This window comes from Lithobates pipiens, unplaced genomic scaffold (assembly GCF_037356315.1).
Source record: "Lithobates pipiens isolate NorthernLeopardFrog02 unplaced genomic scaffold, aLitPip1_a1.2 Scaffold_18, whole genome shotgun sequence".
NCBI lineage: Eukaryota > Metazoa > Chordata > Amphibia > Anura > Ranidae > Lithobates > Lithobates pipiens.
This window is the reverse complement of record NW_027507758.1, coordinates 386225536-386503677: the sequence shown is the minus strand read 5'-3', so window position 1 is coordinate 386503677 and position 278142 is coordinate 386225536. Positions and strand designations below refer to the sequence as shown.

The 278142-nt window shown below is 44.5% G+C and overlaps 4 protein-coding genes and 1 pseudogene across 11 annotated transcripts; all 5 read left to right on the top strand.

Annotated features, from left to right (window-relative positions):
* The first annotated feature begins 7615 nt into the window (after nucleotides 1–7615).
* On the top strand, nucleotides 7616–48758 carry LOC143988323 (glutathione S-transferase 3-like). Of its 2 annotated transcripts, XM_077487794.1 has the most exons (8): nucleotides 7622–7723; nucleotides 10122–10193; nucleotides 23261–23362; nucleotides 23445–23496; nucleotides 26964–27096; nucleotides 36644–36785; nucleotides 45689–45820; nucleotides 47338–48758. In XM_077487794.1, the coding sequence occupies exons 3-8, from the start codon at nucleotides 23276–23278 to the stop codon at nucleotides 47488–47490; spliced, it is 699 nt and encodes a 232-aa protein (XP_077343920.1). In that variant the 5' UTR covers nucleotides 7622–7723; nucleotides 10122–10193; nucleotides 23261–23275; the 3' UTR covers nucleotides 47491–48758. The 2 variants fall into 2 exon arrangements, with proteins under 2 accessions (XP_077343919.1, XP_077343920.1); XM_077487793.1 differs by lacking the exon at nucleotides 10122–10193 and having other exon boundaries at nucleotides 7616–7723.
* A 38859-nt stretch (nucleotides 48759–87617) lies between these two features.
* LOC143988322 (glutathione S-transferase 3-like) lies at nucleotides 87618–118087 on the top strand. Its single transcript, XM_077487792.1, has 7 exons — nucleotides 87618–87738; nucleotides 98516–98612; nucleotides 102843–102894; nucleotides 105106–105238; nucleotides 110929–111070; nucleotides 115990–116115; nucleotides 117823–118087. The coding sequence occupies exons 2-7, from the start codon at nucleotides 98526–98528 to the stop codon at nucleotides 117940–117942; spliced, it is 660 nt and encodes a 219-aa protein (XP_077343918.1). The 5' UTR covers nucleotides 87618–87738; nucleotides 98516–98525; the 3' UTR covers nucleotides 117943–118087.
* Nucleotides 87680–215305, top strand: LOC143988320 (glutathione S-transferase 3-like). Of its 6 annotated transcripts, none has more exons than XM_077487786.1 (7): nucleotides 87680–87738; nucleotides 178650–178746; nucleotides 189490–189541; nucleotides 194495–194627; nucleotides 200443–200584; nucleotides 204512–204637; nucleotides 215058–215305. In XM_077487786.1, the coding sequence occupies exons 2-7, from the start codon at nucleotides 178660–178662 to the stop codon at nucleotides 215178–215180; spliced, it is 663 nt and encodes a 220-aa protein (XP_077343912.1). In that variant the 5' UTR covers nucleotides 87680–87738; nucleotides 178650–178659; the 3' UTR covers nucleotides 215181–215305. The 6 variants fall into 6 exon arrangements, with proteins under 6 accessions (XP_077343912.1, XP_077343915.1, XP_077343913.1 ...); XM_077487789.1 differs by having other exon boundaries at nucleotides 87722–87743; XM_077487787.1 differs by lacking the exon at nucleotides 87680–87738 and adding an exon at nucleotides 145004–145101.
* A 159-nt stretch (nucleotides 215306–215464) lies between these two features.
* Nucleotides 215465–216904, top strand: LOC143988318 (syntaxin-18 pseudogene; annotated as a pseudogene).
* Nucleotides 216905–228076: 11172 nt separating this feature from the next.
* On the top strand, nucleotides 228077–277062 carry LOC143988319 (glutathione S-transferase 3-like). 2 transcript variants are annotated; one of them, XM_077487785.1, is made up of 7 exons: nucleotides 228077–228220; nucleotides 245532–245628; nucleotides 247004–247055; nucleotides 247953–248085; nucleotides 265572–265713; nucleotides 270374–270499; nucleotides 276814–277062. In XM_077487785.1, the coding sequence occupies exons 2-7, from the start codon at nucleotides 245542–245544 to the stop codon at nucleotides 276940–276942; spliced, it is 669 nt and encodes a 222-aa protein (XP_077343911.1). In that variant the 5' UTR covers nucleotides 228077–228220; nucleotides 245532–245541; the 3' UTR covers nucleotides 276943–277062. The 2 variants fall into 2 exon arrangements, with proteins under 2 accessions (XP_077343911.1, XP_077343910.1); XM_077487784.1 differs by lacking the exon at nucleotides 228077–228220 and adding an exon at nucleotides 229726–229747.
* The last annotated feature ends 1080 nt before the right edge of the window (nucleotides 277063–278142 follow it).

Genomic DNA, 278142 nt, shown 5'->3' with positions numbered 1-278142 from the left:
AAGAAATATCTCCCAAACCTATACAGTTTAGGAGATATTTGCCCGAAGACGGGCACCGTTGTTTACGGCGCTTGCGCCATAGACAGCGGCGCGCAGGCGCACTGAGCGTGGAATCGTCGATGACGAAGATGCCGCGCATCTCGGCTCCCGTGCGCATGCGCGGGAGTGACGTCATCGCTGCTCCGGCGAATCACAGCGCCGGAGCAGCGAGACCCACCAAGAAGATGGACGCTCAAAACTACAGGGGACAGCGGTGACTTCGCTGGCTCCTGTCTCAGGTAAGTGACACATAATGGGCTACTATGCGATGCATAGTAGTCCATTATGCTTTGCCTTTGCAGGGAATGAAAGAGGAAGTAAACTCATCAGGGTTTACTTCCTCTTTAACTGAACTTGAGCAGTTCTGAAAAGAAGAGTTGGCAAATATTGCAAAGTCTAGATGTGCAAAGTTAGTAGAGACATATCCCAATAGACTAAAGGCTGTCATTAAAGCAAAAGGTGGTTCAACAAAATACTGACACGAGGGGGTGATCCTTTTTCCAACTCTGTGATATTGTTTTTGTATTTTTTCTGACATATTGGTGTTATATCTTTCACTTGGACATTATAAATTGCACCAGTAAGTACAGCTGGATAAAACAAAAGCTATGCCTGTCTTCATTTCAGGCTGCAAAGTAACAAAATGTGATTTATTTTAAAGGGGGGTGATTTTCTATACCACTGTTGTGTATCTTGTATTCTCCTTTCTCGTAGCCCCCACAGAGGTTATCCTATCTTCCCAGAGTTGCCCTGTGGATGTGACAAAAAAGGCAGTTGAAATAGTATTTTATGTTGCATGATATTTGTGCAAATGTTTAAGCAATATTTTTAGGAAAAAAATGCTCTAAAGTAAATTTTGTGCACGTGAACATAATAGCCAATTTTTTGGTAAAATATAAAACACGAGGTTGCATCAAGGAAATGGATACCAAACATATCAAGCCTTAAGGCTGGGTTCACACTGCTGCGGGGGGAGATCCGGATGTGATTCGCACCGCAAATCACATCCGATCTCCGTAGCGATGCGAGTACAGCCATACAGATAGTATGGCTGAATTCGCATCGCTCCCGCAGCAAACTCGCACAGGACCCTTTTTTTGGTCCGCAACAGAATCGGATCGCATGGGGGTTCACACCATGCGATCCGATTCCTGTGCGAGTCGGCAGATCGCACTGCAATATGCGGACGGATCTGGGGGTGTCATTAACATATCATTGACACTCCCAGCCGTCCGCATAGGGCAGTGTGAACTGCCGGCGGGAGTCATGCGATGCGGGAAAACGCCGCGGATTTGCGGCGTTCCCGCATCGCAGCGGTGTGAACCCGGCCTAAAACTGCATGCACCTGGGAAACATAGAAAAACTCTGGTACACACAAACTTCCATAGGCAACCCATTAAAGCTTTTACAGCAGCTGGAGGAATGACAGCCTGAAACGGAAAGTGAAGCTTCCAGCTTCATCAGAGGGTAGATCAGGTAGAGAATGTTTGCTGATCTCCCTCTGATCTTGCACACCCAACATCCTGGGCCTGTAGGAGGGGTAGTGGAACCCCTGGGATACATGGCGACAGCGGCACCTTTTCAGGTCCGTACAAGTGATTAGGCAGCTCTGCAGGTACCTTAAAGGCTAGATCATGGCTTCTGCTACATACGTGATCTTATTCTAACCATCTGAAGACCAGCATATACCAGAACATCCTATAGTTTTTAATGCAGAATGGAATCCTCACAGTTTTAGTTCCACAAATTCATCACAATAAAATAAACATTCCCCAGTAAACTACTTGTTAACATTCATACCCCAGCACTTTGTTTACAACTTTCAATGTTGCTGCCTCCTGGTCTATTGGTGCTGCTTCCCTGAACTTCTTTTCTTCACAGGTAAGAGTTGGCAGTAGACAGTGAGATCTCTAGTCTGGGGAAGAGGAGGGGAGTGCTTTGCCATCCTAGGTTATGGGGCTAAGTTTTTATTAATGCATACAACCTAAGGAGACACAACTGTAGTCCCTGCATATACGGGTACTATGTAGCATACAGCAAGTGAAAAGACCCACCCTGAAACAGGAAATCTGTTTTAGGCTAGGTTCACACTATAGCGATGCGGGAACGCCGCGAATCCGCTGTGTTTTCCCGCATTGCATGACTCCCGCCGGCAGTTCACACTGCCCTATGCGAACGGCTGGGAGTGTCAATGAAATGTTAATGACACCCCCAGATCCGTCCGCATATCGCAGTGCGATCTGCAGACTCGCACAGGAATCGGATCGCATGGTGTGAACACCCATGCGATCCGATTCTGCTGCCGACCAAAAAAAGGGTCCCCCGCGAGTTTGCTGCGGGAGCGATGCGAATTCAGCCATACTATCTGTATGGCTGAACTCGCATCGCTACGGAGATCGGATGTGATTTGCACTGCAGTGCGGTGCGAATCACATCCGGATCTCCCCCTGCAGCAGTGTGAACCCAGCCTTAAGGAATCGTCACGAGACAGTGGTGTAGTGGATAGCACTCTCGCGAAGCAGTAAAAAGGGTCGCTGGTTCAAATCACCAACCACGACACCACCTGCCTGGAGTTTGCATGTTCTCCCTGTAACTGCGTGGGTTTCCTCCAGGTACTCCGGTTTCCTCCCACACTCCATAGACATGCAGGTAGGTTAATTGGCCCTAGTATATGAATGGGGACCTTAGAATGTGGGCTCCTTGAGGGTGGGACCAACATGTGTGTGCAATGTACAGGGATAGGGACAATTGTAGACACTCACTCAGGTTGAACTGGATGGACTTGTGTCTTTATTCAACCTTACTAAATATGATCAAATGTATTCAACTGTGCTCTCAGCTGCTTGTTTATAATGCTGCTATCTCCTATGATTGCTGAACTGGTTAACAACAACATTATTTAATTCAATTTTCAGCTACAGAGAGGAATGCACCTTATCTCCAGCACTATGGCAAAAGCTGTAGAAGCAGTGCTAATAAAGACAACTTCTACAATCACACATTGTGTTCAGAATGGTCCCAAAATATAAGCATTCAGTCACTTAGAGCCCAACTCCGAGAAACTAAAAAATGAATGTACTTGTACTGAAAAGGGTTAATTGCTTGTTTAGGTCTAGGAAAACAGTAAAAGTGATTTACTTATCCAGTCCTCCCCACTGCTAGACCAGGCACCAGCAGAGTATCTAGGCCTAGGGTCCTGACATCATCAACGTCAATGCAGGGCCCATAGCCCTGCACTGGATGAGAGGAAGGCAAGGGGCAATCCACTGCCAGGTCTTAGGGGAGCACAAGGAAGCAGAGGATCAAGTAAGTACAGCTTTTTATCCTCTCCCCTAGACAAAACAAGCAATTATCCCAAGAGATTTCCCTGAGGTGGGCTGTAAGGGTGCAAAAAAGGGGCAAGACCTGCAAACTTTGCTGCTTAAGTAGTTCACATGTACTATCATGTATGTTTAACAAGGGGAAAAAAAATTTGTATCAGGGTGGGTACTATAAATAGATCAGCAGAGAGCTGGTATATTCACAGCACAGCTCTGCAAGTCTCTGTCTATGTGAAGAGGGCGTGTGTGCCTTTCCTCCTTAGAAAATTCTAACAGAATGTGCACTTTCTAAACAGTATATAAAGCTGAAGACAGCAGATATACATGTAAAACTTATGTAGGGAGATCTGTTTAATCTCTGTATCATCTGAGGCTGTTCACTTCACTGGGTATATGTGAGGGGTTACAATGTGCTAAATCCCTGGATCACCATTTTATTATGTATTCTTATACATATGACAAGTCAGCTAGAACACCATCTCTCTTAACCACTGCACACCGATATACGTCGGCACAATGACAGCGGTGGGCAAATGGGCGTACCTGTACGCCCCCTTTAAGAGGCGGGGAAATCAGGCATACATGCACCTGCCGTGTACAACGTGACCGTGCCTGCGGGACTGGCGCACTCTATGTCCACCAATCTCCCGGCCATCGTGTCACAGAGCCTCAGAATGGGGAAGTAGCTATGTAAACATAAAACGCTACGCAAACTGTTGGCGCTATATAAATCCTGAATAATAATAATAAACAAGGCATTTCCCCGTTCTGCCTTGTGTCATGACAGAGATGACCGCTCCATGTCATCTGTAATAGAGCATATGATAAACTGTCACTCCATTTTTTAATCTACCCTCCATTTCACAAGCTTGTTTCTAAAGAATGTGCTTTATCTTACACTTCTTTCTCGTTAGTGTTTTAGACCTTTTTGTTTGAGCCAAGTTTTAATTAAGGACTTTCACTGTATGACTCATTGTTTTTAGGCTTAGGTAGTTAGTCTATGCAGATAAGCTATCTTTGTAAATTCCTTTCAGCTGCCTAAAATTAATGATGAAAAAAATCTCTCTGTAGAAGCCTGGTTAACCCTTAGAAACTTAGGAGCAAATTTACCCCTCCCCTCTGTGTTGTAACTCGCATATAAAGATGGATTACCAAGGGTGGTCAACTGTCCAGTTATCTATGCTATCATCATCGGGAGCCGTGATCGCTGTTATATGACCCCCCCCCCCCCCCAGTTAGAATCACTCCCTAGGACACACTTAACCCCTTCATCGACCCTTTAGTGGTTAACCCCTTCCCTGCCAGTGTCATTTACACAGTAATCAGTGCATTTTTATAGCACTGATATCTGTATAAATGGTCCCAAAATAGTATCATAAGTGTCCGATCTCTCCGCCATAATGTTGCAGTCCTGATAAAAATCGCAGATCGCTGCCTTTACTAATAAAAAATAATAATAATAAAAATGCCATAAAACTATCCCCTATTTGCAGATGCTATAACTTTTGTGCAAACCAATCAATATATGCTTATTGCGATATTTTTGGTAAAAAAAAAAAATGTAGACTACATATCGGCCTAAAAAGGATATTTATTACAGCAAAAAGTAAAAAATATTGCATTTTTTTTTTCAAAATTGTCGCTCTTTTTTTGTATATAGCGCAAAAAATAAAAACCGCAGAGGTGATCATATGCCACCAAAAGAAAGCTCTATTTGTGGGGAAAAAAGGACGTCAATTTTGTTTGGGTGCAACGTCGCATGACTGCGCAATTTTCAGTTAAAGCAACGCAGTGCCGAATTGCAAAAAGTGCTCTGGTCAGGAAGGGGGTAAAATCTTCCAGGGCTGAAGCAGTTAAAAGCTAACTTTATTTCTAGCAGGCAAACTATTTTTTCAGACAACTCTGTCCTCAGTCTTAGTTTAAATAAATATAACAAGACAAGGTTTAAATAGCATCAAATACTGCCATATTAGGTGTAAGATGCAAAACACCTAGAGAGGTCCTTGGAGCTCATTTACATTTGTGCATTGCGTTAAATTTAATTAATTACATTTTTTTTTTTTTTTAATCCAAGCACACCTCAACGCACAGTAGTGCATTGCAGTGCACTACAATGCAAGGGTGCTATTGTGAATGGGTAGCAGATTCTTAATAGTAACTTCATTGTAATTATGGAGATTTTTGTACTGGATGGTCAAAAATGAAGATACATCTTTCTAATGTGGACATAAAATGAAACAAATATACATCATTTCTTAGCAGAGTGAGGGGAGAGATTAGAATGGCAGGGATTGTATTGCCATCTGTGCCCATTCCTGTCAATGTTTGTCTTGACACCACAGGGACAGCAGTCTGTGCAATATTTCTCTAATCATTAACAGTTTAATCCAAGTGTCCTTTTTATCCACTAATGTGTGAAGTCAGTGCCAAGTTCATACACTATATTACCAAAAGTATTGTGACGCCTGCCTTTACACGCACATGACCTTTAATGGCGCCCCAGTCTTACTCCGTAGGGTTCAATATTGCATTGCCCACCCTTTGCGGTTTTAAGAGCTTTAAAGCTGGGTTCACACCTATGCAAATTGGATGTGGGTTTCCACCGCATCCAATTCGCATGGTAGGAGATTGAGACCAGCTCTCTATGGAGCCGGTTCACACATCTCTGCTGCGGCTCCAGTGCGAATTTGCAACAGGAGCCCTGTGCGTCTTTTGGTCTGTTTCAGGTCCGAAAAATGTGGGCTGAAATGGGATCTGGAACAGTGAATGGGGACACACCAGACTCCTGCTGTGAGCCGCAATAGTGAAAACTCAGCCTTAAGTAAAAGTCCAGTTAAAGCTGAAGTCTGCTCTCTGCTGAAGTCACGGATATCGGTCGATGCACCACGTCATCCCAGCAATGGAAGACTGGATCCGCCAGGTTTCCTGGACTGATATTCATCTCGGCCTCTCAGCTCAGCACTCCAATGAGTGTGGAGGGAGAAGAGCATAGAGCTGCGACTGACAGGCCACAGCTCTCTGCTGACGGAGCTGTGAAAACCGAGTGATCGGCGATGTTCGATCGCTCGGTTTTCAGTGCAGAGGCACAGGGGGAACAGATGCAGCATTGGATCAATGCTGCATCCACCTAGGTAAGTATAAATCTAAAAACAATAATAAAATAAAAATAAAACCCATACTTCTCCTTTAACTCTTCTGGGAAAGCTGTCCACAAGGCTTAGTAGTGTGTATATGGGAATGTTTGACCATTCTTCCAGGAGTGCGTGCGTGAAGTCAGGCACTGATGCGGATGAGAACTCCTGGCTCGCAGTTTCCATTCTAATTCAACCCAAAGGTGTTCTATCGGGTTGAGGTCAGGACTCCGTGCAGGCCAGTCAAGTTCCTCCACCCCAAACTTACTCATGCATGTCTTTTATGGACCTTGTTTTGCACACTGGTCCAAATCATTTGGTGGATTATGGTGTGGGGTTGTTTTACAGGGGTTGGGCTTGGTCCCTTAGTTCCAATGAAGGGAACTCTGAAGGCATCAGCATACCAAGACATTTTGGACAATTTCATGCTCCGGACTTTGTCAGAACAATTTGGGGATGGCCCCTTTCTGTTCCAACATGACTACACACCAGTGCACAAAGCAAGGTCCATAAAGACATGGATGAGCGAGTTTGGGGTGGAGGAACTTGATTGGCCTGCACAGAGTCCTGACCTCAACCCGATAGAACACTTTTGGGAAGAATTAGAGCGGAGACTGCGAGCCAGGCTTTCTCATCCAACATCAGTGCCTGGCCTCACAAATGCGCTTCTGGAAGAATGGTCATTCCCATAGACACACTCCTAAACCTTGTGGACAGCCTTCCCAGAAGAGTGTAAGCTTTTATAGCTGCAAAGGGTGGGCCAACGCAATATTGAACCCTGTGGACTAAAACGCCATTAAAGTTCATGTGCGTGTAAAGACAGGTGTCACAATGCTTGTGACAATATAGTGTATGTACATTTTGCAATCTGTGGTGTGGTCAAAACTGCCGGAAAACCTAATCAGAAAAAAAAAAAATAACATTTTTTTTTTTTGCCTTAGAGACCACCGTCAATCTAACCTTTCACAATGTAAAGCTTGAATGAAAATAATAAGTTTGGGCGTAAATTGCACTTTATCCTGCTTTCCCTGTGTAGCGGATCTGATTGTGGTAATTGTTATGTACTGGTTATGCTGTGCTGCCCAGTATGATTCTATAAAGTGATAGACACTCCCCCTCACCCCTTCTCTTCTTCTCTGCCAGTATAAAGTAACTGATAGGAGCTCAGCTTCAATTCACACTGCAGCTGCTGTTTATCCAAAGGGAAGCCTGGATCTGTCAATCTGCTATTTTGTAAGTGCTTATGATTATTATTTTACTTGCACAGGGTACCACTGTATAATGCATTGATCCAAGAGCAAAGTTGAATGTGAATATGTTCTTTTCTTGGAAACAAGACATACTGGGGGTTATGTACTAAAGGCAACTCCACTTTGCACTGCAAGTGCACTTGGAAGTAAAGTCGCTGTAGATCCGAGGGGGACATGCAAAGAAAATAAAAAACAGCATTTTAGCTTGCACATGATTGGATGATACAATCAGCAGAGCTTCCCCCCATTTCAGATCCCCCCCCTTAGAGTTACAGTGACCGCACTTTCAAGTACACTTGCAGTGCAAAGTGGATTTGCCTTTAATAAATAAACCCTAAAGTGCTCTTGTAGTGTCCCCCTCATTACCAGGGTTATATGCTCATTTAGTCTAGGGGTGCAGGGATGAGGCCTATTACTTATCCTATACCTTGATCCAACAGGCTTTAGAGCTGTTGTCTTCCACCTAAAGCTCCAGGCTTAATTATGAATTTAAGTTTCACCTAAATGAATGGCAATACAAAGTGCCATGCATTACAGTAACACGTGGTAAAATGTGTGTTTTATCGCTACACAAGTCAAAATAGGTCCTTAAAGTGATTGTAAAGTCACGTGTTTTTTTTTTTTTTTTTTAAATAACAAACGTTATACTTCCCTGCTCTGTGCAGTTGGTTTTGCACAGAGTAGCCCCAATCCTCCTCTTCTCGGGTCCCTCTTTGCTGTCCCTGATCCCTTAGTCCTATCGAGTGCCCCCACACTCAACAGCTTCCTATGGGGGCACTGGAGCCGAGTCACAGCTCTGTATGTCCATTCAGACATGGACCCCCGACCCCGCCACCTCTCTTCCCTGATTGGCTGACTGACAGCCACAGGAGCCAATGGCACCACTGCTGTGTCTCGTGAACATCGCTGGAGAGAGATGGGGCTCAGGTAAGTATTAGGGGGGGCTGAGGGGGGCTACTGCATATAGAAGACTTTTTATCGGAATGCATTAAAATAAAAAAACCTTCTACATTTACAACCGCAACTAGTGTTGCATCGATAGCGTTTTTTTATCGGCAAGTACGAGTACCGATACTTTTTGTCAGGTACTCGCCAATACCTTGCGATGCAATTTGTGTCAATCACACTGCAAAGAACCGCATGAGATTTGAACAGGAATGCAGTGTGATTCCTGTACGAATAAAATTTTATTTCCCCCACTGCTTGTGTGTGTATCTATACAAAGAGGATAAAACGCCATCTAGTCAGGGCCACCGGAGGTGCTCACAGGGTTGGAGGAGAAGTTCTAGGACCCCGCGGGTATAGGGCACAAGTGATGTCAGCTTGGGGGCAGACCACTTCTACATCTCCAGCCCTGTGAGCACCTCCAGCACCCTGATTTGCTACCAGATGTGTACTGTGAGTTCTAACGTTGTTTAACCTGACTAGATGACACTTTATTACCTTTGTACACACACATGTAAATCGCATGAGATTCAGACAAGAATCGCATCGGCTTTCTGTTCAAATTGCATTCGATTCTTTGCAGTGCAACTAGCGCCTATTCGTTTTGTATTGATGCAAAGTATCGGTTTCGGTATCGAGAGCATTTGGGCAAGTACCGATACTCGCTTAAATGCTTGGTATCGGCAACAATACCAGTATTGGTGCATCTCTAACAACCGTATCTCACTTTCTATAAACCACTTAGTGTTACTAAACCCATAACATAATCAGTCTGTATATGCAGTAAAGCATGCCTGTTATACTATTATTGCAAAAAGCGGCACTTAGGTCAACAATCTCGGTTGCAGCCTCCCCTAAAAATAAAGGAAAAATAAACTGTGCTTGAGTGAAACAACTAAAGGGTGCAATAATCTATAAAAAAGGCAGCAGCAGTAAGTGAGATACACACACCTAACAACAATAAGGAAATACAAAAAGCTGCGCAGCTTTTTGTATTCCCCTAAAAATAAAACTCCCCTACCAGAGTTTTACATAAAAGGATTATACTAAAAATGGGGTCGGTGGCGCTACCTTTTATATGGGCATATATACTACTATTGTACCCTGAGTATTTTCATTAGAGCTGCATTGAGCTAGTAGCTCTGCAATAGGCATACTAGTTCAATGCAGCTATAATGAAAATACTCAGGGTACAGTAGTAGTATATATGCCCATATAAAAGGTAGTGCCACGACCCCATTTTTAGTATAATGCCTGTTATACTCACTGTGGAACCTAAAGGGATAATCCTCTGTATTGTGTAAAAAGATTGTTTGATTCTCCCCTTCTTCCACAGTCCGCAATCTATCTCCTGATAGAACAGAGCCTTTGGAGGTACTCTGCACATGCTCAAGTTGGTGTGTATTGCTAAAGAGTTTTTTCTTTTTTCTTGGCAGTGTGCTTTAACTAGTGCTCAGCTCAACACTTATAGACGTCACAAGACTGCTATATACTGCTGATGAGAAAAGGTATTTAGCAGTTTATATTTACTAAAATAATTGGATCTCCATGTTCTGTGTACTGCGGGAGACCAGATATAGCTAATGCAGGGTCCTGGGTTTAGTTTAGTTTTTTTTTATTATTAAAAGCACACCCTGTAAGGCAAAGGCATAATGAGCTAGTATGCATAGCATACTAGCTCATTATGAATAACTTACCTGAGAACAAAGCCCCCGAAGCGGTTCTCCGTCTTCCTCTTCGCCGCTGCCATGTTTCCCGGAGAGACTTCTGGGATGACGTCACTCCCACGCATGCGCATGCGCACGGGAGCCGACACTCGCGGCATATCGCCGCGATCTGCGGCCTGCGCGCCATAGACAGCGGTGGCTGTCTTCGGGTAAATATCTCCTAAACCGTATAGGTATAGGAGATATTTCTTGGACCTACAGGTAAGCCTTAATCTAGGCTTACCTGTAGGTCAAAGTTGGTTGTAAGGATTTACAACCACTTTAAGTGCCATCTAAGTGAATGGCTATACAAAGTGCCATTCTTTACAGTAACAAGTGCTAAATTGTGTGTTTTATTGCAACACGTAAGTCTAAATAGGTCCCTAAACTGCAACAGTATCTCACTTTCTATAAACCATTTAAGTAACCGACAACTCCTATACTGTAAGTAGTGCAGCAGCATCTGAGCTGAAATTAACCCCAGTATTTTCTTCATTATTAGATTTTGTCAAACTACAACTGAATGAATCCATCAGATTGTGGTGCGCTGACGTACACGCAATATTTCATGGCTTATTCATTTTGACTGGACTGCTCATGCATCACAACTTGTGTTGACACACCAGCGGCATTTTTTCACTGCATTGCACAAATGGTTCACATCTCTGCCTTGTGGTGTACTTCCATAGATGCAATGATCCATTAAAAATATTCACCTTGCAGGCAATTCCTATATATTGATATGCAAGTCTCATTTTTTCATTGTAATTGTATGCAAGTTCATAAACTTTATATACATTTATTGTGCCGAAATATATTTGTTAAATGCTACCTACATAAACCATGGTGTAGCCAGACCCCGTATCTGTTACAAGTTCTGCTATGGCGATAATCTTTAGCAGAAGATTCTATAAATGCACGTTTGCAATTCAGTTGTGAAAATACAGAAAAGCAAGCCTGAATTAAAACACACTGAAACTGGTTATCGCAATGGGCAAGGATGTGGTATGTAATTAACTAAAATTAAAGGTTTAGTCCACCTTTCACAAAAAAACAAATGCACAAAATTATATTTTTTGTAAATCAGCCTGCAAAGCATTGCAACCATGATCAGTGGATAGCAAGTACAATGCCAGGCTCCAGCATGCTCTTCCTCTGGCTCTCTGTTTGGTCCAAGGTACAAACTTTCAGTTAGAGAGCTGGATGACGTGTCAATGGACTACTAGTGCAGCCGTCTGCCTCAGTGGGTGGTTTATTCGTTCAGAGATCTTCATCCACACAGCTATGCAAAGTTCAGAGGTGAAGAGCCCCTGCAAGCTGTTCGGGAAGGGGGGTGTAACTTGGTGCAAAAGGTGGCATTAGCCTTTAAATATATTGTGTGTGTGCCTGCACATTTTCCTGTAAGTGTTAGTACAATTAGTAATTAAAGTGGTTCTAAAGGCAAATTTTTCCTTAAAAAATATATAATGAACAAGTATTACCTGCTCTGTACAATTGAATTGCACAGAGCAGCCCCGAACCTCCTTCTGGGGTTCCCCACCAGTGATCTTGGTTCCTCCCCTTCTGTGTCTGATACCATAGAGAGCCACTTGATCCTGAGCCAAGCTGTGTGTCTATAGACTCACACAACATGGCTTGGCCCCGCCTACAGCTCCCTCCTCACAGCATTTGATTGACAGCAGCAGGAGCCAATGTCTTCCACTCTGTGGTATATCCAGGGTATGAAAGATATGGCAAGTGCTATGGGCGCCATATTGCTGCACTTCAGAGATCTCTTCTTAAAATGGCCCTGGTATCGCCACTGTTACTCACTGTAAGCCTGGGGTGGGATCCTGCCCGATGGAGACTGCATTAGGTGCTTCACCACTGGCACCTGGCTCATTGCCCAAACTGATTGCTAGCCACGGGCCGCCTGGCATCTAGCAACCAGTGACATTACGAGGAGAAGAGAGGCAGAGACCCAGCATTCAGAGCGGAGGAGGATTCAACTTCCTCCTATTCCATGCCCATGGGTGTCCACAGAACTTTTTTCAGGGGGGGCATTATTTTAGGGTCACCCTTGCACCGCCCTTTTCGAAAATGTCATGATCACATTATCATGGTCAGAGACTGCAGACATAGTACAGTCCCTAGGATAAGTAATAGATAATGGGCAACAGGCCCTCTTACCAGACCCAGTGAAACTACAACGGTGATCCCTCCGGCTGGACGATCGCTCACTTTGGGTTCCCCTAGGGCAGTGATGGCGAACCTTGGCACTCCAGATGTTTTGGAACTACATTTCCCATGATGCTCAACTACACTGCAGAGTGCAAGAGCATCATGGGAAATGTAGTTCAAAAACATCTGGAGTGCCAAGGTTCGCCATCACTGCCCTAGGGTTACTCTGGTCAGTATTGTAGCATGTCTGTACCCTGGTAGTGGCTCGGTTTTTCTCTCTCTGGTGGAACTGGGCAGTGTGGCTCTCTCTGGCGGGACTGGGCAGCGTTTCTCTCTCTCTGGTGTCTCTCGGGCAGGAAGCTTGGCAGGGAACCTGGTGAGAACCGCCATCTTTTGTCCCTGACAGGAGAAAGGGGGGGCAAGTGGGGGAAACATTTGATAGCCCGCAGCTCACCTTTCTCCTGTCACAGTGACGCTGAGTTCTCTGCTGGACTGAACAGGGAAAAGAGTCCGAAGTCATACTACACTAATGGGGAGGGGGGCTTGACAGCACCTTCATGATGTTACCCCACTGGCGGATAGAACCCGGGTGCGGGCTGACCGCACCCCAATAGCGATGCAACTGTACTGAATTTAAGATCTGATTCCGGGGGGGCACTTGACCCCCCTTGCCCCTACCTGCGGACGCCCATGTCTGCGCCCACTGCTTAGCTCCACCCACCTCCTCCTCTGATGTGCACAAGAAGCATGTGAGGCACAGGCACTGACTGCAGTGCACAAAGGGCGAGAGGAGTTTAGGCAGTGGCGTCCCGGTGTCCCCCTAGGGAAAGGAGCCGGGAGATGCGCTGTGCTCTCCCTCCTCTCCAGCTTCACAGTCCTGACACTGCAGCTCTTCTTACCAGATGGCTTTGTGTGTATAGGATCGCCCTGCAGCTTCCCCCCCTCCCCATCATGAAGGCCAAGAAACATACCAGATAGGTCAGGGATAAAGTTGAGAAGAAGTTTAAAGCAGGATTTGGTTATATAAAAATATCCCAAGCTTTGAACATCTCACGGAGCACTGTTAAATCCATAATGCAAAAATGGAAAGAGTATGACACAACTGCAAACCTACCAAGACATGGCTGTCCACCTAAACTGACTGGCTGCGCAAGGAAAGCATTCATCGGAGAAGCAACAAAAAAGCCCATGTTAACTCTGGAGGAGCTGCAGAGTTCCACAGCTCAGGTGGGAGCATCTGTCCACAGGACAACTATTAATCGTGCACTCCACAAATCTGGCCTTTATGGAAGAGTGGCAAGAAGAAAACCATTGTTGAAAGAAAGCCATAAGAAGTCATGTTTGCAGTTTGCGAGAAGTCGTGGGGGAGACAGCAAATATGTGGAAGAAGGTGCTCTGGTCAGGCGAGACCAAAATTTTACTTTTTGGCCTAAAGCAAAATGTTATGTATGGCGGAAAACTAACACTGTACATCACCCTGAACACGCCCCCCCCCCCCCCCACCGTGAAACATGGTGGTTGGAGCATCATGTTGTGGGGAGGCTTTTCTTCAGCAGGGACAGAGAAGCTGGTCAGAGTTGATGGGTAGATGGATGGAGCCAAATGCAGGGCAATCTTATGCCACGTACACACGACCGGACTTTCTGGCAGAAAATGTCTGACAGTCTTCCCGACGGATTTACGTCAGACTTCTGAACGAGCGGACTTTCCCACACGCGAACGGACTAAAGTCCGTCCGAAAGTCCATTAGCCAGTAGCCAATGGCTTCACTTGTGTCGTATTTGGTCCGTCGGACCAGCATACAGACGGTCGGTTTTCCCGATAGGAATTGAGTCTGTCGGACAGATTTTGTTTCTAGGTCTGTCTGATTTTTTTTTTTAAAGAAAAACCATCAGACTATCTCACACACGATCAGACTATCCGACGGAATGATTCCGTCTGACCTAGTCTGCCGGAAAGTCCGGTCGTGTGTATGCGGCATAAGAAGAAAACCTGTCAGAGTCTGCAAAAGACTTGTGACTGGGGCAGAGGCTCACCTTCCAGCTGGACAACAACCCTAAACATACAGCCAGAGCTACAGTGGAATGGTTTAAATCAAAGTATATTCATGTATTGGAATGGCCCAGTCAAAGTCTAGACCTAAATCCAATTGAGAATCTGTGGCAAGACTTGAAAATTGCTGTTCACAGACGCTCTCCATCCAATCTGACAGAGCTTGAGCTGTTTTGCAAAGAATGGACAAAAATGCTAACTCTAGATGTGCATAGCCTCCTAAGTACTCTGCATACAGTAATGCAAGATAGCTGCTCATTTGTTCCTCAACTATTGGAATCGTAAAATGTTGCGCCACTGGAAATATTTTTTTCCCTAAAAGTCCAGAGGCTGCCCACCACTCCAAGCACCAGTCCACACACTTTGGCTCCAGGATTTAGGCAATGTTTTTTTAAAAGAGAAACTTTAAACAGGAGAGGGGTTAAGGCAGTGATGGCGAACCTTGGCACCACACATGTTTTGGAACTACATTTCCCGTGATGCTCAACTACACTGCAGAGTGCATGAGCATCATGGGAAATGTATCAAGGTTCGTGTCACGGTCAGGAGTGAGGCCGAAATGCTGAGAGGGCTCCCCTTGCGGCCGAGCGCAGCACAACCCTGAAGTTGACACAGGGATGCAGTGCCCACAGTAGCACAGGTTGCCAGGTAGCAGCAGCAGAGGCCAGGTACTGGGTAAGCAAGCCTAGATGGGCAACTGTGCTAGGAAATCCGAGAGTAGGCAGCGGAAGTCCAGAGAATGGTCAAAACAGGCCGGGATCAGGTGCAGGAAGCAGATCAGGAACGTCGGGTACAAGCCAGGAGTCAGAGCCAGGAGAACAACAGGAGCAGGTCAAGCAAGCCGGGTCGGTACACTGGAGATCAGATAACAGGAAGCACAGGTACAGGTTCACAGGAGAGCTGACGATAATCCAGCAATGCAGGAGTAACAGGCGATCGTTTAAATGGGTGAGATGACCGGGTCACGTCGCGAGCGCGTCGGAGCGATCGTACGTCTACGTCGAGTACGTTGTGTATTCGTGGCATCACCGCGTATGCCCGCCCGGTTAGACGTCGCGTCGGTCATTCGTCTGGAAACTACTTTGCGCTTACGTAGGCGCCGACGCGCGTTAACACGAACGTACCTCGTGAGATTGCGGCTATTTCCCTGACAGTTCGCCATCACTGGGTTAAGGACATGGGATACTCCAAAATGATCAATAGGAATAATGGGAGGACACACTTCCCACTAATATTCTTACAGCAGCCTTTCCTGGAGGTAACAGGGAATGGCCATTATATCTAGGACTCTATTAGACTATTAGTCTATTAGGACTATATTAGAGCAGCCACAGACCTCTTACACTTAGATCGCTTCTAGCGCAAGTCCACAGCAAGGTCTTTAATCACAATGTTCTTGTAGCTACCAGCCACCCAGCCTCCATAGGTAGATCTCCCCAGTGATGGAGATAAATAGATCCTTCTCCAGATCCAGGACTTTAGAAGATTGCACTCTAGTGTACATTCCTTTAGTAGTCTTTCCTGGGCCCTCAACCCCACTCTTGCTGAGACCAAGACTGCAAACTACTGTTTCAGAACCTCTCCAAGACTAGAACTCTCCCTGAAGAGGAAAGATACCCAGAGCCTCCCAAACATTTATCACCTCCCCAGCCACTTTCTGAATACCTCCTTCCAGGGATTAGCTAGGGCAAGATAAATATCCATACTGATCATCTGCATATTTCTGCCCTATTTTCTGGAAGCTTCTTCCAAAGACAGGCGGGGAAAAATCAAACACCCAGTTTAGGAAAACCTGAACAGACAGAAAATTATCAATCACTGCTCCACTCATTACAGTGAAGCCAAAAACTAAATGTACCCAGCAGCCTAACTAGGAGGGTACTACAAATATATTATGAAACAAGTATTTTTCTTTACCACCATCTCTAAACAAATTGCAGGGTCCAATCTTCCTGACAAAATACGTTTTTGGGTTCTGTTCATTGTCAGTGCTGAATAAGCAGCATTGAACTTGTTTTCCTGCCAGATCTCAACAAAATATTCTTTGTTTTAATTCAGGGAAAAACTCCATGGGAAAGACTCCAGAAACAAGTATCACTGTTACTCTAGCTTGGATTTATGTCAGTATTGAAAAAATAATTGGGTGGGCTGCATATGCCAGTAAACCTCTAATAACAAGCCTTAGCTTGGCAAATAGCAATAATAATAACACTTAATATTTTCTTAAATATTATTTTTCTTCTCAATTAATATAAATGGATTTCTGCAAGCGTGGAGCAATACAGCACTCTTTCTGTTGCAATGGCTGCATACACACAGTTGGGCAAACCCTTTACAAAGTCAATTGGATTAGAGAATATCTATTTTGATTTTCATTGTACCTCAGAGAAAGAAAACAAAATTATTAGTAAAATGTCATTCTACAGCAGTGGCGGTGTGTCTATAAGGGCGTATGGGCGCTGCCCCCTCTCTCCAGCCACCCCTCTATCACCAACAGATAGATTCATGCAATGCATGAATCTATCCATGGCTGGCGCCTGAATTACAGCGGCGGGGTATTTTTTTTTTTAAGGCCTGATTAGAGCCATAGGTATTAGAGCCATAGGTATTTTTTTTTTAAGGCCTGATTAGAGCCATAGGCTCTCATAGGCGTCAAAAAAGGTAAACAGCGAGTGCCATTACAAATAGGAGCCTCATTAGCACGTTATTCTTTGCTCATTTCATCCAGTTAAAAAAAAAGAGGATTTTTGACTTTTAAGAAAGAAGCTACTCTTTCTGCTAAAATACACCTTGCCCCAAATAAATAATCACAAGCTCTCTGGCAATCCACTGACAGCGTCATAAACATACTCATGCTGCGTACACACAATCAAACAATCCGGTGGAAAAGTCCAGCGGACTAAAGTCCGCCGGACAATCCGCCTGTGTGTAGGCTCCGGCGGACTTTTTTTTACCCAAAAGGCCAGCGAACTAAGATTGGAGTTTTGCACATCAATCTGTCCGCCAGACTCGCATTTCGGCGGACAGTAGGGCCGTGTGTGTGCCAGTCCGCTGTACTTTTGAAATGAATGGACTTTTCCCGCCCGGAGAAAAGTCCACTCATTTTGAGCGCGGCTCCAGGTAGCCGGGACCAGCGAAGGAAGTGTTGCTGGCCACGTCACCTGGTATAAACTTAAAGGGGAATCCCTACGCCAAAAAAACGGCGTGGGGGTCCCCCCCAGGTCCATATCAGACCCTTATCCGAGCACACTACCCCGGCCGGCCAAGAAAGGGGGTGGGAAGAACAGAAGGCCAGAAGACAGCGGCGACAGAAGACCGGGCCACCGCTTGTAAAAGAGCTAGAAGAAGGAGCGGTGGCCCGGCAAGAAGAACCGAAGAGGGGGACAAGACCCCCGAAGTCGGAAGAAGAGGGCAGCAGCGAAGAAGAAAGCCGGGCTCCTCCACTAGTAAAAGAGCTAGCAGAAGATAGCAGAAGATAGCGGAGGAGTCCGGCGAGAAGACCCCGAAGACAGAAGAAGACCCCCGGAGCTGTACTATAAACTATTTTAACCCTTGTGTGTTGTGTTTTTTTTTACATTTTTTTCACAGGTGAATGGGTAGGGGTAGAGTTGTCGGGAAGAGGCCCTTGTCCTCATCAACATGGGAACAAGGTGCTTTGGGGTGGGGGGGCTGCGCGACCCCCCCTTCCCCAAGGCACCCCCATGTTGAGGGCACGCGGCCTGGTACGGCTCAGGAGGCACGCTCGCTCGTCCCCACCCCCTTTCCTGGCCGACTGGGTAGCGTGCTCAGATAAGGGTCTTATATGGACCTGGGGGGGACCCCCACACCGTTTTTTCGGCGTAGGGATTCCCCTTTAAGTCCATATTAGGTTACAGGGCCAGCGACGCCTCCTTCGCTGGTCCCGGCTACCTGGAGCCACGTTCAAAATGAGCGGACTTTCCTCTGTGTGTGTGGGCGAGTCCGTTCATTTCAAAAGTATGGCTGATAGTCCGGCGGACTAAGTCCGCCGCAAAAGTGGCGTGTTTGGGCAGGTAGCTCGTTCGGAAAGTCTGGCGGTTTGTCTGTCAGACTAAGTCCGCCGGATAGTCTGATACGTGTGTACGCGGCATAAGAAGAAAAGAAACAACTCTCTATTGTAAAAGCCTTAGAAGAGATTTGATTAATACACTTGGTGAACTGACTTGCACCTGCAGCCTCTAATCCTTTTTTTAAGAAATATATCCAGTATACATATACGATATTAATCTCATGTATATATAACATTTATATAATCAAAGTATTCATAACTTTTCATGCAGATTAGCCTCAGTATAAGCACACATTTGCACCAACACAATTATGATCTCTACCATGACCTTTACAATAGAAAGCGGCTCTTTCTTATCGTACATTACAGGACACAGAGCCATAGTAGTTACTATGTAGGTTAGAGGCCACCTTCAGGTGATGGACACTGGCACGGCTTAAGACAAGAAGTCCACTCCCTATATAACCCCTCCCTCTACTGGGAGTACCTCAGTTTTTTCGCCAGTGTCTAAGGTGTTGGACACGAGTAAAGATGCGCTGTGCTGAGCTCCACTGGAGCAATCCCCGCTGGGGCTAGCTATGCAGCCAGATCCATTCATGGTGTCTTTTAGGCCAACTTGAATGGTGCCTGGGCCTCTTATCTGCTTATTTTCTTGTAAACTTGTCTCTTTTTATAGAGCTGGACTTCCGGGATCCAGTACTTTTGGTATTTAAAGCTATAAAGTTTTACTGGCGGGGTGTTATTACAGGTCCAGGTTTGTGGGTTCCCTGGTTCCTGAAGGTTTGTTAACGGAACCCACTGTGAAGGGTGAAGATTGCGTCTGTTGGTTTTACCACAGAAAGCCCTGCGGCGGGAAAGGTAAGTGGAGTTTTCTAAGAAATTTTTGAATTTTCTTATGAAATGTCTCCTTTAAAAAGTAAATGGTGTCACCACTGGGAGCTGTATGGAGCATGTACCTTCTCATGCTTCCTCAAGAGATCACGCTGTGTCAGGAGCAGCAGGCTTCATTTCTCCAGCTAGAGGGCAGACCTCCGGTAAGTCTGGGGTGGGGGGGTTTCTTCACCAGACACCCCCCACCTGGGCTGTACTTTCCCCCTCTTCACGAGGCTGAGCGTTAGGAGAGAGCTGGAAAAAAAAACGATCAGCAATGCCATTTTAAACTGTACAACAGTAAAGAAAAGCACATGGAGCAGCACTAACGTAGTAATAATAATAATAATAGGAACACACAACAAAATACTCATTTTTTTGCAGCACTCTCTTGATTCTTCTGTACTGATCCTGCTCCCTCAATTTGAGGTCTGACCATCATTTCATCAGTTGATCCTTGGATCGCCGTACCCCAAAATTCTTCGGCAGGCTTTTCACAACTTTAGTCACGATCTTGGCCTTTCTCACATTTGGGTTTGAGTAAGGTCCATGCTTCCCATCATAGTCAGCCCTCTTCAAGATGTCCACCATCTCACCAAAGGACATATGTGAGGCCTTAAGTATCCTCCGAGATCTGGACGTTTGTGGCTCCGGGCTGCTGCTGTCTTTATGCACTTGTTCTTTCTCCGCCATGTGCTCTCCCACTGCACCGAAAGAGAAGGGACGGGAATATACTAGATAGAAGGTCAGGGGCAGGCAGAGTTTCACGCATGCGCAGTGTATATAAAGTGTAACATGCGTGTGTCCTACGTATGATCTGTGAGCGGAGGAAGGAGTAGCGGAAGCGCCGATCATGATAAAGAAGGTACAATTTTAACTTGGGCCTATACTGCTTATAGATTGAGGCCTATATTGGGACAAGATGTTGAGAGTTTAGCCTGACATTAGGGTTTGTCTTGTGTTGTGTCTTGCAGAGAAAATTGATCTATTGAACGATCAGAACTTTATACTCATATTCATTGATATGTACAGGGAGCTGCCCTGTCTGTGGCAGGTAAACCACCCCTTTTATAACAATAAAAGAAAGAGACAGCAGCGCTGGATCAATTGTCAATTCTTCATTAAAAAAATTAAAAAATAAAATAAAAGATCACTATGAAAATTCAAAACATTATTATGGAGATCTGACGAAAAAAATAAAAATTATTATTTTTGAGATCACAAGAAATAATAAAGAAATCAGTTTGTGAGAGCTCTGTGTGAATATCAGCAGCAAAACAACTTCATTATTCTAGCATTCTAAATAAGAAGAGAATGTGCTGCATTGAAAGATTAAAAAATGTGCAGCGTGATGAATGTGCTATCTCCGTTATGAACGCTAGTTTTACCAGACCGAGCGCTTCCGGAATTGTGTACACACCCTCCGAATTTCCAACAACGGATTTTGTTGTCGGAAAATTTGAGAACCAGCTCTCAAATTTTTGTTGCCGGAAATTCCGTCAACAAATGTCCGATGGAGCCTACACGCGCTCCCATCAAAAATTTGTTGTCAGAAAATCCAATCGTGTGTATGCAGCATAAGTCTGGGCAGCTCAGAAATACTAGAATACTAGAGGGTTCTGCAGCACAACCTGTTACAGGCATACCCCACTTTTAAATACACAATGGGGTTTATTTACTAACGCTGGAAAGTAACATCAGGCTCACTTCTGCATAGAAACCAATGAGCTTCCAGGTTTTATTACCAAAGCTTAATTCACCAAGCTTGGGTTAGAAGATCATTGGTTTCTATGCAGAAGTGAGCCTGATTTTGCACTTTCCAGCTTTAGTAAATAAAACCCATTGTGTACTTAAACGTGGGGCATGCCTGTATTCATGCACCTAAGGGCACCCTGAACACAATAGATAGGAAGATTGGAAGGCTGGACAGTAAGTGGCCATGAAGGAAACTATAATAATCAGCAGGTGAGATGTGGCAACACCTACATCTTCCAGTCCTGTGTAGCAAGGAGGTAAGACCAGACCATATTTTTTGTAAAACTACAAGTAACAGATCAGTTTTGAATTTTGGTAAACTACAAATGATTAGCAAAACTGATTTGTGACACACTGTATTCTATCTGTGGAGGAGCAGAGTTGTAACTCTAGGTTAGAAAGTGTGTTAAAACTACAGAACACCTCCCCTTCTCATTTCTGTAATGTGAGGGGGTGCTATGTAGTCCACAGAAGGAATTGCAAAAGACTGTTAACATTGGTAACGGACAACAGTGCAGCACAGGCTAATTGTACTGAAAGTTGTACATTCACTGAATTTTTGGCAGGATCAACAAGTATTTTTTGCATTGAACTGAACAGATATAACAAACTGTGTTAAATGGTATGCAAAAGAGCAAGTATATACCCTACACCCCTTTAGGGGTTCACACTGCAGCATGGAGCGGCTCACAAGAGCCTGGTGCGTCCCCGGTCACCCTTTCAGGTCTGATTTCAGCCTGAAGTTTTGGCTGAATTCGGAACTGAAATGGACCAAAATGCGCACAGGACCCCTGTGCAATTTGCACCGGAGCCACTCCGGAGATGTGTGAACCGGCTCCATAGAGAGCTGGTCGCAATCCCTTGACATGCGAATCGGATGCTGGGAAATTCACATCCCATTCGCAATAGTGTGAACCCAGCCTTAAGGATGCTAAAGTTATTACATAGCTCTCTATGGTCAAAATATTGTATTAGGACCACTGGTAGCCATAAGAAATCTAAAAACGCCAGTATTGTCCTGCAGTGCTATCACTTAGCAGATCATAAGGATGTCAACATAGCAGTTAGAACCCAACAGAGTTTCTGAGTAGGGACTTGTATATGTTTTTTGTTTATTCATTTAGATAGATAGGTAAATGAGATCGGCTTGATGTACTTAATACATATAAAGACTTTACAGGAACATAGGAACAGGATTCCTGCTTCACTGTGCTGTACAATGGTTATGCTTAGGGCTCCATTCACACTTGTACAACTCCAAAGTATTGCTGAGTTTGGTGTGCAACTTTAATGCAACTTTGGACAGGTGCATCATGGATAAGACTTTGGCTTTGACCAGTGATAATGGACAACTGTTGCATACAAGTTGCATTTTAATAACATTCAGGTACGACTTTCATGCAACTTCTGGAGGTTAACATTGAAGTCTTTGGCCCTCAAGTTACATGAAAGTCGGACCAAAGTAGTGCATGAAGTTCTCTGAAGTTGCTGCAACTTTAAGTCATGTATATATGAATGGTTATCATTGGAAAACATGGGGAATGACTTGTCATGCAACTTTGATGTCCAAAGTTACATGACAAGTCGCACAACAAGTGTGAATGGATCCTTACTGACCATTTACACAATGCAAGGCTATGGGTCGGCTGACTCATTTAAAAGGATGTACTCCCTATGTGGCTATCTTGTCTCCCCGACCATTAAGCAAATAGGCAGAACGAGGTTCAGTCAAAGTAGTTAATTTACAACACTCAACAGTTATGACAAAAATATAGAAGGGAATGTATGCAGAAATTTGAGATTCATATAGAAAATGATTGTATACACTGAAAAAGCAACTGAAAATATGTGATTGCTAGAAATAAACTTTCCCTTTAAGGCCACCTGTGCTGCCTGCTTATATTTAAAGATATTTACCTGTTGCAGGTGATCACTGATAGTTTGAATTTTGTACGTTATTATATGAATTTACTATGACTTACCCAGAGATTATACTTATACATAGTGAAAGAACTGAAAGATGTCTGGAAAACCCAAACTTTATTACTTTGATGGCAGAGGTAGAATGGAATCCATCCGTTGGCTGCTTGCTGCAGCTGGAATTGAGGTACTGTATGTGTGCTTTACATTATTTATGACTGATGATTTCATAACTACAAAGTTGTTAACGAACTTGCATTTTTCTGCAGTTTGAAGAAGAAATCTTAGAAACAAGGGAGCAGTATGAAGCCTTACTCAAAGGTATGATTAACTAAAAAAGTTATATACTAAAACAAAACCACATTTACTAACACTGACATACATTACATCAAGATTTCAGGATCATGACCACAATCTCTAGCAAAATTCATATTTTTTTTATACTACTACATTTCTCTCAGTGAGATGATCTTTTGATTTTAAGGCCGGGTTCACACCGCTGCGATGCGGGAACGCCGCGAATCCGCGGCGTTTTCCCGCATCGCATTACTCCCGCCGGCAGTTCACACTGCCCTATGCGGACGGCTGGGAGTGTCAATGATATGTTAATGACACCCCCAGATCCGTCCGCATATCGCAGTGCGATCTGCCGACTCGCACAGGAATCGGATCGCATGGTGTGAACCCCCATGCGATCCGATTCTGTTGCGGACCAAAAAAAGGGTCCCGTGCGAGTTTGCTGCGGGAGCGATGCGAATTCAGCCATACTATCTGTATGGCTGTACTCGCATCGCTACGGAGATCGGATGTGATTTGCGGTGCGAATCACATCCGGATCTCCCCCCGCAGCAGTGTGAACCCAGCCTAAAAGCTAAAATGTTACGACCGTGTTACATGATGCACAGTATGAACCAGAGTCACAGTCTACATCCCCCACCCACTGATCACAGTTGCAATGCTTTGGATGAAAAAAAAAAAGAAAATGACGTGTAGCAAAGTCTTTAGTTTCTTCCAGTCTAATGAGGACCTTGAAGGCCAAAGATAGCTGACTTCTTTCCATATGTAGTGGGTTGTGAGGCATAGTGGGTGCAAAGATGGTAAAAGTCATTGGGTGCAAGACACTTCTTGGATGTAAACAAGGTTTTATTTCTTTTAACAGTCCTTTTTGTATTTTGGGGGGAAACAAAGTTAGGGCCAGGACACCCTTACGTAGTTGTAGATTCAATTGGAATACTCCGAGACCTCAATAGGAAGACAGCCGTGCAAGGAAGAGCCCCAGCAAGGCGCCGCATCTTTACATTCAGGAATACTGACTCCTATGGCAACAGTCTTTAACAGTTCCTAACACAAACGTAACAGTTCCTTCGGCTTCACTACAACTGCTTCTTGTAGTTCTTCAACACTGAGCTCCCGGTCTCACTAGACCCTCTGATTCACTGACTCTGAATCCCTTCAGCTCCTTCAGTCTTTTGCAGTGGTATCTCCCTCAAGCTTCCCTACTGGTTCCCTAGCTTGGCACTCCAGATACCCCTCAAGCTTCACTCATGCTGACCGGCTCAGTCCCTAGCTTGACACACAAGGCTGCTTTGCAAGCGTCACCTCCGCTGGTTGGGTCCCTGACTTGATCACCGCCTGAAGTTTCCCTATTCTACACCATGCCCACTTGGTGAGAATACTCCGGTACTTGCTTCAGTTACTCACTGTGGTCCCTAATAAAGGTGGTTGGTCCCTTAGTGGTGACAGCTCCCCTTCTACCTCCAACCACGACAGGTTCTCTGTCCGGTAGAAACATCACTTTTGGTAGGAGTGCAAGCCGCAATCCCAACCCTGTGCTGCCATATTACTTCTGGATAGGCCCTCACACAGCCTGGCAGCCAGATGCCCCCAGGATAGGCCCAATCTCTGGCCTAGCAGGCTGGAGCATACTTTACATGTCCACCCAGACAGCAGTCCAGGTGGCACAGAACACAGATCACATGACTCCATCCAAATATATAGGTGCTCCCAGCAGGCCAAGGAATTGTCCAAAACCCCTGCCCATTGGCTGAGATACCCCATATACCCATAACCTGACCTTGGGTTGCCCTTCTCTAATCTAGTACCACCAAGTACCCCGCCACCTAGTGCTAGAAGAGAAAAGTGCAACAAGCCCAAACTTAGGGAGAAATCAATAGATCTCTATCAATCAACCAGGATAACTACTCCTGGCTAGGGATGAGCTCAGGCGTGTTCACATGGACCACGTGCAGTGCCCGCCAGGAAGTCGGCGCAGTGCTGCCCTAATCACAGGCAGTGAGACATTGCCCGATCTCTGCAGCCGCACATAGGGGCAATGTCTCACTGCCTGTGATTAGCACAGCGCTGTGCCAACTTCCTGGCGGGCTCTGCACGTGGCCCATGCGAACACACCTGAGCTCACCCCTACTCCTGGCAAGTCAATTTGTGAGGAGCTCCCTGCCTAAGCTACAGGGTGCTACACATGCAATTTTTTTTTTTACAATATGAGTGTATTTATTACTTTTTTTTGAAAAAGGTGGAATCAGCCTTTAGCCCCTTACTGCCCAGTTTCGGCATCCCTTTAACCCCCCTAGCAGTAATCCCGAGTCTGGCTCGGGTTAGGATTTTACTGATAGGAGCGGTAACCCCGAGCCAGACTCAGGATCGCATCGCTGGATGCAGGGCAGGACACAGAGAGAGTTACTTATCTTGTCCCCTGGATCCAGCGATGTCCTCCGCGCTGTGTGAGTGAGCTGTCCTCCGCTCGATTCCCAGTGCCGAATGCCACCGAGCTCCGTTCCCTGCGGTGTTACGGCGCACGGGAGCGAAGAACGGCGGCAAATTAAAAAAAGTAAAAGTACACAAAACACACACAGCACTGTAATCTTACAGATTACAGTACTGTATTACAAAATTACACACACCCTTTGTCCCTAGTGGTCTGTGCAGTGCCCTGCATGTACTTTTATATTATAAATACTGTTTTTTTCTGCCTGGAATTTAGAGATTGTCCATAGCAACCAAAAAGTGTCCCTTTTTCAGTGTTTTAGGATTTGATTACATTACATTAATATTTTTTATTCTTCTTTATTTTTTATTATTCTTTATTATAATATAATATATATAATAATATAAACTTTATCATACCTGGGATGTCTGCTAGACTACAAAATAAAACGCCAGATTTCCATGCAAAATAATTGTACTGCTTTCAGCACCTAAATCCAGACTGAATCATACTGCCAGAAAGGTTAACAGGGTCTTTACACCCAAGGGCAGGAAGGACTGGCTAATCACATGCCCACGGTGATTGGCTGTCACAGCGGTCACATGATCATTAGTACAGACCAGGAGTGGTCTTTGACAGCTCAGTCACTATGCTGGGAGCCTGCAGTAAGTGCACACTCTCAACACAGAAAGCTCTGCCACCCATCGTATTGGCATAAAGCCCCTCCTCTTTGCTGCTAAATATGTGTTACAAGGGTAGCAAGAGGTTAAGATCACTTCTGTTTAGGTCAGTAGGATTAAATAATATGATCCTAAAGGCCAATTGTTAATAAAAGAAAATGTTTCCTAATAACCAAATGATGTTGTCTCCTTTTTGACATGCCAGGAGGTGCCAAGTATCTGTAAACAATCACACTTATGCCCGCTGAGCTGTTTTATTTGTTCATCCTGGCAGACTCGATGTGGCCACAAATAGGTTTTTGACTGATTATTACTCTGACCTTTGTCATTTACCCATTATTGTACTGGTGATGCATATTTTAACCTGTGTTTTATATTTTCAGAAGGAGCATTACTTTTTGAGCAAGTGCCAATGGTGCAAATGGATGGAATGAGGCTTGTACAATCAAGAGCCATAATGCAATATATTGCTGCAAAATATGACCTGTATGGGAAAAACCTGAAGGAAAGATTGCTGTATGACTTTTTTTTTTTTCCTAGGAACGTTTTAAGTTAATGACTAACCATTTATCATTAACGGTGGTAATGTTACAAATCTGTATTTTTTCAATTTTTACATATTGTCTAGCCAGTGTGCTAGTGATTTTACTGTCACTTTTACCAAACCATAAAGAAATTATTATTGGCTATGGGGGTGCAATCTCACCTGGACCTCTAAAACAAAACTAGGTCTGAGCTGAGACCCTTAGGGCTCACATACCCAGGTGCTTTTTGGCATACAGCATATATTATAGGCTTTGTACCTCCCCCGTGAGACGTGGCTACTGTATACAGCTGCCCATACTAATGAATTTGCTGTATACAGCTGTATTAGGGAATATCCTGATACTTGCATAAACCGCGCTCATGTACGTGTATTCAATCCAGCATGTAGACCAGTCTGCATTCAAGGGTGTACCACTTTACACATGCCCAGGTTCATGCTAGTACCGGCCTATTCCCTCATACAGTTGTATACAGCCATTTTTACTATGAGCTGCTACTAAACAATAGCTGTGTCTTCAGGTGGGGAAATATGCCAGCAATTTATGTTGTAGAGCCCCATGCACCCATGTGCATGGGGCCTTACTGTCTCCATTGAGACTGCCCTGTTTTTTGTTTTGTTTTTATGTTTTGTTTTTTGTTTCTGAAAAAATGTGACTGCTGTGATTATCACAACTCTCTCTATGTAAAGGATCAATATATGCATATAATAACCTCATCTGAACTTGATATGATAACATCATTGTTTGGGTATCAGAAAAATATATACAGTATTTGTGATATGACCTACTATAACAACAAATAATAGAATCATAAGAAGACAAACAAAAAGATGTCAAACTGCACTTTCATTTTTTATTATTATTATTATTGTACAGGATTTTTATAGCGACAACAGTTTGTGCAGAGCTTTACAACATGAGGGAAGAAAGTACATTTACAATTCAATTCAATACAGGAACAATCAGACCAGAGGGCTCTGGTCATTAGAGCTTACAATCTAGGAGATAAGGGTAAGGGATCAAAAATGAAAATTTCCAAAATGGTACATGGGTATATGTAAACAAAAATCAAGTCCACTTCTTCCTTAACTGTTTGCAGACCAGCCGCCGTCATTATACATTATGGAGGTCATCACGATCCCATGAGCCATCATAGCTATATGTCGGCTCCTTTAAGCGGGATAGCAGGCACGCGCGCGCGGTGCACATGGGGGGGTGCCAATGCTCATAGCTGATGTTCGCAAAGACTGCTGGCCACGAGCGATCGCGAACACTAGAGGCAGAACAAGGGAGTGTGTGTGTAAACACACAAATCCCTGTTCTGTGAGGAGAGACAGATCATGAGTTCCTAATAGCTAGGAACCATGATCTGTAATTTCCTCTAGGTTAGTCCCCTCCCCCTTTAGTTAGAACACACCTAGGGAACATAGCTAACCCCTTGATCGCCCCTTAGTGTTAACCCCTCCCCTGCCAGTGACATTTACACAGTAATCAGTGCATTTTTATAGCACTGATCGCTGTATAAATGCCAGTGGTCCCAAAAATGTGTCCAATTTGTCCGCCATAATGTCAGAGTCCCGATAAAAATCGCAGATTGCCACCATTACTATTAAAAAAAAATAATAAAAATGCTATAAATCCATCTCCTATCTTGTAGACGCTATAACTTTTGCGCAAACCAATCAATATACGCTTATTGCGATTTTTTTTTTTTTCAAAAAATATGTTGAAGAATACATAAACTGAGAAAAAGAATTGCTTTTTTTAAAAAAAAAAAAAAAGCAAAAATGGGATATTTATTATAGCAAAAAGTACAAAATGCTGTTTTTTTTTTTTCAAAATTGTAGCTTTATGGTTTATAGCGTAAAAAATAAAAACTGCAGCGATGATTAAATACCACCAAAAGAAAGCTCTATTTGTGGGAAAAAAGGAATTCTTGTTTGGGTGCAACGTCGTACGACTGTGCAGTTGTCAGTTAAAGTGACGCAGTGCCGAATCACAAAAAATGGCCTGGTCATTCAGCAGCCAAATCTTCTGGGGCTGAAGTAGTTAATTAGAGGGGAGTATAAAAGACGCTTACCAGAACAAAAAGGAGTTACATTACTCTTGAAGCCCCTTTGTATATGTGCACACTGATTACTGTAATCTAGCAAGGGTAGTGTTTGTACAAGACGTTACATTTTGCAGTAAATTATAATATACATATGTATCATTTTATCTGCATAAAAAAATTTATAATAAAGCTACTTATTGTTTAAACAGTAAATGGATACATTTGTAAATTTGTGGTAGCAGCCTTTCCTGGCCTTATTCCTTTTGGAAGGACTGCCTATTATAACAGAACAAAGAATGCCAGAATGATTTTGGCAGTTGGCACAGTCAATTAAAGTGGCTTTGTTGTGAGGGGAGTACAGTGGCCGATGTTCCTGGCCTACTTTTGAGTCACAGACCCAGATCAAGCATGCTGTAAAGGAGTATCAGAAACGTTTTAGAATTCCTAATGTCTAAAATGGTTCTGGGTCAGTGATTTAAAGCCTTGAAGCCATAGCTGCAGCATGACAGCCAGGGAACTAGCATTCTCAAAAGAAGAGTTTATTTAAGACAGAATCCCCAATTCTCACAAGTAGGGATGAGCTTCGTGTTCGAGTCGAACGCATGTTCGACTCGAACATCGGTCGTTCGTGCGTTCGCCGAATTCCGAACGTTTGGGCCGTTCGCGGCAAAATTCGTGTGGCCCACAATGCACTGCGATGGCGCAATGCATTGCTGTCTCACGATTGGCCAAGCATGCACTGTGACCCCGCATGCTTGGCCAATCGCAGCGCCAGCAGCGAGGAGAGCCATGGTTGGCCACAGGCATCCTGCCTGTGGCCAATCATAGCTCAGGCTGTGTAGTGCACGCCCCACACTATATAAGGCCGCCATTAAGGCGGCCTCGTGTAGTGTGTTGGCGTCTGAAGCAGTGGGTGTTCTGTGTACCTTCAACACAGTTACACACCAATCGTTTTTGGCTGATTTACTATCTTGCTCTTGTGTAGTGGTTACTGTCTGTGCCCTTACCGCAGTATACACCACTATATTCACCTCACCTATATAGCTAGTGATCTAGCTTTAATAATAGAGCTTGCAGTCAGTAGTGTTAGTGCGTGCTGTCTGCATGCTCTGTACCCAGTACATACCACTATATACACCTACATAGCTGTTCTCTATTTGAGCCCGATTGTCATCTGCAGGAGTTATTGGAAGTTGTGTGTGCTTCCAGCACAGCACAGTATACATCTGTATATACCCCTTTAACTCTGCTGTTTTCTGGTTATTGTCTGCGTGCCCTGACCGCAGTATACACCGTGATATTCACCTCACCTATATAGCTAGTGGTCCATCTTTAACAATAGAGCTTGCAGTCAGTAGTGTCACTCAGGAGATAGTGCGTGCTGTGTGCGTGCTCTGTACCCAGTACATACCGCTATAATCCACCTACATAGCTGTTCTCTATTTGGGCCCGATTGTCATCTGCAGGAGTTATTGGAAGTTGTGTGTGCTTCCAGCACAGCACAGTATACATCTGTATATACCCCTTTAACTCTGCTGTTCTATAAAAAAGGCATCTGCAGGAGTTAGTGGGTGTTGTGTGCCTCCAGCACAATATAAACTACCCAACTACTGTTTTACCCAACTCCCTTCAGGCCATTACCATGTCTGGAAGGCCAGCAAGGAGAGGCAGACAGGCGCGAGCCGATAAAAGAGGGCAAGCAGGCTCTGTGTCTAGAGACAACAGTGCTGGTCGTGGACGCGGTGCATTGTCATCAGCACGTGGCCATGGGACATGCTTGTCCTTCTTTTCTGCAGCTGGACATGTTGAACCGCAACATGCCAACGACTTGGTAGAGTGGATGACCAAGCCCTCTTCATCCTCCTCATCCTCTCTCACCCAGTCTCAGGGTAGTAGAAAAGCAGCTGCCAACACATCGTCGTCCCTCCTCTCAATGTCATCATCAGTGACTCCTTCCCTAGACCCACCACGTCCTCCTGAGGAGTCTCCTGAACTCTTTGAGCACAGTGTTGGGTACATGCTCCAGGAGGATGCCCAGTGTTTGGTGGGCTCTGATGATGACACTCAGCTAGAGGAAGGCAGTAGCGTGAGCGCAGAGAGAGAGGATGCTCAAGAAGCACAGCAATCTGGCAGTCATGTTCCACAAGCTGCAGCATACTGCCAGGTTTGCTACAGCGATGAAGAGGGAGGGGATGATGAGGGCACTGACTCCACGTGGGTGCCTGGAAGGAGGGAGGAGGAGGAGGAGGAGGAGGAGGAGGCACATGTCCAACGAGGCAGGATGCCCTCCGGGGGCCAGCTTAGGGGCAGCACACCGACTGAATCACACCGCAGAGCTCCGCCTGCGCAGAGCGCTTCCTCTGCGCGTTATTCTAAAAGTTCTTTGGTGTGGGCTTTTTGAGACGAGTGCATCAGATCGCACCGCTGCTATTTGCAACATATGTCTCAAGCGTATCTCACGTGGCCAAAACATCAGCCGCTTGGGCACCACATGCTTGACCAGACATATGTTGACCTGCCATGCAGCTCGTTGGCAAGCATACCTCAAAGACCCACACCAAAGAACAAAGCGGACCTCTCCTTGCCCCTCATCAGCTGGCATCTCCAACCCCACTAGACCTTCAGTCCTCTCTGAAACCTGCTCTGAGAGGAATGAAGGTGTAGAATTAGGTGTGTTACAGCCAAGTGCTTCCGGGAACTCTGCTAGTGGTACATCCACGTCCGATTATAGCAGGCAAATGTCCCTGCCCCAGCTGCTGGACCGGCGGAAGAAATTTACTCCCAGCCATCCACATGCCCAGCGGTTGAATGCTAGCTTGGCTAAATTGCTAGCACTTCAACTGCTGCCTTTTCAGTTGGTAGACTCGGCCCCCTTCCGTGAGTTTGTACAATGTGCGGTTCCTCAGTGGCAGGTCCCCAAATGCCACTTTTTCTCACGGAAGGCGATTCCGGCTCTCTACCGGCATGTGGAAGGCAATGTCCTTGCCTCGCTGGACAGGGCGGTCAGCGGTAAGGTGCATATTACCGCTGACTCATGGTCCAGCAGGCATGGACAGGGTCGTTACCTGTCTTTCACGGCCCATTGGGTCACTCTTCTGGCTGCTGGGAAGGATGCAGGACAAGGTGCAGTAGTGTTGGAGGTTGTTCCGCCACCACGCCTCCAAAATGCTACTATTGGTTGTGACACACCTCTCTCCTCCACCCCCTCCTCTTCTTCTTCCTCCATGGCCTCTTCCAGTGCTCTGTCCTCAGAACCAGCGGTGCTCCGTAGGCGTTGCAGGGGCTACGCAAGTACGCAGGCAAAACTATGCCATGCCGTGCTTGCGCTGGTTTGTTTGGGGGACAGGAGCCACACTGGGGCGGATGTTTTGTCAGCTCTGCAGGGGCAGGCCGAGAGGTGGTTGACGCCACGCCAGCTTAAGCCAGGAATGGTGGTTTGCGACAATGGCACCAACCTCCTCTCCGCCCTCCGACAGGGACAACTGACCCATGTGCCCTGTGTAGCTCACGTCCTTAACCTGGTGGTGCAGCGGTTCTTGGGCAGGTACCCCGGCTTACAGGATGTCCTGAAACAGGCCAGGAGAGTCTGTGTGCATTTCCGCTGATCATTTAATGCCTGTGCTCGGCTGGCTGAGCTCCAAAAGGAGTTGAACCTGCCCAAGAACCGCCTTATATGTGACATGCCCACCAGATGGAACTCAACATTGGCCATGCTGCAGCGGCTGCACACGCAGCAGAGGGCCATCAATGAGTACCTGTGCGACTACGGCACCAGGACAGGGTCAGGGGAGCTTGGTTTTTTCTCACCACGCCAGTGGGGCATGATCAGGGATGCATGCACTGTCCTGTCACCGTTTGAGGAGGCCACAAGGATGGTGAGCAGTGACAGTGCATGCATCAGTGACACTGTACCTCTTGTCCACCTCTTGGAGCATACGCTGCGTGGAATAATGGACAGGGCACTTGAGGCAGAACAGAGGCAGGAAGAGGAGGACTTCCTTGCCTCTCAAGGCCCCCTTTATCCAGACAGTGTTCCTGCTGTGCCACCCATCACACAGGAAGAGGGTGAGAAGGAGGAAGAGGAGGAGGAGGATGATTGTGTCAGCATGGAGGTGGAGGCTGGCACTCAGCATCAGCAGCAGCAGCAGCAGTCTTATAGGGATGATTTACAGTCCCAAGAAACACGTGGACTTGTACGTGGCTGGGAGGAGGTAGCTGCGAATCATGTTGTCCTTAGTGACCCAGAGGACTCCGGACCGAATGCCTCAGCTAACCTACGCTGCATGGCCTCCCTGATCCTGCAAAGCCTGCGGAAGGATCCTCGTATTCTTCGGATCAAGGAGAGGGACCATTACTGGCTGGCCACTCTCCTTGATCCACGGTACAAGGGTAAGGTTGCCGACCTTATCTTGCCATCGCAGAGGGAGCAGAGGATGAGACATCTCCGGGAGGCCTTGCAGAAAGCTCTGTGCAACGCGTTCCCAGAGACTGGGAGGTCACAAACTCCTGGTCCTGGACAACGTGTTGCTGAGGCATCAGTCAGAAGGAGCGGTGGAGAAGGTGGCCGTCTGACTGATGCTTTCAGACAATTTTTTAGTCCGCAGCCCCAAGGTATGATTGGTTCCAGCACCCATCGCCAGCGTCTAATTTACATGGTGCAGGAATACCTAGGGGCAAGGTCAGACTTGGACACCTTTCCCACTGAAAATCCTCTGGCTTACTGGGTCTTGAGGATGGATCACTGGCCAGAGCTTGCACAGTATGCAATTTAGCTACTGGCCTGTCCTGCATCCAGCGTTCTTTCGGAACGCACCTTCAGTGCTGCTGGTGGCTTCGTTACCGATCACAGGGTGCGCCTGTCCACCGAATCAGTTGATCGACTGACCTTCATCAAGATGAATCAGTCTTGGATCACCCACAGCTACCAAGCACCTGAAGCTGATGTAACCGAATAATTTTTTTTGAAATACCACATCCCTTCAAGACTGCCTATGCTGATGCTGAGTGACTGTCCTGTTATGTTGATTGTCTATCCTCTTCCTCCTCCGCTGATATGTTGGAAGAACATTTTTGGTTCTGGGTGATGCCAGCAGCCCAATTTTTCTGCCCCTGTTTAATAGGGGCGTTTAAGTACAATTTTTGATGCAATGCTTTGCAGCAGGGCTAATTCCTGCAATAAAACTAGAGTATATGGCAGAGGTTGCAGTGTGATGGCACCAGTGCCTAAGGCCCAATTTTTCTGCCCCTGTTTAACAGGGGCGTTTAAGTACAATTTTTGATGCAATGCTTTGCAGCAGGGCTAATTCCTGCAATAAAACTAGAGTATATGGCAGAGGTTGCAGTGTGATGGCACCAGTGCCTAAGGCCCAATTTTTCTGCCCCTGTTTAACAGGGGCGTTTAAGTACAATTTTTGATGCAATGCTTTGCAGCAGGGCTAATTCCTGCAATAAAACTAGAGTATATGGCAGAGGTTGCAGTGTGATGGCACCAGTGCCTAAGGCCCAATTTTTCTGCCCCTGTTTAACAGGGGCGTTTAAGTACAATTTTTGATGCAATGATTTGCAGCAGGGCTAATTCCTGCAATAAAACTAGAGTATATGGCAGAGGTTGCAGTGTGATGGCACCAGTGCCTAAGGCCCAATTTTTCTGCCCCTGTTTAACAGGGGCGTTTAAGTACAATTTTTGATGCAATGCTTTGCAGCAGGGCTAATTCCTGCAATAAAACTACAGTATATGGCAGTGGTTGCAGTGTGATGGCACCAGTGCCTAAGGCCCAATTTTTCTGCCCCTGTTTAACAGGGGCGTTTAAGTACAATTTTTGATGCAATGCTTTGCAGCAGGGCTAATTCCTGCAATAAAACTACAGTATATGGCAGAGGTTGCAGTGTGATGGCACCAGTGCCTAAGACCCAATTTTTCTGCCCCTGTTTAACAGGGGCGTTTAAGTACAATTTTTGATGCAATGCTTTGCAGCAGGGCTAATTCCTGCAATAAAACTACAGTATATGGCAGAGGTTGCAGTGTGATGGCACCAGTGCCTAAGGCCCAATTTTTCTGCCCCTGTTTAACAGGGGCGTTTAAGTACAATTTTTGATGCAATGCTTTGCAGCAGGGCTAATTCCTGCAATAAAACTACAGTATATGGCAGAGGTTGCAGTGTGATGGCACCAGTGCCTAAGGCCCAATTTTTCTGCCCCTGTTTAACAGGGACATGTAATTACAATTCTTGATATAATATTTCACAGGAGGGCCCCTTCCTGTGCCCACCCAGAGTAACGATGAGGACTTATAGTGTTGTGGCACCAGCACCACAACCACCAAAGGTCAATTTTTCTACCACTGTTCAACAATGGCATGTAATTACAATTCTTGATATAATCGTTCACAGCAGGGCGCTCCAGCGCCGACCAAGAGTCACTTTGAGGGCTTACAATGTTGTGGCAACACCAACACCTTGTTCCGCCATTTCTGCAGAGCATATAGGGCAGGCCCCTACTTTCAAACATCCAATTTACAAACATCTCCTACTTGCAAACGGAAGGAGACAACAGCAAGTGAGATGAAAAAAGATGGACGACAAAACAAATTATACAGGGGTGATAACCCTTCCCTATGTTTTCCAAAAAGCTTAAAAATAGTTTTTTTGACTGGAGCTACACTTTAAAAATGTACCAGTTGAAAATTACAAACAGATTCAACTTAACACAACAAACCTACACAGTCCCTGTCTTGTTTGCACCGCCTGTATACTGCTGTTCTGAGTATATAGGGCCTGGGGGCCACACACATTTCCTTTTTTTAATATGGGTACGGGGTTCCCCTTAATATGCGTACAAGACCCAAATAGGCTGGTAATGGGCAGGGAGGGCTACCCATGCCATTTTTCTGAATGATTTTCAACCATATTGCAGGAACCAGATATAACATTAAAACCGCAAGCAGTTTTAAATGGTGTTATTTCCGTTTAATGTCATTTTGTGCAGGGACTGTTCTAAACACGGGAAACACGTGGCACTTCACAGGCATACTAAAGACACCCCCCAGGCACCATATTTAAAGGAATATTTCATTTTTTTTTTTCACTTTAATCGTCATTAAAATCAGTGTTCCCGCCAAAACGGCCGCTTTTAAAACTTTTTATTGCATTGACCCATGTCCCCTGAGGCAGGAGTCAGGTCCCCAAACCCTTTTTAGGACAGTATCTTGCATATCAGCCGTTAAAATTAGCACTTTCCATTTCGAACGTTCGAGTCCCATAGACTTCAATGGGGTTCTAACGTTCGTTACGAACGCGGGGTCCGTTCGAAAGTTCTGGTGCGAACCGAACCGGGGGGTGTTCGGCTCATTCCTACTCACAAGATAGAAAGACTTTAAAAGTTGTTTTGTTTGTGTAGTTATTTTTGTCAGGTATATACTTATTATCTACTGTATAGCGTGCATGTCAGTGTTTCTTTATGCTTTCAGGATCGATATGTATGTTGGAGGCACTACTGATCTTATAGAGATCATCATCCCACATCAATTTTTATCACCTGAAGACAAACAGAAGCACATTAAGTTTATTGTGCAAAAGGCTAAAGAAAGATACTTTCCTGTTTATGAAAAGGTAATTTATTTTATCATGAGTTTCTTCTGCCAGCATTTATTGGGGCACTTCTGCAATAATATTGATTTATTTTATTTTTTTAATCCTGCAATGCAATGCCATAATATGCATTGCATACTAGCACATTATGTGAAACTTACCTTACATAAATGCAGAGCGGCCCATAGCCAAAAGATGGCTGCAGTGCGGTTGGCTTATTCTGGAAGGGCGTCCATGGATGTCCTCCCAGAATATTGCTCCTGTGCGCCCCCTGGGGCACGCACCCCAGAATATCTGTGACGACCTGACGCACCATGGATCACAGTAAATGGCCGCTGACATCAGCCGTTTACCAGATGATCGCTCCGTCAAATGACGGATCGATCACTTGTAAACAAACTGGTGTCATGTCCGGTTGCTCTCTCCCCTCTCTGTACCGATCCGTACAAAGAGGGGAGAGGGGAGAGATCAGGTGCAGCAGCGTGGTGGGCTGGATGTGTACTGCCCATAGCGCTGATCTATGCCCATTCCAGCACTCATCCATCCCAGCAATACTCATCCATCCATCCTAGCAATACTCATCCATCCCAACAATACTCATCTATCCATCCCAGCAATACTCATCCATCCATCCCAGCAATAATCATCCATCCATCCTAGCAATACTCATCCATCCCAACAATACTCATCTATCCATCCCAGCAATACTCATCCATCCATCTCAGCAATACTCATCCTTCCATCTCAGCAATACTCATCCATCTGTCCCAGCAATACTCATCCATCCATCCCAGCAATACTCATCCATCCCAACAATACTCATCCATCCATCCCAGCAATACTCATCCATCCCAACAATACTCATCCATCCATCCCATCAATACTCATCCATCCATCCCATCAATACTATTCCATCCATCCTAGCAATACTCATCCATCCCAACAATACTCATCTATCCATCCCAGCAACACTCATCCATTTATCCCAGCAAAACTCATCCATCCATCCCAGCAATACTCATCCATCCCAGCAATACTCATCCATCCATCCCATCAATACTCATCCATCCATCCCATCAATACTATTCCATCCATCCTAGCAATACTCATCCATCCCAACAATACTCATCTATCCATCCCAGCAATACTCATCCATTTATCCCAGCAAAACTCATCCATCCATCCCAGCAATACTCATCCATCCATCTCAGCAATACTCATCCTTCCATCTCAGCAATACTCATCCATCCGTCCCAGCAATACTCATCCATCCATCCCAGCAATACTCATCAATCCATCCTAGCAATACTCATCCATCCCAACAATACTCATCTATCCATCCCAGCAATACTCATCCATTTATCCCAGCAAAACTCATCCATCCATCCCAGCATTACTCATCCATCCATCTCAGCAATACTCATCCTTCTATCTCAGCAATACTCATCCATCTGTCCCAGCAATACTCATCCATCCATCCCAGCAATACTCATCCATCCATCCTAGCAATACTCATCCATCCCAACAATACTCATCTATCCATCCCAGCAATACTCATCTATCCATCTCAGCAATACTCATCCATCCATCCCAGCAATACTCATCCATCCATCCCAGCAATACTCATCCATCCATCCCATCAATACTCATCCATCCATCCCATCAGTACTAATCCATCCATCCTAGCAATACTCATCCATCCCAACAATACTCATCTATCCATCCCAGCAATACTCATCCATTTATCCCAGCAAAACTCATCCATCCATCCCATCAATACTAATCCATCCATCCTAGCAATACTCATCTATCCATCCCAGCAATACTCATCCATCTGTCCCAGCAATACTCATCCATCCGTCCCAGCAATACTCATCTATCCATCCCAGCAATACTCATCCATCCATCTCAGCAATACTCATCCTTCCATCTCAGCAATACTCATCCATCCATCCCAGCAATACTCATCCATCCATCCCAGCAATACTCATCCATCCATCCTAGCAATACTCATCCATCCCAACAATACTCATCTATCCATCCCAGCAATATTCATCCATCCATCTCAGCAATACTCATCCTTCCATCTCAGCAATACTCATCCATCCGTCCCAGCACTACTCATCCATCCATCCCAGCAATACTCATCCATCCCAACAATACTCATCCATCCATCCCATCAATACTCATCCATCCATCCCATCAATACTATTCCATCCATCCTAGCAATACTCATCCATCCCAACAATACTCATCTATCCATCCCAGCAATACTCATCCATTTATCCCAGCAAAACTCATCCATCCATCCCAGCAATACTCATCCATCCATCTCAGCAATACTCATCCATCCATCCCAGCAATATTCATCCATCCCAACAATACTCATCTATCCATCCCAGCAATACTCATCCATCCATCCCAGCAATACTCATCCTTCCATCTCAGCAATACTCATCCATCCATCCCAGCAATACTCATCCATCCCAACAATACTCATCTATCCATCACAGCAATACTCATCCATTTATCCCAGCAAAACTCATCCATCCATCCCAGCAATACTCATCCATCTATCTCAGCAATACTCATACATCCGTCCCAGCAATACTCATCCATCCATCCATCTCAGCAATACTCACCCATCCATCCTAGCAATACTCATCCATCCCAACAATACTCATCTATCCATCCCAGCAATATTCATCCATCCATCTCAGCAATACTCATCCTTCCATCTCAGCAATACTCATCTATCCGTCCCAGCAATACTCATCCATCCATCCCAGCAATACTCATCCATCCCAACAATACTCATCCATCCATCCCATCAATACTCATCCATCCATCCCATCAATACTATTCCATCCATCCTAGCAATACTCATCCATCCCAACAATACTCATCTATCCATCCCAGCAATACTCATCCATTTATCCCAGCAAAACTCATCCATCCATCCCAGCAATACTCATCCATCCATCTCAGCAATACTCATCCATCCATCCCAGCAATACTCATCCATCCCAACAATACTCATCTATCCATCCCAGCAATACTCATCCATCCATCCCAGCAATACTCATCCTTCCATCTCAGCAATACTCATCCATCCATCCCAGCAATACTCATCCATCCCAACAATACTCATCTATCCATCCCAGCAATACTCATCCATCCATCCCAGCAATACTCATCCTTCCATCTCAGAAATACTCATCCATCCATCCCAGCAATACTCATACATCCGTCCCAGCAATACTCATCCATCCATCCATCTCAGCAATACTCACCCATCCATCCTAGCAATACTCATCCATCCCAACAATACTCATCTATCCATCCCAGCAATACTCATCCATCCATCTCAGCAATACTCATCCTTCCATCTCAGCAATACTCATCCATCCGTCCCGGCAATACTCATCCATCTGTAACGGCAATACTCATCCATCCATCCCAGCAATACTCATCCATCCATCCCATCAATACTCAGCCATCCATCCCATCAATACTAATCCATCCATCCTAGCAATACTCATCCATCCCAACAATACTCATCTATCCATCCCAGCAATACTCATCCATCCCAACAATACTCATCTATCCATCCCATCAATACTAATCCATCCATCCTAGCAATACTCATCCATCCATCCATCCCAGCAATACTCATCTATCCATCCCAGCAATACTCATCCATCTGTCCAGGGCTGGACTGGGACAAAAATTTGGCCCTGAACTTCATCCAGACCAGTCCACTTTTTTGCAAACAAGCACAAAAACAGTATATACAACTATACGCAATTGTGAAAAAAAACATAAGTAACATAACATAAGGAGTTCTCACTAACCTCTTTTATTATTTCACTTATTCTCTGTATTTTTCTCATCTTTCTCACATCACTGCGTGAAGTTGTGGGCAAGCCGCGCAGCCATTACTTTGTCACTGAAATCGTCCCACTGAGCCATCGGCCCACCGGTAAACTCCCTGTAGTCCTGATGGCCAGTACATGCCTGTATCTGTCCCAGCAATACTCATCCATCCGTCCCAGCAACACTCATCTATCCATCCCAGCAATACTCATCCATCCATCCCAGCAATACTCATCCATCCATCCCAGCAATACTCATCCAGCCATCCCAGCAATACTCATCCAGCCATCCCAGCAATACTCATCTATCCATCCCAGCAATACTCATCCATCCGTCCCAGCAATACTCATCCATCCGTCCCAGCAATACTCATCTATCCATCCCAGCAATACTCATCCAGCCACTCCAGCAATACTCATCCATCCATACTCAGCAATACGCATCCATCCATACTCAGCAATACTCATCCATTATTCCTCAGTGATACTCATCCATTTATCCATAATCAGCAATACTCATCCATGCTCAGCAATATTCATCCATCCATCCATGCTCAGCAATATTCATCCATCCATCCATGCTCAGCAAGACTCATCCATCCATCCATGCGCAGCAAGACTCATCCATCCATCCATGCTCAGTCATCCATGCTCAGCAAGACTACTCCATCCATCCATACTCAGCAATACTCATCCATCCATACTCAGCAATACTCATCCATCCATCCATACTCAGCAATACTCATCCATCCACACTCAGCCATACCCAGCCTCAGCCATAACACCCAGCCCCAACCCAGCCATTCCATCCACACTCAGCCATATCCACCCAGCCATGCTCAGCCATACCCAGCCATCCCATCCATACCCACTCAGCTATACTCAGCCATCTCATCCATACTCAGCCATGCCCAGCTATCCACATTCATGGCTCAACTATGCTTAGCCATCCCCATCCACGGCCCATCCATGCCACTACAGTGCCTAAAAGTGTAATAGGTAGTCAAATTAGATTTGAAATTTATGCCCCTAGAAGGCCTGATGGTGCTCCCTGCATGTTGTGCCTCTGTATGTGGCCAGGCTGTGTAAAAGTCTCACACATGTGGTAACATCATACTCCGAGTCAGGAGGAGTAGGAGAATCTATTTTGTAATTTTGTGTAATTTTTTTGTATTTGTGTAATTTTTGGTATGTACATGCTACGTGTTAGAAATATTGTATAAATGGACCACTTTGTGTAAAATAAAATGTGTTTTCATTTTCCTTCCACAATTTCCAAATTTGTAGAAAAAAATGATATGTTCCAAAGACTTGATATGCCTCATAGATTATACGTTGGGATGTTTCCTGGTCATTTTTTTGGGTGTTTTTATTGTCCTGGTGCTCCAGAGCCTTCAAAAGTGCAAGAGGTAGTCAAGAAATTAGATGTGTAATTTATGCTCCTAGAACACCTGAAGGTGCTCCCTGCATGTTGGGCCTCTGTATGTGGCCACGGTGTGTAAAAGTCTCACACATGTGTTATCACCATACTCAGGAGAAGTAGAACGTTTTTTGGGGTGTAATTTGTGGTGTACATATGTTGTGTGTGAGAAATAACCTGATAATATGACACTTTTCTAAAAAAAGAAAGAAAATCTTGATTTTTGCAAAGAATTGTGGGAAAAAAATTACAACTTTATAAAACTCTCCATGCCTCTTTCTAAATAACTTTCAATGTCTACTTTCCAGAAAGGGGTAATTTGGGGGGCATTTGTACTGTCCTGGCTTATTAGGGTCTCAAGAAATGAGATAGGCCATCAGTACTTCAGATGTGATACATTTTTAGTGATTGGCATCATAGCTTATAGCGCAAAAAAAAAAAAAAAACTGTGGTGATTAAATACCACCAAAAGAAAGCTCTATTTGTGTGAAAAAAAGCACAACAATTTAATATGGGTACATTGTTGCATGACCAAAAAGCTGAAAATTGGTCTGGTTAGGAAGGGGGTTTAAGTGCCCAGTGGTCAAGTGGTTAAAATTAAGCCCTCCAGTGATTCGCTGTTACCTCTGAAGGCACTTCCATCTTTACCTAGTCTTCCTTTTGGGTTCGCGGACTCCGGCTGTGTAAGTGGCCAGAGCCGCAATGACACTGAAGTTCACTGCGCAGGACTCTGAAGGAATGGCACGGTATTCCATTCCTTCAGAGTGCATGCATCAGTGACATCACCGGCTGCATCAAAAGTAAATATATCCTAAACGATGCAGATTTAGGAGATATTTACTGTACCTATAGGTAAGCCTTATTATAGGCTTATCTATAGGTGAAAGTCAGTGGTGGAAGTTTACTTCCACTTTAACATGTATTAAAGTGTAAGTCATGCATAGGAGTTTACTCCCACTTTAAAGTAGAACTATAGGCAAAACTTTTTTTTTTTTCATTTTGGATAGAGTAATTGAGGGATATACCCCCGTCAGATTTTTTTTTCCATCTGTGTCCCAATGCAGAGATTTCCCTTTACTTCCTGTCCCATACCCAAACAGAAAGTGAAAGGAAATCACTGCAAATAAAGGGAATTTCTTGGAAACCCTCAGATCACCAGAACCAGTGTCCTCATTGCAAGATTTTCCCTCTATTACATTTCTGGGGACAACCCAAAATTTGGGATTTTCTTTTACTTTCACTTTCAATGATAATGGTAAACAGGACAAATAGAGAGGGTGCATCTTCCCAACGGGGGTACCGACAGCAATACAAATTCACAGGCGTTCCAATCCATCTCCACTCTATCCAAAACAAAAAAAAAAAAAAGGTTTAACTTGTTTAGTTATAGGTTAAAGGGCTTGTAAACCCTGATGCTTTTTCACCTGAATGCATCCTGACACTGACCGGCCCCCTATCCCCGGGTTTACTCCCCTGAGGCCCATTCGTTCCCACAGCGGAGACACGCTCTACCTCTCTACCCATTGTCTTTTGATTAGATAGATTGATAGCAGCGCAGCCATTGGCTCCCGCTGCTGTCAATCAAATCCAATGATCCGGGTGATGGGGGGCAGGGCTGAGTCCTGCATTCTGTGTCTATGGACGCAAAAGCCGAACTCTGGAACGTGCCTGCACGGTGACCCCCAGGGAGAGCGTTTGTCCTAGGGGGTTTACCGATGCGGGGAGAAGCTGATAGCGCCCCTGGGGACCCCAGAAGAGGATGAGTGGGGCCACTCTGTGCAAAACAAACTGCACAGTGGAGGTAAGTATGACATGTTTGTTATTTAAAAAAATTAAAATAAAATAGGGTTTACAACCCCTTTTAAGTTCTAAGCAATCGTTAGGCCATTTACATTCATTGTATATTACTGTGAAATCAATCTTAAATAAACATATTTCTAAGAGTGTATACAGTACACGTTATGTTTGGGAAATTACATTCATTCCAAAAATCGAATGGTAAAAACAAACTCGATTTTGAAGTACTTTTGAACATTCATCAAAGTAGCAAATGTACTGAGAATTTTTGTATATAGTGACTTGAAAAAATATTCATGTCCCTTTCATTTGCCACATGTTGTCATGTTACAACCAAAAACGTCAATGTATTTTATTGGTATTTTATGTGATAGCCCAACACAAAGTGGCACATAATTGTGAAGTGGAGGAAAAATGATAAATGGTTTTCAAATTTTTTTACAAATAAATATCTGAAAAATGTGAAGTGCATTTGTATTCAGCCCCCCCGAGTCAATACTTTGTAGAACCATCTTTCACTGCAATTGCAGCTGCAAGTCTTTGTGGGGATGTCTCTACCAGCTTTGTGCATAGAGAGAGTGACTTTTTTGTCCATTCTTCTTTGCAAAATAGCTCAAGCGCTGTCAGATTGGACAGAGAACATCTGGGAACAGCAATTTTCAAGTCTTGCCACAGATTCTCAATTGGATTGAAGTCTGGACTTTGACTGGGCCATTCTAACACATGAATATGCTTTGATTTAAACCATTCCATTGTAACTCTGTTGTTCTGCTGGGAGGTGAACATCCATTCCAATCTCAAGTCTTTTGCAGACTCTAACAGGTTTTCTTCTAAGATTTCCCTGTATTTGGCTCCATCCATCTTCTGACCAGCTTCCCTGTCCCTGCTGAAAAAAAGCATCCGCACATGATACTGCCACCACCATGTTTCACGGTGGGGATGCCGTGTTCAGGGTGATGTGCAGTGTTAGTTTTCCACCACACATAGCATTTTGCTTTTAGGCCAAAAAGTTAATTTCTTGTGTCCCCCACATTGCTTCTCGCAAACTGCGAACAGGACTTCTTATGGCTTTCTTTTAACAATGGCTTTCATCTTGAAACTCTTCCATAAAGGCCAGATTTGGAGTGCATGACTAATAGTTGTCCTGTGGACAGATTCTCCCACCTGAGCTGTGGATCTCTGCAGCTCCTCCAGAGTTATCATGGGCCTCTTGGCTGCTTCTCCGATTAATGCTCTCCTTGCCCGGGTGATGGATTGAACAGTGCTCTGTGAGATGTTCAAAGCTTGGGATATTTTTTTAATCTAATCGTGCTTTAAATTTCTCCACAACTTTATCCTTGACCTGTCTGGTGTGTCCCTTAGCCTTCATGATGCTGTTTGTTCACTAAGGTTCTCTAACAAACCTCTGAGGGCTTCACAGAACAGCCATATTTATACTGAAATTAAATTACACACAGGTGGACTCTATTTACTAATTAGGTGACTTCTGAATGCAATTGGTTCTACTAGATGTTAGTTAATGGTATCAGAATAAAGGGGGCTGAATATAAATGCACGCCACACTTTTCAGATATTTATTTGTAAAAAAAAATTGAAGACCATTTATAATTTTCCTTCCACTTCATAATTATGTGCCACTTTGTGTTGATCTATCACATAAAATCCCAATAAAATGCATTTATGTTTTTGGCTGTAACATGACAAAATGTGGAAAATTTCAAGGGGTATGAATACTTTTCTCAAGACACTGTAAATGTTCATAGGAAAATCTACTAGTGTATGGCCAGTTTAAGGCAACACAATGAATTATTCTATCTCTACATTTACTGCAGATCTTAAAAGAACATGGTGGGAAATTTCTGGTTGGAAATCAGCTGAGCTGGGCAGATGTACAGCTGCTGGAAGGCATCCTAATGGTAGAAGAAAAATGTGCCGACATCCTACCTGACTTTCCACGACTGAAGGTAATGCAGTGATTATAACTTGTAAAACATGCAGCTTATGTGGATTTTTTTTTTTTTGGCCATAATAATTTTATAGACAATGTTTAACCTATAGAATTATATGTCATTTATTATAAATTACATTGACATGAACATCTACATAAACCCTGCCAGAGGTTGTGCCATACAGAGACACTGCCAGAGATTGTGCTATACAGAGACACTGGCAGAGGTTGTGCCATACAGAGACCCTGCCATAGACTGTGCCATACAGAGACCCTGCCAAAGACTGTGCCATACAGAGACCCTGCCATAGATTGTGCCATACAGAGACCCTGCTAGAGTTTGCACCATACAGGGACACTACCAGAGACTGCAACATATGAAACTTCCATACAGGGACACTGCCATACAGCTACGCTGCCAGAGACTGTGCCATACAGATACACTGCATACAAAGACACTGCCAGTGGTTGCACCACAGTGGCATAGTGTGGGTTGTCAGAGCCTGGGGCAAGGCAAGTAATTTGTGCCCCTCAACCTGTGGCCTTTGATACCCCCACCCTGATCACACCCCCTAGATACCCTCCCAGATTCATCTACTCTGATCACACCTCCAGATTACCAGCCCTTGCATTCCCTCCACTTGTGGACTTTGATACCCCCACCCTGATCAGACCCCCTAGATACCCCCTCCCCCATCACACACACATAATTCCCCCACATCTTCCTGGTCCTGCAGCACCAGGGACAAGAGGGTTGACTGTGTCCCATGCAGGCAGGAGAACATCTCCAGTGTCCCTGTATGGCAGTCTCATATGTTGCAGTCTCTGGTAATGTCCCTGTATGGTGCAAACTCTAGCAGGGTCTCTGTATGGCACAATCTATGGCAGGGTCTCTGTATGGCACAGTCTTTAGGAGGGTTTCAGCACAGCGCATGGTGCTCACTGCCCACCACTCCACCCTCCTCTGCATGCGTGACATTAGCCAAACAGCAGGTAAACGTAAACTTCCATGTGTCCTCTGTCCTACCTTGCATAGCATGGAGGTTTTGGTTTGCCTGCTGGGGAGGACATGTATTTTAAAAATCCAAATCCCCAGCAAGTGGCCTGAGGATTTGGATTTTACCGACCCAAACCCCCCCTACCCCTACCCAAACTGCCACTCTAAGGCAAATGCCTGGGCTGCCTTATGATGGTGCCAGCCCTGTCTGCGCCCCTTCTACCTGTGCCTCTTCACTGGCTGCCCTCCCCCCATGCTACGCCACTACTGCACCATGCAATAACACAGCTAGGGACTGAGCCATGCAGGCACACTGCCAGAGACTGCACCATACAGCCACCCATGGATGTATCATACTGAGACAATGACTGCACCGTACAGGGACATTGGCAGAGACTGTGCTTTAATGGGAACACTGCCAGGTGCGTTGCCATACAGAGACACACAATATAGGGACACTGCCATATATATGCGACATTATGCGATAGTTAAATCTGCCCTCAGGATATTGACTAACCTAATTTCTGTTTCTCTAGGAGTTCCAGCAGAGAATCAGTGAAATACCTACAATCAAAGCATTCCTGCAGCCTGGTAGTAAAAGAAAACCAGCGCCTGATGATAAATACGTGACAACAGTGAGGACAGTTCTGCAGGCTTACTACAATGTAAAATTAAATTACATTAATTAGTGTAAATGTGTGTGGAATCAGAGTGCACATGCATAAACATATTTCCAGGCCCCCAAATTATCAAGCTTCAAATAGTGCTTAGGGCACCTGAAAGTGTGCTTTGGCATGGAAAGGTTTGCCCAGTCAAAGTTATTTCAGCATTCTTTACGCACACCTTAGGTTCCTTTGCAGAGAATAAAAAAACATGATAAATGCGCTTCATCCTAAGGTAAATGATTTTGTGCAACTTTTAAGCCGCGTACACACGGGCGGACTGTATGACCAACTTAGTCCGTCGAAACACATTTCAGCGGACAGTCCGCTCGTGTGTGGGCTTCAGCGGACTTTTTCAGCGTGCAGTCTGGCGTACTAAGTATTTCGGAATTTCCGTAATACTGTCCGTCATACTTTGGTTTCAGCGGACAATCCGCTCGTCAGTAGGCTAGTTCGACGGACTAAGAATGGCGCATGCTCAGAAAGGATTTACACGGCGAAAGGTTGCATTGCTGTGTATTGGACTTCCTATTTCTAGTCCCGTCGTACGTGCTGTACACGTCATCGCGCAAGCTTTCGACGGACTGTTTGTGCATCCGTGTGTTGTCAAGTCCGTTCATTCGAAAGTATGACGGACTGTCCGTCGGATTGTATGACGGACTAAGTAGGCCATACAATCCGCCCGTGTGTACGCGGCTTTAGATGATGCTTTTATAACATTATACATGTATTTTGGTATATAAATGTATGATTTATTTTTCTATTACCTATCTATACCTTCAGCTTCTGGAATATTTCTAAATTTGATATTTGCACACTGTGGTCAGATTGTATTGTATTGTCTTTACTTATAAGGAAACCCATACTAAAACATCTTGGGCTGACCTTCTTACAATGCTAGTTGTCTAGCTGTCTCTTGCTTCATTCCTTTTTGAGTCATTGACCTACAACAAGCATGCAGACAGTGAAATCATAACTTTTGATGCTCGTACTTGTTGCAGAGCAACATCACAGAATGCATTGAAGCTGTTCAATTGGTAAGACGGCCAAACAAATATCATTATTAGAGAAAGATGTAATTGGTGACAGCTCTGACATTTTTTTTTAGATTAGGTGTTTTTGAAGTACTATACTGTAACTGTTATTGCTGAATAATCCAGAGATGATGCCATGAAATTCAGCAATTTAACAGGTATGGTTTCACTGACTGGATTAGATTGATGGTGAAATGGCTAGTTCTGTAAGCAATCTTCTCTTGTACGCTACTACTTTTGGATAAATAAATGTTCTCTTGACTTGTGTTTGTCTTATTATTCACTACAAGCAGCAGATTAAAGTGGTTGTAAACCCTTACAAACCACTTTGACCTACAGGTAAGCCTAGATTAAGGCTTACCTGTAGGTCCAAGAAATATCTCCCAAACCTACACGGTTTAGGAGATATTTGCCAAAACCCATCAGGGTTTACTTCCTCTTTAAAGGACATCGGGGTCAAGTCACTAAGCGTTAAATAACGGCTCATAAAATGTGGTAAAATACCACATGCAGTAACAATTGTGTAAGTGTTCCATTTATTAAGAATTTTGTGTTAAATACCGAATGCGTTATTTGTTGAATTTAGTGGTAATTACCGCAATATTTAATGCAGTAAATTTAGGAAATTGAGCTGATTGCTATGGAGTGGGCCGGGAAGTCAGCTGCCGTGCCCTTAACAATGGATGACTCATCAGCTGTCAGCAGGTTCTCCACTGACAGCTGAATGTTGAAAAAAAAAAAGCAGACAATTAAAAATTATTAAAAGAAAACAGCATGGGGTCCCCCCCAATGCATACCAGGCGCTAGGGTCTGCTATGGATTTTAAGGGGAACCCCACACCAAAAGGACATGCCCTCAACATGGGGGATGGGTGCTTTGGGGCAGGGGGAGGGCTCTGCCTCATCCCCACAACTGTGGCTGGTGGTTGTGGGGGGTCTGTAGGCAGGGGGCTTATCAGAATCTGGAAGCCCCCTTTAACTCCATATGTGAATGAGTATGGGGTACATAATGGCCCATACCCATTTTCCCCCCAAAAAATTTAAAAACGTAGTAAAAAAAAACACAGAGACAGTTTTTGACATTTCCTTAATTAAAAATAAAAAAACAGTGCCCCGATGTGAATCCATCATCGATCAGGTTGCCGCCGCCAGTGTCAGACCCGAAAAATAGAAAAAGCAAAAACGCTCTCGCCATCTATGAAGGCTGGCCACCTACTGCAGGCTCTCCTGTTTACATTTCCTATATAGGTAAGGGACAGGGCCTGGTCATTGTCCACCTAGATAAAAGGCCTGGTGGACCGTTCTCCTCATGGTCCACCAAAACTGACCACCAAGCACCAGGTGAGGGGCTCTTCTGAAGAGAGACCCCTGGTTCAGGGGAGGAAGGAACATAATGACCATGCATCCTTCCCCTAGACTGGGGTGACACATGTCACAGCCAAATCATCCTTACATACAAGTACACACAGTACGCTGACTATTTTTATCTGGTAAAATGAATAAATCACCGGGACCAGATTGCTTGCATCCGAGGGTACTTGGGGAAATCAGTGAAGTATTTGCCAGACCATTGTTTCTAATTTTTACTGACAGTCTACTGACTGGAATGGTACCAGCCGATTGGAGAAAAGCCAATGTAGCACCAATATTTGAAAAGGGCCCAAAATGCATCCCTGGGAATTACAGACCAGTTAGCCTAACATCAATAACATGCAAGCTCTTAGAGGGGATAATAAGGGACTATATACAAGATTTTAGTAATGAGAACGGTATCATTAGCAGTAATCGGCATGTATTCATGAAGAATCATTCTTGCCAAACCAATCTATTAACCTTCTATGAGGAGCTGAGTTGCCATCTAGATAAAGAAAGGCCTATAGACTTGGTGTATCTGGATTTTGCAAAAGCATTTGACACAGTTCCTCATAAACGTTTACTGTACAAAATAAGGTCAGTTGGCATGGACCATAGGGTGAGTACATGGATTGAAAACTGGCTACAAGGGTGAGTTCAGAGGGTGGTGATAAATGGGGAGTACTCAGAATGGTCAGGGGTGTGTAGTGGGGTCCCCCAGGGTTCTGTGCTGGGACCAATCCTATTAACATTTTTCATAAACGACCTTTAGAATGGGGTAAACAGTTCAATCTCTGTATTTACGGATGATACTAAGCTAAGCAGGGCAATAACTTCTCTGCAGTATGTGGAAACCTTGCAAAAAGATCTGAACAAATTAATGGGATGGGCAACTACAAGGCAAATGAGGTTTAATCTGGAAAAATGTAAAATAATGCATTTGGGTGGCAAAAATAGGAATGCAATCTATACACTGAGGGGAGAACCTCTGGGGGAATCTAGGATGGAAAAGGACCTGGGGGTCCTAGTAGATGAGGGGCTCAGCAATCGCATGCAACGCTAAGCTGCTGCTGACAAAGCAAACATAATATTGGCATGCATTAATAAAGGTATCAACTCCAGGGATAAAATGATAATGCTCCCATTCTACAAGACTCTGGTCCGGCCTCACCTAGAGTATGCTGTACAGGTCTGGGCACCAGTCCTCAGGAAGGATGTACTGGAAATGAAGCGAGTACAAGGAAGGGCAACAAAGCTAATAAAGGGTCTGGAGGATGTTAGTTATGAGGAAAGGTTGTGAGCACTGAACTTATTCTCTCTGGAGGAGAGACGCTTGAGAGGGGATATGATTTCAATATACAAATACTGTACTGGTGACCCCACATTAGGGATAAAACTTTTTCGCAGAAAGGAGTTTAGCAAGACTCGTGGCCACTCATTAAAATTCAAAGAAAATATGTTTAACATTAAACTACGTAGAGGGTTCTTTACTGTAAGAGTGGCAAGAATGTGGAATTCATTTCCACAGGCGGTGGTTTTAGCGTGGAGCATCGATAGATTCAGAAAACTATTAGATAAGCACCTGAACGACCACAACATACAGGGATATACAATGTAATACTGACATATAATCACACACATAGGTTGGACTTGTATTTCAACCTCACCTACTATGTAACTATATAATGATATCAGGCACATACAGTGATTTTGGGATTAAAAACAAAAATAACTTTTTGTTCCAACTGAGAAAATGTTGAAAACATTGTGATAGGACACCTATATTTTACTTTATTCCCAACCTGCTATACCAAAATCGACATAATAATAAGACTTATTCTTCTGACACATGCAAAAGGAAACTCTGTGATTGCTTCATACATATCATCCCACCTCGTCAGCTTGTCTCCCTGCCGCCGTGGTGTGTGGGAATGTGCTGTTAGCCACATTGGGCATGCTCAGTTTTTCTGTGCAGGAGACAACGGATAGCAACTGTTTCGTTTCAATGACAGAGTAGAGATAAGAGGAGTTGCTGGCTCAAATCATTCTATGCAGGAGACAGAAGGGGGCACTGGCTCACTCATTCTAGGAGAAAGGAGGAGGAGCTGGCTTTGTTATTCTATGCTGGAGATGTATCAGTCTGATACAGGAAATAGGAGAGGGAGCTGGCTCAGTTGTTCCATGCAGGAGACATTAGGGGGCGCTCGCTACTCAAACAGTATATAGCTGTGATCTGCAAGCTAAAGTTCTTGCTGTAGAAACTTATTCTGTATTGCTTTAATGTCTGTGACAGTCCCTGTTTTAAAAAAAACAATGTTCGCATCAAGTGTGTTCCATCATAGGTTGAAGAATGCGAGCTTCAGTTTACTTTGGGTTTCTGTCAGTGCACTGTGGACAGATATGCTATGTATCCATGTTTTTACAGCTGAACACTGCAGGGCTATTTAGCCTCGAGCTATGTTTATGCTTGGGCTAGCGGGTGGGTAAAACCATGTCTTAACTGCCTATTTTTACTAACACGCACACACACACTTGCTGTTGCCAGGATACTTTGTTTCTTATGTACCCCATGTCCAGTTCATCAAATTCAAGTTATTAAGACCACACCACAACCATGCATAATGCACCCAGTTGCAGAGCGGTGCTGGGGTCTTTCAAGGGTTGAAAAGGGAGATGAGGAGGTGACACACTTAGACCTCTTTCACACCAGGGCGTTTTACAGGCGCTATAGTGTTAGAAATAGCACCTTCAATCCGCCCTAAAACAGCTACACCATTGTCTGTAGTGTGAAAGCCCGAGGGCTTTCACACTGCAGCTGTTAAGTACCGGATAAGACCAGAACTGTGTGGACTGCAACAGAGGAAACCCAAACGTGTATAAGTGAAATATAATGATTTATTGAGGAAAGTGAATAATATAAATACAACCACACAGTGCAATAAATCAACCAACAGAGACCCCCAAACAACAACAACAGACAGATATGTACAATAAATGGGAAATACCAGGATCGTAAACGATAGGCAGGCCAGGGTCATGCACAGAGGATTGGTAGATAAACAAGGGCAGTCCAGAATCAGAGATACAAGCCAGGCCAAGGTCATACACGGGGAGATCAGCAGATGGGGTAAGGAACACAGGACAGGGAGAGGATGGACGGATCAGACTGCAGGACAGGGATGATGGTAACAGGTGGGACAGGGTAGGGACCAGGACAGGGAAACAGGATCAGAACCACTGGTCACAGGTTCAGGGCGCAGGAACAGGTTCAGAATCAGGCTCAGGATCACAAGCAGCAGGTCAGGGCACAAGGAAAATACCAAGGCAAACATATAAGTGCTTGCCAGCTATTTATAGGCCTGTGATTGGCGTCAAGTGACACCTGATTGCAGGAGGTGCTGCCTGCTCCATACTGCCAGGATCCATCGGCTGGTGGACGCCAGTACTGCAGCCCAAAGATGATCTAACATCAGCAGTGAAAAGCTCGCCTGACAGCTCAAAACTGACAGGAGACACCTGCTGGTGGACCTCAGTACTGCACGCCAAAAGACAGATATTATCAGCGGATGGAACATTTCCTGACAGTACCCCCCCTCAAAGGAGCGGCCTCCGAACGCTCCAACTAGCTGCTGCTGGGACAAGTCCATGGCATCAAGCTGGGCAGCAGGCGGAGTCACATTAAGCTGGATATGAAGACAGTCTAAAACATTAAACCAGGCAATGGGCATCTCAAGCTGGACAGCAGGTGAACACATAACAGGTGTAGCAGCAGGCACATCGAACTGGGCGGCAGGCTTCGGGGTCGTTGGGTTGGGCGACAGGCTCCAGGTCATCGGCAGGGTCCGGATTGTTGGACTGGGCAGCAGTCACCTTGAACTGTGCAACAGGTACATCAGGCTGGGCAGCCGGCACAGGCACATCAAGCTGGGCAGAAGGCACCGCAAGCTGGGCAGAAGGCACAGGTGCTTCAAGCTGAGCAGCGGGCACTTCAAGCTGAGCAGTGGGCACAGGCACTTCAAGCTGATGCAGCGGGCACCGCAGGCTGGACAGCGGGCACCGGCACTCCAGGCTGGACAGCAGACAGGAACACCTCAGACCGGGAGGCTGGCACATCAGACTGGGAGGCTGCAAGGCAGGCAGCGACACGGCAGGCTGGAAGGCAGGCACCGGGACGGCAGGCTGGAAGGCAGGCACATCAGACTGGAAGGCCTCAGACTGGAAGGCCGGGACATCAGACTGGAAGGCCGGGACATCAGACTGGAAGGCATCAGACTGGAAGGCCGGGACATCAGACTGGAAGGCATCAGACTGGAAGGCCGGGACATCAGACTGGAAGGCATCAGACTGGGAAGCCGGGACATCAGACTGGAAGGCATCAGACTGGAAGGCCGGGACATCAGACTGGAAGGCATCAGACTGGAAGGCCGGGACATTAGACTGGAAGGCATAAGACTGGAAGGCCGGGACATCAGACTGGAAGGCATCAGACTGGAAGGCCGGGACATCAGACTGGAAGGCTGGGACATCAGACTGCAAGACATCAGACTGCAAGACCGGGACATCAGACTGCAAGGCATCAGGCTGGAAGGCGTCAGGCTGGAAGGCCGGGACATCAGGCTGGAAGGCGTCAGGCTGGAAGGCCGGGACATCAGGCTGGAAGGTGTCAGGCTGGAAGGCGTCAGGCTGGAAGGCCGGGACATCAGGCTGGAAGGCATCAGGCTGGAAGGCCGGGACATTAGGCTGGAAGGCGTCAGGCCAGAAGGCCGGGACATCAGGCCAGAAGGTCGGGACATCAGGCCGGAAGGCGTCAGGCTGGAAGGCCGGGACACCAGGCTGGAAGGCGTCAGGCTGGAAGGCCGGGACATCAGGCTGGAAGGCGTCAGGCTGGAAGGCCGGGACATCAGGCTGGAAGGCGTCAGGCTGGAAGGCCGGGACATCAGGCTGGAAGGCGTCAGACTGGAGCACAGGAACTCCAGGCGGAGACACTGGCTGGATAGCAGGCAGATGTTTGGCAGAATCAGGTGGGTGATCAGGTTCAGCTGGCATGCAGGCAGACTGGAGCAGGTTGGTTGGTGTGGAGGTAGGTTGCATTACTGGCAGGATCAAATGGGTAGGAAAGAACTTCCGTCTCTTTTTAGATTTAGCTACTGAAGTCCTGTAGGTAGCTGCAGATCTATAGGTAGGGGATGAAGCAGACTGGAGAGAAGGGTTGAAATATGGCAGGGAAGAGGTAACAGTGGCTGGGGGAAGTTCTTGAGGAATAGTAGGCAACGGGAAAGAGGCAGTTGGATTAAAGGCAGGATATGTGCAGCAGGAAGAAACAGGGTATTGATATTTGGTGGGGAGTAGAGTATATTGGGCTGAAACTGAGGTTGCCATAGGTGATGGAGGAAAAGACTCTTGGGCAGGCAGGTGTTTGGTAGCAGAGATGGTTTGTTGTGGGCTGGCTGTGGCTGATTGCAGAATACCAGACCATGCTAAAAGTAATGGTTGTACAAACTGCGGGTTACATACTGCCTGTCTAACAAGGGATTGGACGGAATCAACACATTCTATTATCATCTGAACAGGAACAGGCTGTGTAATGCTCAGAAAAGTAAGGGGAATCATCTTCCAGAAGCCATACCAGTGATGTGACTTGATTAATAAGGAAAGGGGGAGAAAAATCATCATGGCCCTCTGGGATGCAGGGCAGGGCCAGCTCTGTGTAGATTTGAATTAACGGCTGAACATCCCCAAACAGCATACAGCCCTGATCAACCCAGGAGTGAGCTAAACGAATGGTTTCCAACAGCTGATCACTGGTCCACTCTTTCAGTGTCTGGCGGAGATAGTCACCACTCTCCGACACCAGCAAAGCATAATAACGAATCACCTCTAAATTCATTTCAGTAAGCAACCTGAACCAAGATGGTTCCTCTGTGTAGCCACTTCTGGTCAGGGATGGCCTCGGTATTCTGTTAAGTACCGGATAAGATCAGAACTGTGTGGACTGCAACAGAGGAAACCCAAACATGTATAAGTGAAATATAATGATTTATTGAGGAAAGTGAATAATATAAATACAACCACACAGTGCAATAAATCAACCAACAGAGACCCCCAAACAACAACAACAGACAGATATGTACAATAAATGGGAAATACCAGGATCGTAAACGATAGGCAGGCCAGGGTCATGCACAGAGGATCGGTAGATAAACAAGGGCAGTCCAGAATCAGAGATACAAGCCAGGCCAAGGTCATACACGGGGAGATCAGCAGATGGGGTAAGGAACACAGGACAGGGAGAGGATGGACGGATCAGACTGCAGGACAGGGATGATGGTAACAGGTGGGACAGGGTAGGGACCAGGACAGGGAAACAGGATCAGAACCACTGGTCACAGGTTCAGGGCGCAGGAACAGGCGCAGGATCAGGATCACAAGCAGCAGGTCAGGGCACAAGGACAATACCAAGGCAAACATCTGAGTGCTTGCCAGCTATTTATAGGCCTGTGATTGGCCTCAAGTGACACCTGATTGCAGGAGGTGCTGCCTGCTCCATACTGCCAGGATCCATCCGCTGGTGGACGCCAGTACTGCAGCCCAAAGATGATATAACATCAGCAGGGAAAAGCTTTCCTGACAGCTCAAAACTGACAGGAGTCACCTGCTGGTGGACCTCAGTACTGCACGCCAAAAGACAGATATTATCAGCGGATGGAACATTTCCTGACAGCAGCGGTGCGCTGGCAGGACGTCAGGAAAAGTCCTGCCAGCAGCTTCTTTGGAGCGGTGAAGGAGCAGTGTGTTTACCGCTCCTCCGGCGCTGCTCACCATTGAAATCAATGGGGCAGCGCTGTATTATCGCCAGCAAAACGCCGCTATTGCGGCGTATTGCCGGTGGGTTTTAACCCTTTCTTGGCCGCTAGCGGGGGGTAAAAGCGCCCGCTAGCGGCCAAAATGCGCCGCAAATCCGACGGTAAAACGCCGCTAAAAATAGCAGCGTTTTACTGCTGACGCTATTGGCGGCGTGGTGTGAAAGGGGTCTTAGGTGGATTTACTAAAGGCAAATAGACCGTGCAGTTGCACTAATTTTCCCCAGAACTTAGTAAATATAGTGAAGCTCTGCTGATTTCCATCATCCAATCATGTGCAAGCAAAAATGCTTTTTTTTTAATTATTTTTGCAACTGAATGTGTATTTTTTACAAAGTAAAGCTTTTCCGCATTTACATTTACTAAGAAAAATGAGTGCAAATGCACTTATGCAGAGCACAGTCTGTTTGCCTTTAGTAAATCAATCCCTATGAATAATCAGTAAAATGCCTTGATCAGCATACTTACAAAGACCTTTGAAATCTGACCTAGTGCATTGCTGCTACTAAACATTGTTCATGAACAGTAGCAGATCTGGATTGACTAATTACACAGTGAAATTTTGCAATTGGCCAAGCCAATTGCCAAATTTTACAATTAAATATTTCTTGATGCAGGTAGAGCTTAGAACTTGGATTTTGATCATGTTGGCAGATTGATCCAAAAGAATAAAATTGAAAACCTATCTTGACCAGTCTGCCCAGTTTATAGTTAGTGAATGGGCTTCAGACTTAGTCAAACTCAACATGAGTTCAGGAGCTTTGTGGGAAAAAATGGCTCGCATGTGAGATACTTTTCTGTAAATTCACTTTAAATCCAAGAACAAAAAAGAATATATCACAGCTTACCAGTCTGTAGATGTACTTGCTTTTTACCTTATTTACACTCAGTGTTTCCAGTAACTCACTGACCTAGGGTGACAAAGCCCACCACCACAAGCACCAGTTCATGTACTCTGGCTTTAATAACTCAGTCTAGAGGATGTCTTTTTGCTTACAAAACTTTTAACAGGAGAGGGGTTAGGGCATGGGATACTCCAAAATGCTGCACATTGACAGGGGACATATTTCTCTAAGCGTCCACTCCAAGATTCTGCTGAGGACAGGGGATTGGCCAGTACTCTGAGACCCTATAGAGCTGTTTTAGTCCACAGCTACCTCTGGCACTTACATCCCAAAGGAACAACCCAATACAAGGGCTGCCTTACAGCAACATCTCTATATATGAGATAACAGCCTACAACCTAGGCACCCTTGGCACTCCTAACTCTAGTTTGGTTATATACTCTGGTTATATAACCCCATGTGGCTCCCTTTTTTGGCCAGCTCATTTGTACGCTACCTAGTGTCTGCCATCTATTTGGCTCAACACCAATTCGCAGTACCACATCTAATTCTCAAAAACATCTCCTGAGGAAGCCTTAATGAGCTAAACATATTGAGATAAGTAATTCCAATATTATTGTAGAGTGACCAATTTTTCCATCTGACTTAACTTTAGATGTTCTCTTGTATCTGCATATTTGGTGTTATAGCCAACTTTTTTAACTGTTGTCTCTTTCATGCAATAAACTTCCTTGTTATATTTTTTTATAAATTGGAGTATTGAAAATTATTTCTTTGCCTGGCACCCCCAAAAATCCTCCCTTGTCTACCCAAAAGTACAAAGTCACCAGGAATCACAATTCAGGGTTAGGGATGAGCCGAATACCCCCCTGGTTCTGTTTGCATCAGAACATTCGAACGGAGGGAAAGTTTGTGCAAGACCCGTTAAAGACTATGGCCCCAGGGTACACGTATCAAGGCAAAAATAAAGTTTTAAAAACAGCCATTTTTTCGGTAGCAGTGATTTTAATGATGCTTAAAGTGAAAAAATAAAAGTGAAATATTCCTTTATTCCTTTAAATATCGTGCCCGGGGGGGTGTCTATAGTATGCCTGTAAAGTGGCACGTGTTCCCCGTGTTTAGAACAGTCCCTGCTCAAAATGACATTTCTAAAGGAAAGAAAGTAATTTATTTAAAACTGCTTGCGGCTTTAATGTCATGTCTGGTCCCGGCAATATGGATGAAAATCATTGAGAAACCCCCCCCCCAGCCCATTACCAGCCCCTTTGGGTCTTGTATGGATATTAAGGGGAACCCCCGCACCCAAATAAAAAAAGGAAAGGCTTGGGGCCCCCAGGCCCCACATATACTCTGAATAGCATTATACAGGCGGTGCAAACAAGACAGGGACTGTATGTTTGTTGTCTATATTATGCCTGTATAGTTGTCTATAGTATGCCTGTAAAGTGGCACGTGTTCCCCATGTTTAGAACAGTCCCTGCTCAAAATGACATTTCTAAAGGAAAAAAAAGTAATTTAAAACTGCTTGCGGCTTTAATGTCATGTCTGGTCCCGGAAATATGGATGAAAATCATTGAGAACCCACCCCAGCCCATTACCAGCCCCTTTGGGTCTTGTATGGATATTAAGGGGAACCCCGCACCCAAATAAAAAAAGGAAAGGCTTGGGGACCCCAGGCCCCACATATACTCTGAACAGCAGTATACAGGTGGTGCAAACAAGACAGGGACTGTATGTTTGTTCTTAAGTAGAATCTGTTTGTAATTTTGAACTGGTACGTTTTTTATGTGTAGCTCCAGCCAAAAAATCTATTTTTAAGGTTTTTGGAAAACATTGGGAAGGATTATCACCCCTGTAACATTTGTTTTGCTGTCTGTGCACCTGTTCAGAAGATTTCACCTCACTTTCTGTCCCAATGACAATTGGATTTTGAAAATTTTGGGTTTTTAGTGAAACAAGGAACTCTTACAGAAGAGAATTTCCCTTCCTAGGGGTAGATTTCCTCTCACTTCCTGTTGTCTCCTTCCGTTTACAAATAGGAATCGTTTGTAAGTTGGATGTTGGAAAGTAGGGGCCTGCCCTATATACTATATAATTTGGGCCTTAGGTGTTGGTGTTGCCACAACACTGTAAGCCCTCACAGCTACTCTAGGTGGGCGCAGGAACGGACCTGCTGTGAAACATTAGATCAAGAACAGTAATTACATGCCCCTGTTGAACAGGGTCAGAAAAACTGGGCCTTTGGTGGGCAGTGTGGTGGTGTTGCTACAACACTGTAAGGCCTTACAGTTACACGTGGTGGGCGCAGGAACGGGCCCTGCTCTGAAATATTAGACCAAGAATTGTAAAACAGGGGCTGAAAAATTGGGCCTAAGGCGCTGGTGCCACAACACTGCAACCCCTCACAGATACTCTAGTTGGAGCGCAGGAATGAGCCCTGCTGCAAAGTATTGCATCAAACATTATAATGACACGCCCCTGTTAAACAGGGGCAGAAAAATTGGGCCTTATGCCGCGTACACACGACCGGACTTTTTGACAACAAAGGTCAGACGGAACGGGTCCGTCGGACAATTCGATCTTGTGTTGGCTCCATCGGACCTTTGCTTGCCAAAAATCCGGCAGACTTTAGAAAAAGAACATGTTTTACATTTTTCCACCAGAACTCCGCCGGACTGAGAAATCCGTTCGTGTGTATGCTAGTCCGACGCACAAAAACCGATGCTATGGCAGCTATTGGCTACTGGCTATGAACTTCCTTATTCTAGTCCAGTTGTACGTCATCACGTTCAAATCCGTCAGACTTTGGTGTGATTGTGTGTGGCCAAGTCCGTTCATTTGGGAAGTCCATCGGAACTCCACCGAAAGTCAGTCGGAAAGACCGTCTGACCTAGTCCCTCGAAAATTCCGGTCGTGTGTATGCAGCATTAGGCACTGGTGCTGGTGCCACAACACTACAACCCTGTCAGGGCTGGCTTAGCCCTTCCTTCTCTGGGCTGGCTGCTCAGCTGTCGGCTAATTGCCAGCTTTCATCTCTCTCCACAGTTACTCAGCTTTTCTTGATCCTGCTCGTCTGACCTGCCTACTTAAAGCTGTCCAGCTCACTTCATCTCTGCTTTCGCCTTGGTCACATCACAAGAAACCATCTCCTGCGTTCCTGTTTAAAGACTGGCTTGCTGACATCCCTTCTGGCTCCTTATCCTGCTTGCTGTTCCTCCACTTGGATCCCTGACTTCTGGCCTTGCTTATTACCCAATCTAGTTATTAAACTCTGGCCTGGCTGGCTACTTGATCCGGTTACTGGACTCTGGCTATGCTTTGACTACGCTTACTCTATTTACCTTTTTATTTTTTATTAATAAACAAGTGTGATTTAATTGTACTTCTGTCTCGGTCTGGTTCATGGTTTCTGACAAACCCGTCACAGATACTCTAGTTGGAGTGTAGGAATGAACCTTGCTGCAAAGTATTGCATCAAAAATTGTAATTACATGCCCCTGTTAATTGGTGCTGAAAATTGTGCCTTAGGCACTGGTGCTGGTGCCACAACACTGCAACCCCTCACAGATACTCTAGTTGGAGCACAGGAATGAGCCCTGCTGCAAAGTATCGCATCAAAAATTGTAATTACACTCCCCTGTTAAACAGGGGCAGAAAAATTAGGCCTTAGGCACTGGTGCTGGTGCCACAACCCTGCAACCCCTCACAGATACTCTAGTTGGAGTGCAGAAATGACCCCGGCTGCAAAGTATTGCATCAAAAATTGTATTAACACACCCATGTTAAACAGGGGCTGAAAAATTGGGCCTTAGCCACTGGTGGTGGTGCCCAGAACCAAAAATGTTCTTACAAGCTATCACCATGAACATTGAGGAGGAAGAGGATAGTCACTCAGCATAACAGGATAGTCACTCAGCATCAGCATAGACAGTGTTGAAGGGATCTCACATTAAGAAAAAAATTATTCAGTTACATCAGCATCAGGTGCTTGGTAGCTGGTGATCCAAGACTGATTCATTTTTATGAAGGTCAGCCAATCAACCCGATTCTGTGGACAGGCGCACCCTGTGATCGGTTACAAAGCCTCCAGCAGCACTGAATGTGCGTTTCAAAAGAACGCCGGATGCAGGACAGGCCAGTAGCTCAATTGCATACTATGCAAGCTCTGGCCTGTGATCCATCCTGGCATGGTGCCAACCACCTCTGAGCCTGCCCCTGCAGAGCTGACAGAATCTGTGCCCCAGTGTGGCTCCTGTCCCCCAAGCACACCAGCTCAAGCACCGCATGGCATCTTTTTGTCTGCATGTTTGCGTAGCCCCTTGAATGCCTATGGAGCACCACTGGTTCTGAGGACAAATCAGCACAAGAAAAGGCCATGGAGGAAGAAGAAGAGGAGGGGGTGGAGGAAAGGGGTGTGGCAGAATCACTACTAGTAGAATTTTGGAGGCGTGGTGGCGGAACAACCGCCAACACTACTGCACCCTGTCCTGCATCCTTCCCAGCTGTCAGTAGAGTCACCCAGTGCGCGGTGAAAGATAGGTATCGTCCCTGTCCATGCCTGCTGGACCATGAGTCATCCGTAATATGCACCTTACCGCTGACCGCCCTGTCCAGTGAGGCATGGGCATTGCCTTCCACATGCCGGTAGAGAGCCGAAATCACCTTCCATGAAAAAAAGTGGCGTTTGGGAACCTGCCACTGAGGTGCCTCACATTCCACAAACTCATGGAAGGGGGCAGAGTCTACCAACTAAAAAGGCAGCAGTTGAAGTGCTAGCAATTTAGCCAAGCTAGCATTCAACCGCTGGGCATGTGGATGGCTGGGAGCGAACTTCTTTCGCCAGTGGAACAACTGGGGTAGGGAAATCTGCCTGCTAGAATCGGACGTTGGTGTATCAATAGCAGATTGCTCGCAAGTTCTTGGCAGTGGCACACCTAATTCTACACCTTCATTCCTCTCAGTGCAGGTTTCTGAGAGGACTGAAGGTATAGCAGGGTTGGAGATCCCAGCTGATGAGGAGGAGCAAGGAGAGGTCCGCCTTGTTCTTTGGTGTGGGTCTTTTAGGTAGTGCTGCCAACGGGCTGCATGGGAGCTCGACATATGTCTGATTAAGCATGTGGTGCCCAAGCGCTTGCTGTCTAGACCATGCTTGATACGTTTCAGACATATGTTGCAAATAGCAATGGTGTGATTTGCTGCACGTGTCTCAAAAAAGGCACACACTGAAGAACTTTTGGAATAGCGCACAGAGTCACCAGCGCCCTGCACTTGCGGAGCTCTGCAGTGTGATGCAGTTGGTTGGTTGCCATTAAGCTGGCCCCTGGAGAGCATCCTGCCTCATTGGAGATGTGCCTCAACCGCCTCCTCCCCTTTCTCCTATTAGGCACCCACGTAGAGTCAGTGAGCTCATCATCCCCTCCCTCCTCATCACTGGAGCAAACCTGGCAGTATGCTGCAGCTGGGGGAACATGACTGCCAGTTTGTTGTCCTTCTTGTACTATGTACTATGGCACTATGTACAGGAGAGGAGGGTATGGTAGTGGGCACTATGTACAGGAGAGGAGTGTGGGGGGTATGATAGTGGGCAGTATGCACAGTAGAGGAGTGTGGAGAGTTGACAGTGGGCACTATATACAGGAGAGGAGTGTGGAGGGTATGCCAGTGGACAATATGTACAGGAGAGGAGTGTGGTAGGTATAATGGGGGCAGTATGTACAGGAGAGGAGTGTGGAGGGTATGATAGGGGTAGTGTGTACAGGAGAGGAGTGTGGAAGGTATTATGGGGGCAGTGTGTACAGGAGAGGAGTGTGGAGAGAAAGACAGTTGGCAATATGTACAGGAGAAGAGTGTGGAGAGTATGACAGTTGGCAGTATGTACATGAGAGAAGTGTGGAGGGTATGATGGGGCAGAATGTACAGGAGAGGAGTGTGGAGGGTATCACAGTGGGCGGTATGTACAGGAGAAGAATGTGGACAGTATGATAGTGGGCAGTATGCACACTAGAAGAGTGTGGGGGATATGACAGCCGGCACTATGTATAGTAGAGGAGTTTATGAAAGTGGGCAGTTTGTACAGGAAAGGAGTGTGAAGGGTATGACAGTGGCAGTATGTGCAGGAGAGGAGTGTGGATGGTAAGACAGTGGGCAGTATGTACAGGAGAAGAGTCTGGAGGGTATGACAGTGAGCAGTATGTACAAGAGAGGAATGTGGAGGGTATGACAGTGAGCAGTATGTACAGGAGAGGAGTGTGGAGGGTATGACAGTGAGCAGTATGTACAGGAGAGGAATGTGGAGGGTATGACAGTGAGCAGTATGTACAGGAGAGGAATGTGGAGGGTATGACAGTGAGCAGTATGTACAGGAGAGGAATGTGGAGGGTATGACAGTGGGCAGTGTGTACAGGAGAGGAGTGTGGAGGGTATGACAATGGTCAGTATGTACAGAAGAGTGTGTGGGGGGTATGACAGTGGACAGTATGTACAGGAGATGAGTGTGGACGGTAAGACCGTGGGCGGTATGTACAGGAGAAGAGTGTGCAGAATATAACAGTGGGCCATATGTACAGGAGAGGAATGTGGAGGGTATGACAGCTGGCACTATGTACAGGACAGAATTGTGAGGGGTATAACAGTGAACAGTATGTGCAGGAGAGGAGTGTGGGGCGTATGACAGTTGGCAGTATGTACATGAGAGAAGTGTGGAGGGTATGATGGGGCAGAATGTACAGGAGAGGAGTGTGGAGGGTATCACAGTGGGCGGTATGTACAGGAGAAGAATGTGGACAGTATGATAGTGGGCAGTATGCACACTAGAAGAGTGTGGGGGATATGACAGCCGGCACTATGTATAGTAGAGGAGTTTATGAAAGTGGGCAGTTTGTACAGGAAAGGAGTGTGAAGGGTATGACAGTGGCAGTATGTACAGGAGAGGAGTGTGGATGGTAAGACAGTGGGCAGTATGTACAGGAGAAGAGTCTGGAGGGTATGACAGTGAGCAGTATGTACAAGAGAGGAATGTGGAGGGTATGACAGTGAGCAGTATGTACAGGAGAGGAGTGTGGAGGGTATGACAGTGAGCAGTATGTACAGGAGAGGAATGTGGAGGGTATGACAGTGAACAGTATGTACAGGAGAGGAATGTGGAGGGTATGACAGTGAGCAGTATGTACAGGAGAGGAATGTGGAGGGTATGACAGTGGGCAGTGTGTACAGGAGAGGAGTGTGGAGGGTATGACAATGGTCAGTATGTACAGAAGAGATGTGTGAGGGGTATGACAGTGGACAGTATGTACAGGAGATGAGTGTGGACGGTAAGACCGTGGGCGGTAAGCACAGGAGAAGAGTGTGCAGAATATAACAGTGGGCCGTATGTACAGGAGAGGAATGTGGAGGGTATGACAGCTGGCACTATGTACAGGACAGAATTGTGAGGGGTATAACAGTGAACAGTATGTGCAGGAGAGGAATGTGGAGGGTATGACAGTGGGCACTTTGTACAGGTGAGAAGGATGAAGGAATCTGGGAAGAAAAAATTTAAAGGTTTCTGGAAGGATTTTTTAGGGATTGCGTAGTGGTTAGGTGGGCCATACATGAATTGAAATTAAGCAGAGACCAGCCATAGTCGATCTATGTATGGGCTAGCTGGTTGTACACAAGTCAATCTATTAATTGACTTGAGTACAACCAGCCTGTCAGGTTTTTCCCCAAACAATCAGTGCTGCCAGCAATAGTGTGTGGGTTGGGAAGGCTCCCCACTGGCAGAACACAATAACACTGCGGGAGTGATTCCCCCATCCACAGGTCAGCAGGTGAGAGGGTATGTAGGGATAGTCTGGGGGGAGAGGTCTGTCAGCGGGGCAGTGTGAGGTGGCCATGGAGGGATATCAATCAGTGGGTAGGGGAGTAACTGGGAGTGATATCTTTCGGAGTAGGGTCTGTCACCTGCAGGTTGGGAAATGGTCATTTGTGATATAAGTTGAAGTGAGGTGGCTAACATGGGAAGTGGCTAGGTATCCTGGTCATTGGGGAGTGTGAAATGGATGATGCGTTTCAAGTTTCTTTCACATTTGCGGTAATGTTTACTGCCCTCCGAAAAATAATCTGTGGTGGATTGCTTTTCAACAAGTGGTATAGCAGCAGCTGACAGGCGTTCATAAGGTGCTTCTGCCTTGTTTTTTTTTTACATTGCTGAATGGTAGTTTTACATTGTTGGACTATGCTGCTACTGCGAGAGAGTTTGGATTGCAGTTGCATAGTGGCCCCATTGAAATCAATAAGCGAGTTTAACAGGCGGTGTTTCCGGTCAAACTCTGCAGGCTCCAAGCTGTCCATTGAGCTTAGTGCCTCTGATGTCCCGTACACACGATCAGACTATCTGGCGGACTTTTTTTCCCCAAAAGTCCGGCGGACTTAGAAAGAAGTTTTGACTCAAAATTGTCCAGCCGTCTGTGTGCTAGTCTGCCGGACTTTTGAAATGAACGGACTTGCCCGCACAAGGAGAAAAGTCCGTTCATTTTGAACGCAGCTCCAGGTAGACGGGACTAGCGAAGGAGGTCAATGTCGCCACCTCCATTGGCGAGATTGACACCTCGCTAGCCCTGTCACCTGGTATGGACTTAAAGGGGAAGCCCTATGCCGAAAAAAACTTGTGGAGGTCACCTGCAAGGTCCATATCAGACCCTTATCTGAGCACGCAGCCCAGCAGGTCAGGAAAGGGGGTGGAGAAGAGAAGAGAAGGCGTCGGCAACGGCGAAGACAGAAGACCAAGCCACCGCTAGTAAAAGAGCTGGAAGATGGAAGAGGAGAGCTAGCAGAAGATAGTGGAGGAGTCTGGCGAGAAGACCCCCCAAGACGGAAGAAGACCCCCGCAGCTGTGCAATAAATTATTTTAAAACCTTGTGTTGTGTTATTTACATTTTTTTCACCAGGTGAATGGGTAGGGGTACATTGTACCCCATACTCATTCACATAGGGTGGGGGGCCGGTATCTGGGCACCCCTTATTAAAGGGGGCTCCCAGATTCCGATAAGCCCCCCGCCCGCAGACCCCGACAACCAACGGCCAAGATTGTCGGGAAGAGGCCCTTGTCCTCATCAACATGGGGACAAGGTGCTTTGGGGTGGGGGGCCCTGCGCAAAGCACCACCCCATGTTGAGGGCACGCGGCCTGGTAGGGCTCAGGGGGGGGGGCGCTCGCTCGTCCCCACCCCCTTTCCTGACTGGCCGGGCTGCGTGCTCAGAAAAGGGTCTGATATGGACTTGGGGGGGGGCCCCCACGCCATTTTTTCGACGTAGGGCTTCCCCTTTAAGTCCATACCAGGTGACAGGGCCAGCGACATGTCAATCATTGACTTCCTTCTCTAGTCCCGTCTACCTGAAGCCATGTTCAGAATGAACGGACTTTCCTCAGTGTGTGGGCAAGTCCGTTCATTTCAAAAGTCCGGCCATAGTCCGGCGGTTTGTCTGCTGCCCCAAGTCCGCCGAAAAGTCCAATTGTGTGTGGGCAGGTCCGCTCGTTCGGAAGTCCAGCGGACCTCCGCTTCAAAGTCTGGAGGTTTGCCCACCGGATTAAGTCCACCAGATAGTCCGATCATGTGTACGCGGCATGACAAGAAGTGAGAGTCTGCTGCAAACAGAGTGTGCCAGCTTGTGTTTAAACTGGCCGTGCTGTAGGTAGCTTTATTAGCCACTGTCACTCCAACTGCTGTCCCGAGTCCTCATTGGATAGACTGATAGCAGCAGAAGCCATTGGCTCCTGCTGCTGTTAATCAAATCCAGTGACACAGGAGTCAGGGGCGGAGCCGTGTCCTGCTGTCTGTGTCAATGGACGCAGCAGCGGGACTTGTGAACGTGCCCACATGGGTGCCCCCAGGGAAAGCGGGGGTCATCTTATGAAGAGGAGGAGCCAGAAGCGCTGCCGGGGCACCCCAGAAGAGGAGGATAGGGGCTGCTCTGTGCAAAAACCCTTGCACAGAGTAGGTAAGTATGACATGTTTGTAATTTAAAAAAAAACAAAAAATAAAAAAAAGGAACTTTACAATCACTTTAAATTAACGTTATTGACTAATCATTAAAATGTCTTGCTCAGTAAACCTACAAAGACCTTGGAAATCTTATCTAGTGCATTTCTGCTATTAAACATCATGACTTGGGTAAGGTGCTGTAATATTTGACCAATTTCATAGTCAAATATTTCTCAATGCAGATGGAGCTTAAAACTTGGATTTTGATCATGTTGGCCAATTGATAAAGCAAAGATCAGTGTGGCTAAATCCCAAAACAGTAAAATAGAAAACTTTCCTTCACCAGTCTGTCCAATTCATAGTGAATGAGCCTCGGACTCGTAAACACACGATCAGATTGTTGGCCAACAAAGCATCAGACTTTTGTTCGAAGGGTGTGTGCCAGGAACTTGTCTTGCATACAAACGGTAGACAATTGTCGACCTACAAACACGAACATAGTGATGTACTACAAGGAATTTAAGCTGAGTCCAACCCTTTGGGCACCTTCTGCTAATGTCATGTTTGGTGAGCATTGATTCTCAGCATGCGTGTTTGTACTTTCAACTTTTGTGTGACAGACTTGTGTACAGACAATAGTAAAATCTGACAACAGACCATTGTCCGTCGAAAATTTACTAGCCTGCCATCCAACATTTGTTGGCAGAAAGTTGGCCAACAATTGTCTGATGGAGCGTAGTAACGGTTGGATTTTAGGCAGTCTGTCATCACACAATTCCCGAACCAAAATCCGGTGTTTCTTTCCAGTAACACACTGACCTAGGATATTTAGTGTACTGCACATACCTCTTTTCTCATCTTCATAACATAGGTGTATGACCTATAGAAGTGGCAGCCCGTCCATACGTGGTGCAGGGGTGCCGCCCCCCTAATCCATGCGCCTGACCTATAATCTACAGTACATGCTGCTGTCTCACGCCAACCACATATATAAATTAATTTCTTCACTGGAATTCACTGATTACTTCAATATTTTAATCACACCTATAGCAAATGTCTCACTATCACTATAGGGGCCACAGATAAAATCTGGTTCTTCCCTGATACTACAGACACTGCCCACCACTACAAGCACCAGTTCATGCACTCCGGCGTTAATAACTAGAGGATGTCTTTTTGAACTTTTCCTGCTTGCAGGAGAGGGGTTAGGCCATGGGATACTCCAAAATGCTACACAGTAACAGAGGACACCTTTCTCTAGGCTCCCACTCCAAGATTCTGTTGAGGACAGGGGAATGGCCAGTACTCTAATGCCGTGCACACACAAGCGGACTTTCCGGCAGACTAGTTTTGGCGGTCTTTTCAGCTGAGTTCCGACTGACTTTTCGAAAACAAACGGACTTGGCCACACACTATCACACCAAAGTCCAATGGATTTGAACGTGATAATGTATGACCTGACTAGAATAAGGAAGTTCATAGCCAGTAGCCAATAACTGCCCTAGCGTCGGTTTTTGGCCCCCAGACTAGCATACAGACGAATGGATTTTTCAACCAGACTCGAGTCCGTCGTAAAGATTTGAAACATGTTCTAAATCTAAAATCCGTTGGATTTTTTGACAGCAAAAGTCCAATGAAGCCCACACACGATTGAATTGTCCGGCGGATTTGTGCTGTCGGACCTTTGCTTTTGAAAAGTCCGGCCTTGTGTACACGGCATAAGGCTGCATTCACACTACAGCATTTTGAATCGCATGCAAATTTGCCACAAATCTGCCTGCGATTTGACAGTGCCGATGTGTGAATGACAAATCACGGGACTTGCAATTGAGATGCCATTCATTTGAATGACACCTCAAATTTGGTGTGGGTCTGCTGTGATTTTCATGCGATATTTCTTACTGCCAGTGTGACAATCCACATCGTGGGAAGCATGTCGCCCCAAAGTAGCTCCTGAACTTTTTTTGCTTCCCGTGATGCAGATTGCAGCGCAAATTATCGTGCAACAATCGCAGCAGACCCACACCGCGATTTGAGGTGTCATTCAAATGAATGGCATCTTAAATGCGAGTCCCACAGATTTGCAGCGAATCTGCACGCGATTCAAAACTCTGTAGTGTGAATGCAGCCTGAGTCCCTATGTTTCATTCCACAGCTACCTCTGGCACTTAGATCCCAAAAGCACAAAGTCACCAGGAATCACAATTCAGGGCCAGTACTCACAAGTCCCCAGGCCAGCTGCACACCTTCCAGTTTCCTCCGGACACGTTTCAGTAAGGGAGACAGTCCTTCCCCAGACCCAAACCCTTATGGTGAAGTCCTACAGTCAGCTCCTTAGAAAAATCACTTCAGGTCTTTAGCTCTGCCACTGTTGGGACCTCAGAGACCAGCTCTCTGCCAAGAAAAGAACAATCTCTCCAGGGCTTCAGATTTATCCTATTTATTACCTCCCTGGCCACCTTCTGGACACTCCTCTCCAGGGATTGGCTCGGGCATTATAAATATTCAGAATGCACATTTGAATCTCCCTTTCTGTGCTCTGAATATTTTTTCCAGGGACAGGGGAAGGAATCAAACTCCCAGCCTGTGAACCCTGAACACACTATAACAAATAATGACTGCTCCCTTGACTTCAGAAGTAGCCAAAAGCAACATTTGCCTAGCACCCTATACTAGGATGATTTAATTAAAAAAAAATTAAAAAATGCTGATGGGTTTGTGAATTTCAGCAAGTAATAAACTAATGCCGCGTACACGCGATCGGAATTCTTGTTGGAAAAAGCTCTGATGGTTTTCCCGTCGGAATTCCACTCCAAATTCCGACTGCCAAGAACGCAGTGATGTACAACACATTCAACGGGACTAGAAAAAGGAAGTTCAATACCTAGTAGCCAATAGCTTCCATCTCGTAGTTGAATCTGAGCATGCGTGAGTTTTTGTGCGTTGGAATCGCATACACACGATCTGAATTTTCGATAGAAAGTTTTTCCATTGGGAAAATAGAGAACATGCTATCAAATTTTTGCTGGTGGGAATTCGGCCAGCTAAATTCCAATGGAGCATACACACGGTCGCATTTTCCGATGAAGAACTCTCATCAGTCTTTTGCTGGCCGAAATTCCGATCATGTGTACGTGGCATTAGGGGTTATTTGTTCTGACATCAACTTTTATACTTAAATTGTATGTCAGGGTAAAGAAAAAAAAAACATGCAGAGCTCTTCTGCAATACATGCACATTTCACCATCTTTTGTCCCTTTAAAGACCCTGCAAGTACAGAAATATACTTGTTGCATGGCTCCAAACTGTTCCTCATTTGGCGGGACTGTCCCTCTTTTGAGACCAAATCCTTCTGTCATTCATCAGTCTTGGTTGTCCCTCTTTTTGGTCTAATATGTACATCTATATGTGATATGTATTACTTTACTATCAAAAGTGTTATGTTGCATTTTTACCCAACCTCTATATTACTGCATTTGTTATTTGGAAGAGCCAATGTAAAGGAAAAATTGAAGACAAAAAAGGCCTTGTGTGGTTTAGCCAATCAATTTCTGCATATTTGATCGTGGTCCATGTAACCAGAGCCGTGGCCAGAATGTGTTTATTCCTCTACATACTGGGAGAGATTACTAAAACTGGAGCGTTTTAAATCTTGTGCAGTTGTGCATGGTAGCCAATCAGCTTCTAATTCAGCATGTCCAGCTTTGACAATAAAACCTGGAAACTGAATGATTTTGTACAACCCAGTTTTAATAAATCCCCTCCCCCCACTGTGTGCTAAAATGTGTCCTTCTCTATCATTTCAGAAAGTTGAGAGGTGTGCTGTTGATCTGCTAGAAATGCACAGTTTCTAAAGCTGGCCATAGATAGGTGTGATTTTTGTGGTTGCAGGAAAGAAAAAAGATAAATTCCCCCAGCAACACAGTCAGTGTTGATGGAGGAATCTCTCCTGTGGAGCTATTGTGCTTTCCCAGCAGGGGTGCACGGGGAGCCACCCCTGCCAGGAGAACACACTATGAATATTGTTAGCAGCTGTAGCCGCTGGCAATAATCACATGAAAAATCTGATATGCTGATTGTACCGATCGATCAACTTGGGTACAATCAGCCTGCCCATACATGGTTCAAATCTCGGGCAGTCCCTGGTGTACTGGCTGAGATTCCAACCGTCTATGGTCAGCTTATGTCCTGTTGTGGACTGACAACATGCAGCATTCTATATACTGATTGGTGTCAGCCCTGCCCAGTTTTCTCTTTCCAAGCTACTTAGACCCTCGTACCCCACAAAATAAAGGTCAATTGTTTACCATTATGTTGTCCAAGAGAGGCCAATTACTCCCTTTGAGATAACACAGGACTTAAAGTGATAGTGACACTCTACCTTCCCTCCACACACCCAGCACCCCCCATAGTCCTGACACAGCACCCCCCCACACCCAGTACCCCCCCATAGCCCTGACACTACCCCCTACCCCCTATCCCTCACACCCAGCACCCCCCATAGCCCTGATACTGGACCCTTCCCACACCCAGTAGCCCCTCATAGCCTCGACATTGCACCCCAAACCCCCCCCCCACACCCAGCAGTCTCATAGCCCTAACATACACCCCCCTCCGCACACACAGCATCCCCCACAGCCCTGAAACTGCTCCCCTTCCTCTCCATGGCACCCCACAAAATCCATAAGCCTCTCTTTGCTCCCTGTATCCTGTTTCTACTATTTCAGCTTAGTCATGATGACTGGATAACAGTAAATACGATGTGTCTCACATGGGGTTCTATGGGATGCACCCCCTCCATCCCATAGAACCCCATAGTACTGACTCCGCATCCCCCATTCCTGGTCACCCTGCAGCAGTGACACCTCCTGTCCCTCATTAGTTCTCCCCTGACACCCCCATGATGCCATGTCATCCTGTAATGATAATATTACACCCAGGTCTGCCCAGTCCCCCCTCCCGGTATATAACAGGTGTAATAGTAAATTCTGTATGCTGTATGCTGTAATTCTGCCAGAGAACATCCTCCACCATCATCCGCACTATATCACCCGACACTCCCCTCACCCTCCCCATCTTCATTATACCGGACCTCTTGCCCCATTTTTATGGTGTATTTCTATGCTCTGATCCCTTGGTAATACTGCAATCTGGCCTTTTTTCCTGCTTTATAATGCTTACACACAAAATCCATAAGCCTCTCTTTGCTCCCTGTATCCTATTTCTACTATTTCAGCTTAGTCATGATGACTTGATAAATACGATGTGTCTCGTCTCTGGACAGAACACATGTGATGTTTGCATGCCTGGTTTCATTTAGTATTTCTGCCTAGTGTAAGGATGCAGCAATTACAGGCTATTAAAACTATAGAGGTATGCTGACCACAAATGTCCATAATAAACATTTTTCTAAATGCCAACTCATGCTGTATTTTCAAAATAGTAGACAATAAAGGCAGCTTTGCTGCACGCTAGAAAAAGGGTACTCAGTTATGAAAAGGAAAGAAAAATGTTTTATGGGTTGTGAACAAATAATCCTTTGTTGGTGAATTGAAGAAATGAACTAAATCTAAAATGTAATAAATGTTTGACCTTGCAGATGTGCGTCAGTTTATGGATTGCGGGTTGCAGTAATGTGGGGTAGTGTGTGGGGTGTACATGGTCAGCCATCGGAGAAGGATGGTGGAAATATTGTTAGCAAGAAGTGGTTTAGTCCAGGGAATGTAGTTTGTAGTAATAGTCTAGATGGCTACAGGCAGTCATTGGTCTTGGGTTTATTTAACATGGCCATCAGTATGGAGACGGGGACTTCTTTATAAGTTCTGCTGTTTCAACAGTGGCTAGGTGGCTGACAGTCTTATGGGGGGAGGTTTTGGGTGGTCAGTGGTGGGTCTTAATGTTAAAAAAGAGTGCTTGCACAGGAATACACACAGGTAGGCTGAAGATTATACTACTATAGGGCAAGCAAGGAATTAAATCTATTTACAATGTGGTTATCTTGGGATGGGTGGCGAAACATTGGCGATTGGTAAAAGTCCATATCAGAAAGTAAAGATTTAATGAAAGGTATGCTTTGTTCTCCATTTTAATTTATATGCCTACTAACAACAGGTGCAATTTTTATTAATGGAAATAGTTCATTTGGGTCAGTTTGACCTAAACAAACTATTTAAAGAGGAAGTAAAGCCTTAATAAAAAATAAAAATAGACCTTTCAAGGCAAAGGCATAATGAGCTAGTATGCATAGAATGCGCCGTAGACAGCAGTGCCTGTCGTTTTCAAATATATCCTAAACCGTGTAGGTTTAGGAGATATAATCTAGGTCTGTAAGGGTTTACAACCACTTTAAAGTGAAATGAAACCTGAAGTTAGTCTTTAAATCTCTACTACACTTTACTCTATAGAATGAAAACCCTACACATCAGAACTTGAGATACTTGGAGAAGGAAATGTGGTGGAGGTCCCAGGAAACAATGGACGTAACTACACTGCATTGAATGTTGGGTGTGACATACAAAAAATATTAACTTACATTAGCTTATATTGGTAAATATACCAATATAAGCGTTTTGTTATAGTTGTTAGGTGCAAAAAATATCTGTTATTCATGTCAGAAAAGAGCTGTCGTTTGCACACCTATTGACTTGCCTTCAAACATTTTATTTTGATCTACTGTATAATTAGTGTCTGCACCTGCAGAGTTTTTAGGGATAAAACATAGAGAAATGTGTATGTATTGCAGAGTTTTTTCTTGTTTTTCTTTTGTACTGGCATACACTTTAACCACTTGCCACCTGCCCACAGTACTTTTACTGTGAGCAGGCGGCACATGCACATCCGCACTGACGCACCCCCTGGGGCACACATTGGTGCAATTTCATGACCGCTGTCTGGTGGACAAAGCGGATCACCGCTCTCAGTATCACTCACAGCGATCATATGATTACATGTAAACAAAACAGTGATTAATTGCTTCCATCTATGACTGTTTGATTAGTATTCTCATGCTGTGATTGGCCCACATAACATGGTACCTGCCACCCTGTACCATGTAATTAGCATTACCATCTCCTGGCATTTAGGGCCTCAAGAAATGAGATAAGCTGTCAGTACATCAGAACTCATCAATTTTGAAATATATATACCACAGTTTGTAGACTCACAAACTTACCCACAAACTATATATATATATATATATATATATATACACTTATTTGGGTTATTTTTACCTAAGAGATGTAGCAGACTACATTTTGGCCTTAATTTATGAAAAAAGATTATTTCTTTTCAACATCTTATAATAGAAGCTAAGAAAAATGTTTGTTTTTCTTTTCAAAATGTTCTGTATTTTTTTCATTTATACTGCGTCATTTGTGTGGTCGTGCAATGTTTTTGCTATAATAAATATCCCCAAAAATGTTTTTAAAAAACAAATTTCTTCATCAGTTTAGGCAGATATATGTACATATTTTTGATTAAAAAAAATCGCAATAAGCGTATATTGATTGGTTTGCGCAAAAGTTAAATCATCTACAAACTATGGGAAAGATTTATGGCATTTAATTTTTTTTACTAATAATGGCAGTGATCTACGATTTTTAACAGTACTGCGACATTGCAACGGACAGATCAGACACTTCTGACGCAGCGATCAGCACTATAAAAATGCACTTTACTATGTAAATGTCACTGGCAGGGAAGGGGTTGACCCTAGGGGGCGATCAAATGGTTAATTGTGTGTTCCCTGGGTGTGTTTTAAATGTATGGGGATAGGAGACAGATTGATTGTTTCTGCTTAGTAGGAACAAACGATCTGTCTCCTTTCCCCTAACAGAACAGGGATTTGTGTGTTTACGTGCACAAATCCCCATTCTAGCTCTTGTTCCTGCAATCACGCGTGGCCAACAGTGATTGTGCCCGCCGGTCACGTGCATCAGGTCCCCCACCATGCCATGGCTCTTAAAGAGGTAGACGTACCCATACAGGATTTTGTGGGAATGTGCCACTTTGCCGACGTATATCGGCGTGAGCCAGTCTGCAAGTGGGTAAATACCACCAAAACAAATCTCTATTTGTCTAAAAAACATTATATAAAATAAATTTGGGTGCAGTTTTGCCTTATCAAGCAATTGCCAGTTAAAGTAACACAGGACTGAATAGCAAGAAATGCCCTGATCATGAAGGGGGTAAGACCTTCCATTGATCAAGTGGTTAAATAGAACCCGAGCCTCATTTTAGTATATATTGTACACAGTCTGCATTTCTTGTACACACAATACCCCTTAATTAAAAAGAAAGTAAACCTTGATGGGTTTTACTTCCTCTTTGTTTCCCTGCAAAGGTAAAGCATAATGGGCTACTATGCATCACATAGTAGCCCATTGTGTGTGACTTACCTGAAACAGAAGCCTGCAATGTCCCCAATTTCCTCCCCTCCACGAAGCGTCCATCTTTCACCCTCTTCCTTCCGGGTAGCGCCGCTCCGGCGCTGTGATTGGCCAGAGCCACAATGACATCACGGAAGCAACCAGTCACTGCACGATCTCCTTTAGAAACAGCACGATCGCCGTTTCTAAAGGTTTCTACAGTGCGCCTGCGCCGTAGACATCGGTGCCCATCTCTTTTGCAAATATCTCCTAAACCATGGAGGTTTAGGAGATATTTTGAGTGCCTCAATCTAGGCTTACCTGTAGGTAAAAGTGGTTGTAAAGGGTTTACAACCACTTTAATGTGCTATGGGCAAGAGTCTCACAGACACACATACTGTAGACCTAAAGGAAGAGGTAAGTCTTTGTCAAGTCTTTGTGTAACAATATAACATATAGCATGTAGAGATCAGGTCTATGTAACATATTACACAAGATATAGAGTGTGGCAGTCAGGACTATGCAATGTACAACAGAGTGCAGATAACAGAAATATGTTTTATAGGGTCCCTTACATTTGCTGGTCAGTGGAAAGGGAAAAATGCCTTAGTGGTGGTGGTCAGTGGGAGAAAAAAAAAACCTGCTGTCAGCGGAAGAAAAAAAATGTCTGACGCCAGTGGTTTGTGGAAGTAAATGAAGATTAAATACCTGTGTCAGTGGAAAAGTGCCCCATTTTTAGTAGGAAGAAATAATGACCCAATGTCAGTCATCAGTGTCTGTAGGACACTTGTTGGATTGAAGAATGGTGTCACTAACTTTTAAGCTTATTTGTATAGCTGATTTCAGCCAGATAACAGGTAAGAAATGATACTTAAAGCAGATTCCGCTGAAAAAACTAAAACTAAAAGTCAGCAGTTACAAATACTGCAGCTGCTGACTTTTAATATATGAACACTTACCTGCCCTCACCCGAAGCCGATCTGTCCCTCGGCTCCCGGGTGGAGGCGCCGATGTCTTCGGTAAGGGAATCAGGAAGTGACAGCCTTCACAGCCTGGTTCCCTACTGTGCATGCACGAGTCGCGCTGCGGGATCCCACTGGTCCCTGCTGTCTTCTGGGACTTACCAAAAGCGGAAGTTCCATTTCCGCTTTAAGCTGCCCACCCACTAAAGCCCTGTACACACAGGCAGAATGTCGCGAGACATTTGCCAATTTCCAGTTAAACAAAAAACAGCAGATATTCTGCCCACGTGTATGTCGGATGTGCATTCTGTAAAAACAGCAGCCGACCGACTCCCGATCAGAGCCGTCCCATCAGAACACAACAGCTCAGCGGGGGAGATCATTGGCCTAACCTTGCATGGTTAGTACAGTGTGGGTTGCATGAAAAAAAAACTGTTAGTGTGTACCAGGCTTAACTGAAATACAGCAGGTTCAGCGGAGACCAGTCTAATTTTGATTAAAGTGTGGCCCTCACCGCTCGACAGAAGTCGATCGTTTGAGTCAAGATCAGAGAAAGTATTGATGTTATGTGATCACTTAAAAAATAGATGGATTTTCTAGTAGCCTAAAAGATGTCTGTCCATGGCTAATTTACAGGATTACTTCACAAATAATGGGCAACGGAATCAAAGATGGTTATGTTTCAGCGCATTTTACAAACTTTTCAGTATTGCTTTTAATCTGACAGCAAACACAGAAATGTGTAAAAATATAATAAAATAAAATACATTCCACTTTTACTTGTAATTGTATCTATTGTTCACAGACATAAAGAATTAGAAGAGAAGAAGGGAATTTTTACAGATGTTAAATACAATGTAAATACATCTAAACACCTAAACACCTAAACAGAGTTCCGATTTTCACTCATTTGTAATTCTTTTGTTGTTTAAATGTCTTGTGATTAAACAATGGGATTGCAAATATGGCGGTAACACATGCTATAAGAACATGAGTACAGAGATGTCTGGGTAAGAGGTGCAACATTTTGCTTTCCTTATAAACACAATGGGGTTGATTTTATAAAGGCAAATAGACTATGCACTGTACAAGTGCAGTTGAACTCATTTTTCCCAGAGCTTAGTAAATGTGGCAAAGCTCTGCTGATTTCCATGTTTCAATGATATAGAAGAAAAAATGCTGTTTTTACATTTTCCTTGCACCTGATTGGGTATTCTTTACAAATTGAAGCTTCATTCACTAAACTCTCAAGGAAAATTAGTGCAACTGCACTTGCAAAGTGCAGAGTCTTTTTGCCTTTAGTAAATCTATCATATATAAAATGATTGTTTCTATGTGCCCTGTTTACATTGTATATAAAAATGCAGCATGCCACAAAAGTAGTCAATTCACAATAAACGCGTTATTTACCGAATGCGTTAAATATTTATATTTTGCAATATTAAGCACATAAATTCTGCGTTATTTTTGGCATTGTTTTTTCGTTTTTTTTTTTTGCACCAGAAATCACACAGCAATATTGTGACACTGTAAAACATTTAAGGGTGCTTTCATTCACAAAAACATTCTCCCTCTGATGAAATGTTACAATTTATTTTCATTCCTGAGCTTAGAGGAGAACATTTTCACACTGATACATTGGGGGGTTATTACGAAAGGCAAATCCACTTTGCACTGCAAGTGCACTTAGAAGTGCAGTTGCTCTAAATCTGAGGGGCAGATCTGAAATGAGGGGAAGCTCTGCTGATGTTATCATCCAATCATGTGCAAGCTAAAATGCTGTTTTTTATTTTCCTTGCATGTCCCTCTAGGATCTACAGCAACTTTACTTCCGAGTGCACTTTCAGTGCAAAGTGGATATTCCTTTAGTAAATAACCCCAATTGTATACTTTTAACTTAGGCCTCTTTCACATGGACTGTCCGTTCAGATCCGCCTGTCCATTTTTTTAGACGGACCTGAACAGACACTCCATAGACCTCTATGGAGCATCGGATGTCAGCGGTGACATGTGCGCTGACATCCGACCCGCTCCGATCCGAAAAAGTGTGACCGAGGAAAAAACTACTTTTCCATCCGTCTGAGGATCAGATAGGGTGACGATGGACTCTGTGGTCCATCCTCATCTGATCCCCCATAGGGGAGAGCGGTGCTCTGACAGGTCTGTCCCTGCACAGTGTGCAGAGACAGACCTGCCATCTGCCTGCTCAGAGGGGATCGATGGAGTGATCCCCCACTGAGCAGAGCGGGCCCTGTACATGGACACGTCCGTGTGAAGGAACCCTTACTGGCCAGTGCAAAGTTCCTCTAATTGTTATTTTATAAATTTCTAAAATACCGCCAGCAAACACTAGGTGATAAATAACGACTGTGTGTGTGTTTTTGGTGAGATGCGAGAGAAGCCTTACAGATTACATTATTGTATTGAATCATTTCACATCCCTTTTGTCCCTAATACTTTGTCCAGTGCCCTGCATGCAGTTTTATATTATAAATACTTTTATTTCTGCCTGGAAATTTGAGATTGTCCATAGCAACCAAAAAGTGTCCCTTTACGTCAAAAGTGGTTTTAGACCAGCTAGAAAAAAGCGATAATAAATTAGAATCACTTGCAGAATCGAGCGATAGTGATTTGTGGGGAGATCATCAAACACTGAAAGTGACGTCAGCGACAATTCTGCAAATGAGAAAATTTCTGTGTTTTTGATTTGATTACATTATTAAATACATTTTATTATCATTATTTGTTATAATTATTTCTATTTATTTATTATATTATGATTTCGTGTTTCAAACTTTATCATACGGGAGATGTCTACTAGACTCTTGTTTGGACAGATTTAAGTGTGTTATTCCTAAAGATGACAGACCTACATTATAAAAAGGAAAATTTCCATGCAAAACATTGTACCACTTTCAGCATCAAAAAATCTGACATAATCATACCACCAGGGAGGTTAATAAATTGACTCTTTTATTACCTCATGCAATATTTCCAAACAAATGGGTCATGTGACCTTCATATCGCGTGCAGTAACCTTTAGTGAATTGACCCCTTAGTACCTTCAGCCACAATTTGCACACTCAAAAAAACAGATGACTCATTAGAAAAGAGACTCAACCCCCTCCAACCTTTTCATTAAAAAAAAATTCTGCTTTTAGAACGTTTATTCAATCTTTAATTGTAAATGGGGTCAGGCTGATGTTCATTTTTGACCATAGTGAAACTTTAACAGACCAGGATGACTTTTTTTTTTTTTACAAGCTAATTTACAACAATAAATGTGGTTTTCTTTCAGGAAATGTCATTCATACTAAATCCATTGTTTAAAGCACATGCAATTTTGAAGTCATTTTGAACGACATTCATCAAGTCTCTGCTGGTACTAATGATATTTTTCATACAAATGTTCGTTTAAAAATCTACCAGTGTATGACCAATGTTCCTGTTATGAGAAAGCTTTGTATTTTAATAAATGTTTATTTGTAGAGCAGATTTGTATATAGATAGTAACAAAAAAAAATTCAAAATATATAACCTCCTGTGATACATTTTTCTACCAAGCATGTGTGTTTGTAGCATTTTAAGTATACCAGACTACAACGCATGTACTGTGTGCTGAAAACCACAAAGGTTTCTAAGCACTCAATAGGCGCTTTGGTAACTTATTGCTTCTGCACTGAACCCCGGTCTTCTAAGTTTCCAGAATAAGCAGATATGGTCTGCAAAACGCATCGGAACGAATTAGTTTATACTATGAACATCAACTACTCTTAAGCCCCATACACACTATCAGATTTTCTGCATATTTTTGTCTTCAGATTTACCAAAACCATGTAGTGCAAGGGCCTGCCTGATTGCATACACATTGAAACTCCTAATGTTTGACTTCATATTATATGGTTTTGGTAAATCTGAAGGAAAAAATCTGCAGAAAATCTGATAGTGTGTATAGGGCTTAAGAGTAGTTGATGTTCATAGTATAAACAAATTTGTTCCGATGCGTTTTGCAGACCATATCTGCTTGGGACTTTGGGTGTTCAACATCTGGTTGTTTTATTGTGATTGTATTTTGTGGTGAACAATTTGTATGGTCACTATGACCTATGAGATCTTTTATTACGCATAGGTAATAAAGCTTGTTTTAAACTTAATTGTGTTACCTCACTCCTAATTACACAACCTGTAAGGTCCTACATGTGTTATCCAGGGGTTTTTCTATCCTTTGTTTTTTTTCCCCCGGTCTTCTAATTATTATTATTAATCTATTACAATGCCTAGATGGGTCTCCTTATGAATACAAATCAAGATTTCTGTTTCCAAGCTTAAAGTGTATATGAAGCTAGAAACAAACTTTTTATTCACTCCTATCCATAGATGTGGTGGTTACATTAGTTTAGTTTTCCCCCTTTATTTTCACTGTTATCTGACCAGTAACACAGTTTTTGTCTTAGGGTGTTTCCTCTATGACAGGGGTAGGCAACCTGGGGCCCTCCAGCTGTCCCATCATGCCTCTGGGAGTAATTATAAATGCCAGCCTTGCAATGCCTCATGGTAAATGTAGTTCCACAACACCTGGAGGTCTACTGGTTGCCTACATAGGCCTATGAATTGGTCATGGAGACATCCTAGGAGAGCAGCTTTGGTCTGGTAAAGGATGTTGAAAAAGAATACTGGACTTACTGACCAAAATCAACCAACCAAGGTGGAAATAAAGGGAAAAAAATAACAAATGCAGCCACCACTTTTAAATATTGGTAAGCTTCAATACTTTAAATGAATGCTTTGTATTTAAATATGATTTAGGACCACATACACAGCTTGAATTTTGGCTAATTTCCGCTACATCAGCTGAAATTTTAAGTAAGGGTGCACCTATCTGCACCACCTGACTCAACGCAGGTCGATTGTTCAGTCAATTTTTCTTTTGTAGTAGCTGGGTGGAAAATTGTTGGCCAAACAGTGCTTGATACCAGTGAGATGCAGACACTGTTCTGGTGTTGGTGTTCTGACTGTCAGAATACAATAGCCTGGCACAAGTAGAGATGAGGTGCTGGAATCCAATAATCAGATTAATAGTCAGAATGTACAATGTAATAAAACCTAGTGACTCTGGTGAGGCAGCTTTGTTCACACGGGGCGTACTACAGCCTGTGTGAGGCAATATTTTCCGAAATGGGGATGCACAGGTATTCTATGCATCCCAATACAGGCAGTCCCATTAATGTCAACTGGCATACAGTGGCTGCACAGACACAGCTGCTGTTCCCAATTTGACATGCGTGTTGGTGCATGGCCCTGAATGCACATAGTGTAAATTCTGGGACACGCACCCACCTACACCCACACAGACATCAAATTGGAAGCAGCGGCTGTGTCTGTGCAACTGCTGCATCCCAGTTGACATCAATAGGACTTCCTGCATGGTGATGTACCCATGCAGGTAAACATGGGCTTGCACAGGCGTACACTGTAGTGCACCCCATGTGAACAAGGCCAGACAGGGTGTCTCTCAAAACGGCCCAGATTTGAAGATTCACATGTGCAAATTGCAATGAGAGCACCAAGCAATTCTGAGTCCAAAAACCTTTAATAATATTGAATGACAAACGACAACGCAGCACAGCCAACATTTTTCTGGGGCTCTAACATCTCCCCTTATTTTCAGGGCGACAACACACACATGAACAGATGTGAATTTCTATATTAGTTAATTTAAACCTGGAGGAGTGTACATGATAGGATCATTTTAATTTAAAATGAAAAAATAACCACGATAATGTCATAATAAAATGCATTGTGAATGAATAAAGAACAAACATGAATTCAAAATACTTGGAAACTACACAAATTCTATTAGACGTCCAAAGTGCAACAATCGGCAGCTGAGCAATAACGCAATATGCAGTGCACTAGAGTGTAACTTCTGAGGTAAAAAAGCCCTCTAAAAATGACAGAGTTCATGGATAACTGAACTACATTACTGTGTGTCATGGATATGACACTACTGAAATTCCTATTGCAACAATGTGTATTTTGGGTGGATACATTAAATCTGCTGAGGTGACTGATAATGGAAGCTCAGCTATGACTAAGGATTCCTCCTGCAGAGCCATTGTGCTTGTGGGGGGGGGGGGGGCGAGCCATTCCTGACAGGACAACACAGCCATTATTGCTAGAGGCTATAACAGGGACTATAAATCTCTGTTGTAACAATGTACTTATATCATAAGTGGTGTGGACACATTAAAAGCTGAAGTTTAGGTACTGAATGGATGTTTTTGCATAGTTACATAGGCCAAGTTTGGGATGTACTATACATGTGAGATCACAGTGGAAGCTGGATATCTCTGTAATAGCCATCACACTACTATGATCATGGCCAGCTTCCAGGTCCTATGCCCAGTGGCTGCCTTCCTGCTTAGTGAACACAGGACGTTGCTTGTTTGGCATGGGTGACATTCAGTGAGCACTTTGCATTTTCTTAAAAGGTTAGTTCACCTTTAAATAAAAAATGAGAAGGTGAACTAACAGTGTACTCCAGGGCTCAAAATTTCAAGTCCTGAGCTACTAGCCAGGATTGCCAATTAGTGCTCATTAGTGCAACATATCAGTGTTCATTGCCACCTCATCAGTGGCCATCAGTGGCCATCAGTGCAGTCTATTAGTGCCCGTATCAGTGCTATCATATCAGTGCAGTGTCATCAGTGCCCATCATTGCTGCCTCATCAGTGGCCGTCAGTCATGCCTCATCAGTGGCCAATAGTGCTGCTTATCAGTGCCCATCAGTGCTGCCAATTAGTGCCTATCAGTGCAACATATCAGTGTTCATTGCCACCTCTCAGTGGCCATCAGTGCAGCCTATCAGTGCAGTCTATTAGTGCCCAGCAGTGCAGCCTCATCAGTGCCCATCTGTGCAGCATATCAGTGCCCATTAGTGCAGCATATCGGTGCTGCCTTATCAGTGCAGTCTCATCATTGCCACCTCATCAGTGGCCATCAGTCCCGCCTCATCAGTGGCCAATAGTGTAGCCTATCAGTGCCCATCTGTGCTGCCAATTAGTGCCCATCAGTGCAGAATATCAGTGCCCATCATTGCCACTTCATCAGTGGCCATCAGTGTAGCCTATCAGTGCCCATCAGTGCAGTCTATTAGTGCCCATCAGTGCAGTATATATGTCAAGCTTATCAGTGTCACCTCATTATTGGACATCAGTGCAGCCTCATCAGTTCCCATTAGTTCAGCCTATCAGTGGCCATACATGCAACATATTAGTACCCATCAGTGCAGCCTCATTGGTGCCCATCAGTGCAGCCTATCAGTGCCCATTAGTGCAGCCCCATCAGTGCAGCATATCAGTGCTGCCTTATCAGTGCAGCCTCATGGGTTCCCATTAGCGCAGCCTATCAGTGCCCATCAGTGCAGCCTATCAGTGGCCATGAGTGCAGCATATTAGTACCCCTCAGTGCAGCCTATCAGTGTAGCATATCAGTGCTGCCTTATCAGTGCAGCCTCATCAGTGGCCATCAGTGCAGCTTATCAGTACCCATCATCACTGCCTCATCATCATCATTGGCTCCTATGATAGACAGCACACTGATTCAATTTACCAGCATTGGACCAGTGTGCTGTCTATCATAGGAGCTGGTCCAGGAGGCGGGACATTGTTTGACAGCGGCTGGCATTTCAGATCCAAGTTGTGTCACAGCGGGAGATCCTCTCTCTGTGTGATCCGGCTGGCTCTCCTCCTGACAATTTCCTGGCTGATTGCTTCTGACAGAAGTGGTGCAACCTTTTTACAGAGCATCAAAGTGACCTGGGGGGCATGGAGGCAATTGTCCCCCCCCCCCCGGGGCGCTCTGATGCCCTGTAAAAAAGGTTGCATCACTTCCTCAAAAAGCATTCAGCCAGGAAACAGTTAGCCCAGTCGGCCCAATCTGCCCCTGCTCTGCACTCACTCTCATCTTATTTTTTACTAATTTCTACTTGCCAAATGTGAGTGAAAATTTTGAGGGCTGCTATACACCCTCCCCACCTTCCACTTTCCTCTGTACTTACCTCTGGGGTTAACGTGCTGTCAACACCCCCACAGACAGTCTAGTCCAGAGATTTTAAATTGCTGCGCTTCTCCCTTTTTTCCGTGCACTATTTCTGGGACAGATAAGATTGATTCTGATTGGTCAGTGCCCTCACAGTGAATTGGTCTGGTCCACCCCAGAAGCGCTGCACAGAGAAAAGGGAGAAGAGCAGCGATTTCACATTTCTGAATCGCTGTACCAGCTGTAGGGGTACTGACAGCTTAACAACCTCTGAGGTAAGTACAACGTGGACCGGTGTGGTGGGGAGGGTGTATGGTGTTAGTTCACTTTTACATTTTTTCTGCAATGATGAAATAATCCTTTAAAGAATAAAAGTGGCATCATAATCCGAGCTTCGTCTAATCAGAGAACACTTTGCATTTATGGAGATATTTTCTGAATGGTGCTGGTGCTGAGCATGGGACCTAGAAGCTAGCTGCGAGCATTGTAGTAGTTCTGCATACTACAGTGATTTTCTGTTTCTGAGAGAATCAGTGAAGTATCGCACATCCATACTTTCATTGGTCCAAGCTGAACCACTGTGACTATGCAAAAATATGCATACTTCAATTTCAGCTTTAACCACTAACTGACCTGACACACTACATTTATTGTGGGCAGCCAGCATGGGCAGTCTGGATCATGTACATGTATGTGATCCAGCTTGTTCCGGGTGAGGGGTGCACAGCATGCCACTCTCACAACCACTGTGTCCACATGATCATAACAGCTGTGTTTCCTATTGAGTGATGATGTGAGTGGCCCACAGCTATCACATGGTACCTGGACCAATCACAGCACCCTGTACTATGTGATAGCTGTAGTCACAGATCACTAAATCACAGCCATTTTAAATTCAACATGACAGTTCAAAACATTGCTGTTACAGTGATCATTATTGTAACAGCAATCAAAATGTAAAAAAAAAAAATCCCTGATCACCCCCAGAGTAGTGCAGTCTATAGTGCCACTGAACTACTCTGATGAGAACATGTTAAAAAAAAATTGAATAAAAAATTATTTAACTTTTTTTTTTCATTACATCTTCAAAAAACTCACCATACCTCTTACTAAATGTTTCAATCTATCTACTTTCCAAAATGGGGTAATTTGGGGGTAATTTGTACTGTCCTGCCATTTAAGACCTCAAGAAATGTTATAGTCCATCAGCACATCAGGATTGATCAATTTTCAAATATATATATATATATACCATAGTACTTTGTAGATGCTATAGCTTTCACACAAACCAATTAATATACAGTACACTCATTGTGATATATTTTTTTTTTACCAAAGACATGTAGCAAAATACATTTTGGCATTAATATACAGTACACTCACTGGGATTTTTTTATTTTTTACCAAAGACATGTCTAAATTTATGAAGAAATTAGATTTTATTGGATATGTTTTATAACAGAAATTAGAAAATATTGGTATTTTTTTCAAAATGTTCATTCTCTTTTAGTTTATATCACAAAAAATAAAAATAAAAACTCAGTGGCGATCAATTACCACTAAAAAAAAAGCTCTATTTGTGTGAAAAAAAAATGATACAAATTTTGTTTGGGTACAGCGTTGCGTGACCTCGCAATTACAAGATAAATTAGTTTTATAGCAAATAATGGCCTAGTCATGAAGATGGTTAAATCTCCTCGAAGTCAAGTGGCTAAAAAATGCTCCAGCCATTATTATACCTTTTTTTTCATTAGTATACTACCTAAAGCAGGAATATGCAATTAGCAGACCTCTAGCTGTTGCAGAACTACAAGTCCCATGAGGCATAGCAAGACTCTGACAGCCACAAGCATGACACCCAGAGGCAGAGGCATGATGGGACTTGTAGTTTTGCAACAACTGGAGGTCCGCTAATTGCATATCTCTGACCTAAAGGAAGAGCTCATCATCCACAGCAAAATTTTAACTTTAGTTATTGAGGCCATTGGGTCAGCATATCAACGTGACAAAAAGCATTTTCAAAAGGAGATCAGCAAAGGCAGCCCTCCCTCTTCTCTACATGTTTCCGTTATGCCTGCAGATGTCAGTGGTGCCGTCTGCATTTGGAAGTATATTATTATGCGTGAATGGTTTATTTGTCACGCAGCATTTACCAGATGGATAACGTTTATAGCATGAAATAAAAATGCTATGAACGTTATCCATCACAATACAAACAAATACAATACAAACTCATAATATGTATTTAAAAAAAAAAGGGCATACTGCTACATGCAGTGCCATATTTGGATGTGTTTGAAGAACTCTGCACCCAGGATTTAACTACTCCTCTTTACAGGGAACCCCTGCTCTACACCACTGAGCGCATGGCTTCAGGAGAGCTATATGGATGAGGGGGGAAAGGGACACCCGCCTAGACAATCAGATCTGCCCAAACAAACACTAGCGATCAATGAAGTGACAGATATCACACCAAATCACCCTCACATCCATAGGAAGAAGCTGCTGTATTTTGTATATAAAGGGTGAAAATTTTGTTCTCCACAACTGATGGAGAGAATTTTTTTGGTATTTTTTTCCGCTGTTTTTTCATGCGATCTCTACTAAACTATTACCAGTTTTACTCTACCCCTCCCACCATCATTTTTTTTTATGTATTACTCAGAAAATTTAAAAAAACTCAAGGAATCTATGTGCTTTCCTGAAACATGCAAATCCAGAAAAAAACAAGCAATGGGATTGGTAGGACAGACCCCTCCCCCCATGTGTTAATACTATACAAAGGCAGCTGTGTCTTTAGTGTGTGAGCAGAGGGTCACTGATATCTGAATTGCTGGGCTTCCTTTTGTCTGGAGGTAGGGTAAGACTTTTACTGCAAGAAGAAAGAAAGAAAAAAAAGAAAGAATTTTTACTAGAAAATTTGTAATTGCAGATTGCTAATTTACTAGAGTTTGCATGTATCCTTCTGTTCTACTATGTGTATATAATATCATGTGTATCTTTTATGTACACATTTTTATTGGCAGCTGCCTTTAATTTTGGATTTTTTTAAAATACACAGAATTTGCAGTATATCCCAAATTACAAGTGTGATGTTACATAGAGATGATCCGTTACATAGAGATGATCCGTTACATAGAGATGAACGGTTACATAGAGATGAACCTACATAGCTCATCTGAAGTACACCTTGGGGGTTAGTTACTAAAGGAAAATCTACTTTGCACTGCAAGTGCACTTGGAAGTAAAGTCGCTGTAGATCCGAGGGGGATATGCAAGGAAAATTTAAAACAGCATTTTAGCTTGCACATGATTGAATGATAAAATCAGCAGAGCTTCCACTCATTTCAGATCTACCCCTCTGATCTACAGCAACTGCACTTTCAAGTGCACTTGTAGTGCAAAGTGGATTTGCCTTTTGTAAATAACCCCCTTTGCTCTGTAATTAAAGTGTTCTCTATGAGCACATAGAACACATCCCTCTGGATATACTGTATAATGCAGCTGAGTCAGAATTAAGAAACCAACATTGATATTTAGTAGTTATGTATCAGTTCAGGCCTCTCTTTGCCTGATAGACTTTGTCAGGTTTGTTAACAACACTGTTATTCTAATATTTTGCTAACAGCCTGTAACCAATGGGAAAAAAGTAAGTGCTAAAAATGTATTACGATTACCAGAGTTTTGTGAGCCTGTCTATATGTTTGTCGTTCTCTTCTTTTAAATCCACTAAACTAACATTTTAATTGATTTACAAATGTCCATTGCAAAGTTTTTGAAAAAGGTTGCCAACTGCCAGTAAATTTACTGACAGTTTGTAAAAATCTGTGATTTATTTACGACTGCCAGTAAATATCAGGGGCAGATAATTTCATGCTGGGTTGACTTTTTAAGTGTAAATCAAGCAAACTACATTTTTATAGGTATTGTTAGTGTTTCCACATCATGTTTATACTGTTCAAACATTCCCTTTGCTAGTTTTCAATAGGAGTTCTGTAATTTCTCAGGTTACCAGTAAAAAATGTGCTCCATCGGTAATAATTCCATGTTTTGTCAGTTAAAAAAAAAAAAAAAAAACTTTAACTGCTTGCCAACTGCATTATGGCAGCAAAGCGACCTCCCTGCGCTAGATCACGTACCTAGTACACGATTTAAGTGCTCTGGCAGGGGACACACGCAAGTGTGCTGGCCCGGCTGTGCTGTGATTCGTTGCAGCACATGACCATCACCGAGTCTTGGCCAATGATTGTCTGCTGGCAGTTAGTTAGTTCTCCCCAGTGTCAGATTGGCTGCCACATTATTGTAATCTCATAAGTCGCTGATCGCTGCCATTACTAGTTTAGAAAAAATGCCAGTGTATGTGTATATATATCTAAATCTATATATCTATATTCTCTCATAGTTTGTAGAAGCTATAACTTTCACACAAACCAATAAATATACATTTATTAGGATTTTTGTTACTAAAGACATGTAGCAGAATATATAGTACATTTTCATCAACCTTTTGTAAGATGTTCTTTTTTTAAACTTTTTATGGGATATGTTTTATAGCAGAAAGTCATTTTTTTTCAAAATTGTCAGTCTTTTTTTTTTTTTCGTTTTATATAATAAAAAACCAAAAGGGGATCAAATACCACCAAAAGAGCTTTATTTGTGTGAAAAAAATTATCTAACTTTAGTTTGGGTACAGCATTGCATGACCACGTAATTGTCAGTTAAATTTGCGCAGTGCCACAAGGCAAAAAATGGTCTGGTCATGAAGGTGGTAAAACCTTTCTGGAGCTGAAGGGGTTAACGGTCCATTCACATTCTGCAATTAAAAGTGGTAAGAATCTGCAGATTAGACAGGAGTCAGGGTGTATGATTAGTTGAGCCGACAAAATGCAATAACAGGCTGCTGGCGGGCACAGCTATTTGTGACTGTTTGCCCAGCCAGGAATTACCTGCACTGGTCATGGTGGATGCACACAAAATGCATCCAGCCAAAATCACTGCAGGTAATTGCTGGCTGTGCGAACAGTCACAACAGCCTGTCATTGCATTATATGGGCGCAGAGGTCGCAGCCATTACATAGTTACATAGCAGGTAAGGTTGAATAAAGACCATAGTCCATCCAGTTCTACCTGTCTATTCTAGCTGTAGGAAGGAATCCTCAGATTCTTGCTACTGGAAATCGCAGCATGTGTAAGCGCCCATGTGGATGGACTCAAGGCTGGCTTTGCGTCTGCTCCTTGCAGTAACAGGCTGTAAAACATGCATTACCACAATACACAGTATCACACAATCAATGGTGCTGTGCATTTCTATTTAATTTTAAATGGCAGACCTACTTAGCTTTCAAAAGCCCCTCAATCCATGTGGGTTGCAGCACTCCACAATTCACAAATGGGTACCATCTGTGTGTTGTTGTGCAGTGTGTTTTAAAAAAAAAGGACACATTTAGTTTTGGGTATATTGCCGTGTGATGGCAGCCTAATTAAAAATAAATGGACTGCCTAAACACAACACATATTAATACATGGTATCCTGCACATAAAACTCCGAATCATATAGCACAGGTGTAAAGGTGCCCATAAAGTATATATAAACCCTAACAATGAACTTCTCATATTTACTCATTTCGTGTCTGTTAATTATACCATAGAAAGCGCTTTATTATAGCCATCCAATAAGTGCAAGAAATACCTGCTAGGCTTCATTTAGATGTGTGGTTGGGGGGGGGGGGGCAGCAAAAATGTGTGGTTGAACCCCATTTTTGTTGCCTGCCAACTGCACCCCCTTAAGCTGCAATAGGCAGCGGATGGGGTGTTTACATGCTGAGGGTGCAAAGCATGGCACCTGTAGCAAAGTTTACCCGTATCAGCTGGTGACTAGCCCAATGAATGCTATACACTCAAGTAAATAGGGGAGTGCCACAAATCCCCCCCCCCCCATAACAGTGCAATGCACACTGTTTCAGCACATTAGTAGGCAAGAATGGGGTATTGCTTCCTCACTGCCTGTCAGTAGCCTATGGAGAATGATCCAAATGCGGATTGGGCTTCAGAGGTAAGGGAGATTTAGACATGTCTAATGCCCCATACACACGGACGGAAATTCCGACGGAAAAAGTCCGATCAGATTCTGTTGGTGGAAAATCCGATCTTGTGAGGTCTCTATGGGACTTTTTCCATCAGAATTTCCAACGGAAAGAGTTTGAAAGCTGGATTAAAACATTTCCGACAACAAAATCCAATCGTGTGTAAAGAATTCAGGCGAACAAAGTGCCACGCATGCTCAGAAAAAATTTGGAGACGAAAGCTATTGGCTACGGGCCTCTATGTGGTCCCGTCGTACTTTATGAAACTCACCTTGTTCCCAACAATCGGATTTTCCGACAACTTTGTGCGACCGCGTGTATGCAAAACTAGTTTTGGCCAAAATCCGTCTGGAAAAAATGCGACGGATTTTGTGGTCGGAATGTCCGATTGTATGTATGGGGCATTAATCTGTCCTCAATCAAGTCAGAACTTCAGTGCCTAAGTCCTGTGTTATCCCAAGGAGAATAATTAGTCCCCTAGTTCTTATCTTGCATTACATAATGTTGTGGGGTGGAAGGGTCTGGGTAGTTTGTCAAGGGAAAACTGGGCAGGGCTGACGCCACTCAGTCCACAAAATACCATGTGCAGTCAGTCCACAACAGGATTTATGAATGTAGTGCATTTCTGGCTGATCAACAGCATACCTCCTAACTTTCTGAAACGATAAAGAACACTTTTTAGCACACACTAGATAGGGGGAAGAACACATCCTCGCCATGGACCTGGTTAAACAGACCATAAAGATCTAATATGCAGAAATTGATTGGCTAAACCATACAATGCCTTTTTTAATATTCTTTTTTTCCCCAATTACAGTATATTGGCTTTTAAAACAATAAATGTAGTAATATGATTGGATACCAATTTTGGTGCCACATAAAACTTTTGATAGTAAAGTAGTAAATTTTGAATGGAGGTGTACATATCAGACCAAAGAGAGGAATGACCAAGGCTGATGGACGGATGGATTTGGCCTCAAAAGAGGGACAGTCCTTCCAAATGAGGGACAGATTGGAGCTATGCAGCAGGTATATTTCTGTACTTGTAGGGTCTTTAAAGGGACAAAACATGGTGAAATGTGCATGTATTGCAGAAGAGCACTGCATGTTATTTTTTTATCCTGACATACAATTTAATAATGATGAAGATAAATGTTGACGTCAGGAGAAATAACCACTTGGTTTATTGCTTGCTGAAATTATTTTTATTCCCAAACCAAATTTTTCAATTTTTTTAATTCAATGCTATACAAGTAGTCTAATGGGGTCAAAATGATGGCAAAAACCAATTTGCTATAGGTGTGATCAAAACGATGAAATAATCTGTGAATTCCAGTGAAGAAATGAATGAATATATGTGGTTGGCATGAGACAGCTGTCTAGGGCAGTATGAGTGTTTTTCTGTACATCCAACTGGTAAGCCCACCTTCTAAAAATACTTCTACTAATAAACGTCTACTAATAAACTTGTATAGAGAATGTGTAGTGGCTCATTTTTTGTCTATAAAGCAATTTGAAGGACTCTAATTTTAGTTTTGAGTTAGATCTTATGGAGTAGTCTACACTTCTATTTTTCTGCCACATCTACAGACTGGTAAGCTGTGATACATAATTTTTTGTTCTCGGCTTTAAAGTGAGTTTACAGAAAAGTATCTCACATTCAAGACATTTTTTTTTCCACAAAGCACCTGAACTTATACTGAGTTTGACGAAGTCTGAAGCCCATTCACTAACTATCAATTGGGCAGACTGGTGAAAATAGTTTTTCTATTTTTTTTGTTTTTTTTGTTTTGGGTTTGAGTGCTGCTTATCTTTCCATTATCAATTGGCAAACATGATCAACATCCAAGTTCCATGCTCCATCTGCATTGAGAAATATTTCATTGTGCAATTGGTCAAATGTCAGTACCCAATACAAGTCTGCTACTGTTCAAGGACAATGATTGATAGCAGCAATGCGCCAGGTAAGATTTCATAGGTCTTTGTAGGTATGCTGATGTATGTGTTTTACTGTTTTGAATCAAGGTCAACTTGCACTTTTTCAGTAAATTGACCTATCCACTTATAGTGGGACTATAGGCAGCTATAAATTATACAAATATAAAGGAAAAGCAGGCACATAATAGAAAGATATACAAAATGTGAGTGTCAGTCCACATGAAGGTGGTGAGAAATTAAAGCATATCTAAACCAAGAATTGCAATGTACCAGTCTTTAAATGTGGTGGCCGAATTAGATATCTCGTGCACACTTTCTTTTCTTTATTTCAACCTGGCAATCTAATCCTAACCTAAGCTAAATTAAACTGGTGTTAACCAAATTCGTTTAGACAAGCTTCCCTAAAAATACATTCACAGCTATTTATTTTTTTTTTTTTAAGTCAAGTTTTTTTTTTTTTGCCTGGATTCGCTGCTCTCCCTTTCTGGGTGCTGCGTTAAAGTGTTTGTAAACCAGGGGCATTGCTAGGGGGTGGCTATAACCCAAAATCTGGGGCCCATAGCCCCGAGTCTCTTGTCGCAGGGTCATGGCTGCTGTGGTGGGCGGGCTGGCTGCACGAGACAGGCGGAGGAGAGGAGAGAAGTCAGTGGCACATTACCGGCGTGCCCCCAACCCCCCCCCCCCCGTGGCCGTGGGCCTGCAAACATGGTTGGTGACTGCTGCTATGGGCTCTAGCCCCAGATGTTTTGCAGACCTAGCAACACCCCTATTGTAAACTCTGTTACAGCACTTTTACCTAAAGGTATAACAAGGCTTATTTGTAGATACTGTGAAGATCTCCTAAACTTGTGCATGTGCACTGAAGAAATGGGCCACTGGTGCCATTTCTTGAGGGCCTGTGCCGTGACCGGTGGCTCCTGCGTGCATGCGCGGGAGTGACGCCATTACGACTCTGGCCAATCAGAGCACCAGAGCCACAAACCCAGAAATAACTCAGATGGAAGATGTCGGTCGTGTACTTGGAGTGCTGACGCCGATTCAGAGCATTGTTCTGAGATAAGTATTTCATAATGAGATAGTATGTGATGCATATTAACTCATTATGCCTTTGTCTTGCAGGTTTTTTTTTTTTTTTTAGAGGTTTACAACCTCTTTAAAGCGTTTGTTACCCCAAAATTTCATATTTCTGATATGCGCCTGCTGTACCATGTATTTGTACAAGAAAGTATCCTGTTCTCTTTGTATTGCTTCCTTTATGTGAAATCCCAGGTGATCCTGCCAGTCCCTATTAAAACTGACCACACTAATAAGCAGGAGAATGCACAGTGATTTTTGTGTATATATATATATATATATATAATAAAATAAATTTACTTTTTTTCAAAAATAACATAAATATACAAAAAATTTTTTTTTATTAAATTCTGCAAAAAACAGCCCTACTTCAACCTAAACACACCCTCAGGTTAAGAAATTTAATTTAACCCATGCTTGTAGCCTTTTTTTCAACTACGGGGATCTGACATTCCTCCACACCTTTGTCCAGGCCCCCAGCCACCACCTGTCCCTTCTCAAGGCCGTGAATATTCCCAGAATGTTGTGCACCACCACCTCAACACCACCACCTAGGACTCTGTATGACCACTCTGCCTAACAAAAGTGGGAAAGGAAAGGGATACCCAGAGCCCCACCCACCTGCTTATAACCTTCTACATTGAAGGTTCTACACTGAAACAAGAAATGGTATATCATTTCCTCCACCCCACCACACTCCACTCTTGGACAACCATGGTTCTCTACAGAGTGATGCTTTAGGATGCCTTTCACATAGAGTCTTCCATGGAACAAACACCAGGCCAAATCCCAAAACTTTAGAGTACTAGTAGCATTCTCTTCAGATTAATCAAACGCAAACCCTCCCTCATAATAGGTCCTGGGCAATCCCTCAAGGCCACTGACTCGCCAAAGGCAGATTCAACATTCCTCTCCAGGGCCTTCCTAGGAAGAGAATTAATTTCCTTTTCTGTCATTCACCACTGCCGATGCATTTTTAGGCATGGGGCAACGTAAGCTTGGCGCCCACCATGTCGGACCCTCAGGCTCTTCACTGGCCCACCATTCGCCCAGCTCTGCTGAAAAGGCCAAAAACAGGACTCAAAAATACCAACCAACCTAGGTGGTTACTCTGCCAGCATATTACCAAAATGATGTTTCAAAAACATCAGAGAAAAGAATAACACTGGGTTGACCATAGCAAGGACACCCATCTGCCCGGGACGGTAGGTTACAGACCTCTTAATGAGATTCAGTCTGTTTCCCCATACAAGGTGGAAGAAACGGCTGTAAATTCTGGCATAGAGAGACACTGGCAAAACACAGACAAAGCTAACATACAGAAATACTGGGATCAGGTAAGTGTTTTTTTTTTTTTTTTTAATCGGGTCAATTCTTTCCCCGTAAAAGGGTTTCCAATCCTTCCAGCTGGCAACCTTTGCATTGGCATCTTGTAGCATGTTCACCCCAATTTGCAAGGCCATAATCGCCGGGACCAAATTTGATGCCCAAAACTTTCATTTCCTGTTGGGGCTCTGGGAAGGCGTCCAGTAGCTCAAAGCCTTCACCTTCCTTTCCCATCCAGAAAACCTCAATCTCATCCTGATTGATTTTTGACCCAGATGCCTGCTTCATCACCGAGACCACCTCCTCTGTCCCAGAGATGAAAACAGACATGTTACCAGCATCACTCAGTGTGTTCTCCTCCAATGATCAGACTTGTCCTGACACACTCCCACTGCACAGCCATTCACGGGGAAGCTCAGTGTGCTGCTGCTTCTCTTCCCCCCAGCTCATAAGCAGCTGAGAACAGAGGGAATGTGATCACTTATAAAAAGAAAAAGTGAAAAAATGTATTTATAATTTTTTTAATATCTATACAAAAATGTTTTTCCTTTCATTTATAATTTAGATGGAATAGGCCGTTTTACAAGGTGATCATTTACAATCACTTTAACACATGTAATCAAGCATTAGCTTTTGTTGCATTAAGGCTGCCTATTAATTTTGAATGGGCTGCTCAATTCAAAGGAACAAACCAAAACACAGCCATGTAACATTTTTTTTCCTATGCAGCACACCACAACCATGTGTTACCATTGTGGTGTGCTGTAGTGCATGTGTGCTGCAGCTGAATTTCCTTACTGTAATGCACCCAATTATGAAAGTGTGTTTCCACCCTGAAAGTGGTGCATGCGAGCTGGAGTTGCATTATATTGGCACCCAGTTCCATTCTCTCCATCTTACAGATGTCAGGACTAGAGCTGCACGATTCTGGATAAAATAAGAATCACAATTTTTTTTTTTTTTGCTTGGAATATAGATCACAATCTTCTCATGATTCTCGGCGTAACATCATCTTTCACATTATACAAAATTGGGCTAACTTTACAGTTTTTTTTTTTTTTATTCATTGAAGTGTATTTGTTCCCAAAAAGTTGCTTTTAAAAGACCACTGCGCAAATACAGTGTGACATAAAATATTGCAAAGACTGCCATTTTATTCTCTAGGGTCTCTTTATATATATATATATATATATATATATATATATATATATATATATATATATATATATATATATATATATATATATATATATATATATATATATATATATATATATATATATATATATATATATATATTAATAATAATAGTTGGGGGTTCTAAGTAATTTTCTAGCAAAAATTGCTGATTTAAACTTTTCTCTTTTTAGTTTCAGTTTAACCTTGAAAGAAGTCCTATTTTAGTAATCAAACCATAACATATACAAGTTAAAGTGCCAAAAAAAAGATTTTTTTTCAAATACGTATTTTTATTTTATTTTTTTAACTCAAGTATTTATGCACCTTCAGTTGCTCTTAGCCTCCTCCAAAACTCCAAATTCCTATTTTTTGTTTTGCGGGTCTGACTTCCTGTTAGACCAGGGGTCTCAAACTGGCGGCCCTCCAGCTAGGGTTGCCACCTTTTCGTTGAGCCAAACCCGAACATTTCTGCGGCGTATGACATTTTTTTAATTTTTTTTTGTTGTATGTACTATGGGACTGTAAAATACCTGGGACACCTCTGTGTGCCCCAGGGAAGTACAAATGCGGCACGCCCGGCGAATACTGAGTGTGGCCAATTGCATTAACAGTGAAAGGGGAAGTAGAAAAGATGTATCTGGATAGCCGTGCAGCTACCTTAGACAGGTATCTGCACCCCTCTCCCCCTGAAAGGTGCCAAATGTGAAACCGGAGGGTTTCCAAAAAGCAGAGGATCAATTTTTGTGTGAACCTCCGCTTTAATCTCCCTCTCCCTCTCCCTCTCCCTCTCCCTCTCCCTCTCTCTCCCCTCCATTTACAAAATATTGTTCTGGAATTTTGCAATAATGTTTCCTTTTACTGCTATTGCTGGCTCATCTGTAAATTTATTACAGTATTAAATATGGAGATTTGTAGATAAGCCACTAGAGGGAGCTCAGCATAAGTCATTGTAGTGTTCTCTTTATTGTTGAGATAAGATATCAGTCACATAGAAAGGGCAATGTTTTCAATAGGTTGATTCAATGGTTTTAAATTATGGGATGGAGCACTTATGCCTAGTACACACAATGAGAAAATAGGATGAAAAATACAGCTTTCGAAGCAATCATAGGATAATCTGATCGTTAGTACTCGGCTTTCAAGAGCCGATCATGAGTTCATGCAAAATTATGCGAAGGGACAACACAAAATGTTTTCTTGTATGATACCAGAACAAACGATTTTCTTGAATCAGTACAGTATTCTAAAAAAATTGAAAACAGGACCATGTATGCTTGGAAATTAAAGAATACAATACAACAGGTTATATATGTCCTTCTAAAGTTGTATTCTGTCGTATGAAAATTTTCCTAACTTTAGTAACCTATTGGTTGAGGCTAGCATGCAAGAAAAGGACGATCATCCATCTTATATTCTCATCATGTGTATTAGGCTTAAAGCACAATCTCTGTGTAACACTGACAAGCACACTTTTTTTTTTTTTCTTGTATGTTACTCTAATGCCATGTACACACAACTGGACTTTTCGACAGCAAAGGTCTGACAGAACGAATCCGCCGGACAATGCGATAGTGTGTGTGTGGGCTTCATTGGACCTTTGCTGTCAAACAATCAGATGGACTTTAGAAATAGAACATGTTATAAATCTTTCCGGCTGAACTGGTTCCTATCAAGAAATCCGCTCGCCTGTATGCAGGTCCGACGAACGAAAACCAACGCTAGGGCAGCTATTGGCTACTGGCTATGAACTTCCTTATTCTAGTCCGGTCATACGTCATCACGTTCAAATCTGTTGGACTTTGGTGTGATTGTGTGTGGCCAAGTCCGTTCATTCGGAAAGTCCATCGGAACTCCGCCAAAAGTCAGTCGGGAAGACTGTCAGACCTAGTCTGCCGGAAAGTCCGGTCATGTGTACGCGGCATAGCAAGAACATTGAAAAGACTCTACATTTACTTTAATTTCATATGGATTTTGCATCAAATGAATATTATGTAAGCTTCTCATGACTGTTTATATATTTTTTTTAATCTAGAACTGCAATCATGTCTGATAAACCAGTGCTTTACTACTTCAATGGAAGGGGGAAAATGGAGTCTATCCGCTGGGCACTTGCTGCAGTTGGTGTCGAGGTTGGTGTAATCTCAATAGTTGTCTAAATTTTCATTTCATAAAAAATAAATAAATCATACGCTCATATGCATATATATTTCACAGAAAATACAGTGCAACATTTATTGTAAAGTGCCAGTTTACAAAAACAAAATAAGTTAACTTGTCAAACTAACAGAATAATCACCACAATGGGTGATGATCTTTCCCTCGTTCGATTCCTCCCAATGATGGGGGACTATTCCTTCCACCAGAGAGCAGGTGTTCCCATCAGAGTGCCCTCCATCAGAGAGCAAGTATCTCCATCAGAGAGCCCCCCCCCCATCAGAGTGTCCCCAGAGTTCCCCATCAGAGTTGTGACTGAGCCATCACAAAGTAGAAAAACGTGTACCTGGATAAGTCCTTGACGAAGGAGCATGCTGCATGGGGGCAAAAGCTGGGTGGAGGAACTTGCTGATGAGGGCAGGGAGCACAGGTGATGTCATTGGTTGTTAGGACAATGGCGGTTCTAGCAGCCAATGACAGTATTGTAGCGGGATCTAGCGCTGCAGATTGGCAGGCGCGGTCCTGTATAGTATAGCCGCGGTTGCTGGAGGAGGAGGACCGAGGGAAGGCAGGACACCATCCTTCAATATGCAGCGATGCTGGGGATCACCGCTTAGTGAAGGTTCGGCTCCAGGGCTGGACTGGGGCAAAAATCTTCCTGTCTATCCCAGATGATGTCACAAGCCATTGGGGATAGACGAGAAGAGTGGGCCACCGGGGAGTGAGCAGCGCTGCGTGACATGAGAGAAAATTTACTACAGACAGATGCTTCCTGCGCTACTCTGCATGCATCTCGATCTACCCGTCAGGCGACAGCTGTCGGTGGTCGATGGGTAGATCGCTGTGGACCGCAGAGGCGGCTCTAGTCCTGCAAAGGGAACGGCATTCCCGCTGTGAGAAAAGTGCAGGGACGCCGTTCCCACACATTCCCACAGGACTCAAGCCCTGGATATTGGTCTGATAATGTGCCTTTAAAAATCAATTAGTGTGTGTGTGTGTGATGGGAAATCATCCCAATCATAACATGAAAGCTAGAGCTATGTGCCTAATGCATCAATATACTTGATTTTGCTTCACAGGATTACTTATTGGTATCATATGATTCCTTATTTACATTCAGGTGGAATAAATTAATTTGTAACATTTCTTTGATTTCTACAGAAGCAAAAAATGAAACTTTTATTTATTTTTTCCTTTTTTGTTCATCAACAGACAAGGCTTTCTCAGTTCACTATTGGTTTATAATACAGGAGTAGGACATACTAGTTACTAAATTAAAGCTCAGCCTAGGGGTCACCACTGCTGGTGACTAAACCGCCTGACTTCCAGAAGAGCTCAGCCTAGTGCAAGAGTTTCTCTACCAGGGTTTCATGGAATCCTAAGGTCCCTCCAGAGGTAACTAGGGCTTCCTTGAGCAATGAGCAATTTATGCCTCTCAGAAAAGTTCCCACTGACATCATTGAACTTTTTAGCTATCTGTAAGGGGGTAATTCTTCACAATGACCACAAGTGTAAGGAGCATTCTTTCCACTGACCATCACATGAATATATCATGAGTTGTAGATATAGTCATTTTTAGCAGGGGTTCCCTGAGACCACAAAAGGTGTTGAAAAGGTTGAGAAAGGCTGGCCAAGTGTAAAGGCGTTAGGGCCTCATTTTCTCTACTTGAAGCAGGGATCCAAATTCAGCCAGTTCATCGGGTTGGTGAACGAACAAGAAAAAAAGCCTTGTTTTAGTTTCCTTTTCCCCCCCCTGGTAGAATCCCCTCCCCCCTCCCCCAGCAGTAAAAAAAAGTAAAACATAAAAAAAAAAAGAAAATAGAAAAAAATGTCCTTTTAAGTTCACTGTGTTTGGGCGCCAGACACAGTGCACTATGGGAAGCACCACATCAATGCAATCATGAGATTGCAGACGAAGCGCTTCATTTGCAGGATTTTTACCTGCTTTGTGGAGCATTCCATCACACCTAGCAACTTCCGCCGGTGCTTTGTTCTTGGAGTTAAGACGTTACTTCCGGTTTCTCTGTGCCAGAGGGAAACCAGAAGTGACATCAGAAGTTCGGTGGAACGCACGAGTGGCCACAAGTGGCCCTTCAACTAGCAACTGTAAAAAATGCCATAGGGAATTCAAAATGTTCCTCTTAACATCTGTGACAGGTTTCTCGGCTTGTATTAACCCCCAAAGCACCAGAAGATTACAGCTGTGGGGGTAGTGGGGATCAGAACAGAGAATTTCAACTACAGGTTTTCCACACATCCTCGTACAGGCTCTCCCATTCATGTAATTTAAGACACAGGAGCTACTCCTAAACTGACATTCATGCAGAAGGTCTGTGTTTGGGGTCATGCACCTACAGCTGCTGTGTCCCAACGGACATGAATGGGACTGCCTGCATTGGTATACACAAACCACCTATGCATTCCTGTAGTAGTATGCCCATATGAACAAGGCCTTTAAGTGGTTGTAAACTCTCCAAAAAACAACCTGCAAGACAAAGGCTATCGGCTTACCTATAGGCAACAGTGGTTGTAAAGGGCACCAAAGAGAAAACAAAATCCCAACTTCCTTTCTATTATTCATTTGCATTATGTATACCTAATTTAAAGTCCAAAACCTTTCCCCTTCCTTCTTTTTGACACTTAGAGCTTTGGAGAGAGATAAGTAAACACTAAAGATGGATGTGCTTGGGTAAAATTTCATTAATGGGGCTTACAACTACTTTAAAACAGAAGTCCCGCAATTTTTTTTTTTTTTTTTTAAGTCAGCAGCTACAAATACTGCTGCTGCTGACTTTTAAAATAAGAACACTTACCTGCCCAGGGCGCCTGCGATGTCGGCACCTGAGGCCGAACCGTCCCTCGCTCCTTGGATGCTGCCACCGGCATTTTCGGTAAGGGAATCAGGAAATGAAGGCTTGCGGCTTCACTTCCAGGTTCCCTACCGTGCATTTGCGAGTCACGCTGCACAATCCAAATGGTCCGTGCTGTCTCTGGGACCCGTGTGTGTCCCAGCAGACAGCGCTGTGGGATGGGAAGAGGTGTAGACTCCAGTGGGAGTCAATGCCCGGAAGTGGGTGCAAATACATGTCTTAGACAGGTATCTGCACCCCCCTCCCCCCGAAAGGTGCCAAATGTGACACCGGAAGGGGGGAGGGTTCCGAAAAGGTTCAATTTTTGTGTGAACCTCCACTTTAAGAGAGCTTTGTCCATGAACTCGAAAGAGGATTTTAAGGCTAGTACAAAAAAATTTTTATTTTTTATATTGGGGTGGAGGATAGAACTTTCTGACTTTTATTACTATGGGTCCCCAGTTAGGATTTCCCTTCACTTCTTGTTTTAGTGACAATGTAGAATAAGAAGTCAAGTTTAATTCTGTTTCTCACCCTTTCCAAAAATGTATAGAATCCAACTACAAGTAAAAAAAAAAAAAAAATTGATGGTGTGTTCTGTGTTCAGATTTAATAGTTAGGCAATCAAAACCTGGAATATTGTGAGGGTGTACTAGTTCATTACTTTATTTTTATTTTTTGAATTCTTAAAGCGGAGGTCTGCCCTCCCCACAAAAAATTAACAGTCAGCAGCAAAAAATACTGCATCTGCTGACTTTTAATATATGGACACTTACCTGTGCAGCGAGCCCGCGATGCTGACACCCCAGCTAATCTTGATATCGGTTGTCAGGTGCAGCCGCCACCATTTGCCGGTAAAAGAACCGGGCAATGAAGCCTTTTGGCTTCACAGCCAGATCCCTACTGCGCGCTGCGCCTTCTAATTGGCCTGGCAGCAGAGGAAGGAGGAGGGGGGTCAAACTTTGCCACGGTGCCATTTCCGGAAGTGGGGAAGGGAACCTGTCAAGAACCTGAAAGGTGTCAAATGTGGCACCGGGGGGGGGGGGGGGGGGGAATGCATAAGCAGAAGTTCCACTTTTGGGTGGAGCTCCGCCTTTAATGGCAAGGAGGCCTGACAGGGGGCAGGTATTGCCCAAAGACTTGAGAGGATTGTTCATGCTAACTTACAGCCTACCCTTCAAACCATTCTATGTTTGTTCATGCATTTATTTATTTGAGGAAATTGTAGAGGCCACAAGTTCTAGTCTTTTTTTTAATTTCGCATTACGGGTACTTGGGTATCAACGGACATTTCTCAGCATACTCAAAGGTTTTATTGACCAATGTTGCTGACTTGATTTTTTTTTTTCTTTACAGTTTGAAGAGAAGCTATATGATACAAAGGAGGAATATGAGAAATTGCTTAAGAGTACGTATTTATTATTTTTCGTCCTATCAATGTTTGCAAAAACAATACTTGGCTAAGTTAGACTCTGAACTGTGTCCTTGTTACTTAATAATATTGTAAATAATATAAAGAATGTATTAAAGAGCCAATGTCCTTAAAAGCATAGGGCCCTAAAGGCAGGTACCACACGGTACGCAGCGTATTTCAGTCGGCTACAGACTTTGACAGGCTACAGGCAGCAGGTCTGGATACTGCACTAAAGTTCCAGGATTGCACCCACCGGGGCTAGACACCCCATGGGACTGTAATGTGCTGGTAGCCTGCCACATATGTCATTTTACTTTTGCTCAATTGTTAACCTGACAGTAACATTCTTCTCCAAAAAGAATCCGTACACATCTACTATTTAATAGACTTGTAATCTATTTTCCCTGAAATGGTCTCTGTACACACGGTCGGACTTTCTGATGGAAAATGTGCGATCGGACTGTGTTGTCAGAAATTCTAATAATGTGTGCGCTCCATCTGACTTTTTTCGTCGGAATTTCCGACACAGTTTGAGATCTGGATATAAAATTTTCCGACCACAAAATCCGATGTGTAGACAATTGCGATGCACAAAGTGCCACGCATGCTCAGAATAAATTATGAGAGGAAAGCTATTGGCTACTGGCCTTTTTATAGTCCTGTTGTACGTGTTCTATGTCACCTCGTTCTGAACGATCGGATTTTCCACCAACTTTGTGCGACTGTGTGTATGCAAGACAAGTTTGGGCCAAAATCCGTCAGAAAAAATCTGACGGATTTTGACGTTGGAATGTCCGACCGTGTGTATGGGGCATTACTGTTTTTTTTTCTGCCTCCTTGTAACGTCCTCCTTGAGGAAGAGGGTGGCTACATTCCTACTTACAGTGGGACCATGGGAATAAACGTAGCCACACTTTAACAGGAAATCAGATCACAACAGCAAAAAAATAAATAAATAATAATTTGGAGGTTTAGAGCGATAGAAGGTATTATTTTAAAAATACATACTTTAATCAAAATATTTAATTTTTAACCAGAGTTTAGTATAACTTTAAAAGCAAATAAATAGAACTTCTTGTTTTTTTAACAATGTTTTGAAGCTGTACAAATATGATTTTGATCAGTGATAAACCGGTAAAAATAGGTTTCCACTACTGACTTTTACTTTTGAAAATGCCAGCACCATGGCTCTATTGTGCCAATATTTATATTCATTAACCCGGAGCAGGTATGCAGATAAGAATTTTTGTACTTTCCTTAAACGTTTCTGATGTGCATACAGGCTCTGGCTTAGAAAGCATTCAGACCCACGGGTCAGGATTACAGCCAGGTAAAGAGCATTTTTAAAAGGTTAGCAATGATATCTCCTGCATCTCTTAGATTAAATAATTAATTTAAAACCTTGATGACCACAATATGTAGATTAAAGTTACAGTACATTTTTTAAAGCTTTGAAATTTTGTTTACAATAATATAAAATGTCTATGTACTGAAAATATACTACAGCTGCGGGAGGTATATAATTGACGCCGGAAATATAGAAAAAATCTGGATTCAATTAATATTTTATTTTGCTATTGACTGCCTGATGGGCAAGCTGGTGCTCAATCATAAATATTTAACATTCCTCAAATAATTTGGGATGATAACCAATGTCACTCCTCAGCTTATAATTCAGATCCTCCACATGATACTGTATTAAGTTCACCAACACCAGGCCCACCGGGGAACTTCTTTCGTCATGGGGCGGTCCCGGTCCCTGGATGAAGATTAATGCACTGAATGTTCGAGGCACTGTGTTCAGGGTGCCCTTCATTCGCAATCTTTCCCCAGTCCTCTAGGTTGAGTGACCTCGGGTGTCATTCAGCATGGAAGACTGAGTACTTCTTTTAGTAAAAAAGAACTGCAGGGGACACCTGCAAATTAAAGGGGAACATTGCAACCAATGCTGTCTTGTTGTATATATTAAAGTTAGCCCAAGGTTGAGATTTAAGCCAAGGCTAGTTTATGCCATGACAGTAGGTACTTCACTGACACTGACCTGTTGCTCTTGGGCCCTGGACCTCTCAGTACTAATCATGTACCTTTCTAGAGGGCTGATTGAAGCATATTCTTTGTGTGATGCAATGGAAATATCAGAGTGATTGACTTTGGCTCAGCTTGACTCATATTTACTCATTCAGCACTTGTTCTTCTACATTCTAGGTGGAGATTTGCTGTTTCAGCAAGTTCCAATGGTGAAAATGGATGGCTTGAAACTAGTACAATCAAAAGCCATCTTGAAATACATAGCTGGAAAATACAACATATACGGGAAGGACTTAAAAGAAAGACTTTTGTAAGTATTCACTGAACATGGCATACTTGTATAAATGTAAAGAAAGTTAAAGTGGTTGTAAACCCTTACAAACCACTTTGACCTACAGGTAAGCCTAGATTAAGGCTTACCTGTAGGTCCAAGAAATATCTCCTAAACCTATACGGTTTAGGAGATATTTGCCCGAAGACAGGCACCGCTGTCTACGGCGCATGCGTCGTAGACAGCGGCATGCAGGCGCACTGAGCGCGGCATTTCCAACAACGGAGCTGCCGCGCGTGTCGCTCCCGTGCGCATGTGCGGGAGTGACGTCATTGCGGCTTCGCCGAATGACAGCGGCGGAGCTGCGAGACCCCACCGAGAAGATGGACGCTCCGGACTACAGGGGACAGCGGTGACTTCGCTGGCTCCTGTGTCAGGTAAGTGACACATAATGGACTACTATGCGATGCATAGTAGTCCATTATGCTTTGCCTTTGCAGGGAATGAAAGAGGAAGTAAACTCATCAGGGTTTACTTCCTCTTTAAAACAATACGTATTACATTTACAAACGTGGTACAATGAGCGCATATGCGATTACAACATATAGTAATAAATTCAACTGTGCCATATTGTTATACTAGGATTCCATGGTCTAATATACACACCCACACACATTTAAAAAATTTTTTTTTATCATTCATAAGTTTTAGGTTAAGTTCACCCCTGATACATTTTCTACTGAAATTAATGGAAATGCATTAAAACATATGTCAATGTTCAGGAACATGCATCATCATGGGATGTAAACTCACGTTGCAATGCATTTTGAATGAAAAGCCAACGTGCATCATAATACACACAACGCAATCACATTTATTTACCATGACATGCACCTTAACTCAAAAAAAAAAAAAAAAGAGTAATCTCCCCCTTTGGGGGGCCACATGGTTTGATCAAAAATACTTGTATTGAAAAGATTGCTTACAAAAAGGTAATAAAACAAAAGCTGAAAAAACACCTCCATCAAACACCCATTAAAATATGACAACATTGTCATGGAAGGTCCGAACGCTGACTGACTAGACACTCCTATTCCATCTATAAGGCACCACAGATTTTTAAATGTAGTGGCCATAACCGTTGCAGGGCGGCCTTGACTTATTGGGCTTACCAGTTACCTTCTCTTGGCCTGCTCTTCCACGTCTAGGGGTTCCCAGGGTTGATACCCAACAACTTGAACACTGACACGAATAAAGTCCTTTTTAAAAGGTTTTATTTTGCAGTAGTAACATACAATAAAACAGTCTCTCATGGGAACAGAGGGCACGGGTGAACAACTCAGGCACCTTGAACTGCAGGTCTAGCAAAGTCTCTAATTCCACCCAGAGAGTAGCCACTCGCAGCTGGGTACTACAAGGCTGAACAGATCCCTAGCCAGAGATCATGGCAGTCAGCACATTGACTCAAAACTTGAAGCAATCCTATGAATGTGTACAAGTTGTAACTAAGGGTGAACAGGAGCCTTTTTCCTCAGTACCTGGAATGTTCTCTGTCTCCTCAATGGTACTGGAAAACGTGAATTTGTCAATGTCCTTCCCAACTCAGTAACCAGGCACTTCTCAGGATGCCACTTGCCGGCCCTCCTCCAAAGAGTCCTCCCCCGGTTACTTCCACGAGCTGTGGTGACTCTCCAAGCCGAGAGCACACCCAGACACCTTGAATCCTCCCTCAGTTACTGTGCCTTGGACCAGCCGGTTCCGTGACTCGGGAACAGATGCATCCCTACCCCAGACCAGGCAGGTCTATTAGGGGCCTCTAACAGGAACATGTTGCGGGATGTCGAACACCCCGTGACCGCGACCCCTCACGGGGCTACCCCAGTCCTGGAACCAGAACAGACCACATGGGCCTCACAAACTCCTCTCCCTGAACACGTGACCCCACATCTTAAGTACCCCTTCCCAGACTCCCCAGCGGGGCCCGACACTCCCACTGATTGGTTCAGAGAAGGTTGATACTCAAAACGTCAAACCAGGCCTGGTTCTCTCATGCCTCACTGCTCACATGACCAGGCAGAACTTCCAAAACAGCCCGGCCAGACTGGTGTCAAGGCCTACCTACGTAATTAACCCTCATAACCCCTACTGTTCTGAGGCAAAAACTAAATTTACATGCGTATGACATTTTGTCCAAAATGTCATCCACTACAGAAAGATTATACAGTAGGTTGCAGGGGCCAATAGATGTAGACCTTCCATGCCAAGGTTTTTGATGGGCTGTTTTGCAAAATAAACCACTTATGAGAGCTTGATTTAGACGACAATAGCCTATATGTAAATCAGCCCCACAAGATAAACCAGGATGAATGGATTAGGATATGTCCGGGACACAAAGTAGCCTAATCTCAGCTTATATTGACTATATTGTGAAAAATATTAGTAAATCCTGGCGCCAACCAAAAATATGCTGAAAAATGTGAAGCTGCCCCTTTAAGTGATTATACCACCTCTGAAAAGCAAACCAATGAAAAGCAAGGGGCTAACACATATGTGATAATTGCATGTGAACAAAGGATAAAAACACAATCCAAATATACTTGAGAGCCCAAAGGTAAAAAAAAAAATATTTATAAGAATTATTAATAAATATTACACAGTCCAAGAAATTTTCCTAAATCTTGCTGAAGAAAGCTTCAATCACCGTGCTCCTGGTCTTAAAGGTGCCTCAGATACTCCTCAGATAAGTGCTCCACCACAAAGTATACTAAATGTACGCTTACCAACAGCATCTATGATATGCCTCTTTGGTGTCACCCTTTTTGCACATTGTTTTCACAATTTTCAAACTAAAGAATGGTATATGATAAACTACCACCAGCTAATCTCCTCAAACATCAATAGCTGAGACCCAGGGAGAGATAATAATCCAGGATAGCGTGATATTGTTTTGTTAAAAGTCCAAACAAGGATTAAAAATATAAATTTGCCACTCACATTTCAAGGTGCTATAGTCAGCACCAACACAAGCAGCCTATTTGATTGCCCTGCACACTGCTCGGTCCGAGCCGGCATGTGTTCCAAACGGCCAAATGTTCAAACTAGATAAAAAAATGAAATTACGTTACATATGGCAGACGCGTAGCCTCAATGCATTTCTCTTGTCAGCATCGTCAGGAGCTTCCACTTTGTGATGGAACACATATATGAGGAGTATCTGAGGCACCTTTAAGACCAGGAGCATGGTGATTGGAGCTTTCTTCAGCAAGATGTATGAACATTTCTTGGACTGTGCAATTTCTATTAATAATTCTTATAAATAAATAAATTTTCACCTTTGGACTCTCAAGTATATTTGGATTGTTTTTTATCCTTTTTTTTTCACATGCAATTATCACATATGTGTTCGCACCTTGCTTTTCATTGGTTCGTATATATTGACTGTATTGCTTTCTAAAAAGAACCCCAATAAAGGATAACAGTTATATTAGGAGGTCAGATTCACTTGGATAAGTCCAGTGGACTGTTTTTGTCACAGCTTGCATTAGGTGTAGAGATCAATGCAGATCAGTTATATCCACGCATGCAGACAGAACCTGGAAATGGCAAGTAGTAATATTAGCAGCACAAGCACTGGGCACAGCCACTGTTAGTGGCAGGAAGCAAGCAGCTTGAATGTTACAAAGCAGGCACTGTAGCTGGTAAATATGGAAAACCAACCATGCATGGCACCTCGTCCATATCGAATATTGTAGAACATACCAAGCCACCCTTACTCCCACACAGGTTCCTATTGGTCAATCTCACCATGTTATCTGGGACAGTTTCAAGGCCAAGAAGATGACTGTGGAGTGTCACCAAATTGAGCTTAAGCCAAGTACCTCATTGGCACCACTGGTCCTCTTAACTGCCACACAACCACGTCCAGTTCCAGTTATACCACTCTCAAACTGCAGCAGCCATCAAGTCCCATCCAGATGATGTGGATGGCTTGGTATATTCTGCATTGTTCGCTATGGACAAGGTGTCATGGGGTGCTGCCTTTCAGGAACTACAAGGGAATGCTTACAAGGCCATTCCCCTGCTTAAAGAGAGGGAACATCGATAACAGGACTTCCTGTTCCTGAAGAGAAGTTTTATTATAAGCTTAATAGATGTAAATGTCAGGCATGTATAAAACTTGGTAAATACGTTTTTTTTTCATGAGAAATATTGCTGTGTCACTGGCAGGGAAGGGGTTAACATCAGGGGCGATGAAAGGGTTAAATGTGTTCCCTGTTGGTGCTTTTTTACTGTGTGGGGAAGTGCTGATTGGAACAACACAGAGATCGCTGTTCTTAATCACTATGAACAGAGCTCCATGTTGTCCCCTGCCAAAACGGGGATCTGCCTTGTTTACATAGGCGGGTCCCTGTTTTGCCTCTCTATGAATCGATAGCGGGTAGCCGGCAGACATCGGGGCACCGCCAGGCACGCGCATCTGCTCCTCCTCTATGCAGCGGACAGGTGCACGCCCACACTATCCATTGCATGAAATGACATACAGGTATGTTATTTCACACAATAGAGCTGGCCTGCCACAGTATATTTACATTGGGCGGTCTTCCAATTCATGAAATTTGAGCTGGGCACTGCAGTGTTTTCTTATCTCTCTTCAAAGCACTATGTCCTGTAGCTGTCTTCTGCTCCGTTCTTCTGTTATCAGCCTGATAATTCCTGACACGATTTTTGTCAACTGAGATAAAAGCAGCCTGAGTTTTGTGTTGGGGAGAATGCTATAAATTAGCAGACCCCTGAACTATTCAACGATCAGTTCTGAAAGTCTCTATCTATGAGGAGAGGGGGTGTATGCCTTTCCTGCAATCGGCTGTCTTGGTTGTATGTCCAGGCTTCACTGCAGTGTTGAACGGGAAGAGAAAATCTCCTAACATGATGTGCACTTTCTAAAGAATATATAAACCTGAAGACAGCAGATATACATGTAAAACTTATGTAGGGAGATTTGTTTCATCTCTGTGTATCATCTGAGGCTGTTCTCTTCACTGGGAATATGTGAGGATTTACATCCACTTTAATAATTAGAAAGTTAAATAATTAGAATTAGAAAGTGATGTGTCTGTAGTTGCAATGTCTCTGCAAAGGCCTCCCTCACACCCTTATACTCACCTTGCCTGCGCTCCCTTGCTGTTCCTTCCTCTGTCGCAGACAATACCAAAATCATCATTGTGGGCAACCAGGGAGGTGGTAGTGTAACTCCCTTGGTCATGTGACAATGCTCCAGCACAGCAAATGACTACTGGATAGAAGCACTATCACAGAAGAGAAGGTTGAATTTTCTTCCACCCTTGTAAGCACAAGATGGTGTATCTGGCTACAAAGAATAGCAGGCATTGGTTAGTATAAAAGGGACAGAGGGGACCATTTTTAGAGACGTTGCCCTGTATGTTCAAAGTGACAGTGGGGTTGAGTGCAGAATCCGGTGCAGCTTTGTAGAAAACCAATCATCTTCCAGTTTTTTGTCAAAGCTTAATTGAACAAACGGTTCAAAGTTAGACGCTGATTGGCTACCATGCACAGCTGCAGCAGATTGTGCACGCTCTAGCTTTAGTAAATCAATCCCAGTGTCTCTGTAATAGCAGGGTTCTTCTGTGACTCAGTCCTACATAGGGCTGTTCTTAGAGAAGGGTCCATTGGTATCAGTGATAATTACTGTGCATTTTCTTGTGTTCCAGCATTGATATGTATACCGAGGGGATCGCAGACCTAATGGCTTTGATTATATCATTATTCTTTATGGATGAAGCTGAACAGCAAAAACAACGGGATCTTGTAAAACAAAAAGCTTTGAACAGATATTTTCCAGTTTATGAAAAGGTATGATTTTTTTTTTTTTTTTTTTTAACAATGGTCTACATAGATTTAAAAAGAATAGAAGTGGATGTATAGCCTGTTCATAATCTATTATGAATCAGGATAAAACCTGTCCCCATCACTACACACTGCCTACACCCTCTATGTTCAGTGAGTTAAAGAGTAACTTCACTTTTGTTGATAAAAAAAAACATTCCCCTCTGGGTGATCTACAGTATGTACATTGCAAGGATGTTGTAGATTTCGACCTTTTGTTATTCTGAAGAAATCCCTGTGTGTTTGTGTGTATCCATGTGGGAAAATAAAGTGGGGTGCATACTATAAGAAAATCGGGTGAACGTTGGTCCGATTTTTCTCGCTGTTTCACAGCAAATCAAAACCGATGAAAGAGTTTGTATGAAAATTCTTGCGAATTTTGTTGTACGACAAAGGCATTTTTGTTTGTTGCTTCTGATCATGCGCAGTCTTTCTTTTCTGATATTTCTTGTATGAAAATGGTACAAATTGAACGAAAATCATTTGTTCTGTTGCTGTACGTGAAACATTTTGGAGTTTGTCCTTATATATTACCATATTGAACACAGAACCTCGAACACTTTCGATAACTCTGAAGCATATACATTTTTAACAAAATCAGAGGCAGTTTCAGTTTTTTATACCCATTTGGTGGGGAGAACACTGGCATTTTGGGCCAGTTTTGACATCCTGCCAAGATATATAATAAATTTGTCTTTGTGCAGATGCCATACAACTACTGATCAATTATTTTTTCCTATGAATATGCATGCTGGTATTCCCCATGCATATAATGCAGGAGAATTGCCAGATAATCTAAGCATCCATCTAATGTAGGGCATAACCCAATTATTGGCTTCACAATTTTACACTGAACTGATACTGTGTTACTTCTAGAATAATTGGCTGTCAATGTTTTCTGCAACGTATAAACATAGCACTCCTCATCCAGTCAAACTGAAGTTGACTGTAAATAACCATGGTCATCTCATGTCAGTGTGTGCCATTTAAAGCTGACTCTTACCTACCCTGTGCAAAGCTCCAATTTTTTTTATAGTTTTGGTCAATGTTAAAACTACTGTCAAGTTTTTATCACATAGATATAGATATATATATTAATAATAATATATAATTAGATATATATATTTATATATTTATATTTATAGATAGATAGATACAGTGCCTTACGAAAGTATTCGGCCCCCTTGAACTTTTTAACCTTTTGCCACATTTCAGGCTTTACAGATATAACCTTTTTATTTGTGAAGAATCACCAACAAGTGGGACACAATTGTGAAGTAGAATGACATCTATTGGATATTTTAAACTTTTTTAGCAAATAAAAAACCGAAAAGTGGTGCGCGCAAAAATGATTCGGCCCCTTTACTTTCAGTGCAGCAAACTCACTCCAGAAGTTCAGCGAGGATCTCTGAATGATCCAATGTTGTCCTAAATGACTGATGGTGATAAATAGAATCCACCTGTGTGTAATCAAGTCTCTGTATAAATGCACCTGCTCTGTGATAGTCTCAGGGTTCTGATGAAAGCGCAGAGAGCATCATGAAGACCAAGGAACACACCAGGCAGGTCCGTAATACTGTTGTGGAGAATTTTAAAGCCGGATTTGGATACAAAAAGATTTCCCAAGCTTTAAACATCCCAAGGAGCACTGTGCAAGCGATCATTTTGAAATGGAAGGAAGGAGTATCAGACCACTGCAAATCTACCAAGACCTGGCCGTCCCTCTAAACTTTCAGCTCAGACAAGGAGAAGACTGATCAGAGATGCAGCCAAGAGGCCCATGATCACTCTGGATGAACTGCAGAGAACTACAGCTGAGGTGGGAGAGTCTGTCCATAGGACAACAATCAGTCGTACACTGCACAAATCTGGCCTTTATGGAAGAGTGGCAAGAAGAAAGCCATTTCTCAAAGATATCCATAAAAAGTCTCGTCTCAAGTTTGCCACAAGCCACCTGGGAGACACACCAAACATGTGGAAGAAGGTGCTCTGGTCAGATGAAACCAAAATCTAACTTTTTGCCCACAATACAAAACGATATGTTTGGCGTAAAAGCAACACAGCTCATCACCCTCAACACACCATCCCCACTGTCAAACATGGTGGTGGCAGCATCATGGTTTGGGCCTGCTTTTCTTCAGCAGGGACAGGGAAGATGGTTAAAATTGAGGGGAAGATGGATGCAGCCAAATACAGGACCATTCTGGATGAAAACCTGTTGGAGTCTGCAAAAGACCTGAAACTGGGACGGAGATTTATCTTCCAACAAAACAATGATCCCAAACATACAGCAAAATCTACAAAGGAATGGTTCACAAATAAACGTATCCAGGTGTTAGAATGGGCAAGTCAAAGTCCAGACCTGAATCCAATCGAGAATCTGTGGAAAGAGCTGAAAACTGCTGTTCACAAACGCTCTCCATCCAACCTCACTGAGCTCGAGCTGTTTTGCAAGGAAGAATGGGCAAGAACTTCAGTCTCTCGATGTGCAAAACTGATAGACATACCCCAAGCGACTTGCAGCTGTAATCGCAGCAAAAGGTGGCTCTACAAAGTATTAACGCAAGGGGGCCGAATAATTGTGCATGCCCCACTTTTCATTTTTTTATTAGTTAAAAAAGTTTCAAAAATCCAATAGATTTCGTTCCACTTCACAATTGTGTCCCACTTGTTGGTGATTCTTCACAAAAAATAAAAATGTTATATCTTTATGTTTGAAGCCTGAAATGTGGCAAAAGGTTGAAAAGTTCAAGGGGGCCGAATACTTTTGCAAGGCACTGTAGATAGATAGATAGATAGATAGAACAAAAATTAAATGCTTAAATGAAGAAAAGTCCATAGGAATGTGATAGCAAAAAATAAAAGTGAGTGTGAAACTTAATAAAAAATCTAATATTCATTAAAGTCCCAATTATCAACTGAGAAAATGTGACAAAATTGTGCTATCTTCCATCACCAATAAGTTCTGATCACCGTGAGAAATACACGCTTACCTGAGGCAAGCAACAAACAGCTTGCAGCTAAACACCCAGCCAGAGTCTTGTCCTAGGGGATCCGGGATAAACAGCTCAGAGGGTGTCAAACCAGGTACCCAAAGCGACCGGTAAACCTCTATTAAGATGTAACGGAGACTCTCAGATGTATAGTAGGTATCACCCAGAAATAGAAAAGAGGGAACTTCCCATAGTGTAATACTGATAAACTTGCCAGGGTCAAGCTCTTCTACATCTCCTTCATGTAGAAGAAGAGAAGATTATTATTATTTTTTTTTTTTTGTGATTCCACTTTTGTTCAGGTGATGGATGTCAGGTGGAGTAGGGATAGAGTGAAAATATCACCGATCTCATAAAACCTGAACCTATCATAAAGTAAATAATACTGTTTGCAATGCCTCATACTCAGACTTCAATACTGTGCCCTGGAAATGCCCTGGAAACAGTTAAGTCCTCTAGGACACCACTGGGAGCTTCTGGACTACCCAATCAGCCCATGCCCCAAGCTAAATCCTGCAATGCCCAGTGAACTCTCTGATCAATGGCATCTGAGACACAGGCCCATTCTCTGAAGACACAGAACATTTTTCACCGATTGGTTTCATTGCACATCACGGGAGGCCTCTTCCCTTCTTTTCCAAATGTGGGAAGCATATTGTCTTCTTTGATAGCTACTTCTCTTTGGCTGCTAAACACCTTGCCTCTCGCCAAGATGTGATCCCCCAACTGGTACTCTAGTCAATTCTCACAGCATAAACTCTATATTAATACAGCTGGATATGAGGAATGGACACACTTTGCTGAAATCTCAAGGTAGTACATAGCATCTAGATCTGTGGGTCACAGTCAGCTGCACAACAATAAAATGAATGTAGAACTAAACCCTCCTATGCTTTACAGCTAAGAAAGCTGCCGTCTTAACCTCTGTTTGATTTGCAGTTGCCATGGTGCTGCAAATGTGTTCATTTGTGACACCAGCTAATTCATGGCTTGACAGTCCAGTTGAAAGCATGAGCAAATGTGATGGTTATCATTCACAGCATGCCTTGAACATAACTGTTTTGGGAAACAGTTAAATCAGTGGGTTTAGTTGCATTTCAAGGTAATCAATTTGGTAGATAGATCTGTGGATATGTAGCAGTCATTTCCAACAACAGTCTCTAATGCCGCGTACACACGACCAGACTTTCCGGCAGACTAGGTCCGACGGTCTTCCCGACTGACTTTTCAGCGGAGTTCCAACGAACTTCCGAACGAACGGACTTGGCCACACATGAACAGACTAAGTCTGTTTGTTTTGAACGTGATGACGTAAGACGGGACTAAAAAAGGAAGTTCAATAGCCAGTAGCCAATAGCTTCCCTTGCATTGTATTTGGTCCGTCGGACCAGCATACAGACAATCGGTTTTCCCGATAGGAATTGAGTCCGTCGGACAGATTTGAAACATGTTCTATTTCTAGGTCCGTTGGATTTTTATAACCAAAAATGCTCGGATTAGCCCACACACGATCGGATTGTCCGATGGACTGATCCCCTCGGACCTAGTTTGCCGGAGAGTCCGGTCTTGTGTACACGGCATTAGGCATCCTCATGGAAATTCCCAGGGAAACCTTCTTTAGAACAGAGAAAAACTGTTGACCCTATGGCAGGTCAAGGTATATCCAGCACACAGAGAAACATGTTACTTCAGTGACTGCCTTCAACACCCAACACTTCAACTGGTGCCCTTTTCTCTGATTGTAAGAAGATGTCGCCCGATCATGGAACAGCAACTTGGTTGCTATATGGTGGGAGAAATGGGGCCAAACTTTGTAAGAACTCCTTACATGGCAATCTCTGTGATTACATTTACTTTTTTTTTTGTGTAACTAATCCTATTTTATTTGTTTAGGCTTTGGCAAACCAGGAATATTTAGTTGGAAAACAATTTAGTATAGCAGATGTGCAGCTCCTGGAACTCATTTTAGCAGTGGAAGAGCTACATCCCTCTATCCTGCAAAACTTTCCTAATTTACAGGTAAAAAAAATTACATACTTGTTGTGCTATTTTTTTTATTTAAAGTATAGGTTACCTCAGTGTTTCTCAACTCCTGTCCTCAAGGCGCACCAACAGGTCATGTTTTCAGGATTTCCACTATTTTGCACAGGTGATTTGATCAGTTTTCACTGCCTTAGTAATTACCACAGCCATTTCATCTAAGGGAAATCCTGAAAACATGACCTGTTGGTGCGCCTTGAGGACTGGAGTTGAGAAACACTGGGTTACCTTTTTATGAAAAACCCTTGTGATAGTGCAAGACCCTGTCACTGTGATAATGTAGGCGATAATGACACAGGATTCGCATTACCAGTTAATGCAAAGTTCCAGACTGTCATTTCTGAGCGGAGAAAGCTTTTTTGTTTTTCCTCCAGATTCTGTAGTCCCAGATTGGGGCCTGAAGCTTGAAGGTTCCAAAGTGTATTGGGTGGGAAGGAACCTTCAATCCTGTGTCCAGATTTTACTAGGTGCCTGCAGCCTGGGTGAGTACACAGGTGTGCAGGGTCGTATATATTCAAGCCTGAGAATAGCTCGGAGCTCTCAGTTTGGAGACAGCAGGTCTCACCCAGGGGTCAGCGGAGCTCCAGCTAGAAGTTGGGAGACAGAAGGCTTCAACCAGGGGTCAGAGGTGCCCCAGCCAGAAGTCAAGAGACAATAGGTTTCAACCAAAGGGTCAGAGGTGCCCTGCTAGCAGACAGGTTTCATTCCAGGAGTCAGGTAGGCTCCTATCGGGGTATCAAGGGGCACTGTGATTAAAGGCTAAGTGAACCAAGTGAACCAGAGAAGCTGGGCAATACAGTCAGAGGGACTGGTAAGAAGGGTAGCGATGCTGCTGACATGGGAGCCAGGTGGCTCTGCATTTTCAGTTGACTGTCATTGTTGATGGTAGAAACCCCTGCATGGGCAACTGATGTCTATATGTTCACTTTTCATTTGGTTCAATAAAAGTGGGCTGCCATGCCCTTAATACAGATTGACCTGGAGCAACCCATTGGAAAAGTATATACCACACCCTTTAACCACCCCCCATGTCCTTAGCTATTATACTAGAATTACAATCACACACTTAACACAGTCCTCCTCTACAGTGCCCAGCTCTCTCCTTCACCAGGCACTATTTACTTTTCCCCTGAACCTGTGCGCCAGTACTCGGGTATGATTACAAGCGCTACAGAGATGAATGAAAGTGTCCGACTTTGCGCTTCTATTTGTCTCTATAGAATATGTAGCCATACCCGCACACTGTAACATGGTCATTGGGAGAACATTTTATGAAAAAACTGCCTGGGGCAGGCAATAAACAGTGGGACCCTACTGCGTCTGAAGTTTAATTTTTAACTATAAAAGCTATGGGGGGATTAGTGGGCTACGTACCGTGTGCTGAATCATTTTGCAATAGATTGATGAAAAATGTTTAGCTGACAGTTAACCTATGTCTTGTCAATTACACCACTCCAAAGTGGTGGTTTTCCATTATTTGTTCTATACTATATATACTACATGAACATCACAGCTGAATCTTAACTTTGCATTATGCTTCCAGCAGTCGCCAAGGAATCTCGGATTAAGTTATTACCTTTGCGTTTACAAGGCTTATGTTTTATACTATTTTTATGTCATCCTATTCAAACATTTTTATTTATATGAAGGATGGCTTTTAATATACTGTTCTATTGCTTATTTTAGACTTTCAAAGGAAGAATATCTTCAATCCCAACAATTAAGAAGTTTTTGGCCCCAGGAAGTAAAAGAAAGCCTATTCCTGATGAAACATATGTAAACAATATAAATAAAATTTTCAGCTGATGTGAACAAGAAATATCAACACCCATGTAGAAAAAAAGTACAAAGATTAATATGCATACTTTTGCACCCATATTAAAGTGTGCAGTTTATATGTGTTTGAAGTTTATGTTTCAGAGTTTTTATTAAAGGCTCTATGGAAATTCTATCTAACTTTATTTATTTTTAAGAAAAACAATTTTTTTAGCTGGATGTGCCTAAATGATGCATGTATGGATGTGGGGCTGAGAAGGGTTGGGAGCTGGAGAGAGATTTTGCAAGTGGAAGGAGTGTGAAAATTCCTGTACACACAATCGGACTTTCCGATGGGAAATGTTAGATAACAGGCTGTTGGTGGTAAATCCAACCGTGTGTATGCTCCATCGGACAATTGTCAGATTTTCCGTGGACAAATGTTGGCTAGCATGTTTTAAAATTTTCTGCGAACAAATGTGTGTTGTCGGATTTTCCGAGTGCGTGTACAAAAGTCCAAAGTACAAACACGCATGCTCGGAAGCAAGGATGAGCCAGAAGCAGTTGGTCTTGCAAACTAGCATTCGTAATGGAGAATTAACATTCGTGATGTGGCAAATTACGAAATCTCGAAATGCAGCGCACAATTCTCTTCTTTAATGGGATAATAATGAAGCTGCTTTGCTGGTGATACTGATGAAGTTATTGAAAACAAATTTTCAAAGGCTTTTTTTTTCTAGTGATCTCAAGAATAATATGTTTTTGTTTTTGGGCAAGTTACCACAACACCATTATACTGTAGTTTTTAAGATCAAATATACAACTATACTTATTTGTTGAAATGTAACTGCCTACTCCCAAAACGTCATTTGAAGCAAAACACATAGCCAAGTATTAGTCTACACAATTTTTTTTATTGTGCATAAAAAAAGAAAACAAATAAATTTAGACATGATATCTGCCAATAGAACTTAACCAAAGTGCATTCTATGCATCCAAAAATATACCAAATCAAATTGTTATTATTCAACCAAAAAATAATGTCAAAGCAATAACTCGAAGGCCAATAATACATGTTATCTCCTCTGATTCCGCATCATGGCTGGTTGACAAACGGTTCAGAAACTAACTGAAAAGTGCTAAATGAAAAGTGCAAATCAACACTCAAACTTCTACTTGGGCCAACTCGATTTGGACAAAATTTCCAGTTTTGTTGGTCAACAATCGTTCGTGTGTACAAGGCTTAAGAGTTTGTGCTGAGCTGTGTTTCAGACTGGACCGGGTTGGGCTAGAGTGTACAGAGTAGCTGGGGAAGTTGAGAAGAAGACTGATGAACATAATGTGGAGAGGGCTGCTTTGGGAAGACATTTAACCTGCAGGAGAGCATGAATCGCAGCCACCACAGTTTCCTCTTTAGTTAAAGGGGGGCCCCCCATTACAGGACACCCATTGCTGCTTTGATTGTCCCAAAAGGACTGGGTGAGAGGGTCGCTGATTCATGCATCGTTGCTACCAGTTAGTTAGTTTGTTGCCAGCCAGGTTTTTCAAGGTTAAAAACAGTTCTTCATCATTTGGCCTTTATCAGAGACAAATACACCAGTGTCTTTTATTGCTGCAAACTGCCATTGCTTAGCTGCCATTATAATCACTGCCCACAGGTTGCTGAACCGAGTTAACCCCTTGCTCCCTGCTAGGCAGCAATGTTTTCCATGTGGCTGCATCCACTTTGGCCCAGGTCATTTAAAGAAGGTGTTTTTGCTGTAAGTCCAAGCTTGCATGTTAAAGTGAATCACGCCCACAAATTCATCCTCTTAAAGTGATCCTTGCCAACAATTTTATATCCTAAAGTGAACTTTGCCAACAACTTAATTTCTTAAAGGGACCTGTGCCAACAACTTTGCCTCTTAAAGGGAACAATCCTGTTTATTCCACATCTTAAAGGGACAGCATCTTAAATTGCATGCCAACCTAATGGCTCCAACTGAGCGGGCAGAAGAACCAATTTTCAGACTTCTTTATCCTCTGGGTTTATCCTTTTAGCAATACTGGTTTGTGGGTAGTCTAACATATTCTCAGACTTAAAGGATAAGTTCACCTTTTGGAACATGTTGCATGCTCCACCTGTGTTCAAGCAGCTGCAGCCTCTCTCCCCCTCCCTCAGTTACAGGGGGTGAGCAGCTTCTCAGGGTGCCCACTGTCACTGTTTGTGGGGCTCCGCCTGTTCAGCCATGCCATTCATTCAGTGCTCTGCATGGCTATTCTTTCCTGGCTCCAAGTAAAATAAAAAAAATTAAATTTTTTTGCCTGCAAAAAGATGTGCATTTATTTAATTTTTTTAAAAGGTGAACTTATTCTTTAATCCTAGACTCTCCTGACTGAGGGCCTATAAGTAAACTTGCCAGTTTGTTTCCTTGTTTATCAATTCATGTCTCACTTGGGGAGATCGCCCATTCAGAGGGCTATTGTTTATGCCCTTGGCTCTGCAGGATGTAGGTAGCCCATCTTTAAAACGGGTATTAGATTGTATGGTACTTACAGTGTTGGATCACTGTGTCTATCATATAACTTCTGAACTCCTACATTGCCTTACCATTTACATTGCTACCAATACAACCTGTTCATTTTTTATCACAATTGGTGTATATCTTGCTTGTGTATTGTAGTGGTTTCAGCAGGGCCAAGGAAAGAGCAGAGGACCAAAATCTATTAGTGGCTCCTTCAATGGTTGCACTACACTAAGTTTTGGCACAAGGCTTGACCCACAAAGGCCACCAAGCCCTCCCCAAAGCCCTCTTGACAATGAAGGGGCACCCTCATCCATAAGAGTGGGGGGACATCTGATGCAGTTTGCATCTTTCTGGGTTACAGACATCCCAGACCTGTGGGTTTAATTGGTGGATTTAGAAGGGTAGAAGATGGAGTTCAAAACTCTACTGCATCCCCACTTTCTTTTTTTCTAATCACTGAAAAACTGTCCAAGGCAGTCAGAGTTTCAAAAGGCCCTGAACTACCTCTCCCAGGGAGTTGCTATAGCAGTACCACCATAGGACGAGTTCAAGGGATTCTACTCAAATTTGATCATAATCCAAAGCCCAACAGAGGTATCCATCCTATCCTGGACTTGGAATCCCTCAACAAATTTCTTTAAATTGCAAAATTTCGTATGGATTCCGCAAGCTCAGAACCACCAACAAGATACATTGTAACATTTAGTTTGCGCACACAAACATAGTTGACCTGGTTCACCTCAGAACATGAGTCACAGGATAAGACAACTTTTAATACTTTAGAGCAGTGGTCATCAACCCTGTCCTCAGGGCCCACTAACAGGCCAAGTTTGCAAGATAACCAAAATACATCACAGGTGATATAATTTGCTGCTCAATGATTGCAGTATTCTAGTCGGTATCTCTCCAAGGTAATACATAAAACCTGGCCTGTTAGTGGGCCCTGAGGACAGGGTTGATGATGACCACTGCTTTAGAACACTCTTGGAAACACCTGCTTACACATTTGCCTAGTTGTTGCCCATGCCCACCCATGTATTTATTGCTTGGAGATGTCCTATAGTATGTCAATGCCTTGTCTGTGTCTTGTACTGTTCAATTAAGAAAAGAGGAATTTTGACTTACTTGGAAATTCCATATCCCGAAGTACAGTACAAGACATAAGCCCCCCTCTCCTTGTTACTCTGCATTGCTTGCTGAGGACTCATGGAATGGGGTAGGGTTATAGGAGAGTTATAGGAGAGGGGGCCCTACAATGGCCTCAAAAGCTTGCCAGCGCCCAATCACCTGAAGGTACAAGCCAACCCATAGTGCATGAACAAATGTCCTGTATTGTACTCCAAGATCTGGAATTTACAAGTAAGCTAAAATTCCTCTTTTTTTTTTCCATGCATGTGATTGGGCATTATTTGCAAAGTGAAATTTCACCACATTCGCTAAGCCTGGCCATACATTATTGCAAAGTGGTCTGGGCAGGAAGGGGGTTTAAGTGCCTGGTATGCAAGTGGTTAAACTTTGGGGATAATTCCGTTACAAAGTGAACACTGTATTTGCCTAAATCAACAACTCTTTCTCAGAGATAATGCTCACCAGGACAAATATAGGGGCGAATCTCCCCAGCAGGAGCACACACAGCATTAAAAACACGACAGGGCTCAACTCCTCCCCACTCCATCCAAACCTAAAAAAATGCCTTTATATACATTTAAGAACAGGGATAAAACACAAGAATATGATTGGATTCTTTGCCTTCATATGCGACTGAATGTTTCTGACCCAAGAACAAATCTAGCAGATTGTACACTGATGCTTGGTGCATGCAGTCTGAACTGCTGTACTAACAATCCAATGTTAGTATGGCAACATCCCCTGCTGTTCTATTGTGTTATGACAGGGGGGGTGGCCATGTTTGGATGGCTTCTGTCAGACCATCTGCCATACACACAGGCCAAATGTTGACTGGTTTTAATTGAACCGGCCGATGGCACCGAACATTCGACCTGTGTGTACTAGGCTTTTTAAAAGGCTTGAAAAAGACTTTATCATGTCTTTTGCATGCAGGGATCAGGTCTATGTAACATACTACACAAGATATAGAGTGTAGCGGTCAGGACTATGCAATGAACAATATTCTCAGTGGGAAAAAAATGTCTGACACCAGTGGTCTGTGGGAGTAAATAAACGCAAGGGGTCAGTGGGAAGATAAAATGCCTCAGTGTCAGTGGAAAAATGCCCCATGAAAAGTAGGAAGAAATAATGCTCCAATATCAGTGATCAGTTGGAGGAAAACATGCTAGTGCTGGTAATCAGAGGGAGGAAATATGCCTGACAGTGGCAGTGCGTCCATTAAGAATGGATAAATTCATGCATTGCATGAATCTATTCATGGCCGCCGCTACCAATTCAGGCATCCGGCCCCTTTTCGGGAGCCTGAATTCCAGAGGCGGGGGTGTATATTTGAAGCACCTGATTAGAGCCATGGGCTCTAATAGGCTTCAAAAAAGGTGAACTGTGAGCGCAAAGCATTGCGCTCGCAGTCCACCCAGGTGCCTTTGAAAAGTGAATGAATATTCACTTTCCTAACACTGAAACGCCTCTCAGCCAATTAGGTGCGTCGATCTGTTACCCATCACCTGATTGGCTGAAAGGACAGGCGCTACGATTGGATGGAGGGGAAAAAAACCCTGCATGGTATTTTAAAGGCAGCAACACCACTAATGTAGAATAAAAGACATTTATTAATACACATAAAATTGAATCACTTCACACATGAGATGATCAGTTAAAATCATGAAATAACAAAAAATAAACAGAACACAACATAGCATAAATATATGGCAATTACGCAAATGTATTTAAATCGTGGTACACTCCAAGCTCCGATGGGATTCAGGTACCCAACGCGTTTCTGGTTTCAAGCCCTTCGTCTGGGTTATTGGATAGGAGAATGTATAATCATATGTTTATTAAAGAGTAAGCAAGAAATTGGTATACTGCGCTATGCAAGCTGGAAAAACAGTAGAACGCTGTGGAGGATGGCGCCAAATGGAGGCCTCCTGACACTACCCCCCCCCAAGATCAGAAGGAAGAGTATCTTACATGAGCCCTCCATGCACTAGTTGGTCATATATTGATATATTGATATGATATACACACAATCGGATTATCCGGCGGACAAACCTCCAGACTTTGCAGCGGAGGTCCACCGAACTTTCCAAACGAGTGGACCTGCCCACACACAACCGGACTTTCCACCCGCCCGTCTGTGTGCTAGTCCGCCAGACTTTTGAAATGAATGGACTTGCCCACACATGGAGAAAAGTCTGTTGATTTTGAACATCGCTTCAGGTAGAGGGACTAGCAAAGGAAGTGAATGTCGCCGCCTCCATAGGCGAGATTGACACGTCGCTAGCCCCGTCACCTGGTATGGACTTAAAGGGCAAGCCCTATGCCGAAAAAATGGTCCCCCCAAGTCCATATCAGACCCTTATCCGAGCACATAGCCTGGCCAGTCAGGAAAGGGGGTGGGAACAAGTGAGCGCCCCCCTCCTGAGCCGTCGGAAGAAGACCCCCAGACGGCAGCGGCGATGAAGAAGAAAGCCGGGCTCCTCTGCTAGTAAAAGAGCTAGCAAAAGAGCAGAAGAGTCCAGCAAGAAGACACCCCAAGATGGAAGACCACTAATAAATTATTTAAAAAACGTGTGTTGTGTTTTTTATTTACACTTTTTTCACCAGGTGAATGGGTAGGGGTACATGGTACACCATACTCATTCACATAGAGTGGCGGGCCGGTATCTGGGGGCCTCCTTATTAAAGAGGGCTCCCGGATTCCGATGAGCCCCCCACCCGCAGACCCCGACAACCAACGGCCAGGGTTGTTGGGAAGAGGCCCTTGTCCTCATCAACATGGGGACAAGGTGCTTTGGGGTGGGGGGGCCGCAGGGCCCCCTTCCCTAAAGCACCCCCCATGTTGAGGGCACGCGGCCTGGTATGGCTGGGGGGGGGGACGCTCGCTCGTACCCACCCCCTTTCCTGACCAGCCAGGCTATGTGCTCAGATAAGGGTCTGATATGGACTTTGAGGGGACCCCATGCCATTTTTTCAACGTAGGGCTTCCCCTTTAAGTCCATACCAGGTGACGGGGCCAGCGCCGTGTCAGTCTCGCCGATGGAGGTGGCGTCATTCACTTCCTTCGCTAGTCCCGTCTACCTGGAGCCACGTTCAAAATGAACGGACTTTTCTCAGTGTGTGGGCAAGTCCATTCATTTCAAAAGTCTGGCGGACTAGCACACAGACGGGCGGACCGGCGGACAATTTTGAGTCAAAACTTCTTTTGCAGTCCGCTGGACTTTTTGGAAAAAAAAGTCCGCCCGAGCCCACACACGGGCGGATTGTCCAGTGGACTCTGGTCCGCTGGATAGTCCGATCGTGTGTACGGGGTATGAGCCTTCATGTGGCCCTTCTTGATCCATTAAATATGTAGTCAAATAGGCGATCTACCCCTCTCTTCCTGTTAGCTCTCGTCCTCTATGCGGACGTCATCCTTCCAGCACTGCGTTGACTTAAGTGCTCCTACTCCTCATTCCAGCATCTGGGTTTTGGCTATTGGATTCTCTCTGTCTGTGACCAACAGTCAAACACATGGTGTTGATAGTGTGATGGTTTTGGGCTGCTTTACAGCTTCAGGAACTGAATGACTTGCCATAATTGATGGAACCATGAATGCTATACCGGCTCAGATTCAAACCCTCTATGGCTGGCTTTGCTGTGTTCAAACCGTCTATGGCCGGCTTTGGACACAGCATTTTGTGGACTGACTGGTGTCATCCCTGCCCAGTTTTCTATTGTCAAACTACTCAGACACTCCTATTCCATAACATATAGGTCAATCATTAATCATTATGTAGTCGAGAGGGGCCAATTACTCTTTGAGATAACACAGGACTTAAGCACTTGACACAGCACTGAAGTTCTGTCATGATTAACAGGTATTTTTTTCACTTATTGAACAGATATAACAAACTCTTTTAATTGTATATTTGGCAGATATGAAGGGAACAAAAAAGAAATTCATTGTTAGGCTTTATATACACTTCACTGGCACCTTTACACGTGTGCAGTGCTATATGATTCAGAATGTTATGTGCAGATATCACGTGTAAACATGCTTTGCCTTTAGGCAGCACATTTATTTTTAATTAAGCTATCAAGGTACTGCTATCCTGTATGCCAAATGGGTAAATTTTTGTAAAACATACTGACGTTGACTTAAAGGGGTTGTAAACCTTTGTGTTTTTTCCCCCTAATGCATCCAATCCATCCTATGCGTCAATCAAATGAATCCTATGCGTCAATCAAATCCAATGACGCGGGCGGGACCTAGTCTGGTATTTGTGTCTATGGACTCAAATGCTGGACTCAGGAGCGCGCCCGCAAGGTACACCCCTTGGGAGAGCGCTTCTCCTAAGGGGTTATCTGATGTGGGGAGGAGCCATGAGAGCCACCGGGGGATGCCAGAAGATGATGTTCGGGGCCTCTCTGTTCAAAATGAGCTGCACAGTGGAGGGAAGTATGACATGTTTTTTATTTTTTTTTTATTAACCCTTAGGCCGCGTACACACGCGGGGACTGTTCGCTCAACTTTGTCCGTCAAACAGTTTCAGCGGACAGTCCGCTCAAAATTAGCATGGACGGACTTGGCCACACACGACGAACGAACAGTCCGCTGAAACCGTGCGCGATGACGTGAACGGCACGTACGACGGGACTAGAAAACGACGTCCTATACACTGCAATGCAAACTTCGGCGTGTAAATCCTTTCTGAGCATGCGCGGAACTTAGTTTGACGAACAAGCCTACACACGAGGGGACTGTTCGCTGAAACAAAGTTTCAGCGGACAGTTTTTCGGAATTTCCGAAAAACTTTGTTCAGCAGACTGTCCGCTGAAACTGTCCGCTGAAAGCCCACACACGAGCGGACTGTCCGCCGAAACACTGTTCAGCGGACAAAGTTGAGCGAACAGTCCCCGCGTGTGTACGCGGCCTAACAATCAATTTAAAGGTTAATAGACTGTGCACTTTGCAAGTGCAGTTGCTCCAGAGCTTGGTAAACAAGGTAAAGCTTCACTTTACAATCAATACCCAATCATATGTAAGGGAAATTTTTGCCTACACATGACTTGATGATGGAAACCAGCAGACCTTCTTCTCATTTACTAAGCTCTGGAGCAACTGCACTTGCAGAGTGCACAATCTAATTGCCCTTAGTAGACCAACTCCAATGGTTATGTGGTATGTACACAGTTTAGGAGTGTTCAAAGAAGCCTCAGACTAGAATATGTTAGACATACGCTGATACTCAAACATTTTGCATTTCTTTTTCAACAGATTTTGTAGACCTTATTTAGCAAGTATTTGTTTCTCATTTTTCTTCCCCGCCTGGTCTCCCCCAGTACCCCCATAGCCCTAACCCTGCACCCCCTACACCTAGCACCCCCATTGCCCTAACATTGCACCCCTTCACACTCAGCATCCTCCAAAGCCCCGATACTGACTGACACTGCAAACCCCCAACACACACACTACCCCCCTTAGCCCTAATGCTGCACCCCCACCCTCCCTACACCCAGCACCCCCACAGCCCTGACATGGCACCCCCCCACAACCAGCACCCCTCATTACCCTGACACTCTACCCCCCACCCACACAGCACCCCCATATTCCTCACACTGAGCCCCCTATACCCAGTAGGCTCCACAGCCCTGACACTACACCCCTCCCTTTCACACCAAGCACCCCCATAGTACTGACTCCGCATCCCCCATTCCTGGTCACCCTGCAGCAGTGACACCTCCTGTCCCTCATTAGTTCTCCCCTGACACCCCCATGACGCCATGTCATCCTGTAATGATAATATTACACCCAGGTCTGCCCCGTCCCCCCTCCTGGTATATAAAAGGTGTAATAGTAAATTCTGTATGCTCTTATCTGCCAGAGAACATCCTCCACCATCATCCGCACTACATCACCCGACACTCCCCTCACCCTCCCCATCTTCATTATACCGGAACTCTTGCCCCATTTTTATGGTGTATTTCTATGCTCTGATCCCTTGGTAATACTGCAATCTGGCCTTTTTTCCTGCTTATAATGCTTACACACAAAATCCATAAGCCTCTCTTTGCTCCCTGTATCCTATTTCTACTATTTCAGCTTAGTCATGATGACTTGATAAATACGATGTATCGTCTCTGGACATAACACATGTGGTTTGCATGCCTGGTTTCATTTAGTATTTCTGCCTAGTGTAAGGATGCAGCAATTACAGGCTATTAAACTATAGACGTATGCTGAGCACAAATGTCCATAATAAACATTTTTCTAAATGCCAACTCATGCTGTATTTTCAAAATAGTAGACAATAAAGTCAGCTTTGCTGCACGCTAGAAAAAGTGTACTCAGTTATTAAAAGGAAAGAAAAATGTTTTACGATTTGTGAACAAATAATCCTTTGTTGGTGAATTGAAGAAATGTACTAAATCTAAAATGTAATAAATGTTTGACCTTGCAGATGTGCGTCAGTTTAGGGATTGCGGGTTGCAGTAATGTGTCTGATGGGTAAGGGGGGTTGTTTTTCTGGTAATGGGGTGTGGGTAGTGTGTGGGGTGTACATGGTCAGCCACCGGAGAGGGATATTGGAAATATATCTATTGTTAGCAAGAAGTGGTTTAGTACAGGGAATGCAGTTTGTAGTAATAGTCTAGATGGCTACAGGCAGTCTTGGGTTTATTTAACATGGCCATCAGTATGGAGACAGGGACTTCTTTATAAATTCTGCTGGTTCAACAGTGGCTAGGTAGCTGACAGTCTTATGGGGGGAGGTTTTGAGTGGTCAGTGGTGGGTCTTAATGTTAAAAAAGAGTGCTTGCACAGAAATACATACAGGTAGGCTGCAGATTATACCACTATAGGGCAGGGGATTGTATTAAATCTATTTACAATGTGGTGTAAGACTGTAAAGGGTTATCTTGGAGTGGGCGGTGAAACCATTGAGATTGGTAAAAGTCCATACAAGAATGTGAAGATTTAATGAAAGGTATGCTTTGTTCTCTATTTTAGTTCATATGCCTACTAACAACAGGTGCAATTTTTAGTAATGGAAATAGATCATTTGGGCTAGCTTGGCCTAAACAAACAATTCTAAGTGAAATGAAATTTTTGCAGTCAATTGATCCTTTTTTTGCAACAACAGACACCATAGCTAAGTTCAGAATACAAAAAACAGTAATGAAAATGTTGCATATGATCTCCTCCTACAAGGCAGTCAGATTCAAGAAAGCACATCCACTTGGCATATATATCAGTCCAGGGTATATAAGATTTATCCTCACCAGACAACATGAAATCCAAATTTTGTCTTCTAAGAAAGGAAGCTGCTCCTAGACAAGTGAATGTAAAATGAAAAGCTCTCCGCCTTGCTTGTCCACTCCTGAAATCTACATTATGATACATTGGGTAGTGTCAAAAGGGTAATTTTTACTGTTAAATACAATGGAAATGTAGAGAGTTCTGAGTTTCACTCATTTGTAATTCTTTTGTTGTTTGAATTTCTTGTGATTAAACAATGGGAATGCAAATACGGTGGTAACACATGCAGTAAGAACATCAGTACAGAGATACTTGTCCAAGAGGTGCAGCGTTTTGCTTTCCTTGAATACATATACTACATAGTTTCTTACTGCTTACAAATGCAATAGGGTTGATTATTCTAAAGGCTAACAGACGCACACCAGTGGACCATAATGTGTGCCTGCTGTGTGAACAGGTCATAAGGCTGGATTCACACCTACGCATTTTTAGTGCTTTTTGCATTTTGCAGGTTTGCACTACAGTCCATTTAAAATGGTTTCCTATGGAACACGATCTGTAGAGCAAATCTGCAAAATGCAAAAAGCACTAAAACTGCATAAGTGTGAATCCAGCCTAATACTTCATTGTACAACATTTTTACCTGCAGAACATATCATTGTGATTCTGTGTGTTTCTGGTTCCACTGCTTTGGAGAAAATAAATCAAGAAAACCTAAAATTCATAAAATACACATGAATATATACATGTAGACATGTATATAGGAGGTGTGTCTAAAAAGTTTGGTGAATGGTATCAGAAAACAACAAAACAGAAGATACAAACAAATTACCTTTATTGGTCTTTATAATAATCGGCATCCTTCACAACACACTTCTGGCAATGTTCATAAAGCTTCTGGAAACTGTCAGCAAAGGCCTCTTTAGGAATCATTTGCAGAACCGCTGGATTGTCGCCACGTCTGCAAAACATGCACCTTTTATGACGCTCTTCAAGCGAGAAACAGAAAGAAGTCTGCAGGTGGCAGACAGGGGAGTACAGTGGATGATCGAGAACAGGTACTCCGTGCTGAGTCAAGAATTGGCGCACACGGATCGCACAGTGCGCAGGAGCATTATCGTGCAGCAACATCCTGGTCACACATGGTGCTGACATCAGGTTTTCATCTGTTTTGCCTTCTGTTCATCTGTCAGCTTGTGTAGCACAAATCAGGAACAGATCTTCCGCTTACCCAAATCTTTGCGGATGATGGTGCGCACCCTATCCTTGCTAATGCCCAATTCCTCTGCCACCAATCGTAGAGTCAGTCACAAAACTTGTGCCAGCATTTGTCGCACTCGCTCGATCATGTCTGGAGTTCTACGTGTTGGTGGCCGACCTGAACATGGCTCATCCTCAGTCGTTTCCTTTTTGTTGCGAAACTGCCGCAAACACATTTTCTGCTCATGGATTCCGTCCCGTACACTTGCACCATTTCATGTGTCTTTGTCCCCGTTTTCCCCAATTTGTAGCAGAACATTATGTTCACTTGTTGCTCCATTGCACTGTGACCCTACCTCTCACACTGACTATGTTTGCTTGCCCGCAACGGGTTTACCCTGAGGGTCACGTGTACTCCATGCTAGGTGGCACTTCTCAATGTGTCTCTGGCTAGCCATGTGCATGCATGCACACCTGGCCCCTGTTGCTGTTGAGATATCGGACCATTCACAGAATGTTTTAGACACACAAAAACAAAATAAAAAAATCTCTTTACAGAGCTTAGCAACTTCAGCTGCAATTTGCGCACACACAAAATCATTGGCAAAGTGACTCATTTTATCAGACGAATCATTCTAAAGCTGGCCATATACGAGTAGAATTGCACTCAAATGTCCACTTTTGTTATGTTTGTTTAGTTTTCTAATAGTAAATGGGGTGGACTGATATTAATTGTCAACCATAGTGAAAATTCAATGAAACAGGATAAAAACAAGAAACAGTACATGTGGTTTTCTTTTAAGGAAATCCCATTCATACCAAAATCCATTGTTTAAAGCAAATGCAATATTGAAGTTGTTTTGAATGACATTCGCCAAATCTCTGTTGGTACTGATGTTTTTTTTTTCGCGCAAATGTTAAGATTTGCATATAGATAGTAAAAAAAAAAAATGCACTACAGTTTAAAAATGTATAAACTCCTTATATACGTGTGTGTGTGTGGGGGGGTAATTTTTCTACCAAGCATGTACGTTGGCAATGTTCAAGCACACAGAACTGCAATACATTAATGCACACTGAAAAGTACAAATGGCTCTAGGCACTTAAAGAGAAACTCCAGTTTACCCCCAGAAAATTAGATTAGATAAGTAACTTTTAATATAAGGACACTTATCTGTCCAGGGATCCAGCTATGTCAGCACCCCAAGTCGATTCTTCAATCAGCTTCGGGTGCAGGTGCCGGGCATCTTAGGTAAGGGGAACCGGTAGTGGAGCCTTTCCGGCTGCAAAACCGATTTCCTACTGTGCATGTGCGAGTTGCGCAGTGTTTTCTGAATGGTTCCACAGTCTTCTGGGGGCTACGTGTGTCCCAGAAGGCTGCGGGGGAGGGAAGGAGGAAGGGCCGGACATTGATGTAGATCGCCACAGCGATCTGGCCCGATAGTGGGAGCGGGTACCTGTCAAAACTAGCTACCCACTCCTCTCCAAAAAGTGGCAAATGTAGCAGTGGGGGGGGGGGGGGGGTGCAAACAAGCAGAGCTTCCCCTTTTGGTGGAGCTCTGCTTTAATAGGCACATTGGAAACTTTTTGCTTCTGCATTGAATCCTGGTCTTCTTGATGATTTATTATTATTATATTGCAATGCCTAGGTCTCCTTACAAATACATGTTTCCAAGCTTAAATTGTATATATATCTTAAATCAAACTTTTTACTGATTGCAGCTTACCAATCCATACATGTGGTGGTAGGGCTGGACGGAGACAAAAATTTGGCCATGGCCTTCGTACAGACCGGCCCACTTTATTCCAGACACCTGGTGTTGGTGTTTCACTCATCATGGCACCATGGTTGTTATGGTGTCAGGATGATTGAAGTGCATTATTTCTATTATTACATTGTAATATAAAAATAAATAATTCAACTCACCATAATGTGGAATCATGTGGGAGCCCTGAGCGTGTCACTTGTCACTGTCGCCTACCACCAGCTGCAGAGTGTCACTTGCCACGTCATTTGTCAGCAGATACAGTGTGTCACTTGCCACGTCATTTGTCAGCAGATACAGTGTGTCACTTGCCACATCTCTTGTCAGCAGATGCAGTGTGTCACTTGCCACATCTCTTGTCAGCAGATGCAGTGTGTCACTTGTCAGCAGATGCAGCGTGTCACTTGCCACGTCACTTGTCAGCAGATACAGAGTGTCACTTGCCACATCACTTGTCAGCAGATGCAGTGTGTCACTTGTCAGCAGATGCAGCGTGTCACTTGCCACGTCACTTGTCAGCAGATGCAGTGTGTCACTTGTCAGCAGATGCAGCGTGTCACTTGCCACGTCACTTGTCAGCAGATGCAGTGTGTCACTTGTCAGCAGATGCAGTGTGTCACTTGCCACATCACTTGTCAGCAGATACAGTGTGTCACTTGCCACATCACTTGTCAGCAGATGCAGTGTGTCACTTGCCACATCACTTGTCAGCAGATGCAGTGTGTCACTTGCCACGTCACTTGTCAGCAGATACAGTGTGTCACTTGCCACATCACTTGTCAGCAGATACAGTGTGTCACTTGCCACATCACTTGTCAGCAGATACAGTATGTCACTTGCCACATCACTTGTCAGCAGATACAGTGTGTCACTTGCCACATCACTTGTCAGCAGATACAGTGTGTCACTTGCCACATCACTTGTCAGCAGATACAGTGTGTCACTTGCCACATCACTTGTCAGCAGATACAGTGTGTCACTTGCCACATCACTTGTCAGCAGATACAGTGTGTCACTTGCCACGTCACTTGTCAGCAGATACAGTGTGTCACTTGCCACATCACTTGTCAGCAGATACAGTGTGTCACTTGCCACATCACTTGTCAGCAGATACAGTGTGTCACTTGCCACATCACTTGTCAGCAGATACAGTGTGTCACTTGCCACATCACTTGTCAGCAGATACAGTGTGTCACTTGCCACATCACTTGTCAGCAGATACAGTGTGTCACTTGCCACATCACTTGTCAGCAGATACAGTGTGTCACTTGCCACATCACTTGTCAGCAGATGCAGTGTGTCACTTGCCACATCACTTGTCAGCAGATGCAGTGTGTCACTTGCCACGTCACTTGTCAGCAGATGCAGCTTGTCACTTGCCACTTTGCCTGCCACCGGGTCGAAGTGGGCCCCTACGGGGTCCATGATTTCTAAAAGCGGCCCTGATGCCCACTGTAATCACTGTCGTGTCTGGAGCAAGAAGGAACTCACAGTGTTGCACAGCGCCAACTAAGTGTAGCATTAAAACATTTTTTTCCACTAAAAGAACGTTACTGACAAAGGGGATAGGGTGAAAGGCATTAAGACACTGTGCAGGAATCTAGGCTTGTCATCAATCGGAATTAGGAGAAATCAGTGGGATTAGGGTTGTCACATCATCCCTTTAATCCAGGACACATATTAATTACACAGGTTCTATGGCTAATTAAAGCGGGAGTCCACCGGGACTCCGCGTTTTTTTTTTTTTTTTTAAAAGCCAGCAGCTACAAATACTGCAGCTGCTGACTTTTAAAATAGTGACACTTACCTGTCCAGCGCGCCCGCGATGTCGGCACCCGAAGCCGATCTCTAGATCGACACTCGAGTGCTGCCGCCGCCATCTTGGGTATGGGAATCAGGAAATGGAGCCTTTCGGCTTCATTTCCCGGTTCCCTACTGCGCATGCGCGAGCCGCGCTGCGCAATGAGGACGGTCCCCGCTGCCTCTGGGATCTGTGTGTTTCCCAGCAGGCAGCGGGGCACTTGCGGGAAGGGGCGGGCACTTGCGGAAAGGGGCGTAAGTTACGCCCCTTTCCGCAGAGAGCTATCCCGGAAGTGGGTGCAGTTACCTGGATTATCCAGGTAACTGCACCCCCCTCCCCCCTGAAAGGTGCCGATTGTGGCACCGGAGGGGGGGAGGGTTCCGATGAGCGGAAGGTCCACTTTAGGGTGGACCTCCGCTTTAAGGTGGTAATTAAACTCACTTGGTGATTTATCTGCATTAAATCACCCTCAAAATCTGTGTAATTAATATGTGTTCTGGATTAAAGGGATGATGTGGCAACCCTAAACCAGAACTGATCGGACCAGTAGATGCAGAGTACCGGTGTGTACTTCTACTCCCTGGTGGCGGTAGAATGCACGATGGGGTGGACATGATGTCAACAGCCGGAAATGATGCAAGACGTGGGAGGTGACGCGAGCATCATTTCCAGCTGATGACATTACGTCCAGCCCATCGTGTGTTCCACCGCCACCAGGAAGTAGAAGTACACACACCGGTACTCTGTATCTACTGGGCTGATCGGTTCCTGCTGGCAGCTCCTAATTCAGATTGATGACAAGCCTGGACTCTTGCACAGTGTCCTAACCATTCACCCTACTCCCTTTGTCAGTAACGTTCTTTTAATGGAATAAAAGCTGTTTTAATGCTGCACTAAGTTGGTGCTGTGCATCTCTCTCTCTCTCCTCCCCTGCCACTAAAACCAGCCCACTGAGCCATAGGCCCACCGGGAAACTCCCGGTAGTGCCGATGGCCAGTACATGCCTGTGTGGTGGCTACATTTGTTTATTTTTTTTCCCTTGACCAGGGTAGATAAGATGTTCCTCCTCTTGTGACTGCCAACCATTGTATACTCCACCCTTAAACCCCACTTAACTTTACCTGCAATTAATGAGACCACAATTGAGATAGAGGATAACTGGCCATAGCAGCCTTTCTATCCAAAAATATATAACAATCTTTTTACATAATAAAACTCTATCTATCAGTTGCTCCCCCTGGTGGTCTTTGACGGCACTTCCCAACTTAGCTATGTTCCAGGAGACTCTGATGTTGAAGGGGAGACTGAGGATTCTGATGTTAAAGGAAGGGACCGAAGACTGATGTGGAATGGGAGACTGAGGACTCTGACTCTAAAGGGGAGACTGCGGACTCTGATCTTAAAGGGAAGGACTGAAGACTGTGATGTGGAAGGGGAGACTGAGGATTCTGATGTTAAAGGGAGGGACCGAAGACTGTGATGTGGAAGGGGAGACTGAGGACATTGATGTTAAAGGGGAGACTGAGGACTCTGATGTTAAAGGGAAGGACTGAAGACTGTGATGTCAAACAGGGAGACTGAGGACTCTCATGTTAAAGGGGGGATGGAGGACTCTGATGATTTTCCCTCTACTGTGAAGACTGATATGAAAGGGGAGGGGGGGGGGGCTAAGTACTCTGATGTGAAATGTGGAGAATATAGAGGGTGCTTATGTGAGTGGGGGACTCTACTAGATGTGTAAGGGGGGACTTCTGATGTGAGTGAAGGACCCCATTTTAGGCTGGGTGCCTTGAGATTTTGCATAAGTTGAAAAGGTGCTAAAAAAAGGTTGAAAAGCACTGGTCTAGTAGATTTGGATGGACCTTACATACAGTAAGTGACTAACAAATTAAACTAGACTCCTGCTAACCCTTTTTTTTAAGCAGTTTAGTGTAAGCTTTTAAGAAAATAAATAAAAGCTGACTATTGTAAGCACCCCTGTCAGTGGTTTGTTTTAACTCTCTAACTGCCTCTTTTGCTGGACAGCACCGTCTGGTAAAGATAGCAGATAAACAGTCTCTTTTAAAGTCCAACTTGCAACAATTGGCAGCTGAGCAATATCGCAATATGCAGTTCATTAGAGTTTAGCTTGTGAGGTAAAAAAGTCACCAATAAAAAACATAAATAAGCATCTAAAACTGACAGTTCATGGATAACAGAACCACATTACTGTGTGTCATGGATTTGCTGTTAACCCCTTGATCACCCCCTGGTGCTATCCTTTTCCCTGCCAGTGTCATTTTTACATTGATCAGTGCATTTTTATAACACTGATAAATGTAATAATGTCACTGGTCCCCAAAAAGTGTAATTTGGGGTCAAATTTGTCTGCCGCAATGTCTCAGTCCCACTAAAAATCACAGATCGCCGCCGTTATCAGTAAAAACAATAAAAATAGTCCCTAATCTATCCCGTAGTTTGTAGACGTGATAACTTTTGAGCAAACCAATCAATAAATGCCTATTGTGATTTTATTTTTACCAAAAATATGTAGAAGAATATATATCGGCCTAAACTGATGACTACATTTTTTTTTTATACTTTTTTTTTGGATATGTATTATAGCAAGTATTTTTTTTTTTTCAAAATTGTCGCTTTATAGCGCAAAAAATAAAAACCGCAGAGATGATCAAATACCACCAAGAGAAAGCACTGTTTGTGGGAAAAAAATGTTGCTTGGATACAGCATCGCACGACTGCACAATTACCAATTAAAGCGAAGCAGCACCGTATCGCAAAAAATGGCCTGGTCGTTAAGGGGGCAAATTCTTCCAGTCCTTAAGTCGTTAAGAAGAGCCCTTTAAGATTGATTATGGACATTCATTTATGGCTGAAGACAAATCTCTGTTAGTTATCATTACAAACCCAATAACTCGATGCACACACCAGGAGCGGACCTACAGGGTTTGCAGGGGTCGCCATGGCGGCCTGGTCCCATGCTGCAGAGGACCTGTGCAGCCCTCCTGTATGCCTGTATAGGGGTGCCTGCATATAAGACCAGTCAGGCTGTTTAGCCCTAAGAAAGTGAAAGCAAGGTGTGTGCTGTGCTCTCTGCCTCCCCCTACAGTGCAGTATCAAGCAGGGAAAATGATGGTACAGTACTGTTGATTTTTAAAATGTCTATATGTATGTATGTGTGTATGTATATATATATATATATATATATATATATAAATGTATGTGTGTGTTTATATGTATGTGTGTGTGTGTTTGTGTGTGTGTGTTTGTGTGTGTGTGTTTTTATAAATGTGTGTGTGTGTGTTTGTGTGTGTGTGTTTTTATATATGTGTGTGTGTGTGTTTTAAATATATGTGTGTGTGTGTTTTTATATATGTGTGTGTGTGTGTGTGTGTTTTTTTTTATTTTTTAATGGCACTGCACCAAAAATGCACCATGTTTTCCAATGCTTGGGGGTACCATTAAGAATTAATGACACCCCTGTGTGTTTGCTAAAGAGCAGTGCGTTTGTCTGCATGCCAGAAACGCAAGCAATTTTGCACGCATTCCTTGACATGCAGTTATGTGAAACAAGCCTTAGCCCTTGTACACACGGTTGGAGATTCCGACAACCAAATCCGTCGGATTTTGTCCGAAACTGTTGTATACACACGGTCGGACAAAGTTGTCGGAAAATCCGACGTGATGACGTTATTTCGTTACGACGGGACTATGTTCATGCTAGTAGCCAATAGCTTTGGTGTAGGAATTTGATCTGAGCATGTGTGGCACTTTGTCGATCGGAATTCTCTACATATGATCGGAGAATGTCCGATCAGAGCATTTTGTCGGAAAATATTTCCGGCAAGTTGGAAAAGTTGGTCAGACGGATATTCCGACGGAAACAGTCCGATGGAGACCACACATAGTTGGAATATCCGACAAAACGGTCCGAACGGACACATTCCGACGTAATCTCCGACTGTGTGTACAAGGGCTTAGACTGAAAATATTTTTCAGGGGCGCCCTGATTGGAAAATATTGAGAAACACCAATATAGAGGAACCAATCTTTCTATGTACCTCCTGCAGCCGCTTAACACCTGTGAGAGGCAGAGGAGGAGAGACGGGGGCAAAATGGAGAGATTGGTTCCTCTATATGCAGCCGCCCATGGCTCTTCTCCTATGCATCTTCTTTCTGCTGCCCCCCGTGTGCTCTCCAACAACCCTGTACATTTTTCATCCCCCCTGCTCTCTCCTTTCTCCCCTCCTCCTCATCCCCACGGCTCTGAGGGGTTCCCCCTCCCCTCTCCCGCTGGCTACTGCAGGGGATCTGTCAGGATGGAGCCTTTTCTGAATGGAGTCAGTGATCTGTATCGATCACTGACTCTGTCCATTCATAACTGGAACATAGTACACTGTGTTTGCTAGGCTTCAGTTTGTGAATGAACAGGAAGCTCTGTACAGAGCTATTCCTGTCCATTCTTTCAGTGCACCTGAGGCTGCAGAGATGGAGGACTGGCAAAACTACCAGGGTCATAAACGTTGCATGTACTTCCATATGGATGACAATGTTGGCAAGGTAATCATTCACTGCAGGCAAATGATATCAAGTATCATATAAAGCACATATTGTTATAGTCCACCATAGATCATAAAGGCATGGTCTAGAGGAGGAGTGTGGGCCAAAAGACCTAAAAAGTACTCAACTCAATGTTGTAATGAGGCCCCTCTCAAACTCCCTCACACCTCAATTGTGAGCAGCCACACAAGGAAGATTCCACAAGAAAGTGCATCCTTCAAGTTTTCAAAGTAGCAGACTGCAGGTTATAGAGTCCATATCTTGACATACAGACATCCAAGCTCTGTGGTCCAGAGGAGGAGATATGGCCAAAATCGAATGTTACACACTGCATAGATGTTGTTGTTCCTACTTCTGTCCTCAATCAACCTCCTTCACACAGGCAATGTGATATAGAGATTATTTATTATAGAAAGTTTCTTTGCGGTACAGCAGATAAAGTTTCAGGATCTGCACTTAATCAAAGTCTGTCATGTGTCCTCAACGCAGCCAAATCCACATAAAATGTCCACAAGTAATACTTATCAGTTCCCCATGGTGGTTGTCCGGGATTAAAGGCTCATGGCGGACAAGATTAGGCCTGACCGGTTTTACCAACTCTAACCGGCTGCATCAGAGGCAGTACTAGGCATTTCAGACCATGTGGGAATATACGGAGGCCATTTTTAAATACAGTATCTCACAAAAGTGAGTACACCCCTCACATTTTTGTAAATATTGTATTATATCTTTTCATGTGACAACACTGAAGAAATTACACTTTGCTACAATGTAAAGTAGTGAGTGTACAGCTTGTATAACAGTGTAAATTTGCTGTCCCCTCCAAATAACTCAACACACAGCCATTAAAGTGGATGTGAACCCATTCTCATCATTTCTAAATAACTTCCATAGTGGGCAGGTCTGTTGTCCAGGGCTCGGTGGGTGGAGTTGCCATGGCAAGGCATCGATATTTCTTACACTGAACTTCTGCTGGTCTTGTGGATTATGCCCCATGATCACTAACATCCAGTCAAAATCCAGGAAAGTCACCACATGACTTCAGCATGCACAATCATTCTGCGGTGTGGAGCCGCCAATCCTGGGAGAGCTGGAGAAGAAAGGGGGGTGAAGTACACAGAATGCCTCTCTCACACTCCTGCATGAGATAAGGAAATCACCTGTCAGTCACAGCAAGGGGGAAGAACAGACACCTATTTCTCAGTTTTTTTTTGAAGAAAGATAAGAGGATTGCTCACGGCTGGATTAACTCTTCATGGCAAGACTGGGCACAGATGAAATGACATCCTCTGCTGTAACAGATATGAGTCTTAATTAAAAAAAAATGTGGGTTTACATCCACTTTAATGTCTAAACTACTGGCAACAAAAGTGAGTACACCCCAAAGTGTCAATATTTTGTGTTGCCACCATTATATTCCAGGACTGCGTTAACTTTCTTAGGCATGGAGTTCACCAGAGCTATAGTACATGGGTTGCCACTGGTTGCCACTCCTCTTCTAATCCTCCTTGATGACATCACGGAGCTGGTGGATGTTAGAGACCTTGCGCTCCTCCACCTTCCATTTGAGGATGCCCCACAGATGCTCAATAGGGTTTAGATCTGGAGACATGCTTGGCCAGTCCATCACCTTTACCCTCAGCTTCTTTAGCAAGGCAGTGGTTGTCTTGGAGGTGTATTTGGAGTCGTTATAATGTTGGAATACTGCCCTGCGGCCCAGTCTCTAAATGGAGGGGATCATGCTGTGCTTCAGTATGTCACAGTACATGTTGGCATTCATGGTTCCCTTAATGAACTGCAGCTCCCCAGTACCAGCAGCACTCAGCAGCCCCAGACCATGACACTCCCACCACCATGCTTGACTGTAGGCAAGACACACTTGTCTTAGTACCCCTCACCTGGTTGCCGCCACACACGCTTGACACCATCTGAACCAAATACGTTTATTTTGGTCTCTTCAGACCATAGGACATGGTTCGAGTAATCCATGTCCTTAGTCTGCTTGTCTTCAGAAAACTGTTTGCGGGCTTTCTTGTGCATCATCTAGAAGACGTTTCCTTCTGGGACGACAGCCATGCAAACCAATTTGATGCAGTGTGCGGCGTATGGTATGAGCCTGACAGGCTACCCCCCTTCACCCCTTCAACCTCTGTAGCAATGCTGGTAGCACTCATACATCTATTTCCCAAATAGAACCTCTGGATATGATGCTGAGCAAAGACACTCAACTGCTTTGGTTGACCATGGCGAGGCCTGTTCTGAGTGGAACATGATCTCCCACCTATGCTCCCCTTTGTTATTTTCCCTCGGCATGGAGCAATATTATGTGGGGTAATGTTGCGCACTTTGTTGGTGGACAGTGGTTGATAAACAGTTATTTAGTTGGTATAAGATATTGCTGCTTGAGTCTTAGTGATTAAAGATATTGTTCTGTTAATGGTTAACAGCAGTTCTGTTTGGTATTAAAGGATAAAGTTCATTTTATAATTAAAATAGATTTAACTTCAATAAAGGGGCTGCGGCCTAAACTTTTCCACTATGCTTGTTCTGTGTTTTCTTTATTATTTAATGTATGTTGTTATGGCATTATGGGTGTTAATAGGGTTTACAATCCCATGAATTTCTTGAATTAGTATGTTGTGCAATATAGTGTTTATTCCATTTGTTTTGAAAATGTAATGGTACACGCTTTCACTAGTTGCTCTCTGTTCTGTATTAGCATGCTAGCTTTTTTGTGCAAGGCTCAAAGTATATACAATACACTGTGTTCTCTGTGTTTTTACAATGGTCCTTTTTGTTTATAGAGCTTGCCTAAAGCAACCTACATTCAATTTTTTAAGGATGACACTGTCACTGCTATGTCAGATGAGGTTTTCTGCACTGCATCCAGTGGCCGTCCCATCATCCATGTGTCCAGCCCCCTAATCTACAGGCGGAGCGTCCGACGCATGGATTCCAATGTTTTTTTTTCTTTATGTTATTTTTTTTAAGCACTTGATTAGAGCCTGGGGATCTAATAGGCTTCAAAAAAGGGTGGGCTCGGGGCACAGTGCACCCACTTGTGTGAAAAAAGCAAAAGAATATTCGCTATTGTCTTCCTCATTCTCCTCCCGGCCAATCAGGAAGCCCCTATTGGCCAGGGAGTCTTAGGACTCTTGGGGGGGGGGGGGGGTGGTGTTGGTTCATAACACCACCCCCCCCCCCCCCAAATTTTTAGCACCAGCCACAATTGTCTACTTCTCAGTGTAAACCACCACTAAATCTGAGATTTTTATCTGAGACCTATGCTTTCCAGCTTTTAGTTAAACAGTACAATAAAATAATGCAACATGAATGAGGTGGAAGTGAACAAAGGATAACTGAGCAGATACAGTACATTGTTAATAAAATGTGTTTAGAGGTGAAGAACAAAAATTCTGCATTATGTTAGGCTATACAGATGCTGCAAAACCTAAACTTTTGTCAAAACCTGAAACTTGGTGAACAGTGGATCCTTGGGTAGACTGAAAACAGATTTTTACTGTGAAATACTTTAGGAAAGCTAGGGGATTGTGAAGAGTTAAATGGTGGCTAATTTGAGGATGAAATAGATGCATGGCCTGGCAGCAAGGGAACCCTTGTGTTGCAGCACAGCCTTGTGTGTACAAGCATTGGGTTGTCCCTCTCCTAGCCCTGAACATCTCTTCTGTCCCCTTTCACCACCTCATGTTTCCCCATGAATCTACTTGCATTTATCCCCACACTCCCCATCTGCAAAGCTTCTCCTCCTACTACATACTGCCCCCTGTCACCTCCATCCAGGGGCTGACTGCCAACTTTTGGCCTAGGGGAAGTACAACTCAAAGGCCCATGGTGCAGTGACTTGTGCCCCCTCCTGCTCTCCTTATTCCCTACTTCCTCCTGACCCTCATTCCAGGCTGAAGCTCCACAATCAGAAACTCTCTGCTCATAGGTTGGGTCGGGCTGGGCAGCGCCTACTGCACTGACTCCTCAAACTGGCCAGGAGGGGGTCCCAGGAGCTGCAGGGGGGAGCCAGTCAGGGCTGGCCAGGAGAGGAGAGCCAACGGTGGGGCATGGAGTCGGCCTCTACTAAGACATGGTGTACACCATCCATGCTGGGGGGGGGAGGTCGGAGCGACCTGTCCTCAGTCATCGTCCTCTTCCTGCACATGGTAGGACACCAGCAGGGACTTTTTACTCCTCTTCATCAGAAAGCCTTTAGGCATTCTGTAGCGGAAGCAGTATGGCCTTTTTACAGGGAATCAGAGCCCTCTCGGCCTAGTCTGCCCCTGCCACCTTCCTTCCATCTGTACCCCCTTTTCCTTTCACTCTGCACCCCATCCCTCTTCACTCTCATCCTAGCCTACCCCTCCCCCTTCCCTGTTGTCCAGCACTCCATCCAACTGAGAGAGCTTGCCTATGGCTGTAGGTACAGCAACCTCGTGCGGGAAAACGGGTGAGTGCTTCACACCCATAAAGCCCCGTTTACACTCAGTGATTTGGAATCGTGGGCAGAATTGGCGCAATTCTGCCCACGATTCCAGATTTAGCTAAAACCATGGCAAAATGTGCGACACATCTTTTGGGTTCCATTCATTCCTACAGGCACCCCAAATGCAGTGTGATTTTACCATGATTGTCACGCAACAAAACGCACATATAAAAACACATCTTCCACGGGACCAAAATTTGCTCCCTGAGTTTCTCTGCCAGGACTAGTCCATCAAGTGAGTATGCTGCCCTATGCCCGACCTTATCTTGGCACTAATCATGTGCTAATTAAGACATTAGTATATTAAAATTTCTGTAGCCATTTCTTACATTATTATCTCTGTTTTCATTTGGAATACTACCCACTTATTACAAATAAATAGCTCATCATTCACATCAAAATTCATTAGTAATGTATTGTTGGTTTCAAAATTCTCAAACATCTCATTTGTCTGAGTGGCAAACTGGTTAGCACCTCTGCCTAGCAGCACTGGGGTCTTTGGATTGAAAATCCCAACCATGACACTACCTGCACAGAGCGTGCATGTACTCCCTGGGCCCGCGTTGGTTTCCTCCCAAACGCTGGTAGGTTAACTGGTTCCTGTTTAAATTGGCCCTACTATGTGTATGTATGAATGTGAGTTAGGGACCTTAGATTGTAAGCTCCTCAAAGGCAGGGGCTGATGTGAAAGTATAATATATATAAAGCGCAAAAAGAATAATTTGATGGCGCTGTATAAGTACCTGAAATAAATAAATGTGTTTCTTTCTTTATGCTGACTATGATGCCTATGATGACTATGATGAAATGTGCTCTTGTTCTTTACCTGGAGACTTCAATATACATAAACCTTTATGCATGCCCTGATTGAAAGGAATGTGTAGACTGCCACTGCTGACCTCTCCTTCTGAAAATGCTAGTTGCTTGGCTGTCACGACTTTCTATTATTCTAAGTTGCTCACCTAAAACAAGTACGCACGCCTGTAGTTCCACTGCATGCTTTTTTTTTTCAGATTGATAACCAATTATTGAGGCCATTGGTTCAGCAAATAAGCCAAGCAAGCAGCATTTTCAAAAGGAGATCAGCAATGGCAGCCCTTCCTCTTCTCTATGCGTTTCCTTTAAGCCTGCAGATGTCAGTGGTGCCGTCTGCATTTGGAAGCACATTATTAAGCGTGCATGCTTTGTTTGTCACGCAGCAATTAACAGATGCCTCCTATGGGAGATGGACAAAGTTCATATGACAACACAAAGGGTGTAGACATGTGCGCCGTCAATAAATTTGTTTTTTTCCTTATTAGAATTAATTCGTATTTCGGAATTTGTGTCCGAAATTCAATTTGGATTCGTACGAAATATGAATTTTCGCTAGGTTCGTTAACTTTTCATAAGAATCACGAGTATTCGTTATGACGAATTTATCATTATGAGGGGCTCCCACCATCCCTGTGCTGTGCCGACTTCCTGGGTTCTTAACTTTTAGGGTCATCAACTTTTCGTAAGAATTACGAATGTTCGTTAGGAATTTGGATTTGAAATTCGTAAACTAAATTTCGTGCATAATTCGGAAAAATAGCAATTTGTATTTCGGATCCTCCCGAATGTACGAATTTACGGAAATACGTACAAATTTTCGATTCGTACGAATCTAATCACACATGTCTAATAAGGGGTTATTGAAAGTGCAGTTGCTGTAGAGCTGATAGGTAGATCTGAAATGAGGGGAAGCTCTGCTGATTTTATCATCCAATCATGTGCAAGCTAAAATGCTGTTTTTTTATTTTCCTTGCATGCCCCCCTCAGATCTACAGCGACTTTACTTCCAAGTGCACGGTTGATTTGCCTTTTGTAAATAAGGCAAGAAGTCATAATAATAAGTATATAAAAGAAGGGCATTCTGCTACTTGCAGTGCCACAGTTGGATGTGTTTGAAGAAGGGTTACAGTTTTGCACCGTATACCCAGGATTTATCTACTCCTCTACAGGGAACCCAGGCCTCTACCACTGAGCGCAAGGCTTCAGGAGGCCTATGTGGATGAGGGGGGAAAGGGACACCCGCCTAGACAATCAGATCTGCCCAAACATACACTAGCGATCAATGAAGTGACAGATGTCACACCAAATCACCCTCACATCCACTATAACATGCTGTCGTATTTTATATATAAAGGGTGAAAAATTTGATCTCCTCAACTCATGGAGAGAACATTTTTTGTACTTTTTTATTTTTTATTTTTTTTTATTCACTGCCATCGCAGGTGATATCTACTAACCAATTTCTAGTTTTACTCTCCCCCTCCCACCATCAATTTAGCTTATCTTTTTACTTTGAAACTTTTAAGATTCAAGGAATCGACGTGCTTTCCTGAAACATGCAAATCCACAAAGAACGGGCAACACGATTGGTAGGACAGACCCCTCCCCCCATGTGTTAATACTTTACAAAGGCAGCTGTGTCTTTAGTGTGTGAGCAGAGGGGTCACTGATATCTGAATTGCTGGGCTTCTTTTTGTCTGGAGGTAGGGTAAGACTTTTACTACAAGAACGAACACGGGATTTTCAAAGTTGTACTAGAAAACTTGTAATTGCAGATTACTAATTTACTAGAGTTTGTGTGTATTCTTCTGTTTTACTATATGTGTATAATATAGTTTGTATCTTTTATATATATATATATATATATATATATATATATATATATATATATATATATATATACACATTTTTATTGGTAGCTGCCTTTAATTTGGATTATGTTTCAAAATACAGAGTTTACAGTATTTCCTGAATTACAAGTGTGCCGTTACATGGAGATGAACCGTTACATACATAAACATACATGGCTCATCTGGTGTACACATTGTTCTGTAATTAAAGTGTTCTCTATGAGCATATAGAACATCCCTCTAGTTATATAACGTAGTTGTGTCAGAATTAAGAAACCAATATTGATACTAAGTACTTACTGAAGGCACTCGTTTATTAGTTCATGCTTTTTTTTGCTTGATACATTTTGTAATTTTTGTAAACATTGTTATTCTAATGATTTGCTAACAACCTGTATTCAATGGGAAAAGGGTAAGTGTTAAAACGTATTACAGTTACTAGCGTTTTGTGACATTGCCTATATGTTCATTGCTTTTTCTTCAGTCCACTAAACTAAAATCTTAATTAATTTACAAATGCTCATCGTTCTTTTCTTACAATGGTCCAGGGGCAGCCCGTCCATATCCTCTCCACCCCCTATATGCAGTTGATAGATTCATGCATAGCAAGAATCTATCCATGGCCATCCCCTCTTCATGTGTCCAGCCCTTTCGGGTCACTGTGCATATGAATTAGAGCGGCCAGGGTTTTATTTATTTATTTTAAGCCGTAGGCTCTAATACGCTTCAAAATAGGGTGGACTCGGGACACAGAGCATTACATCTGGAGCCCACCCAGGTGTGTTGCAACAGCGAATGAAAATTTGCTGTTGCAACACTGATCCTCCTCCTGGCCAATCAGGAAACCTGTTTGCCGATTGGCCAAAATTACAGGCGTTTCTATTGGACACCTAGTGCTGGGAGGAGGAGAGAGAAGACACCGCAGAAGCTGCTCCAGGAGAGGACACCCATCATCGGAGCAGCTTTCCCCAAGCCCGCCACTCTCAACATCCGCATCCAAGGTAAGGACAGCGGGTGGTGGTAGGTTTGTGTTAGTGCCGTCAGGGGGTAATGCTGCTCCACTGTGGCCTGCTGCCACTGCAATGGTCCATTAAATGTAAATCTCAGACATTAAATATGAACAAATCATATCCCTCTATAGTGTGTACTTGTCTCAATTTAAGAGTACTAAAGCTGGCTTCACACTATATACAATTTTCTTGTACAACTCTCCTTTAGATTTATCAAAACCATATAATATGAGGTCAAACCTTAACACTTTCAAATTGTATGCAATCAGGCAGGCCCTTGCACTACATAGTTGAAAGTGGATGTAAACCCAATGTCATCCTTTCTAAACTACTAAAGCCATAGGGGGTTATCTATAAGGATATACATGACTCCTGCATGTATCTTTACCTGTCAAATGTCTCCCCTCTGTCTGATATGAGACCCGAATAACTGCAGATTCTGTGGGTGGAGTCGTGATTTCAGTAGACTCCCCGCCCACCTCAACACTCCCCTTGTCAATATGCATTTTCTCCTGTGTATCTCTTACACTGAACTTCTGCTGTGATTTCTAACATCCAGTGAAAAGACAGGAAAGTAACCACATGACTTCAGCATGCCAAATCATGCTGAGGTGGGGAACATCCAATCCTGGCAGAGCAGCAGAAGAAAGTGTGGGAGGAAAATAAAAAATAATGCATGTTTCTTAGGCTAGTGCACAAGATATACAAATCAACTGTCACTCACAGCAAGGGGGAGGATTTGACAAAGTTTTATCTGACTGAACAATAAAAGAGGATTGCTCAGAGCTGGATTAACTCTTTGTGGCAAGACTGGGTTCAAATGATAATAAATCTTATACTATACATTATGACATAAAAAAATAAATAAAAAAATTCGGGTTTACATCCACTTGAAGGTAAATCTAAAGGAAATTGAACTACAAAAATTGTATAATGTGTATCCAGCTTGTGTGTCATTTCTGTCTGCTGCCTTGTTCCTCTGCTATAAGCATGAGTTACTTCTGACCAGTTTTCCTGACACCAAGAGAAAAAATGACAGGGGATTGAGCTACAACTGACTGACAGTCTCAGCTCTGTCCCTGCTTTTTTTTAGAGCTGAGAGATCCTGTGTAAATTCTGCACTTTGCATGGATGTAGGAGAAAGACTGCTGTAGATAAACAGGTACAACTTATGTAGGAAAATTTGTTTCATCTCTTTGTATCATGTCAGTCACTTCACTGGGTATATGTGAGGATTTTAAACAGAAACATTAGAAAGTGGGTGTAGTGCTGCTCTGTAGAGTACATTTTTAATTGATTGATACTGTGTAAGTGTAAAAATAACACTTGTGCCAAAAAAAGTGCCAAGTTCTGTAACCTTACCTAATTAGATAAATGCATAAAAAATATCAGCAAATATAAATACAAAGTGTGGTAAACTCATAAACATGTGCAAAGGTGCTAAATACTGTATATATCCAACGTTTAACAGTATAAAAAGTCCATATATAGTTGATTTGCAAATAAAGTGACAGGTGCTCTTTAAGTGCTTCAACTAAACAGTATCACGCTATGGGGTCTATTTTTTTTTCTATTCCTACATGAGTATGAGGCAGAGGAACTGAAGAAGAAAGGAGAGATATACCAACTCAGGATCTGGAATCCACTGTCTCAGCCAGTGTGTGCTGTGAATTGGGTAATTAGGTAAGGCACTTGGCACATTGCTGGTACCTAAGCAGTATGTGACCTATTTTCAGGGCCGTTTTTAAGGCAGGGCAAAAGGGGCAGCTGCCCTGGGCCCTGTCATTGTTGTGGGGCCCAAAGCAGCTACCTCATACTTGCCAACTATCCCAGTTTAAATTCCCTTGTCCTTTGAGGTTTTAGTCCTGTGCTGTGTCCTGATATCTCAGTGTGAAGTGCTGCTACTAATGCTGCCCAGCTCTGCCCTATTGTTGTGTAGAGATGACTCACCTGCAGACCCTGTGTTTACATGTAAATTACTGGCATTCATATGTAAATAGCAGTGGCCGACGGCATTCTTATGTATATCGTGCCCCCCTGAGGTCATATCCACAGTAATCTCTAGCAACCAATCAACAAGCAGAAATCATGTGCTCTAACCTCTAGCAACTAATCAGTGAGCCGTAATGTGTGCTGTAACCTCTAGCAACCAGTCAGTGAGCGGTAATGATACACTGTAACCTCAGGCAACCAATCACAATAGCTGCATGATCTGATTCAGTAAACTGATTTTGAGTCTAGCTGCTATTTATTGTATGTCTGAGGGCAGGTGGAGAGCGAAACTACATGGGGGGGCCCAAGAAAAGTTTTGCCCAGGGTCCAATCAGTATTAAAGACGGCCCTGAATATATTTACTATTATTTTACACTTGCACACAGTACCAATCAATTCGAAATTTACTCTATAGAGCAACGCCGCAGCCACTTTCTAATTTTTCTGTTTGAGACTCTACCTCTGTAGTTGTAGTGGGCGCGGCAGCTCTAGTTGCTTATACACTAACCTTTGAGCGAAGCCACCCTTGTTTATCTTAACTATGGTATATGTAAGGGTTTACAACCATGGTATGGTTCCATTTACATGCTGCAATTTCCAGTGTAAGAATTGTAAGCATTCCTGTGAGTGGAATGGACTGATGTGTGCAAAAAGCTGTGCCCAGAAGGTAATTGCTGGCTGTGCAAAAAGTCACAACAGCCTGTCACTGCAGGGTATGGGCTCAGCAGCCGCAGCTATTTGCGCACACCTGTCCATTCTAGCAGCAGGAAGGAATCTGCAGATTGTTGCTGCTAGAAATTGCAGCACGTGTAAGTGCCCGTGTGAATGGACCTGTGGCTGGACCTGTGGCTGGCTTCACATGTGCTCTTTGCAATAACAGGCTGTAAAACACACATTACCACAATACACAGTAGCACATAATCAGCGGTGCGGTGTGTTAACATTCAATTTAAATAGTACCCCTATGCAACTTGCAATAGCCCCTCAATCCATGTGCGTTGCAGCATACAACAATGCGCACATGGGAAGAATGTGTGTGTTGTGGTGCAGTGTGTCTTTTTTTTTTTTTTTTTTTTTTTTTTTTTTCAAAAGGGACACATTTTTGTTTTAGGTTAATTGTTGTGTGATGGCAGCCTTAATAAAAAGAAATGGGCTACCTAAAAACAAAGCATGTTAACACATGGTATCCTGCACAATAACGCTCTGGATCATATAGCACTGCACAGGTGTAAAGGCGCCCTTAAAGTTTTTATATATAAACCCCAACAATTAACTTCTCATATTTTCTCATTAACACCCCTTTCACACCAGGGCGTTTTGCAGGCGCTATAGCGTTAGAAATCGCGCCTGCAATCTGCCCTAAAGAAGCTGCACCATTGTGTGTAGTGTGAAAGCCTGAGGGCTTTCACACTACAGCAGTGCGCTGGCAGGACGTCAGGGAAAAGTCCTGCCAGCAGCTTCTTTGGAGCGGTGTGTTTACCGCTCCTCCACCACTGCTCCCCATTGAAATCAATGGGGGAGCGCTGTAATGCTATTGCGGCGTATTGCCGGCAGTTTTAACCCTTTCGCAGCCGCTAGCGGGGGGGTAAAAGCGCCCCACTAGCGGCCGAAATGCGCCGCAAATCTGGCAGTAAAACGCCACTAAAAATAGCGGTGTTTTACCGCCGGCGCAAAGGGCGGTGTGGTGTGAAAGGGGTCTTAATGTATGTTAAATATACCATATAGAAATACCTGCTAGGCTTCATCATTTAGACGTGTGATGGGGGGGGGGGGGGGGCAACCACGTTACTGAAACCCCTTGAGTTCTGAGGTTTCCCTATCGGGTGCAATAGGCAGCAGAAAGGGATGTTTACATGCTATGGGCACAAAGCATCGCTCCTGAGGCAAGGTTTATCCGACTTGTAGTAGTGTGTGGTGATCGGCAGGTAGCAAGCCCGCTGAACGCTATATATTACAGTAAATAGATAAGCACTGTAAATGCACTATATTTGTCAGCAAAAATAGGGTTAAACAGGTGGTGTTGCAGAACTTGCTCACCACCTGTCTGAAGCCTTGGGAGCACAATCCATACCTGGATCAGGCTTTAGAGGCAAGGAGGATTAAAACAAGCCCCTACTCCTCTCCTCCCCTCCTGAAAACTCCTGGGATGTAAGACATCATTTGCCTAGGCGTGGAAATGTAAAAAAAAAGTTTAAAACAAGTAAATATGATCTACTTTCCTATCTATTTATTAATGCTAGCAGCATATGGATTAAAGATAATCAATGCTGATTGGCAGAGTAAAGTTCCACTTTAAAGTGTTTGTTAACCCCAAACCCCCCCCCCCCCAAAAAAAAGGTCCTGTTCCCTTACACCATGTTATACAACACAGTGCTTGTGCTGTGTCATTTTGGCCACCTGTAACATTTAAAAATACATGGCTGATCTTGCCTGGCTATGCCCTCCCCTCTGCAAACTGACCACAGTATATCATGGCTGCTGAGCCTTGACACCATGGTCAGTTTGCTTGCCTCCATCATCCGCAGCCCTGCTCTCCTGGGTCTGTCTCCCCCTGTCCTTGCCCCATCCCCCCCCTTGTCTACTCGTAATAGCGCCCACCCCCCTCCACTCCTGCTGCTCTCATAACTGCAACTAAATAGTCTTATCCCATATGTATAAGTGTCCCTGTGTCTGTGTTATGAAAAAAGCGCAAAATTTAGGTTTTTGATTTTTTTAAGTAACTTTTCAATGCTATGTACCATTGTTGACAACTGAAGTGTAAACAAAACAGTTGCAGTAGGTATCAGTAATTGGTATTGGCGAGTACTAAAATAAAAAGTATCGGTGCATCCCTATTTTTTGTTATTTTCAAGGAAAAAAAAACCTGAAGGTTTAATGCTCTTTAAGCCTAGGTTCACATTGGTCTGATTTGACATGTCAAATCGGCAGCTATTACCGGTGTTCTAAAATTTCCCGCGACTTATGAAATTCGCTCACCCCGTCACTTCCGGTGCGGCTCCGTCACTGAAACGGCTGACGGCGGGCCTGTACCGCGCATGCACCAATCCCCTGCCATTAACAGCGCATGCGCTGTAGATTTATTTTCACGGTGGAGAAAAATTATAGCCTCGAGTGGGCGGAGACTTGCGGGTGGGCGGGCGGAGCTGAACAGATGGTGAGAACGTCCCCGCCCAGCCCAAGATTTTCTTCACTGGTCAAGAAAAATCATGGCTTCAAGCTGTATTAGCGCATGCGTGGGATATTTGTTCAGCGGTCGACCAAAATTATAGACTCAAGCGCTGTTAATAGCAGGGGATTGGCGCATGCGCGGTACAGGCCCGCCGTCAGCTGTTTCAGTGACGGAGCCGCACCGGAAGTGACAGGGTGAGCGAATTTCATAAGTCGCAGGAAATTTTAGAACACCGGCAATGGCAGTGTCTGAGTTGTTTCTGTACTACTTGTGGTGACTTCAGGTGGCAATTTGTATAGACATCTGTGCAGGAACCCGCACAGATGTCTCTGACATCGCTCCCGAAGTCGGACTAACCTGCAGGTATCAGATTGTTAGAGTTCAGCTGAACTTGCACGATTTCTAACCCACAGTCAGAGTGAACCTAGGCTAAAATTGGGCCCCTTCACTACCACCTGCCGGTTGTGCCGCCTGCCAAGAAATTCTTACCATGTGCCACGATACTCCAAGTGGCTGAAGCATTATTTAACATTTTTACATATTTAGAGGGTAAATTCAAAAGATTTTGGAGAAACTGTCCACATTTTGCCATACCTCTCAAATTTTTTTTTTTAATACATGTACACAGACCTCAGCCTGGGCCCTCTGAATTTACTGAATGGTCTACTTATTGAGACGAGGCAAGTGTTTTTCCCCAGAGACATAGTGTAAGGCTCGGTTCACACTGGTGCGATGCGGGAACCCTGTGAATCCAGTACAGGTTCCCGCATCTGACCTTAATCACAGACAGTTCACAAAGTTAATTACACCCCCAGATCAGTTTGCAGATCGCAGTGTGAAAATTTGGACAGGAATCGGATGCAATAAGATTTTGGTGCGGACAGAAAAAAGGGTCCTGCGTGACTTTTGTCCGAATGCGATGCAAATTTGTATTCTGAATTTGCATTGCACAGGCACTACATGTGATCTGCACAGCAATGCAGTGTGAATCGCATGCGAACGAAGGGGGGAATATTTGGGACTTTGAGTGAGACGTAAGGGAAAGTTTACGCCTCCATCCCTGTGCTGTATGCAACAAAAGGGGGGGGGGGGGGGGGGCGAGGTTTGGGACTTTGAATGAGGTGTGTGTGGTGAAACCAAACAAATATGTAGGTAAAAAAATCCATATGTTTATTACAGAACCAATAAATAGCATAACATAATACAGTATAACATGCACAGTACAGTTGTCAAATTACATTAAGAAAATTGTTGATGACATGGCACATAACAGTAAAAGATATGCATACTGGACACTTGGTAGAATATAGTCTGGTGAAAAACTTAAATTGGTAAAAACATCTAGAATGTCGATATACAGTGGATGCATCAAGTTAGGCTCAACGCGTTTCGTGGACTTCATCCACTCATCAGGAGCATTGCATCCATGTTCTTAAAGGGGATAAATGACCAGTATAGTCTAATATATCAACCAGCATAGGGAGCTTAGAATCAATAGGATTACTGGTCATACCTAAAAATACTCACGTATGAACTAGAAAAGTGTGGTGACGCATGCCAGAGGCCAGCCAATCATGCCTGACCCGGGAGCTGAGGAAGGGATCCAATAAGGCCCCTTTCACACTTCTAAACTGCCAGTAAAACACTGAGCGCTTTTGAAGAGCTTTCCATTCATTTCAATGGAGAGGGATGTTTTTTCACCGCCCTGCCAGCACACTGCCCCAGTGTGAAAGCATTCATTGATTTTATTTGAAATCGTTTTTCGTGAGCTTTTCAGGCACTTTTTTTGTAGTGTGAATGCGCCTGAAAAGCGCCTCAGTGTGAAAGGGGTCTAAAACACCTGGAGCACAGCCGCAATCCCCCATGGAATATAAATTCTTCATGTCATGGTTAATGGGACTTCTAGAATATGTGAAATAGAATAAAAGGTATATAACCATATCCATGTGCGTAGATATGTAGAAATAGAGTAGAGCCCATAACCATGGTAGGAAAATGAGAAAATGACCGAGGTGCACTGTCAGTAAGTGTCCATAATAGAGCCAAATCAAGAATAAGAAAGTGAAGTAAAAGAAAACACCAAAAGGACATAGGAATAGAAACAGCAATGTGCATATACTAGCTCAAAAGAAATGCTAAAGTGAAAGAGTGTGTACTAGGTGCTTACTGGTAAGTTACCTTAATGAATCGTGGTAAAACAGGGAGCACAGCTCTGGTAACACTGGTGTAAAACTGCACATAGTGTGCTGACGCAAAAGCTGCGAACCACTGAAGACCACAGACCCAAGCCCAGCATGACCACTAGGTCCCCTCCAGCTACATTAGGAGAGACGGCCCAGCGTCACACTGCCTGGCATCGCAGGAGTGTGAACTGGCTCTTAAGACTAATTCGCACAGTGTGTGGTGACAGACATTTTACCGCATTGTAAAATGTCTGTCACCGCAAGGACATACAGAAAACAATTGTTTCCCGTGTGCCCCATTCACACTGCAACACGGCCCAGGCTGCGCTGCAGCCGCAAAAAACAAAATGCAAACATGCTGCATTTTATCGAAGCCCTTTGCACAGAATCGCATTGCACTATATAGCAGCGCAGTCCATTGTTGTACAGTGAAAGTAGAGTAACATTTTCTACACTTCAAATAAAGTTTGTACAAAAAAAAGGGAGCCTATTGCAGTTGAGACAGCTGCCAGACAGGTAATATGCTCCGTCAGGTAGAGGGGATTTACTAAAAGTGGTGCACACAGAATCTGGTGCAGCTGTGTATACTAACGAATCAGCATCTAGCTTTTATAGTCAAAGCTTTATTGCACAGACGGTCTCTCAGCCTCTCCTGAACAGCTGAAAATCCATCCAGTTCTGACTTCATCTTGCATCTCATTCTAGCTGTGACACCACAGGACATGTGAGGAGGGGGCTGGGTGGAGGGGAGATTTTAGATTTCATTGGAGGAGGCTTCCTGACACCATAACTAAAGGGTGGAAGTTAACTCTTTCAGTAAAGTAGAAGAAAAACAAAATGTTATCATACATGGGGATTCTCGCCTAAAGAACAGGAGTTGATATGTCTGAGGCTGTATGTTTCTATAAGTAACTAGCCTAGGAAGCTGCTGCCTGTGGCACCCCTGAGACTTCATCCACACCAGTTGATAAAGGCTGCTTTAACCTAATGTGACAGGAAGGCCCCACTGGCCCCCTGGAGCATGGGCTGGGTCACCATTTTGACCCCTGTAGCTCCGCCAGTTGCAGTGCGTTTTTTTTTTTTAATGATGCAGGTGCTTCTTGAGGAGCAGCATAGTGCATGTGTGGCTCCAAAGACCTCAATGGGAGAGCATGGAAAAACTCACGTACATGTGCTTTAGGTGTGTTTTTGGTAGGGTTTTGTGATTAAAAACTCCTACCAAAAAAAAGGCATGAAACCGCAGTACAAAAACACCATGAAAATGCAGGCTTACGTAGTACCACTAGTGTGATTGTAGGCTAAGAACCAATTTTATTAAAAACTGGAGAATGATGATCTTGTTTAGTGTCACTTAATTGAATATTATTTCACTGAAATCTTATCACTTCTGTTTCCTCTGCAGCATTTTGCTGCTTTCTTCCATTCATAAACAAGACTACGTTCTGTTATGTTCCCACACAGGAAATATTTACTAGAAAGTAGGAGTAGAAGTACACCCAGCTGAGTTTAGTTACACCTTGTTTAAGTCTGCAATGTACATTATATAATGTGTGTGTTACTTTGTAGTCTTAGCATGACAACTGCTGACTAGGCCTCTGTGGTTGCCTAGAATACCAACTCCCACATTCCATATCCTGTGTCTGTGCAGCAAGCGGCCTCTCTGTACTGGATTAGCTAGTTTCTTTTAATACATTGATTTGAAGCTAGTTTAATTCCTCTATTTTTCTGCATGAGAGGTGACTGCCACTTTCTCACCAATGCATGCACATTATCTAGGTTTCCGGTGATGCAGACTTGCCAACCAACACTTTGGGGCTTATTTAAAAAAGCTGTAGCATGGCACACCCCAATCATGCCACTGCTTTAAATAAAACGCGTGCCACACATTTTTTAAGCACAAGGAAGTGCTTCATAAATGTGATCTGCATTCAACCAACTTTGGGACTCTGACATTAGCAGCGATCGACAGAACGACAGTACATTAAACAAAAAAAAAAAAAGCTAGAAGAGCTTGGTCATGCGATACAAGTCACATAATGCATTCTCCTCCAATCCCAGAGCTCTCCGCTACATTGAGCAGGGAGAATTTTGTAGGGATTTGCCAGCTGAATACAGTGGCCTGATTTCTATGAATGAGATGATACACATAGCACAGAGGTGCATAACAGAGGGATAACAATATTCTCCATTTTAATGAGTCCCTTTGTCTGAAGCTACAACAGGGGAACTGGCAACTTTAACAAACTAAAAAAAAATATATATAAACTAATCCTGTTCATTTAAAATGACCCTTGCACCTAATGCAAAGTCTGCTCCTGGGCTGTGTGAACCAGCTCCATAGAGAGCCAGTCACAATCTCCTGCTATGCAAAATGGATGCTGGGAAACCGGTATCCAATTCGCAATAGTGTGAACCCAGCCTCAAGGGGCATTCGATCAGCACTTGGATCTGCTGCAAGTTCTGATCTGTGTATTTTGATGGGGGGATATACCTAGAGGAAAAAAGTTAGATAATACACTTATCTTTCCCTTGCTTCTGTAGTGCAGGGATTAAAGAGGAAGTAAACCCTGATGAGTTTACTTCCTCTTTTTTTCCCTGCAAAGGTAAAGCATAATGGACTACTATGCATCGCATAGTAGCCCATTATGTGTCACTTACCTGACACAGGAGCCAGCAAAGTCGCGCTGTCCCCTGTAGTCTGCCGCATAGTGATGGACGAACTTCCGACGGGACGTTTCGCGAACGCGAAACGCGAACGGGCACAAACGTTCGCGAAAACGACCGTTCGCCGCGGGCTCCATTGACTTCAATGGGAGGCGAATTTCGCAAACCTTTAGGTCGAATTTGCGGCCACGGGGTAATTATTAGGGGGTAGCACGTAGTCCCACCACCTGGACAATAGCATAATACATGTATGAGGTGAATTTGGGATCGATAACTACAAGCATTTTTTTTTTATTTGGGAAATTGTTCTGACAATTCAGGACTATGGAGCTAATGAAGGCAATGGAGGAGAGGGAAGGTCAGGGACCAGGGTAGGCAAACAAGAGGGTGCAGGAGATACAGAGCACTGACAGCAGCACCGTAATACAGAGCACTGACATCAGCACCGTGACATACAGCGCTGACAGCAGCTCCGTGACATACAGCGCTGACAGCAGCTCCGTGACATACAGCGCTGACAGCAGCTCCGTGACATACAGCGCTGACAGCAGCTCCGTGACATACAGCGCTGACAGCAGCTCCGTGACATACAGCGCTGACAGCAGCACCGTGACATACAGCGCTGACAGCAGCTCCGTGACATACAGCGCTGACAGCAGCTCCGTGACATACAGCGCTGACAGCAGCTCCGTGACATACAGCACTGACAGCAGCTCCGTGACATACAGCGCTGACAGCAGCTCCGTGACATACAGCGCTGACAGCAGCACCGTGACATACAGCGCTGACAGCAGCTCCGTGACATACAGCGCTGACAGCAGCTCCGTGACATACAGCGCTGACAGCAGCTCCGTGACATACAGCACTGACAGCAGCTCCGTGACATACAGCGCTGACAGCAGCTCCGTGACATACAGCGCTGACAGCAGCACCGTGACATACAGCGCTGACAGCAGCTCCGTGACATACAGCGCTGACAGCAGCTCCGTGACATACAGCGCTGACAGCAGCTCCGTGACATACAGCGCTGACAGCAGCTCCGTGACATACAGCGCTGACAGCAGCTCCGTGACATACAGCGCTGACAGCAGCTCCGTGACATACAGCGCTGACAGCAGCTCCGTGACATACAGCGCTGACAGCAGCTCCGTGACATACAGCGCTGACAGCAGCTCCGTGACATACAGCGCTGACAGCAGCACCGTGACATACAGCGCTGACAGCAGCTCCGTGACATACAGCGCTGACAGCAGCTCCGTGACATACAGCGCTGACAGCAGCTCCGTGACATACAGCGCTGACAGCAGCTCCGTGACATACAGCGCTGACAGCAGCTCCGTGACATACAGCGCTGACAGCAGCACCGTGACATACAGCGCTGACAGCAGCTCCGTGACATACAGCGCTGACAGCAGCTCCGTGACATACAGCGCTGACAGCAGCTCCGTGACATACAGCGCTGACAGCAGCTCCGTGACATACAGCGCTGACAGCAGCTCCGTGACATACAGCGCTGACAGCAGCACCGTGACATACAGCGCTGACAGCAGCTCCGTGACATACAGCGCTGACAGCAGCTCCGTGACATACAGCGCTGACAGCAGCTCCGTGACATACAGCGCTGACAGCAGCTCCGTGACATACAGCGCTGACAGCAGCTCCGTGACATACAGCGCTGACAGCAGCTCCGTGACATACAGCGCTGACAGCAGCTCCGTGACATACAGCGCTGACAGCAGCTCCGTGACATACAGCGCTGACAGCAGCTCCGTGACATACAGCGCTGACAGCAGCACCGTAAGCAGCCCCAGGAGGAAGTCAGCACAGCACAGGGATGGTGTGATCCCCTCATAATAAGAACCCCCAGGAGGAAGTCAGCACAGCACAGGGATGGTGGGAGCCCCTCATAATAAGAACCCCCAGGAGGAAGTCAGCACAGCACAGGGATGGTGGGAGCCCCTCATAATAAGAACACCCAGGAGGAAGTCAGCACAGCACAGGGATGGTGGGAACCCCTCATAATAAGCAGCCCCAGTAGAAATATGACACCGCTCAACCTCTTCAAAGAGGAGGGTAGGGGCATATAGTACGGTGTGCTTTTTTGGGTCAGGGAAGTGAGCCAAATGAATTAAGAAGGTCTGTGTGCTTGATTCCAAAAATTGTTTATAGACATATACATGGTCTACTGATCACATGTGTTGAATTCCTCCGAGATCCATGCCTCATTCATTTTTAGAAATGTGAGGTAGTTAACACTGTCGTGAGCTAGGCGAGTACGCTTATCGGTCACAATCCCCCCTGCTGCGCTGAACGTCCTTTCGGACAGGACACTGGATGAGGGGCAAGCCAACAGTTCGATTGCAAATTGGGCAAGCTCTGGCCAGAGGTCAAGCCTGCCCACCCAGTAGTCTAGGGGTTCATCACTCCTCAGAGCGTCCACATCGGCCGTTAACCCAATGTAGTCGGACACCTGACGGTCTAGGCGTTCCCTGATGCTGGATCCGGATGACACCTGTCGATGGGTCGGCTGAAAGAATGACCTCATATCCGAAGTCACCAACACATCTTCAAACCGGCCTCTTCTTGCAGGCGCTGTTGGATTGGTACCCGCAAATCCTTCTCTGGGAGTGGGAATTGCTCCTCTGCCAGCGCACGCAAAAGCAGAATGCAGCATTTCTCGAAGCAAGGCCTGGAAGTGCTGCATTCTGACAGCCCTCTGCGACGGCGGTAACATTTCCGCCATTTTGTGTTTGTACCGGGGATCTAAGTACGTTGCCACCCAGTACTGGTCCTTGACCCTCATGCTTTTTATACGGGGGTCCCTATTAAAACACTGGAGCATGAAGGCCCCCATTTGCACTCAAGCGGAAGGTATGTGGTGGTGGTGGTGTTGTTGGTGGTAGTGTCTTTGGGGGTGCACATAGCAGAGAGTGAAGAAGAGGGTGCAGATCGAGAGGATGAGGAGGGTGCAGAAGAATAAGGCTGAGTGAGCCACTCAACCAAGTCTGGTGCGTCCTTTAAAGTAATTGAACGCACCTTCTGCAACTTCCCACTTTGGCTCAAGGCTGTTGCTCCTGCCCTACCCCTACCACCCCTGCGGAAGGGCCTGCCTCTTCCTCTGCCTGTCATTTTTTAAATCACCCTGTGACAAAACTCTTAGTCCCTATACCGCTGAAGGACTGCTGCAGTATAGGGCAGCGGTCAGCAGTAGTGCACGTCAACCCTATGTATTGTGGACCGATAGCGGTCCTTACAGAACAGCAGACTGTACTGCACTCAGGCCTATGTACCGTAGCACCCTATACCAAGTTACCAGTCCTTATAAAAACTTTTGTGGACCAAGCAGGTTGTGTGTTAGTGATTAGCAGACTGTACGTCAGTCCCTATACCAATGAAGGACTGCTGCAGTATAGGGCAGCGGTCAGCAGTAGTGCACGGCAACCCTATGTATTGTGGACCGATAGCGGTCCTTACAGAACAGCAGACTGTACTGCACTCAGGCCTATGTACCGTAGCACCCTATACCAAGTTACCAGTCCTTATAAAAACTTTTGTGGACCAAGCAGGTTGTGTGTTAGTGATTAGCAGACTGTACGTCAGTCCCTATACCAATGAAGGACTGCTGCAGTATAGGGCAGCGGTCAGCAGTAGTGCACGTCAACCCTATGTATTGTGGACCGATAGCGGTCCTTACAGAACAGCAGACTGTACTGCACTCAGGCCTATGTACCGTAGCACCCTATACCAAGTTACCAGTCCTTATAAAAACTTTTGTGGACCAAGCAGGTTGTGTGTTAGTGATTAGCAGACTGTACGTCAGTCCCTATACCAATGAAGGACTGCTGCAGTATAGGGCAGCGGTCAGCAGTAGTGCACGGCAACCCTATGTATTGTGGACCGATAGCGGTCCTTACAGAACAGCAGACTGTAACGCACTCAGGCCTATGTACCGTAGCACCCTATACCAAGTTACCAGTCCTTATAAGAACTTTTGTGGACCAAGCAGGTTGTGTGTTAGTGATTAGCAGACTGTACGTCAGTCCCTATACCAATGAAGGACTGCTGCAGTATAGGGCAGCGGTCAGCAGTAGTGCACGTCAACCCTATGTATTGTGGACCGATAGCGGTCCTTACAGAACAGCAGACTGTACTGCACTCAGGCCTATGTACCGTAGCACCCTATACCAAGTTACCAGTCCTTATAAAAACTTTTGTGGACCAAGCAGGTTGTGTGTTAGTGATTAGCAGACTGTACGTCAGTCCCTATACCGCTGAAGGACTGCTGCAGTATAGGGCAGCGGTCAGCAGTAGTGCACGTCAACCCTATGTATTGTGGACCGATAGCGGTCCTTACAGAACAGCAGACTGTAACGCACTCAGGCCTATGTACCGTAGCACCCTATACCAAGTTACCAGTCCTTATAAGAACTTTTGTGGACCAAGCAGGTTGTGTGTTAGTGATTAGCAGACTGTACGTCAGTCCCTATACCAATGAAGGACTGCTGCAGTATAGGGCAGCGGTCAGCAGTAGTGCACGGCAACCCTATGTATTGTGGACCGATAGCGGTCCTTACAGAACAGCAGACTGTACTGCACTCAGGCCTATGTACCGTAGCACCCTATACCAAGTTACCAGTCCTTATAAGAACTTTTGTGGACCAAGCAGGTTGTGTGTTAGTGTTTAGCAGACTGTGCGTCAGTCCCTATACCGCTGAAGGACTGCTGCAGTATAGGGCAGCGGTCAGCAGTAGTGCACGGCAACCCTATGTATTGTGGACCGATAGCGGTCCTTACAGAACAGCAGACTGTAACGCACTCAGGCCTATGTACCGTAGCACCCTATACCAAGTTACCAGTCCTTATAAGAACTTTTGTGGACCAAGCAGGTTGTGTGTTAGTGATTAGCAGACTGTACGTCAGTCCCTATACCAATGAAGGACTGCTGCAGTATAGGGCAGCGGTCAGCAGTAGTGCACGGCAACCCTATGTATTGTGGACCGATAGCGGTCCTTACAGAACAGCAGACTGTAACGCACTCAGGCCTATGTACCGTAGCACCCTATACCAAGTTACCAGTCCTTATAAGAACTTTTGTGGACCAAGCAGGTTGTGTGTTAGTGATTAGCAGACTGTACGTCAGTCCCTATACCAATGAAGGACTGCTGCAGTATAGGGCAGCGGTCAGCAGTAGTGCACGGCAACCCTATGTATTGTGGACCGATAGCGGTCCTTACAGAACAGCAGACTGTACTGCACTCAGGCCTATGTACCGTAGCACCCTATACCAAGTTACCAGTCCTTATAAGAACTTTTGTGGACCAAGCAGGTTGTGTGTTAGTGTTTAGCAGACTGTGCGTCAGTCCCTATACCGCTGAAGGACTGCTGCAGTATAGGGCAGCGGTCAGCAGTAGTGCACGGCAACCCTATGTATTGTGGACCGATAGCGGTCCTTACAGAACAGCAGACTGTAACGCACTCAGGCCTATGTACCGTAGCACCCTATACCAAGTTACCAGTCCTTATAAGAACTTTTGTGGACCAAGCAGGTTGTGTGTTAGTGATTAGCAGACTGTACGTCAGTCCCTATACCAATGAAGGACTGCTGCAGTATAGGGCAGCGGTCAGCAGTAGTGCACGGCAACCCTATGTATTGTGGACCGATAGCGGTCCTTACAGAACAGCAGACTGTACTGCACTCAGGCCTATGTACCGTAGCACCCTATACCAAGTTACCAGTCCTTATAAGAACTTTTGTGGACCAAGCAGGTTGTGTGTTAGTGTTTAGCAGACTGTGCGTCAGTCCCTATACCGCTGAAGGACTGCTGCAGTATAGGGCAGCGGTCAGCAGTAGTGCACGGCAACCCTATGTATTGTGGACCGATAGCGGTCCTTACAGAACAGCAGACTGTAACGCACTCAGGCCTATGTACCGTAGCACCCTATACCAAGTTACCAGTCCTTATAAGAACTTTTGTGGACCAAGCAGGTTGTGTGTTAGTGATTAGCAGACTGTACGTCAGTCCCTATACCAATGAAGGACTGCTGCAGTATAGGGCAGCGGTCAGCAGTAGTGCACGGCAACCCTATGTATTGTGGACCGATAGCGGTCCTTACAGAACAGCAGACTGTAACGCACTCAGGCCTATGTACCGTAGCACCCTATACCAAGTTACCAGTCCTTATAAGAACTTTTGTGGACCAAGCAGGTTGTGTGTTAGTGATTAGCAGACTGTACGTCAGTCCCTATACCAATGAAGGACTGCTGCAGTATAGGGCAGCGGTCAGCAGTAGTGCACGGCAACCCTATGTATTGTGGACCGATAGCGGTCCTTACAGAACAGCAGACTGTACTGCACTCAGGCCTATGTACCGTAGCACCCTATACCAAGTTACCAGTCCTTATAAGAACTTTTGTGGACCAAGCAGGTTGTGTGTTAGTGTTTAGCAGACTGTGCGTCAGTCCCTATACCGCTGAAGGACTGCTGCAGTATAGGGCAGCGGTCAGCAGTAGTGCACGGCAACCCTATGTATTGTGGACCGATAGCGGTCCTTACAGAACAGCAGACTGTAACGCACTCAGGCCTATGTACCGTAGCACCCTATACCAAGTTACCAGTCCTTATAAGAACTTTTGTGGACCAAGCAGGTTGTGTGTTAGTGATTAGCAGACTGTACGTCAGTCCCTATACCAATGAAGGACTGCTGCAGTATAGGGCAGCGGTCAGCAGTAGTGCACGGCAACCCTATGTATTGTGGACCGATAGCGGTCCTTACAGAACAGCAGACTGTAACGCACTCAGGCCTATGTACCGTAGCACCCTATACCAAGTTACCAGTCCTTATAAGAACTTTTGTGGACCAAGCAGGTTGTGTGTTAGTGATTAGCAGACTGTACGTCAGTCCCTATACCAATGAAGGACTGCTGCAGTATAGGGCAGCGGTCAGCAGTAGTGCACGGCAACCCTATGTATTGTGGACCGATAGCGGTCCTTACAGAACAGCAGACTGTACTGCACTCAGGCCTATGTACCGTAGCACCCTATACCAAGTTACCAGTCCTTATAAGAACTTTTGTGGACCAAGCAGGTTGTGTGTTAGTGTTTAGCAGACTGTGCGTCAGTCCCTATACCGCTGAAGGACTGCTGCAGTATAGGGCAGCGGTCAGCAGTAGTGCACGGCAACCCTATGTATTGTGGACCGATAGCGGTCCTTACAGAACAGCAGACTGTAACGCACTCAGGCCTATGTACCGTAGCACCCTATACCAAGTTACCAGTCCTTATAAGAACTTTTGTGGACCAAGCAGGTTGTGTGTTAGTGATTAGCAGACTGTACGTCAGTCCCTATACCAATGAAGGACTGCTGCAGTATAGGGCAGCGGTCAGCAGTAGTGCACGGCAACCCTATGTATTGTGGACCGATAGCGGTCCTTACAGAACAGCAGACTGTAACGCACTCAGGCCTATGTACCGTAGCACCCTATACCAAGTTACCAGTCCTTATAAGAACTTTTGTGGACCAAGCAGGTTGTGTGTTAGTGATTAGCAGACTGTACGTCAGTCCCTATACCAATGAAGGACTGCTGCAGTATAGGGCAGCGGTCAGCAGTAGTGCACGGCAACCCTATGTATTGTGGACCGATAGCGGTCCTTACAGAACAGCAGACTGTAACGCACTCAGGCCTATGTACCGTAGCACCCTATACCAAGTTACCAGTCCTTATAAGAACTTTTGTGGACCAAGCAGGTTGTGTGTTAGTGTTTAGCAGACTGTGCGTCAGTCCCTATACCGCTGAAGGACTGCTGCAGTATAGGGCAGCGGTCAGCAGTAGTGCACGTCAACCCTATGTATTGTGGACCGATAGCGGTCCTTACAGAACAGCAGACTGTAACGCACTCAGGCCTATGTACCGTAGCACCCTATACCAAGTTACCAGTCCTTATAAGAACTTTTGTGGACCAAGCAGGTTGTGTATTAGTGTTTAGCAGACTGTGCGTCAGTCCCTATACCGCTGAAGGACTGCTGCAGTATAGGGCAGCGGTCAGCAGTAGTGCACGGCAACCCTATCTATTGTGGACCGATAGCGGTCCTTACAGAACAGCAGACTGTAACGCACTCAGGCCTATGTACCGTAGCACCCTATACCAAGTTACCAGTCCTTATAAGAACTTTTGTGGACCAAGCAGGTTGTGTATTAGTGTTTAGCAGACTGTGCGTCAGTCCCTATACCGCTGAAGGACTGCTGCAGTATAGGGCAGCGGTCAGCAGTAGTGCACGGCAACCCTATCTATTGTGGACCGATAGCGGTCCTTACAGAACAGCAGACTGTACCGCACCCAAGCCTATGTACCGTAGCACCCTAGACAGACCAAGTTACCAGTCCTTATAAGAACTTTTGTGGAACAAGTGAGTTGTGAATGATTAGCAGACTGCAGCAGAAGGGCAGCAGTCAAGTATAATATTCTTTCTATATTTGGAAGAAAGAATATTATACGTGTACAAGCCTATTACCGTACCACTGATACCAGTCCTGAAAAGAACCTTTGTGGAACTAATAGTAACAGCAAGTCTTTAAAATTATCCTCACTGCCTGACACACTGCTTCCTGCCTGTCCCTATACAAATTGGCAAAAAAGAGTAGGCTGGAACGATTAGCTGGAACAGCTCTTTTGTGGACCTGATAGTAACAGCTAATGATGATGATGATGATGATGATGAAGAAAGACTAATCTGGCTGAGCTGTCCCTAAAATAGCAGCATACAGCGCTCTGTCCCTTTATCTAAACTGACAAAAGAAACTCAGGCTGCTGACCTAACACCTATACCAGTCCTGAAAAGAACTTTTGTGTACCAAATAGCTAGCGTTTTCTCTGTCCCTACTCCACACAGGATCCTTTCCCTACAGTGACAGAAGAAAGAATGTAAAATGGCCACCGGATCGGGTGTATTTATAGGTTAGGGGGAATGTCCAAGTGTCCATGAGCTGTCATGTCTCAATTGGTTGTCCTGTAACACATGATAAACGTGTCACGAAAGGTTAAAGTTCTTGTATACATTAAACACGTAAGTCCGCCGGGGCGAACGACGGAAAAAGGCGTTCGAACCCGCGGACGGCGAAAGTCGGAAATTCGCCGCGAAACGACCGCCGGGCGAACCGTTCGGCCATCACTACTGCCGCATCCATCTTGCTGGTGGCGTCTCGCAGCTCCGCCGCTGTCATTCGGCGAAGCCGCGATGACGTCACTCCCGCGCATGCGCAAGGGAGTCGACAAATGCGGCAGCTCCATTTTTGGAACTGCTGCGTTCAGTGCGCCTGCGCGCCGCTGTCTACGGCGCATGCGCCGTAGACAGCGGTGCCCGTTTTCGGGCAAATATCTCCTAAACCATATAGGTTTAGGAGATATTGCTTGGACCTACAGGTAAGCCTTAATCTAGGCTTACCTGTAGGTCAAAGTGGTTTGTAAGGGTTTACAACCACTTTAAGCTGGATATACACATCCAGTTTTTTTTTTTTCCCTTCAACCAGCAAGATGAAGGAAAAAAAAAACTGACAAATCTCCATCAACACAGGAACTCCACCCCTCCCTTGCCTCCAAAATACACCAATCAGCACTAGCAGCCATTGCCTGCAATCATTGATCAAATGCTAGTTTTGCAGCAAGATTGTTTACAGAAACCATTAGAATGGCTTCTGTTGAACAGATAGTTCCTGAATGGGCTGACTTTTGGTACACATGCTTTATCACTTCGCCTCTCAACCCCTATGGAGCAGAGCAATTTTTACAATTCTGCTATGGACCCGTTTATTCAGCAATAGTGTTACTATTGTAGTAGTGTTACTAAACCCAGGACCCTGCATTCACTATATCTGGTCTCCAACAGTACACAGAACTGCAATAGTTTTAGTAAATAAAAACTGATACATACATTTTTTTTTTCATCAGCAGTATATAGCACTCTTGTGACTTCTCTCAGTTCCTAGTTAAAGCTTGTAGGAGGAGATTTCATATTGCACTGGGTGTCCTATCAGGATCCCTGACTCTGTCTGGACAATGCTAATTGGCCCAGTGCTGATCCCATGCACTCTCCCAAGAAAAAAAATATATCTAGCAATACACACGAAACTGAGCATGTGCAGCCTGATTCCAGTAACTGGAGTCAGTCTCGCTTTTCCGGACCTGTTCTGAAGTCAGTGCAAGAAGGGGAGGATCTGTGCCTTACTACACAATGCAGAGGATTAAGCCCTTAGATTCCATAGTGAATATAACAAGCTTGCTTTACTGCATATACAGTGTCTTGAAAAGGTATTCATACCCCTTGAGATTTTCCACACTTTGGCATGTTACAACTAAAAACATAAATGTATTTTATTGGGATTTTATGTGACTGACCAACACAAAATGGCACGTGGAAGAAAAGTAATACATAGTTTTCAAAAATCTCAATATTTCAATACTTTGTAGAACCACCTTCTTACAGCTACAAGTCTTTTTGGGTATGTCTCTATCAGCTTTGCACATCTAGAGAGTGACATTTGTGCCTATTCTTTGCAAAATAGCTTAAGCTCTGTCAGATTGGATGGAGAGTGTCTGTGAACAGCAATTTTCAAGTCTTGCCACAGATTCTCAATTGAATTTAGGTCTGGGCTTTAACTGGGCCATTCTAACACATGAATAGGCTGCAATCAAAACCATTCCATTGTAGCTCTGCCTGTATGTTTATGGTCATTGTCCTGCTGGAAGGTGAACCTCCACCCCAGTCTCAAGTCTTTTGCAGACTCTAACAGGTTTTCTTTCTAAGATTACCCTGTATTTGGCCCCATCCATCTTCTCATCAACTCTGAGCTGCTTCCCTGTTACCGCTGAAGAAAAGCATCCCCACAGCATGATGCTGTTACCACCATGTTTCACGGTGGGGATGGTATGTTCAGAATGATGTGCAGTATTAGTTTTCAGCCACACTGCATTTCGCTTTTAGGCTAAAATTTTCAATTGTGGTCTCATCTGACTAGAGCATCTTCTTCCACTTGCTGTGTCCCCCACATGGCTTCTCGCAAACTGCAAACGGGACTTCTTATGGCTTTCTTTCAACAATGATTTTCTTCTTGCCGCTCTTCTATAAAGGGCAGCAGATTTGTGGAGTGCGCAGCTAATAGTTGTCCTGTGGACAGATTCTCCCACCTGAACTGTGGATCTCTGCAGCTCCTTCAGTTATCATGGGCCTCTTGGCTTCTTCTCCGATTAATGCTCTCCTTGCCCGGCCTGTCAGTTTAGGTGGACGGCCATGTCTTAGTAGGTATGCAGTTGTGCCATACTCTTTCCTTTTTGGATGATGGATTGAACAGTGCTCTGTAAGCCCTTGTACACACGTTCGGAGAATCTGTCGGAATGAGTCTTATCGGGCCGCGTCGTCAGATAATCCGACTGTGTGTGGTATGCATCGGACTGATTCCGTCCGAATCTCCGTCTGATCCAAATTTCCAACATGTTGGAAAGATTTCCCGACCAAATGGGCCGGATGGACCTAATCCGATCATGTGTAGAGCATTTTCATCGGACCAAGTGCCACACATGCTCAGATCAAATTCCTACATCAAAGCTATTGGCTACTAGCCTGAATCTAGTCCCATCGTAACGAAATTACGTCATGACGTTCTGAAAGATCGGATTTTTCGCCAACTTGGCCCGACCGTGTGTATGCAACCGTTTCGGGCACAATCCGTCGGACTAAATCTGACGGGCAAAATCCGACGGATTTGGTTGCCGAAATCTCCGACCATGTGTACGTGGGCTTAGATGTTCAAAGCTTGGGATTTTTTTTATAACCTAACCCTGCTTTAAACTTCTCCACAACTTTATCCCTGACCTGTCTGGTGTGTTCCTTGGCCTTCATGATGCTGTTTGTTCACTAAGGTTCTCTAACAAACCTCTGAGAGCTTCACAGTACAACTGTATTTATACTGATATTAAATTACACACAGGTGGACTCTATTTACTAATTAGGTGACTTCTAAAGGCCATTGTTTCCACTAGAGTTTAGTTAGGTGTATCAGAATAAAGGGGACTGAATGCAAATGCATGCCACACTTATCACTTATTTATAAAAAAAAAATAGAAAATCATTTTTCTTGCACTTCACAATTATGTGCCACTTTATGTTGGTCTGTCACATAAAATCCCAATAAAGTAAATTTTTGGCTGTAACATGACAAAATACGCACAATTTCAAGGGGTGTGAATACTTTTTCAAGGTACTGTATAGACTGATTTTACTGATGTGGGTTTAGTAACACTATAACGTCTGACATTACTTAGTGGTGTTGCCACCAAAAAAATAAAAGCTGCTTAAAATTAGTAAAAAAAAAAAAAAAAAAAAAAAATTATTGGCAAAAAAAAATTTTTTTACTCACCTCTAAATACCGGTTGCTAGGGGGTCCCTCGTAATCTGCCTTCTTCATTGCCCGGGCTGGTGACCTCACTTCCCCTTGCGCCGCACATTCACCTGGGACCTGTCATGTGTCCCAGGTGACTGTACGGCGTATCACGGCGCCCTGCGCCGCTCGCGCATGCGCAGTGGGTGCCCGGCTGTGAAGCCACAGCCGGGTGCCCACAGTATGCATGGCGGAGCGGGGAGCGAGGGGGGGGGGGGCTTCGTTCCCCCGCATCGCTGGACCCTGGGGCAGGTAAGTGTCCGATTATTAAAAGCCAGCAGCTGCAGTATTTGTAGCTGCTGACTTTAAATTTTTTTTTTTAGGGGGTACCCCACTTTAAGATAAGGTAATACTTATATTGTTTAGTACAAACAAGGCTTCTTTTCATAACATTGCCTTGCAACAATGATTTTTTTTTTTTTTCACAATCCATAGAAAATAAAGTGCAACAAAACATATTTATTTTTTTATTTTTTTGAGCAGTGTTAGTTTAAAAATGAATAGCGTTATTGCAGATTTAAAGTGTGCATGTTATTCTGTAAGTTGTACTTTTTAAAATGACACTAAAAGTATGATTCTAATACAAAGCATTGCAAAGTTATTTACAAATTAAAGTGTTTACCAGAAGCAGGGCAGTGAGCCTGTCACTGTACATGATTTTTTGGGGCCTGTCTAGGACAACCAAAGTATGCAATTATTTAATGTCATTCTCCACTTAACATGATCCTGAAGAATGAAAGTACTCCCATAAGTGAATGCTGCAGGGAGACAAATCTCATAAAAGGATGCTGCAGGGAGATTTGGAGTCATTGCCCTCCCCCCCAGGATTTCACTAAAAGGCTGATGGCATCGCCTAGGGTGGAGGCTAGGACACGGGTATATTATTTAAATTTCATGCAGTGTTTCAGCTGGGGTAGGTGGGTACATTTAAAACATGGACCTTGCTTTTTAGGTACACGTCTGCTTTAAAGCGGGAGTCCGCCGGGAGTTCCACCGTTTATTTTTTTTTAAAGCCAGCAGCTACAAATACTGCAGCTGCTGACTTTTAGAATAAGGACACTTACCCGCCCAGCGCGCCCACGATGTCGGCACCCGAAGCCGATCTCTCGATCGTCTCTCGGGTGCTGCCGCCGCCATCTTGGGTATGGGAATCAGGAAGTGGAGCCTTTCGGCTTCATTTCCCAGTTCCTTACTGCGCATGCGCGATTCGCGCTGCGCAATAAGGATGGTCCTGCTGTCTCTGGGATCTGTGTGTTTCCCAGCAGGCAGCGGGGGACTTTCGGAAAGGGGCTTAGATTCTGATAGCTATGCCGGAAGTGGGTGCAGATACCTGTACTGTACAGGTACCTGCACCCCCCTCCCCCCTGAAAGGTGCCAATTGTGGCGCCGGAGGGGGGGAGGATTCCAATGAGCGGAAGGTCCACTTTAGGGTGGACCTCCGCTTTAACCTCTTCCTGCCATACACATATATGTAGCCTCTCGGCGGGTGGGTTTTAACACTGAGAGATCGCATATACAGTATGTGTCCCAAATGTAAGCAGTTCTGTGCTGAGACCGTGCTCCCAGCATGGTTACTGACGGGTATGGGAAAGCTCTGGATGCCCACTTGTGATTAGGAGCCTTCTGATCATGTGACAGCTTTGACAGCCAATCACAGTGGTCACATGATTGCAAAGGCCCGCCTCTGCCTCCTGGCATCTAGAACCTCCTAAAGGGCTGGGAGGTGGCAGGAAGAAGGAAATAAGTGGTGCTTTAAATTTTTTAAGAAGACAAAAAAATTGTCAAAATGACAAGCCAGGCAACTTGCATTTTCAGAATGAGATCTTTAATGACAAGCCCCATGTTTTCCTTATGATTGCTATCTTTTAACCTCTTTATTCTGACTAGAGACAAGAGTCCGGACTTTTCAACGGACTAGGTCAGACGGAATTAATCTGTCAGATATTACGATCGTGTATGGGTTCCAAAAGTCCGACTGACCTAGAAATAAAATGTGTAGCACTGACCCCCCCCCCCCCAAGGAGCTGCTGATTTTATTGGGCTTACCGTTACCTCCTTGTTTGCTTCTGTCTAGGGATTCCCGTGGTAGATGGCCCAAAGAATGTGGAAACTGACACTGAATCTTCTTTTGGGTAATTATTTGTAACAGAAACAGAGTCTTTCAATAAAGGGTAGAGGGTTAGGAGTGAGTTCAAGTACTTAGGTTGCAAAAAATAAAGGAAGTCCTTATAGTAAATCCAGAGAATAAAGACCGTTTCACAGCTGGATTTTACAACCCCCCAGACCTCCTCTCACTAGGCCTAGCAGCCGGTATGGTGTTTGACAGTCTCTGCCACAGACTTGTGATGTACGCTTGAGCGTTACTGAGGGACGTAGATAAATTTAAAGAGCTATCATACGGTACCAGGTTCTCTCAGCCGATCCAGAAATAACGTATGAGTATGGATCCAGGTTGCGTCCTTCAACTAAGTCTCCAGGCTCCTTCAGAGAAGCCAGCCTTCCGCACGGCCTTCTCGTGAAGAGTCTTCCCCAGGGTTCTTCAGTTGCTGGGGCTCTCCCTTCAGATGAGATGGCACCGGACCACCCTTGGATTAATAAGCGCCGAAATCCACTCGGGCCTGTCCCTGCGGTTGTGTTGCCTCGGGCCAGTTGACCTCGAGGCTTGGAATGCATAGTTCTGCACCCCAGGCCAGGAGGGCCATGGGGCTGGGTCAGGAGGACCACCAGAACCGAACAGACAGAAAATAAAAGATGGAACCCTGAACCACGCGGCATCAGTACCTTAAATACCACCCCCCAGAATGCACAGCAGGAGAACACTCCCACTGGGCTGGTTCCGAGAGAACAGTGACATTCAATACACCCAGCTAAACTGCGTTTCTAATCTTGCCGCCGGTGACAGCGACACCTGCGGTCAGGGAGAACCCAGTGCAACCCAGCTGGACTGGTACTGAAACCAGAAATTTAGAGAATAGTCCTGAAACCCAACTGTGGTTTCAGGCAAATTAACTTTAGAAAAATAAACATAGCACCTACTTGTCAGGAGCCAGCGCTATACATGTTTCAAATCTTTCCGACGGACATGAGTCCGGTCAAAAAATCTGTTAGTCTGAATGCTAGTTCCGACAGATAAAAACCGACGCTAGGGCAGCTACTGGCTACTGGCTATGAAATTCCTTATTCTAGTCCGGACCGATGGTACATCATCACGTTCAAATCCATCGGTCTTTTGGTGTGTTTTTGTGTGGCCAAGTCCGTTCGTACAAAAAGTCCGACGGAACTCCGCCAAAAGTCCATCGGGAAGACAATCGGACCTAGTCCGTCAAAGTCTGGTCGTGTGTACATTGCATTATACTAGCTCAGTTTTCTTCTTATCTCATTATTTTTTTCATAGTTGTAAACATGCACACTGGGGTGATCTTGGTATGGAAAGATCTTTTGACTTTGAGATCATGCAAACATATTTGAGTGCCCTGCCCATGGCTAGCTCAGTGAAAACCTACAGAGTTCCTGACTTGTGTAAATATCGCAGTATGAATAGGTCCTCACTAAGTACACATACTCTTTCCTGTATGTTGAGATTTAAAGCATACATAGGTTTTTCTTTTGTAGGTGTGGTAGTGGGTGTAACTTACAAGGTATTTCTAGCAAAAACTGAGTTTTTTTTAGTAATATAAAGCAGAATTAAATGGGTGCCATATTTTGCGCTGGAAAATGCATTTAGAATTATTTAGAAACAAGTCTCCTATTTGAACATGATTTGCCCTTTGCTATCCTGCCCTTGGGGCACTACTTCTCCCACTGACACAACAAGGAGGCACCATTCCTTCCACTGACACCACCAAGGAGGCACCATTCCTTCCACTGACAACAAAAGCGGTGAACAACGGTGAGGCATTGGCTTGTATCAGAGCCAGATGCACACAGGTAACATATGCCGCAATCTTTAGAGCGAGAGCAATAATTCTAGCACTAGACCTCCTCTGTAATTAAACATGTAATCTATAAAAAAAAATTAAAGCATTGCCTATGAAAGTACTGAAATTTGGCGCCATTCCGCGAGCATGTGCAATTTTAAAGCGTGACATGTTAGACATCTATTTACTAAAAAATCAGGTTACCTTTAGTGGGGTTTTTTTGCTTCTTTTTTATATTGAATGAATGAGAATTGTAAAAGTTAAAATGTTTTTTTTTTTTTTTTTAACCACTTCCCGCCCGGTCAGTAGCGGATTGACATCCGGGAAGTGGTTCTGTTATCCTGACTGGGCGTCATATGACGTCCTGCAGGATAACATGCCGCAGCAATCGGTGGTACGGTGTTTCAGTCTGACACACCACTACACCGATCCTCTGGCGGAGGCTCTTTACCACATGATCAGCCGTGTCCAATCACGGCTGATCACAATGTAAACAGGAAAAGCCATGGATCAGCTTTTCCTCACTAGCGTCTATGAGAAGCGAGTAGAGGAGAGCCGATCAGCGGCTCTCCTGACAGGGGGGGTCTGCGCTGATTGTTTATCCCCCGTCGGATGCCCACACTGGACCACCAGGGAAGTGGGCAACATGTGGATGGGCAGGTACGTAATCCATGGCCATCCACATGTGCAAATGATAGCCCAATTTGTGCTAATCGGTGCCCACAAATGGGCACTGACTGGCACCATCATGTACAAAATAAAATCAGTGATGCCCAGCAGTGCCACCCATTAGTGTCGTCAGTGCCACCCATTAGTGTCGTCAGTGCCACCCATTAGTGTCGTCAGTGCCATCAGTGCTGCCCATCAGTGCCCACCTATCAGTGCCAATTCGTGCCACCCATAAGTACCCATCAGTGCCACCCATAAATACCCATCAGTGATGCCTGTGTGCCCATCAGTGCCACCTATGAGTGCCCATCAGTGCTGCATACCAGTGCCACCTCATCAGAACCGCCTCATTGGTGCCACCTCATCAATGCCACCATATCAGTGCCCGTCATTGCAGAAGAAAACTTTCTTATTTACAAAAAAAGTAACAGAATCAAAAACTTTTTTTTTTTTTACAATTTTCTGTCTTTTTTTTTATTGTGCAAAAAATAAAAATCGCAGAGGTGATCAAATACCACCAAAAGAAAGCTCTATTTGTGAGAACAAATGATAAAAAATTTGTTTGAGTACAGTGTTGTATGACCGCACAATTGCATTCAAATTGCTGCAGCGCAGGAAAGCTGAAAATTGGCTTAGGCAGGAAGGTGTCTAAGTGTCTGGTATTGAAGTGGTTAAATAACACGTTATACTTGCCTGCTCTGTGCAATGGTTTTGTACAGAGCAGTTCTGAATCTCCTGTTCTGGGGTGCACCACTGGCACTCCTGGATCCCCCCCAGCTGCTTGCTATGGGGACACTCATGTGGGCTTGATCCTGAAATGGGCTGGATGTGTCCAACACACAGTGACTCGACCCCAGCTTCCACTCCCTCCTCACAGGCTGTGATTGACAGCAGCAGGAGCTCCCATTGGTGCCTCCATGTCTAATGAGAAGGGAGAGGGGAGTGAGCTGCAACTCTCAGGTCACTCTCATTGTTAGTGGAATGGGACTAAGGCTGGGATTTCCACTTTTGCAGTGCATTGCTTTGTATTTAGGAAGCCCATTCATTAGGAGTGAATTGTAATTTTTCCCTCTAGTGGAAAGCGCATTGGGATGTCATTCCCAATAAATGGCACTACGCCTAGAGCAGTTGGAATGGACTGACTTACAACAGGAAGACCTGTTCAGTGACAACTGTCATAACTTGGGTTTCCCAACGTATATATGTGTGTGAGTGTGTACACACACACACACACACACACACACACACACACACACCTCAATAGGTATGCCAAATGCGTATTGGTTAAGCCCTTTTCTTGGTCCTGTATGATATGGTTGCATGGCTGTGCCTTATCTCAAAGCAAACAAGTATGACTTGCAAGTTTAAAAGAAAGCATGTTTAGGAACTAACTTGATGCTTTCTTGCCATTTTATTTCATCTGACTCATGGAAGATTGCAAAATGGGCCAATACAGGGATGCACAGTACAAATGAAATATGACAATATACTGTGGCATAGCCAAACTTCTGTTTTCCTTATTGCAAAGGCCACCAAGCATTTCCTACTTTTCCTCTTTTTTTTTTCATCTACCATACACACAAACTTTCACACAGTATAACAAACGGGTGAGCATGAAAACCTATTCCTACTGATGAACACACTTTGATCATGCCACCATTTAGGCCTAAGGCAGAATCCACCTACTCAGCAGGGGATCTCTACGCTGATCCCCGCTGAGCATGTGGATGACAGGTCTATGCAGAGCGGACAAGGACAAAGCCCGCTCTCCTCTATTCGACCCGCTAGACAGATGGTGAACATATTTTTTCAGCGGATTTTGTTGAATCAGATTCCCAGCGGGTGTCAGCGGACACATGTCCCCTGACATCCACTGCCCAATAGTACAATGGCTGGCCCAATCGGGTCTGGCTGAAAAAAAGTTAAGCGAGACACAGGACGCGAGACACAGGACAATGCCTCTTTACCCCCGAGGGAATCTGAAGGGCTCCTACAGCCGATATATGCCACAGAGGAGATTCCAGAGACCCCCAGAGTAACCGTGACTCTGGACAAAGTCTACAGAGGGCTGAGTAAGGATCAATCCAGGGTGTTCCCACTCCATCAGTCCCTAAAGGATTTGATCCTACAGGAATGGAGGGACCCTTAAAGGAGAATTGTTGGACAAAAAAAACCTGGAAAGGGAGCTTTGCCTTTAAAGAGGGTGACAAGGTGATATTCCTTAAGCTCCCAGAGCTGAATGCCGCTTTGTCTCAGGTCACCAAAAGGTCTGACCTCTCCTTTTAGGATGCAGAATCCCGCCTTAGGAGGCCTGGGATGCAAATACATCAGCCATGGGTCCAGCCTTAGCGGCAACCTGTTTAGCCAGGAACGCAGACTTCTGGCTTGAGATGCTGACCAAACACCTGTCACAGGAATCCGGTTCAGATGACATCCTTGTCTCCTTATCAGTAATAGGAAAAGCCATCGCATACCTTGTGGATGGCACAGTTGAATCCACAAGAGCCTCAGGCTGAGACGGCCGCATTAATCAATTCGGCTAGAAGAGCCGTCTGGATTAAGGACTGGGAGGGAGATGTCACATCAAAAGGATCACTTTATCAACATCCCTTTCAGGGATCATTACTGTTTGGCCCAGGCCAGACAAGGTCCTGTCTAGGTCTGGAAAAGTGGAAGTTCCCAGTAAAATGGAAGGGAAAAAAGTTAAAAAAAATGTGTGGCCCCCTGGGACAACCACAGCATAGAGCCAGAAAAGAGCCCAACAGGAAGTGGGGCAACAGCAGGAGAAGGAGCACTCTATTGTTTTCCTCTCCTTGAGTTAGTGCCAAAGAAACTGAGGATGCCAAGATCAGGGTGGGGGGTCGGCTGTCCCATTTAGTTCCCCAATGGGAGAAAATATCAGAGAGCGCCTACATCTGCCAGATCCTGCAAGAAGGCTATCGTCTGGAATTCTCCTTTCCATGATCACCCTCACACATCCCTCCAGGGATGCTCTCAAAAGATCAGCCCTTCTGGAGGGAATCCAGGAATTGCCTGAGCAACAGGTGGTGGTACCTGTACCAAAAGAACAATACCTAGGATTCTACTCCCCATCTATTCGTTGTTCAGCTGTCAGGAAAATATTGACTGACTAAACCTAAGAAACCTGAACAGGTTCCTGGAATACTAAACATTTACAATGGAGAGTATCTACTCCGTACGCAAAAACCTCCTGAAGGAGGCCTTCATGGTGACACTGAAACTCAAGGATGCCTACTTTCATGTTCCAATCCACTTGGATCATCAGGCATTCTTGAAGTTCACAGTAGTTGTCCGAGGGGAGACTTTTCACTGGCGGTTCAGAGCCCTCCCATTCAGGTTAACAGCCAGCCCAAGGATTTTTACTAAAATCCTAGCAGAAGCAGTAGCCTTTCTGCATCTCCAGGGTATAACTCTAATTCCCTACCTAGAAAACCTAAGGGAGTCTAAGCCCTTTGACTCCCTCTGTTGGGAAATTGAGGAATATCTCTTCAAATTCCTGTTCTGTTGGTTGGCGAGCAAGTCTATTTCCAGATTTACGAAGCGCTGCGCCAGGTTTTGAAATACCTTGGGGTTCAGTTCCCATTCCCCCTGCCTTATCGGCTGAAGGTTGAGGAAGTCCGTCTCGGTGTTGCTTGTCCCCTTCATGTGGGCAGCTGATTTGGCAAGAAACTTCCCCTCAGCCCAGTCCAGGATCTCCTGCGTCTGGACTTGGTACCTCCCTGGTGATTCAGGTAAGCTACAACAGTGACGTTGTCGGGGCTGACCTGAACCTCTGTTTTAAGATGCTTTCCTTGAAGGCCTTCAGGGCCTCTCCCACCACTCTGAGATCACTGTACTTGGATCACATCCAACCTAGTGAGTTGTTCCATTGGCCTAGGGCTTTGGCTTTCTCTAGGGGGGCCTCCCAACCCCAGGTGCTGGCATCGGCGGTGACCTTTACTGGATCCCACTAAGACCATGATCTGCCCCCCCCCCCTTAGGTAAGTCTAACATAGGTTTTAAGTAGAAGAATATTCAGGTTAAATTAAAAAAATAGAATAAAATGTATACAAGTATAGGTTTGAGGGTTTATGTAAACATTTTTTACTTCACTGAGATATATTAATTTCACGTAATGTTCTACTTACAAGTTACAGTAACAATGGGCTTCTGAGTCTGGCATGGGCTTCTACTTCAATCAGGTCTCTAAAGCTGAACTCTGGGTAAAATAAAAAGCTACCCTTGGAGTGGGGCTCCCCCTGGATTGCAAGGGTTATATGCTCAATTTGGTCTAGGGGGGACAATTTTTTTTTCCTACCTTATCCCTCGATTCTTGCAGTTGGTGCTCTCCTCTCCATCTCTCCAGCATGTGGGCAGGCTGTCTGCACCCTCACTTACAATGCAGGATTGCTGGTCCTGCATTATTACATGATGATATCAAAGTGCCTGCAACTGAGAAGCAGTGAAGTGAAGGGGATTTGGGGAACTTGTCATGCAGCAGTGAGGAAGCCTATTGGAGCGAGGGGTAAGGTAGGTATAACTGCTTTTTATAATACCCCTAGACAAAGACACAGTCCCACTGCAAGGGTAACTGTTGATTTTTACCTGGAGTTAATTTTGTTATATCTTTTTGTTGTGCTCCAGAGGCTTAGGATGACCTCCATATCAACAGTTTTTGTGGGACTTGTGGCCATATGACAAGAACATTTTATCACATGTTTTTTTTCTTGTGTTCTCAGGCTTAGGATGACCCCAGTATGAATGAGAACCTTTGTGAGTTTTTTTGTAAGCCTCAACATGTGAGCATGAATAGCCTCCCTGATACTCAGTTGGGCAATCAGAGTATTCTTTGAAAAAGCACATTTATTATTTATTGCATTCGAAAACCGCAAATAAAGCATGGATAATCAATACATTGAATGAAAACCTTAAAAGAAAAGTATAACTAATTTTCAATGACAAACTATTCTTCTCAAATTTTGGAATATTTTTTCCTTTCACATTTTACTGCTAATGCTGGCTCATCTGTAAATGTATTATATTAAATATGGAGATTTGTGTATACGCCACAAGAGGGAGCTCTAAGTAACTCAGTGTAGTGTTCTCTTTATTGTTGAGCTAAGATATCAGTCACATAGAAAGGGCAATGCTTTCAATGTGCTGATCCCCTGGCTTTGAACTGTGGGAAGGAGCACTAAAGCACAATTACTGTGTAAAAGATTTTTGAAACTTTACAATGTATCTCTTGTACATTTTACTCTAAAAAGAGCATTGAAATACATTTATTTTCATTTTATATAGATTGTGCATTACACGAATATTGTGTAAGCTTCTTATAATTTTATATATATAATATTTTTTTTCTAGGATTGCAATCATGTCTGATAAACCAGTGCTTCACTACTTCAATGGAAGGGGGAAAATGGAGTCTATCCGCTGGGCACTTGCTGCAGTCGGTGTCGAGGTTGGTGTAATCTCAAAAGTTGTCAAAAACTTGCATTTCAAAACACAATGCGGTCTATCTATAAAATGGTCACCAAAATTACTACACTGCTTGATTGATTGACATCATAAATATTCTGTGTTGCTGTAGTATAAAGACCAGATTATGTATTCTACAGTGTAAATCCTCTATCTCCTGCCATATACTACAAGTATCATCATATTTATGATCCTCAATTCCTGACCGGAAAGCAGCACATTTCTCAGATGAAAGGCAGGTATTGGTCTATAAGGCCTGGTACACACCTATGCATTTTTTTAGAGCGTTTTCAGTTTTGCAGAAACGCACTACAGAATATTTAACATGGTTTTCTATGGCCCATGTTCCCTACTGTACATTTTATGGAAAGGGCCAGGGACTTTTTTCTGTATTTTTGGTTCCGTAGACTTCAACGGATGAAAAATGTGTATTGAAAAACGCAAAATGCACCTGAAATATGCAAACTGCAACCTACATAGCTGTGGACCAGGCCTTAAGACACATACACCTAGGAAGATAGTTTCCTGATAATGTGCCTTTAAAAATCGGATAGTGTGTGTGATGGTAAATTATCCCGATCATAATACAAAGGCTAAAGCTGTATTTACTAGTGCAACTTATAACATCCAAATAAAAGATATAACACCAAAATGTCAGAAAAAAAAATCAAAAACAGAATCACTGAGCTGGAAAAGATCACTCCCTTATGTCAGTATTTTGTTGAACCACCTTTTGCTCTACTTGCAGCCTTTAGTCAGTTGGGATATGTCTCTTCTAACTTTGCACATCTAGACTTAGCACTATTTGCCCACACTTTTTTGTAGAACTGCTCAAGTTCAGTTACATTTGATGATGACAGTTTGTGGATTGCAGTCTTCATGTCATTCTACAGATTTTCAATGGGGTTTAAGTCTGGGCTCTGACTGGGAAATGCAAGGACATTCATCCTTTTTTTTTCCTTCAATGTTCATTTTTGCTGTGTGCTTTGGGTCATTGTCATGTTGGAAGGTAAACCTGTTTCCCATTGATAATGTTCCGGCAGAGGGCAGCAGAGTATCCTCAAGAATTTGATGGTATTTTGCCCCATCCATTTTTCATTCTACCCTGACAAGTGCCTCAGTCCCTGGTCCAGAGAAACACCCCCATAACCGGATATTCCCACCTCCATACTTTAATGTAGGAATGGTGTTATTTGGATGGTGAGCTGTATTGGATTTCCGCCAGACATATCGTTTGGTGTTGAGGCCAAAAAATGTAACTTTAGTCTCATCTGATCATAAGTTTTCCATGTGGCCTCAGAATCTTCAAGGTGCCTTTTGGCAAAGCTCAGTCATGACTGCATGTGGCCTTTCTTGAGGAATGGCTTGTTTTTCTTGCAACCCTCCCATACAAGTCACATTTGTGGAGAATTTGTGATATTATTGTCACCTGCACACAGTGTTGCTATAGACTCTCTGACCAGTTTCCTCCTAGCTTGTTCATCCAGTTTGGAGCAACATCCTGATCCAGGGAGGGTCTCTGTTGTACCAAATACCTTCTACTTCTTAATAGATTTCACTGTGCTTCTAAGCATTGATAAAGCCTTTTACCTTTTTTTGAATCCATCCCCTAACTTGTGTCTGTCCTACTTTATCCCGAAGATTCTTTGACAGTGCCTTGCCACCCATAATTGTTTGCTTCAGTTACACTACCAGGGACTGAAATGCTCCAGGAAAGCTCTTATCATGTTTAGCTAATCAAAATGACCACAGCTGATCACAGTTAAAAGTCAAATGGCTTTGTGTGCCATTGTGAAGGCGATTAGCTTCACCTGATGTGTTTACAAGTCATTTTTAGAAGAGGGGTGAACCCATTTCCAGCTCAGTGATTCTGTTTTTGAAATTTTGAAAAAAAAAATTCTGACATGCTGGTGTTATATCTTTCACTTGGATGTTATAAGTAGCACTAGTACATACAGCTGGATAAAACAAAAACAGTGTCTGCCTTCATTTCAGGCAACAAAATGTGATAATTAAAAGGGGTGATTCTTTTCTATACCTACTGTATGTGCCTATTGCAACACTAAACTTGATTTTCTAAAAACGCAAAAATGTTCCATGTCACTTTTTTTTTTTTTTTTTTTAAACACAGGATTGCTTTATAGTTATGATTTCTTATTTAGATTGGATTGACATAAAATGAATTTGTAACATTTCTTTTATTTCTACAGAAGCAAAAAAAAAAAACCCTTTCCAAGATACACTAGTTACTAAATGAAAGCTCAGCCTAGGGGTAATCGCTGCCTGTGGCTAAACCCCTTCACTCCCAGAGGAATTCTGCCTAGTGCAGGGTTTCGCAGTGTATCATAAGTTGTGTATATATAGTCCTTTTTTTTTTTTTTTTTTTAGCAGGGGTTCCCTGAGACCACAAAAAAATGTGAAAAGGTTGAGTGCTGGCCTGGTGTAAAGGAGTTGGGGACTAATTTACCCTGCTTGAAGCTGGCAATACACTGATCAAAATTCTGCCAGTTCATCGGGTTGCTGAACCAAAAAAAGCTGCATTTCAGTCCCCCCCAGAAGAATTCCTTTATATTCATCTCTACTACCGAGGCTGATTCTCTCTCTATCTCTCAAGCCACTGCTGTTTGGTGACACGCTGGATAATATAAGCGAGACGTGCACAGAAACATTGTTCTTTGGGGAGGGGGCCCCTCATGAAATTTTGCCACCCCCCCATCATTATACAGGACCCCCATTCCCCATACTACCACCATAATTGCAGGACCCATCTCCCCAATACTATGCCCATCATTACACAGTTCCCCTCCCCCCATACTGCCCCCCACTCCATACTACATTGCAACTCGTTAACCATCAGCATGCTGCTGTTTCTGCAGAAAGGAGGGGTATTGCTGAGGGTGGAGAAGCGGGGATGGGGGATAGTGCGGGTGGAGAGGCAGGTAGAGGGGTTATTGAGGGTGGACAAGCAGGGATTGGGGTTATTGGTGGTGGAGAGGCAGGAATTGGGGTTATTGTTGAGGGAAGAGAAGCAGGGAGTGGCTTATTGTTTAGGGTGGAGAAGCGGGGAGGGGGGTTGGTGTTGAGGGTGGAGAAGTGGGGAGGTGAGTTATTGTTGAGGGTGGAGAAGCGGGGAGGGGGTTGGTGTTTAGGATGGAGAAGTGGGGAGGGGGATTAGTGTTGAGGGTGGAGGAGCGGGGAGGTGAGTTATTGAGGGTGGAGAAGCGGGGGGTTAGTGTTGAGGGTGGAGAAGTGGGGAGGGGGTTAGTGTTGAGGATGGAGAAGTGGGGAGGGGGGTTAGTGTTTAGGATGGAGAAGTGGGGAGGGGGGTTAGTGTTGAGGGTAGAGAAGTGGGGAGGGGGTTAGTGTTGAGGGTAGAGAAGTGGGGAGGGGGTTAGTGTTGAGGGTAGAGAAGTGGGGAGGGGGTTAGTGTTGAGGGTAGAGAAGTGGGGAGGGGGGTCAGTGTTGAGATTGGAGAAGCGGGGAGGTGGGTTAGTGTTGAGGGTGGAAAAGTGGGGAGGGGGGTTAGTGTTGAGGGTGGAGAAGTGGGGGGGTTAGTGTTGAGGGTAGAGAAGCGGGGAGGGGGGTTAGTGTTGAGGGTGGAGGAGCGGGGAGGTGAGTTATTGAGGGTGGAGAAGCGGGGGGGGGTTTAGTGTTGAGGGTGGAGAAATAGGGAGGGGGGGTTAGTGTTGAGGGTGGAGAAGCTGGGAGGGGGGTTAGTGTTGAGGGTGGGGAGGGGGGTTAGTGTTGAGGGTGGAGGAGCGGGGAGGTGAGTTATTGAGGGTCGAGAAGCGGGGGGTTAGTGTTGAGGGTGGAGAAGTGGGTAGGGGGGTTAGTGTTTAGGATGGAGAAGTGGGGAGGGGGGTTAGTGTTTAGGATGGAGAAGTGAGAAGGGGGGTTAGTGTTTAGGATGGAGAAGTGGGGAGGGGGGTTAGTGTTTAGGATGGAGAAGTGGGGAGGGGGGGTTAGTGTTGAGGGTGGAGAAGTGGGGGGATTAGTGTTGAGGGTGGAGGAGCGGGGAGGTGAGTTATTGCGGGTGGAGAAGCGGGGGGTTTAGTGTTGAGGGTGGAGAAATGGGGAGGGGGGGTTAGTGTTGAGGGTGGAGAAGCTGGGAGGGGGGTTAGTGTTGAGGGTGGAAAAGTGGGGAGGGGGTTAGTGTTGAGGGTGGAGAAATGGGGAGGGGGGTTAGTGTTGAGGGTGGAGAAGCGGGGAGGGGGTTATTGTTGAGCCCACAGCTGTCAATTGTCAATCGTTGCCCTGCACTACAACACCCAGCAGCCCTGCTCTCCCCCCTCCAAGAAGTTCTACAGCAGCAGCCAATCACTGTCCTACAGTACAACACACAGCAGCCCTGCACTCCCCCAAGAAGTTTTACAGCAGCTGAGACTCCCTGAAAACCCAGGGTGGGAGGGGAAGCAAGCCCGGCCCAGGACGGCACACAGTGTCTCAGAGGGAGACGGTTTATTCACTGTGCAGAGCGATGTAGTTCGGCAGCCCACAGAGGAGGGATGAGAGGGGCGGAATGCAGCGGGAAGAGACTCCATCCTCTCAGTCTGAGATAAGGGGAAGGGGTGGGCCAGTAGAAGAGACACTGCGGAGACGTGATTTCACTTAACCCATTCCGAGCTGGATATAAAGGAGGAGAAAACAAATGCACTTGATTTAGCGTTTGGGGCCCTCCAATGCATGGGCCCTGGGCAGGTGCCCCATTTGCCCTGCATTAAAGAAGGCCCTGCGTGCAGTCAGAGGAGGCAGGTGAGGCAGAGCCATGAACAGTAAAAAAAAAAAAAATTTGCTTTGAGGGTCGTAGTTCGGTGACATGAGGTCAGTTTGGGGGGGGGGGGGGGTAGGTAGCCTAAGTCCTACCCCACCACTGGTATAAATTTGGGGCCCCTATGACCTGTAGTTCAGGAGATATGGGGCTCCTTGCACAGCCTGTAAGAAGCTACATACAGAGCGGCCAGTTTAAATATAAGCTGGCACACTCTGCAGCAGACTGAGAGGATGAGCTTACAGTGCCTCTCCTCACTTTTTGTTGGAGGCACTGAGCTCAACTTGCGTGTCCAGGGTGCCTGCGATGTTGGCACCCGAAGCCGATCTGTCACTCGGCTCTCGAGTACTGCCACCGCCATCTTCAGTAAGGGAATCGGGAATTGAAGCCTTCCGGCTTCACTTCCTGCTTCTCTACTGCGCATGCGTGACTCACGCTGTGCGTTCCCACTGGTCCTAGCTGTCTCCTGAGACCCATGTGTCTCCCGGAAGACAGCGGGGGGATGGGAAGTGGCGTAGATACCCGCAGGTGGCCAGGGTATCTATGCCCAGAAATGGGAGCAAGATACTTGTATTGGACAGGTATCTGCTCCCCCTCCCCCCTGAAAGGTAGCAAAGGGGGGGGGGAGGGTTCCGAAAAGCGGAAGTTCCATTTTTGTGTGTAATTCCGCTTTTAGGATACAATATATTACCAAGTATTGGGACACCTGCCTTTACATGCACATAAACTTTAATGGCATCCCAGTCTTATGCCCCGTGCACACGATCCAAATGTTGGATGTGAGCTTGTTGGCAGAAAGTCCGACCGTGTGTATGCTCCATCAAACATTTGTTGTCTGACTTTCTGCCGATTAAATGTTGGCTAGCAGATTCTCAAATTTTCCGCCAACAAAGGTTTGTTGTCGGACATACACAAGTCCATCGAAAAAAAAATCCACGCATGCTCGGAATCAAGTACGAGCCATAGCTGTAACTAGCGTTCATAATGGAAATATCAGGTACGTCTTGTACATCACTACATTCATAATTGTTGGGAAGGCTGTCCACAAGGTTTTGGAGTGTTTCTATGGGAATGTTTGACCATTCTTCCAGAAGTGCATTTGTGAGGTTATGCAATGTGGATGAGAAGACCTGGCTCGCAGTCTCTGCTCTAATTCATCCCAAAGGTGTTCTATCGAGTTGAGGTCAGGACTCTGTACAGGCCAGTCAATTTCCTCCACCCCAAACTTGCTCATACATGTCTTTATGGACCTTGCTCTGGGCAGTTATGTTGGAACAGGAACGGGACATCCCCAAACTTTTCCCACAAAATTGGGAGCATAAAATTTGTCCAAAATGTCTTGATATGCTGACACCTTAAAGCCTCGTACACACGATCAGCTTTTCTGACGGGAATTGTGTGAGGACAGGCTGTTGGCAGAAAATCCGACCGTTTGTAATTTTTGACGGATTTTACGAAGACAATTGTTGGATGGCAGGCTTTAAAATGTTTAGTGGACAAATGTCTTGTCGGATTTTCCGACAATGACAAAAGTCCAAAGTACAAACGCACATGCTCAGAAGCAAGGACGAGCTGGAAGCGGTCGGTCTTGTAAACTAGCGTTCGTAATGGAGAATTAACATTCATGACGCTGCAAATTATGAAATCTTGAAATGCAACGCGCATTCTCCTCTTTAACCACTTCAGCCCCCACTGTCCAAGACCAGAGCACTTTTTGCGATTCAGCACTGCGTCACTTTAACTGACAATTGCGCGGTCGTGCGACGTGACTCCCAAACAAAATTGACATCCCTTTTTTTTTTTTTTTTTTTTTTTTGCACAAATCCTTTCTTTTGGTGGCATTTGATCACCTCTGCGGTTTATATTTTTTGCGCTATAAACAAAAAAGAGCGACAATTTTGGGAAAAAAAATTATTATTTTTTAATTTTTGCTATAATAATAAATATCCCCAAAAAATCTATATAAAAAAAAAAAAAAAAATTCCCTCAGCTTAGGCTAAAACGTATTCTTCTAAATATTTTTGGTAAAAAAAAAAATCGCAATAAGCGTTTATTGATTAGTTTGCACAAAAGTTATCGCGTCTACAAAATAGGGGATAGTTTTATGCCACTTTTATTACATTTTTTATTTCCTAGTAATGGCGGCAATCTGCCTTTTTTTTTTTTATTTTTTTTTATTTTTTTATCGTGACTGTGACAGTATGGCGGACAGATTGGACAATTTTGACATATTTTTGGGACCATTCACATTTATACAGCGATCAGTCGGCGGGACCCGCAATCTGACTCATGGAGCTCATGGCGGGCATGCAATGGCTATGCAAGCCCCGTGAGATCACGTAGTATAACGTGATTTCGTGTAGCAGAGCCAACCTGCAGTAGAACTGCCACGGCTGGTCCGCAAGCGGTAATGGGATAATAATAAAGCTGCTTTGCTGGTGATACTGATGGAGCTATGGCAAACAAATTTTCAAAGGCTTTTTTTTTTCTAGTGATATCAAGAATGTTTTTTTGGGGGTTTTTTTTGGTGCAAGTCATCACAACACCATTATCCTTTTAAGATCAAAGCTACAACTATGTTGGTGTCCTTGTTAATTTTACATTGTATTTTTTAAATGTAACTGCCTACTCCCAAACTGTCATTTGAAGTAAAACACATGGGGGTTGGAAGTGCAGTTTCTCTCAATCTAAGGGGTAGATCTAAAATGAGTGGAAGCTCTGCTGATTTTATCATCCAATCACCTGCAAGCTAAAATGCTGTTTATTATCCTTGCATGTCCCCCACGGATCTACAGTGAATGCACTTCCAAGTGCAGTTGCAGTGCAAAGTGGATTTTCCTTTAGTAAATACAGTGGTGTGAAAAAGTGTTTGCCCCCTTCCTCATTTCCTGTTCCTTTGCGTGTTTGTCACACTTAAGTGTTTCGGAACATCAAACCAATTTAAACAATAGTCAAGGACAACACAAGTAAACACAAAATGCAATTTGTAAATGAAGGTGTTTATTATTAAAGGTGAAGAAAAATCCAAACCTCATGGCCCTGTGTGAAAAAGTGATTACCCCCTTGTTAAAACATACTATAACTGTGGTTGTCCACACCTGAGTTCAATTTCTCTAGCCACACCCAGGCCTGATTATTGCCACACCTGTTCACAATAAAGGCATCACTTAAATAGGAGCTGCTTGACACAGTAAGGTCCACCAGAAGATCCTTAAAAGCTACACATCATGCCGAGACCCAAAGAAATTCAGGAACAATTGAGAAAGAAAGTAATTGAGATCTATCAGTCTGGAAAGGGTTATAAAGCCATTTCCAAAGCTTTGGGAATCCAGCGAACCACAGTGAGAGCCATTATCCACAAATGGCGAAGACATGGAACAGTGATGAACCTTCCCAGGAGTGGCCGGCCGCCCAAAATTACCCCAAGAGCGCAGCGACGACTCATCCAAGAGGTCACAAAAGACCCCACAACAACGTCCAAGGAACTGCAGGCCTCACTTGCCTCAGTTAAGGTCAGCGTTCATGCCTCCACCATCAGGAAAAGACTGGGCAAAAATGGCCTGCATGGCAGAGTTCCAAGGAGAAAACCACTGCTGAGCAAAAAGAACATCAAAGCTCGTCTCAATTTCTCCACAACACATCTTGATGATCCCCAAGACTTTTGGGACAACATTCTGTGGACCGATGAGACAAAAGTGGAACTCTTTGGAAGGTGTGTGTCCAAGTATATCTGGCGTAGAAGGAACACTGCATTTCATAAAAAGAACATTATACCAACAGTAAAATATGGTGGTGGTAGTGTGATGGTCTGGGGCTGTTTTGCTGCTTCAGGACCTGGAAGACTTGCCGTGATAAAAGGAACTATGAATTCTGCTGTCTACCAAGAGATCCTGAAGGAGAATGTCCGACCATCTGTTCGTGTACTCAAGCTGAAACGAACTTGGGTTCTGCAGCAGGACAATGATCCTAAACACACCAGCAAGTCCACCACCGAATGGCTGAAGAAAAACAAAATGAAGACTTTGGAGTGGCCTAGCCAAAGTCCTGACCTGAATCCTATTGAGATGTTGTGGTATGACCTTAAAAAGGCCGTTCATGCTCGAAAACCCTCTAATGTAACTGAATTAGGACAATTCTGCAAAGATGAGTGGGCCAAAATTCCTCCAGGACGCTGTAAAAGCCTCATTGCACGTTATCGCAAACGCTTGGTTGCAGTTGTTGCTGCTAAGGGTGGCCCAACCAGTTATTAGGTTTAGGGGCAATCACTTTTTCACACAGGGCCATGATGGTTTGGATTTTTTTTCACCTTTAATAATAAACACCTTCATTTACAAATTGCATTTTGTGTTTACTTGTGTTGTCCTTGACTATTGTTTAAATTGGTTTGATGTTCCGAAACACTTAAGTGTGACAAACATGCAAAGGAACAGGAAATGAGGAAGGGGGCAAACACTTTTTCACACCACTGTAACCCCCATAACCAAGTTTTCAGGACCTACTAAACTGCATATTGGGATGATGGGATGATTGGATTATTGGCTGCAATACTGAGAACTCTCACTAGATGTCAGTGTACTTTATACACATATATATGCTGTTTCTCAAAATATGTTATTCTTTCCTGCAGTGCTTGATATAATGTTGCAAGAAGCAGTTGCTAATGGTTAACGTTTCACTTGCTAATGGAAAAATTACATCTGACTTGTTTTTGATGGGGAATATGGGTAGAATTATTTCTCATGGGGTTTATGGGAGGAATATCATGTTAACACCTGACAATGAACATATTTAACCCATTACTGATAATATGCATATAATTTGTCTACATGGGGATTATGGGTGGAATATTGTAGTTAAACATACATAGGAATATATTTTACCCAATACTGATAATAATATGCATATAATTATTTTTCTACATGGGGATTATGGGTGGAGTATTACAGTTAAACATATATAGGAATATATTAAACCCATTTGTGATAATAATATTCATATCATTATTTTTCTACATAGGGATTATGGGTGGAATATTGGAGTTAAACATACATAGGAACATATTTAACCCATTTCTGATAAGAATATGCATATAATTTTTCTACATGGGGATGATGGGTGGAATATTGTAGAAATTGTATATAAAAAATGATATGCATATTCTTATCAGAAATGGGTTTCTGATAAGATTCATAATTTAGGGATGGGTTGTCCCTTTGACTTGAAAGAGTTATGTTCATTAGGTGATATGCCCACTATCCCGGGGGAAGGGGGATAATGTTTGCTCCACCTTGATGCAAAACATGTCTGCAGCATGTGTATACCCCTGTGTGAATGGGGGGGGGGGTTGCAGGAAAATGTGGGGTTATTGGTGTAGGAGGATCTTATAGTGAGTAAAAAACTTTTTTCCTTTTTATTTTTTATTAGTATTGAGGTTAGAACTTCTGTCAGACTTCTATTGCTATGTGTACCCATTAAGGATTTCCCTTCACTTGTCCTAGTCACAATGTTGAATAAATAGCGGATAAGAAGTGAAGGATAATCATGTTTCTCATCCTTTCCAAAAACCCAATACAATCCATCCAACCAAAAAAAAAAACTGACCGTGTGTTTAAAAAGATATAGCAGAACCTGGCAATTAAATTGTAAGGGTGTACAGTTCATTTCTTTCTTTTTTTTTAATTCTGAATGACAAGGAGGCCTGACAAGGGGCAGGTAATGCCGTAAAACTGCCCAAAGACCTGAGAATATTAACGCAAGCGTACAGCCTGCCCTTCAAACCATTCTATGTTTGTTCATGTATTTATTTATTTGAGGAAATTATAGAGGCCACAAGTTCTAGTGTTTTTTTTTTTTTTCCATTTTGCCTTACGGGTGCTTGGGTATCAACGGACATTTCTCAGCATACTCAAAGGTTTCATTGACCAATGTTGTTGACTTTCATTTTTTTTTTCTTTACAGTTTGAAGAGAAGCTATATGATAAAAAGGAGGAATATGAGAAATTGGTTAAGAGTACGTATTTATTATTCATCCTATCAATGTTTGCACAAACCATACTTGATTGAACTGGACTCTGACCTATGTCCTTGTTACTAAATAATATTGTAAATAGTATAAAAAATGTAAGGAGAATGACCTTGAAAGCTTAGGGCCCTAAACGTGGGTACTATATGGTACTGCACTCTGTCCTGTCTGGGCACAATGTATCTCAGTCCGCCATAGACTTTGGCAGGCTACAGGCAGCAGGGCTGGATACTGCACTATAGTGCCAGGATTGCACCCACCGGGGCTAGACACCCCATGGAGCCCTAGGGGTTTATTTACTAAAGGCAAATCCACTTTGCACTGAAAGTGCACTTGGAAGTAAAGTCGCTGTAGATCCGAGGGGGACGTGCAAGGAAAATAAAAAATAGCATTTTAGCTTGCACATGATTGGATGATAAAATCAGCAGAGCTTCCCCTCATTTCAGATCTACCCCTTGGATTTAGAACAACTGCACTTCCAAGTGCACTTGCAGTGCAAAGTGGATTTACCTTTCGTAAATAATTCCCATAATGTGCTGGTAGCCTGCCACATATGTTTTACTTTAACTCAATTGCTAGCATGACACTAATATACTTTATTCTCCAAAAATAATCCATATACACCTACTATTGAATAGCCTTGTACGTCCAGTCCCCGTAAACTTTCTCATCCAGTCCCCGTAAACTTTTCTTACAATTCTACTTCCTCCACTACTCTTCCCTTCTCCGTCAGGGTTCCCCAAGGTTCTGTTCTTGGACCTCTTTTATTTTCAATCTACGCCTCTTCCCTGGGTCAGCTGATAGCCTCTCATGGCTTTCAATATCATTTCTACGCTGACGACACTCAAATCTATCTCTCCACCCCTCAACTCACTCAATCAGTCTCCTCATGCATCACCAATTTACTAACAGACATATCTGTATGGATGTCACAACACTTCCTCAAACTCAACTTGTCCAAAACCGAATTTATAATATTTCCCCTGACTTCTCTGTCAAGAGAAATGGCACAACCATCCACCCATCCCCACATGTCAGGGTGCTAGGTGTTATCCTGGACTCTGAACTCTCCTTTCAGCCCCACATCCAATCACTTTCCAAAGCTTGCCGCCTCAACCTCCGCAACATCTCTAAACTATGTCCCTTTCTAACCAATGAAACCACAAAGCTCCTGATTCACTCCCTGGTTACCTCTCGCCTTGACTACTGCAACTCCCTCCTCATTGGTTCACCTTTAAATAAACTATCCCCCCTTCAGTCCATCATGAATGCTGCTGCCAGACTCGTCCACCTTACAAACCGCACAGTGTCTGTTACCCCACTCTGCCAATCCCTCCATTGGCTGCCACTTGCCCAACGAATTAAATTAAAAATACTAACAATAACTTACAAAGCCACCCACAACTCAGCCCCCAGCTACATCACTAGCCTAGTCTCAAAATACCAACCTAATCGCCCTCTTCGTTCCTCCCAAGACCTCCTGCTCTCTAGCTCCCTCATCATCTCCTCCCATAACCGCCTACAGGACTTCTGCCGAGTCTCGCCCATCCTCTGGAACTCACTACCCCAATCTGTCAGACTGTCTCCAAATTTATCCACTTTTAGGCGATCCCTGAAAAATTTTCTCTTCAGAGAAGCCTATCCTGCCTCCATCTAACAACTTCACTATTGTCTCCATTAGCTCATCCCCCACAGCTATTACGATTTTGTATAACTTGACCCTCCCTCCTAGATTGTAAGCTCTAACGAGCAGGGCCCTCGGATTCCCCTTGTCTTGAATTGTATTGTATTGTAATGTCTACCCCAATGTTGTAAAGCGCTGCGTAAACTGTCGGCGATAAATAAATCCTGTATAATAATAATAATATTATTATTATTATTATTATTAATAATTTTTCATGAAATGGTTTCTTACTGTGTTTTTCTGCCTCCTTGTTACATCCTCCTTGAAGAGGGTGGCACATTCCTACTTACAGTGGGACCATGGGGAATAAAGTTGCCATCTTTTAACACGAAATCAGATCACAGCAGCAACAAAAAAAATTAATTTGGAGGTTTAGAATAATAGATGGTACTAATTTGAGCTAAGAATACATACTTGAATAGAATGGAGGCTTCAGTATGACTTTAAAAGAAAATAAATGGAACTGATAAGGGTTTCTTCTTCTTTTTTTTTTTTTTTTTTTTTTTTTTTTTTTTAAACAATGCTTTGAAGCTATATAAATATGATTTTGATGCATGGTAAACCAGTAAAAATACAGAGGTTTCCACTGACTTTTCTTTTTTAAAATGCCAGCACCATGGTTCTATTGTGCCAATATTTATATTCATAAACCCGGAGTAGGTATGCAGATAAGAATTTTTTTTACTTAAACTTTTCTGATGTGCATACAGGCTCTGGCTTAGAAAGTATTCAGACACACGGGTCAGCATTACAGCCAGGTAAAGAGCATTGTTTTTAGAAGGTTAGCAATGATATCTCCTGCATCTTTCATTAAATAATGAATTAAACACCTTGATGCCCACAATATGTAAATTCAGGTTCTCAGGCAAAGTCTCTAGGGTTTTAAGAATATATGTCCCATTTTAGAACTATGAGCACACAGCTGTGTTACTGACAGCCACTGGTCTATAGAAAGGGTCAGACACCCCTCAGTGTGGTTCCGGATCATGTTATCACTATGACAGCCAGGCAAGCCTGTTAGCTGCAGAGAGATGCACAGCTGAGCCAGCAGGTTGAACCTCCACTGTTTATGAACAATAAATTCATAAACTTTTTTTACATTTTGTTTATACAGTAATCATCTAAAATGTCTAATTACTGAAAATATACTACAGCTACATGAGGTATATAATTGATGCCGGAAATATAAAAAAATAATTAAATTAATTCTGATTTTATTTTGCGATTTACTGCACAACTGCTGGTGCTCAATATATATGTTTTTGTTTTTTAATCTTTGTTTTCGACACAATGTTGTGGCAATAGATGGGTGTGTTCTGCTAGGAAATCTGAACATTCGTTCATCTGCAATATTGCTTTTGTAACAATTGGGTATATAACTGCTGCAGGCATTTTGGCATAGACAAATGGCGTTTGTATTAACCTCTGTAATTAAACTGCATACCAGTAAGACCTGAATAGCCTGAATGCTGTGAGTCTTGCACATTTTGTGTTACCTGATTTAAAGAAGCCTTAAATTGCAAGCATGCAGGCCCTTTGCTGTAGAAGCGACATGCTGGAGTTGATTTACTAAAGGCAAGTGCACTTGAAAGTGCATTCGCTGTAAATCTGAGGGGAATATCAGAAATCGGGGGAAGCTGTGCTGATTTTATCATCCAATCATTTTCCTTGCATGTCCCCCTCAGATCTACAGTGACTGCACTTCCAAGTGCACTTGTAGTGCAAATTGGATTTGTCTTTAGTAAATAAACCCCAGCATGTTACTTCTGTGTTAAAACAAACATACCTGTCTGTCCCCAATCTTCTTTAGACCGTACATTAAGCTGCACTTGCATGGCTCAGTGCACATTCTGTGTATTTCTTGGTGCAAGTATGATTGAACTCCCAGACGCATACACAGGAGTTCAATCATTCTAGCCCAGCTATCCAAGTTGGCTGAAGATCCTAAACCCCAAAAAAGCCTGAGTAAAGATGCTGGAACTGGAAAGGGAACCAGGGAAGGCAAGTTTATTTCTAATTTAAATGCATTGCAGTAATATGGTTACACTTCAAGCACCCATTGATGGTTTGGCTAAACTTGTGTTCTATCCTGTAATGAAATAACCCTGAGGTGCATGCAATAAGCACAGCCTATCTGCTAAATAAATCAGTTGTTCATCCAGCAATTCCACAAGCCCACTCCAGTCACCATATCTGCAATTGTGTGATTCTGAAACACCAGCTGCTAATGCTGAAAAACACTTCTTCTTGCAGGCTTTCTCAATCAGCCTGATATACAAAATGCACTAATAAAGTTCACTTACAGCCAAGACATTAATTTTTTTAGTTTTGAATAAAGGAGGGAAATATTAGAACCTTTGGTAGCTTATTTTTTTTTATCTACCTGTGTCTTGTTTAGATGATTCCCTTTACTTCCTGTTCCGTGAATTCAATAGGAAGTGAGGAGAAATCTCTACAAGGTGAGGGTAATCCCCGATTAGTGAGCCCTCATCAAAGCCCCTATTAGTCGCCTCCCCGTCAGTGTCCTCCTTATTAGAAGCGTGCCCATCGGTGTTCTCCCCATGAGAGCCCCCCTATCAGAATCCCCACTCATCAGAGCCCCCCCATCGGTGTGCTCCCCATCAGAGCCCAATTGTTTTCTATATGCCTTGCAGAGACCTACATTTTTCTGCTCTATAAATATGCAGGTCTCTGCAACGCGCTCAATGTCAGTGACTTAGAGTATTAAAGCCACTGTGTCAGCATTTAGTATAATAGCCATGCAACTAACTTTTTTCAGAGGTCAGCAGTGGAAGCTTTATGTTTTTCTTTGTAAGGAACTACGTTGCACCTGCCAAGATAAAAAATAAATGGGCTGCCCAATGAGCAGGCAAGTGAGGGCCACTGACACACTAGCTCCTACTTCTCAGTCTTTGGCCTGGGGCAGACTGAGTGCTTCTTTTAGTAATAAGGAAGCCCTATGGGGGATACCTGCAAATTAAATGTGAACATTGCAATCAGTGCTGTTTTGCTATATACTGTATATCAAGCTTAGCCCAAGGTTGGGGTTTATTCCATGACAGTAGCTGGCTGCTTGTGTTAACTTCACTGAGCAGTTGCATTGGGCCCTGGACCCCTCAATACAAAGCATGTACCTTTTTCTAGAGGCTGATTGAAGCATGTTGATTGTGTAATGTAATGTGTATATATATCAGAGTGATTGACTTTACCTCAGCTTGACTTGTATTTACTCATTCGGCACATGTTCTACATTCTAGGTGGAGATTTGCTGTTTCAGCAGGTTCCAATGGTGGAAATGGATGGCTTGAAACTAGTACAATCAAAAGCCATCCTGAGCTACATAGCTGGAAAATATAACATATATGGAAAGGACCTAAAAGAAAGACTATTGTAAGTATTTACTGAATATGGCATACTTGTATATGTGGTATATACTGTATATTATGTGTGTATGTGTGTATGTGTATGTATATATATGTATGTGTGTGTGTGTGTGTGTGTATGTATGTGTGTGTGTGTGTGTGTGTGTGTGTGTGTGTATATATATATATATATATATATATATATATATATATAATAAATTTTACACAGAGACCTACTAACCCTACCGACAAAGTGCCGTATAGTCAAAGCTATGGTTCCCAGTAGTAACTTTTGGCTGTCAAAGTTGGACCAGAAGGAGGGCTGAATGCTGAAGAATTGATGCTTTTGAACTATGGCATTGGAGAAGACTCTTGAAAGTCCCTTGGATGGCAAGAGGATCAAATCAGTCAATCTTGAAGGAAATCAACCTTGAATGTTCACTGGAAGAACAAATCACGTAACTGAAACTCGAATACTTTGGCCACCTAATGCTAAGAGTGGACTCCTTGGAAAAGACTCTGGTGCTGGGAAACATGGAAGGAAAAAGGAGAAGAGGATGACAGAAAACAAAACGGATAGATAACTCAATTTACATTATTTCAATGATGCTAAGCAAGCTCCGGGAGGCAGTGGAGGATAGAAAAGCCTGGCATGCTATGGTCCATGAGATCACGAAGGGCCGGACATGATTAAACGACAACAACAAAATATATAGAAGTTTAAAACAGTATGCGTTGCATTTCAGAAAGTGGTGTCATGAGTGTATTTTACAATTTTGTCATTTTGTTATACTAGGATGCAATGGCCTATTACACACAGCTTTTTTATTTGTATTTACTATTTATAAGTGTTAGGCTGGGTGCATTTTCCATTGAAATTAATGGAAACGCACTAAAGCATATCTAATTGCACATGAACATGTGTCATCATCAGATTTAAACACGTTGCAATGTATTTTGCATTAAATGTCAACATACAACATAACGCACATGACACAATCACGTTTGCCATGACATGCATCTTAGTTCAGGCATTGACATTAATTTCTATTGATTTCAAGGAAAAACACATAAGTGTGAATCCAGCCTTAAAACTAATCAGCTATCATGCTATGTAAATGTTTTTTTTTTTGTTTTTTTTTCAATCGATGAGGAAGTATAAAACATATTTCTCTTTGTGCCCCATTGTTAATGTCATTGGTAGGAATTGTGCTCCATCATTGGTGTTATTATGAGGAATTGGGCCCCATTGTTGTCATTATGAAGAATTGGGCCTTATTGTTGGCATCATTAGGAGAAATTGACACCTCATCATTGGTGTCATTGGGAGGAAATGTGCCCTATAATTAGTTTTTGGACCCCTTTGTTGGTGCCATTTTGAAGGAATTAGGCCCCATTGTTGGTGTCATTGTGAGGAATTGAGCCCCATCACTGGCATCAATTTCCTTGTTCTGATTATACAGACTGTGATAAGTGTTTGTTTGTTATTGACTAATGGGCTGCTCTCACACAGCATCAAAAATATGTACCCTGATTGCAACCCACAGTACTCACTAGGGATGAGCTCGATGTTCGACTCGAACATCAGGTGTTCGCCCGTTCACCGAAAGGCTAACAATAGGGGGCGTTCTCGAGAAAATTCAAGTGCTGCGGGGTGCCCCATAATGCGCTGCAAGATCACAGTGCATTAGTGTCTGATGATTGGCCAACGCATGCACCTGACCTGTATGCTTTGGCCAATTACAGAGCTCTCTGCAGAGAGAGACATAATTGGCCAAAGGCAAGTCCACACCCCACACTATACAAGGCTGCTTACATAGCGGCCGTGTATAGTGTGTGACTGTGGATGGAGATTGCGCTAGATTAGGCAGGCAGGTTAGTTAATTGCAGTGCCTCTTAGGAATTCGACCAACGTTGAATTTGGTCTGGTATGTGTGGGAGCCAGTGCAGCAAGAGGCTGCTAGCTATATGCACCAAGGTGGTCGGTAAAACAGTCTGTACAAGACAGACAAAGGCCTGGAGTGTAAGGCCAGAGCAGCAGTGCTGCAAGTGAGAGCCAACTAGCATCAAATGTAGGGCTTTAAGAACACCACCACTCGCTGTTTCTTCTTTTTAAGGCTTTGTATGCCCATTTATATTAAAAGCAGGCTATAAGATTGCCAAGACCCTGAAACTGAGCTGCAGCACGGTGGCCAAGATCATACAGTAGTTAAACAGGACGTGTTCCACTCAGAACAGGCCTCGCCATGGTCGATCAAAGGAGTTGAGTGCACATGCTCAGCGTCATATCCAGAGGTTGTCTTTGGGAAATAGACATATGAGTGCTGCCAGCATTGCTGAGTGAATGGGGTGGAGGGTCAGACTGTCAGTGATCAGACCATATGCCGCACACTGCATCAAATTGATCTGCATGGCTGTCATCCCAGAAGGAGGCCTCTTCTAAAGATGATGCAGAAGAAAGCCTGCAGTTTGAAGACAAGCAGACTAAGTACATGGATTACTGGAACCATGTTCTGTGGTCTGATGAGACCAAGATAAACGTATTTGGTTCAGATGGTGTCAAGCGTGTGTGGCGGAATCCAGGTGAGGAGTACAAAGACAAGTGTGTCTTACCTACAGTCAAGCATAGTGGTGGGAGTGTCATGGTCTGGGGCTGAATGAGCGCTGCCTGCACTGGGGTGCTACAGTTCATTGAGGGATCCATGAATGTCAACATGTACTGTGACATCCTGAAGCAGAGCATGATCCTCTCCCTTCAGACAATTGGCCGCAAGGCAGTATTCCAACCCCAAACACACCTCCAAGAGGACCACTGCCTTGCTAAAGAATCTGAGGGTAAAGGTGATGGACTGGCCAAGCATGTCTCCAGACCTAAACCCTATTGAGCCTCTGTGGGGCATCCTTCACCTGTGGGTGAACTCCATGCCCAAGAGGGTTTAGGCAATGCTGTAAAATAATGGTGGCCACACATCTTGATACTTTGGGCCCAGTTTGGATATTTTTACTTAGGGGTGTACTCACTTTTGTTGTCAGTGGTTTAGACATTAATGGCTGTGTGTTATTTTGAGGGGACAACAAATTTACACTGTTATACAAGATGTACACTCACTAATTTGCATTGTAGCAAAGTGTCATTTCTTCAGTGTTGTCACATGAAAAAAATATAATAAAATATTTACAAAAATGTGAGGGGTGTACTCACTTTTGTGAGATACTGTAGCTAGCAGCCTCTTGCTGTGCTGGCTCCTACGTGGAGCCCTCCTGACTCCTGGTACTCAGACTTCCTATCTTCTGGGGGTGGAGACCAGAACTTTGGTCAGGTTACTACTAAAAGCCCAGCACACACCTGACCAAATAGTATGCTGGCTGTCTTCAAAATCAGGACCCAGGACTGGGGATTTCATCCCACCCGGATCTCTCAGAAATCCCTGAGCTCCAGGTCCCAAAGTGGACTTTTCTAAGAAAGGAGGAAACTGAAAAGCCAGTTTCCTCTTCATGTTACAAGCTCCCTGAAGCCCCTCAACCCTTCTGGTTGATGATTCTGGTTTACAACCTCCTAGACCCTAGTCATGCTCCAAGCTGCAGAATACTGCCAAGTTTTCTCCAGTGACAAGGGGGAGAGGATAATGTCACTGACTGTATTTGGGTGCCTGAGAGTAGAGGAAAGTGAGGAGGAGGCACGACTCCAATGAGGCACGATGTCCTCGAGGGGCAGCCACTCTATTGCATCACACCGCAGAGCTCCACAGATGCAGGGTGCTGCTCACTCCCCACTGACTTTTAAAAGTTCCTTGGTGTGGGCCTTTTTTAACACATTTTCAGGAGATCGCACCATTGCTGTTTGCAACCTATGTCTGAAGCAGATCAAGCGTGGTGAGAACAGCAACCTCTTGGGCACCACATGCTTGACCAGACATATGACAAACTGCCATGCAGTCTCTTGGCGGCAGCACCTGAAAGACTCACATCATAGAAAAAGGCAGACTTCTACTTCTCATCTGGCATCTCAAACCCTACTATACCTCCAGTCCTTTTAAAAAACCTGCACTGAGGAATGAAGGTATAGCAATAGGTGTCACAAGTACTTGTAAACAATCTGCTAGTAGTACACCTGTGTATTGTATTGAGTATTAGTGTCAGGAAGCTAGTAGGTAATTTGAACAGAGTATAATCCCCAATCCTCATTAAATTAGTAGGTATGATGCCCGGTGGGTGTGGAGCTGTGACTCGGTGTACATCTTGCGGCATCTATGCATTCCTTGATTATCTGATCGAGGGCAAATGCTGCTGTGCAAAATGTAAGCACATTGTTTCCCTGGAAACCAAGGTTCTGAATCTAGAGAAGCAACTGTCAGCACTGAGAAGACTCTCCATACTAAAGGAGAGCTGGGAATGTACCAGGCAGTGGCTAGCACAGAGACGGGTGGAGACGGGGGTGGAGGCACTAGAAATGAATAGATGGGTGATAGTCAGGAAGGATAGAGGGAGAAGTGCCAGGGAGGCCGATCCTGAGCTTGAGCATCCTAAAAAGTAAACTTAATTGAGTGACATTGGTGAAACCGGTTAGGGACCAACACTGCTGAAGGTGAAGGACTCTCTCCTAGCTGCGAGGGAAAGGACTCCTCCAGTGAGAGTGGGGGGAAGCAAAGGGAAAGGATAGACATATTCCGGTGGTAGGGGACTCGATTCTTAGAAGGACAGAGAGGGCAATCTGTGACAAAGACCTGAAGCGCCGAACTGTATGCCTTCTACCGTGCACTTTGTTTGGCACATCACGGATCTGGTGGACCTGCCTGAGGTGTTTTAGGGAGCCCTGACCAATCCCCAACCTGGATTGGCGGGGGCAGGCCTCCTTACCCAGGGTCAGCACAGCTGGGGAGGAGTTGTTTGGGTGGAAGAGCTGGAGATGGAGTGCAAAGCTGATAGTGTGAGGAAAGGAATGCCGATAACTGGCTTCTGATTACATCTTGATCAGCTGTGATTGGTCAAAGCTGATCATGTGGTAAGGGGCCGCTGGGATTGGCCCTTTACCCTGATCTGTAATCAGCTGAGCCCGAAGGACTCAGCGATCTCAGAGCGCACCGGCCACATGCCGCGTAATCATGGGAGGACATCATATGACTCCCTCCCTGCAAAGTAAGCCCGTGCTGTAGCTGTCTTTCACTATAGTGTGGGTGGGAAGTGGTTAATTACTGCATGCATTTATTTATTTATTTCCTTCTGTGAATTGAGTTTAACGCCATTTCATGCGGTATTTACAAAGCGTTTTCAACTTTTGTTGTGGCAAATACAGCAAAACATGCATGCAGGGCAGGACTTAGGGGGGTGGTGGCCCCTGGGCTTGAGTCACTTTCAGGCCCTACCTTCTATACATTATCCTATTTATCGGCGTATAACTCACGCCGGCGTATAACACGTACCCCAAGTTTAGGAGGGAATTTTAAGGAAAAAACTTACATTTAAATGCCCATCAATTCAACCTGGCAGTGTCATTTGCAGCCTTGTCAGTGTAGCCTTGCTCCAGTGCTATTTGCAGCCTTGTCATTGCAGTCTTGAAGTTTAAAAATTGTGCCACCGAGATACAGAGTCCTGTGTATCTCAAGCCCAATGGTAAGTCCTGCCCTGCATGCATGCATTATTTTAGGGAAAATGTGTCATGACGCATAAATATCGCATGCAATCTGCTTTAGTGAATGGAGCCCATAGTGAATTGACAGTTTTAGGATCTCATGTGATATTTAGGGAAAATAGGGTTCTTCTGTGACTCAGAACTACGCAGGGCTGTGCTTAGAGAGGGGACATTGGTATAAGCGATAATTACTGTGTATTTTCTTGTGTTCCAGCATTGATATGTATACCGAGGGGACCGCAGACCTAATGGGATTGACTATGTCATTATACTTTATGGCTGAAGCTGAACAGCAAAAACAACGGGATCTTGTAAAACAAAAAGCTTTGAACAGATATTTTCCAGTTTATGAAAAGGTATGATTTATTTTCTTAACAATGGTCTCGTCTGTCCATATTGTATCATGAATCAGGATAAAACCTGTCCCCATCACTGCACACTGCCTACACACTCTATGTTCAGTGAGTTGGTAAACACTCCTATCTGTTACCATAGTGAACACAGAACCTCAAGAACGCTTCAATAACTCTGCAACATATATATGCTTTTAACAAATCGGAGGTGGTTTCAGTTTTTTCTATCCATTTGGTAGGGGAGTACTGGCACTCTTATGCAAGTTTTGGCATCCTGCCAAGATGTACATTATCTCACAATAGTGAGTACACCCCTAATACTTTTGTAAATATTTTCACATATCTTTTCATGTGACAACACTGAATAAATGACACTTTGCTACAATATAAAGTAGTGAGTGTACAGTTTGTATAACTGTAAATTTACTGTCCTCTCAAACTCAACACACAGTCATTAATGTCTAAACTGTTGGCAACAAAAGTGAGTATACCCCTTAGGCCCGGTTCGCACTTGTGTGATGCGAAAACCCTGTGAGTCAAATGTGGGTTCCCGCATCGCACCCGACTCGCACGGAAGTTCTGCTGGGAAGTGTCATCATATGTTAACGACACCCCCATTTCAGCTCGTGTATCGCACTGCAGACTGACAGTTTGGACATGGATCGCATATGTGTGAACACATATGCGATCCGATTCTGGTCCGAACAGAAAAAAGGGTCCTGTGTGTGTTTGGACCGAATGCGGTGTGATATCAGCCATACTATCTGTATGGCTGATATCGCATTGCACAGACATCGCATGTAATGTAAACAGCAGTGCGCTGCAAATTACATGCGATGTCTGGCATCGCACAAGTCTGAACCGGGCCTAAGTGAAAATGCCCTAAGTGTCAATATGTTGTGTGGCCACCATTTATTTTCCAGCACTGCCTAAACCCTCTTGGGTATGGAATTCAGAGCTTCACAGGTTGCCACTGGAGTCCTCTTCCACTCCTCCATGACATCACGGAGCTGGTGGATGTTAGAGACCTTGCCCCAGACCATAACACTCCCACCACTATGCTTGACTGTAGGGAAGACACACTTGTCTTTGTACTCCTCACCTGGTTGCCGCCACACACGCTTGACACCATCTGAACCAAATAAGTTTATCTTGGTCTCACAGTATTCCATGTCATAAGTCTGCTTGTCTTTAGCAAACATTTTGCAGGCTTTCTTGTGCATCATCTTTAGAAGAGGCTTCCTTCTGGGATGACAGCCATGTAGACCAATTTGATGCAGCATGAGGCGGATGGTCTAAGCACTGACAGGCTGACTCCCCACCCCTTCAACCTCTTTAGAAATTCTGGCAGCACTCATATGTCTATTTTCCAAAGACAATCTCTGGACATAACGCTGAGCACATGCACTCAACTTCTTTGGTCGACCATGGCGGGGCTTGTTCTGAGTGGAACCTGTCCTGTTAAACCGGTGTTTGTCTGGTCTTGGCCATCATGCTGAAGCTCAGTTTCAGGGTCTTGGCAATCTTCTTTAGACCTTTATGTAGAGCAACAATTATTTTTTTTTTATTTTTTTTTTCAGATCCTCAGAGTTCTTTGCTCCATCAGCTCATCCCCCCCACAGCTATTACCTTTTGTATCACTTGACCATTCCTTTTTAGATTGTAAGCTCTAACGAGCAGGGCCCTCTGATTCCTCTTGTACCAAATTGTAATGTAACTGTAATGTCTGCCCTAATGTTGTAAAGCGCTGCGCAAAGTGTTGGCGTTATATAAAACCTTTTATAATAATGAGGTGCTATGTTGAACTTCCAGTGACCAGTATGAGAAAGTGACATAGCACCAAATTTAACACACCTGCTTCCCATTCACATCTGAGACCTTGTAACACGAATAAGTTACATGACACCAGGGAGGGAAAATGGCTAATTGGGCCCAATTTGAACATTTTCACTTAGGATATAAATGGCTGTTTGTTGAGTTATTTTGAGGGACAGCAACTTTACACTGTTATACAACCTGTACACTCATTACTTTACTTTGTAGCAAAGTGTAATTTCTTCAGTGTTGTCACATGAAAAGATATAATAAAATATTTACAAAAATGTGAAGGGTGTACTCACTATTGTGAGACACTGTTAAATTTTGTCTTTGTGTAGGAACCATCCAGCTACTGGATTTTTTTTTTTCCTATCAATATGCATGCTGGTATTCCCCATTCATATAATGCAGGAGAATTGCCAAATCTAAGCACCCATGTAGTATAGGGCATAACCAAATTATTGTCTGCAAAATTTCACTCTGAACTGATATTACGTTGCTCCTAAAGTAATCTGCGGTCAATGTTTCCTGCTTTGTATAAACAGAGCTTTTATCACCCAGTCAGACTGAAGTTGACTGGAGATGACCATGATCATCTTGTGTCACTGGGTACAAGTTAAAGCCAACTCCAGCCAAAACTTTTATTTTTTTATTTTTTTTAGCTTTGCACACAGCAGGTTAGTGTTAAAACTGCTGTGTCCTCGCTAGGGATTGCTCCCATGAACTCCTGTTTATTTGATAGATTTCAGACAGAACAGAAAATATGGGGAAATCTCCAGTCGTGTACAAAAAAACACTAAAACAATGTTCTTAATAGAGAAGGATAAGAAGTTCTGTGAGGTGTGGATTTTTTTGCGATTCTGCTTTTGTTTGGGTGATGGGTGTCAGGCGGAGTAGGGATAGAGGGGAAAATCTCACCAATCTCATAAAACATGAGCCTGGCATAAAGTAAAAAATGTTGTTTGTAAGGCCCTATACCAGAGATTGGGAGACTTCAATATCAAGGCTCACATAAAATTTAGGGGAAGTCATTACACATAGTTTTTAATGCACAGTTAAGTCCTCTGGGACATCACTGGGAGCTTCTGGACTGCACAATCGGCCAATCCTCCAAATTTCATCCTGCGATGCCCAGTGAACTCTCTGACCAATGATATCTAAGACACAGAACAGTTTTCCCCCATTGGTTTCATTGCACATCACAGGAGGCCTCTTCCCTTCTTTTTAAAATGTGAGAGGCGTATTGTCCTCTTTGATAGTTACCGTACTTCTCTTTGGCTGCTAAACACCTTTACTTCTTGCCCAGCTTTGATTCCCCCAACTGGCACTCTGTTCACTTCTCACAGCATAAACTCTATATTGGAACAGCTGGATATGAGGAATCTCAATGTAGTACATTGCTGAAATCTCAATGTAGTACATAGCATTCAGATCTTTGGGTCATACACTCAGCTGAAAAAAATAAAATGTATGTGGAACTAAACCCTCCTGTTCTTTGCAGCCAAGGAGGTTGCCATCTTGGCCTCTGTTTAATCTGCAGTTCCCTTGGTAATGCACATAAGATCAATTGGGAAACCAGCCATTTGAGGACTTGATAGTCCAATTGAGAACACAAGCAACTGTGATGGTTATCATTCACTATATGCTTTGAACGTAACTTTTTTGGAAAACAGTTCAATCAGTGGGTTTAGTTCCACTTCAAGGTAATCAGCTCGGTTGATGGATCTGTGGAAATGTAGCAGTAATTTCTAAGAACAGTTTCTTAGGCATCCCCATTGGAATCCCTGGGGGAACTCTACCCCTGTCCAGGGTTCACCTTCTTTAGAACAGGGAAAAACTGTTTACCTTATGGTAGGTCAAGGTATAGTATATCCAGCACACAGAGAAAAAATGTATTTAGTGACTGCCTTCAATACCCAACACTTCAACTAGTGCCCTTTTCCCTGATTGTAAGAAGGTGTCGTCCGATCATAGAACAGGAACTATAGGGTGGGAGGAATGGGGGGAAAACTTTGTAAGCACTCCTTACATGGCAATTTCTGTGATTACATTTAAATTTTTTTGTGTAACTAATTCTATTTTTTTTTTTTTTTTTTTTTTTTTTTTTTTTAGGCTTTGGAAAACCAGGAATATTTAGTTGGGAAACCATTTAGTATAGCAGATGTGCAGCTCCTAGAAGTCATTTTAGCAGTGGAAGAGCTACATCCTGCTATCCTGCAAAACTTCCCTAATTTACAGGTAAAAAAATAACATTTTATGTGTAAGTTGTGCCATTTTTATTTAAAGTACAGATTACCTTTTTTATGAAAAACCTTGTGATAGTGTTCTGCCACTGTGATAATGTAGGAGATAATGACACAGGAAATGAAAGTGCCCAACTTTGCTCTTTATCTCTATAGAACATGTAGCCATATCTGCACAGGAAATGAAAGTGCCCAACTTTGCTCTTCTATTTATCTCTATAGAACATGTAGCCATATCTGCACACTGCAACAGTCATTGGGTGAAAATTTAATGAAAAATGTCTGGAGCAGGCAAACAGTGGGACCCTACTACATCTGAAGTTTAAAGTGATTGTAAAGTCTGTTTGCATTTTTTTTTCTCTAAAAATAACAAACGTGTTATACATACTTGCTCTGTGCAGTGGTTTTGCACAGGGCAGCCACGACCCTCCTCTTCAGGGGTCCCTCTTCATAGAATTTAAGTTTAAAACCTGCCTTTACAATCGCTTTATTTTAACTATAACTGCTAAGGGGAGGATGGGGGACATGAACCGTGTGATGAATCATTTTGCATTATGATTGATGGAAAATATTCAGCTGACAGGAAAACTGTCTTGTCAATTATACCACTCCAAAGTGGTCGTCTTCCATTTGTTCAATATATGTTACATGAACATCACAGCTGAATCTCAAACATGCACTATCAGGGGTGGACTGACAACTCATGGGGCCCCCGGGCAATAGGAGATTTTGGGGCCCACAAGCAATAGATTATGGGGCCACACAGTATACACACAGACACACAGCATACACACACAGTAAACGCACACTGAAAAGGTACTGGAGAGGTGGGGCAGCTATAATCTTGGGATTTAAAAAAAAAACACTCTCGGCCTCCGCTTCCTCTGTGTGGGATGCCTTTAAAGCATACTCGAGGGGACAATACCAAGCTATTATAGCCGGGGTTAGGAGGGAGCGTGGGGCTGAGCTTACGAGGTTGGAGGCGGAGGCAGCCAGGCGGGAGGCGATCTATGTTCGGAACCCAGAACCGCACCATCATGATAGATTGCAGTCGGTGTTGAGAGATGTACTCCTTCTGCGGACACAGATGACGCAGAAACGACTGCTCTATCAAACCCAGAGGATATTTGAACAAGGGGAGCGGACTGGACGCCTCTTGGCCTGGCTCTCTAGGGAACAATCGGTGGGAGGGAATATCAGCCAGATTAGAGCGGCCGATGGCTCCATTTTGACCCTCCCTGTTAGAGTCCAGATGTGGAGCCCGACTTGTAGGAGGAGACCTCTCTTACAGCGCTGGTTCAGGAGCCGCTGGAATGGGAACAGCGGTCTCGAGAGCACAGTGGGTAGGAGGGCCTGCTGGATAGAGCCGCTGGAGCTGGTAGAAGAGCGGAGATCCCTCTGAAGGCTGAGTGGACTGCGGGTTGCTGGAAGCTGAGAAATGCAGGCAGTAGCTTCAGAGACCGAAGGTTGGAACTGGCAGCAGGCTGGAGAAGAGTCAGACGGTCCGGGTCAGAAGGTAAGCAGACTGATGGTAACGGAAGGCAGAAGAGGTGTCGGTAAGCAGGCAGAGGTCGGCAACGGAATCACAAGCAGAAGAGGTTTCGAGGTCAGGCAGGCCGGGTCGGGATTGGAGAAGGCAGAGAAGTCAAGCAAGCCGGGTCGATAACGGTAGCAGGTAATCAGGTTCAGGATCAGGTATTCAAAGGTAACCGGGTTCAGGATCAGATATTCAGACACACGGAAGCTGAGACGAAACAGCGCCGCACCGGCGCACTTGAGAGTCCTTTAAACGCTCAGTGGCGGGAAGGAGCGCACGCACGCCACGCACGACCACGTGGACGAGCGCGCGTACGAACGCCACTCGCGAACGTGCACACTAACGCGTAAACGAACGCGAACGCGAACGCGCAGAAGACACACGCCGACGCCTGTGTGCACGCAGCTGTACCTGTCTATTGCTGGTAAGTTCCTGACATTGCCCCCTCCCAAGGGGCAGCCTCCGGATGCCCAACAGGTTCCTCTTTTCTGGATGGGCAGACAAGTATGCGTGAATTAACCGCCTGGCATGGATATTGCTGTTTGGTTCCCAGGAATTGTTCTCTGGCCCAAATCCCTTCCATTTGATCAGAAATTGGATGCGTCCCTGTCTTCTTCTGCAATCGAGGATGGCCTCCACCTTGTACTCCTCGTTTCCATCCACTAAGATGGGTTCTGGAGGTCTAGTTCCTCTATCAGGAAAGGGATCAGGGGTGGCAGGTCTCAGCAGTGACACATGGAACACAGGATGAATCCTAAGCGACTCAGGCAGGGTTAGCTCGTAGGAAACTTCATTAATTTTCCTCTTAACCGGAAATGGTCCCATAAATTTAGGTGCAAGTTTCCTGGAGGGACAAGCCATTTTAATGTTATTGGTAGAAAGCCATACCTGGTCGCCAGGTTGTAGGATCAGTTCCCCTCTTCTTCTCCGGTCAAAGGCTCTCTTACTGTCTGCCTGGGCCTTGGCCACTGCTTCCTGCAACACCCGGTTATTGTGGCTGAGGAAATCCACTGTCTTCTGGACCGCTGGAACTGAGGTTTCTGGAAGAAAATCAGGCAAAAAGGTTAAATGAAAGCCATAATTGGCGAAAAAAGGGGACTGACCGGTGGCCGAATGACAAGCATTATTGTAGGCAAATTCTGCCAAAGGCAGCAGGGACACCCAATCATTCTGTACGAATGATGTGAAGCACCTAATGTACTGCTCAAGAGTCTGGTTGGTCCTTTCTGTCTGCCCATTAGTTTGGGGATGATAGGCCGAGGACAGTGCCAGCTCAATTTTCAGGATCTCGCACAGGGCCCTCCAGAAGCGTGAGGTGAACTGCACTCCTCTGTCGGAGACTATATTCGCTGGAATCCCGTGTAGCCTCACAATCTCCTTAATGAACACGTGGGCAGTCTCCACGGCAGATGGGGTGCCTTTTAAGGGTGAGAAGTGGGCCATTTTGGATAGCCGGTCTACAACCACAAAAATAGTTGAACATCCCTCAGAACATGGAAGCTCGACAATAAAGTCCATACTAATCATTCTCCAGGGTCTGTCGGGTACAGGTAGGGGTTTCAGCAGTCCCCAAGCCCGGTTCCTGGGTGTCTTGTTCTGGATACAGACGGGGCAAGAGCTGATGTACTTTTCGCAAAAGTCCTTCAAATTGGGCCACCAGAACGTGCGTTGTACCAGATCAAGGGTCTTACGGACCCCAAAGTGGCCTGCCAGTGGGTGGTCATGAAGAAGGGACAGCACCTTAACTCGGACATTCTTGGGGACAAAAATTTGACTTCCCCTCCAGAACAAGCCATCTCTGGACATTAAGGTGATTCCGGGGGGTCTTGAGGAGTCAGAGGATGCTTTTCTGATCAGAGAGAGGAGGTCAGGCTGTAAAAGTAAAAAATTCCCGGCAGGTAAAATGGTGTCAGGAACAGATGAGTCCTTAGGATTGTCATACATCCGTGACAGCGCATCCGGTTTCACGTTTTTCGATCCGGGTCGGTACGTGATGTGAAAGGAGAAACGTGAAAAGAACAGGGCCCAGCGGGCTTGTCGGGGTCTCAGTCGCTTGGCAGACCGTAGATATTCTAGGTTCTTGTGGTCTGTGTATATTAGTACCGGGTGAGCAGCGCCCTCCAATAGGTATCTCCACTCCTCCAAGGCGGCCTTAATGGCGAGCAACTCTCGGTCGCCTACGTCGTAATTCTTCTCCGCGGAAGAGAGTTTCCTGGAGAAGAACCCCACGGGATGCATTAGGTCCTTGTTGCCTTGACGTTGGGAGATGACCGCTCCTACGGCCACTTCAGAGGCGTCTACCTCGAGGATGAAGGGTAGAGACGGGTCCGGATGGCTGAGAATTGGGGCGGACGTGAAGAGTTTTTTAAGTCTTTCGAAAGCACTCTGGGCCTCCTGAGTCCAGCAGAAGCGGAAGTTTTGTCTGGTCAGTTGCGTGATGGGCGCAATTATAGCTGAAAAGTCTCTTATGAACTTTCTATAAAAGTTCGCAAAACCGATGAAGCGTTGTACACCCTTCTTATCCAGAGGCGCTGGCCAATCTAGTACAGCAGACACCTTTTGGGGATCCATCCTGATACCCGTTGGAGAGATTACTAGTCCCAGGAATCGGATGCTCTGTAACTCAAATTCGCATTTCTCAGCCTTTGCGTAGAGTCGGTGCTGGCGAAGGCGGTCTAGGACTTTACGGACGTGTTCTCGATGCTGATCAAGAGAGTTGGAAAATATTAAAATGTCGTCCAGGTAGACAATCACGAACACGTCGAGGAAATCCTTAAACACGTCATTGATTAGGTGTTGAAATGTGGCCGGGGCGTTGCAGAGCCCAAAGGGCATCACTAAATATTCATAATGACCGAATCGGGTCCGGAAGGCTGTTTTCCATTCATGCCCGGCCTGGATGCGAACTAGGTTATACGCCCCCCTTAGATCCAACTTGGTGAATATTTTAGCGGATCTCAGTCTCTGAAAGAGTTCGGGTATCAAGGGTAAGGGGTAGCGGTTCTTAACCGTAATCTTGTTTAAGTCTCTATAGTCCACACATGGACGGAGGGACTGATCTTTTTTAGTGACAAAAAAGATTCCAGCTCCTGCTGGGGAAGTTGAAGGACGGATGAACCCCTTCTCTAGGTTCTCGTCCAAGTAGGTCTTCAGTGCCCCCTGCTCCTTTTCTGATAAAGGGAATATGCGTCCGAAAGGAATCTCGGCCCCAGGGAGTAGTTCGATCGGACAATCATAGGGACGATGAGGAGGCAGAGTGTCTGCTCCCTTTTTACTGAACACATCAATAAAGTCATGATAGTGCTTGGGCACAGTCTGCAGTAGGTCTTGATCAGAGTCTACACATAAAAGGGTGGCGGAAGGCTTGGTGGAATCTGTTAGGCAGTGTTTCAAGCAATAGGAAGATGGGAATGTGACTTCTCTGGTAACCCAATTGATGTAGGGGTTGTGGGCCTGGAGCCAGGGTATGCCCAGAATGATTGGGAACATTGGAGAGGAGATGACATCCAACGTCAGGAATTCCTTGTGTTGAGAGGAGATAATGACAGGTAGAGGGAGAGTCTCTTGAGTTACCTTTCCAGAACTGATGCTAGACCCATCGGCCAGAAAAACTGAGAGTTCATGAGCCTTGCCTCGTAACGGGATGCCCTGTCGGCCCGCAAAGGTGGAGTCTATGAAGCAGCGGCATGCCCCGGAGTCAATGATAGCGTTGACTGTCACCGTCCTTCCTTGGAGCTGTAGTGAGAGAGGAACAGCAAGGTGGGTTGAATTGGCAGTCAATGCAGAGAGACTGGTAGAAGCAGAAGGTAGACACTTACTTGTCTTGACAGGGCAATTAGAGACATAGTGACCCGAACCACCGCAGTAGAGGCAGAGATTCTGCTGCCGGCGACGTGCACGCTCTTCTGGAAGCAAAGCGGGGCGCAGTAGTCCTAATTGCATGGGCTCGGAGGTGTCAGGAGCCGTGCAGGGCGGAATAGGGCTGGACGGAGATACATAGCGAGAAGCAGGCATTGGGGCTCTCGCTGTCATCCAGACTGGACGGACTTGCTGAGCGGAGCGCTCTGATCTTCGCTCCCTGAGACGGCGATCAATCTGGATTGCCAAGGAGATCAGGGCCTCCAGGGTTTCTGGTATACCGACTCGAGCCAGTTCGTCCTTAAGTCCTTCAGATAACCCCATGCGAAATTGATGCCTTAAAGCCGCATCATTCCATTCCGTGTCTGCGCTCCAGCATCGAAAGTCCGAGACATAATCCTCAGCCGGTCTGCGGCCCTGCTGGAGCGCAACCAGAGCAGATTCAGCCGTGGCAGTCTTTTGGGGGTCCTCGTAAAGCTGAGCCATGGCCTCAAAGAAGGATTGCAGAGAGAAGGTTGCGAGTGAATCTCCTTCAAGTAAACGGTGGGCCCAGGTCTGCGGTTCTCCTTGTAGGAGGGAGATTACAAATCCTACCTTCGTGGCTTCCAGGGAGAAAGTCCGTGGTTGTAGGGCAAAATAGAGTTGACAAGCGCTCCGAAAAGCCCGAAATTTGGTTCGATCCCCAGAAAACCTTTCCGGAATGGGTACCCTTGGTTCAGGTGGAAGCATGACAACGGATGGTGAGGCGACGGGCTGTGCCGATAAGGAGGCAGGAGCAGAGGCCATGTGACCAGTATCTGTAAGGTCCTGGACCTGTCCTTCAAGCCTGGCGTAGCTATCTTGAAGCGATTTTACCGCTTGGGTAAGGGCCGACAGGTGCGTGCAGATCTCCTTCATGGGAGAGGTCTCTCCTGCGGGCTCAGTCATGGCTGTTTCGTACTGTTAGAGTCCAGATGTGGAGCCCGACTTGTAGGAGGAGACCTCTCTTACAGCGCTGGTTCAGGAGCCGCTGGAATGGGAACAGCGGTCTCGAGAGCACAGTGGGTAGGAGGGCCTGCTGGATAGAGCCGCTGGAGCTGGTAGAAGAGCGGAGATCCCTCTGAAGGCTGAGTGGACTGCGGGTTGCTGGAAGCTGAGAAATGCAGGCAGTAGCTTCAGAGACCGAAGGTTGGAACTGGCAGCAGGCTGGAGAAGAGTCAGACGGTCCGGGTCAGAAGGTAAGCAGACTGATGGTAACGGAAGGCAGAAGAGGTGTCGGTAAGCAGGCAGAGGTCGGCAACGGAATCACAAGCAGAAGAGGTTTCGAGGTCAGGCAGGCCGGGTCGGGATTGGAGAAGGCAGAGAAGTCAAGCAAGCCGGGTCGATAACGGTAGCAGGTAATCAGGTTCAGGATCAGGTATTCAAAGGTAACCGGGTTCAGGATCAGATATTCAGACACACGGAAGCTGAGACGAAACAGCGCCGCACCGGCGCACTTGAGAGTCCTTTAAACGCTCAGTGGCGGGAAGGAGCGCACGCACGCCACGCACGACCACGTGGACGAGCGCGCGTACGAACGCCACTCGCGAACGTGCACACTAACGCGTAAACGAACGCGCACGCGAACGCGTACGCGAACGCGCAGAAGACACACGCCGACGCCTGTGTGCACGCAGCTGTACCTGTCTATTGCTGGTAAGTTCCTGACACTCCCGGCGGACATCAACCGGGAGTTCGTCTCCTACTACAGACAACTCTATAGCTCCCGTGCGACCTATGACCTGACGGAGCTGGAGGGCTACCTCCAGGGGATTGACATACCGACTCTCACCCCCACGTACGCTAAGGCCCTGGACGCCCCTATATCCACTGAGGAAATACTTGGAGCGCTGAAGTCCATGCAGGCGGGTAAGACGCCGGGGCCGGACGGCCTTCCGGTGGAATTCTATAAACTGTATGCGGATCAACTAGCCCGGAAATTCCAGGCCCTGCTGACTAGAGCCAGACTTGACGGTACCCTCCCGGATTCTATGCATGAGGCAGTCATTGTAGTTATCCATAAGCCGGGAAAAGATCCTACCCTCTGCCCCTCATACCGTCCCATATCCCTACTAAATGTGGACGCTAAAATTCTGTCCAAAGTGCTGGCCATGAGGTTTAACTCTGTTATCACAGCCCTGGTGCACTCGGACCAGACGGGATTTATGCCGGGTAGGGGTACGGACATAAACATCCGACGGCTCCACACACATATAGCACTGGCTTCGTCTGGGGGGTCGGGGGTCGTGGCCTCACTCGACGCTGAGAAGGCCTTCGACTCGGTCGAGTGGGGCTTCCTTTGGGAGGTCCTGGCTAGGTTCGGATTCGGCCCTGAAATCTGTGCATGGCTCCGGATGCTCTACGAGAGGCCCGAGGCTCGTGTCCGGACGAATGGGGTCCTGTCGGAGGCGTTCAGGCTGGGGAGGGGCACGCGACAGGGTTGCCCACTCTCCCCGGCTTTGTTCGCCCTCGCTCTGGAGCCCCTCGCTATCCTTCTTAGAGCAGATGCTTCGATTAAGGGAATACGGGTGGGAGTGGTGGAGGATAAGATCTCCATGTACGCCGATGACTCCCTACTGTATCTGGCAGATGCTGGGGACTCACTGCGGGCGGCCCTGGAGACCTTTGACAGGTTTGGCAGATACTCGGGCATCCGCATAAACTGGAACAAATCAGTTCTGTTTCCGCTGGGCCGACCTCTCCCCAGGGGAGACACGGGCACTCCACTGGAGTGGGTGGAGGAGTTCACCTATCTGGGTGTGCGGATAGGGGCGGATCTGTCGGGCTATATAGATAAGAATGTGTACCCACTGCTCGCCCAGCTGCAACAGAAGTGTGTCGCCTGGAGGAACCTCCCCCTCTCACCTCTGGGTAGAGGTAATCTCCTGAAAATGATTTACTTACCCAAATTCTTGTATTACTTTAGGCAGACCCCTGTTCCCATTCCACGATCCTTTTTTCACAAACTGGATGGTGTGGTGTCGGCCTTTATCTGGGCGGGGAGGACCCCTCGGGTGTCTAGGAAGATCCTTTATCTCCCGCTGTCTAGGGGAGGTCTGGCTCTTCCTAATTTCCTGGTGTACTATTGGGCGGCGGTCCTGGTTACGGTTAGGTGGTGGTTCTCGCAGCCCCGTCAAAATCCGGCGGTTACCCTGGAGGCCGCTCATCTCGGTTCTTATGCGGCACTGTCCAACCTCCCTTATAGGGGGGAAAAAGCCGACCCTAGGGTGACTGGGCCCATGGCAACTGTGCTCCGGGTGTGGAAGGCTTCCAGGGTGGCTATCCGGAAGCCGGGCTGCGTCTCTCCCCACACTCCTCTCTGGGCTAACCCCTCGCTGCCCCATCTGCTCACGGTCCCTGACCCTGCGGCTTGGGCTAAGAGGGGGATTGTGACGCTCCGACAGGTGATGCCGAGGGGGGAGATAGCTACATTTTGGGACTTGCGTCGGGACTACCGCCTACCGGGGTCGTTCGTTTTTAGATATTGGCAGCTTCAGCATGCCCTTAGAGCTCAGTTCCCTTCCCGCCCTATACTGGAGACTGACCCCATTGAAAGCCTGCTGATTTCGGTGGGCCTGGAGAAGCCTCTTTCTTCCCTGTACCTTCACCTGACGGTTGCCCATGACATTACGACTTGCCGGTCCAGACTCAAATGGCAGGGGGACATTCCCTCTCTGGATGTGGAGGAGTGGGAGGATTGCCTGCTCACCTACATCCCTTCTATGATTGCGGCCAGGGACCGTTTTATACAACTAAAATTTATTCATAGGGCCTATTATACCCCTCAGAGGGTTGCGAACATTTACCCGGGCCTCAGCCCCAACTGTACTAGGTGTGACTCGGAGGCGGGGTCGTTTTTCCATATGGTCTGGACATGCCCAAGACTGCGTCAGTTCTGGAGTGAGGTGGCGGATGCTCTTGGAGAGGTCTGTGGGATGCCGATACCACTGGATCCCTTGACATTTTTGCTTAGTCGCCTGGATGACATAGAGGGTGACCGTTATGTCAAGCTATGTCTGACATACGCGCTATTTTACGCCAGGAGGGAAATACTACTCAGGTGGAAACAGCCAGATCCGCCGTCTGCGGCGATGTGGCGGAAAACGATCAACAATGTCCTCCCATTGTACCGTATTACCTATGAAAGTAGAAACTGTCCGAAAAAATTTGACAAAATCTGGTCAAACTGGATTGACGCTTGTGGCTGACCATGCTTCGGTGGGGTGGGTCTTGTGTAGACCTGCTCCCCCCCTGATGCCTGGCTTATCCTGAGTCGGAGGTGGGCCTCCCCTCCCTTCCCGTCCCCCTTCTCCCCCTCCCCCGCCCCCCCCCCCCCCCCTCATGGTGGTTCCTAGGCTGTGAGGGTGATTCCGATCCCTGGGTGCCATCCTTTCTGTATCAGCGGGCCCCTTTCCGTATTATCATTTGTAGGCCCGTTCCCTCCCCCCCCCCCCCCCCCGGGGTAGGTAGTACCTGTGCCCTTCTAGATGCAACCAGGTGAACATGTCGTTCCTTATTGGGCGGAATAGGTTGTTAGGATTCGATGTTATTGGATGCTGGGTTTTTGGTTTGATATCCTCTAGGATGCCTAGAATGTGATACTTATGTGTCTTGTGATTTTGTTTTGCATAACTACCATACTGATATTGTTCTGTTATGTTATCACCTTGTTTTTGTAAAAGACAAAACAATAAAAAATCTTTCTGTTAAAAAAAAAAAAAAAAAAAAAAAAACACTGATTTTTACATACTATCCCTGGTTTTATTGAGGCTGGCAACCCTGATGGGGCCCCTTAGTGGCATGGGGCCCTCAGGCAGTGCCAGAATGGTCAGTCCGCCCCTGTGCACTATGCTTCCAGTGGTCTCCAAGGAATCCCAGGATATTAACATATTACCATTATGTTTACAAGGCTAATTTTTTATACTTTCTTTGTTACCCTATTCAAACAATTTGATTTATATGAAGTATGGATTTTAATATACCTACATTGCTTCTTCTATAGGCTTTCAAAGCAAGAATATCTTCAGTCCCAACGATTGAGAAGTTTTTGGCCCCAGGAAGTAAAAGAAAGCCTATTGCTGATGCAACATATGTAAACACTGTAAAAAAAATTCTTTACAGCTGATGTGAAAAAAAAAATCAACACAATGATTTATATGCATATTTTTGAACTAGTACAAAAGTGTGCAGTTTATATGTGTTGTAGTTTATATTTCAGAATTTTTCATTAAAAACTCTATGGAAATCCTATCATCCATTTTTATTTTTTTTAAAGAAGAAATGTTAACATTTTTAGCTGGATGTGCCTAAAGGATGCATGTGTGAGGTTTGGGGCTGAGAAGGGTTGAGAGTGAAAATAAAAGGGGGAGTGAAAAAAAGGGAATGAACAATCTAGGTTGTAATCAAGTTACTACTTAATGACCCAGGAGGCCAGAATTGGTTCCATTAGGAAGACAGAGTACCAAGGATTGCCATATACTTTTCAACAGTGTCGTTAAGTCTCACCTCAATTTTTCTAAATGTAGCATAATCTGTGTAACTATAGATTGTACCTCCACCTGGCTCCCTGGGGACATGTTTCTCCTCAGCACACTTGATGACGTGGTGGTATAAACATGATGATCAGGATGTGCAGACATTCGTGAGAACATGTTCTGATTCTATCCAGCACCTTAGAACAGAAGTAAGTAAGAAAACTGTTTCATTTCAAGTGAAAGAACAGTAATGCCATCCTGGATTTAATTGGAGACTATTTAAAGAGTGTGTAAGCTATACTCGGAGCAGAGGGCTATTGGAGTTAAACATGTGGTAGACGAGCAAGGATTGTCAGGGTTGGAATCAGAACAGATCCATAAAGAGAAGATGCGCGCTCAACAGACAACCACCTCTGGAAATGCCAAAGAGAAGGAGGATGGCAAACCCGCTGGAGAATATAATACAGAAAGGACGGTGTCTGACACTCAGAGCACTTTAGGTCTTTGGGATACAGTCTAGGTGAAGATGAATTGTCCCCAGAGGAGATTCAAATGTTTGAGGAGGAAAACCAGAGACTTGTCAGCGAGATGAACAGTCTGTTTGATGAAGTAAGGCAAAGAGAAGGCAAGGTGGTTGAAATATCCCAACTGCAAGACATATTCACAGGGTGCTGCAGCAGGAAACGGACATTGATGATATCCATCAGCTCGTCGTGGGCACCACAGAAAATATCCAAGAAGGAAATGAACACATACAAGAGGCCATAAAGAATAACGCAGACTTTAGAGTATGGATCCTCTTCTTCCTAGTCATGTGTTCATTCTCTTTACTCTACCTCGACTGGTAGGACAGTTAATAATTTAGTTATGCCTCGTAGCCCCGACTTTATTTGCACAATGTTACATTGTTAAGAAAATGCCACATCTTTGTTGTTCTCCTTCCTCCACACTAGTTTAGATATGTTAATACATGTCACTTCTAATGAGGTCATGAAGAGTGTCTACCAGAGATTAACTGGAAGAAATTGAGCTGGTTGCATTACAGGGAAAGGCCAGATTTGCTGACTGCTTCTACACTGGAATTGTTAAAGGAACAATAACCTCCAGGACACTGCTTAATTGAGTGACGCACTGGGAGTTGTGTGTTATATTCAGCTTTATTTTGCCCCCTATGGAATCTACTCTTCATCATTTTGTATTTAACATTGACCAATGTTCTGCAGGAAGTGAAATCTAAAGTAACTGTTATGTCACACAAAATATGTAAAGGTTATCTTTACCAGTGAAATGTCTTTCCTGGCCACCAGTAGTATTGGGTTGTCAGCAGTTTGGCAGCTGCCTGCACAAAGATGATTAAAAAGATTGCAACTGCTTACTACTCTTTGAAAATGTTAGTTGCCTCTGGTTTGAGTGTCTGGAAAAGCCCAGACTCTGCATTCCTATCCATAGTACCCCCCCCCCCCCCCCAAGGGCTCCCCACATTTATTCCTTGCTCTTTTTTGCTTCAATACTTACCTTTTTTAGATGTCTTTAGACCAGTCACATGACATGCTGGGTCCACCTTGCCTCTTCTCCAGCCCTGCACTGTCCTTTTTTAACGATGCACAAGGTGGGAAGGACATCACATCAACCATTTGTCATCATCACAAACAAAAGATTTCCCAGCACACTTGCCTGCCAGCCTGTAAAACAACCACATTTGGCCCTGTCTGACAGTTTGTTAAAACAGAGGGTTTTGTTGGTACACATTTGCAAATATATGCATAAGTTGCAGTGCCCACACCAAGGGACCTCTGTGTATACTGCGGTTCTAACTCTAAATTTTCAGAGCCTCCATGGTGGGAGCACATATACGTATGGATAGATTAAAGTGGTTGTTAAGCCACTCTAACCTGTATACACCATTGGCATTGCCTCCTATTGTAGTATCGGTATCCCCTCAGTGTGTGCTGTTTTCTTACCCGACCGGATTCGGCTGGAGTGTACAGAGTAGCCGGGGAGGCGGGAAAGAAGACTGTTAAGCCGAACATCATATGAAGAGGTCTGGAGACTTTTAAGCTGCAGGAGGGCATGAATCGCAGCCACCGCAGCTGTATCTTTAGTTACAAGGGGGCCCCACCGCAGGACACCCACTGCTTCTCTGTTGCAAAAGAACTGGGTGACCAATTTAATGCATCAGGCCAATATGCCCCTCAGACATCTCTAGTGCATCTAGGAGGCTATCCTTGTTTTCCTTCAGGAACAGAACCTGGATTCTTTAGCTCCTGGTGAGAAAATTGCCTGTGCCAAATTTGCCACACAGGGTACCTTATCACCCCTCTGTTTTACAATCATCCTATGGTGTTCCCTTTACAACCTGGAGATACCACCAAATTGCAGACTTTTTAAATGAATTGAAACCCCAATTAAGGCCTCTTAATACACTTAAAAAGAGAGAAAGTTTGGTCGGTGGGACTTTAAAGTAGGCCAATCACTATATAGAGTAAACATGTGGGAAGTAAAACACAGTATTGTTTTTTTGGGTTCCAGCAAAAAGGGGGGAGTTTTTAGGGACTTTTAATACTTACCTCCTTATAATACTTATGTGTAAATCTCCCGGAATCCAAACCTCTTGTCCCAGATGTACATTATAAATTATAAAGCAGATTGTATCGGACCCCTTCACGTTTAGCCCAAATTTTTCCAATGGAGGATGCCTGATGTTGAAGGGAGTGCGATGAACAGGGCACATTTCTCAATCTATGGGGGGCCTGCCCCAAGATTAAGACCTTCTGGGGCGCCTTTACCCCATGGATTAAAAAAATGACTCTTAGATCCATAGAAAACTAACTTATGCACTTTCTTTTCCGTTGGGTTCCTTCCACCATTAAATTATATAAAAATAGCATCACTCCCCACTTGCTAAACGCAGCCAAATCCCTGATCCCCAGATTTTGGAAATGGGCATCCTGTCCTATGCTTTTAGATTGGAAAAAGGAGGTGCATGCCATCATGAAGGCAGAATGATGGATACACATAGTCAGAGACTAGCCAGAATAATTTAAGGACATTTGGTCGGGATGGATGTATTACTCCTCTGAGAACCCAAGGAATTGACTGACATCCCCACACAATGACCAATAACATCTGCCATAGTTGCACAACCTCCGCATAGAAGTACCCGACACTAGATAGGGTTGCTTTCTGTTCTGTTTCGTTTTTTTCTTTTCTAGGTCCCTTTTCCCTTTCTTTCCTGTTCTTTTCCCTTATGGAAGTGGTGCTTTGTCTGATATGCATCAAAATCCTGCATATACCACATACATTGCAGGTCTGCTCTGGTATGTTAAAGTTGTGATTTATGTCATATTTGAGTCCGCTTCACCCTAGTCATCCATGCCCGTGCAGACGATGTGGGGACAGGTGGAGGACCTATATGCCCTTTATGGAGTACTAAATATCTGGATTGTGTATGCTACCTCTAGCTTGACTGTTAGACCTGCCCCAGATGTATGTAAAAGACATACCCAATATGTTTAATTGTGGATTGCTGATATTTTGTGCTCTAATTGTCTTTTTTGCAAAACTAAATAAATATTTGATTATATAAAAAAAAAAAAGACTGAGTGAGAGGGTCGCTGACTCATGCATCATTGCTACCAGTTAGTTTGTGGCCAGCCAGGTTTTTTAAGGTTAAAAATGTTCTTCATGATTGGCCTTTATCGGAGACAAATATATCAGTGTCCTTTATTGCTGCAAACTGACATCCCTTAGTTGCCATTGTGATCACTGCCCATAGTTAGCTGAACTGTTAACCCTTTGCTCCCTGCTAGGCAGAATCTTTTCCATATGGCTGCATCCTCTTTAGCCCAGGTCATTTAAAATAGGCGCTTTTGCTGTTTAAGTCCACGCTTAAATCTTAAAGTGAACCATGTCTACAGATTGATCCTTTTAAAGTTATCCTTACCAACAATTCTATATCATAAATTAAAAACTCTGCCAACAACTTCATCTTTTAAAATGACCTGTGACAATCAAGTTCATTTCATAATAGGGGAAAATCTCGCCAGCAGGAGCACACAGCATTAAAAACATGACAGGGCTTAACTCCTCCCCACTCCATCCAAACCTAAAAAATGCCTTTATATACATTTAAGAACAGGGATAAAACACAAGAATATGACTGGATCCTGTGCCTGCATATGCGACTGAATGTTTTACCCTAAGAACATATCTAGCGGATTGTACACTGATGCTCAGCTCATGCAGCTAGGGTTGCCACCTGCCCGGGATTCACCTGGACAGTACAGGTTTTGTATAATTTTGATCCATGTGTCCGGTTTCCAGGCAAACAAAGCCGGACACATGGTTCAAGATGATTCATTCAGATGGGACTGTGGCAACTGGGCTCAGGGGAAGGAACAGAAGAACTAGGGCTTATCGGACAACAGCTGGGGGCTGAGGAAGGAACAGAACTAGTTATTCCTTAACTGGCAGTAGAGCAGTAAAACTTGTGCAGCGGCTTAGGACAATTAATCTAAAGTCCAGGTCCCCTTGTCTATATCAATCCGCCGAGGCATGTAATTGTCGGGAACTGCAGGACAATGATTACCCCCCGGGACTGATGATTTTCAGGCACAGGTGAAGTAATTTGTGTGCTGTGGTTCCCAGCAATACCTATGCCCTGGCAGATTGATAGAGAAATGGAGGTGTGGAGCGCGGCATAAGGATTACTGCTGCCAGATGAGGCTTAACTAATTATGTTCCTCCCCCTGACCCCCCCCAGATTCCACAGTCCGGTCTGAATCATGTCCTGCCAATCTTGTTGTTATCTTAGGAATGCTGCAGAGTAATCATTTTTCTAGAAGTTGAGGAGTTAATGAGGAGTTGCTGCTTTGCTTGTCTGTGTGGTAGAAAGATGAGGAGGGGTGCATGATGGACAAAAAACTGAACTCCGTGGGTGCCTGTGTGCATCTGTGAGGATGTGAACCTGGGGCAAGTGGGGCAGGATGGACAAGACTGATGTGTACAGGGGGGTGTCTGTGATTGTGTGTGGGCCAGTGATGTGTACCCTCTGCATTACATACTACTGCTATTTGCCTTAATTATCACTGACCACTGCACTCTGTCTTATTACTTACCTCTGCCTTACTACTGACCTATGTCTTTTGCTTTTTTCAAATGCCCCAGCAGTTTAATATAGAAGCGGAGGTCGGGACTACTATTTTACAGAACCGCTGCATAAGGATTACTCCTTTGCTGCCCGATGAGCTTTAATTAGTCCTGCTAAGGTGCCTGAACAACTTGGGCATCTTTTGTTCCCTTAGAAACTTTTAGAGAATGTCAGGTTCACTTTAAAGTCCGCCTCTAGTAATGTGCTGTACATTAGCAATAAAACTGTTCAAGGAAGGCAAAACACTAACAGCTGGTGCCCCTTAAACATTGAGGCTACATTCACATTGGCGATTAGGGCTGGTGTGAACAGTAGCACCAGATTCTAGAGATTGCTGTTGCGGCTGTCAGCGGGCAGGTGCGGCCGCAGGCCTCCTTCACCATAATGACATTTCACCAGGAGCCACAGCTATTGGTGCCTCTTTGAATGGCCATTGATTACCTGTGGTGATCCACATTTGGATTGCTCTTCAGAAGGCAAGGAGGAGATGTTGTATCACTTCCTCACTACATTCGATTAAATAGGTTGGGTTCAGCAAGCAATAGTTCGGGTTGCCACTTGTCCTAGCTTCACCTGGACATTTTGGGTTTTGAACCATGTGTCCATTCCTGTGGTGTCAGGAGGGGGCTGATGGGGGCTGGAGCCCCGAGTGTCCCAAAAAGCCCCTGTCTCAATATTCCTAATTGCATTATTAGCCCCGAGCCATTTACAACAGGGAGCAATCTCCCTCTTATCCAGCGCAACGAGTGACCTACAAAAAGTCCCGCCTCGGGACATGGCTCCTATGATGGACCTCCCAGTGGTCCAATGCCAAGACTGCTGGACGTGTGACGTCCATCATAGGTCCAGGAGGAGGTGGGAATGACACTGTGGCCATGCCAAGCACTGAGATCCCTGCTCGCTATGTGTAAATGGGCACATATGAGTTGCCACTTCAACCCGAACACATATGAATTACACAGGTAATGCAGATAGTGAACCAAGTGAGTTTAATTAACATCCTAATCAGCCCCAGAACCTGTGTAATTAATATGTGTTCAGTTTTAATGGGATGAGGTGGCAATCCTAATCAGGGGGGTCAGTGTATGTGTCGGGGGGGTCAGTGTATGTGGCGGGGGGGTCAATGCATGTGTCAAAGGGTCAGTGTATGTGGCGGGGGGGTCAATGCATGTGTCAAAGGGTCAGTGTATGTGGCGGGGGGGTCAATGCATGTGTCAAAGGGTCAGTGTATGTGTCAGGGGGATCAATGTAGGGGGCAGGTAGGTCAGTGTAAAGGTTAAGTAGGTCAGTTTAGTGGTCAGCATGGATGGGCAATGGTGAGCCTGTTAGCAAGTGAGCCTAACCCCCCCCCCCCCCCACCGACACTGGGCTTGGACTTCAGGCTGAAGCTCTGGTCTTTTTCCCACCTAGCAATGCCCCTGGCCTACTCCCATACTGACACCATCCACTACTCTACCTATACCAACCAATGCCCTACTGACACTGTCCATTTTTAAGGTAGGCTAAATTCATATATTTACAGTGACATTTGTTTTTTTAATCTAAGAATATTTTATGGATACAGGAATGCTTTTGTTTAACGATGCCACTTTAGTCCCCTCCCACTGTTAATACAATTTGGACACACACACTATTAGCCCGCTACATTATGACTCTTCTTGGGGCACCCAACAGTGCCCCAGGTCTTTCACAATCCTATAGTGTATACTACAAAAATAAATAAATTGCCCTACAACACTAAAGTATTCGGGTTTGGCTTGAAACCCTACATGAAAGGAATAGAAAATCTGCGCTTAGTAAAAAAATTAAAAAAAATTAATTAAATTAATTAAATTAAAAGTCAGCAGCTGAACACTGTAACCAAGATACTGGGCACAACAAAACAGAAAAGATAAAAGTGCAGCGCTTAACCTCTGAGTATAAATGTGACTTATTAAGAAAATTATAAATTTTAGTAAAAAACTCAATAGTAGGGAACTGTATATTGTGAATCTAAATAATGTGAAATCGTTTAGTGAAAGATACAATCAAAAATCAATCTTCAAATACTTTCAAAAAATCAATCATCAAATAAAGAACATTAATCTGTAACTCAAATGTCCAATAAATTAGAAAAACCAAAAATTGTAAAGTCAAAAAAAATGTGTATAATGGTGCAACACAGTGTAAAATATCCTGTGTGACTGTACAACAAAAATGTAGTCGATCTTGTTTTTTCAAACAAAAATAGGGCTTGACCACGTGGACCCTTCAACTCTGTAAATCGTGAATGGAGGTTTACCAGATCACCGGTCGGTATGCGCAGATACGGACACATAGACGTTACGATGCAGAAAGCCGGAACCGGGCCACCTCTTCGGATATATCGTAATCCTCGAATTGGGTCGAATCCTCTCGTAAACCGGTCTGCGCGGATGCGAGCATGTAGGAGTTTCGATGCAGGAAGACGACCAACTATCTCTAATGCTTCGTAATCACCAGATCAGCTCCGATCCTCTCGCAAGCATCGAAGCAAATCACCAAAAAACAAAAAACAAAAGTGCGCCAAATCGTGTAATAAAGTTTGAACAAATTTATTCTTAATCAACCGAGTGGTTTAGGCGCTAAAAAATGACTCCACCGAGTCATACAAAAGTAAACGTATCGTTTGAAAATCAACAAATTGCTAGCAAAAAATAAACAAATGCTCACCCTTTGTGCTTTCAGCATTTGTTTATTTTTTGCTAGCAATTTGTTGATTTTCAAACGATACGTTTACTTTTGTACGACTCGGTGGAGTCATTTTTTAGCGCCTAAACCACTCGGTTGATTAAGAATAAATTTGTTCAAACTTTATTACACGATTTGGCGCACTTTTGTTTTTTGTTTTTTGGTGATTTGCTTCGAGGCTTGCGAGAGGATCAGAGCTGATCTGGTGATTACGAAGCATTCGAGATAGTTGGTCATCTTCTGGCTTCCTGCATCGAAACTCCTACATGCTCGCATCCGCGCAGACCGGTTTACGAGAGGATTCGACCCAATTCGAGGATTACGATATATCCGAAGAGGTGGCCCGGTTCCGGCTTTCTGCATCGTAACGTCTATGTGTCCGTATCTGCGCATACCGACCGGTGATCTGGTAAGCCTCCATTCACTATTGATTTACAGAGTTGAAGGGTCCACGTGGTCAAGCACTATTTTTGTTTGAAAAAACAAGATCGACTACATTTTTGTTGTACAGTCACACGGGATGTGCACCATTATACACATTTTTTTTGACTTTACGATTTTTGTTTTTTCAAATTTATTGGACATTTGAGTTACAGATTAATGTTCTTTATTTGATGATTGATTTTTTGAAAGTATTTGAAGATTGATTTTTGATTATCTTTCACTAAACGATTTCACATTATTTAGATTCACAATATACAGTTCCCTACTATTGAGTTTTTTACTAAAATTTATAATTTTCTTAATAAGTCACATTTATACTCAGAGGTTAAGCGCTGCACTTTTATCTTTTTTGAAACCCTACATGCAGCCGAGTCCTAGTTTGCCATGTGCAACTTCCAAATAATGTTTTTTTAATGTATCTTGCTTCTCAAAGGGCCACCATAGTACATGCATAAAGAAAAAAAAATGTGGGAATGTATGCAAAGATTCACACCTGAGCTGTACCATACACCTACAGTATCTATACAGATTACTGCATCTTTGAAAAAATTCAAGCCTATGTAGACCACAAACATGGGGGATGTATTCTTTTTTTTGTCTTCAGGATTTTTCCTTGCATTTATTTTTACCTGGCGAACCTGCAAGTAACAAATTTCATGTACTATAGTGACAATAGGGTGCGGGGCAGCAACCCGCCAATCATGATCTAACTGTTGATTGCAGGCAGGTGACGGGTAGATAGTGATACTTCTTTACCAACCCCCAGGACCTGAACAGGCATAGCGGGTTGGTAATTACTTGACTACTGTTTTGTCCCCCCTGTGTAATCTCCTGCTCGGAAAGGGGTACCACTTGTAAGTGTACAATTATTACACAAGCGACTTTTTAGTCACCTTTTTGATTGTGGAATTGGCACGCATGGCACAGTGCAATCTAATCACCAGGGCTTCCCTTAACGGCTTGTAGAATCCCGACTTAGACGGTGGGAGAGAGCCTGCTTGAAATGTAGATATGACATTCCAATGGCGACTGTTGTTGTGGAGAAACCCCCTCTCTGTCCACAAATACAACCTTAACATGGAAGGGGAGGACCTCAACAACAAGTTGTTGGCGCCGTACCTAATTGCCCTTAAGGCCAGACGCTAGTATAAAAAAGTGTATGCTTTTGTCCTATACAAAACTTCAGGAGGAACTGGATCCTTCCTAAAATTCCAGGAAGAGATCATCAAAGCCATTCTGTTTCCAGACGGTGCTATGGCCCAACTTTCCAATGCAAATGCAGTGAGCCGGCTGCATGAGAGGCATTTTCCGTATGTCCTCCCTGGTACCCCTACCCAAAGAAACCCCCAAAGAAGATGTCTTCTCTGCAGAAAATGCGGATATAAGTGTGACACTAGCTTTTATTGTCCCTCCTGTCCTGACCAACCTGGTCTCTGCATTGGTGACTGTTTCAAACGCTACCACACACTAGTGGAGTATTAGCGTAGGGTACAGCATTGCACAGCCCTGGGGCACACTTACACAGGGTCTCAAAAGATGAGATGGCCATCAAATTTTGAGAGACTCTAAGGGCCGGTTCACACTGCGGGCGATGCGAGGCGACACGACTCGCCTCGCCGCTATCTTACAAGTCGCCCCCGTTCTGTACAATGGAACCGTTCTGAGAGGAGCGACTCGAGTCGCTCCGACTCAGAAAAAAGGTTCCTGTACTACTTTCGGGCGACCTCGGGGCGACTTGCATTGACTTCTATACAGAAGTCATCTGCAAGTTGCCGCTGAGGTCGCGGCAGGTCGCGGCGAGGCAAGTCGGTGTCGCCTCGCATCGCCTGCAGTGTGAACCGGCCCTAATCTGGAACGTTTACAGTTACAGTTTATAAAAATGCAAAACGCACACACAAAAAACAACACACAAAAAAAAGCCAAAAATAGTTGTTTTATTTTTATTTTCTCTCTATTCTCTCCCTTAAATTCGCTCTCTATTGTCTTCTCTCTATTGTTACTGTATTTTAGAACTGTAATGTTTTTCATTGTATTTGCTTTGCAGGTCTTACTGTTGTACTGTAATGTTACTTTTAATGTAATGTTACATTTTGGAAAGTAGACACCCCAAGGTATTTACTAAAAGGCATGGTGAGTATTTTGCAGCTCTCATTTGTTTTTGAAAGTGACGAAAGAAAAGAGAAATGTATTTTTACGCCCTTAGAAAGCCTGAAGGCAGTGCTTGGTTTTTGGGGCCCGTACTTGGCTAGGCTCCCAAAAAGTCTCACACATGTGGTATCCCGTACACAGAAGAAGCAGCAGGATGTATTTTGGGGTGTAATCCCACATATGCCCATGACATGTTTGAGCAATATATCATTTAGTGACAACTTTGTGCAAAAGAAAAGTGTAATTTTCCCTCTCAGCAAATAGCTTGGGGTGTCTACTTTCCAAAATGGGGGAGGTTGTGCTATCTGGGCATTTTATGGCCTTCAAAACTGTAATAGGTAGTGATGGGTAGTGAGGAGTGAAATTAAAACTTTACACCTTTAGAAATCCTGAAGGCGGTGATTGCTTTACAAGGTCCTGTACATGGCTAGGCTTCCAAAAAGTCTCACACATGAGGTACAGCAGAATGTATTTTGGGGTGTAATTCCACATATAACCATGGCATGTGTGAGCAATATATCATTATATCATTTAGTGACAAATAATTTTTCAATCACTTGTGACAAAACAAAAATATTCAATGGGCTCAACATGCCTCTCAGCAATTTCCTTGGGGTGTCTACTATGCAAAATGGGGTCATTGAGGGGGGGGGGTTGTACTGCCCTGCCATTTTACCACCTCAAGGAATGAGAACTACAACGCTGTGTAAATTCCAGAAAATGTACCCCCTAGGTTGTACATAACTATTGCGCAAACCAATAAATAAACGCTTATTGACATTTTTTTTTTAACCAAAGATAGGTGGCTGAATACATTTTGGCCTAAAAGTATGACTAAAATTAAGTTTATTGGATTTTTTTATAACAAAAAGTAGAAAATACCTTTTTAGAAATTTTCGGTCTTTTTCCATTTATAACGCAAAAAATAAAAATCGCAGAGGCAATCAAATACCATCAAAAGAAAGCTCTATTTGTGCGGAAAAAAGGACGCAAATTTTGTTTGGGTACAGCCTAGCAGGACCGTGCAATTACCAGTTAAAGCAGCACAGTGCCAAATTGTAAAAAGTGCTCTGGTCATTAACCACTTCCCGACCAGCGCACAACGATGTACGTCGACAGAATGGCACGGGCAGGCATATTGGCGTACATGTACGTCCAATATTCGTTGCCGCCATGCCACCGGGAGCGCGCCGCCGCCGGCGTGCTCCCGCGCTGGTCGGGACCCCCGTGAGTCCGGTCGCGGGACCCGCGGACTTGATCGCCGCGGGCATCCCCGCGATCGTCTCACGGAGCGGCCGAATGGAGGAAATGCTGTATAAACAACATTTTTCCATTCTGCCTAGCAACAAGTGACGCTGATCTCTGCTCCATGTGATTGGAGCAGAGATCAGTGTACACTAAATGAAAGCCCAACCCCCCCACAGTTAGTAACACACCCCTAGGAACACTTAACCCCTACACTGCCACCCACTGGTTAACCCTTTCACTGCCAGTGTCATTTACACAGGAATCACTGCATTTATATAGCAGTGATTACTGTATAAATGACAATGGTCCCAAAAATGTGTCAAAAATGTCCGATGGGTCCCCCACAATGTCGCAGTCACAATAAAAATCGCAGATCGCCGCCATTACTAGTAAAAAAAAAATAATAAAAAATTATTAATAAAAATGCTATAAAACTATCCCTATTTTGTAAACGCTATAACTTTTGCGCAAACCAATCAATAATCGCTTATTGCGATTTTTTTTACCAAAAATATGTAGAAGAATACGTATCGGCCTAAACTGAGGGAAAAAATGTTTTTTTATATATTTTTGGGGGATATTTATTATTACAAAAAGTAAAAATGCGTTTTTTTCAAAATTATCGCTCTATTTTTGTTTATAGCGCAAAAAATAAAAACCGCAGGGGTGATCAAATACCACCAAAAGAAAGCTCTATTTGTGGGAAAAAAAGGACGTTAATTTTGTTTGGGAGCCACGTCGCACGACCGCGCAATTGTCAGTTAAAACGACGCAGTGCCGAATCGCAAAAAGTGGTCTGGTCTTTGACCAGCAAATTGGTCCGGTCTGAAAGTGGTTAAGCAGCCAAATCCTCCGGGGCTGAAGTGGTTAAACACGCAAATCTGAAAAACAGGATTGGTTGGATGGACCCCACCCTCCATATATTAATACTGTGCACTCCGTGTTTGAGCAGAAGACTTCACATTGAATTGCTGTGCATTCCTTTGTCTGAAGGTAGGCTACGATTTATAATTCAAGCATATATAAAATATTTCAAAATCCAGATTGCTAGGTTACCAGTGAATAAAGCAGCTTTACACGCTTTTCTGCCAAATAGATTGTTATATAGGGGGCTACTTTCTCCGTTCTTGTAAACATTAATGTGTGCAGCAGGAATACTATGTGTGTGTGTGTGTGTGTGTATGTATGTATGTATGTATGTATGTATGTATTTTTCTATTGATTTCTCATAATATATTGTGCATTTGTATACCTACATGGGTATGTTAACTGCTTCTAATCTATTTCTTTTCAAAGTACAAAACATTTGCAATATATCCCTGGTACAGCAAAGTTATAAGCGTGCAATTCTGTCTGGATGATCCTACATGGCTCATCTAGGGCGCACCCTGCTTTGTTGTTGAAATATTTTTCACAGTAATAGAACTTATCCCTCAGGATATAATGCAGGCATGTCAGAATAAAAGCTAAACTACTGGCAAATAGCTAAATACACAGATGAAATGCATATATGGGATCTGTTATCCTGGCCAAAGGATTTTATTTGTCTATCCAGTACTGCGATTTACACTGCTCTACCACTCATCACATTAGTGGCTGTGCCAGCAGTCATGCATAGCCTCAGCTCTTCGCACACACCTGTGCATTCCAGCCACAGGAATCTGCAGGATTTTTAATCGCCCATGTGAAGGACCTGTCTTGTCGTTCCCTTAAGCCTAGTACACATGCACCAAATGTTGAGTGGCTTCGGCTGGTTCAATAGAAACCGGCAGTCATTCAGCCTGTGTATACGGCAGCCAGTCCAACAGAAGCTGGCCGAATGGGGCATGACAAAGGTCTGCCGATCGGCATCCAATCAGTGCTCTCATCCCTTTAAACCTGAACACATATGAATTACACAGGTTCTGGGTCTAATTAAGGTGGTAATTAAACTTACTTGGTGCCTTATCTGCATTGAAATAGCCTCAGAACCTGTGTTATTCATGTTTTCGGGTTTAAAGGGATGAGGTGGCAACTCACGCTGAGAGTGCTGACCAGTGTGTCCTAGCGGGGGGGGGGGGGGGGGGGTCGCTGTACCAACATCAGATTGATAGTATAGCGGCTATTCCTGAGCTCTTCAGTTTTGTTTTTTTTTAATGTTCAGCCCACTGGGCTGAGCGGAAAAAAAAACTCAGTGAGTACCAGGCTTTAGCCTGTGACTGCGCAATGAAAGGAGAACTACACTAAGCAGTTTGTCTCTATCAATGAGTATCTCTCTATCACTATGCTTTCTCCTTCTAGCAGCATGCTTCTGCCATGCAGCACAATTGATTGTCTCTCCATGTGCTGCTTCTCTCTCCTCAGACTCAGATCTTTTGTACAGCAAGATGGTACAGAGTCACATTCAAATAGGTACTACTTGTATTTAAAAAAAGAAATTCAAAGATATAAAATAAATACGGAGCTGCATTAACCACTTCCCGACCGACGCACGATGATGTACGTAGGCAGAATGGCACAGGCAGGCAAATTGGCGTACAGGTAGGTCCATTTGTATTTGCTGCCCTGTCATCATGTGTGTGCCGCCGGCGGCACGTGCGTGAGCCGGTCGGGACCCCCGTGAGTCCAGTCGCAGGTCCCGCGGACTCGATCGCCACGGGCTACCCCCGATTTTTTTCACGGGGAGGCTGAACAGGGAGATGCCGATGTAAACAGCATCTCCCCATTCTGCCTAGTAACAAGTGACACTGATCTCTGCTCCATGTGATTGGAGCAGAGATCAGTGTTCACTAACACACAGCCCAGCCCCCCACAGTGAGTAACACGCCCCTAGGACACACTTAACCCCTACACTGCCACCCCCTGGTTAACCCCTTCACTACCAGTATCATTTATACAGGAATCAGTGCATTTGTATTGCACTGATTGCTGTATAAATGACAATGGTCCCAAAAATGTGTAAAAAATGTCTGATGTGTCCACCATAATGTCGCAGTCAAAATAAAAATCGCTGATCGCCGCCATTACTAGTAAAAAAAAAATATTAATAAAAATGCCATAAAACTATCCCCTATTTTGTAAACACTATAAATTTTGCGCAAAACAATCAATCGCTTATTGCGTTTTTTTTTTTTTTTTTAACAAGAATATGTATCGGCCTAAACTGAGGGAAAAAAATGTTTTTTTTATATATTTTTGGGGGATATTTATTATAGCAAAAAAAATTAGTTTTTTTTTTTCAAAATTGTCGCTCTATTTTTGTTTATAGCGCAAAAAATAAACACGGAAACCTTTTAACGATCAGGTGCAAGTCCAGTCTATGATCTGAGTAACTGATACAGGAGACAAAACGATTGACCACACTCCAAGGATAAGGAAAATTGCTTTATTGGTAGAATCCATCAAGGTTACAGCATCATGACAGCACATTGTTAGAGAAATTAGATGCTTATTTTATAATCATTTATGCATGCTTGCAAAAGATTGCTTAGAAGTAGAATAGTTTCAAGTTACAGAGTTGTTTAGAATGCATATAAATCACAGAGATAAGATAGTTCATTTTTAGTTCACTAATTATAAAATAAACTTTTGACAGCCATTGAACTACAGCCTGATAGGATAGAACATCTTATACAGGTGGCTTAGAAACAATTATGTAGAATATGGGAAAGTTATATACAGTACATTAATTAAGTTTGACAGGGTCAAAAGTAAACACTGATCTGTATGTATATAGTAATAAATTGGACAATATGAAATAAAGTAGTTAGCTTTGTGTGTGTATATTTTGTAGAACCAATATATGAATACATAAATATATAGTGAGTAGGGATGAGCTTCGTGTTCGAGTCGAACGTACGTTCAACTCGAACATTGGCTGTTCGTCCGTTCCGCGAAGTCCAAACATTTTGGTCCGTTCGCGTCAAATTCGTGTGGCGCTCACGGCCCACAATGCACTGCGATGGCGCAGTGCATTTCTGGCTCATGATTGGCCAAGCATGCACTGTGACCCCACATGCTTGGCCAATCGCAGCGCCAGCAGCGAGGAGAGCCATGATTGGCCACAGGCAGGATGCCTGTGGCCAATCATAGCTCAGGCTGTGTAGTGCACGCCCCACACTATATAAGGCCGCCATCGCGGCGGCCTCGTGTAGTGTGTTGGCGTCTGAAGCAGTGGGTGTTCTGTGTACCTTCAACACAGTACACACCGATCGTTTTCGGCCGATTTTCTATCTTGCTGTTGTGTAGTGGTTATTGTCTGCGTGCCCTGACCGCAGTATACACCGCTATATTCACCTCACCTATATAGCTAGTGATCTATCTTTTATAATAGAGCTTGCAGTCAGTAGTGTTAGGAGATAGTGCGTGCTGTCTGCGTGCTCTGTACCCAGTACATACCGCTATATCCACCTACATAGCTGTTCTCTATTTGAGCCCACTTGCCATCTGCAGGAGTTATTGGAAGTTGTGTGTGCCTCCAGCACAGTATACATCTGTATATACCCCTTTATCTCTGGTGTTCTATAACGAAGGCATCTCCAGGAGTTAGTGGGTGTTGTGTGCCTCCAGCACAATATACACTACCCAACTGCTGTTTTACCCAACTCCCTTCAGGCCATTACCATGTCTGGAAGGCCAGCAAGGAGAGGCAGACATGCGCGAGCCGATAAAAGAGGGCAAGCAGGCTCTGTGTCTAGAGACAACAGTGCTGGTCGTGGACGCGGTGCATTGTCACCAGCACGTGGCCATGGGACATGCTTGTCCTTCTTTTCGGCAGCTGGACATGTTGAACCGCAACATGCCAACGACTTGGTAGAGTGGATGACCAAGCCCTCTTCATTCTCCTCATCCTCTCTCACCCAGTCTCAGGGTAGTAGCAAAGCAGCTGCCAACGCATCGTCTTCCCTCCTCTCAATGTCATCATCAGTGACTCCTTCCCTAGACCCACCACGTCCTCCTGAGGAGTCTCCTGAACTCTTTGAGCACAGTGTTGGGTACATGCTCCAGGAGGATGCCCAGTGTTTTGTGGGCTCTGATGATGACACTCAGCTAGAGGAAGGCAGTAGCGTGAGCGCAGAGAGAGGGGATGCTCAAGAAGGACAGCAATCTGGCAGTCATGTTCCACAAGCTGCAGCATACTGCCAGGTTTGCTACAGCGATGAAGAGGGAGGGGATGATGAGGGCACTGACTCCACGTGGGTGCCTGGAAGGAGGGAGGAGGAGGAGGAGGAGGCACATGTACAACGAGGCAGGATTCCCTCCGAGGGCCAGCTTAGGGGCAGCACACCGACTGAATCACACCGCAGAGCTCTGCCTGTGCAGAGCGCTGCCTCTGCGCGTTATTCTAAAAGTTCTTTGGTGTGGGCCTTTTTTGAGACGAGTGCATCAGATCGCACCGCTGCTATTTGCAACATATGTCTCAAGCGTATCTCACGTGGCCAAAACATCAGCCGCTTGGGCACCACATGCTTGACCAGACATATGTTGACCTGCCATGCAGCTCGTTGGCAAGCATACCTCAAAGACCCACACCAAAGAACAAAGCGGACCTCTCCTTGCTCCTCATCAGCTGGCATCTCCAACCCCACTAGACCTTCAGTCCTCTCTGAAACCTGCTCTGAGAGGAATGAAGGTTTAGAATTAGGTGTGTCACAGCCAAGTGCTTCCGGGAACTCTGCTAGCGGTACACCCACGTCCGATTATAGCAGGCAAATGTCCCTGCCCCAGCTGCTGGACCGGCGGAAGAAGTTCACTCCCAGCCATCCACATGCCCAGCGGTTGAATGCTAGCTTGGCTAAATTGCTAGCACTTCAACTGCTGCCTTTTCAGTTGGTAGACTCGGCCCCCTTCCGTGAGTTTGTACAATGTGCGGTTCCTCAGTGGCAGGTCCCCAAACGCCACTTTTTCTCACGGAACGCGATTCCGGCTCTCTACCGGCATGTGGAAGGCAATGTTCTTGCCTCGCTGGACAGGGCGGTCAGCGGTAAGGTGCATATTACCGCTGACTCATTGGCCAGCAGGCATGGACAGGGACGTTACCTGTCTTTCACGGCCCATTGGGTCACTCTTCTGGCAGCTGGGAAGGATGCAGGACAAGGTGCAGTAGTGTTGGAGGCTGTTCCGCCACCACGCCTCCAAAATGCTACTATTGGTTGTGACACACCTCTCTCCTCCACCCCCTCCTCTTCTTCTTCCTCCATGGCCTCTTCCAGTGCTCTGTCCTCAGAACCAGCGGTGCTCCGTAGGCGTTCCAGGGGCTACGCAAGTACGCAGGCAAAACGATGCCATGCCGTGCTTGCGCTGGTTTGTTTGAGGGACAGGAGCCACACTGGGGCGGATGTTTTGTCAGCTCTGCAGGGGCAGGCCGAGAGGTGGTTGACGCCACGCCAGCTTAAGCCAGGAATGGTGGTTTGTGACAATGGCACCAACCTCCTCTCCGCCCCCCGACAGGGACAACTGACCCATGTGCCCTGTGTAGCTCACGTCCTTAACCTGGTGGTGCAGCGGTTCTTGGGCAGGTACCCCGGCTTACAGGATGTCCTGAAGCAGGCCAGGAAAGTCTGTGTGCATTTCCGCCGATCATTTAATGCCTGTGCTCGGCTGGCTGAGCTCCAAAAGGAGTTGAACCTGCCCTAAGAACCGCCTTATATGTGATATGCCCACCAGATGGAACTCAACATTGGCCATGCTGCAGCGGCTGCACACGCAGCAGAGGGCCATCAATGAGTACCTGTGCGACTACAGCACCAGGACAGGGTCAGGGGAGCTCGGTTTTTTCTCACCACGCCAGTGGGGCATGATCAGGGATGCATGCACTGTCCTGTCACCATTTGAGGAGGCCACAAGGATGGTGAGCAGTGACAGTGCATGCATCAGTGACACTGTACCTCTTGTCCACCTCTTGGAGCATACGCTGCGTGGAATAATGGACAGGGCACTTGAGGCAGAACAGAGGCAGGAAGAGGAGGACTTCCTTGCCTCTCAAGGCCCCCTTTATCCAGACAGTGTTCCTGCTGTGCCACCCATCACACAGGAAGAGGATGAGGAGGAGGAAGAGGAGGAGGTGGAGGCTGGCACTCAGCATCAGCATCAGCAGCAGCAGCAGTCTTGTAGGGATGATTTACAGTCCCAAGAAACACGTGGACTTGTACGTGGCTGGGAGGAGGTAGCTGCGGATCATGTTGTCCTTAGTGACCCAGAGGACTCCGGACCGAATGCCTCAGCTAACCTACGCTGCATGGCCTCCCTGATCCTGCAAAGCCTGCGGAAGGATCCTCGTATTCTTCAGATCAAGGAGAGGGACCATTACTGGCTGGCCACTCTCCTTGATCCACGGTACAAGGGTAAGGTTGCCGACCTTATCTTGCCATCGCAGAGGGAGCAGAGGATGAGACATCTCCGGGAGGCCTTGCAGAAAGGTCTGTGCAACGCGTTCCCAGAGACTGGGAGGTTACAAACTCCTGGTCCTGGACAACATGTTGCTGAGGCATCGGTCAGAAGGAGCGGTGGAGAAGGTGGCCGTCTGACTGATGCTTTCAGACAATTTTTTAGTCCGCAGCCCCAAGGTATGATCGGTTCCAGCACCCATCGCCAGCGTCTGATTTACATGGTGCAGGAATACCTAGGGGCAAGGTCAGACTTGGACACCTTTCCCACCGAAAATCCTCTGGCTTACTGGGTCTTGAGGATGGATCACTGGCCAGAGCTTGCACAGTATGCAAATGAGCTACTGGCCTGTCCTGCATCCAGCGTTCTTTCGGAACGCACCTTCAGTGCTGCTGGTGGCTTTGTTACCGATCACAGGGTGCGCCTGTCCACCGAATCAGTTGATCGACTGACCTTCATCAAGATGAATCAGTCTTGGATCACCCACAGCTACCAAGCACCTGAAGCTGATGTAACCGAATAATTTTTTTTGAAATACCACATCCCTTCAAGACTGCCTATGCTGATGCTGAGTGACTGTCCTGTTATGTTGATTGTCTATCCTCTTCCTCCTCCGCTGATATGTTGGAAGAACATTTCTGGTTCTGGTTGATGCCATCAGCCCAATTTTTCTGCCCCTGTTTAACAGGGGCGTTTAAGTACAATTTTTGATGCAATGCTTTGCAGCAGGGCTAATTCCTGCAATAAAACTAGAGTATATGGAAGAGGTTGCAGTGTGGTGGCACCAGCAGCAGTGCCTAAGGCCAAATTTTTCTGCCCCTGTTTAACAGGGACATGTAATTACAATTCTTGATATAATATTTCACAGGAGGGCCCCTTCCTGTGCCCACCCAGAGTAACGGTGAGGACTTATAGTGTTGTGGCACCAGCACCACAACCACCAAAGGTCAATTTTTCTACCACTGTTCAACAATGACATGTAATTACAATTCTTGATATAATCGTTCACAGCAGGGCGCTCCAGCGCCCACCAAGAGTCACTTTGAGGGCTTACAATGTTGTGGCAAAACCAACACCTTGTTCCGCCATTTCTGCAGAGCATATAGGGCAGGCCCCTACTTTCAAACATCCAACGTACAAACATCTCCTACTTGCAAACGGAAGGAGACAACAGCAAGTGAGATGAAAAAAAATGGACGACAAAACAAATTATACAGGGGTGATAACCCTTCCCTATGTTTTCCAAAAAGCTTAAAAATCGTTTTTTTGACTGGAGCTACACTTTAAAAATGTACCAGTTGAAAATTACAAACAGATTCAACTTAACAAAACAAACCTACACAGTCCCTGTCTTGTTTGCACCGCCTGTATACTGCTGTTCTGAGTATATAGGGCCTGGGGGCCACACGCATTTCCTTTTTTTAATATGGGTACAGGGTTCCCCTTAATATGCGTACAAGACCCAAATAGGCTGGTAATGGGCAGGGAGGGCTACCCATGCCATTTTTCTCAATGATTTTCAACCATATTGCAGGAACCAGATATAACATTAAAACCACAAGCAGTTTTAAATGGTGTTATTTCCGTTTAATGTCATTTTGTGCAGGGACTGTTCTAAACACGGGAAACACGTGGCACTTCACAGGCATACTACAGACACCCCCCAGGCACCATATTTAAAGGAATATTTCACTTTTTTTTTCACTTTAATCGTCATTAAAATCAGTGCTTCCGCCAAAACGGCCATTTTTAAAAACATTTTATGCATTGACCCATGTCCCCTGGGGCAGGAGCCAGGTCCCCAAACCCTTTTTAGGACAGTATCTTGCATATTAGCCGTTAAAATTAGCACTTTTCATTTCGAACATTCGAGTCCCATAGACTTCAATGGGGTTCTAACGTTCGTTCGAATTTGGGGTCCATTCGAAAGTTCTGGTGCGAACCGAACCGGGGGGTGTTCGGCTCATCCCTAATAGTGAGTAGTGATGGACGAACTTCCGACGGGACGTTTCGCGAACGCGAAACGCGAACGGACACAAACGTTCGCGAAAACGACCGTTCGCCGCGGGCTCCATTGACTTCAATGGGAGGCGAATTTCGCAAACCTTTAGGTCGAATTTGCGGCCACGGGGTAATTATTAGGGGGTAGCACGTAGTCCCACCACCTGGACAATAGCATAATACATGTATGAGGTGAATTTGGGATCGATAACTACAAGCATTTTTTTTTTATTTGGGAAATTGTTCTGACAATTCAGGACTATGGAGCTAATGAAGGCAATGGAGGAGAGGGAAGGTCAGGGACCAGGGTAGGCAAACAAGAGGGTGCAGGAGATACAGAGCACTGACAGCAGCACCGTAATACAGAGCACTGACATCAGCACCGTGACATACAGCGCTGACAGCAGCTCCGTGACATACAGCGCTGACAGCAGCTCCGTGACATACAGCGCTGACAGCAGCTCCGTGACATACAGCGCTGACAGCAGCTCCGTGACATACAGCGCTGACAGCAGCTCCGTGACATACAGCGCTGACAGCAGCACCGTGACATACAGCGCTGACAGCAGCTCCGTGACATACAGCGCTGACAGCAGCTCCGTGACATACAGCGCTGACAGCAGCTCCGTGACATACAGCACTGACAGCAGCTCCGTGACATACAGCGCTGACAGCAGCTCCGTGACATACAGCGCTGACAGCAGCACCGTGACATACAGCGCTGACAGCAGCTCCGTGACATACAGCGCTGACAGCAGCTCCGTGACATACAGCGCTGACAGCAGCTCCGTGACATACAGCGCTGACAGCAGCTCCGTGACATACAGCGCTGACAGCAGCTCCGTGACATACAGCGCTGACAGCAGCTCCGTGACATACAGCGCTGACAGCAGCTCCGTGACATACAGCGCTGACAGCAGCTCCGTGACATACAGCGCTGACAGCAGCTCCGTGACATACAGCGCTGACAGCAGCTCCGTGACATACAGCGCTGACAGCAGCTCCGTGACATACAGCGCTGACAGCAGCACCGTAAGCAGCCCCAGGAGGAAGTCAGCACAGCACAGGGATGGTGTGATCCCCTCATAATAAGAACCCCCAGGAGGAAGTCAGCACAGCACAGGGATGGTGGGAGCCCCTCATAATAAGAACACCCAGGAGGAAGTCAGCACAGCACAGGGATGGTGGGAACCCCTCATAATAAGCAGCCCCAGTAGAAATATGACACCGCTCAACCTCTTCAAAGAGGAGGGTAGGGGCATATAGTACGGTGTGCTTTTTTGGGTCAGGGAAGTGAGCCAAATGAATTAAGAAGGTCTGTGTGCTTGATTCCAAAAATTGTTTATAGACATATACATGGTCTACTGATCACATGTGTTGAATTCCTCCGAGATCCATGCCTCATTCATTTTTAGAAATGTGAGGTAGTTAACACTGTGGTGAGCTAGGCGAGTACGCTTATCGGTCACAATCCCCCCTGCTGCGCTGAACGTCCTTTCGGACAGGACACTGGATGAGGGGCAAGCCAACAGTTCGATTGCAAATTGGGCAAGCTCTGGCCAGAGGTCAAGCCTGCCCACCCAGTAGTCTAGGGGTTCATCACTCCTCAGAGCGTCCACATCGGCCGTTAACCCAATGTAGTCGGACACCTGACGGTCTAGGCGTTCCCTGATGCTGGATCCGGATGACACCTGTCGATGGGTCGGCTGAAAGAATGACCTCATATCCGAAGTCACCAACACATCTTCAAACCGGCCTCTTCTTGCAGGCGCTGTTGGATTGGTACCCGCAAATCCTTCTCTGGGAGTGGGAATTGCTCCTCTGCCAGCGCACGCAAAAGCAGAATGCAGCATTTCTCGAAGCAAGGCCTGGAAGTGCTGCATTCTGACAGCCCTCTGCGACGGCGGTAACATTTCCGCCATTTTGTGTTTGTACCGGGGGTCTAAGTACGTTGCCACCCAGTACTGGTCCTTGACCCTCATGCTTTTTATACGGGGGTCCCTATTAAAACACTGGAGCATGAAGGCCCCCATTTGCACTAAAGTGGAAGCGGTGTGGTGGCCTGGCTCCTGCTCATCATCCAGGATAATGTCGTCCTCTTCATTCTCCTCTCCCCATCCTCGCACAACAGGGATCCCAGAAAGGTTTAAAGCATGCTCTTCTTGCTCCTGCTCATCCGCCCCGGCACCATCCTCCTCTGACTCCTCATCAGACTCCTGTTGTTGACTTGTCTCAGATAGAGTAGCCCCCCCTGGGAATTCATCCAGCATTGCGACTTCCTCATCTTCCCGCTCCTGCTCCTCCACAGCCTGATCAATGACACGACGCAATGCACGCTCCAGAAAGAAGGCATAAGGTACCATGTCACTGATGGCGCCATGGCTGCGACTGACCAGTTTGGTGATCTCCTCAAATGGCCGCAGAAGTCTGCATGTGTCGCGCATGAGCAGCCACTGGCGCGGTGAAAAAAAACCCAGCTCCCCAGAACCGTTTCTTTCGCAGAGTTCATACAGGTAGACGTTAACTGCACGTTTCTGCTGGAGCAGCCTATCAAGCATATAGAAGGTTGAGTTCCATCGCGTCGGGCAATCGCAAATAAGACGTCTGACCGGCAGATGGTGTCGCCGCTGAATGTCAGCAAGGCGAGCCATGGCCGTGTAAGATCTTCTGAAATGGGCCGAGATTTTCCTTGCCTGCCGCAAGATGTCCTGGACCCCAGGGTATTTGACAAGGAATCGCTGCACGACCAAGTTTAAGACGTGTGCCATGCACGGCACGTGCGTGATTTTGCCCTGTTTCAATGCGCTAAGCAGATTGGCACCGTTGTCACACACCACTTTACCAACTGTCAAATTGAGCGGTGTTAGCCACTCATCTGCCTGTGAACGCAAAGCTGAAAGGAGTGCCGGGCCAGTGTGGCTCTTTGCTTCCAGGCACAACAGACGCAGCACGGCATGGCAACGTCTCACCTGGCATGTGGAATAGGTTCTGGGGAGCTTGGGCGGTGCAGTGGAAGAGACGCTAGCAGCGGAAAAGGAGGAGGCAGCTGAGGAGGAGAGGGAGGAGGATGGAGTAGGAGGAGGAGAAGAAGAGTCAGGCCTGCATGCAATCCGTGGCGGTAAAACCAAATCTACACGGGTGCCACGGGTTACATGCTTGACGGCCGTCAGAAGGTTCACCCAGTGGGCAGTAAAACTGATATACCTTCCCTGCCCGTGTTTGCTAGACCACGTGTCTGTGGTCAGATGTATCTTGGCACCGACACTGTGTGCCAGAGATACATTCACTTGCCGCTGAACATGGCCATATAGCTCTGGGATGCCCTTCTCTGAGAAATACTTCCTTCCTGGGACCTTCCATTGTGGTGTTCCAATGGCCACAAATTTGCGAAAGGCCTCCGAGTCCACCAGTTTATATGGCAGTAGTTGGCGGGCTATGAGTTCTGACAAGCCAGCCGCCAACCGTTGGGCAAGAGGGTTATCCGGCGTCATCATTTTTTTACGCTCAAACATTAGGCCCACGGAAGCCTGCCTTTTTGCAGAAAAATGTGAGCTTGGCGTGATGGAAGGTGGAGTGGAGGACAATTGTGAGGAGAGAGGAGAAGGAGAAGTAGAAGACGAGGCTGGACGGTGAGAGCCTGCAGTGTGGCTTTGTGTGTTCCGTTGCTCCCACTGGGCTCGGTGATGGCTGCTCATGTGCCTTCTTAAGGCGGTCGTCCCTAGGTGAGTATTGGGCTTACCGCGACTAACGCGTTGACTGCAAAGATTGCAGATGGCAACGCTATTGTCAGCAGCGGACACGTTAAAAAAAGCCCACACTGCGGAGCCATGTGCCGGTGTCCTGGGAGCGCCAGATGTGACCGTACATGGTCGATGACTCGCTCCTGATACATTTGCAGTCTGCTTTGTCCCTGCTGTGCAATGTAAGTCATTGCTGCTTCTCCTCCCTATCTGCTGGTCCATATCTCCCTCTGAACTCCCCTCCTCTTCCTCTCTTGTGGGCACCCACGTGACATCACTAGACACGTCATCATCAACGTCACCTTCCCCACCGCTATAAGTAGAGTAGGCAGCAACACCGGGGACCAACCTCCTCCTTGGGCTGATCTGGGTACTGGCGTCAGACTGCTGAGTAGCGCTTGTTGCTACCTCCTCTTCCTGATCCAATACCAAGAGTGGCTGCGCATCAGAAATGTCCTCTTGATATGGATCGGAAAATAATTCCAGTGACTCAAGCGGAAGGTATGTGGTGGTGGTGGTGGTGGTCGTGTTGTTGGTGGTAGTGTCTTTGGGGGTGCACATAGCAGAGAGTGAAGAAGAGGGTGCAGATCGAGAGGATGAGGAGGGTGCAGAAGAGTAAGGCTGAGCGAGCCACTCAACCAAGTCTGGTGCATCCTTTAAAGTAATTGAACGCACCTTCTGCAACTTCCCACTTTGGCTCAAGCCTGTTGCTCCTGCCCTACCCCTACCACCCCTGCGGAAGGGCCTGCCTCTTCCTCTGCATGTCATTTTTTAAATGACCCTGTGACAAAACTCTTAGTCCCTATACCGCTGAAGGACTGCTGCAGTATAGGTGAGCGGTCAGCAGTGGTGCACGTCAACCCTATCTATTGTGGACCTATAGCGGTCCTTACAGAACAGCAGACTGTACCGCACTCAAGCCTATGTACCGTAGCACCCTATACCAAGTTACCAGTCCTTATAAGAACTTTTGTGGACCAAGCAGGTTGTGTATTAGTGTTTAGCAGACTGTACGTCAGTCCCTATACCGCTGAAGGACTGCTGCAGTATAGGGCAGCGGTCAGCAGTGGTGCACGTCAACCCTATCTATTGTGGACCGATAGCGGTCCTTACAGAACAGCAGACTGTACCGCACTCAAGCCTATGTACCGTAGCACCCTATACCAAGTTACCAGTCCTTATAAGAACTTTTGTGGACCAAGCAGGTTGTGTATTAGTGTTTAGCAGACTGTACGTCAGTCCCTATACCGCTGAAGGACTGCTGCAGTATAGGGCAGCGGTCAGCAGTGGTGCACGTCAACCCTATCTATTGTGGACCGATAGCGGTCCTTACAGAACAGCAGACTGTACCGCACTCAAGCCTATGTACCGTAGCACCCTATACCAAGTTACCAGTCCTTATAAGAACTTTTGTGGAACAAGCAGGTTGTGTGTTAGTGATTAGCAGACTGTACGTCAGTCCCTATACCGCTGAAGGACTGCTGCAGTATAGGTGAGCGGTCAGCAGTGGTGCACGTCAACCCTATCTATTGTGGACCGATAGCGGTCCTTACAGAACAGCAGACTGTACCGCACTCAAGCCTATGTACCGTAGCACCCTATACCAAGTTACCAGTCCTTATAAGAACTTTTGTGGACCAAGCAGGTTGTGTATTAGTGTTTAGCAGACTGTACGTCAGTCCCTATACCGCTGAAGGACTGCTGCAGTATAGGGCAGCGGTCAGCAGTGGTGCACGTCAACCCTATCTATTGTGGACCGATAGCGGTCCTTACAGAACAGCAGACTGTACCGCACTCAAGCCTATGTACCGTAGCACCCTATACCAAGTTACCAGTCCTTATAAGAACTTTTGTGGACCAAGCAGGTTGTGTGTTAGTGTTTAGCAGACTGTACGTCAGTCCCTATACCGCTGAAGGACTGCTGCAGTATAGGGCAGCGGTCAGCAGTGGTGCACGTCAACCCTATCTATTGTGGACCGATAGCGGTCCTTACAGAACAGCAGACTGTACCGCACTCAAGCCTATGTACCGTAGCACCCTATACCAAGTTACCAGTCCTTATAAGAACTTTTGTGGAACAAGCAGGTTGTGTGTTAGTGATTAGCAGACTGTACGTCAGTCCCTATACCGCTGAAGGACTGCTGCAGTATAGGTGAGCGGTCAGCAGTGGTGCACGTCAACCCTATCTATTGTGGACCGATAGCGGTCCTTACAGAACAGCAGACTGTACCGCACTCAAGCCTATGTACCGTAGCACCCTATACCAAGTTACCAGTCCTTATAAGAACTTTTGTGGACCAAGCAGGTTGTGTATTAGTGTTTAGCAGACTGTACGTCAGTCCCTATACCGCTGAAGGACTGCTGCAGTATAGGGCAGCGGTCAGCAGTGGTGCACGTCAACCCTATCTATTGTGGACCGATAGCGGTCCTTACAGAACAGCAGACTGTACCGCACTCAAGCCTATGTACCGTAGCACCCTATACCAAGTTACCAGTCCTTATAAGAACTTTTGTGGACCAAGCAGGTTGTGTATTAGTGTTTAGCAGACTGTACGTCAGTCCCTATACCGCTGAAGGACTGCTGCAGTATAGGGCAGCGGTCAGCAGTGGTGCACGTCAACCCTATCTATTGTGGACCGATAGCGGTCCTTACAGAACAGCAGACTGTACCGCACTCAAGCCTATGTACCGTAGCACCCTATACCAAGTTACCAGTCCTTATAAGAACTTTTGTGGAACAAGCAGGTTGTGTGTTAGTGATTAGCAGACTGTACGTCAGTCCCTATACCGCTGAAGGACTGCTGCAGTATAGGGCAGCGGTCAGCAGTGGTGCACGTCAACCCTATCTATTGTGGACCGATAGCGGTCCTTACAGAACAGCAGACTGTACCGCACTCAAGCCTATGTACCGTAGCACCCTATACCAAGTTACCAGTCCTTATAAGAACTTTTGTGGAACAAGTGAGTTGTGAATGTTTAGCAGACTGCAGCAGAAGGGCAGCAGTCAAGTATAATATCCTTTCTATATTTGGAAGAAAGAATATTATACATGTACAAGCCTATTACTGTACCACTGATACCAGTCCTGAAAAGAACCTTTGTGGAACTAATAATAACAGCAAGTCTTTAAAATTACCCTCACTGCCTGACAACACTGCTTCCTTCCTGTCCCTATACAAATTGGCAAAAAAAGAGAACGATTAGTGGTTACTGGAACAGCTCTTTTGTGGACCTTGATAGTAACAGCTAATGATGATGATGATGATGATGATGATGAAAGACTAATCTGGCTGTCCCTGTAGCATACACCGTCCTTTCCCTTTCTCTAAACTAACAAAAGACACTCAGGCTGCTGCAAGAATCAGCAGCACAGCAAACCTATCAACACCTAACACCTATACCAGTCCTGAAAAGAACTTTTGTGTACCAAATAGCTAGTGGTTTATCTCTCCCTACTCCACACAGGAACCTGTCCCTATCTTAACAGAAGAAAGAATGTAAAATGGCCACCGGATCGGGTGTATTTATAGGTTAGGGGGAATGTACAAGTGTCCATGTGCTGTCATGTCTCAATTGGCTGTCCTGTATCACATGATAAACGTGTCACCAAAGGTTAAAGTTCTTGTATACATTAAACACGTAAGTCCGCCGCGGCGAACGACGGAAAAAGGCGTTCGAACGTGCGGACCGCGAATGTCGGAAATTCGCCGCGAAACGACCGCCGGGCGAACCGTTCGGCCATCACTAATAGTGAGACATTTAACACATAAGGTGGGCTTATTGAAAGTTCATTCTCCCAAAGTCGTAAATCTGTTATCCTTGAAGTTGGTGAAGTCTTATCAGGACAAGGAGGGTTTGATTTAACATGCCTGGTGCCATATTGTCTCTATACAAGTATTTTAATGGGTAAAGCCATAGACAAAAAGTTATAAAATCATTTTAATAAACATGTAGGAATTCTGGGAATTAATAAGTTTGTCTGGTTGTATGACAAGTGTAGAAGTGTCCGATTTTATGGTTAGTTACATTGACGTAGATTTTAGCAACCAATCATATCTAGGGGAGATGGCTAAGATAAGGCTTGTAAAGGTATATAAATGCAAGTTTTACAATTGTTAGACAGACAAGTCAGATAGGAGCCCATAAGGCTGAACTCTATATATGCTGCCCTATTGCACGGGTCATATCAGAACCAATGGGCAAATATCTGTCCTTTTGTTGTAACTTGTCTCCTTGTACGTCAAAGAAAACTTCTTAACTTGATCCAGAGTGTGGTCTAAGGTGAATTTCCCTCACACACATCCCTTTTGATAGAAATAAGGAATGTTAGGTCTTCTTTATTGAGAGATCTGGGGTATAAGACGCCAAATCTCCCCTCTACCCTGGAAAGCATGAGGTAAAAAAAAAAATATTCTCTGCTTTTCAGAAACTAATGGTAGTGTTCACTTCTGCCAAAACTGGATGTGACATCAGGTCGCTTCCGACCCCCCAGGAGCATAGAGATGGCTGGGGACCATCTGGTCCACAGCTGGCTCTGTGATAACCCGGTGAAAGCACCGAATGGGATCCTGGGCTCGCCAATCACACAGGGAGATCCTGGATTGGGGCCGATGGGGGTGATGTCCCCTCCCGCTGCCTGTAAAAGCAATCCAGCAGATAATCAGCCCCTAGGATGGCTTTTATATAAGAGGGAATCACTGAAAAGAAAACCAGGATGCTGCCTGTAGCTGCAGGCGTCACCCTGACATAACCACTTCAAAATAAGGCGGTCCATAGACTTCCTACAATAAGGAAGTGGTCTCTGTTGCAAAAGTGAGACATGAGGGGTCTGTTTTATACCCTTGATATTTCCCCAAAGCCTCCAGTGGGACTCCTAAAGGAATTGTTAATAAAAAATATTGTAAGAAAATAATAAACTACTGACACTGTCCACCTTTTAGTATGTATGTATCTTGCGTTGTGAGAAGGAGCAGTAAAGTACAGTCATTGTGTAATGCTGCCAAGCAGTGAACAGAACCTGAGTATGAAATTAACAAATATGACTGTTCCTATGTGTATATAATTATTTTTTTAACTTCAACAGATATCTCTTTTACACGTTAATCCAAATGAAAACACTATACATTCGCTGTAATTCCATCGAGATTTTGCATCACATGGATATCCTATAATCTTCACAAATTGTTTTATTTTTTTAGGCCTGTAACCATGTGTGACAAACCAGTGCTTCACTACTTCAATGGAAGGGGTAGAGCAGAGTGTATCCGCTGGCTGCTTGCTACAGCTGGTGTTAAGGTTAGTATAAGTGCAAGTGCAATTCCTCCTAAAAAAAATATAAAAAAAAATAAGCCATTAGTGTAAGAAATACAATGAAAGCTCTTTTTTTTTTTTTTTTTTAATACTCCGCTCCTCTCCACTACTCTTCTCTACAGACTCCCAACTTTAGCACAGTTTCTCTTGAGGGTTGTGTGACACCCTTCTTCCAACCCACTTCCTGTAATGGCCAAGTTGTCAAAGATTCAACCCCTGGGAGTGCATCCTCACCCCAGGCTGAGCTGACAGTACTCCTGGATGCAACAGTGCTCCCATGTAATTAAATGCTGTTGGATCCTGCTCTCAGTGCTGCTTCTTTGAACTTCACAGGAAAGAGTGGACAGTGCAGTCTTGAATCAGTCTTTTGTTTTAGAAAAGTGAGGAGCAGGAGTGTGCCTTGCAAACCTAGGCTATAGGGTTAATTGTTTTATATTGAGGCACACAATGTAGATTGACGAAACTAGTCCCTGCAGGGAAGGGACTAGTCTCTATAGCAGGGATATGCAATTGGCAGACCTCCAACTGTTGCAGAACTACAAGTCCCATGAGGCATAGCAAGACTCTGACAGCCACAAGCATGACACCCAAAAGCAGAGGCATAATGGGATTTTTTTTGCAACAGCTGGAGGTCTACTAATTGCATATCCCTGCTCTATAGGATGCTACAAGAGAAAGGAGCTACCCTAAAACAGGTAACAGGCACCAGTCATTGCACCAGCTTAAAGTGGTAGTAAAGTAATTTCTGTTCCTGTAGGTAAAATCAATGTATCTCCTAAACATGCATGGAGCAGCAACCTGTGATGTCACTGGCGCCTGCGCTCTGAAGGAGCAGCACACCATGCCGATGAATTGAAGCACATTATGATATTGCCTTGCAGGGTGAATTTTTTTATTCATTTTTTAAACTGGAACAGGATTAAAAAATAAAGATGCTGCATACTCAGCAATTAAATCAGCTGCTGATAAATGTGATTAAAAGTGATAAATTATCACTTAAAGTAAAAATACACATACCTCTTGCATTTATTTAATTTTTTTTAAGCTTAATTTATAAAATAAAATGTATCATGTACCTGATTATTCATTTATTGTTTTTACATTTAATGATGAGAAGGCCTGGTGTAAGATTGGTATTGACCTAAAACTGGCCACAGATTTCAGGAGATGATTGCTCATACATGCATGCAGCCTGCCTTGCAACTGTCCTGTCTGTGGCCGCCATTAGGCCAAGAGTTTGGTTCTCCAATTTACCTTACAGATGCTGGTTTTAAGTAAATACAAAAAAAAAAAATTCTAGCACACATGAATGTTTGAATGCCTGATGCCAATTATTTATTTATTCATTTTATCTTGACAGTTTACAGAGGATTTTATTGATACAAAGGAGCAATATGACCAGTTGCTTAAAGGTACGTATTTGTTACTATTTATCCTGTCCATGCTGATTTCTCAAGCAAGTCTTTGGCTTGGTTGGGCTGTTCTGTACCATGTGCTTGTTAATTTGTACTCTACATTTGTTTTTTTTTTACATTATTAAAATTATTATTATAATACCGGGTTTATATAGCACCCACAGTTTAAGCAGTGCTTCACATCATAATGGCAGACAGTACAATTTGAATACAGTTATGCCCCGTACACACGACCAGACTTTTTAACATCAAAAGTCTGACGGAATGATTCCGGCAGACTATTCGAACGTGTGTGGGCTGCAGCGGACTTTTGATTTGCAAAAGTCTGACAGACTTTAGAAATGGAACATGTTTCAAATTTTTCCGACAGAACTCTGCCGGACCCAGAAATCCGCTCGTGTGGGTGCTAGTCTGACGGACTAAAACCGACGCTAGGGCAGCTATTGGCTACTGGCTATGAACTTTTTTATTCTAGTCCAGTCATACGTCATCACGTTCGAATCCGTCGGACTTTGGTGTGATTGTGTGTGGCCAAGTCCGTTCATTCGGAAAGTCCGTCAGAACTCTGTCAGAACTCCGTCAAAAGTCTGCCGGACTTAAGTCCTGTCGTGTGTACGCGGCATTAGACTTAGAGGGCCCTGATCATTATATCTTACAAAATGTAGTGTTGCAGGCGTCGCGGATGGCATTCTTCTCCAAAATGCACCTTTGCCTAAGTAGACGAAAATCCTTGCACCAGCCTTACAGCCTATAATACAAAACCTGAGCCTCTGTACAGGTTCATAGATCTGTATTCTGTGTTAGTTCCTGCGAGATTGTTCTCATGATTAACTTTTTCGCAGCTTGGAAGTGACCTTTATTTACTCAGGCAACATTTGTTTTTTTTCACTCTAGCTGGAGATTTGATGTTTCAGCAAATCCCAATGTTGGAAATTGATGGCATGAAAATAATATCAACAAAAGCCATCCAGAACTATATAGCTGGAAAATACAACCTATATGGAAAGGACCTAAAAGAAAGAGCACTGTAAGTATTCAGTGAAAATATTCCTCTCTATATATTTATTATTATTATTATTATTATACAGGATTTATATAGCGCCAGCAATTTATGCAGTGCTTTACAACATTAGGGTAGACAGTGCAATTACAATACAATTCAATACAGGGGGGAATCGGAGGGCCCTGCTCGTTAGAGCTCACAATTTAGAAGGGAGTGTCAAGTTATACAAAAGGGTAATAGCTGTGGGGGGTGAGCTAATGGAGAAAATAGTGCAGTTGTTAGATTGAGGCAGGATAGGATTCTCTGAAGAGGAAAGTTTGCCTAAAAGTGGATACATTTGGAGACAGTCTGACAGATTGGGGTAGCGAAATCCAGAGGATGGTCGAGGTTCGGGAGAAGTCCTGGAGGCGGATATGGGAGGTGGTGATGAGGGAGCTAGAGAGCAGGAGGTCTTGGGAGCAACGAAGAGGGTGATTAGGTTGGTATTTTGAGACTAGGCTAGTGATGTAGCTGGGGGCAGAGCTGTGGATGGAGGAGGGAGTTGCATTAGTCAAGGTGAGAGATAACCAGGGAGTGAATCAGGAGATTTGTGGTTTCCTTGGTTAGAAAGGGACATAGCTTGGAGATGTTGCGGCGGTTGAGGTGGCAAGCTTTGGAAAGTGATTGGATATGGGGCTGAAAGGAGAGTTCTGAATCCGGGATAACACCTAGAACCTTGGCATGTGGGGATGGGTGGATGGTTGTGCTATTGCTCTTGACAGAGAAGTCAGGGGAAGAGGCACATGGGGGAGGAAATATTATAAGCTCGGTTTTGGACAAATTGTGTTTGAGGAAGTGTTGTGACATCCATACAGATATGTCTGTTAGCAAGTTAGTAATGCGCGAGGAGACTGATGGAGTGAGTTGAGGGGTGAACAGATAGATTTGTGTGTCGTCAGCGTAGAAATAATATTGAAAGCCATGAGAGGCTATCAGCTGACCCAGGGCAGAGGTGTAGATTAAAAATAAGAGGTCCAAGAACAGAACCTTGGGGAACCCCGACGGAGAAGGGGAGAGGAGTGGAGGTGCGTTGGGATAGGTAGGATGAGATCCACTGAATAACACAGTCACGGAGACCAAGGGTGTAAAGTTTTTTAAGGAGGAGGGGGTGGTCAACTGTGTCAAAGGCAGCTGAAAGATCCAGAAGTAGGAGTACAGAATAGTGTCCATTGGTTTTTGCAGTTAGTAAGTCATTTGTGAGTTTTAAAAGAGCAGGTCCTGGGGAGTGTTGAGGGCGAAATCCAGATTGAAGGGGATCAAGAAGGTTATTCTTAATGAGGTGGTCACACAGTTGGTTTTAAACCAGGCGCTCAAGGAGTTTAGAGGAAAAGGGGAGCAAGGAGATAGAGCATAGGTTGTTAAGATTGGTAGGGTCCAAGGATGGCTTTTTAAGTATGGGGTGACAAGTGCATGTTTTAGAGCATTGGGGAAAATGCCAGAGGTGAGGGAGAGATTGAAGATTTGGGTTAAAGAGTGTAGGATAGTCAGAGGGCAACCGTATTTTTTGAGCGGGAATAGAGTCCAGGGGGCAGATGGTAAGGTGGGCGTTAGAAAGGAGCTTAACAACTTCGTCTGCCATAGCACATTTGAATAAGGGCATGTCAATTGTATTTGTGGATATGGGGTCTTAACTGGGGGAGATACCTGTAGAGTGGAGGTTTCATCGCGGATTGTATCAATCTTGGTTTTGAAGTGATTAGCAATCTCGTGGGCAGTGAGTGAGTCAGTGGGGGGAGGCTGTGGAGGATGAAGGTAGAGAAAAGTTTCCTGGGACTGGATGAGAAGGTTTTAATAAGAGTTGTAAAAAAGGTCTGCTTGGCAGCGTGGAGGAAAGAATAGTATTTCTGGAGGGCAGAATTGTATTGGTTGAAGTCTTTGAGAGACTTGTACCACAGACGCTCAAGAGCGCGACTACGCTTTTTGAGAAGTTTAGTGTCATCTGTTTGCCAGGGTTGTGTGTGTGTGTGTGTGTGTGTATATATATATATATATATATATATATATATATATATATATATATATATATATATATATACCTGTGTGTGTGTGTGTGTGTATATATATATATATATATATATATATATATATATATACCTGTCCTACGTAAAAGTGTTCCATTTGGAGGGCTCAAGTTTGATCCATCTTCAGACCCATTTTGTGATTAAGCGCTCCCTACCGGGACGTCTGGTAAGGGGCTATTATTACTTGTCTGGTGGAGGTGCACCTGGTTTTACTTCACGTTGATTGGAAAGTTTTACGATTGAATAGATCCTTTCTACACAGGGTGTTTCTCCAGTTGGACTTTTAATGGATTTTATGTTATCACATACATTTTCAGTACTGTTTGATTCTACTTTATATGTTTCTTGTTTTTGAATCGCTGACTTAGAATTGTACATTTTTTCCTTTTGGTTCATAACCTATGAGGGGCAATATATATGTTTACTGTATTTAGTTATAAGTAATGCCTTATGGTTTATTTAGTCATTAGTTTGGTGTGTTAGAATAATAGATCACAAGATACACTTCTTTAAGGTAGAGTGGTTTACATCCTAATAGAAGTATTAGGGATTGCGCAGTTCTCTTCTTTTTCTTTGTTTTTATATGTATATTTCACTTTGGGTATATATTAGAATTGCTGCATCACACATTTTCGTTAAGTATACACTGTAGCGCAGATTTCCTCTTCCTTTTTTCTCTGCTCTTTTCCAAATAATAATCTCGCGGCTTCAGTAGATAGGTTCAGTCCTACACTATGGACATCTTTGAGTTTAGAAATAAGAGGGTGATAGACACGGCTGGGGTTTTTGATTCTACACCCATATCTGCGGGTTCAGATATGAAAGGTGTATTCACCAGACTAAAAAATCTCACCACCTCCGAATTACATGCCCAGTGGGACATTGCTTTCTTTGAGACATATCTCAGAGAGGGCATGGTCCCCAGGAGTCTCAGGTGGGAGCTGAGCCCACACAGGGATGAGTCCGACATGGAAGGGTGGCAAAAGTTTTTTAATGATTCAGGGCTCTGTCTTTTACGATTTCTAGCTCAAAAAAAGAGCGAGAAATTAGCCCGCCTTGATGAAGAAATCAAACTAATCAAGGAATCACTAGTTCCTCTGAGCACTACTGAAGAGTATAAGGAGTGTTCTAAGAACCTCCTTAAAACTCTTGAGAAAGAGGAGAAAGAGCAAAAGCTCAAGAAGAAAAAGAAGTTCATCAGGGACAAGGAGGATTACCAGTCTGGGATCATCTTTCTATGGCAGAAGAAATTAGCCATGGAAAGAGAACAGATGGATACTCTTCCTCCCAATGCTCCTAATAATACTCAGAGGGGTCCTCCTGAGGCAGTCCCAAGGGACAACATAGTGCATTATCCCACAGAATGGGTACAGGGAGTCAGAGTCACACCGAGCAATCAGGCCCATTCGGGCACAGGTCCATGGCAGCTACGAGGTAATACCTCTTTGTCTCTGGCATCTCCAAGACCCCCGTGGGCTTCCCCGGGGAGGGGACCCGTAAATGGGAGATACAATAACAAAAACAAGAAAAAGTACAATAAGGGCCCATATCAGGGAGGTCATCAGAGACCTACCCTAACTCAAGGACCTGGCAGTTATCCAGTATGGGACTCCATTCAAGGGTTTGACCAAGAGAGGTCGGTATACTCCAATAGGAGAAATCAACCTTGGGAAGTTCCAACTCAAAACCGTTTCTTCCCGTTGGCAGACTTTGAAGCCCCATACATGGGGAGCCAGAGAGAGGATAATCCCCAGCAAGCACCATACCCGATTGGATCACGGAGGGTAGATCAAAGTGCAGTGTTTAGGCCCTCCCAACCCAGTCATGACTCCATTAATAATCGTGGGTGGGATTTTCCCAGGGACCACAGAGGCCTAAAAAGGCCTATAGAACCAAGAGGGGAGTCAGAGGGGGGAGGCGGATACAAGCAGCTAAAACGAAAAAGGCATTAGGGGAGGGTATTTTTAATCTCAGCACCCAGGCACTTTCTGACCCCGAAAAACGGCTTTTGGATAAGGGTCTGAAATTTGCTCCACCAAGATGTCTGAGCAAATTTCAGACCTACATGGACATACACAAGTTTGTACGCAGATTAAACATCAAGCGGTACATGTTGGGTAACCCCATTCAGGAGAATAATAGGTCGAGTCCGGTCTTTCAACATTCCGGCCTTGCCAATGCATCCCTTTTCAATCCCCCAGGGACACTGGCTCCTAGTATCAAAGTCTTTAGGGATCTAGTACTTAAGGATTTGGATGGGATGAAAGTAAAGAAATGCAAACTTCGGGGTGATCTGCAGAAGGGTTTGGATTCCCTCTGCAACAATAAGTCCCTTGTCATCAGACCTGCAGATAAAGGGGGCGGCATTGCCATCCTGGACAGGTGCGACTATCTCAAAGTGTTGCATCGCATTACTGATGACAGGGAGACTTATTCCCTGCTTAGCAGGGATCCAGTGATTAAATACAAAAAGGAATTAACAGGGATTGTAGATGAGGGCTTCCGTAGAGGGATCCTTACGGACAAGGAAAAATCTTTCCTTATACCTATGGCCCCTAGAAACCCCAGTTATCTATTATCTCCCGAAGCTACATAAGAGTACTACCTGCCCCCCTGGTCGCCCTATTGTTAGCGGTATAGACTCGGTGACGTCCAGGGTGGGCAGGTATATAGACTTTTTTCTTCAGCCACTTGTGAAGAAAATCCCATCATACGTGAGGGATACCAAGCAAATCCTTAATATGTTAAACTCCTACAAACCAACCCCAGGCTTATGGCTCGTGACAGCCGACGTCACATCACTTTACACCATTATTCCCCATGAATTGGGTTTTGAAGCCGTCAGGGTTTATTTGGAGCGAGACTCTGGTTTAACACAGATCCAGATTGATTTCATTTTGGCCCTTTTAGATTTTGCAGCCAAGCACAATTATTTCTGGTTCGACAACCAGTTTTATCGTCAAGACAAAGGGGTTGCCATGGGGGCCAAATATGCCCCCAGTTTGGCTAACTTATTTATGGCCAAATGGGAGGAGGATGTCATCGATTCTCCCAGACGACCGGAGATAGTGCTGTGGGCACGATATATTGATGACGTCCTCCTCCTGTGGGATGGTGACGAACATGAACTCCATGCCTTTATGGAAGGGCTAAATAACAACTCGAGAGGCATCAAATTTAGCTATGAAGCCAGCCAGGAAGGTGTGAACTTTCTAGATTTAAACATCAAGGTTAATAGTGAGAGTTTTGTTACCTCCACCTTCTTCAAATCCACAGATAGGAATTCCTATATTCCTATGGGCAGCTGTCACTTGGACTCCTGGTTAAGGTCGGTCCCTTTGGGACAGTACCTACGCATAAGGAGAAACTGTTCTGATACCAACAAGTTTTATGAGCAAGCCAAGTTACTATCTCAGCGGTTTTCGGAGAAAGGCTACGCGGCAGACCTGTTGACCGAGGCTTATACAAAAGCACGGGAGAGAGACAGATCTACCTTGCTGGCAGATAGGGAGAGTGAGGCCGATGCCAATCAGTCTTCATTACCCTTCGTTACTACCTTCTCGATGCAACATCAGAAGGTTAAACAGCTGATCCGTAGACACTGGCATATTTTGACCAATGACCAAACTCTTGGAACTATCCTACCGGAAGTCCCTAGAGTAATTTTTAAAGGAGTCTCTTCACTAGGCAATATGATTGCTCCTAGAGTACAGAACCCCCCTGTGAAGGACAGATGCTTCTTTCAGAACCTCAAAGGGTTCTATAGGTGTAGGAATTGTCAGGTGTGCTCCTACAATAAGAACAAAAATTCTAAAATCCTTGAATTCGTCTCCACCAGCACCCAGAGAAGGTATACAGTGGAGCCGTTCATCACATGCTCGTCAGAAGCAGTGGTTTATCTCATCCAATGTCCTTGTGGGCTTCAGTACGTGGGGAGAACTAAGAGAGCCCTCAAGGTCAGATTGAATGAGCATATCGCCAACATTAAACGGGGTTTTGACAAACATCTCCTTTCTAGACATTATGACGAGAAACATGGAAGGGATCCGTCTAACACTTTGTACATGGGGATTGATAAGTACAAACCCCACTGGAGGGGGGGAGCTCTGGTCAGAGAGATCTCACGGCTGGAGATGTCGTGGATCCATAGACTAAAAACTTACACCCCTTACGGTATGAACACAGATACAGACGTTAATGCTTAACATGTTGTTCCTGCCAGTGTTCTAGGCACAGACGTAAAGCATTTATGACTTTTTCCATCAGACATTGTGGGATCTGGATATTTGTGGATTTTTCTACCTCAATGTAGCGTTTGATGGTTTTTCTTGTAAGCTCCCATTCTTTCCATTTTGAGAGAGAAATATATTTTTTCTCATCTTTTTTCTCATAATGTATTGAGTTCTACATAATACAGTTGTGTATGCCCCTTTCACTTTTTGCTGTGGGTGAACTTTGTAGCTTAGTTAATACCGCTATCTTAATATTATGAAGTGTTTAACCACATATTGAGTTAGCCATGTATTACAAAGTGCCTTGTATGTTTTATCCATTTTTGATTATTAAGTGTTAGTTAATATTTTTTAATTTTGTGGTTGGACTAGTCCCCCTCCTCCCTTTTTAATTTAATTTTATTTGAGGTATATATATATATATATATATATTTCTTTATTCTTCCTCCTTCGTGATATGGAGGAAGATTTATTTGCTATGGAGGTCTGGAGCCACGACTACACTGTATTGAAAGCGAGACATGGCACCAGATGAAACGCACACACTTCCCTGCAGGGGGTGATGTGCGCCGCCCATCCGCCCGCTACGTACGGTGTGTTGTCATCCGCTCGTTACGTACATTGTATTGAAAGCGAGACTTGGCATCAGATGGAGCGCACATACTTCCTTGTAGTGGGTGATGTGCGCCGTCCATCCGCTCGCTACGTACGACGTGTTGTCATCCGCTCGTGACGTACGATGTGGCGTCATCCGCTCGTTACGTACGGCGTGTTGTCACGCCGTTGTAAGGAGCGTCGTTTTACAGTCGTAAACAGGGAGGGGCGGGTGATTGCATGGATCATTTCTGCCGCCTTGGCTCTCTGACCTTGCACCCTATTGGATATGAGAGTGAGGCCTGGTTCTTTGATCCCGGAAGTGAAATAGGCTCTCACTCTATTGGATATGAGAGTGAGGCCTGGTCCTTTGATCCCGGAAGTGAAACAGGCTCTCACTCTATTGGACATGAGAGTGAGGCCTGGTCCTTTGATCCCGGAAGTGAAACAGGCTCTCACTCTATTGGATATGAGAGTGAGGCCTGGTCCTTTGATCCCGGAAGTGAAACAGGCTCTCACACAACGGAGGAGGTGGCTTGTTCCAACATTCACTATATAATGGAGGCAATATGGCGTGTCACCCATACCCCAGACGACGTGAATTTTTCACGAAACGCGTTGGGTGGCGTGACACGCTGACTTGCCTCATGTGAACTGGTACCAGAAGGGATATCGATTGGTGTTCGCGATCGGCCGACACTTGCCCAGTTTGATGATATGCCCGATGTTCTTTCATGTTTGTAAGTGCATCTCTTGTTTTATATTTTTGTTTTAATAAATGATTTTACACTATTTGGAGCATCTTTTCCTCCCTATGGTGAACCTTCCTTGATCCTACAATGCTACACATCTGAGTCCCGCTTCAAACAGCGTTTTCCCCTGCTGGATGGTTTATGACTGGCGTATCTCCTAACCTGTCCTACGTAAAAGTGTTCCATTTGGAGGGCTCAAGTTTGATCCATCTTCAGACCCATTTTGTGATTAAGCGCTCCCTACCGGGACGTCTGGTAAGGGGCTATTATTACTTGTCTGGTGGAGGTGCACCTGGTTTTACTTCACGTTGATTGAAAAGTTTTACGATTGAATAGATCCCTTCTACACAGGGTGTTTCTCCAGTTGGACTTTTAATGGATTTTATGTTATCACATACATTTTCAGTACTGTTTGATTCTACTTTATATGTTTCTTGTTTTTGAATCGCTGACTTAGAATTGTACATTTTTTCCTTTTGGTTCATAACCTATGAGGGGCAATATATATGTTTACTGTATTTAGTTATAAGTAATGCCTTATGGTTTATTTAGTCATTAGTTTGGTGTGTTAGAATAATAGATCACAAGATACACTTCTTTAAGGTAGAGTGGTTTACATCCTAATAGAAGTATTAGGGATTGCGCAGTTCTCTTCTTTTTCTTTATATATATATATATATATATATATATATATATATATATATATATATATATATATATATATATATATACAGAGGCGGCTCTAGACTTTCTGAGGCCTTAGGCAAAACTTAGACATGAGGCCCCACTCACGCCCATAATGGGAAAAATATTATAAAAATGATAAAAATTAACTGTATGAATGCATATATTAACTTAATTCCTATGAACTATGAATTCACCGTTTCTATAAATTTCTCTAGCCAATTATTCTTTAATCAAATATCATTAAACATAGGGTGGGTGGGTATATATGTTACACGCACACAGATATAGATCAAATTGTGCAGCTGCCTACTCATTATCCTTTGTGCTGTCTCATAAATGTGAAATTAATTTGTCAACAAAGTATAAAACAAAAAAAAAAGTAATTTTACAACATATTCTAAAACATAACCTGTTTAATGCAACAAGTCCAATCCAGCTAAGGAGCAGTCCCAGCTGAGGGATATAGTCATAGTCCAACCCAGCTGATAGACATAGTCCGACCCATCCAATCCAGCTAAGGGACAGTCCCAGATAAGAGACAGCCCAGCTAAGAGACAGTCCAATCCAGCTAAAGGACAGTCACCGACCTCACATCCATGATACAAGAGATGGTCAGAGACTGTGTACGGGCAATAATACAGGAGATGGTCAGAGACTGTGTGTGGACAATGATACAGGAGATGGTCAGAGACTGTGTGTGGACAATGATACAGGAGATGGTCAGAGTCTATGCAGACAATTATACAGGAGACGGTCAGAGACTGTGCAGACAATGATACAGGCAAGGGTCAGAGACTGTGGACAATGATACAGGAGATGGTTTTATTATGGTAATGACAAGCAAACTCTTACCTGGCTAACATGGTATCAAACGTTGGAGCCACTGACAGGGTGCTGACAGACAATCATGCAGGAGATGGTCATAGACTGCGGAAAATTATACAGGAGATGGTCAGAGACTGTGTGTGGACAATGAATCAGGAGATGGTCAGAGACTGTGTGTGGACAATGAATCAGGAGATGGTCAGAGACTGTGTGTGGACAATGAATAAGGAGATGGCCAGAGACTGTGTGTGGACAATGATACAGGAGACGGTCAGAGACTGTGTGTGGACAATGATACAGGAGACGGTCAGAGACTGTGTGTGGACAAGGATACAGGAGACGGTCAGAGACTGTGTGTGGACAAGGATACAGGAGACGGTCAGAGACTTGCAGAGACAATGATACAGGAGACGGTTTTATTATGGTAATAACAAGCAAACTCTTACCTGGCTAACACGGTATGAAAAGTTGGAGCCACTGACAGGGTGCTGACAGACAATCATGCCACAAAGATGCAGGAGATGGTCAGATACTGTGCGCAGATAATGATACAGGAAATGGTCAGAGACTGTGGGCGGACAATGATACAGGAGCCACTGTGCCATCAAAAGCAGCCACCGTGCCAGTAATCGCAGCCACTGTGTCATCAAACACAGCCACTGTGTCATCAAACGCAGCCACTGTGCCCTCAAACGCAGCCACTGTGCCAAAACGCAGCCACTGTGCCCATCAATTGCAGCCACTGTGCCCATCAAACTCAGCCACTGTGCCCATCAAACTCAGCCACTGTGCCCATCAAATGCAGCCACTGCGCCATCAAACGCAGCCACTGTGCCATCAAACGCAACCACTGTGCCATCAAACGCAGCCACTGTGCCCTCAAACGCAGCCACTGTGCCCTCAAACGCAGCGACTGTGCCCTCAAACGCAGCCACTGTGCTCATCAATTGCAGCCACTGTGCCCATCAAATGCAGCCACTGCGCCATCAAACACAGCCACTGTGCCATCAAACGCATCCACTGTGCCATCAAACGCAGCCACTGTGCCCATCAAACGCAGCCACTGCGACATCAAACGCAGCCACCGTGCCAACAAAAGCAGCCACCGTGCCATCAAACACAGCCACTGTGCCCATCAATTGCAGCCACTGTGCCATCAAACTCAGCCACTGTGCCCATCAAATGCAGCCACTGCACCATCAATTGCAACCACCATGCCATCAAACTCAGCCACTGTGCCCATCAAATGCAGCCACTGCGCCATCAAATGCAGCCACTGTGCCATCAAATGCAGCCACTGTGCCCTCAAACGCAGCCACTGTGCCCTCAAACGCAGCCACTGTGCCCTCAAACGCAGCCACTGTGCCCATCAATTGCAGCCACTGCGCCATCAAACACAGCCACTGTGCCATCAAACGCAGCCACTGTGCCATCAAACGCAGCCACTGTGCCCATCAAACGCAGCCACTGTGCCCATCAAACGCAGCCACTGCGACATCAAACGCAGCCACCGTGCCAACAAAAGCAGCCACCGTGCCATCAAACACAGCCACTGTGCCCATCAATTGCAGCCACTGTGCCATCAAACTCAGCCACTGTGCCCATCAAATGCAGCCACCGTGCCCATCAAATGCAGCCACTGCGCCATCAATTGCAGCCACCGTGCCATCAAACTCAGCCACTGTGCCCATCAAATGCAGTCACTGCGCCATCAAACGTAGCCACTGTGCCCATCAAACGCAGCCACTGTGCCATCAAATGCAGCCACTGTGCCATCAAACGCAGCCACTGTGCCATCAAACACAGCCACCGTGCCCATCAAATGCAGCCACTGTGCCCATCAATTGCAGCCACCGTGCCCATCAATTGCAGCCACCGTGCCATCAAACTCAGCCACTGTGCCCATCAATTGCAGCCACCGTGCCATCAAACTCAGCCACTGTGCCCATCAATTGCAGCCACCGTGCCATCAAACTCAGCCACTGTACCCATCAAATGCAGTCATTGCGCCATCAAACGCAGCCACTGTGCCATCAAACGCCGCCACTGTGCCATCAAACGCAGCCACTGTGCCCATCAATTGCAGCCACTGTGCCATCAAACACAGCCACCGTGCCCATCAAATGCAGCCACCGTGTCATCAAACTCAGCCACTGTGCCCATCAAATGCAGCCACTGTGCCATCAATTGCAGCCACCGTGCCATCAAACTCAGCCACTGTGCCCATCAAATGCAGTCACTGCGCCATCAAATGCAGCCACTGTGCCAGCAAACGCAGCCACTGTGCCCATCAAACGCAGCCACTGTGCCATCAAACGCAGCCACTGTGCCCATCAAACTCAGCCACTGTGCCATCAAACGCAGCCACTGTGCCATCAAACACAGCCACCGTGCCCATCAAATGCAGCCACTGTGCCATCAAACGCAGCCACTGTGCTCAATAATTGCAGCCACTGTGCCATTAAACCCAGCCACTGTGCCATCAATTGCAGCCACCATGCCATCAAACACAGCCACTGTAAAGCATCCTCAGTAAAGCAGATGAAAAGTTATTTTTAGAATGTGTGAAAATAAAACTGTCTTGTCAATGCAGAGTTAATATGGCCTTTGGACTCTTAGATTTGGTGGGGGTGCATTGTTGTTAGGTTTTTCATATATATATATATATATATATATATATATATATATATATATATATGAAAAACCTATATATAAACTGTACCTGATGATCCTGCTCCTCGCCTTGGTGACAAATTGGTAAAGGCAGCAGGACTCAGTTGGAGAAGCAACACATGATGTTCTAGCTCTGCCCTGCAGTGCAATCTGGGAGTTGTAGTCTCTGCAGAGCACAGGCACCAGACGGCCATGTTAAAGTCTATGTGCCTGTGCTCTGTGGGAGAACTACAATTCCCGGCATGCAATGGGGCCGCCGTTAGGGGAAGGAAGGGCTAGGACTCGGAGGACAGCGCTGCTGCTATTGGACACACAGGCAGCCTAAGCCATGCATATTAGACAGTCGGACATACTCTTATCACCCCCCTCATCCACCGCCGCGGAGCTCACTCTGTCTGCAGCTGTGTGCAGCGCGCCCGCCGCTCGCTCACCCCGCCGTTTGAGAGACACTCCACACAGCAGCAGACAGTGCAGCACAACACCTCAGAGACAAATTAGGCAATCGCTCGATGGCGAGGCCCTTCCTGTGGGCGAGGCCTAAGGCAATCGCCTAATTTGCCTAATTAAAGAGCCGCCTCTGTATATATATATATATATCACACAGTAGTACAATGAACATGAATGTGTTTATAGTAATAAATAAAAAAATAGAATGGTGTCACATTCTTATACCATGACGTATAGCACACTATATGCAATAAGAATCCTTGTAAAAGCCAGAAACATTTTTAGTAAAGTGATTTTATATAAGATGAAAAATAGAACTATGTACACTTCCATTAACCAGATGGTCAGGTTGTCATGCTAGTTGAATCAAGAGGCAACCAGTATGCATTCTTTTTAACACCTTTCCATGCTGAATGTGGTGAGTGCATTTCTGTTTGGCTATTTGACCACTTTCTCATTGCCTCAAAAATAAATATATACTCTGAACTGATATACTGTTGAGATATATATATACACACACACACACACTGGGGAAATAATAATTTGATCCCCTGCAGATTTTGTAAGTTTGCCCACTTACAAAGAAATAAAGGCTCTATGGTTTTATTGACCTGCGATGCCTTGGTATTCAAGTTTTAAAATAAAGGTGGATTTTTTTTTTGAAGTGCGGCTATCCAGTGTTCTATTTTTCCACTATCTCTGATGGAAACAGAACCAGCACCCTGCTTAATTGTCCTCCGGAGAACTGATTATCCTTGGGCGGTGAACTCCCACATTTCATTAGTCTGGGTGATGTGATGTGTTGGGTTTGCTACAGGCATAGCATTTTCTTTGGGCAAAAAGTAAAATTTTAGTCTCATCAGACCAGAGCACCTTCCTCCATACATTTTGGGAGTCTCCCACATGCCTTTTTGCAAACTCAACAAGTGCCATTTTGTTTTTTGCTGAAAGGAATAGCTTTCTTCTGACCACTCTGCCATAAAGCCCAACTCTATGCAGGGCCATCTTTAATCTTTGCAAATTTTGCCCCCCCCCCATCATTACACAGGACTCCCTCCCCCCATTCTTCCACCATAATTACAGGACCCCCTCCCACATTTCACAGGGCCCCCTCCCCCATCACTACACAGGTTTCCTCCCCCATACTACCCCCATCATTACACCACCCCCTCCATACTACATTGTCACTCATTAACCATCAGTGCACTGCTGTTTCTGCAGAAAGGAGGGTTATTGTTGAGGGTAGAGAGGAAGGGAAGGGGGGGTTATTGTTTAGGGTGGAGAGGCAGGGAGGGAGGTTATTTTTGAGGGTGGTGAGGCAGGGAGGGTTTTTTTTTATTGAGGGTGGAGAGGCACCCACAATTGTTGGGGGTGGAGAGTAAGGATGAATTCAGAAGTGTTCGCATAGACCATGTGCAGAGCCCGCCAGGAAGTCGGCGCAGCGATGCACTAATCACAGGCAGTGAAACATTGCCCCGATGTGCCGCTGCAAAGATCGGGCAATGTCTCACTGCCTGTGATTAGTGCAGCGATGCACCAACTTCCTGGCGGGCTCTGTCTGCACGTGGTCCATGCGAACATGCCTGAGCTCATCCCTAGTGGAGAGGCAGGGAGGAGGGTTATTAAGGGTGGAGAGGCAGGGAGGGGGTTATTGCTGAGCCCACAGCTGTCAATCACTGCCCTGCACTACAAAACTCAGCAGCTCAGCCCTACCCCCCCACAAGAAGTTCTGCAGCAGCAGCCAATCGCTGCCCTGCACTACAATGCACAGCAGCCCTGTCCCCCTCACTGCAAGAGGTTTTGCCACAGCTGAGACTCCCTGGGAAGTTATCAGAGGTGATTGTAATGGGAGCCTGGCTCAAAGCAGGACACAGTGTCTCAGGGGGAGACAGTCTACTCGCTGAGCAGAGGGATGTTATCCAGGAGCGGCCCGCATAGGAGCAATGGGAGGATCGTAATGCAGCACATCGCCGGGGAAGAGACTCAGACTGAGCTAAGGGGGAGGGTCGGAGACATAACTTAATCCATGCCGAGCTGGATAGAATGGAGGAGAAAATGACTCCACTTGACTTATAAGCATTTGGGGCCCTACAACAATGAATGGCCCTGGACAGATGCCACATTTGCCCTGCGTTAAAGACGGCCCTGACTGTATAGAGAGTACAGCTTATTGCTGTCCTATGTACAGATACTCCAGTCTTTGCAGCTCCTCCAGGGTTACCTTAGGTCTCTGTGCTGCCTCTGATTAATGCCCTCCTTACCCAGTCCGTGAGTTTTGGTGTGAGGCCATCTCTTGGCAGGTTTGCTGTTGTGCCATGTTCTTTACATTTGGTTATGGCAGATTTTGATGGTGCTACTAGTAATCATCAAAGATTTGGATTCTCTTCTTCTTTTTTTTTTTTTTTTAATAACCTAACCCTGATTTTTACTTCTCAACAACATTGTCCCTTACTTGGAGAGTTCCTTGGTCTTCATGGCGTTGTTTGGTTAGTGGTGCCTCTTGCTTAGGTGTTGCGGCCTCTGGGGCCTTTCAAAAAGGTTTGTGTAATGACAGATCATGTGACACTTGGATCGCACACAGGTGGACATCATTTCACTAATTATGTGACTTCTGAAAGCCCTTTTTATGGGCTTCATAACAAAGGGGGTAAATACATACGCTCATGCCAATTATCAGTTTTTTATTTCTGAAAAATAGTTTACTTCACCAACATAGACTATTGTGTTATGATTCATCACATATAATTCAGATAAAAAAAAATTGAACTAAAGGCTGTAATGTAACAAAATAGGTAAAAAGCCATGGGGGTGGCACTGTATAGTTGTAGTTGTGAGCTCATAAGTTTACATACCCTGGCAAAATTTGGCCATTTTTTCAGAGAATATGAATAACACAAACTTTTCTTTCATTTGTGGTTAGTGTTTTGGCTGAAGCCATTTATGATCAATCAAATGTTTACGCTTTTTAAATCATAATAGCAGCAAACAACCCAAATGACCCTGATCAAAAGTTTACATACCACAGTTCTTAATACTGTGTATTGCCCCCTTTAGCATCAATGGCAGCTTGAAGTCTTTTGTGGTATTTGGATGAGGCTCTTTATCTTCTCAGATGGTAAAGCTGCCTATTTCTCTTGGCAAAAAGCCTCCAGTACCTGTAAATTCTTGGGCTGTCTTGCATGAACTGCATGTTTAAGATCTCCCCAGAGTGGCTCAATAATATTGAGGTCAGGAGACATCCACTCCAGAATCTTCACTTTATTCTGCTGCAGCCAATGATAGGTCGACTTGGCCTTGTGTTTTGTATCATTGTAATGTTGGAATGTCCAAGTACGTCCCATGCTCGGCTTCCTGGCTGATGAATGGAAATGTTCCTCCAGTATTTTTTGGTAACGTACTACATTCATCTTACTATCAATTTTGACCAAATTTCCTGTGCTTTTTGTAGCTCACACATACCCAAAACATCAGCAATCCACCTCTGTACCTTTTAATCATAGGCCTTGTTGACTCCTCTCCAAATGTAGCTTTTATGGTTGTGGCCAAAAAGCTCAATGTTGGTCTCATCACTCCAAATGACTTTGTGTCAAAAGGTTTGATGCTTGTCTCTGTGCTGTCTGGTGTATTGTAAGCGAGGTACTTTGTGGCATTTGCATAGTAATGACTTTCTTCTGGCGAGTCGATCACGCAGTATGCATGAATGTGAGTTAGAGACCTTTTAGATTGTAAGCTTCTTGAGAGTAGGGACTGATGTGAATGTATACTAAAATATGTAAAGCGCTGTGTAAATTGATGGCACTGTATAAGTACCTTTAATAAATAATGGTGTCCTGTTCAGTCAAAGGGCTATATTCTCGGTGCTGTGAACATTTTTAAGCTTTTTACTTTATGCTAACCTTAATAAACTGTTACCCTATGATCTGCTTCTGTTTCTGCCTGATTTTTACTATACATGTAATGATGTGCCCCAGAACCTGTTGCCAGACATACTAAAGGGAGGAGTGAATCTAAGCATTTTTTGATCAGTTTAAATAACTGATCACATCAATCTGGGGATTTTGTTCCTGTTGGAGAGATATCCAGTGATGGAAAAAGGTGTCATCTGCATATAAATGACCTGATGCTGCTTTTCACTTGATTTGGGTTTTTAGTGCACCTTGGGATGAATTAAATTGATACTAAACACACGCTGTTTAATTTACATTGTGCCTTCTATTCTTGTATGTGGACGATGGCACTTTTCAATAAAAACAAAAAAAAACATCAACTGTACGTACATTTTTTTTTTTGTTCCTAAATGCCCCTCCAGCCTGTGTCTCAGAATAACAAGGAGGTAAAGCCTCCATCAATCAAGATGTAATAACCCTTCTCCATTGTGTTTAGCTGGTTAGTGGGCATGGAGGAGGGAAGGAGTGGGCTGTCATTTACCAGAGTGTATGCACCCACAAATGTGACCCTGTAGTCTTGTGGGCTGTTCAGATGTGATTGGGGAAGAAATGCTCAGCATAGAAAATCACTGAAAATTGAGGCTGTGCACTAGCTGCCAACACTGCTCTGAAAAATCCCCAACTGCATTGGGGACATAAACAGAAGAGGGAGATAGAGAACAGCAGGATCAACCAGTTTTTTGCAGCATACAGAAAACCAATCCCATAGGGACTGGGTGAGTATGAACAGCATATAATGCACTATTTATTGATAGTTTTTTTTTTTTTTTTAATGATGTAGGTTTAGTGACACTTTAATTGAATGAACTCTGTGCACTTTATTGAAGTAACTTATCACTTTTTGCACATTTGCACTAAATATATATTCATTCATTTATGCAGCTTTCCCACTAATTCTGTGTTTAGCCCACAGAAAACTGTCTACACTTTGAAAGGGTAATTTGGTTGCATTTGTCTCCGAAACCAAAAGTTCCCAATCCTAACGTGAATACAAGGTTTATGGATAAGGTTTTATGAAACCTTGATTGTTGTGTTGGATACATCATTAGCTTATATTTGATAGTAAAGCTTACAGCTTTTTTTCATTCACTTTTAATTAAACTTTGAAAGATGCATGCATTTTATCTATCATTTGTGGAAAATGTAGTAGACTTAATAAAACGAAATGTCTGGCCAACTTAAGAGAAGTTTTTATGTATTTGGTACTGCACATGGCAGTAGTGAATAGTGGACTACTTTTAAAGAGGGCTTAGTTAGTGATAATGGCTAAGTATCTTATTTTTTTTTTTTCAGCATTGACATGTATGTTGATGGAAACAGCGACCTAATGACACTGATGCTATCAATGCCCTTCCAAAAAGAAGAGGAAAAGCAGAAGCAAAGAGATCTTATCAAACAAAGAGCTTTGAATCGATATTTTCCAGTTTTTGAAAAAGTATGATTGTTAAAAAAAGTTCTCTAATGCTAATGTGTATAATTGGATGTCTGGCCATGATGTATTAGAAATCTAGATAAAACTGTCACCTTGCAATGTCCTGATTGCTGCACATTGCCAGCACCCGCTGTGTTCAAGGTGTCAAGTCTAAAGTCTCCCATCTTAACATAGAACCTGCAGATCATGAATGCTTTAAGAACTGCAACATATAAAGGGCAAAATGCCAAAAGTGCTGTATGATTTCAACTTTTTTGGCACACTGAAGACAGTTTTATTCCCCTGCCCAAACGTAAAGTTATGGGTGTTCTCCTAGCTTATCTTGGTTCAAGCACCATCAACCCATTTTTTTTTTGAGGGGTTTCTCTTGGTATGCTGCACTTTGCCTTAGGCCGCGTACACACGCGCGGACTGTTCGCCCAACTTTGTCCGCTGAACAGTGTTTGGGCGGACAGTCCGCTCGTGTGTGGGCTTTCAGCGGACAGTTTCAGCGGACAGTTGGACGGACAAGGTTTTTCGGAAATTCCGTAAAACTGTCCGCTGAAACCTTGTTTCAGCGAACAGTCCGCTCGTGTGTAGGCTTGTTCGTCAAACAAAGTTGCGCGCATGCTCAGAAAGGATTTTCACGCCGAAGGCTATAATGCAGTGTATAGGACGTCGTATTTTTCGTCCCGTCGTACGTGCCGTTCACGTCATCGCGCACGGTTTCAGCAAACTGTTCGTCCGTCGTGTGTGGCCATGTCCGTCCATGCTAAGTTTGAGCGGACTGTTTGCCGAAACTGTTGGACGGACAAAGTTGTGCGAACAGTCCGCGCGTGTGTACGCGGCCTCAGACGTTTAATGCTGGCATGGTGGCATAAGCATTATGGCACTGGGTATCATACAAACCCAGGAGCCTGCCACAGTAAGATGGAGTGTGTTGCATGACCTTTGGAAGAACCAAGACTATGCAAAAAAGCTAAAGCTGGCCGCACACTAGTAGAATTTAATTTGATATTTCTCTTTGTAAGAACATTCCTTGATTTTCTAATCGCTATCTGGGTCAGATCATTTGTTTTCGACCAGTGAAAAGATCATTTGAAGGAGCAGAATATAATTTTTTTTTTTATTCAGGAAAGTCAACTCATTCCAAAATCAAATGTTAAAAGCAAATGGAATTTTGTACAAATGTACTGAGAATTTTTTTAGAAAGTGTATGGCCAGCTTTAGGCCACAGGGAAGTGAGCCTCTGTCCTCCCTGTGTTGGGGAGTTGAGCAGCTGGTTCTTGCTGCTGGGACTCTGGTATGTGAGGAGGCTAGGGTGCTGCTGGTAGGACAGATTGTTTGAATTTGAAGTGCAAATGGCCCAGCACTGGATACAAGTTATTGATTTGGGCAGTAACATAAGCAAAGTGGCTTCCTTGGGAAACTACTGAACCAGTGAGTAGCTGGTAGGTGGGCATAAAGAATTTGCTAGCGCTTAACTGGACCTTGCTCCATGTGCACTATAAAATCTCTGTGTTGGAAAAATGGTAATCTCTTCCATGAAGGACACCTTACTATAACTTTAGCATTTCTGTACCTGGAACTATTCTGAACCCAAGAACCAATCTCATCTGGGTATCGCAAACCAAGGATTAATTGGTAATGTATTCCTTCTAGAATCATTGGTTCTATGCGTTTGTACGTAGCAAAAAAAAAAAACCTCTGTTCTTTATAAATGTGCAATGACCCTTGGTGTAGGGCTGTATTTTAATAGTTTAACCACCCTCTATAAAAAAATTTTTTTTTTTACATTGAATATAGTAGTAAAGCATTAGAACCTCTTTCAGGCCCTATTTATACCATTGCCCTGTAACAAATGTTTGTTTTTTGTGTAATGTGGTGCCATTCATTTTGAATGTCCCACCAACACATCTTGCAAACTGACATGTATTGCAGGGTAACACAGTTACCACACTGCAATCACACTGTGCATGCACTACTACATTCTAACTGCTGGAAAGCAATCAATTGGCAATGCATGTGCAATGCACACTCCATGCTAGCTATGGATAGCAGGAGCAAGGGGGCAGAGAATGGGCACAGGGCAGTAGACCCATTCTACTTCATACATTATCAACTGGGGAATGGGGCAGCCTTCTGCATCTTAGCCTGGGTTCTGGACAAACCTGTCCTGGTTCTGGCTATACAAGCCTATAAACAACTTCACAAAAGGACACAAAACATCTCCCCCACTGCTGTTCCCCTGCCATGTCGTTTGGTGATTTCCACCTGTCAAAGTGACAGCCAGGAGTTGCTGTGTAAATACAGCAGTTATTAGCAGCTGCTGTCAAAAAAGGGTCTTTGTCCAAAGTGTCAAAGTTGTTACTTTTGTATTTACTCTTCTCCATTCATCGACAGATCAACAGGATAAGCTGTGATCTGCAAATGATGTCAGTTAAAGTAGAACTACAAGCAAAACTTTTTTTTTTCAGATAGAGTAAGGAAAGGATATAACTCTTTTTGGTTTTTAAATTTTCATACCTCCACATTGTATCCAAAGTAAAAAATTTTTTTAAAGCTATCTGAGCTAAGTCTCTATTTTTTTTTTAACCACTTTAGTCCCGGAAGGATCCCCCCCCCCCCCTTAATGACCAGGCCATTATTTTTTTTTCTTGTGCGATGCAGCACTGCGTCGCTTTTACTGACAATTGTGCAATGTTTTACCCAAACAAAATTGTCGTCCCCCCCCACAAATAGAGCTTTCGTTTTGGTGGTATTTGTTTATAGCGCAAAAAATAAAAACCGCAGAGCTGATCAAAGGGCGACAATTTTGAAGAAAAAAATACTTATTTTTTTGCTATAATACATATCCCCCCCCCCCCAAAAAAAGTATTCATCAGTTTAGGCCGAAATATATTCTACATATTTTTGGTTAAAAAAAATCGCAATAGGTGTATATTGATTGATTTGTGCAAAAGTTATCACATCTACAAAATATAGGATAAATTTAGGGATTTTTAATTGTTTTTACTAGTAATGGCGGCGATCTGCCATTTTTAGCAGGACATTGCATGGACAAATCTGACCCCAAATTTAACTTTTTGGGGAACCAGTGACATTATTACATCAGTGCGTAAGGATTTGTGTTTAAGGGTCCATTTACACTGGGGGCAGAAACAAAGCCAAAAACAGTAAAAGCAGCATCAAAAATGCTCATAGTAGCTCATATTACACAACAGTTTATGTGTGTTTATGGGCATTTGCTTTTATTTGCACTTTTTTTTTCCCCCAAAACATTCCCCTCTGATCATTTTTCAATGTACACTAAAATGCCAAATGCTGCATTTATGTGAGTTTTTTTTTTTTTTTTTTTTTTTTTTTATGCCCAGTGTGCCCAGACCAGTTATAGTTTAAAGTGAATGTAAAGTCTAGTTTTTTACAACAAAAAAAATGTTACTTTGGAAAACACAAAATGATTGTTAACCTAGGGTATTTCCAGCAGGCAAAGCTGTGTTGTCTAGGGTGGTGAGGGAATGGATAAAAAGTCAGGATCCTCAACATATAGTCCAAAGTTCTGACAAATGAGCATCAAAGAGTCAATAAATAAAAATGTTAGGAATGACTCCTGATAGGGGTGCAGGGTTTTTAAGGAAAGGAAAGAGCCTGGGTGATTACCACAGGGAGTATAGGTGGCACAGGGAAGGCAGCACACTGGAGAGCATAATAACCTCTGGGAAGAATACAAGAAAAACAGACAAGCAGTGCCAATCTAAGTGCAGCAATATTGTAACATATTTAATTAAGTAGTAATGCACTAGCTCAAATGGATAAAAGCAGGCACATCACAGTAAATATCAGATGAACAACTGGGCCCCAGAACGATCATCCAGGCAGTGCTGTGGTTTCCGGAGTCCCGGGCAAGAGCGTAAAGGGCGCAGGAAGCCGTCACTCAGGAAGTCCCTGGTCTCAGTAGGGGGGGGGGGGGGGAGCTATGACGTGCACACGTTCGGAGCATGCATGCTCCTTCGTCAGGCATAGTTGTCTGCCATCTTAGGTGTGGTATATAGAGCTGGCAGAACAAAGAGTAATGAATAAAAGGCACCAAAAATAAAAAAATTATTAAGATTGGATGGATGATCTGATTGGAGGAAGAATTGGATTAAAAATAAAAATGATATAAATATAAATAAAAATAAACAATATTAAAGTGAAAAATAGAAAAAATAATAATTAAAAAGTATGTTATACTTACCTGTTCTGTTGCAGTGGTTTTGCACAGAGCAGCCCCAATCCTCCTCTTCTCGAGTCCCTGGCTGGCTGTCCTGGCCCCTCCTCCTGTTGAGTGCCCCCACAGCAAGCAGCTTGCTATGGGGCACCCGAGTCAAGTCATAGCTCTGTGTGTTCATTCCCTGTGTCCGGCCCTGCCCCCATTCTCTTCTCGGTGGCTGACTTTGATTACAGCCGAAGCCAATGGTGCCACGCTGCTGTCTCAGCCAATGAGGGGAATCCCGGGCAACCGAGACATTCCTCCAATATCGCTGGATCTAGATGGACCTCATCCTAATGTGTAGAATGCATTAAGATAAAAAAAAAACTTCGGCCTTTACAATGCCTTTAAAATATAAACCTGAAATTTTTTTCTTTTGCTGACCTCTATGATTGTATTTACAATTTTTGTGTGGTTAATCTACCATTTTAGGCTTTGGAAAACAAGAAATATTTAGTTGGAGACAAGTTAAGTTTTGCAGATGTGAGTCTTGTGGAAACCATTTTAGCAGTGGAAGAGGTACATCCTGATATCCTGCAAGACTTTCCTAACTTACAGGTAAACAAACTCCATAACTTACATGGATGTTTATGCCATTTCTATTACAGTTGTTGGTAAACTTGGTCTGATTAATTTTACTGTCTGATGGCTGCATGACAATATAGATTTATCATAGGTAAGCACAGCCTATTGCATTATGGTGTGTACCCCAAATGTCAAACACACAGGCATGTGTGCATGTATACTCAGTGTCAGTAGGGCAGAGATTGTTGTCAGTAGGGCAGTGGACAGTGTCAGTTATATTAATTTTTTACAATTTTTTTTTTTTTTTTTTTAAGCCCTGTTAGGGGGCTTTGGTGAAATATCAGGAGTATAAATGGGGGGAGTCTGTACCAAATGGGGTGATTAGGGTGTGCCCAGGCACACCTGGCATGCACTGTGCGTATGCACAGTATTACATACTGTACATAGAGACGACTTTATGAATAAGCTCATGAGGGAGTAAAATGCATTGAGTTTGCATTATCAGATTGATCAGTTTATGCATCAGTCATTCGAACATATGTAGATGAGGTTTTTAATTGGGGAGTCACTTCTTTCTAAAAATGCAATATAGATTTTATATTGCTTTAACTCAGTTGCTGAAACAGGTGTTATGTCCTGCTATAACCTGGGAACAGTAATAATCGCTGTGCGGTGAAATAACTGGCCGTATACAATAATTACTACTGGTAATTTTGCAAACGATTATGAAATAAACTGGTAGAAAAGTTTGAATACAGTAAAACATTTCATTTGCACTTTATTTTTATTATTGATTACTAAGACCCTTTCACACAGAAGTGTTTTTCAGGCTCTGCAGTGCTAAAAATAGCGCCTGAAAAAAGTCTCAGCTACAAACCCAGTGTAAAAGCCCGAGGGCTTTCACACAGAGGGCGCTGCGCTGGCAGAGCGTCACAAAAAGTCCTGCCAGCAGCTTCTTTGCAGCAGTGGAGGAGTGGTGAATACACCGCTCCTCCACCATTCTTCCCCATTGAAAACCACAGGGCAGCATTTTGTGGGTGGATTTAACCCCATTTCGGCTGATAGCGGGGGGTTAAAACTAAAAATAGCGCCACTTTACCACTGACACCCGGGGTTGCTCAGTGTGAAAGGGGTCTAATAGACAGTCCCCGGGTTACAAATAAAATGGTGACTGTTGCTTTGTTAAGTTGAATCTGTAAGTCAGAACAGGTAGTTTTTATTTTTTTTGTGTAGCTCTAGCCAAAAAAATGTAAGCTTTTTGAATAGCATAGGGAAGGAACACCCCTGTAACATTTTGTTTTGCTGTCTGTGCCCCTGTTCAGAAGATATCACCTCACTTTCTGTCCCAATGACAATTGGCTTTTGAAAATTTTGGGTTGTTGTGGAAGCCTTGGTGATAAAGCCTCTGTGGAGACTAGTGATGGCCGAACGGTTCGCTCGGCGGTCGTTTTGCAGCGAATTTCGGCTATTCGCGGTCCGCCCGATCGGCGGACTATTGCCGCCGTTCGCCCGGCGGACTTGCGTGTTTACTGTGTAAAAGAACTTTGACCTATGATGACACATCCATCATGGGGTACAGGACAGCCAATTGAGACATTACAGCACATGGACACTTGGACATTCCCCCTAACTTATAAATACACCCGATCCGGCGGCCAATTTACATTCTTTCTTCTGTCACTATAGGGAGAGGTTGCTGTGTGGAGCAGGGAGAGATTGCAGTGACCCAAATCGCTAGCTATTAGGTCCACAAAAGTTCTTTCAGGACTGGTATAGGTGTTAGGTGTAGTTCAGGATATAGGTTTGAGGCAGTGCTGTGCTGGTGATTGTTGCAGCAGCCTGAGTGTCTTTTGTCAGTTTAGAGAAAGGGACAGGACGGTGTGTGCTGCAGGGACAGTCAGTTTAGTCATTAGCTGTTACTATCAGGTCCACAAAAGTGCTATTCCAGTTATTGTTCCAGCAGCCTCTGTTTTGTCAGTTTATATAGGGACAGGCAGGAAGCTGTGTGTGAGGCAGTGAGGGTCAGTTTAATCAGTAGCTGTTACTATATTAGGTCCACAAAGGTTCTTTTCAGGACTGGTATCAGTGGTATGGTAATAGGCTTGTACACGCATAATATTCTTTCTTCCAAATATAGAAAGAATATTATACTTGACTGCTGCCCTTCTGCTGCTGTCTGCTAATCAGTCACAACCTACTTGTTCCACAAAGGTCCTTATAAGGACTGGTAACCTGCTGTAGGGTGCTACAGTACATAGGGTTGAGTGAGGTACAGTCTGCTATTCCGTAAGGACTGGTATAGGTCCACAATACATAGGGTTGAGGTGCACTACTGCTGACCGCTGCCCTATACTGCAGCAGTCCTTCATCAGTATAGGGACTGATGTACAGTCTGCTAATCAGTCACACACAACCTACTTGTTCCACAAAGGTCCTTGTAAGGACTGGTAACCTTTTGTAGGGTGCTACAGTACATAGGGTTGAGTGAGGTACAGTCTGCTATTCCTTAAGGACTGGTATAGGTCCACAATATATAGGGTTGAGGTGCACTACTGCTGACTGCTGCCCTATACTGCAGCAGTCCTTTATCAGTATAGGGACTGAGGTACAGTCTGCTAATCATTCACAACCTACTAGTTCCACAAAGGTCCTTATAAGGACTGGTAAGGTATAGGGTACTACAGTACATAGGGTTGAGTGAGGTACAGTCTGCTAATCCTTAAGGACTGGTATAGGTCCACAATATATAGGGTTGAGGTGCACTACTAATGACTACTGCCCTATTCTGCAGCAGTCCTTTATGAGTATAGGGACTGAGGTACAGTCTGCTAATCACAACCTACTAGTTCCACAAAGGTCCTTATAAGGACTGGTAAGGTATAGTGTACTACAGTATATAGGGTTGAGTGAGGTACAGTCTGCTAATCACAACCTAAAAAGCACACCGTACTATATGCCCGTACCCTCCTGTTTGAAGAGGTTGAGCGGTGTCATATTTTTGGGGCCCAGCAGCAAGTTTCTGGTATAAGTGCTGCTGTTAGTGCTCTCTATCTCGGTGCTGGTGTCAGTGCACTCTATTACGGTGCAGGTGTCAGTGCTGTATATCACGGTGCTGGTGCTGGTGATCATCTCCTGCACCCTCTTCTTTGCCTACCCTGACCTTCCCTCGCCTCCATTGTCTCAAGAGTCCTGAATTGTCAGAATTTCACATATAAAAAAAGAATGCTTGTAGTTGTCGATCCCAGATTCACCTCATACATGTGTTATGTCATTGGCCATGTGGTGGGACTATGTGTGCACAGCTAGTAATAATTTTGTGGCTGCAAATATGACCTGTAGGTTTGTAAAGTTCACCATCCCTGTGCTATTCTGACTTCCTCCTGGGGCTGCTTATTATGAGGGGCTCCCACCATCCCTGTGCTGTGCTGACTTCCTCCTGGGGCTGTACCTCTGCTGTGAATATTATGAGGGGCTCCCACCATCCCTGTGCTATGCTTATTATGAGGGGCTCCCACCATCCCTGTGCTGTGCTGACTTCCTCCTGGGTCTGCTTATTATGAGGGGCTCCCACCATCCCTGTGCTGTGCTGACTTCCTCCTGGGGCTGCTTATTATGAGGGGCTCCCACCATCCCTGTGCTATGCTGACATCCTCCTGGGGCTGCTTATTATGGGGGGCTCCCACCACCCCTGTGCTATGCTGACATCCTCCTGGGGCTGCTTATTATGAGGGGCTCCCACCATCCCTGTGCTGTGCTGACTTCCTCCTGGGGCTGTACCTCTGCTGTGCATATTATGAGGGGCTCCCACCATCTCTGTGCTATGCTCATTATGAGGGGCTCCCACCATCCCTGTGCTATGCTCATTATGAGGGGCTCCCACCATCCCTGTGCTATGCTGACCTCCTCCTGGGGCTGCTTACGGTGCAGGTGTCATTGCTGTATGTGACGCTGCTGCTGTCAGTGCTGTATATCACGGTGCTGCTGTCAGTGCTGTATATCACGGTGCTGGTGTTAGTGCTTTATGTCACGCTGCTGATGTCAGTGCTCTCTATCATGGTGCTGTTGTCAGATCACTCTATCACGGTGCAGGTGTCATTGCTGTATGTCACGCTGCTGATGTCAGTGCTGTATATCACGGTGCTGGTGTTAGTGCTTTATGTCACACTACTGATGTCAGTGCTCTCTATCACGGTGCTGTTGTCAGATCACTCTATCACGGTGCAGGTGTCATTGCTGTATGTTACGCTGCTGATGTCAGTGCTCTCTATCACGGTGCTGGTGTCATATGACTCTATCACGGTGCAGGTGTCATTGCTGTATGTCACGCTGCTGGTGATCATCTCATGCACCCTCTTTGTCTACCCTGACCTTCCCTCTCCTCCATTGCCTTCATGCGCTCCACAGTCCTGAATTGTCACAACAATTTCCCATATAAAAAAGAATGCTTGTAGTTGTCGATCCCAGATTCACCTCATACATGTGTTATGTCATTGGCCATGTGGTGGGACTATGTTTGCACAGCTAGTAATTATTTTGTGACTGCAAATTTGACCTGGTAGGTTTGAAAAGTTCACCTCCCATTGAAGTCAATGGGGCCCGCCGCGAACGTTCCGGTTCGCGAACTATCGGCCACGTTCGCGGTTCGCGAAACGTCCCGTCGGAAGTTCGTCCATCACTAGTGGAGACACCTTTTTCCCATAATAACTCTTATGCAGCACACACACGACCAGACTTTCCGGCAGACTTGCTCTGGCGGAACGGAATCTGTTGAACCATTCGATCATGTGTAGGCTTCAGCTGACTTTTTTTTTCCAAAAAGTCAGGCGGATGTAGAAATAAAACATGTTTCAAATCTATCTGGCGGACTAAAAATAGGGAAAACCGTTCGTCTATGTGCTAGTCTGATGGACCAAATACGACGCAAGGGCAGCTACTGGCTATTGAACTTCCTTGTTTAGTCCTGTTTACTTCATCACGTTCAAAACTAACAGACTTTCGAATGGACTTAGTCCGGTTCTGTGTGGCCAAGTCCGTTTCGTTCAGAAAGTCTGTAAGACCCCTGCTGAAAGTCCATCGGGAAGACCGTCGTAGAGTGTCGCCCCCCTCTCTCCTGCACCCCTCTATCACCAATAGATAGATTCATGCATTGCATGAATCTATCTATTGTCGCCGCTACCGCCCCCTATTCAGGTGTCCTGCCCCTTGTCGGGCACTGGGCATCTGAATTACAGTGGCGGGTGTGTTTTCGGAAGTGCTGTGGGCTCTAATAGGCTTCCAAATTGGTAAACAGTGGGCGCACTGCTGTGCATTCGCTGTTTGCACAGTGTTGTGTTAGAGAAGTGAATACATTGCTTCCCTAACACTGACCCGCCTCTCAGCCAATCAGGTGCTCGGGTCTGGTTATCCTGTCACCTGATTGGCTGAAGTGACAGGCGCTGTATTTGGACGCCTATCAGGATTCCAATCATAGCAGAGATGACAGAGGATGGAAGAAGACGTGGAGGACAGCGCCGAGACAGGTAAGTGCCGGGCGGGGGGAGGGGGGGGCCCTGCCAGCATTTGTTAGGAAACAGTAGCGTCAATTGATTGGGCACACTGGCGCCAATTGATGGGGCACACCTGCCGCAATTCATGAGCACATTGGCAGCAATTGATGGGCACACTGGCAGCAATTGATGGGCACAGTGGCAGCAATTGATTGGGCATAGTTGTGGCAATTGATTGGGCACACTGCCAGCAATTGATTGGGCACACTGCCAGCAATTGATTGGGCACAGTGGTGGCAATTGCTGGGCACAGTGGCGGCAATTGATGGGCACACTGGCAGAAATTGATGGGTACAGTAGCTGTGTTTGATGGCAGAGTGGCGCAATTTACGGGTACAGTGGCTGTGTTTTGATGGGCACAGTGGTTACACTTGATGGGGTTTTTTTTCAGTTTGTTTGCACCCCCCCCAAAAATTTTGAGCACTTGACGCCACTGCCATCGGACCGAGTCCGTGAAAGTCCTGTCGTGTGTACGCGGCATTACAGAAGTGAACTGCCCTTCCTAGGGGTAGATTTCCTCTCACTTTCTGTGGTCTACCTCCGTTTTTAAGTTGGGCATCGTAACTAGGGGACCACCTGGCTATCAAAGCTGGATCTCAACTCCTTATGGAAAAATACCATTGTGCTCTTTGCTTCCAGTGGTCACCAAGGATTTTTTTTTAAATATTAACTTTGTTTTTTAAAGTGGTTGTTATTTCAATTTTATTTTTATTTTTTTGTGGTGATGTCATCCTATGATAACTTTTTAAGTATACGAGCGATTGGTTTTTATATTTTATGTATTACTTTCTATTTCTTTAGGCTTTCAAAGCAAGAATGAGTGCAATACCAACAATTAAGAACTTCCTGGAGCCAGGGAGTCCAAAAAAGCCTGTTGCTGATGAAACATATGTTAACACCGTAAAGAAAGTTTTGTCCTTGTCCTGGTGATTTAATAAAAATATAAATGTGTTTAATAAAAATATCCATCAAATCTTATTTTGTTTTGATATGTGAACAACAAGTTCATTGTAGTAGTCTGTATTTTTGAATTAAACAGTTTATAGAATACTTTACTCTTTTCTGTTTTCAAAACATTAAACTTGGAATTTTTTTTTCTTTTGAGAACGGCTATGATTAGATGTGTGGCAAAATTGCTGGGCCTTTGAAAAGCAATCTTCAATCAGATTGATTTTCAGAGTCGTTGACAGTTGATGAGGAGGCAACATGTTGCCTCCTCCCGACCTGTTTTAATGCCACAACTGCCTGCAGCATGGCCCCATTCCACCAAATGCGGCTGGTGGGATCATTTTTGCTGCATCTATGAAACTAGGCACCCCAGCTATATCATAGAGCGACAGATATGTGAGAGTCTGAGAGGGCTGCACACCCCAATTAAAGTCTTTGAAAAAAAGTGGAAAGTTCCCCACGGGGCTTTTTAGCAGCAAATAGGAGTCAAATATTTTGTAAAAATTATAGATTTTTTTTTTATTTAAAAAAAAATGGTTAGACTCAAAACATATATAACATTTAAAATATGAGCTCTGGTATATACAAAGCGAGACAAATTAGGCTAGGAAAGTTTATACATCAAAGAGTGATACATTGTTACACTTGAACACCATCCGATGTATGGAAATGCTGCAATGCATTTCAATGCATATTGTGGCGAGTGAGTATAATCCATTTGAAAAGATGCATGTCATTAAAAAAGTGTTTATAGAAAACATATGTGTATTAAATCAAATATATGTTATGGGTGTGCACGCAAGCAGTTCATACCCAAACCACAAAATGGGCAAACAAAAATGGAAAAAAAATAAAAATAATTTTTTTTTTTTTTTTTGAAGGCCTTCTCCTTTGCTTTTATAAGCATTTTTACAATTGAGTTAAGCCATCCAAGACTTTTGTTCACTCTTTTAAATTTATTACCCAATGGGTTGCATTGGCTAATGCCCTTATTTAATATGCTCTTAAAGCAAACCCATCTCACCTCCGTGTTCTTTGTTCCTAAGATTTTATCCCAATTTATGCCTTCTAGCAAGGTTCGGGCCGTGTATACACGACTTATGCCAGTGTCAATGTCAGGTATGAACGCCTTTGCATCACCATACTTCCCAAAGTGGTTCAATCTCAGTACACCAACCAATG

Coding starts and splice junctions, on each gene's coding strand:
- LOC143988323 (XM_077487793.1), top strand. CDS start 23,276: ATGTCTGGAAAACCCAAACTTTATTACTTTGATGGCAGAGGTAGAATG. Junction 27,097..36,643: donor AACCTGAAGGAAAGATTGCT/GTATGACTTTTT, acceptor TTATGCTTTCAG/GATCGATATGTATGTTGGAG. Junction 45,821..47,337: donor CTGACTTTCCACGACTGAAG/GTAATGCAGTGA, acceptor CTGTTTCTCTAG/GAGTTCCAGCAGAGAATCAG.
- LOC143988322 (XM_077487792.1), top strand. CDS start 98,526: ATGTCTGATAAACCAGTGCTTTACTACTTCAATGGAAGGGGGAAAATG. Junction 102,895..105,105: donor ATATGAGAAATTGCTTAAGA/GTACGTATTTAT, acceptor TCTACATTCTAG/GTGGAGATTTGCTGTTTCAG. Junction 116,116..117,822: donor AAAACTTTCCTAATTTACAG/GTAAAAAAAATT, acceptor TGCTTATTTTAG/ACTTTCAAAGGAAGAATATC.
- LOC143988320 (XM_077487786.1), top strand. CDS start 178,660: ATGTCTGATAAACCAGTGCTTCACTACTTCAATGGAAGGGGGAAAATG. Junction 194,628..200,442: donor GACCTAAAAGAAAGACTATT/GTAAGTATTTAC, acceptor CTTGTGTTCCAG/CATTGATATGTATACCGAGG. Junction 200,585..204,511: donor ATTTTCCAGTTTATGAAAAG/GTATGATTTATT, acceptor TTTTTTTTTTAG/GCTTTGGAAAACCAGGAATA.
- LOC143988319 (XM_077487785.1), top strand. CDS start 245,542: ATGTGTGACAAACCAGTGCTTCACTACTTCAATGGAAGGGGTAGAGCA. Junction 245,629..247,003: donor TTGCTACAGCTGGTGTTAAG/GTTAGTATAAGT, acceptor TTATCTTGACAG/TTTACAGAGGATTTTATTGA. Junction 265,714..270,373: donor ATTTTCCAGTTTTTGAAAAA/GTATGATTGTTA, acceptor CTACCATTTTAG/GCTTTGGAAAACAAGAAATA.